This window comes from Anolis sagrei, chromosome 1 (genome assembly GCF_037176765.1).
Source record: "Anolis sagrei isolate rAnoSag1 chromosome 1, rAnoSag1.mat, whole genome shotgun sequence".
In the NCBI taxonomy this organism is placed as follows: domain Eukaryota; kingdom Metazoa; phylum Chordata; class Lepidosauria; order Squamata; family Dactyloidae; genus Anolis; species Anolis sagrei.
This window is the reverse complement of record NC_090021.1, coordinates 192,097,600-192,385,957: the sequence shown is the minus strand read 5'-3', so window position 1 is coordinate 192,385,957 and position 288,358 is coordinate 192,097,600. Positions and strand designations below refer to the sequence as shown.

Here is a 288,358-nt window from a genome sequence, read left to right as displayed (position 1 = left end):
CTGAATTAAATTGTTATTCCTTGGTAGAGATTCAACCCTCACAAAAATAAAAAAAAACCAACCTGCCAGTATCACTTCCAGCTTGGTCTTTAAATGATGTGCAAAACCCTGTATGATGTTCACTAAAGATGGAAAGGGACCAGTGTTCACACTACAAGGAGTACTCCTCCTTTCAAACTGCATTTATTGGGGGAGGGAGGGGTCTGTCCATGAAGTCTAAGTCATTTTAGGCAGTTAACTCTTGTGACTTTGTCATATTCCTTAGGTGGTGAGGTATGGCTACTCTCAGTGTCTGTATCTTTAGAAACATCTGCATATTTCTACATTGTTAAGATTTCCCAAATAGCGATGTATCTTTTTAAGGATTTGGTTTAACAAGAAAATAGCTCCAGTTTTGATTCCCAGTTCATGTGCCATGTCCTTCAGAGAATATGCCAAGTAAAATAAGCGCTCAGCAAGTAAACAACAATTCTTTCCACCTAAATTGGCCCTGTCAAAATACACGATGCTATTATTTAGGACATCCTTCTATCTCGCCTTTTTTCGGCGGCTGTGATCTCCAAAAGCTTTTTGAGATGATTACTGCTTGTAAGGAAACTGTGAACAACAGCCTAGAGACACTTCTGGAAACAATAACTTAAATGAAAAGGAAATGGCAGGGCCAGCTATACCTAGAGAGAAATACTGTGTGCCACCAAGTGAGAAATAAACTTCCTCATCTTTTTCTTTCCCCGCTTTTGGTCTGAAAGAGCCTAGAAGTGCAGCAGAAGAATCATTCATAGTTCCTGAAAAGTTGAGATGAAAAACAGCACACTTTTAACCTTATTCAAAGAACGAGATATCATTCTTCCTCCCAACCCTGTTTGTACAGTTGTGTGTTATGTGCAAATGACTGGGCACCAAAAAAAAAAGGAAAATAGTAAGTTGGGAGGAAGTCTTTCAGTTCAGAGAAACTTTCAAGATAGACAGGGTAAACTTCACCAAAACAACAAAAAAAATAACAATAGAAACATACCCTCTCATATTTCACATCGCAGTGTGATGAAGAGGAAGAACACACAAATTTGCAGAGGTTCCAGCAGTTAGCTTTTCCCTGAATATACTAGAAAAGGCAAGTTTTCAACAAAAAAACCAAGGAATACGTATCAAGTGCAAATACTGTGTATCCGCACTTCACCTTCAGTTAAATGACGGCAAACCATTTTGCATATTATTATTATTATTATTATTATTATTATTATTCTGACACAAAAACACAGTATGTCACAGCAAATGAGATGTATATGCTGGATTTCGTATCATAAAATCACAAGTCGAACACTTCCCAAGCATATAGGACTGTGTGATATATTTTTGAATGATACACGCAGATCCAAGTAAGGTGGCCTTTTGCAGCTGACAGATCATTATTTTGTCAATGTTTATTGTTTCCAAATGCCGACTGACACCTGGTATGGCGACATCAATAATCCAAACTTTTTTCTTTTCCACAATCGTGGTGTATGGTGTATTATTATTATTATTATTATTATTATTATTATTATTATTAAGTTTGCAGCAGCCAAAATAAACAGGTTGAACAGGAAAAGGGTGGAAGGAGGAGAGAGATCCTTGGCTATTTTAAATGCGGCTGAAAATTTTGAGAAACAGAGGTTTAATTGGTACTGCCCCTACCAAATCTAGACGGTTGGAGAATCTATAGCATTTTAGATCAATCTGGGCAACGTTGGAGTTTCATGAACATCTTATTTCCAAGTGGATTTCTGGTTTCATGTTTCAAGTTTTGCCAGGTTTCTGTTCTGTGTATTGGATCTCCATGCTGTCTTGTTTTTCTGAATTTTGCCTCCTTGGATCTTGTGTTTTTACCTTTGTACCTTAAAGTTCATGGACTATCTATTATCTTTGGATTATACTTTTTTTGGACTATACTGTTTTTACCATTTTTACTTGTTTACTTACATATATCTTTCAATAAACTGCTTGTTGATTTGACTGAACTGGTATGATGATTAAGTACAGAGGTGTTCCTACTCTAGGATACAACAAGGTCTTTGTTTATCTTCTAGCAAACTGTTTTTTTTTCCATCCACCCACCAATGCTTCAGTGTTAGCCCTGTCCTGACAAATGCTCCACATTTTTCTGTCTCAAATCCAGCTCTGCTGACCGGCTGCAGGGATTTTATGGCTCATTGCAGAATTTCTGGTGAATATTAATTAAAATGCTGCTTCTGGCTGGGCTGAGTGTGTACGTTTTATAGACATCCTGGCTTCAAGACAGCTGTGGAACTGCCCTCAGACTACAACATCTAGCAGGCCTGACTCTTGCATAAGCTGCCTAGGACTGCTGGGAATTAGAACCTAAAATGTCTTGAGGCTGGCAGGTTGGAGAAATCTGTATTTGACGTTCTCCATGGGACATTTATCAAAGGACAACCAAACAGCAACTTCAGTTAAATGCTTTCTGATTTGTGAATCGATGAGGTGGGGGGAGGTTGTCATTTTTTGAGAAAAAGAGAAGAGTGAAGGTGTATTATATAGAAACTGCATATTGAGATGCTGAGGTTCAGGGCCTGTGCAATGGAAGCCTTAAATAATCTGTAATGTACAATATTGTGCTCAGCTACAATTTTGACACAATAGCACTACACAGTTATAGCACTATGATTCCACTTTAATCACCATAGTTCCAGCCTATGGATCCTGGGAGTAGTAGTTAGGGCTAAGCTATTTACAATTCTCAGCCAGAGAGCTCTGATGCCTCATCAAACTACAATGCCCAGCATTCCACAGGATGCAGCCGTGACAGCTAAAGTGGAGTAATAATATTCTAATTATATAGTGTGATAGAATGTACCCACTCTTTCTTTTTGTCTTTTAGACCCAGCCTATGAGCACTCCTTTCCCCTTTACTTTTTCTGACCAAACAAAAGGAAAATCATAGTGGAAAGGGAAGGGAAAGAAAGAATGAACAGAGAAAATAAAAGAAGGCACATCGAAAGGGGGGGAAGCAAAAGGGGAAGCTGAGGAAAGGAGGTGTTTTCCAAAAAAGGAATTTTCAAAAGGCCGTTTTGTACTGTGTGTTAAAAGTTTCAGCAAGAAAAGAGTTCCTTTATTTACTCCTTCTATTTCAATTCTATCCTTTTTAAGGAGTAGCCCCGTTCCTTAGGCCCCTTTCTACACTGCCATATAAAATCCAAAATATTTGTTTTGAACTGGATTATATGGCAGTGTAGACTCATAAAATCCAGTTCAAAGCAGATAATGTGGATTATATGTGGAAGGGGACTTAGTCAACTGTTTGTGTCCAGCTGCACCAACATGCTATTCCCATTGCATATATTCCCCATGTACTGGATGTGTCCAGCTGCACATTAGGGTTGTGCTTTCAGGGTAAGCCTTGCCCTGTTTTGTGTCCTGGCTTTCATTGCGGGCCCCAATCCATTTTTGGAAGCATCCCAAAATCATGAGGGTAGATATTTGTTTTCAGTTGGGGGCCCTGAAAATCTATGCAGGGTGGGGGGCATCCCACCCACTGGCTCCCTTTCCTGGCATTTCTCTAGATTAAGAAGCACTCAGAGAGTGCATGTGTGGCATGGCATGCACTTGCAGGATTTTGATGGGGGGGGTTGAGTTTGATTCGGGGGGGGCTGAGTCTGAGTGAAAGAGGGTCTACCCTAGCAAACCTTTTGTATCGTTACCCCAATACCCCCATGCATATGGGATATATTGAGCATGGTGATCAGATCATGATATGAATAAACATAACAGTTTAAATAATGCACCAGTAAGGCCTTCTCGCGAAACACCATGAGAATTTGGGGAGGGGGGCGCTGAAGCCCCTCAACCCCCCCCCCCTGCTACATGCCTGCCTGCAGCCAAGCTCCAGGCCTGCCTGTCCTGCGCCCCACCATACACACACTCTCTTTCCAAGGCAAGGAGGCAAGTTCAACTGCAATGAGAAGGTGAAAGGAGGATTTTGTGTCGAGCACATTTTTGTGTGGGGAGGGAGCTTCCCATTTCATGCTCCAGAAGAAATGGAAGACACAAAAGAAACAGTAGGAACAGTAGGAACGAATTCCGCACACAACTCTACTGTACATCAGAATAAAGCTCAGATCCACATTGTGTCACTTTTAGTGGAACGCATGTTCACATGTGAATCCAAGAGCTGTGCTGGTCCCATTCAAGCGCCAATCTTGTCCAGCATTTTGTTTGCATAGTAGACAACCTGATGCCTCTGAAATTAGGATGCTAGATCTTTTCTAGTGGTAGGAGTCAGAAAGAAACTGAGCAATTAACCCACCAATCTGAGAAGAAACAGCTTGAAATCATACCACGCTATTTTTGCCAGTTGATTTTACCATGTTTCTTGGGGGGGGGGGGGGGAGGATCCAATTGACCTCTTTTCCAGTTAGATATGCATGAAGTTGGACTATTAGGCCCCTATTTTACTTAGATATCTGTCATTCCTAAGTATTCATCTGCAAAGCACAGCCGATTTCGATGCCTTCTATTTCATTGATTTTGCCCTCTATAAATATGTTAAACAGAACAGGGAACCGTAAGCATCCTTGATGGACCTCTCTACTAATTTTGGCTCTTTGTACAATATAATTTCTTCTAATAATAGTCTCCTATTATTAGATTCTTCTGTCCTCATAAACTATTCCTGTTTCTGCAACATAGAGAACATTTTCTTCCAGCTGAGTGTATAACTTCTGGGCACTAAATGTCAAAAATTAGTAAACGTCAGGAGGAAACAAATGAAGGCCACAGCCCACGATGGCTTGGTTAGGAATCAGCCCCATTGAGGTCTGTGGACTTGCTTCAGAGGAGACAGTCATGCAGCCAGACTGCTTAGTTGCAATGCTGAATCTGCTCTCCCTCTGAGCAAACACATGTGAGGATGAATGGCATTTTCTACAACCCAAAATGTGATTGCCAAGACACATTATCCAATGTTTTTCAGAGTGGCTGCTATTTTACATCATGTCTGTGGGCTGGCACCTACATGTCCAGTGTGAGAACAATACCTGGATTTAAAACATAGTAAGTAGGACAGCCAGCATAATGCTGAGGATGACTGTTGGACCACAGTTCTAAAGAATTGCTTTGCCAAGGGGAAAGGAGACCTGTTTGCTTCTTTCAGGAAGCATGGATAGCCAATTACTCCCATGTCATTAGGCCAATGAATCCACTCTGGGTTTCAGTCTGATCTCTACATGGCCTATCGAATGTGGTTGAATTCTATTTTCAAAATATATTCCACACCTTGGAAAGTTTACACATTAAAACCAAGAATGGACACATTGCCCCACTGACATCGGAATGACCAGCTGCCATTGGCAGGAAAAAACAAAGCAAAGTCCTGTTACTTTAAAGCAGTGTTTCTCAATCTTCCTAATGCAGTGACCCCTCAACACAGTTCCCCATGTTGTGGTGACCCACAACCATAACATTATTTTACTGCTACTTCATAACTAATTTTGCTGCTGTTATGAATCGTAATGCAAATATTCAATATGCAGGATGTATTTTCATTCACTGGACCAAATTTGGCACAAATACCCAATATGCCCAAACAATGCTGGTGGGGTTGGGAAGGGACTGATTTTGTCATTTGAGAGTTGTAGTTTGCTGGGATTTATAGTTCACCTACAATCAAAGTGTATTCTGAACTCCACCAATGATGGAATTGAATCAAACTTGACACACAGAACTCCCATGACCAAGAGAAAATACTGGAAGGATGTGGTGAGCATTGACCTTGAGTTTAGGAGTTGTAGTTCACCTACATCCAGAGAGCACTGTGGACTCAAACAATGGATCTGGACCAAACTTGGCACAAATACTCAATATGCTCAGATGTGAACACTGGTGGAGTTTGGGGAAAATAGACCTTGATATTTGGGAGTAGCTGAGATTTATAGTTCACCTACAAACAAAGAGCATTCTGAACCCCACCAATGAGAGAATTTGGCCAAACTTCCCACACAGAACCCCCACACAGAACCCCCATGACCAACAGAAAATACTGTGTTTTCTGATGGTCATTGGCCACCCTCTGACACTCCCTCGCGACCCCCCCCCCCCCCAGGAGTCCCAACCCCCAGGTTGAGAAATGCTGCCTTAAAGACTAATGAATGTACAAATGTCCAAAATGAAACCGATTCTGAAACCTAAAATAATAACTTTTCCAACATGGTGCTATAGTTGTTCTTTTAGGCGATGACCTCCAGGCTATGTTTCATTCTGGAAGCTGAAGTCTTGAAAAGTAACTTTCCCAAGTTCTTACTCTGGCCCATTTCATCAGATGTACAAAGTCTTACTAGAATTTCAGAAAGAGAGAGAGAGAGACTGAGAATGTAGTCTTGGGTTGGAAACATAGATAGTGAAGTCAAAGAGAAATGAAATGCAGAAAATACTGGCAGTGCCAATTACTTTATTATTAGCACAAGTGTGGTGCTAGGCTTGTGTTTAATCAAACTGTGACTGGTCACACAAACATCTCCGAACTAGGTAAGCCAATTAGACATCTAGCCTTGTAGGAAACGGTCATCCCAGTTCACACCACTGGTGACAGACTGGAACTTCCTAATGAATTGTAACCCAATAGTCTCTTGCTCTTATCTCCCTTTGAAGTTTCTTTGCTCCACAATGGCTACTTTAAGGTTTACTGAGAAGATACTAAAAAAAATCAGGTTTTTGGTTTTTCTGAACCATTAAAGCTAGACACCATCAAGTGTTTGCCTGCTAAGAAAATTGAAGGACAGAGAGATATAAAAACTGTTCTTATGGTATGTCCTACTTTAAGGCTATACAATAAAGTTCCCAGACAGATTCTTTGTAAAAACTGTCAAGGTTAGAATTTTAGCCGGAGTATATATTACTTGCCGAAAAGTAAGAGGAAATGTAATCTTGGTCACTGAAACTCATTTGTGCCATTTGGGCACGTAAAGCACATTGATTCGTTGAGTTTTAATTTTTTTTAATGGAGTCATCATAAGATCACATAAAAGCAGGTGAAAATCTAAATAAAGAAAGTATGTAGAAGTCTGAATTCAGTGAAAGTATTTTAAATATATACAGTTCAGTAAAAACTGTCCATATGTTGACAGCTTGACATATGGACACTACCTATAAAATGAAAAATTGTTCCAGGATTGGAAACTAAAAGTCAAATTACATGAAGAATTCCATAATTGCCACGCCTACTCTCTCTCTGTCTTCTCCCCCCCCCCTTTTTTTTTTTTAAGGGAAAGAGAGGAGAGAAAACTACCTTAAACTTTGATATCACTGGGTTGCTGTGAGTTTTCCAGGCTGTGGTTGCTGTGAGTTTTCCATGGTCATGTTCCAGAAGCATTCTCTCCTGACGTTTCACCCATATCTATGACAGCCATCCTCAGAGGTTGTGAGGTCTGTTGGAAACTAGAAAAAGTGAGGTTTATATATCTGTGGTATGTCCAGGGTGGGAGAAAGAACATACATAAATATTTAGGGTGTATCTACACTGTAGAATGAATGCAGTTTGATACCACTTTAACTTTTATGGCGCACTGTTAAGGAATCACAAGAGTTGTAATGTTACCTTCCTCTATCAAAGGGTGCTTGCTAAACTATAACTCCCATGATTCCATTGATTTGGGCCATGGTGTTTAAAGTGGTCTTAAACTGCATTCATTCTACAGTATAGATGCACCTTGAGGTCCAGGGCCCTTCCACACAGCCCTATATCCCAGAATATCAAGGCAGAAAATCCCACAATATCAGCTTTGAACTGAGTTATCTGAATCCACACTCAGATAATGTGGGATCTTCTGCCTTGATATTCTGGGATATAGGGCTGTGTGGAAGGGCCCTCCTTCTTGGTGAACTGGAGAAGGACACAGCTGCTCTTTAGGCTGAAGTGCTGAAGGAGGACTCAACTGCCGTAAGTCTTCCTCATCGGAAGATGAACTCTCTAGGATGGGCATGACACCAGGAAAGTAGGTGGGAAGATAAATAGTGTCAAAATATGACTAAGCAGCAGTTGTGACTATACTACAATTACCTAGATTTACTCATCTGTCACTGTTCTGTATTCATGACTGCTGCTTAGTCATAATTGTGACACTATTGCCGTGATTACTATAGAATACTAACCATTATCTTTGTGGCGCTCTCTCTCAAAATCCTCCAGCCAGTATGATCAGTGATAAGTTCCTGCTAAAGTAGTTTTACTTTAGATGACACATTGTGGGGGCATCACTGCATGTCCTGCAAAAGCTGGAGCTCACAGTGGTGGTTGAGGTGTGGAGATATAGGTGTGTTGTTTGGGGGGTGGGGTGGGGGAAGGCATCTAATTTCATTGAGCAATAGCACAATGACATTTTTTTTGTGTACCAGGAGCGACTTGAGAAACTGCAAGTTGCTTCTGGCATGAGAGAATTGGCCATTTGCAAGAATGTTGCCCAGGGGATGCCCGGATGTTTTTTCGTTTTACCATCCTTGTAGGAGGCTTCTCTCATGTCCCCACATGGGGAGCTGGCACTGACAGATGGGAGCTCAACCCGCTCTCCCTGGATTCGAACCCCTGACCTGTCGGTCAACAGTCCTGCCAGCACAAAGGTTTAACCCATTGCACCATTGGGGGTCCCACAATGACAAATAAAACTATTCTATTCTAGCTCCATGGCAGTTAATGTTACTGCTTCCTGCTAGTTTGGAAAATAATAGATCTAGATGCAGGAACATTCAGCGTATTGTAGGAGTTAAGGGATGTAATGGAATAACCTGAAATCTAATGTCAGTATCTAAGTCAGAGCTCTGCTAGGCATGAAGCTCATTGTACAGTTGAATCACGTGCTGAAGTCAAGCCGTCTTCAACAACTCAGCTTGATTAAAGACAATGTTTAAGGCACCAGAGTGATGCCGTGAAAAAACACCTTTTGGTTGGTGTCTCCAACATGCTCTTTGCTTTCTCCTGAGCAGAGCATATATTTATTCCAAAGTCAACCACAAAAATAAGGTGCTTGGGTTTTTGTTTTGTTTTAGAATGTCACCGAATGTGAAGAGAGACCATGAGCTTCACACCAGGAGGTGAGTACTGTGGGTGGCAAAGAGATGTGTTAAAACAAGGAGAAAAGGCGACATTGCGCATCTTACACTCACGGTGACTAGATAATGTAAGTGAAAACTGCAACTGTATTTGAGGCACAGGTTCCTATGCATCCAATAGGATTATTTCTAACTCTGAGTAGGGGAAGGTATGGACTTCCTGACCTTGCTAGACTGTAAATCCCAGCAGATCTTGGCAGCAAAACCAATGGTGAGTGATGCTGGGAATGTCAGTTAAGTATCTTTAGAACACTGGTTCCCAACCTCTTTTTGACCAGGGGCCACTTTGATCAGGGACCACTTGACCAGGGACAACTTTGACCAGGAACCACTTGACCATGGACCACTTTGACCACGGACCACTTTGACCATGGACCACTTTGACCACGGACCACTTTGACCATGGATCACTTTGACCATGGACCACTTGACCAGGGACCACTTTCACCTGGGATCATTCTCCAACATTAGTACCAAAAGGTTTATGAATCAGTTTTTGTTCTACTTCTGATTCGGTTTGGATATTTGGGGTGCTGATTCAGAAAATTGCATTGGATAGACCACATCAGCTCTAGTTTCTGATACAGAACATATGGCATCCAGTAGTCACCATCTGCTCACCCACAGAAAACCATATTTAATAATCAAGAGCCGCTGACCTTACTTTAGGTCACGTGGCCCACGGATTGGGAACCACTGCTCTAGAAAACAGGAGATTTCCTAGTGTTGCACTCCAGAGCAGAATCCCCTTTGAATTTAAACACCACACATTTGAATTAAAATAGCAAGCAGTTTATTGAAGGTAATAAAAGCCAAAGCAATAAAAAAATAATCCACAGCAAAAGGTAAATCCAATTGATTAGGAAGAAAAAGGAGCAATTAGTTCAAAGAGAAATAATCCAAAGAAGTCCATGAAACCAGATGCTTGATTTCAAAGGCAAATAACAGCAAAGGCACTTAAAACTGGAATCAAAGACAAAGATCCAGAAACTTGACATGAAGAACTCAACGTGAATCCAGTGTTATGTCATCTGAAGCTAGATTCTGTACTTGGCACTTATATCCCTGCCCTATTTCCCAAACTGCTAAGAACAGATTTTTCCTTAACTTTGGTTTCACTTCCAATTTCTGCTATAATCTGACTAAGCGCTGTAATTGCTGGTTTGTTTATCTTTGCTGGCTGAACGCACTTCTTTTGTTCAAGGCTTCATGAAAATCTGCACCTGGAAATAACTGACTAGGGGATTGCAGCGCAGAGCCTTTCCCAGGCTCAAGACCTTGAGAATCCCTTTGCAGCAATACAGGCTTCTCTAACCCATCAACTGAACTGCATTAAGGCCCCACATCTCTAAAACCAGGCACGGAAAACAGACCATCATTCCCATTCCCTTCAGGAACATCTTCATGGAGAGCATCTCCATTCCCATCAGAGGAATCAACTTGAACATGAACAACACTATCATTCCCAACATGCAAAGCAACCCGATCATTAGACACAATCACAGGCTGACATACAACACCTAGAGCTGTAGCCATAGGGAGGAGCAAAATGTCCCCCAATAGAAATGCTGCCCTCCATGAAATATTCCTTTATACCCCACATTTCTAGCACTGAAGTGACTTAAATTAGAAATAAAGTTGAGGCATCCAAAGAAAAAGGGCCTGGCAGACATGCCAAAGGAATGGGAATAGGGTAAAGAGTCCTAAATGTGAATATGTTTCCATATCTGATGCTCTATGACATTGGCAATAGAAGGAAAATATCATTTGAGGGCAGAATTCTGATTGAAGGGCAATGCTTTAATTTTGCTCCACTCATATCTCCATACTTGGTTCCCACCCCTATTCTAAATAACCATAGCTAAGATTGGGCATCAATTAAATATGCACTGACCAGACCATAGCTACAATCCAACCAAGGCTAAATGTTTTTAAGTCTTATTCCCATCAGCAGCAGAAGCTTATGAAGCCTTATTTTGAAATCTATAGGGCTTACAGATTGATTCTCTGAGTAGTCACATTGAACTCCTATATAATTACTCCCAGCATTTCAATTCTATGTTTACAGTTCCCCCAAAATTAGATCCAGATGTCTAGCTCTGTCTCATGATTTTCATATACTGTATGTATGATAGTTAAATAAACCAACAAAACAGCCAGGTGGTTGTATGCATAAAGCCATAGGGTTTGCTTACTGGAAATATATTAATGTTGGAAAACCGGTGCCCTTCAGAATTAAAATGTTTTGCAACAAGTTGTTCCATCTTTTTTTGTGACAATTCCTGTCTTGTCGAAGGCTTTCATGGCTGGAATCACTGGGTTGTTGTAGGTTTTTCCGGGCTATATGGCCATGTTCTGGAGGCAATTTTTCCCCTGACGTTTCGCCTGCATCTATGGCAAGCATCCTCAGAGGTAGTGAGGTCTGTTGGAAGTAGGAAAAATGGGTTTATATATCTGTGGAATGACCAGGGTGAGACAAAGGACTTTTGTCTGCTGGGGCTAGCTGTCAATGTTTCAGCTGATCACCTTGATTAGCATTCAATGGCTTGGAAGTGCCTACTTCCAACAGACCTCACTACCTCTGAGGATGCTTGTCATAGATGCAGGCGAAACGTCAGGAGAAAAATTGCCTCCAGAACATGGCCATATAGCCCGGAAAAACCTACAACAACCCAATTCTTGTCTTGTTCTTGTTAACTGTGATCAATTTGCCTTGTTCAGACCATGCAAACTCAGGGCTGTGGTTCCTTGATTTAATCTATCCACCTGTAATGCAAGCTCCTTTTTTTCCTATTGCCTGCCATTGATTGCTGATTTATTATTCCTTTTTTTTTTTTTTTTGTAATGTCAGGAGCAACTTGAATAACTGCAAGTCGCTTCTGGTGTGAAAGAATTGGCCACCTGCAAGGACGTTGCCCAGGAGACGCCCAGATGTTTTGATGTTTTACCATCCTTGTGGGAGGCTTCTGTCATGTCCCCACATGGGGAGCTGGAGCTGACAGAGGGAGCTCATTTGCACTTTCTATGGAGTCGAACCTGTGACCTGTCAGTCTTCAGTGCTGCTGGCATGAGGGTTTAACCCACTGCACCACTGGGGGCTCCTATATTTACAATTCCTGAACCTTGTGGAAAGATCAGTGATCCCCTTTCCCCTGCTCATTCAGATTTAAATTATTTTGTTGGCTGACAAGAAATGACTCACCAAATCAACCAAACTCACCATTCAACAGTTGATTATATGTGTCTACTCTGGTTGAGACTAGGCTATAGGATTTTGGCTATTGAATATTATGTCTGGGGTGATAGTATTCAATAACCTACATCGCACTGGTAAAATTAGACGTCAAGTTTTGCTTAATGTTATAGATTTTGCCTGTGTTTCTACTCTGATATGTTTTGTTTCATGCACAGAGAATGCAATGTTTTGATGCACACTGGCATGATCTGGGATTTTCAGTTCGTGCTTTGCTTCCAGCGCTCACCAGCAGCATCTTTAGGTAGGTGACTGACAGAAAACAACAATAGGAGGCTTATTAATAGCTTAGCAAGACATGCTGAATTGGCTATCAAGGGACACCTTTCTTTGATTGCCAAGTGGTAATTGTGAGATGATGACTACAAATCAACCACACAAGGCACACAATTGTCACCACTTCTACTGCCTCTTTTTGTTGAGAGGAGAGGGGTTTTTTTTTAATGTTTATAGAAACCTGATGTTGTGGTTGATGATAAGAGCTGGATCTCCACTTCAAATATTTGCTTCATATTTTGCTCCTTTTCATAATCTATGTGATTTCTTTTCTTCCACATTAGATTGCTATCAAAGAAAACCAGGGATCTCACAGTGAATACCAATCTACACTTCAGAAAGAGTCCTGAAACTGAGTTGATTTTGGCAAAACAAGGCACCTAACCATTGGAATTTAGAAACAGGAGTCTAGCAATGGATGCCTGTCTATGTGCACTTATTTCAAATCCAGCCATATTCAATGGGACACACTCCTAGATAAAGAACACAGATTTGAATGCTTACTTGAAAAGAGTAGGAAAACTTCTATGCAAATATATTTTGTCTCTAGGCCTTTAATTCTCCATTACAATCTTTTTTATGCAGATACAAAATGGGTATAATAGCGTCTTTCATAATGTTGTCACCTTATGTGACCTAGATGAAGAAATTTTATTCAGTTTTCGGAGCTTTTTTATTGTGTCAGAAATCACTTGAGAATATACTGCAAGTCGCTTCTGGTGTGAGAGCATTGGCTGTCTGCAAGGACTTTGCCCAGGGGACGCCCAGATGTGTTACCATCCTGTGGGAGGCTTCTCTCATATTCCCGCATGGGAAGCTGGGGCTGACAGATGGGAGATCACCCTGTCTTCACCTCTTGCACTGGAAAGACTGAAGATCGACAGGTTGCAGGTTCAAATCAGGGGAGAGTGCGGATGAGCTCCTTCTATCAGCTTCAGGTCTACATTGCGGGTATGTGAGAGAAGCCTCCCACAAGGATTATAAAACATCCAGGCATCCCCTGGGCAACGTCTTTGCAGACGGCCGATTCTCTCACACCAGAGGCAACTTGCAGTTTCTCAAGTTGCTCCTGACATGGAAGAAAAAACATCTTCAGGTCAGCAGTGCAGCCCACACAAGGGTTTAATCCATTGCGTCACCACGGCTCCTAGTTTTTGGAGCTGAAATTTAAGAAGTCAAAGATAATAATAATAATAATAATAATAATAATAATAATAATAATAATCTTTATTTAATACCTTACATGAGGCCAAGCCCAACAGCATATTACAATAAAGTAAAACCAAAACATAATAACAACACAGTAAAATACATACAACATATAAGTACAAAAACAATAAAGCAAAATCATACACAGTAAAATAAAATAACATAACATAACAAAGTGAAGGAAAGATTAGAGTAGATTCTTTTAAAAGAAAGAATGATGTACCGTTCAGCAGTGGAACTCTCTGCCCCGGAGTGTGGTGGAGGCTCCTTCTTTGGAAGCTTTTAAGCAGAGGCGGGATGGCCATTTGTCAGGGGTGATTTGAATGCAATATTTCTGCTTCTTAGCAGGGGGTTGGACTGGATGGCCCATGAGGTCTCTTCCAACTCTTTGATTCTATGATTCTATGTGGTGAAAACAAAAACAAAAAAAAGCTGATGCCCCTATTGCTAGTGAGATCCACTCAGGTTACATTTGGACTTTAAAAGAACTGTCTAAGGTACTGAATCCATTTTAAGGGGGTGAGTTCAGCACCTTAGGTAACTCCTTGGTTGTTGAAAAAAAGAGGCCCAAGAAGATTTGTCAACCCATTGACATGGGACTTACCATCATCTATTGATTTTAAAATGTTACCTATATATATATATATATATATGCTGTGTTAGTCTGAAATGTAACTATGGCTTTAGAGTAGCGGGTCTCAATCTTAGGGTCACAATCCCATAGGGGGTCGATCTGCCATTTCAGAGGGGTTGCACCACCTCCTTCTTCAGCCCTGCCCTCTCTGTCTCGCCGGAATTGTTAGCGGGGCCCCGAGGGCACCACAGCAGGGCCTGGCCAGGATCCGGTGGGGAGGGTGAAGGGAAGGTGCCTCTACTGACTTTTTAGAGGTGCTTTCCCATCATCCCCAACACCTCCACCGAGCCATATATATATATATATATATATATATATATATATATATAGCTGCTCTCCCAAAAGTTACAACAGTCACTTCCGTAAAAGTATATGTTGATTTGACCTGCATTTGAATGTAGACTGGACATATAGTCAAGTGCTGTGCACTTCACGTGCATTTTCAATTAATCTAATGCAGCTCAAGGGAGCCCAGAGGTGAACAGGGGCAGAAAAGGGTTGAGTCCCTCCCCTAAATTTAAGCAGGAGGCTCTGGAGGACCATACAACCCCATTAGCGTAAGGTTTTTTTTAATGCTCTGATGCTCAAGTTCAATTAATAAAGGAAAGAGAGAGTCACAAACAGTTTTCCAGGACCAAAAGTCCCTTCAGAATCTTGTTTGCTGCATTTTGCCAAACAGAATTCATCTATAATGCTAAAATCCGGGTGAGTAAAGGGTTCCTATGTGATATAGAGGAGGGTAACAAGTAGAGCTCAGAAGTGATTTGTTAACACATAATACTTGCAATGTCTTTCTCTTTGAGAGTGCTGAAACCAAAGAGAAGTTACATTTCAGACTAACACAGCAAGTGAAAATGGTGCTAAAAATCCCTGTGATGATATGTCTTACATGTTCTCATTTTACAGACATTTTAGAAACCAATGTCAAAAGTGCTTTTTCTCTGATTAGTCTAAAAAGTACCCCTCCAAGCAATAACAACAATGTTTTTTGAAATGCAAAAAAGGAATGGAAATTAATTACTTTTCCAAGTAATGCTGGGGCTCTGGAGATAACTTATGGCCTTCCAGATATTTTGGATTGCAATGGCCAATGGCCATGAAAGATGGTATATGAGTATAGATGTGGAAAAGAGGTCCATAAATGTCTTAATGTGTGTAAGAAAATGGGATCTAGACTGGAGATTGCGCATGGAGAGGCTGATGTTGAAGAATGAGTTTCCCCCAGTCTACTGAATTCATTAACTGTATCTTATCAGTCTAGTCAACTTCCCCTTTGAATTAAATACTTCACCCATTTATTGCTTTCATTTTGAAATCAACCAGCCTTATAATATGACTGCCTAATCTTCTGCATATTTATTTTGAAGTAGATGGATTTCACCATTAATACCCATAATAATTCAGAAGAAAACTGTTACTTTTTACATATGCTATTCTGAGTTCCCTTTCTCTAACTTTTTTTCAGAAAGGTGTGAGAAAAAAATATAACAGAACTATGTTCTTGCTTATTCAGTCTACTTATATAATTGGCTATTTGGGGAGCATTTGCACAATTAAAACTTGTGCACCAGTTGTACCCGTACCTTGGGAAGTCAGACTTGGCCACGATAGCTCACGCTCTTGTTACATCCTGAATAGACTACAGCAACACCTTAGAAGACTGTTCGGAAGCTAGAAGTGGTCTAATGAGTGGCAACCAGATTGCTTACCAGAGCAGAGTATAGGGAGCATACAACCTCCCTCTTACGTCAGCTCCACCAGCTGCCAATCTGCTACCGAGCGCAATTCAAGGAGCTGGCTTTAGCCTATAAAGCCCTAAATGGTTCTGACCCAGCTTATCTGTCTGAACATATCTCTGTCTATGAACCACCGCAGAGTTTAAGATCATCTGAGGAGGCCCTGCTCTCGGTCCCACCTCCCTCCCAGGTGCAATTGGCAGAGATGAGAGACAGGGCCTTCACAGTGGTGGCCCCTTGGCTGTGGAACTCCCTCCCCAGGGATATTAGATCAACCCACTCTCTCCTGATCTTCCACAAGAGAGCAAAAATGTGGTTTTGTGACCAATCCTTTAGAGAACTTGTACAATAGATAGACTTGGAACAATGTGCAATGGCCATTGGAACAGCCCGGATTATGCTTGTGGATTACATGTTTAACTCTAAATGTATTGTTTTTAAATGTTTTAATTATTTTAATGTACTTTTTAATTCTATTTTAATATTTATTTACGTGTACATTGTGTTTTAAGGCATCAAATAATTGCCTGTATGCAAAGCCGCCCTCCGGGGTGAGATAGGTGGGGTAGAAATGTCATAAATAAATGAATAAATAAATAATATTTGTGTTCAGAAGGGAAAGGTAAGGAAAGATTCTGTATGAGAAGAGGGGGTTACAGTGACAAAAGCCAATATAAAACAAAAAGAGCTGACCAAGTGAAAAAGGAAAGATAGGTTTAAATGTTTCGAAGCATTGTGAGTCCAGCAATCCAGAAATCTGGCTTCCTAGGAATGCTATTGTATTCTATAAAAAGCAATAAAATGATAGATGTGTCAGCAAACTTTTAAAAATAGCCCGTTTCAGACTTCAATGCCTTTTTCTCTGGAGATATCCGACACAAGCCCATGTTTGGTGTAAAATATATAAATCCGAAAGAGAATGTTTGAAGCCTCTTTGATCTGCATTGCCCTTTTAAGATGTTGAAATCTAATTTTGATTTCAAAACATAAATTTGTATTTCTCTGCGGTAGGAAAGAGTGGCAGGTGAGAAGCTCGAGGAAAGAAAGTAATCCTAGGACAATAGCTGGGAAGGGAATGTTATTCAAAAAATACTCCAATTCTATCAGATCTGGAATGGGCTGCAACCTTACACAGGTCATCCCAAGTTCTTACAAGATTGCAGCGGCTGCGCTGCTTAAAAGATAGCACTTTCGGCAATAATGATGGAGACTAAAACTGGCTGGATGCCATCGGAGGTCAGTGCAGTGCACTTAAAGGAGCTGTGACATATTCCTGTAGCCTTACTCATTAGAGCAGCAAAGAGCAGCGTTGCTGTGCTTTAAGGAGGAGGGTAGTGGAGGGGAGACAAGTCTGCATCTTGATGGAGAAATTCCACTGCAGAACAAAAAGAGGGAGAGACAGAAAGATTGAGAGAGAGAGAGGACTTATGAAAGTGTTGGGAGTCTTGAGGCTGTGATCATCTCCCATGCCTTGTCTCATGTGCAAGGATATGGTTAGGGCAATCTGCGGAGTAGCACTGCACATCTGTTTCTGCTGTCGTACATGAGGAACAAAAGGCAGCAACCTAACAGGCTTCAGGGTGGGGAGGTGAGCAATGCTATGTTTGTGTGTGTATGTTACAATACAACAGCTGGTTTTTGCGCTTTTGTTGTGAAAACACTGTCCATCCCTCTACTGAGGCTCTGGAGAGTGCTTTTTGGCAGAGGAGGCAAAAACTTTGTAAAACTACAGCCCTCGTGTTTCCATAGCATTGAGGCATGGCAGTTAAACGTAGTGTCAAACTTGCATTAATTATATAGTGTAGATCAGTGGTTCTCAACCTGGGGTCCCCAGATGTTTTTGGCCTTCGACTCCCAGAAATCCTAACAGCTGGTAAACTGGCTGGGATTTCTGGGAGTTGTAGGCCAAAAACATCTGGGGACCCCAGGTTGAGAACCACTGGTGTAGATGCATCAGATACACTTCGCAGAGCAATCTTCCCTTTCCCCTTTTCCATCTGACTGGAACAGTGGTTCCCAACCTTTTTTTTTTTTTTACCAGGGACCACTTGGACCAGGGACCACTCTCCAAAAGGGTTACAAATCAGTTTTTGGACAACTTTAGATTTGGTTTGGTTATTTGGGGCACTGATTCAGAAAACTGCATTGGATTGACCACATCAGCTCTAATTTCTGATACAGAGCATATGCCATCCAGTAGTCACCATCTGCTCGCCCACAGAAAACGATATTTAATAAGCCTCAGAATTATGATGGTTTCACGAGACCAGTTGCTCTCATTGCAACAGTATTAACTGTGAGGCCACAGACCATATTTTAGTTCTTGCAGAACCACTGGACTGGAAGAACCACATGAACAGCAGGAGAGCAGGAAGAGTAGTCAGGGTCAAAACCTGACTACTCATCCATCATTGATCCAGCTCTGATATTTTTCTCCATTATTCTCATATTGGCCATCACAAGATCCTGAACTGGAACTAGAGCTTAATAAATGTATTTGTATAATCATAGAGTCGGAAGAAACCACAAGAGCCATCCAGCCCAACTCTCTTCTGCCATGCAGGAAAATATAATCAAAGCACTCCTAACAGGTGGCAATCCATCCTCTGCTTAAAGACCTCCACAGAAGGGGACGCCAAGGAAGCATATTCCACTGCAGAACTGCTCTTGTCATCAAGAAATTCTTCCTAATGTTTAGCTGGAATCTCTTTTCCTGCAGCGTGAATCCATTGCTTTGTGTCCTGATCTCCAGAGCAGCTGAAGACAAGCTTGATTCTTCTTCAATGTGACATCCTTACAACTCTCAGAATCCCCACCACTGCCAGCAGTATGGTCAACAATGATTATGGGATCTGAAGTTCTAGAAAACTATGTTTCCAAACCCTGGGGTACACTTATTTCCACACACACTTTAAAACTGTTTTCATGCTTCATGTAGAATAATCCTCCGTACACTGAGATTGATTTGATAGCATGTCATGATTATATGCCACTTTTCTAGTGCTGAGTTCAAAGCAGGTCACAACTAAACTGCTCAGTTAATAGTTCTTAATGGGTGTATTCATCACTTGTACAAAGCAGCAGTGCTTTCAAGTGCTACAAGCACTTCACCTTCAACATCTAGTTGTGATCCTTGCAACAATCCTGCAAAAGCAAGGCATTCCTGCCAAATCCCACAGTGTTGGCAGTGATTGGATATAAGTAATATTTTTTTGGATATAAGTAATTTTTATTAGATATGTTTGTGGTGTGATGATTATGCTTATTTTTATGCTCAGTAATGTTTTCGTTACATGTTTGTTCACCACTTTGAGTCCCAATTGGGAGAAAAGTGGGATACAAATAAATATTACCAATAATAATAATAATAATAATAATAATAATAATGAGATTTGCTTTTTCTGGCTCTTAGTTATGTTATGATTTTAGCAAATTAGCTATTTATTTTTAAATGCTTTTTGGGCCACACTTTGGAGATTGAAAAGTGACATGTAAAATGCATACAGGCCACCTATTGAAGCAAAGGAAAATGCTGAATTTTTCCAACCAAGATGTGTGTTTGTGCCTACAAGTTGTTTGTTTACTCAAAATCATAACGGGTTAAATATCTATATGACAGATAAATGCCTGATTTCCCTAAGGACTCTGGAGACATTTTGTGCTCAGAAAAATGGTCTTCATCAGTTAAAATACTCATTTCAGTCTTGGTTTTTTTTTCCCCTTCAAGGCTCTTTCAGCATCTGACATGCCAGTTATAATTTACAGGACTCTTGACAACATCATTGGAGAAATTGCACATTTGTTGTACTGGGACTTTTTTTGTTGAAATCAGAAGCTTGTCAGGCATGACCTCCTTCCTCTCTGTCAGTTGTTGGGTCACACAGTTTTAACATGAGACATCCAAAAATCCCTCTGAAAGCTTTGTGTCCTATTGTCATGTCCGCTTGATGCTACTTGGGTAGCCAGCTTCAGCAATTTTATCAGAAGAGTTCATTACAATGACAGTTTGAGATTCTGCCTAGCTACCTATGTGAACCCTGTATTTGTCCTAATTCATTTCATGGTGTTGGAGAGGACAAATGCATATTTCTTGTTCTGTTTCTCCCACCAAAGAGATTGACTCCTACCTTATAAATCAGTCAGACCCAGGGGTCATCTAGAGAGTTTCTTTCATTTGAAGACTCAGTTGAATATTTTCCCCCCGAATATTGGACAACATACGCAGACAATTCTTAGTCATAGCTGCCTATTGAACACTTGCAAACTTTCCTGGTATATTTCAGAGCACCGTGTGGCTTATGGGCTGCTAAACTTGTTGACCAAAAGGTCGCAGGTTCTAGTCTGGGGAGCGGTGTGAGCTTCCACTCTCAGCCCCAGCTTCTGCCAACCTAGCAGTTTGAAAACATGCAAATGTGAGTAGAAAAATAGGTACCACTCTAGCGGGAAGGTAATGACGCTCCATGCAGTCATGCCGGCCATATGAGCTTGGAGGTATCTACGGACAACGCCAGCTCTTCAACTTAGAAATGGAGATGAGCACCAACCCCCAGAGTCAGACACAACTGGACTTCATATCAAGGGGAAAACCTTTACCTTTACTCAGACAATTCTTAGCCATAGCTGCCTATTGAACACTTGCAAAGTTTCTTGTTATAATTCAGAGCATCATGTGGCTTATGGGTAATTCATGTTGATGTTATGTTTAACTTTAAACTATGTGTTTCCTTACTGTTGTACACCATCCTGTACACCATCTTTACCACAGGATAGTAAAATATCCAGACATCCCCTGGATAATGTCCTTGCAGATGGCCAGTTCTTTCACACCAGAAGCAACTTGCAGTTTCTCAAGTTGTTCCTGACATGAAAAAAAATCTTGATAGCTTCTGATGTAAACCTTTTCAAAAAGAACAAAGAACACTATGGCCTGGATCTTCTTGCTAGTGAGTGCGGGCACTGCACCAATTGCCAAGTGGTAAATTGACATCTATATACTCATACATGTCATTGATCCAATAGATCTACACTAGTTGGGACTACTTGTGGAATTCAGACAGTGTATCTACACTGCAGAATTAATGTAGTTTGACATCACTTTCACTACCATGTCTTAATGCTACAGAGTTCTGGAATCTGTAGTTTGGTGAGGCACCAGCACTCTTTGGCATAGAAGGATAAAGGCTTAAAAAGCTACAGTTCCCATGATTCCTGAAATTAAAGTAGTGTTATACTGCATTAATTTTACAGTCTAGATTAGTGGCTCTCATCCTGTGGGTCCCCAGGTGTTTTGGCCTACAACTCCCAGAAATCCCAGCCAGTTTACCAGCTGGTAGGATTTCTGGGAGTTGAAGGCCAAAACATCAGGGGACCCACAGGCTGAGAACCACTGGTCTAGATGCACTCATGGGTAGAGTCACAGTTTCAGAATAGCTGCCTTGTGGCCGATCCAGCTAAATTCTCACATGCAAACTTAATGATTCCTGGCATCCAGCTATTCTTTCCTTTGGCCAAATGGTTCCTATTAACCTCCACCTCTATTGTTGTGTAATAGTAATGACTTTTTAAAGTAGTGGTATCAAACTGGGGACACTCTAGGTGTTTTGGACTTCAAATCCAAAAATTCCTGGCCACTGGATAAGTTTTCTAGGACTTCTGGGAATTGGGGGCCCAAATATCTGGAGAACCACAAGTTTGACATCGCTGCCTTAAAGGAACCCTGGAGCATTTCCTCCACTTCTCACCTGGCACTCTCTCTACATAACTGGGGATGCACTAAAACTTTGGTTTCTCAGATGAATTTCTTGAAGGTGCACAAGGCAATGTCTACAAAACTCTTACTTTGTGACCTGATATGGTACCAGGAACCTGACTGTGTTCTTCAGCCAGCAATATAACTGTTTGAGCCGCTCATCCTGGTCAGTGTCTGAACCTTGGTTACTGTTTCAGGTTAAACCATGGCAACATATCGCTACAAAAACACTTCTTCAAGCAGTTGCCAAAGTATACAAAACACTTCATTTTACCCATAGCAGTGACAACGGCTGGTCAAAATGCATATACATTTCATGAAGCTGTTCCATTAATAGCATTAGAATTTACCACCAAGTCCCAATTCTAGGTGCAATTACATCATAGACCTAAAGACATCTATTTGTCACAATCACTCGAGGAAGGTTTTCATTCCCTCCACCCACACAAACTATGCTTTTACTAAAATCATCACAGCTGGAAAAATATAAATTGTGAAACCATCAGACAAGGGTTGTACTGCAGGCCCATTTCTTGATGTAGCAGCATGTCACTGAAAATGAACTCTGCAGTGTTTGCAGCCATGTAGTAAAACTACTAACAACTCTAGTGCAGGGGTCCTCAAACTAAGGCCCAGGGGCCGGATGCGGCCCTCCAAGGTCATTTACCTGGCCCTCGCTCAGGGTCAACCTAAGTCTGAAACGACTTGAAAGCACACAATAACAACAACAATCCTATCTCATCAGCCAAAAGCAGGCTCACACTTCCCATTGAAATACTAAGTTTATAATTGTTAAAATTGTCCTTCATTTTAATTATTGTATTTTAAGTGTTTTTGCACTACAAATATGATATGTGCAGTGCGCACAGGAATTCATTCATGCTTTTTTCAAATTATAATCCGGCCGTCCAACAGTTTGAGGAACTGTGATCTGGCCCTCTGTTTATAAAGTTTGAGGACTCCTGCTCTAGTGCATAACAACTTAGTACACTGATTTAGTATGCCATACCACAAGGCTTTGAACTAAAAGATGCTATTCAGTAGTTCTCAACCTGTGAATCCCCAGGTGTTTTGGCCTACAATTCCCAGAAATCCCACTTTACCAGCTGTTAGGGAGCTGAAGATCAAACCCTCTGGGAACCTACAGGTTGAGAACCACTGGTATATGTACATAAGTACATAGATAGTGGTCCAGTCCTAAGTTGGCTCAATTTAGATTCAGCTTACTTCATTTCACCCACCTGAAGCTGTTGGAGTCCAAGTCACATCAGGCCAGCCTGCATACCCAAGAATTGGGGATTATAGGACTTTTAGTCTAATGTGTTATGGAGTGTCAGGGGTTCCCCATTCCTATATTTGTGCAAACTAATTCACAATTAGTACAAATCCCTATATGCAATACCCAGATCTCCCTAAAATCCATTGGACATGCAATACTTTCTTCCATATCCTGCCTGTCTGTCTGCCTCCCCTGACCTTTTATGCAGCTTCAGGAAATTGGTGATTATTCTTTCTTCCATTTATCATTAGGATATATGTTGTGACTGTTTAGAAGTCTACTTGTAGCCATGTAAAGACTCACGTGTATCTATTTCTTTGTGTGTGTGTGCGTGTGCGTGCATGTTTGTGTTGTGCATGAGCACACCCTCCACTTTCCTGGTGGTCTTGTGATCCAATCTACAATCCATTTAAAAAGAAAATGTGTTTGCATGCCATTTTGTGTTGGTAGCCATTTAGAGTTCTATTTCAGGTTCATTAATATTGATGTGTCTGGTCTTTCTGGTTTAGTTGGCTGTATATTTGTTGAAATTAATCTTCTAGCCATTTGTGTGCTGATTTGTTTCTGTGTTGCGTTTCAGCTTCTCCTATTCAGCAATTTCCTAGTTAATTTTGTTTTCACTGCTTCCACATCCCCAGCTAGGACTCTTCTTCTACTTGTGCTTGTAGGGAATGTCAGGTCCTTTATAGGAACTCTGTTTCATTTGTGGCTGTCCCTGTGATTTTCCATCATTATTGAACTCTTGAATAAAAATGCAGTCCTTGTTTCTGGCAGAGTCCATGTTTCTTTTCTTTTCTCCCTGTATTATTTTCCATCATCATGGTTCTTAAATTTCTTGAATAATGACACATGCTATGACCAAATGGAGACAGCTATAATGGTTTCATCAGGGTTTCCTTGAATGTAGATACAACTCTCAGAGGTACACAGCTTTGTAACAAAATCCGTGCTATGTCTGAGAGAATAATGTGCACGTTTTTGCTCAATAAAATAAAATAAATTGTAGTAGTTATATCATCATGCATTAAACATCAGGGCTTCTTTACAATATGCTGCTTTGAAGACTAATCCCAAAAATGGCATTTAGTTTCAGCAAATAAAAGGTATGAATACTGTTGCACAGAACGGGTGAAATCTATTACATGTCATGTCTGCAAGGGTTGCTGATATTTATAAAGAGGAAAGAAAAGATCCTGTCATACCGTGAGCAACAGAGCTATTAAATGGTGTCCAATCTTGTAGAACAGAGATAGCTGGGTTTACAGAGTTATTTTGGGCCCCTTTCATAGTTGCCAACTATAGTACTATAATTCCATTTCAGTTGCCATGTTTGTGTTCTCCAGAATCCTAGGGGTTGTAGTTTGGTCAGAGACAGTAGAGGAGCTCCCCGGTTAGGAATTATAAACTCCTTAAATTGATGGATGAGAGCTAATTAGTTGAAGGTAATTCTGGTCCAGCTTACTTGCCTGAACATATCTCCCTCTATGTCCTGCCTCGGAGTTTAAGATCGTCAGAGAAGGCCCTGCTCTCGATCCCACCTTCTTCGCAAACGTGTTTGGCGGGGACAAGAGACAGGGCCTTCTTGGTGGTGCACCCCACTTGTGGAACACAGTCCCCAGTGAAATTAGGTAAGCTCCGTCCCTCCTTTCCTTTAGGAAGAAGCTCAAATCATAATTTTGAGACCAGGCATTTGGGTTGACAGCAACTGCAATGTTCATGAGAACTGACAATGGACAGACTTTGGACAAAATCTTTGGATGTTGAATTGGACTTGGATATGGCTATATGGTTGATAATAATGTTTCAAATGGATTTTCTAACTGAATGTTTTTACCTAATGTATAATGTCATGTTATGCTGTGTTTTTGTATGTGTTGGCATCAAATTGTTGCCGGTATAAGCCGCCCTGAGTCCCCCCTGGCCCGGGAGTTGAGAAGAACGGGGTACAAATGTCTGAAATAATAATAATAAATAATAAAAGAGGTACTCTTGGTCAGTCAGAAGGCGGATCGGGGTGTGGGATTAAAATATGTGTGCACATCCCTTAAATTGCATATGCACCCTTTCACCCTGCATCTCAGTGTACGGATATTAACACTTCCCCCTCACCCACTCATACCTGAACAAGAATTAGAAGACTTAAACACCTGACTCCAGGAAACTAGTTGCTCTGAGGAGACAAAAATCTTCAATGATATTGCTATGTCTTTGCCCCCAGTAGATGCATAAAATCAGCAGTCTCAAAAGCTAGACGCCCAAGGCTAAAGTAGAGATTTTCCTTCTTACATCCACTCATCCCACCAATCCTGACTGTCTTGGGTATAACTGTAAACCATGAATTTCAAAATTAATTTCATGAGGAATGGCTCAGTTGTTGATGGCAGTTGTAGGATATTGCTGTGGGATGCAGTTCAGCTGCTTTGAATCCCCATAAATAAAATAAATGGTGGATTTATCATACTGCTGCTCAGTTATGGATGACTTAAAGTTGGAAATGCAGTCTTCTAAAAAGAAACTTTCCACTTTAAACAAGGCATGTGTTGTTTGCATGGCATTGTCCACCACAACAACAAGATTCCACCATGAGGGAATCTTTTTGCTATTATGCCTTAACTCACAGAAAATTGTTAGAAAATTGTGAGATGTATAGAATCCATTACTTTTTTTCTTTTTCTTTTTCAGTACATATACAACGTTATCCTGACCACAGGGCCCAAGAAGCTCAAGAATGTTCATGCATCCCTTCCCCAAATATGGCAAAGTTTTCCCTCTACCAGTATTACATTTCTTAAAGAAATGCGTTTCAAAAATTACTCTCAATCTAATCCCAATTCCTCTATCCCAGCTAGAGATAATAAACCTCCAGTCAATATTCTATTTTAAAGCGAACTTGGGGGCTCTACTCTTTTCTGTGGTAATATAATGGGTCCGTTGACTAGGACTGCTACCAGATCAAAACTTTTTAAATAATGGATTGTATACTGTAGATCTGCAAAATTTCATTCAATACAATATTTCATTCAGGGAAATTGTATGGACTTGAGCTACTTGACATTGTTTAACAACACAGATTACAGACATCAGGCAAATCTTCTCCTTTGGTTGTGACTCAGATCAGTATGGGAGATACCTTCCCCATTTATTTACAAGTACTCTCTGGGCCAAAATCCTTTGACAGCATAGCAGGCATGGGGTAATGCTGGGTTAGGCTATCTACTTAAGTTAGCCAGCAAAACCAACCAGGAGAAACATTGCTCTGCAAGGGGTGATCATAGAGGAACATGGTGTATGCTTAACAATGTTCACCATACACCACAACCATCCTGAGTCCACTAACAGTATACTGCTGCATCCATATTTTTAAAGAGCTGCCCTCCATACGACAGAGGGAAGCTTCAAACAGTACAGATTGCTTCAGGTGGGAGGTGTTTGGAGGCAGCAACAAGGTGTTGGAGGAAAGAGCTCTATGCCATGGGGCATGGCCTGCATTCCCTGAAATAGCCAGCTGCTTTCCAAAATGATGGAGGATGCTTTTCTTATTGCTAGTAGGAATGGAGAATTGGAGGGCTTCTACATCATTCCTGTGACCTGAAGATAAATCAACTATTCAGGTTGCCTTTGTGTGTTCATAGAATGGGAGCAGATGATATCTTGTTCTTTTAGCTCAAGTACAAAATGTCTTTAGTTGGCCCTTATTATTATTATTATTATTATTATTATTATTATTATTATTATTTGAAAAACAACAAGATGGGTCCACAGCAGACAAAATCACTCTGCTGGCTGTTGTATTGGATGAAACGTCAGACACTTTCCAAGTGTCTAGGACTGTGTGATGTATCGGCAAATAATGCGTGCAGATCCCAGTAAGGTGGCCTTCTGCAGTTGGCAGATGATAATTTTGTCAGTGCCGACTGTGTTTAAGTGCAGGCGAAGGTCTTTAGGCACTGCACCCAATGTGCCGATCACCACTGGGACCACCTTGACTGGCTTGTGCCAGAGTCTTTGCAACTCGATCTTTAAATCCTCATATTGTGTCAGCTTTTCCAGTTGTTTTTCTTCAATCCTGCTGTCACCTGGGATTGCAACATTTATTATTATTATTATTATTATTATTATACTGACAAAAACCACAGTATGTCACAGAAAACGACATCTCTAGGCTAGATTTCGTATCACAAAATCACAAGTCGAACACTTCCCAAGCATCTAGGACTGTGTGATGTATATTATTATTATACATATATTATTATACATATATTATATATTATTATATTTATAATATATTAGTAGTAGTAGTAGTAGTAGTAGTACCCCACCACCATCTCCCCAAAGGGACTCGAGGGGGCTCACAGAAGCACTCCAAGTGCCACATGCAGACAACAATACATAAGTATAAATACAATGACATAAGTATAATCAACAGCACATAAAAATACTATAATAAAAGTATAAAAAATGAAAATTATAAAATTCCTAAAATGCAGTGAAGCCTGCCTTGTGTTTTTGGGTTCCAATAATGGCCAACAATGTTCTGATATATATACACAAATAACATCTGTATGATCCCATAGGATCTGGAGAATTATAGTATGTTGTGCCCAAGACTCTTCTAATATCCTGCTTGCTACTGGTCCTATGTCCACACTTTGCACAGTAAGGCAGCGTTCAACAAGCTCCTCCAGGTGTTTTGGGCTTCCGCTCCCAGAAATCCCAGCCAGCTTACCAACTGTTAGGAATGGTGGGAGCTGAAGTCTAAAACATCTGGAGGAGCACAGCTTAAGGAAAAACTGCAGTAAGGTGACGGAAGTAATGTTGTGAGCTGTTAGATACAACTAATCAAGCTGGCATCACAGTTGTAGTTATTTATTAAATATGAATTTCAGTCACATGATTAGGTGAGATACAATTTGAGAAGCAACCTAATTCCATTGCATGGTGTATACATTTCATGGTATTGATACAGTTGCTGTTTCTAGTCATAGATAACTCATGGAAGAAGCAATAAAATAAATGATCTGAGTAGGGATAATTTCCTGTTTTATCTTCAGGTCACATGAATGATGTAGAAGTATCCTAAGTGAAACTGCCATACCATTTAGTCTTGGCCGCCCTATAAATGTTTCTCACTACCAAAGCATGACGTGCTCCAATACAGGAAGAACTGCAATGGTAGGCCCACAGACTCTGGATACATTCACAAGCAATAGCAGCCTGTTAAATTATCTCAGTAAAATCAGAGGACTGATCATCTCCAAGCCATTGCATTCCGAGTTCCTCTCTAATAGGTGGTCAGACCTGGACCAATTAAGAGGCACCCGTCTCAGATTCTCATGGGGCCGGGCCATAAGGGTATCCCTATATCTCTGGCATAGAGATAAGGAGCTCCTTGTAGTCTGGTCCCTGGAGTTGCTTAATTAAGGGAGTAACTCCTGTTCATGCAGCAGAAATAGCAGCAGCTAAATCCATCTCACAGGATCAGGCTGCAAAAGGAACTGGGTATTATAGAAGCGAAGGACTCCATTGTTTTGGATGTTTAAAAATCCCCCAGCCCGTGATGATGTCATCTTATATGGGCCACTGCCAATCCTCCCCAGAAGAAATACATTTCTGCAAGACGGCAGAAAAACCGGCAACCAAAAATAAAGCCTAATTCCATGCTGTGAGCCCCTTTAAAACTGTACACATCTGCTTGGCCTTATAACTATTTTCAGTCCATATGCCAACTTCACATTGATATCAATGACGGTCGCTTGCATGAATGGCTCAAATGCAGCATTTCATCCTTTGTGTCAGAATCATTATGCTATATCTGGTCAATGGGAGTGCTGCATTTGCACATTTTCAATGACAACATATTGTGCCTTCACAAAGACCATTTTTGTCAAATGTAATAACTAGTCAGAATTTGTTTCCATAATAGAAGAAGCCATTTGGTTGGGAGATTTTTTTTATATAGAAGAATCTCTTTTTTTTCTTGCTGTCGTTAAGAGAACACAGGTGCAATTTACCTTTTAAATACTGAAATCTTTAGAAATGGCCTTTTGCAAATCAGATGGTGAAATTAAGAGATAGTAAATCATTATTAGTCAGTGCTTGAGTGTGCTATTAATCTAGTTCATCTTGTACTGAATAATTTTTTGTTTGACAAAATCCAGTGTAAGAAACCTAGACCAATATTGAGGTTCAGATTTCTGGATTTCAACATTTCCAAACTCATCTTTTCATCCCATTGTTTGGTTGCAGTGAGACTTACCAGAATAGAGCTTGCTTAGAATCATAGGTTTCGATCATGTTATGAATCTCACTCCTTTTAACCACTGTTTCTCAATGTGATGCACCTAAAAGACAATCTAAATGTATCTGTTTGCCAATAATCAAAATCTACATTTTCCATCTACAGTAGAGTCTTGCTTTCCAACATAAACGGGTCAGCAGAACGTTGGATAGGCAAAAATGTTGGATAATAAGGAGAGATTAAGGGAAAGCCTATTAAATGTCAAATTACGTTATGATTTTACGAATTAAGCACCAAAACATCACATTTTACAACAAGTCAACAGAAAAAGCAGTTCAGTACACGGTAATGTTATGTAGTAATTACTGTATTTACGATTTTAGCACTAAAACAAACAAAGGTTTTTTCTTTCTTCCACCCAGGACTGTGTTGGATAATACGGGACATTGGATAAGTGAAGGTTGGATAAGTGAGACTCTGCTGTATTTAAATTAGGAGTGACCCAATGTTGAAGTTTAGAAATGCAGTTTAATGAAAACATTAGTCTGTCTATATTTGAAATTTATTTACTATAGTTATTTATTTATTTATTTACTCTATTTATACCTTTTCACCCTGAAAGGGACTCAGAGCAGCTTACAAACTATTGCAAAAAATTCAATGCCGCATCTTACACATAATAATAAACATAGCATATTAAATTATAAAACAGTTAAAAGATATAAATACAATAAAACAGATTAAAAACATACAAAATGCCGAGTCATGATTTCCATACTACTTGGTTTTCCCATAGTCATTATTCAGACTGCTAAGTTGAGGTCAAGTTCCATATTACCCTACTCTCTGAAAGCCTGTGTACAAAGCCAGGTTTTTAGCTTTTTCCTGAAGACCAGGAAGGATGGGGCCAGTCTAATGTCAGTAGCTCTAGTTGGTTCATAAAGGGAGATACGTTCAGCTAGTTAAGTTGGACTGGAACTGTTGAGGGCAGGGATCCTCAAACTTTTTGAACAGAGGTCCAGGTCACAGTCCCTCAAACTGTTGGAGGGCCAGATTATAATTTGAAGAAAAAAACATGAATGCATTCCAATGCACACTGCACATATCTTATTTGTAGTGCAAAAAAAAAAAAACACTTGAAACCAATACAATAATTAAAATGAAGAACAGTTTTAATAAATATAAACTTATTAGTATTTCAATGGGAATTTTGGGCCTGCTTTTGGCTGATGAGATAGGATTGTTGTTGTGGTGGTGTCATTTGAGACTTAGGTTGACCCTGAGCGAGGGCCGGGTAAATGACCCTGGAGAGCCATATCCAGCCCTTGGGCCTTAGTTTGGAGACCCCTGGTTTAGGGCTTTATCAGCCAAAGCCAACACTTTGAATTGTGCTCAGTAGCAAATTGGCAGCCATTGAAGCTGACATACAGGGGGGGGGGGGGGGTTGTATGCTACCTGTACGCCGCTCCAGTGATGAATCTGGCTGCTGACTATTGGACTTCTTGGAATTTCCAGACAGTCTTCAAAGGCAACTCCACAGAGAGCGCATTGCAGCAGTCTATTCAAGATGTAACAAGAGCATGGACCACCGTGGCCAAGTCTGGCTTTTCAAGGTATGGGTGCAGCTGGTGCACAAGTTTTAATTGTGTGAATGCTCCCCTGGCCACTGCCGAAACCAGGGGTTCCACGCTCAGCAATGTATCCAGAAGAATTCCCAAGCTGCGAACCTGTGTCTTCAGTGGGAGTGTAACCTTGTCCAACACAGGCTGTACCCAATATCCTGTTCGGGCTTTCGACTGACCAGGAGGACCTCTGTCTTGTCTGTTTTCAGTTTCAATTCATTTGCTCACATCCAGAACATCACAGGTGCCAAGCACTGGTTCAGGACCTGAACAGCCTCCTTAGCAACAGATGGAAAGGAGTGATAGAGCTGGACATCATCTGCGTACAGATGGCATCGAACTCCAAAACTCCGGTGGGTGACAGTACTGAACCCTGCAGGACCCTGCAAGTCAATGCTTACAGGGCCAAGCAGGTGTTCCCAAATACACCTTCTGAAAACAACCCTCTAGGAAGGACTGGAACCACTGCAAGACAGTGACTCCAAGCTCCATTCCCACAAGGCATCTCAGAAGGATACCATGGTCTACAGTATCAAAGACTACTGGAAGGCCTTTTAAGTAATACTTAAAATTCAGCATCTGAAACCAAAATCCAATACAATTAAAACAGCTGATAGTTTAATGCTATATTTTATCATCTCATTGACTGAATTATCAATTAAGTAGAAAGTAGTAACAAGTAGATCTGTTCTCATTGAGCCCACATCGGATGTGTACACAAAAACTAAGCTAAGCTACAGCTTAAGGGGGGAGCTCTAAATGTCAATAACTCACCCTCACACAGAGCTCATGGACAGACAAAGGTATGCGTGTGTGTTTTGTCATGTTTCTATAAAACTGTGAATAGATTGTCAGGAAGACAGTATCTTGAACTACATAACACAGAAACACCAACGAAAAGCGAGCAGAAAGCAATGGAAATGGATGTTCTTAATGTTATCAATCTTTCCAAATCGCAGCAGTCTTGAGTACTACCTTTGCTGTTTTATTTTAAAGTGACATAAGTGAACAAAAACGTATTAGATCAACCCTTTCACAGCAGTATTTCTGAACTGGAAGGAAAAACTCCAGTAGACTCTAATTCCTGGCCTGCTGTTATTCATCTCCAGATCAACATTCTTAAGAGCTGCAATATATTATCTAGGCTGTGTGTGAATTTTGCGTAATACTTGGAAATGATGGAGAATTTAATTCGGTGAAGTTTTGCATCAGTTCCAAGGTTAATGGAGGATCTTTTCCTTTTCCTTGTGAAACTTTAATCAGAATGCATCAATTTGACAGATTCAGAAATGGAAGTCTACAATCTGCTATTGAATATTTTATCTTTTGTGCTAAGAAATCCAAAGTGGTCAAACAACATCGTCATCTATGCTGAGACTACTCTGTCAAAATAACATAGGACTTTGTATCTACCCTGGCAATGGAGGGTCAGCCTCAAGTGGCATTGGATTCCTCTTAGGCTACAACGCATACACTGGGCCTTACTTTCACTATTGGTTGGGATAATGGTGGAACGAAGGAACTTTCTAAAATTTACCACAAAGAGATCATTGTCTGTTGGGGTTTAGGCTTGCTGGGATGGTGGGCTGACCATGAGGATCGACTCATGAAGATTGGTGAATTTGAATTACTCTTTAATGGTTTTTTAGGATTTCCTGTTACCTGAGACTGTCAAAGCTACAGTTGATCACTGGAATAGAAGATCATTCTAAAAGGTAAAGGTTGTGATACTCATCTACATTTCTAAGCCGAAGATCCAGTGTTGTCCGTAGACACCTCCAAGGTCATGTGGCTGACATGACTGCATGGAGCACCGTTACCTTCCCACAGAAGCGGTACCTATTGATCTACTCACATTTGCATGTTTCCGAACTGCTAGGTTGGCAGAAGCTGGGGTTGACAGCAGGAGCTCACCCCACTCCCCAGTCAAAAAGTTCAGCAGTTCAGCTGTTTAACCCACTGCTCCACCAGGGGGCTATAGGATCGTTTTGCACACCCATTAAAGGCAATGTGGGGGTCACATCAGCCTGCTTGCATCCATTCAATGCACACAGACTGATGTGAGTTGACCCAAGGTAAGCTGCTCAATTTTTTAACCAGAGGCTGGATGGACATTTGTTGGGAGTGCTTTGATTGTGTATTCTTGCATGGCAGAATCGGGCTGGACTGGATGCCCAGGTGGTATTGTCCAACTCTACATTTCTATAATTTTATGATTCTATTATCGTTACTAATTACATCCTGCTGTTAAATATTCCTTTGAATCTAAAGAAAATGACCCCAAATGACCCCAAAAAATACAATTTAAGAATCAAAAGTAAAGAAGACTTATTGCACTCAAACTGGCGGCAGAAGGACACTTGGGAAATGGGTTGAATTGTTCCTTTCGTCTTACTCACAAACACAAAATGCTGCAGATGCTATTATTGTTTGTAATGTGTTACTTCCAAACTTTGCTCTAACCACCAGTTATTCCCAGTGAACCAAATGAGCAATTCTGATAGTGATGGTGATGGCTTGAAAGGAAATGAAGGTGAATGGTACTTTCATGGCTGAAAGAGCTGGATGCTGTGCAAATGACACAAAGAGATATCACACACACAGCCCCAAGCACTGAGTGCTGATCATTTTTAACCCCACAGCAATGTATTTTCCATCCTTTGCACATTTGATAGCGAAGACAAAAGCAAACATCCTTACCTTCTAAGTTGCCCAGTAACTCGTTCCCATTCAAACCATTGTACTGTACTCATGACACAAAAGTCCCCAGTCACCATACCCAGACACTGCAAGAACATTTGTTTTGTGACAAGAGCTTTGGGATATTTGCAATGATAATATAGAAGATCATAAAGCTGTTTTTAGAGATCTAGAAAACACAGGCTTTAAAAATCAACATTTTCATTTGGTACGGGGGAAACATTTCTGTCCTTTTAGGATGCAGAGAAAGTCTTATGAATGTAAATCGCTGCAGTAATTAGGTTCGTTGAATATGTAGTGCTGGGGAAAGTCGAGTTCATGAAATTTTCATATCAATGAGTAAACTATATTTGACATTTTTTCAAATGTGAAATTATCGTGTTTGTATGCAGAGAATGCAAATGCGGAAGGGAATATAAAATTGTCCCCCTCTCTCTGATTCTTAGACCCTCACCTAAGGCAAGCAAGCCCTTCGGATGAGAAGCAGTCGCCCAAATATTCAGGTTTGGGGGAGCAGTATAAATGAATCACCCTCCACTTCACCCACACACAAAAACTGGATTTCAACTTGCAGGTTGAACTAAATTGGATGAAATAAATTACCAGATCCATGCCTCTATGGATAAACAACACAGCTGTGCTTTTGACAACACAGGCTGACTTATAGTGCGGCTGTGTGCCAACTGCAATCCATTCTAGTAAAATGCAATCATTTACTGGACAAACAGATTTGTAATGACACTGAATGTATTTTTCTTTCAAACTGAAGTCCTTGAACCTCATTAATGGGGGTTTCATTCAATCAAAGTTTAATTACTTGCTTTTATATCCCACCTTTCCAAGAAGTTCAAGGCAGTGTACAAATTTCTCCTTATCTCCATGTTATCTTCATAAGAACTCTCTCAGGTTTATTTATTTCATGTCTAAAGCACTGCACAAATAAGTATAAAACTGATAAAATAGAGGAAGCACAAGTGGCTAAATAATTTTAGACCAAAAACAGTCAACAGTGACTGCATTGTCTGTAGCTTTACACACTTCTTCCTCTGTGCATGAGGCAGGGCATTGTGGACAAGCACACAGATGCAGAACTGTTTGTTCTGCTCCACAGTCGCACAATGTGAAGGATTCTTCTAGGTAGTGCCATTTTGCCAGGTTGTCTTTTGATCTGCCGACTCCACTTCTGAGTCTGTTCAGGGACTTTCAAGTTGACCATCCTTGGTTTGTCACTGGAGGAAGACCCTCATGGGGGGCCCGTCCAATTGGGATTTCCTGGTTTAGCTGCCAAGAGGGATACTCCTTCTGTCGCTGGCAAAACATTAAGAGGAGTCGTGGTCCTCATGAAGCTTTTCCATGATATGAGTCTACTGGGAGGAGGCTGATAGGCATGCAGTGGATGGCTTTCACAGTGTTCAACCTTATTTCTCTCACAGTTAGCAGCACCTTCCCATCACACATCATGGGAGCAATGCCAGCTAGCTTATAGAGTCTATAAACAGGTGTAGGTTTGAGATATCCTGAAGCCTAACCCTGCCAAGACACAAGTACATGCTTTCCACCTACGTAACTGTGAAACCAACAGGAAATTGAAAGTTACCTGGGAAGGACAAGAGCTTGAACACTGTTCCCATCCTAAATATCTTGGTGTCACCTTAAATTGAACACTAACATTAGGAAACACTCTAGCATAGGGATCCTCAAACTAAGGCCCGGGGGGGGGGGGGTGGATACAGCCCTCCAAGGTCATTTACCCGGCCCTCACTCAGGGTCAACCTATGTCTGAAATGACTTGAAAGCACACAACAACAATAACAATCCTATCTCATCAGCCAAAAGCAGGCCCACACTTCCCATTGAAATACTAATAAGTTTATATTTGTTAAAATTGTTCTTCATTTTAATTATTGTATTGTTTTTAAAGTTTTTTTTGCACTACAAATAAGATATGTGCAGCGTACATAGGAATTCATTCTTTTCTTTTTTTTTCCAAATTATAATCCGGTCCTCCAACAGTTTGAGAAACTGTTACCTGGCCCTCTGTTTAAAAGGTTTGTGGACCCCTGCTCTAGCAATTCTACATATTTGTCAGTCTTTTTAGAATTAGTTAAGTCATACATTTGCTGGTTGGGTGCACTCCATTCTAGAAAAACGCTGGGTGGAATGGGCCGGGGAAAAGGGAGGGCCTGGGAGAGGGTGAGATCAGGAGAGGATGGGGCAGGGTCCAGGTCATCCTCTGGTTGTCCTCCTGACATAAGGATGGGGCTGCTCACCCCATTCTTAATCCAGGAGGAAAGTGGGACATGTGATGACTACCCTGATTCTCCTCCCCAATACTCCTCCTTCGATCTTTGAGCTGTCCTCTCAGCATTATTCCAGGAGGAGGGCAAGACAGGTGATGTCCAAGAGGGCTCTAGAGGGCTCTCAATCACTGTGTGCCTTCCTTCCCCATTCTTTCTGTGTAAGGATGGAGTGGGCACTGTGTCCTTATGGCAAGAGGTCAGAGAAAATCAGGAGGACTTGAGGTAAGCACCCAGGGGGCTGCATCCAACCCCTAGGCTTTAGTTTGCCCATGCCTGTGCTAGAGCAAGATGGAAAACAATAATAGTAAAGGTATTTGAGCAAATGCAAAATTGTATGCAGCTGGCACTTTAGTCCTGTAACTCTAAGCCCTAGGAAAACATTTGGAAATATTGTTGCAATTCATTAGAAAACACACCATGATAGGGTCCCAGTTTTGGATTATGAAATTCAAAGAAACTCAAGGGAGTAGTTAATCATTCTGATTTTCTTTCTGGCAACAGACCAATTTGAGGCAGAGCTTGCAAAACCTGCATTTGAGAGTACAACTTCCAAGCAATATGGCCACTCGATTTTAGGAAATGTAGACCATAAAAATAGCATTTCCTGGCTGAGATGTGAAGTATTCTTCCTAATAACCTTCAGACAAGAAGATCTCATGGACACCCAAGGTAAGACATGTACTCTTAAGACAATCTGCCAACTATATGACTGCAAATGTGATATGTTGAATAATTTGCAAGTGCAGTTCTACCAACATAGGGAACACAGTGATTTTTAAACACTTGAGGGCACAGTGGAATGTAATTACAAAAGAAGGGTATGTTGAAACTTCCTTGCCACATCATTTTTAAAAGGAACATTATGTGATGAGATTTTAAAAAATAGCATGAGCAAATATAAACACGTGGATTTAATCAGAGCTATACTCTTCCAAAGGGAATCCTTTTGGATGTTTACTCTTAATTTGATGCAACCCTAAGGTCTAAAATGGAAGACTGGACTCAATTTGCCTAACTTGTAATTATAGTGTGAGTCTTCTTCATCTAGTGGAGTGCTCCTTTGTAAGAATGTGACCATGGTATAATATGTGATAACCTTCCAAATTTCCGTATTCATTCATTATCATTTACTTTATTATGAACCTATTCCACTCTTTGTAGAATTTTTTTCCTGATAGAATTGAAGAGCTTTTTTTTTTCATGTCAGAAACTGCAAGTCGCTTCTGGTGTGAGAGTATTGCTTGGCCGTCTGCCCAGGGGATGCCCAGATGTTTTGATGTTTTACCATCCTCATGGGAGGCTTCTCTCATGTCCCTACATGAGAAGCTGGAGCTGACAGAGGGAGCTCATCCGCGCTCTCCCCGGATTTGAAGAGCTGCATCATGATCTTAACATATTAAGCTTGATCTTAACATATTAAGCTACAGAGCCTTAACATATTAAGCTACAGAGCCTTAATTCGGAATTTCAAAAAGACATTCTGAAGCCGACCTTTGAAATTAAAAAAATCTTTTGGTATAAGCATAAGAACTTGCTGCGTATTGAAAAATAAGGTTCCAGTAATCATTCACATGGTTTATTTTATAAATAAGGTATTGCATATTGATCATTATAAATACTGTAGCACATTAAAACTAACCCATTTTATTAGGCATCAGCTTTCATGAACTGCAATCAAGTCATTTGACGCGTGGAGCACTGTCTCCATTGGAATAATACTATATATATTTGAGGGAGTAGATGAGTGGGGTGACAGGAAATTGAAACACAAAGTAAAGAAACTGGTATCACAGTGATCAGTATCCAAAAGTTGTAGGGTGGTAACACAGATCTTCTAATAGAGGCGAGCTGATTAACAATATGCTATGAGATTTAAAGCCTTTGTCTCTATGTCTTTACACTAATGCACAGAAATAAACAAGACAAACTCCAACTTTTAGCACAACACCACACTTATGATGTCAGAGGCATCACTGAAACCTGGTGGGATGATTCCTATCACTGGAACGTAGACATCGAGGGCTGTAACCTCTTTCACAGAAACAGAACAAAGGGGAGAGGAGGGGGAGTAATCTTATATGTAAAAAACAGTTGCGTTGCAGAAGAAGAGTGGCTTAAAGAGCTGGGCATGTTTAGCCCGAAGAAGAGAAGGCTGAGAGGAAACATGATAGCCATGTATAAATATGTGAGGGGATGTCATAGGGAAGAGGGAGCAGATTTGTTTTCTGCTGCCCTGGAGACTAGGATGCGGAACAATGGCTTCAAACTACAAGAAAAGAGATTCCACCTGAACCTTAGGAAGAACTTCCTGACTGTGAGAGCTGTTCAGTAGTGGAACTCTCTGCCCCCAAGTGTGGTGGAGGCTCCTTCTTTGGAGGCTTTTAAAGGGAGGCTGGATGGCCATCTGTCAGGGGAGCTTTGAATGCGATTTTCCTGCTTCTTGGCAGGGAGTTGGACTAGAAGGCCCATAAGGTCTCTTCCAATTCTAGGATTCTATACATGATACTTTGGATGCATCTTCTGCAGCAGTGGTTCCCAACCTGTGGTCCATGGACCACCAGTGGTTCCCAAGAACTAAAATATGGACTCACCGTTACTACACTGTTGCAACAAGAGCAACTGGTCTTGCAAAACCCTCTTATAGTGGGTTGTTTTAGGTTTTTCGGGGTGTATGGCCATGTTCCAGAAGCATTCTCTCCTGACGTTTCACCTGCATCTATGGCAGGCATCCTCAGATGTTGTGAGGTTTGTTGGAAACTAGGAAAATGGGGTTTATATATCTGTGGAAAGTCCAGGGTGGGAGAAAGAACTCTTGTGTGTTGGAGGAAGTGTGAATGTTTCAATTGGCCACCTTGATTAGCATTTGATGACCTGACAATTTTTAGGTATAGCTTGTTCCTGCCAGGGGTAATCCTTTGTTGCGAGGTGATTAGCTGTCCCTGATTGTTTCTTGTCTGGAGTTCTGTATTTGAGTTTTGTTTTTTATTTACTGTTATAATTTTAGAGGTTTTTTTTTTAATACTGATAGCCAGATTTTGTTCATTTTCCACGTTTCCTCCTTTCTGTTGAAATTGTCTACATGCTTGTGGATTTCAATGGCTTCTCTGTGTAGCTTGACATGGTAGTTGTTAGAGTGGCCCAGCATTTCTGTGTTCTCAAATAATATGCTATGTAAATATGCTCAGATTATTTGAGAACACAGAAATGCTGGAATGGTGAATTTATGGTCTTTAGGCCCTCTTTGTGTCACCCTAAGACCCTTTTAAATAAATATTCCCTTCATTGTCCAAACCTTCACTGTCTTCCACTCATTCATTGACTCACTCATCACCAATTCCACACTCACCATAGAAATATAGGATGCTGTTTTATAGCAGGTCAGTCTACTTATCTATCAAGGGCAGTGGTTCCCAATCTTTTTTTGACTGGGGACCACTTTGACCAGGGACCACTCTCCAACATTAGTACCAAAGGGGTTACAAATCAGTTTTTGGTCAACTTTCGAATCAGTTTGGAGTGTTGATTCAGAAAACTGCATTGGATAGACCACATCAGCTCTAATATGCCATGGTCAGCAACAGGGAAGGAGTGGCAGGCGGCAAAGAGGAAGGAGGCTTGCAGACCAGATTTTCATCCTTGTGACCCACTGGTGGTCCCGGTCCACAGGTTAAGAACCACTGATCTAGGGCCTCTTCTACACTGCCATATAAAATCAGAATTATCTGCTTTGAGCTTGATTACATAGCAGTGTAGACTCATATAATCCAGTTCAAATGAAATCATGTGGCTTGTCTGCTTTGACAATCTGGATTATATGGCAATGTAGAAGAGGCCTAGTTTATTTCCTTGCCCTCACAAATACCAGAGCATGAGCCTGGGATCTTCAGCATACAGACCATATGCTCTATTGCTGAGCCACCCTTCTTCCTACATGTTGCTGATTTCATTGGAAAAGTGCAGAAATTTATGTTGACGCCTTTGTGGCAGCAGCATTTCTACCTCTGAAACAGTTTGCTGGAGAAATTGTTTAAATGTTCCAGACAGGAAGGCCTGTTAAAGTAATAGAGAGAAGGGGAAGGAAGGGGAGGGTTGTTATTGTATCTTGAAGCAAGCCAGCTTGTTGTGCCACAGAGCATAGGCACTGAAGGGAACATTTTTGTTTCCAGTTCAGACTTGTTGAGGTACACAAGACTCCACACAGGAGAAACGCCATACCATTGCCAGGAGTGTGGAAAATGTTTTGCTTACAGTTCACATTTGGTGAGCCATAAAAGACTCCACACAGGAGAGAAGCCATACCAATGTCAGCAGTGTGGGGAATGTTTTGTTCAGGGTTCATACTTGTACATAGTATGGCAGCATGGCAGGAAGCACCAAGTAGATGCCCAGAATCCCTCTGGACTTTGTTGTGTAATACCTCAGATGTAAGAGAAGCTAAGCAAGCATCCAAGAAAACAGTACCAAACACCGCAATGGTTTGGCAGCACAAGGCGTTCCTCTCAGGTCTAGCCACGGAAACATTTTGAAGAAACCTGCTGGAGAATCTTAACCCACAAGTAACATCTTTGTGTAGCTGTCAAAACTGCCTTTGCTAGGTCAGAAGGGGCCAAAATCATTTCCAGCTCTATTTTTCTCAAAAAGCCATTTCCCTTTAATCTGTCTTTTCCAAATGGTAAGTTTAATGAGAACTTCAGGCATATCTCAAGCAAGAATGTGTGGCTGGCTTTTCTTTTCTCCCCCTTCCCACCCCTCGTCCCCCTTTTCTTTCCTTTCTGGTTCTCCCTCCCTCCTCTCCCCTCCCTTTAAGCCTCAGTGTCTATGTATTCAATTCAAATGTATTTCAAATAAGCAACAAACCTGGACACTATTGAAACACTCCTGGAGTACTGCTGAAATAATAGGTGTATTCGCCAAGGAAGCCTGCTTTTCTTTTCAAGTGACTGTATGCATTATTGCGGCTTCTCCTGATAATGGCTCATTTAATGGCAGGGCCAAGATGCAATCAATCTTTTCTCTCTCTCTCTCCCTCTCTTTCTCCCTCCTTTGCTCCCCCCCCCCCCCCCCCATCAGTGGATTGTACTCTTGGTCTGTGAGCACACACCTTGTGGGCTTAGAGCTGCTAAGTGCGCCTGGGGGAGGAGTAGCTGCTACTTCTCCACCTCTGTGGCTTTACCTCTCTCTCTGGAAGAGAAAAAGAAGGAGTCTGCGGCAACAACAGCAACAAAATCAGACACACAGAGAGATCCAGGATGATGATGCTAAAGTGAGCAGTTTTGCTTTGCTCTGTAATTAGGCTCTCCCTGAACTCTTTACAGTTGACTTAAGTTACTTGGAGCCCCTTTGCTTGTGGCTGCCTGATTGGCTCCCACACATACACTCATCCCCATTGATGAAACCCAGCATCAGTTCCCCCTAAACAATAAGAAGGCGGGGAGGAAGAGATTAGTAAAAGTTCACTTGATCACAATGAGAACAGGCTGATTATTAAAGGGCAATGCATGCCAGATGTAACAAATGTCTGGAAGAGGAGCAGGCAAACTCCGGCTGCAGTAGGGGTTTTTCTTACGTCCAAGTGAGGTAGGTTGTCCCATGTTCCTCGTGTGGAAAAATTATGGAGGAAGAATTTATTATTTATTTATTTATTTCCAGTATTTCTATCCCGTACCTTCTCAGGACGGCTTACATTTGGCAACAATTTGATGCCACAACATCTAACAATTAAAACAATAGATAAAACAATAGATAAAACAATAAATAAAACATTAATTAAAAATAGTATTAACAGCCGTATCACCATTCCAGTCGAATTCCAAATCCAAAGTGCTATTTATGCCTGCTGTCCAAACGCCTGGTCCCAGAACCACAATTTCAATTTCTTCCTAAACAACAGGAGGGATGAGCTTACCTTAGTGGGAAGCAAGTTCCATAGGTGAGGGGGCCACAGCTGAGAAGGCCCTGTCTCTCGTCCCCACCAGACGAGAAATGCTGGAAGAGTTCTGGGAGGGGCTGCAGACTATGCGATCTGCTCTGAGAAGAGCACAAATCACAGACTTCTTTAGACTTTGGGACTGCTCAGATTGCAGACTTGCCTGCTGTTTATTGTAGACGAGAGATGTTTTGGCCAGGTGGCACAGAAACTATCTAAAAACATATCTGTAACTGACAGATAAGTTCTGTACCTGTGTATGCTGAAGGTTGTGAGTAAACCAAATATGTTATTTCTTATTTTGTATCTTGAGTACATCATTAAATAAATTGTTTTATGAGAGAGTAAATATATATTTTGGGCACTGAAAAACACTTCTGAAGAACTGTTCTTTTTATACACTGGCATCTTTTCTGTTTCTCTAACACAGGGGTCCTCAAATTATTTAAACAGAGGGCCAGGTCACAGTCCTTCAAACTGTTGGAGGGCCGGATTACAATTTGAAAAAAGCATGAATGAATTCCTATGCACACGGCACATATCTTATTTGTAGTGCAAAAAACACTTAAAAACAATACAATAATTAGAATGAAGAACAATTTTCACAAATATAAACTTATTAGTCTTTCAATGAGAATTGTGGGCCTGCTTTGGGCTGATGAGATAGGATTGTTGTTGTTGTTGTTGTGTGTTTTCAGGTCATGGAATCCTAGAGTTTGTTAGACCTCGCGGGCCATCCAGTCCAACCCTTTTCTGCCAAGAAGCAGGAGAATCGCATTCAAAGCATCTCCAACAGATGGCCATCCAGCCTCTGCTTCAAAGCCTCCATAGAAGGAGCCTCTGCCACATGCTGGGGCAGAGAGGGTGGTGGAGGCTCCCTATTTGGAATTCATTTCAGACTTAGGTTGACCCTGAGCGAGGGCTGAGTAAATGACCTTAGAGGACCATATCCGGCCCCCGGGCCTTAGTTTGAGGACCCCTGCTCTAACAGATCAGAAACAATTGGTTGTTCAGTCTAACAACTGAAGCCTTGCATCATTACATTTGGTTGTATGCCACTTGAGAAGATTCTACTCCAATTGTTGTTGTTTTTTGGCTCTTCTCTAAAAAGTTATAATCCCTAAAAGGTCATGCTTTTCTAAAAAGTGAAGGTAACAATGGCATGCCTGATACACACATCTTCAAATCCAGACTTACAGCATTTTCCTTGAAATTTTCAATCAAATCCAGTTCCGACAAATGCACATCTCTGACTCGATGGAAGTAGCATTCTAGCAGTAATAAATTAAAAATGACAAAAAGTCCAATAGTACCTAAAGGACTAATAAATTGTATATGTCACAAGCTTCAGTGAAATGCAGCCCACTTTGTAAGATTGACAGAGTGACACCTAAACTGACAGATTATTGCATATGTGCTTGGGTTGATACCACTTTAACTGTCACCACTGCATCCTATGGAATGCTAGAATTTGTAGTTTGTAATTCTCATCGTGAATTCTAAATACCTCACAAAACGATATATCCCAGTATGCCACAGGATGGAGCCAGGCCTTTAAAGTGATATAAAAATACTACAGTTGGGAAGTCTGAAAGAGGCTTAAATAGGAGAACAGGTGAGAGTGTAATCAGAGAGGGGAGATAGGGAATTGAATCACAGAAAGCATAAATATGCTTCATTAACCAAAGCAGGTGGTAGGCAACGCGCACACGGTGAGATAAAATATTATTTGCCCACAGCAGGTCACAAGGGATAGAGTTGAACCTCTTGATGAATGTGGTTTGGGGAATGTATAATGTAAAAACAGAAAAGCAAATAGTATAAACAGTTATAATTTGGCTATTAACAAACTGTAGATGGGTGACAAAAAAGGCATCCTAATTAAAGCCACAGGACATGGAGCTGAACTTCTTCTTTTGCAAATAGGAATTGGTCTTTAAATCATAGAATCAAAGGGTTGGAAGAGACCTCATGGGCCATCCAGTCCAACCCCCTGCCAAGAAGCAGGAATATTGCATTCAAAGCACCCCTGACAGATGGCCATCCAGCCTCTGTTTAAAAGCTTCCAAAGAAGGAGCCTCCACCACACTTCAGGGCAGAGAGTTCCACTGCTGAACGGCTCTCACAGTCAGGAAGTTCTTCCTCATGTTCAGATGGAATCTCCTTTCTTATAGTTTGAAGCCATTGTTCCCCATCCTAGTCTCCAGGGCAGCAAAAAAAACAAGCTTGCTCCCTCCTCCTTATGACTTCCTCTCACGTATTTATACATGGCTATCATGTCTCCTCTCAGCCTTCTCTTCTCCAGGCTAAACATGCCCAGCTCCTTAAGCTGCTCCTCATAGGGCTTGTTCTCCAGACCCTTGATCATTTTCGTCGCCCTCCTCTGGACACATTCCAGCGTGCCAATATCTCTCTTCAATCGTGGTGCCCAGAATTGGACACAATATTCCAGGTGTGATCTAACCAAGGCAGAATAGAGGGGTAGCATGACTTCCCATTACTTGAAGTTCAACTTGAGATTGCAAAATGCCCTGCTGACTGAAGAATTTTCTCATTGGTTTTTAATACTTTCTGATTTCAGTTTGGTATTCATTTATTCTTTTGCACAGGGACCAGCTTGTGTAGGCTGTCGTATAGCATTGTGGGTGTCTATCATACTATAAGAAGAACAGGTATGTGAATCACTGAAGGTGGGCTAGGGCTGTAGCCAAGTGTTTCCAACAGACATTGTGGTATTCTTTTGCAACTATAAATTATCAATCAAATAATTTTCAGTTATTTTAAAACTTGAAACTTTGTAACTAAAATAGAAAAATGATTGAATTAAGTCTATATTAAAATAGGGCATATAGTTCAGATATGACATTGCCATAGGATCTGGTCCCTATGTCTGAATCCCTGTTGCAAAGTCTGCAATAATCAAACTTTTGCTGCCTCTTTGCAACCCAAAATCAACTTCCAGGGGGACCCTCACCATCGTTGTAGAGCCAATAAGTTTTGGACAATGAAGTTCAACAGTGACAAATGCAAGATACTCCACTTTGGCAGAAAAAATAAAATGCAAAGATATAGAATGGGGGACAATGCCTGGCTCGAGAGCAGTACGTGTGAAAAAGATCTTGGAGTCCTCGTGGACAACAAGTTAAACATGAGCCAACAATGTGATGTGGCGGCAAAAAAAGCCAATGGGATTTTGGCCTGCATCAATAGGAGCATAGTGTCTAGATCTAAGGAAGTAATACTACCCCTCTATTCTGCTTTGGTTAGACCACACCTGGAATATTGTGTCCAATTCTGGGCACCACAATTCAAGAGAGATATTGACAAGCTGGAATGTGTCCAGAGGAGGGCGACTAAAATGATCAAGGGTCTGGAGAACAAGTCCTATGAGGAGCGGCTTAAGGAGCTGGGCATATTTAGCCTGAAGAAGAGAAGGCTGAGAGGAGATATGATGGCCATGTATAAATATGTGAGAGGAAGCCACAGGGAGGAGGGAGCAAGCTTGTTTTCTGCTTCCTTGGAGACGAGGACGCGGAACAATGGCTTCAAACTACAAGAGAGGAGATTCCATCTGAACACAAGGAAGAACTTCCTGACTGTGAGAGCCGTTCAGCAGTGGAACTCTCTGCCCCGGAGTGTGGTGGAGACTCCTTCTTTGGAGGCTTTTAAACAGAGGCTGGATGGCCATCTGTCAGGGGTGATTTGAATGCAACATTCCTGCTTCTTGGCAGGAGGTTGGACTGGATGGCCCATGAGGTCTCATCCAACTCTTTGATTCTATGATTCTATGGACACATCACTTTCGACTGAATACAGTTCTGTCGCATATTCCAGTGGTCCTCATCCTCCACCACAAGTGGTAGGATAGCATTACACTATATAACACTATTTTTGTTCCTGGATTATAAATGGCATTTCCTAATTGGTTCTGTCATGAAAACATGGGAAAAATTTATTAAACTGCAAAAACATTGTTTTTGCAAGACATCCTTCAGGACATTTTGCTATAGTTTTTCAATGAATATCTATTTGGGTCCCAACCAATTCAATATAGTTTATGGCAGCCATAAAAATGAAGTTTCTTGAGTATAACAACTGCTTTCAAAGTAAGTAGTACTACACAATTAAATGGGAAATAACACTTTAAAACCAGGAACAGAAAATATTAGAAATTTTGTTTCAAAGTGTTATTCTTCACAAAAATCTAACATCTAAAGCAGTATGCAGAGAAGAAATCCAAGAAGCCAGGCCTGATTGCCAAGTCCCCCATTCTCTTGGATGTCAAACCTTGGGATGAAGAGACAGACATGACCAAGATGGAAGAATGTGTCTGATCTGTTTAGATGGACCGCTTGGTCTGGGAAGCCTCCAAACTGGTCCCAGTGGGCTATGGAATCAAGAAGCTTCAGATTCAGTGTGTGGTGGAGGACGACAAAGTGGGGACAGATATCCTAGAGGAAGAGATCACCAAGTTCGAAAACTATGTGCAGAGTGTTGACATAGCTGCTTTCAACAAGATCTAGCAGCAAGCATTCACGCTTTTAAAAGTTAATAAAAGGTCAAGAGTCAGAAGAGCAAAAAAAAAAGTGGGGGGAGATAGTGGCAAGCAAGAAGACTAAAGACAAAGCCCCCTTCTGGGATAAACATGCATAGGAATATGGGGGAAGGAATCCCTCACTCTAACCCTATATCTGTCACATTGCCAGGGCTCTGCCTTATTTAGGTAGAGATGAATCAAACTCCCAGTTTTAACAAACAGTTTAATTAAAACAGCACTTACTTGCTAGCTGTTTTAATAGACCAAAACATAAAACATAAAGATAGCAAAAACAACTCTGTAGTCAAAAGGGTCCAGTCCAGTGGTCAAATGCCGACAGTTCAATAAACATAGTCCAGGGATCAAGAGTCTATACCATAGTCAAAAGCCAGTCCAAAGGTTCAAGGTTCCAGGATTACAAGAGACAGATCAGGATACTGAAAAATCCAACAAACCTGGGGGGAAAACTAGCAGCGTCCACCACCAAAATGCAACCGATGCTTTTCTCCCAAAGATCAGTCTCAAGGTTAGCTCCTTAAATCCAGTAACACCCAGCTGCGACTCATCTCCTGCACACCTCCACCCCTAATTGCTTTCACGCATGAACTCCCACTTACCGATTACCCAACCCTCTAGAACTAATACTCACATTAACCCTTCCATCACCAACCACCATCAACTGCAGAACATATGACAATATCTAAGTCTAGCTACTCATTGAGGACTGGAGACTTGATGACACAAGAGACTTGTGCAGTTCGGGGATGAAACCCAACACCCTGTGTAGTTTCCCCTTGCACAGAGAAACTACTTCAAATCCTATGTTTAACTGAGTTGATATGCAATGTACCTGTGTGCTGAATACATGAAGTTTGTGAGTAAAATGCTATTTTAAGGAAAACTACTTCATTTTTGGTCTCTTGAGAGCATGATTTAAACCAAGATGTTTAAGGAAGAGTAGATCTTTTTGGGACAACTGAAAAGAACATTTCTGAAACTCTGCTATATATGCTTTTTTGTGCACTAGCATATCTTTGTCTGGAACAGTTCAAAGAGATATCGAGGCATATCAGTTTAACAACTGAGAAACTTAAATGCCTTGCATGAATCCTAGTGGATATTTACCACTAAAGAGAGGGTTGACTCAAACTCTTCTCAGGAAGATCATAGTTTACAAAAGGTTATGATCTTGAACAAGGTTGTGCCTTTCCAAAAGAGCCCTGGTTATAAATAGCCATTTTCCAAAACCTTTTCTTTCTCTTCCCCCTCCCCCCCTTTTAAGGTCCCTGCTCACAGATCAGCCATTGCCAGTCCATTTCCAAGGCAGCCCCCTTGAGCCCAAAGGGGCGCCCTCCCTGCTCCAAGAGGGTGTAGGTAGGAGGTCAGCCTGCCATGCTGTCCTACCTGGCGGCGGCCCTCCTTCGCCTCCCTCCCCGCCGCCTGAGCCACTGCCAAGCCGGAGCGCTCCTTTTCCTTCCCGCCCACCCGTTTCCACTTTGGAGACTTGAAAGCGCGCTGAGCCGAGTGCGTGTCTTGTTTGTTTGTGTGTTTGTTTTGCTCCCGCTCCTCAGAACATCTTCGGAAACTTGGCAGCCAGTCCAAGGGAGTCGCTTTGAAACTCTCTCTTGCTCACTCTAAACATCACAACAACAACAACAACAAATAAAGGAATAAAGAAAGTCCTTCCCATCTTACTCAGAAGGAAGTCAGACAAAATTTTGGAGACTGGGTTGCTGTGAGTTTTCCGGGCTGTCTGGCCATGTTCCAGAAGCATTCTCTCCTGACGTATCGTCCAAATCTATGACAGGCATCCTCAGAGGTTGTGAGGTCTTTTGGAAACTAGGAAATTTGGTTTTGAATGTCCAGGGTGGGAGAAAAATATATGAGTTTTCTGGGCTGTCTGGCCATGTTCCAGAAGCATTCTCTCCTGACGTTTCGTCCAAATCTATGGCAGGCATCCTCAGAGGTTGTGAGGTCTGTTGGAAACTAGGAAATTTGGTTTATATATCTTTTGAATGTCCATGTTCCAGAAGCATTCCCTCCTGACGTTTCTCCCGCATCTATAACAGGCATCCTCAGAGGTTTTGAGGTCTGAAAGAATTCTTGTCTGTTTGAGGTAGGTGTGAATGTTGCAATCGGCCACTTCACAACCTCTGAGGATGCCTGCCATAGGTGCAGGTGAAACGTCAGGAGAGAATGCTTCTGGAACATGGCCATACAGCTTGGAAAACTCACAACAACCCAGTAATATTCTAATCTGAGCAGACCTCAACTGGGATCATGTTTGTGTTAAGCAGGACTTTCAGCAGATGTTGTTGGTTACCTGGTTGTGTTGCCTGCCGAAATTCCTGTTTCTGCCGTCAAGAGCTTCATTCTACAGCATCCAAACTGTAGTAGACTGAATGCAGTTTGACTCCATTTTAGCTGCCATGGCTTAATGCTATGGAATCCCGGGAGTTGTAGTTCGACAAGGTTTTTAGCCTTCTCTGCTAAAAAGGCTGGTGGTTCCCCACAGCAGTGAACCTTGGCAGTTATAGTTGGTATCAAACTGCACTAATTCTACAGTATGGATGCACCCCAGTCCTTCCAATATCTTGGCGAGGGCATGTGACAGATTCCTACTTTGTTTCTGTGCAGAGCAATGGATGCTGGGATGGCTTGATTTTGAATTGGCAACGAAGAGACATGGGCCTCTTATATGGGTCTACACTGACAATATAACACCTATGACAGTGTAGATCCAGCCTAAGAGTTGCAATTGGCCAGGTTGATTAGCATTGCAAAGCCTTGCAGCTTCAAAACCTGGATGGTTGCTGCCTGGGGGAATCCTTTGTTGAGAGGTGTTAGCTGGCCCTGATTGTGTTCTATCTGGAATTCCCCTGTTTTTTGAGTGTTGCTCTGATTTTAGCGTTTTTATATGGGTCTACACTGACAATATAACATCTATGACAGTATAGATCCAGCCTTACTTCTGGGAGCCTTACTTCGGAGTAGGCACGCAACAGTTTCGACTGCAACTCTCCCTGCCCATAAAGAGGGCGTTGCAACAAATCTCCATTTCCGCCCCCTGCCATCCACAAACAAGGGAAGCTTTTCCATTTCATCGACCTGCAGCGCTAAATCCTCGGGTCTGCTGTTTAGAATTGATCGTCGAAGAAATGAACCATCATTATCATTTCCCAGGTCTCCTTTAAGCCCTCAAATCGGATCTAAAGACACACCCCCCCCCCCAAATATTTGGCAAGTTTGATGTGTTCGCCAAGGAAAAGAGTTAAAGGCGTCACGGTATTGCTAGAAGAGCAACTAGAGAAGGTTCCTGTGACTTTAATGATTGTGAAGAAGCATTCATCTCCTGTTTTGTGGGAGGTCCTCCAGTGTCTCTCGCTGGTTTTCCACGCGCCTCTTCCTCCTCCAAAGTCCCGTCGTTTTCTCCTCCAAGTAACGGGAGGATTGGGGGACGGACACGCGAGTTCACAGATGACACAGTGGTCGGCGCTGTGTTATCTATTGGTCGAAGGGTCGGTGCTGTTCAAGAGAGACAGAGAAAGGAGGGATTGAGTCTATACGGTGTCTGTTGCCTCTTTCTTTCTCTCTTATTCGAATGCAAACACAAACACTTGTATTGCTATAAGTTTTCTGGGCTGTCTGGCCATGTTCCAGAAGCATCCTCTCCTGATGTTCCCCTGCATCTATGGCAGGCATCCTCAGAGGTTGAGAGGTCTGTTGGAAACTAGGAAAATTAGGTTTATATATCTGTGGAATAATGTCCAGGGAGGGAGAAAGAACCCTCGTCTATTGGAGGCAAGTCATTAATCACCTTCCAACAAAGGATTCCCTCCAGGCAGGAAGCAGCCAATCTTTGAAACTGCAAGGCTATTCATAGCAAATCAAGGCGATCAATTGCAACATTCACACTTGCCTCAAGCAGACAAGTGTGAACGTTGGAATTTCTTTCTTCCAATCTGGACCTTCCACAGATATATAAACCCCACTTATCTAGTTTCAATAGACCCCTCAATCTCTGAGGATGCCTGGCCTAGATATGGGGGGAAATGCCAGGAGAGAATGCTTCTGGAACATAGCTACACAGCCTGAAAAACTCACAGCAACCCAGTGGTTTTGGCCATGAGAGCTTTCGACAACACACAGTAGAATTAATACAGTTTGATAGCCTGTCAACTGCCATGAATCAATGCTATGCAATCCTGGATTTGTAGTTTGGGTGAGACACCAGCACTCTTTGGCAGAGAAGGCTGGAGACAGAAATGCAACCTTCAGCTTCCATAGCACTGAGCCGTGGTAGTTGAAGTGGTGTCAAGCTGCATTCATTCTCCAGTGTATGGTTTTTGCCCTTGGAGGACCAAAGGTTGGGAACCACTGAGTAAAGAAGAGGAGGAAAAGGTGGAAGAGGATCCTTTGCTTCCTGCTCCCGAGGGCTTCCCAGGGCCCTTGCACACAACCACATAACCCAGGAGATCAAGGCAGAATAACCCACAATATCTGCTTTGAACTGGAATATCTGAGTCCATACTGCCATATATACCAGTCCAGAGCAGGTAATATGGGATTTTATTCAGAGGTGGAGAGGTCTAGGGACTTACTGCCAAGGCTGAGGGCCCTTCCACACAGACCTATGTCCCAGGATATCAAGGGGAGAGCACGGAGGAGCTCCCTCTATCAGCTCCAGCTCTTCAAGCGGGGACATGAGAGAAGCCTCCCACAAGGATAACACATTAAAAAACCATATCCAGGCGTCCCCTGGGCAACGTCCTTGCAGACGGCCAATTCTCTCACACCAGAAGCAACTTGCAGTTTCTCAAGTCGCTCCTGACACGACAAAAAAAGGCAGAAAATCCCACATTATCTGAGTGTGGACTCAAACCCAGTTCAAAGCAGATATTGTGGGATTTTCTGCCTTGATATTTTGAGATATGAGGCAGTGTGGAAGGGCCCCCAGAATATCAAGGCAGAAAATCCCACAATATGTGCTTGGAACTGAGTTATCTGAGTCCACACTCAGATAATGTGGGGATTTCTGCCTTGATATTCTGTGATATCTTTGTACTTTGGCCACATCATGAGAAGAAAGGAAACCTTAGAGAAGACAATGATGCTGGGGAAAATGGAAGGAAAAAGGAAGAGGGGCCGACCAAGGGCAAGGTGGATGGATGGCATCCTTGAAGTCACTGGCTTGACCTTGAAGGAGCTGGGGGTGGTGACGGCCAACAGGGGGCTCTGGGGTGGGCTGGTCCATGAAGTCACAAAGAGTCGGAAACGACTGAACGAATGAAGAACAACAACATTCTGGGATATAGGCAAAAAAAAATCCCATCGTATGGAAGGAAAAAGGAAGAGGTATCTAAGTCCACACTGCCATATATTCCACTTCAAAACAGATATTGTGGGATTTTATTCAGCTGTGTGGAAGGAACCAAGGAGAGGCTCCTCTTTAAGGCTGGAGCTTGAGAAAACCGGTCTTTTTGGAGCCCTGTACCGCGACAAAGCAACCTCAGTACAGCATTCAACCAGAGGAGAGCTAGGACTTGGCTTTCCTCTGTGTTACTCAACGTAAGGAGGGTTTTCCCCCCTCCACGGGACTCCTCCAGGGCACAGCTGCATCCTTAGCCGGCCTCAAGGGTCTTCAAGGATTGTGCCCAGAGTTTTACCCTCTGCCCGGGCCTTGGCATCTCCGTGGAAGTGGGCCTTGGCATTGGAGTCACGCTTTGCCCCCCTTTTCGTGGACCCGCTGGTCGCTGGCGAGCCCCCCCCCCCTCGCCCGCCCGTTAAACAAGCCCGGAGACGTTTTGCCGAGTAATCCCCCCTAATTGTCGTAATTAAAATCATCATCCAGTCACCTTCCTTTGACACAACAGTCTTCCCTTTTTAATTGTTCCGCGGGAGAAAGGGGAGAAAAGGGGGAGGAAGCGGGTGGGCCTCCCCCAGATCCACGCGAGGGGGTGAAAGACGCGGGGAGAGTGTGGGAGTGGGGCGAGGGAACCCACGTTTTGAGGAAGACGCTTCCCGCCCAGAGAGAGAGAGAGAGAGAAGAGGGGAGGGAGGGGGGAGAGGCTGCCAAAGAAATCGGCCTCTGGGGGCTGCTTCCTCCTCCTCCTCCTCCTCCTCTTCCTCTTCTAATGGGGCCGAGATGAAAGCCCGTCCATCAAGCCTTTGGGGGGCTTTATTTGCAAAGGGTGGGTGGGTGGGAGGAAGGGCGGGTGGGGTTTACAAATAGGAAACCAGCACTCCCCAAATGTTGGAGCCGCCAGCCGCCTAATCCCCCTCCTCCTTTCCATTTGCCACGCTCCGTCTGATCCGCCGGGTGGCTCGGTTTGTCCATTCTTTTTTGCCTCCCTGCCTCCCTCCCGCCAAGATTTCCCTTTCCTCTTTCCAGCGGAGGAGGAAAGACAGGAAAGAAGGAAGGGAGATTCGCACCGTGGGGATCGACCCTCAGGAAAATCGATTCTAGTTCCATCCCATCCGTAAACAAACCCACTCCTTTACAAATCTCCCTCCTCAGCTTCTCCTCCTTCCTCTTCCTTTTCTCCGCCGGGAGAAAAGAGAAATGGGACCCTTTTCCGAATCCAAGTTCACACAAGGGTTTCCTCTTCCTCTTCGCGGGTTGTGGGTCGTGTGAACAGAAAACTAAACCTGGTTGAGACCGAGTCAAAGAGGCAAAGGTTGCAGTTGTTTGTAAGAATGATTGTGGGGACAAATACACTTGGGGTTGGAGCTTCTTCTTCTTCTTTTGGTGTCAGAAGCGACTTGAGAAACTGCAAGTCGCTTCTGGTGTGAGAGAACTGGCCGTCTGCAAGGACGTTGCCCAGGGGACACCCGGATGGTTGATATTTTACCATCCTATGGGAAGCTTCCCTCATGTCCCCACACAAGAAGCCGGATCTGGAGCTTTTGGAGCGGCTTAGCGCTCAGGCACAAATGTGTGTTGTGTTGTCCAGTGGCGTTTCGCCCACATCTATGGCAGGCATCCTCAGAGGTTGTGAGGTCTGTTGGAAGCTAGGCAAGTGGGGTTTATATATCTGTGGAATAATGTCCAGGTTGGGAGAAAGAACTCTTGTCTGCTTGGGGCAGGTGTGAATGTTGGTTAATTTGATTGGCCTGGAATGGCATTGCAGCTTCAAAGCCTGACTGATTGCTGCCTGGGGGAATCCTTTGTTGGGAGGCGTTAGCTAGCCCTGATTGTTTCCTATCTGGAATTCCCCTGTTTTTGAGTGTTGTTCTTTATTTACTATCCTGATTTTAGAGTTTTTAATAGTAGTTGTAGTGTTTTTAATGAATGTTGCAATTGGTCACCTTGATTAGCATTGAATGGCACTGCAGCTTCAAAGCCTGGCTGATTACTGCCTGGGGGAATCCTTTTTGGGAGGTGTTAGCTGCCTGATAGTTTCCTATCTGGAATCCCCCTGTTTTTGAGTGTTCTTCTTTATTCACTGTCCTGATTTTAGAGTTTTAAAATAGTATTTTAGTGTTTTTAATAGTATTTTAAAAACTCTAAACGGTGATTAATTGCAACAGTCACACTTGCCTCCAACAGACAAGGGTTCTTTCAGACCTCACAACCTCTGAGGATGCCTGCCATAGATGCGGGCGAAACGTCAGGAGGGAATGCTTCTGGAGAATGGCCAGACAGCCCGGAAAACTTACATATCTTTCTCCCACCCTGGACATTATTCCAGAGGTATATAAGCCTCACTTGCTTAGTTTCCAACAGACCCCACAACCTCTGAGGATGCTTGTGGACGAAACGTCAGAAGGGAATGCTTCTGGAGTATGGCCATACAACCCGGAAAATTCACATATCTTTCTCCCACGCTGGACATTATATATAAACCTCACTTGCCTAGTTTCCAAAAGACCCCACCTCTGAGGATGTCTGTCATAGATGTGGGCAAAACGTCGGGAGAGAATGCTTCTGGAACATGGCTATACAGCCCATAAAACTCACAGCAACACAAGTGTTTGTGTTTGCTTTCAAATACGAGAGAGAGTGGAAACAGACACCGAATAGGCTCTCTCTCTCCTTTCTCTCTCTCTCTTCGGATTCCCGGGATGTTTTGAACAGCACCGACTCTTCAATCGATTGATTTGGGAGTGTGTCATCTGTGAACCCGCGTGTCCGTCCCCAAATGTGAACCCAATGTTTTCTCTCCTTCGCGAAAAGGATGGCAACTTTTGGAGCGGTCCTCGATCCCAAGCCCCACGGAAAGTGGCCCCAAACCGGCTGGAAGGGAGGCGGGCTGAAGCCTTTAATTAGATCATTCTTCTTTATTAGTATTCCTATGGAGATTTAAGGGAAGGGAGGAGGGGAGGGAGAAGGGGAGGGAGGAGAAGGAAGAGAGAGAGATGCATGTTGATTTAGCCACTCTGTATTTACCATGTAAATATATTCCGACACCAAAAAGAAACGTCACGGATCAATTGTAAAAGACCCGGATACATCCTTTTTTCCCCCCTCCCCATCCCAGTTCGGTTTATATGAGGTTCTCACCCCACTTTCGCTTCTTAGTCAAATTTGTTTATGCAGAATCGACATTTAATAGTGCTAATTGCACTCCAGTTAAATTGCCCTGATTGCAGCAAGGGAAGCAATTTTCGTGCTCTCTCTCTCTCTCTCTCTCTCTCTGTCTGGGTTGGGGAAGAAATTGTTTTATATTATTCACCTCTTTCTAAAGAAGTAGAGATAAGGCACGGAGCCTCCTCCCCGCACACACAAATTGCACTTTATGGGCTGACTGGCAGCATTCAGGCGCCATAATAGAGCATTATTTGGCCGTTTTGAATAATGTAAAGCGGTGGCTGAAAGCCATTCTCCCGAAAATTGCTTTAACTTTTAAAAGGGTGATGATTCACTCCAAACCAGGGGCCTTTGTTGCAATGTCATTATGCCCCCCACTCACCCCCAGCACCCCCCCCTTCTCCCCTCCCCAAATGTTTTAACAGTCGGCGCAACACTTCCACATAACACGCTGATCTTTGTTTAAAAACTAGGGTTTTTGGAGTGCAGAGAAATCTTGACAGGAAACGCTTGACCCTCCTGAAGATTTGGGAGAGGAAGAGGGAAAGGCGCCTTTCTTTCTTTCTTTCTTTCCTTCTTTCTAGGCGCGTCTGAGTCGATCCCGGGTATTTTTATTGACCCAGATGAACGGGGTGGGTTGTTAATACCCTTCGCAGGCGGCGTCTTGTGTGTTTAAGAAACACAAGGCGGAAAAGAAACGTCTTTGGAGAGACGTCGCAGGGGGCTGGTGCGCTGAAGGGGAAGCGGACGGGTGGGCGAGAGCTGAGGTGGGCTTTCAGAGAGGGGGAGAAAGGAGGAGGGAGAAGGAGTCATTACAGAGGAAAGAACAACCCAACAAGGACGCTCGCCCTCAAGTGGTATGGGAGGCACGGAGGGGCCTTGGGTCACCACCATCACCATCTTGTTCCTCCTTCAAGTGGAGGAGAAGGGACGCAATCCCTCCTCCCCGAGCTGCCCCAAGGTTGGCCAAGGGAAACGCCTCAAGGCCACAGAGACAGCCACTCTGGGAGTCAATACACTGGAGGGGGTGTCTCTCTCTTCCTCGCTCAGTCTCTCTTCTTTGCCCTCTCTCTCAATCTCTCTCTCTCTTTCAACCCTTCCAATCTCTCTCTCCCTCCCCTCTCTGTCTCAATCTTTCTCTTGCAATCTCTCTTCTTCTTCTCTCTCTATCTCAATCTTTTTTTCAACCCTCTCTGTCTCTCTCCCATCTCTATCTCAGTCTTTCTTCTATCTCTCTCTTTTTCAACCCTTTCAATCTCTCTCCCTCTCATCTCTATCTCAATCTTCTCGTTTTTTCTCTCTCTATCTCAATCTCTTTTTCAACCCCCTCTATCTCTCCCCCCCCCATCTCTATCTCAGTCCTTCTCTCTCAATCTCTCTCTCTTTCAACCTTTTCAATCTCTCTCCAATCTCTCTCCTTCTTATCTCTTTCAATCTCTCTTCTTCGCTCTCACTCTCAATCTCTCTCTTTTTTCAACCCTCTCAATCTCTCTCTCCCATCTCTATCTCAACCCTTCTCTCTCTCCCAATCTCTCTTCTCTCTCACACACAAGTCTCTCTCTCTCCTTCTCAGCCCTCTCAATCTCTCTCCCTCCCATCTCTATCGCAATCCTTCTCTCTTAATCTCTCTCTCTTCTTCTCCCTCTATCTCTCTCTCTTTTTCAACCCTCTCAATCTCTCTCCCTCCCATCCCTATCTCCTTCTCTAGCTCTCTCTCAATCTTCTCTTCTCTCTCTCTCTCTCTCTCAATCTCTCTCTCTTTCTCAACCCTCTCAATCTCCTCCCCTCCCCTTTCTATCTCAATCCTTCTCTCTCAATCTTTCAACCTCTCTTCGTTGCTCTCTCACAATCTCTCTCTTTTTTCAACCCTCTCAATCTCTCTCCCTCTCCTTTGTTTCAATCCTTCTCTCTCAATCTCTCTTTTTCAACCCCCTCTATCTCCCTCCCTCCCATCTCTATCTCAGTCCTTCTCTCTCAATCTCTTCTTCAACCCTCTCAATCTCTCTCTCTCCTCTCTATCTCAATCTTTCTCTTTCAATCTCTCTTTTTAGCTCTCTCTCTCTAAATCTCTCTTTCAACCCTCTCAATCTCTCTCCCTCCCATCTCTATCTCAATCCTTCTCTCTCTCTCCTTCTCAGCCCTCTCAATCTCTCTCCCTCCCCCCTCTATCTCAATCCTTCTCTCTCAATCTCTCTTTCAATCTCTCTTCTTTGCTCTCTCACAATCTCTCTCTCTCCTTCTCAACCCTCTCAATCTCTCTCCCTCTCTGTCTCAATCCTTCTCTCTCAATCTCTCCCCCTCTCTCAATCTCTCTATTTCGACCCTCTCAATCCCTTTCCCTCCCATCTATATCTCAACCCACTCTCTCAATCTCTCTTTTTCAACCCTCTCAGTCTCTCTCCCTCCCATCTCTATCTCAATCTTTCTCAACCTCTCTCAATCTCTTTCTTTTTCAACCCCCTCAATCTCTCTCTATCTCAATCTTTCTCTCTCAATTTCTCTTTCAACCTCTCTTCTTCATCTCTCTCTCAATCTCTCTATTTCAACTCCCTCAATCTCTCTCCTTCCCATCTCTATCTCAATCTTTCTCAATCTCTCTCTCAATCTCTCTTCCTCTCCCTCTCTCTCAATCTCTCTCTCTATTTCAACTCCCTCAATCTCTCTCCCTCCCATCTCCGTCTCAATCTTTCTCTTTCAATCTCTCTTCTTCGCCCTCTCAATCTGTCTTTTGCAACCCTCTCCATCTCTCTCCTTCCCCTATCTCAATCTTCTTCTCTCAATCTCTTTTTTCAATCTCTCTCTCTTTTTTAACCCTCTCCCTTTCAATCTCTCTCTCTCTCTCCCTCTGTCTCAATCTTCTTCTCTCAATCTCTCTCTTCCTATCTCTCTTCTTCACCCTTTCTCGCAATCTCTCTCGCTATTTCAAGACCCTCAATTCCTCTCTGTCTCAATCTTCCTCTCTCAGTCTCTCTCTTTCAATCTCTCTTCTTAGCCCTCTCTCTCAATTTCTCTCTCTTTCAAGCCTCTCTCTCCCTCGCCTCTCGGTCTCGATCTTTGGAGGAAACCATGAAAATGAACAAAACCTGGCTACCAGTATTTTAAAAAATCTCTAAACTCGGGACAATAAATAAAGAACAATACTCAAAAAGCAGGGGAATTCCAGACAAGAATAAATCAGGGCCAGCTAACACATCCCAACAAAGAATTCCCCATGAAGCAACCAGCTAGGCTTTGAAACTGCAAGGCTATTTAATGCTAATCAAGCTGGCCAATTGCAACATTCACACTTGCCTCAAACAGACAAGAGTTCTTTCTCCCAACGTGGACTTTCCACAGATCTATAAACCCACTTGCCTAGTTTCTAACAGACCTCACATCCTCGATGCCTTCCATAGATGTTGGCGAAACGGCAGGAGAGAATGCTACTGGAATATGGCCAGTTAGCTCGGAAAACTCACAACAACCCACTTTCTCTCTCAGTCTCTCTCTTTCAGTCTCTCTTCTTCGCCCTCTCTCTCAATCTCTCTTTCTTTTTCAACGCTCTCCCTCCCCTCTCTGGTTCAATATTTTTCTCCCTTTCTCAATCTCCCTCCTCTCTCAATCTTTCTCTCCCTCTCTTTCTATGTGTGTGTGTTCCTGTAAACAAACAGAAGAGCCCCTCTCCCTCTCTGACTAAAGAGCGGTGAATGAAGAGGAGGAGGAAGGGGAGGAGGAGGTCACCTGTTGTCTGGCTTCTGTCCGGACCTCCCCTCCCCTTTCTCTGAGCTGCAGGGGGCTTGGCACATTCACATAGACAGACACAGAGTCTTACACCCCCAGCATCTTGTCTCCTTCCTCCGTTCTTTCCCTTGTGACTCTTTGTCTCATCTCCCCCTTCCCCTCCCTTCTCCCCACAGGACAAGGGCCTTTCTGCTGCTCTTCCTCCTCCTCCTCCTCCTCCCTCACCTCCAAAACCAACCGGCCCTCCAGCTCCGTCCTGTGCCCCGGTGGCGCCTTGGACGTGTCCTCTCCCGGTCTAGTTCTATTTTGGAGGCGCACGTGTGGACGCGCGCGGGTATGTGTGTGTTTCCTTCTCCTCTCAAGGATTAAGAGAAGGAAAGGAGGTGGGGGAAGGGGAAGAGACTAAGACAGGGAAAGAAACTAAGAGAGATAAATAAATCGTGCTTCCTCTCCCCCCCCCCTTGCTTTTGAACCACGTGTATTTATTTCGCATCTGCGAATGGATGAGGAAAGAGAGATTTTCAACGAGATGCGAAGTTGGAGCTTTAGTTACCCGTCCCCTTCGAAGAGAGGCTAGGATTGGGCAGTCAGAAACGCGAGAAGCCAAAAAAGCATTGCCAAAAGTGGGAGAGAGAACTAGCCATTTCTTTTTCCACCCTGTAACCAAAGGATCTTCGCTTCTGGTGTGAGAGAATTGGCCGTCTGTAGAGACGTTGCCCGGATGTGTCACCATCCTGTGGGAGGCTTCTCTCATGTCTCCGCAGGGGAAGCTGGTGCTGACAGGCAGAAGCTCATCCCGTCTTGCAGATTAGAACCGCCAAACTTCAGGTCAGCAGTTCAGCCGTCACCTATTGAGCCAGTTTCTCAAATCGTTTCTGACACGATTTTTTTAAAAAAAAACTCAAAAGATGAGGCAGTATCTTGAACAAAGCAGTGGTGAGCACTTGAAGAGTTCATGTGCCTTTTAAATTTTGCAGACAAATGTGCTGCAAGTCTTTGGGCGTTTTGGCAAGTACACGCGTGGGCTGGCTGGGGATTAGACGTGGTCAGTCTCCCGTGAAGAAAACGCGTATCTGCTGCAGGCGGCAAGCTTTCCTCATCCAAAGACCTGGCCTTTGCAGGGCAAAGAGACCCCGAGGTCCCTGAGAGGCCTCTCCTTCCTTCCTTCCTTCCCTCCCTCCCTCCACAGCGTTATGTAACTAAACCCCCGTGACGATTTGGCCCTTTGCTTCCACGAAATCAAGAAAGCCAAGCGTTACCAGCAACGGAGGCGCAAAGAACGAGCCAGGGCGCCCTGGCTGCTTCCTCTCTCTCTCTCTCTCTCTCTCTCTCTCCTGAGTCCCGCAGAGAGAGATCAGGGTAAGGCGTGGGAGTGGGTTAGGGAGGGAGGGAGACACCTCTTCCCGTTTAATAAACAAGGGGGATTAATGAACGGTGTCATATTCGGGATACAAAAGGCAAAGGCCCAGCGGAAAACCGGGGCGGATTGAGAGAGGAGAAGCCGAATTACAATCATTCATTCTAACCATTAGAAATGGGGCCGGGAGAAAGGGGAAAGACCACGGCGGGCCGGTCGGTCACAAGCCTGGGCTTCCTCTTATTTATTTTTCCCCTCCCTTAAAGTTAATTGTAATGTAATTCTTTTTTTAAAAAACAAAACAAAACAAAACAAAGCTCATTGGCGTGATCCCGCGCGCTTCCCTCTTCTCTCTTTTTCCCCCCTCCCACCCCAAATCCATGCCTTTGACTGGCACGCGCCCAGAAGCCCTGGTTCTTGCCTCTCCGGCGCGTTCTGATTGGCTGCGGGGCGACTCCTGCTTGTCCTTTCTCCACCCTCATTGGCCGAGAGTCCCAGCCAGCGGTACTTCAAAGAGGGCGCTCCCGGCACTTAGGCTGAGTTTAGCGGTCCGGAGCCAGGAGAGCGTGCGCTTGGTGCCAGGCGGAGGACGGAAGAGGAGGAGGAGGAGGAAGAGGCGGGAAGCCGGAGGGAACCCGCGCACGCTCCCGCGCCCAGGCACAGAGAGAGAGAGAGAGAGAGAGAGAGACTGAGACGGAGAGAGAGAGAGGCTCCTTTCCGATCCCCGCGCCCCGCCAAGGGACCTGGCTATGGCTACGTCTATACTCGGGGTAAGTCGGCCTCGGTTGGTCTCACTCCTTGGGGGGCGCAACCCGAAACTTGTTGCTTCGCCCGCAATTGGCACCAATCGGACGGCGGCTCCTCTGTTTTGGCTTTGAGTGAGCAGCTCAAGAGGACAAAAATCCGTTTCCTCTCCCCCGCATTTTCGTTTAGAGCCTTCTTTTTTAAGATAGCTTAGTTTGCATGCCATCAGGGCTTTGGCTTGTTTTGATACCTCTACCCTGCTTTCCAATCGATTTTTCGACGGCTTAGCTTTCGTTTGCTTGCATCCATGCCAGTCCTGACAAACCCTACAGGTTCCCCGTCTCCCTTTCACGGCATAGCTTTGTGGGTTGCTGTGGGTTTTGTATGTTCCAGAAGCATTTTCTCCTGATGTTTCGCCTGCATAGATTTGCTTCCACCTTTCCCACACCCTCCCACGGCATTTAAAGAACAGCCGTGGAAAATTAAATGTGAGGTGGTAATCGGAAAGTAAAATGAAGTGAAATTAAAACGAAACGCGGCGTTGATTTGTGTGGATTTGTCTCCGTGGGCTTGGATTTCCACTGCAGTTCAAACAGTGTCGATTCAAGCTTCAGTTCGGATTGTTTTAGGGCGCAATAGCTCGGTTTGCGAGCGTTGCTTCTGAACATTAAGGCCCTGTCCACACAGCTATATAAAGTATACACTGAATTGGATTATAAAATAATGTGGACGCAGCTCAAAGCAAATCTTGTTGGATTTCCTGCCTTGATATTCTGGGTTATATGACTGTGTGGAAGTCAAGTCCTAAAAGAGATCAAACCGAGGTTGTTTTTTTGTTTTTTGTTTTTTTTGGGGGGGGAGGTTGCGTTTTCCTCACTCTCCTTTGGCAGCGGTGAGAAGCGTTGCGCTTAGCTTTAGAGTAGAAGATTTCCAACAGATCTCACAACCTCTGAGGATGCCTGCCAAAGATGGAGGCGAAACGTCAGGAGAGAATGCTTCTGGAATATGGCCATACAGCCCGAAAAACTTTCCAGTGCTTCCGGCCATGAATGCCTTCGACAATACTTGAGAGTAGATGTTGTTCCCTCTGGGGAGTGAGGGGGGGGGGGAGGTGCTACTAGTTGTGCTGGAGTTTGACGGCGTGTCCCTCCTGCCTCCCTCTCTCTGTGTGTCCCTCCCTGCCTGCCTGCCTCCCTCCTTTCCTTGTCCCGCTTCAGGAAGAGCCACGATTCGGGACGACTCCTCTGGCCATGCTGGCCGCCACCTGCAACAAGATCGGCAACACCAGCCCGCTGACCACGCTGCCGGAGTCGAGCGCCTTCGCCAAGGGCAGCTTCCACCCGTGGAAGCGCTCGGGCTCCAGCTGCAACCTGGGCTCCAGCCTGTCGGGCTTCGCGGTGGCCTCGAGCCGCGGGGCGGGCGCCTTGGGCGGCGGGGCGGGCGGGGGCGGCGGCGGGGGCGGCGGGGCCAACAGCAGCGCCTTCTGCCTGGCCTCCGCCTCGCCGCCCTCCTCCTCCTCGGCCTTCAGCAGCGACTACAGCGGGCTCTTCTCCAACGCGGCGGCGGCGGGCGGGATGTCGCCGCAGGACGTGCCCGGCGGGCAGTCGGCCTTCATCTCCAAGGTGCACAGCTCGGCGGCGGAGGGGCTGTACCCGCGCGTGGGCATGGCGCACCCCTACGAGTCGTGGTACAAGTCGGGCTTCCACTCCACGCTCTCGGCGGCGGCCGGGGAGGTGGCCAACGGGGCGGCCTCCTCCTGGTGGGACGTGCACGCCAACCCGGGCTCCTGGCTGGAGGTGCAGAACCCCTCCTCGGCGGCCGGCGGGCTGCACTCGGCCGCCCCGCAGGCCGCGCTCCACTCCCAGCTGGGCGCCTACAACGCCGCCGACTTCGGATCGCTCACGCACTCGGCCTTCAGCCCCACGGCGCTGCTCTCCACCGGGCAGCACCTGCTGGCCGCGCAGGAGGGCTTCAAGCCCGTCCTGCCCGCCTCGGCCTACTCGGACTCCAGCGCCGCTGTCAGCGCCATGATCTCCGGGGCGGCGGCGGCAGCGGCGGCCGCGGCGGCGGTGGGCGGCGGCGGCGGGGGCTCGAGCTCGGCGGCGGCGCGCTCGGCGAGGCGCTACTCGGGGCGCGCCACCTGCGACTGCCCCAACTGCCAGGAGGCCGAGCGGCTGGGCCCGGCGGGGGCGAGCCTCCGCCGCAAGGGCCTGCACAGCTGCCACATCCCGGGCTGCGGCAAGGTCTACGGCAAGACGTCGCACCTCAAGGCGCACCTGCGCTGGCACACGGGCGAGCGGCCCTTCGTCTGCAACTGGCTCTTCTGCGGGAAGCGCTTCACCCGCTCCGACGAGCTCCAGAGGCACCTGCGGACTCACACGGGCGAGAAGCGCTTCGCCTGCCCGGTCTGCAACAAGCGCTTCATGCGCAGCGACCACCTCAGCAAGCACATCAAGACGCACAACGGCGGAGGGGGAGGCGGAAGCGGGAAGAAGGGCAGCGACAGCGACACGGACGCCAGCAACCTGGAGACGCCCCGCTCCGAGTCGCCCGACCTGCTGCTCCACGAGGCGAGGGGGAAGGACTCCACGGCCGGGCCCAACGACCCCTAGGCCGCCCATCACGAAAGCAGGACTCGGCGGAGGCGGCGAAGGCGGCACTGAGAAAAGTTTAGGCGGGGGCAAAGCGCGCCAGGAAAAGGAGGAAAAGCCCAGAAAGGGGCGCCTGCGCGCGCGTCCAGCTGTCCGACCGCCGCGCGCCCAATTGTCTGACCGCCGCGCGCCCAGCTGCCTCGCCGCCCCCCAACCGCGCGTGCGCCGGCTCAGGAGCCCAAGCCCTCCGCCGTTTGGAGCCCACATTTTCCCCACCCTCCGCTCAGTTTTGGGAGTGGGCCGAAAAGTGAAGGAGAAAAAAAGCGAGTTTGATGACTTTTGTTAAAAGACTCTGATTGGACAAAGACTGGGGCCAGGCCCAGAGGACAGAGACGCAAACACACACAAAAATACCCCCTTTTCCCCCTACTCCCAAACAAAACCAGTGCTTGAAGAATGAGGGAAGTGGCTGGGAAAATCCCCAGATCCACCTAAACCCAGGCCACCGTTCTCTCTCTTTCTCCAAAACCCAAGCTGAACTCCAAACAAACCTGCCACCCAGGACCTTTGCAAGGTGCAGCCGTTTGGAGTGGATTATTATAACTGTGTAAACAGACGACTGCAGTATTGGAGGAGATCTACAATCAATCCCCCTTTGATATTTCAGATTGAAAGACAGCTCCGTCGTGCTCTCACTCATAAACACACACACACACACTCATGCACAGAAGCTCAAGGTGAGAAATCAAACTGGGAGACGTCAGAGACAATTTCTCTCTCTGCAGTTCATCCAATATGTGTATAAATAGGGACCCTGAACCGCACAAAGACGGACGGAGGGTTGTGCTCTCTCTTTTTTCCCCTCTTGTAAATGTCAGTTCCAATAAGTTTTCTTCCCCCGGGGGTGAATTCCTGAAATTCAGGGGAGGTTTTTTTAAAACAAAAAAAAATTATTATTATTATTATTATTTCTGATGCACTTTGTGGAGGTCGGTATATATGTAAAAGATATTTAAAACGTTGAGTTTAAAAAAAATTCACTCACACCAGTAAGTTAAGGTGGCATAAAAGAATTTAAATGCGTTTATCTGTATTGGGGATGGCGGGCAGGGGAAACTTGACATAATATTTTCATTTTGGTATTATTAAAGGACTCTGAATAATGCGCTCTGGGGTTTCATTTCCCTCCACCCACCCAACCAGATCTGAGGAAGGAAGGCACCCCTTTCTGGGGTTGTCTTTCTTATCAGGTGCAGATATTAAGGCTGGGATCTGAAATGCAGTCACCAGGGATCAGTAGAACTTATTCCTAAGGCAACATGGAATAAAAACAATGAAATTCAGTAATTGTTATGAGTCGTGAAATCAGTCGAAATCGCTCAAGACAAAGGGTACACCATAACTAAACAACCTTGCTAAGAGCAGCCTCTTAGGATTGCGAGTCTGCATCCTAATGGAAGTCAGTCCAAAATCGAAGGCTTTCATGGTCAGAATCACTGGGTTGCTGTGAGTTTTCCGAGCTGTCTGACCATGTTCCAGAAGCATTCTTTCCTGACGTTTCGCCCGCATCTATGGCAGGCATCCTCAGAGGTTGAGAGGTCTTAAATGTCCAGGGTGGGAAAAAGAACTTTGCTCTATTGGAGGCAATTGGCCATCTTGATTAGCTAGCACTGAATATGTTTCTCCATTCAACCCAGAAAACTCATATATTTTTCCCACCCTGGACATTCATCAGATATATAAACCCAATTTCCTAGTTTCCAACAGACCTCTGTGGATGCCTGCCATAGATGTGGGCGAAACGTCACGAGAGAATGCTTCATTATTATTATTATTATTATTATTATTATTATTGTTATTTGGTTGCTGTAAGTTTTATATCTCTTATTCTATCTATTTTTATAGGCAAGTGAGGTTTTTATATCTGTGGAATTATGTCCAGGGTGGGAGAAAGATCTGTTCTTTCTGGCTTGTATGGTCATGTTCCAGAAGCATTTTCTCCTGACGTTTCTCCCACATCTATGGCAGGCATCCTCAGAGGTTGAGTGGTCTGTTGGAAATAGATTAAATGCTAATTAATGTGGCCAACTGCAACATTCACACCTGTCTCAAACAGACAAGGGTTCTTTCTCCCACTCTAGACATTATTCCACAGATATATAAACCTCGCTTGCCTAGTTTCCAACAGACCTCACAACCTCTGAGGATGCTTGGCATAGATGTGGGAGAAACATCAGGAGATAATGCTTCATCATCATAATCACCATCATTATTATTGGGTTGATGTGAGATAGATTGATCGATCAATAGTTAGATAAATAGGCGAGTGAGGTTTATATATCTGTTGAATGTCCAGGGTGGGAGAAAGATATGTGAGTTTTCTGGGCTGTATAGCCACGTTCCAGAAGCATTCTCTCCTGACGTTTCTCCCACATCTATGACAGGCATCCTCAGAGGTTGTGAGGTCTGTTGGAAACATATACAATGCTAATCAAGGTGGCCAATTGCAACATTCGCACTTCAAACAGACAAGAGCGTTTTCTCCCAGCCTGGACATCATTCCACAGATATATATCTATACATCTATATCTATATCTATATCCCACTTGCCTAGTGTCCAACAGACCTCACCGTCTGAGGATGCCTGCCAGAGATGTGAGAGAAACAGCTTCTGGATCATGGGGAGAATGTTTCTGGGATATGACCATACAGCCCAGAAAACTCAAAGCAACCCAAAAGTCCCATTGCTTTGAACAGACTGCATCTGAGGCTACTCTTTCTAAAATGCAACTTGCTAAACTGACGTGTCTGTTGCTTAAAAAACAAACAAACGCGGCATCCCTTCTCTAAAGTTTTTAAAAACCAGCCTTGATCCTGAAGCCGATTAATAAAATAAAATAAAATAGTGGGAATTGTTCCTTAAATACTGTTTATTCTCCGCGTTAGGTCTCCCAGGTTAGAGGGAAGGAAGCCATTCCTGGGGGAATCAATCGCTGGAGTCAATCCTCCGGAAAAGACATTTCATGCCTAAATGAAAACCTTGTTAAATGTTATTAATTTTGACTTGGAGCACACCGCAGCCCCCTGTGCCTTGTATTCCCTTATTAGGGATTCATGTCTTATCAAATATCTAATTAATCTCCTAGACATCATTTGTTCTGGCCAACTTTATCTCAGCTGGTCCCGCGGGGGAGAAAAAACCCTCTCAGAAAATTCTCGGGGACAAAAGCTTCCCTTGAAGATCCCTTTTAATTGTCTAAATTAACTGCGCCCGAATTTGCATGTCAAACGGTAAAAGGGCAAACGCGAGATAAAACGTAAACGTTTTTGAGGGGGAAAAAAGAAAAGAAAAGCCTCCCAAACGAAGCACTTGATTTGATAGCCGGGCTCCTGAATGTGAATGTGATGGAAGACAACTGCTCCTTTCCCCCCCCCCCTTCCTTTTTCCCCTCAAAAGGCGGTTGATCTATGCAAATAGTGGATTGGAAATGCTTGTCTCTCTCTCTCCCCCCCCCCCCCATGCAGACCCTCCCCAATGCAGTCAAATGCTCCTCTCGCCTGTTATTTGAATATCAGTGGCTCTGCTATTGAAAAGGGTTCAAGGATGCTCCCTGACTTCTTTGTGATTACTCAGTGCAGCGTCTGATTCTGAAGGGAAAGGGGAAAAGGGGGAGAGAAGAGCCTCAGGAATAATTAAAGCCTCGGGTGAGGCCTGGGAACACATTTGGGACAGGAATCTCATTTAGGCCTTCTCTTTTCAAAAACAAGCCACAGTTAAATTGACCAGAAGGCAATTATTGAAATGAAAATTATTTTCCCTCCCCTTTGTCTTCTGACCACCAACTCCACGGGCGCAGTATTAGACCTTCTATCTCTCTCTCTCTTTCCAAATCTTTCCAATCTCCTTTTCTCCCTCCTCCGACTTTAATTGCGGAAAGTGAAGCAAGGGGGGAAATGGGAGAAGAGGGGGACAAACTCTCCCATTTTTTATGAAGTTAGATCTATATTCATGCCTTATAATCCAGGGAAAAAAGCGGGGATTTTGCTGGCAGCGGGCGAGCCAAGCTGAAGGAAAGGGCTCTGAATCAAAACATCTGTTGTGTCTGTCTAGCGAAGCAAGCCCGCATTTAGCTGCCCCTTCGGTAATTGTCCTCAAATGCAGCCACAGAAACGGGGGCGAAATCGTTTCTCCGGGCAGGACAATAAGGAGGCGAACGCGCGAGTTGGGGAGGGGGAAAAAAAAGGCTGACAGACGGGATTTATTTTAATTTCCAGGGGAGGGAAAGCAATTTCAGTGTGATTCATCTATTTCTTTTCTTAGTGGCGGTAATCGTCTCTAGCTTCAGTCTTTTTTTCCCCCGAAGCGTGGGTCGACCCCTTCCTTCTCCTCCACTCGTGCTGGTCTGTTTTATCCTCTTGCCGTGCGTGATTGTGAGCGTTTGAGGGGCACTTGTGAAGTGGCTGAGCCTCCCCAAAGCCCCTCATGTCTCTCTGCCCTTCTTCCCCCTCCCTTTGGGGTGTGTTTACTGGGAGCAGTGGGAGGTATTGTGGAAGGCTTTCATGGCCGGAATCACTGGGTTGCTGTGAGTTTTCCGGGCTGTATGGCCCTGTTCCAGAAGCATTCTCTCCTGACGTTTCGCCCGCATCTATGGCAGGCGTCTTCAGAGGTTGTGAGATCTGTTGGAAAGTAGGCAAGTGGGGTTTCTATATCTGTGGACTAATGTCCAGGGTGGAAGAAAGATATGTGAGTTTTCCAGGCTGTATAAGACCCTGTTCCAGAAGCATTCTCTCCTGACATTTCGCCTGCATCTATGGCAGGCATCCTCAGAGGTTGTGAGGTCCGTTGGGAACTAGGCAAGTGAGGTTTCTATATCTGTGGAATAATGTCCAGGGTGGGAGGAAGATGTGTGAGTTTTCCGGGCTGTATAAGACCCTTTTCCAGAAGCATTCTCTCCTAACGTTTTGCCCACATCTATGGCAGTCATCCTCAGAGGTTGTGAGGTTTGTTGGAAGGTAGGCAAGTGGGGTTTATATATCCGCGGAATAATGTCCAGGGTGGGAGGAAGATATGTGAGTTTTCCGGGCTGTATAAGACCCTGTTCCAGAAGCATTCTCTCCTGACGTTTCGCCCGCATCTATGGCAAGCATCTTCAGAGATGGTGAGGTCTGTTGGGAACTAGGCAAGTGGGGTTTCTATATCTGTGAAATAATGTCCAAGGTGAGAGAAAGAATTCTTCTCTGTTACTGGGAGGTGTTGGGGTTTTTGTTTGTTGGAGGAGGGGGGAGAGGAAGGAAGGGGGCACGCTCCGCCGGGGGTAAAGCAAACAAACAGGGAGCTTTGTGAGCTTGTGAGCGGCCCCAGGGTGCGGCTTCCCTCCCCGCTCGCTCGCTCCTCCGCAGCCACAGTTGTGCTGCTGCTTCTGCTGCTGTTGTTGTGGGGTTTGTGAGGAGAGGAATGCGTCCTCGCCGGGTGTTGGGCAGGAGTCAGCTTTGTTTGGGCGCTGCAATAAAACAGATCAAAGGGCTCTCCCTCCGGGTCCCCTTTCTGCCAGCCCCGGGGTGACCATTCTTCAGCTCAGTGATCAAGGACCTCTTTGCATCGCCCGGTTGCCCCCGCGGGTCAGAAAACGTCCATCATTTCCAGGCTCCCCACAAACGGAGAGGAGAGGGCGAGGCGGAGAGTTTCCTCCCAGGGCGGCTGGAAACAGATTGGATTTCGGGACTCAAGAACATAGACGGCAGAGGGGAGAGAGGAGGGGAAAAGGAAGGTGTTTTCGCTATAAGGCATTTAAAGGGGAAGAAGGGGGGAATTCCTTGAGGAAGAATTTATTTCTTCTCAATGGTTTCAGATTAAGACGAAATTATTTCTGTGCCTATTTGTACGTTTATTATTTGTATCCATGCGCCTGGAGATTGAAGCTTGAGAGCCGATTTTGGCAAACTAGAGGGGAAAATAGGGGACACAATTTGCAATCTCTCAAGGCCCTTCCACACAGCCCTATATCCCAGAATATCAAGGCAGGCAATCCCAGATTATCTGAATATGAACTCAGATAACCCAGGGCCCTTCCACACAGCCCTATATCCCAGAACATCAAGGCAGAAAAGCCCACAAAATCAGCTTTGAATTGGGTTATTTGAATCCACACTCAGATAATGTGGGATTTCCTGCCTTGATATTCTGGGTTACTTTGAACGGGAATATATGGCAGTGCGGACTCAGATAACCCAGTTCAAAGCAGATATTGTGATATTTTCTGCCTTGATATTCTGGTATATAGGGCCAATTCAAAGCAGATCTTGTGGGATTTTCTGCCTTGATATTCTGGGATCCAAAAGGGACATTTTGTGCCAACCTCTCCCATGTAGAATACACTGCCACAAAACATCCAGATTGTGTTTTGTGAATCTTATGGTTATGTTGTTTTACTTTGTATGTTTTGTGATGGTACCTGGGAAACGCTCTGAATCCCCTCGGGGAGATGATCTATATAAATAAAGATTATTATTATTATTATTATTATTTGCTTTGAACTGCATTATCTGGCAGTGTAGAGTCATATAATCCACTTCAGTGCAGACAATCTGGATTATATGGCAGTGTAGAAGGGGCCTCAGAGTCAAACGAAAATATGCTCTCCCTTCAAGTTACTGCTTTCTCCTTTCAATGCGCGTTTCCATCCCTTTGCTGTATGAAGTATGGCGGTTTAAATGACTGAAATTATTGTAAATACCAGAGGGTACCTGGCTGTTTGCAGGTTGCTATTTAAAGGCCCACACGAGGCTACCTTAGCTCTTATTTATTTGTAGCCGTTATCTGTGCACTAGCATTATTTACCCAAGATATCTTTCCATGCTCCTAAAACGGAGATGAAGGAAAGCGTAACAGAAAATCCCTCTTATTTGGCTAATTGGTATACTAAGTGTTTAATTTTGAGCCGGAATAATTGAGCTGGAAATTTTCTTAGGGGATGAATAACATCCTAAACGCATTTCTTTTTAAACGTGCAAACTCTGGTTTGCTTTTATATTTGACACACACTTTGGGAATGAGAAAGTGAAGGGAAGGAGAAAGGAGGCTTGTCATTTCTGGCTCTTTGGCGCCATCTAGAGGTTGTCCAAATCAGGACTCAAATTGTTCTCTAGCTAGCTCTTCTCTCCATAATAACCCTTAAGACAGAAATATTCCATTATTCAAGTAAATTCTCCATATCTTCACTGATGCTACTAGGCCTGAGTTTTCTTTCAACCGACGTTGTTATTTATTCCTGGTGCGGGAGGATTTAAGTTGTTGCCTCAGGGCCCTTCCACACAGCCCTATATCCCAGAATATGAAGACAGAAAATCCAACATTATCTGCCTTTGAACTGGGATATATGGCAGTGTGGACTCAGACAACCCAGTTCAAAGCAGATCTTGTGGGCTTTTCTGCCTTGATGTTCTGGGATATAGGGCTGTGTAGAAGGGCCCTCAGCCTCAGGCCCCTTCCTTTCCCCCCTCAGCCGCTTAAGCGGGGGGGGGGGGGGGAGGAAAGGGCCTGAGGCTGAGGGCCCTCCCACACAGCCCTATAGCTCAGAATATCAAGGCAGAAAAGCCCACAAGATCTGCTTTGAACTGCATTATTTGAGTCCACACTCAGATAATGTGGGATTTCCTGCCTTGGTATTCTAGGTTACAGGGCTGTGTGGAAAGATCCCTCAGGCGAAAATGCCTCACGAGTTGAGCCTGGTGCTCAAATGGTTGCGAAAGTCTCGCCTTTTTCTCCACCTCCACAGCTCTCTTCAGAAGTCTCACCTGGGAGACTAGACTTCCTAATGGCGCCTGACTTTCTTTCATCTAAAAAACAGAAGTTTCTTTCCCTAGATTTTTTAGCCACAACTTTGGAGGCACACCCGTGTAGCGCTTCCACAAAATGGCCGCCATGGCGGGCGCGAGGAGGGAAAGGGTTGAAGAGTTGCCGCCATTATTACTACCACAGTGGGACACAAAACACACAGCCATGTAACCAAGAATATTAGGGCAGAAAATCCCACAATATCTGCTTTGAACAGGGATATCTGAGTCCACACTGCCATATGTTCCAGTTCAAAGCAGAAAAAGTGGGATATTTTATTTATCTGTGTGGAAGGGGCCTAACCCTTTTCGGCTTTGAGAGTACGGTCCTTCCACACAGTCATGTAACCCAGAATATCAAGGCAGAAAAGCTCACAAGATCTGCTTTGAACTGGGTTACCTGAGTCCACACTGCCATATATCCCAGTTCAAAGCAGATAATATCGGATATTTTATTCAGCTGTGTGGAAGCATCCCTAGAAGGCACACTGAGAGCCCTTCCACACAGCCCTATATCCTAGGATATCAAGGCAGAAAAATCCCACAATATCTGCTTTTAACTAGGTTATCTGAGTCCACACTCAGACAATGTGGGATTTCTCAGAAAAATCACACAATATCTGCTTTTAACTAGGTTATCTGAGTCCACACTCAGACAATGTGGGATTTCTTGCCTTGATATTCTGGGATAAAGGGCTGTGTGGAAGGGCCCTCAGTGTGCCTTCTAGGGATGCTTCCACACAGCTGAATAAAAATGTGGAATTTTCTGCCTTGATATTCTGGATTATATGGCTGTGTGGAAGGGCCTTCAGATAACCCAGTTCAAAGCAGATCTTGTGGGATTTTTTACCTTGATATTCTGGGATATAGGGCTGTGTGGAAGGGCCCTGGATGTGGGGAAACCGCTGGAAGGAGATTTGCTCTCCCAGATGAGGAAGGCAGCAAAGCAATCGAGTGGAAGAAGAGCCATCTCCACAGCCAAAACACAACCAGACAGACTGCCATTTCACAGAACTCAAACTGCTAGCTGGAATATTCCAAGAAAAAGGCATAGGACCCTTCCACACAGCCATATAACCCAGAACATCAAGGCAGAAAATCCCACAATATCTGCTTTGAAGTGGGGGGCCTTCCACACAGCCCTATATCCCAGAATATCAAGCAGAAAATCCCACAACATCTGCTTTGAAACTGGATGATCTGATGGTCCTTCCACACAGCCATATAATCCAGAATATCAAGGCAGAAAATTCCACATTGTCTGCTTTGAACTGAGTTATTTCAGTCTACACTCAGATATTGTGGGATTTTCTGCCTTGATATTCTGGGATACAGGACTGTGTAGAAAGGTCCTGGGTTATCTGAGTCCACATTGCCATATATCCCAGTTCAAAGCAGAAAATGTGGGGTTTTATTCAGCTGTGTGGAAGGGGCCCTGGGCACACACACCAAATTAAGTCGTTGTTTTCATGCCCCAGATTTGGGCAGGTCACACTTCCAAAGAAGAGTTGGGTTAGCTTTGTCCACCACTTTTGAAAACAGACATGGACCAACTTGGGCCTTTCTCCAGGTGTTTTGGACTTCAACTCCCACCATTCCTAACAGCCTCAGCCCCGCTGAGGGGGGAAAGGAAGGGGCCTGAGGCTGTTAGGAATGGTGGGAGTTGAAGTCCAAAACACCTGGAGAAGGGCCCAAGTTGGCCCAAGTCTGCTTTAAGGCTCCTGGATACGGGGAAGGTTTAAATATGTGAGATGACGCTTTGTATAGGTTTTCAGCATATTTTGGGAGTGACTGCACATGTGAACAAATCTTTATTAAATATAATCAAGTCATGATCAACTCTAAGTGATGAACAATTGGGGAAAATAATATTGGGCTGGAGTGAGGAATGGGAGCTCCCCCGGGCATGGCCAGGCCACGTTCACCTTGCCCTTGATCCTCCTTGGGGCTTTTTTTGCCTGGCTGCCAGCTTCCCAGCCTCCCATTTCCCACCCAAGGCGGGCTAATTGCCATTTGGCGAGCCCTTGCCCCTTCCTTCTTTCCTTCCTTCCTTCCTTCCTTCCTGGTTTTGCCAAGGGAGGGATGGAAGGAGGGGAAACTAGAAGGAGGGAGGGAGGGAGGGCGGGGAGGGGAAAAATAATAATTTATTTTATATTTTTTTGAAATTGCCTTTCAGCCTAAAGCTGCCTTACCTGAATGTCATAATTACAGTAATTATGTACATCCAAATTACATGCTAATTAAATTAGAATCAAATCGTTCCAAATCGAAATCAAATGATGTCGCGGGAATTAATCAATGACAACATAAATAGAGAGCTCCCCTTCTCTTCGGGGAGGGATGGATTATTTATTGGAACGACCCACGAGGGAATGCGGGATGGGAAAAGTCACCTGTTTTATTTACCTTTCAATTAGTAATAATTTATTCTTCACCTTCGCCATCTTAAATTGTTTTTTTGAAAGCTCTCTCGGGTGATTTCCCTCTCCAGGATCAAATCGAGAAGGAAATGCTGTAAGCAAGGACTCGGATCTTCGTTCTTGTGGGTTTTTTCGGGCTATATGGCCATGTTCTAGAGGCATTTCTCCTGACTCGGATCTTCCTTCCAAAGCCGGTCTTAAAAAATCTGCCATCTCCATCCAACAAAAGGAGCCCCCCCCCCCCCGAGCTTTAAAACTACAGTGATTTTCCCCCTTCCAGTTTGCATAGGGCCCTTCCACACAGCCATATAACCCAGAATATCAAGGCAGAAAATCCCACAATAACTGCTTTGAACTGGGTTATCCAAACAGCTGAAAAAAACCTGTTTTGAACTGGAATATATATATGGCAGCGTGGACTCAGATAACCCATTTCAAAGCAGATATTGTGAGATTTTCTACCTTGATATTCTGGGATATAGGGCTGTGTGGAAGGGCCCTGCCATATATCCCACTTCAAAGCAGATAATGTGGGATGTAATTCAGCTGTGTGGAAGGGGCCACAGACTCCCGCTTGGAAAAGAAGCAGAAGAGGGACAGCCCTGACTTCCCACCCCGTTTTCCTCCTCCATCAAGCAATTCATTCAGTGCATTAAGTGGGAAATAAACGTCGGGTTAAGCTCTTTTCCTGGCCTGGGGCCGAGAAAGAGGGGTCGCCCGCAAAAGACCCTCATCAATCCTTAAGGAAAAGGAAAGCGCCGCGGAATAATACACTGTCTACACATCCGGCGTGCCAAAGGGTTTCAGTTCCCCAACATCGCACTATTACACCTTGCCCCTAGTAAGGACAAACCACAAACCATTGCAATCTTTTTGGCCGCGGCAGAAGGGAGTTGTGTGAGGAGGGTTATTTATTACTGCTGCTTTTTGATACCCAAGTAGGAAATGCAGGTCTGCCCTAACCTCATCCCCAAACCAGATTGAAAACCCGAGGCAGCTCGTGGCTCTGTCATGGTTGTGCAGAAGCAGGCATTTCAATAGGCTACTGGTTTCAACTACTTTTTTTTCCGTGTCAGGAGCGACTTGAGAAACTGCAAGTCGCTTCTGGTGTGGGAGAATTGGCCACCTGAAAGGATGTTGCCCGGGGGACGCCCAGATGTTTTACCATCCTGTCAGGCTCGTAGCCAGGATTTTGATTGGGGGGGGGGGGGTGAGTTTGATTTGGGGGGGGGGGCTCAGGATCTACCCTAGCAAACCTTTTGTATTGTTATCCCAATAGCCCCATGCATACAGGATATACTGAGCATGATGATCAGATCATGATATGAATAAAAATAACAGTTTAAATAATGTACCAGTAAGGCCTTCTCGCGGACCACCCGGATAATTTGGGGGGCGGACTGAACCCCCTGAACCCCCCCCCCCCCGCTACGGGCCTGCATCCTGTGGGAGGCTTCTATCATGTCCCCACATGGGAAGCTGGAGCTGACAGACAAGAGCTCACCCTGCTCCCCGATTGGAATCTCCGACCTTTCGGTCAGCCGTTCGGCCGGCACAAGGGTCTCACCCATTGCGCCATGTGAGGCTTCTTCACCTATTGACATCACGTCTTTTACACAAATATTCACAAAGCAGGAGCTGCCTCAGGTTTGCACTCTTCTATGCGACACTATTTTCCCTCGCCATCAATCATCACTCCGTTTAAAAATATCTAGTACCCCATACCCACTATCCATTAAACCACGATATATATTTTATAGATTTAGGGGGTCTCCACAAGATCCAAGCTGCACCCGAGGTTGGATCCGAATAGTCTATAATGAGGACTTGTTGTCCACAGGATGCTCTTGCCTCCCTGCTTTTGCGCATATTTTCCCACTGAAGGGCAATTCCTATTGAGATATTCCCGAGTAGAGCCAGCCGGGCAGATCAATAATAATGATAAGGATAATAATAATACACCAGCTGCCCTGCCCAAGCCCTGCTTGCTGCTCCCACTGGACAGGTTGCCTTTGCTTCTTGGCTCCCTTCCCTAGCTGCTACTCCTCGTCCTTTGCTCCCACAGAGTCACAGGGTTGGAAGAGGCCTTGTGGTCCATCCAATACAACCCCCTACCAAGAAAGAGTCCTGGGTCGCCTGCCTCTCCTGCCAAGGAGTGTTTCCCAAAGTTATCGTATCGTACTGCTGTTATTTAAAATACTTAGGAAGGCCACCGTTTGGATTTGTCTTGCGAGGAGGCCCAACTCTTCACCCAAGTGATAACTGATGGCGAGGGGCCTCTTCATTCGACCAGCCGCGGGGAGGCTGACCTCGTGTTTTCTTTTGAGGGAAACACGCATCACGAGGGCCTTTGGCTGTCTGCAATAGAGCGGGCAGGACTGTCTCAGGCGAGGAGAGAAATAAATCTCCTAGCAGGCAGAAGGCAGAGTGACAACCCAAACCCTCTGTCTCCCAAGTGCTACACTGCAGGGGTCCTCAAACTAAGGCCCAGGGGCTGGATACAGCCCTCCAAGGTCATTTACCTGGCCCTCACTCAGGGTCAACCTAAGCCTGAAACAACCTGAAAACACCCCAAAACAACAATCCTATCTTATCAACCAAAAGCAGGCTCACACTTCATAAGTTTATATTATTTTAAAATTGTTCATTTTAATTATTGTATTGTTTTAAAGTGTTTTTTTGCACTACAAATAAGATATGTGCAGGGTGCATAGGAATTCATTCATGTCCCCCCCCCCCCCCCAAAATTATAATCTGGCCCTCCAACAGTTTGAGAGACTGTAAAAGCACTGTAAAAGCTTTCTACGTGTGCAACATATTTAAATTGTTCTGAGCATGAAGATATTGAATTGCCAATTTTATACATCATGTTTTAATTTTTCATCCTGATTGTTTGAGCCAGAGCAAGCTAAAAGTGTTCAAGGTAGTTCAGAAACCTGGCCTTCTGTTTAAAAAGTCTGAGGACCCCTGTGCTACAGGGTCCCTTTGCGTACTGGTATTCTACAGAGATGGCTTTGGATTCAACCTAAACATATATTTGCTCAGAAAGTGGGAAAGCTATTTCTTTATATAATCCAGAAGTTGGATCAACGAGATCCATATGTTCCCTGGAAGAAGGCCATCACCTGGAAATGACAGAGCCACAAGAAGAACCAGGTAGGGCCTGACGACCCTCCCCCCACTCCCACTGAGCAACATTATTTTATTCTAATATCCTTAAAGACGCATATAAAGTTAATAGCTCGAGGTTGGTGCAGTTTTCTGCCTCTCTTCTAGGCAGAAAATCCACCTTACTACCTCTGAGGATGCTTGCCATAGATGTAGGTGAAAAGTCAGGAGAGAATGCCTCTAGAACATGGCCATGTAGCCCGAAAAAAACCTACAACAACCCAGTGATTCCGGCCACGAAAGCCTTCGACAATACAGAAAATCCACATGATCTGAGTCCACACTGTGTGGACTCAGATAATCCAGTTCAAAGCAGATATTGTGGGATTTTCTGCCTTGATATTCTAGGATATAGGGCTGTGTAGAAGTGCCCTTAGACCTCTTCCACTCTGGGCCCTTTCACATTGCCCTATATCCCAGAATATCAAGGCAGAAAATCCCACATTATTTGTAGGCTCAGAAAACCCAGTTCAAAGCAAATATTGTGGGATTTTCTGCTTTGATATTCTGGGACATAGGGCTATGTAGAAGGGCCCCAACTCAGAGGAAAGCAGCAAAATACTTTGTTGCCCATCTTCAGGGCACTTGGAGATTGCCCTCTTTCTCTTTCTTAAAAATTGAGGGAACAGGAGACCTTTGTAGTCATTTGTAAACCAAGAGCACCTCCTACAGGGTTTAATTTGCCAGTGTCAACTTAAAGCAGGCAACAATGCTCAAAAGGCTAAGGATCTGTTCCCGTCTTGGTATCTAGGTTGCTGTGAGCTTTCCAGGCTGTAGGGCCATATTCCAGAAGCATTCTCTCCTGACGTTTCACTCACATCTATGGCAGGCATCCTCAGAGGTCATGAGATCTGTTGGAAACTGAGGATGCTTGCCAGATATGGGCAAAAGGTCAGGAGATAATGCTTCTGGAACATAGCCATACAGCTGGGAAAACTCACAGCAACTCAGTGATTCCAGCCATGAAAGCCTCCGACAACACATTGTCTTTGTATCCACTTTTCTTACTTTGGACCAGTGGTAAAGCTAGGCTCAAAATTTGGCAGCAACAAAACAAAATGCACACCAAACGATAGGGAACACAAGACATCCTGGCAACACATTTGCTCAAATATTTTGCATTTTCTTGAATGGACTCCTGAACCTAGATAATAACACAATTTCTAAGTCTAAGTTTCTTGAATGTACCCTTAAACGTGAAGAGGTGGGTTGCTGGATGTAGTCATGAATTTAGGAATTTCGATACTTCATTTCAATCAATTAAACACTTGTGATTTAAGCCCACCAGATGATAGGATTGGCTAAAAAATACCAACGAAGAATGCACTTTATTCTATTCACACAGGTAAAAATCTAAGCTTTTTCTTTCTTTCTAGCAGTTTCATTTTAAAATAAGGCACCTCTAACTGAATGCCTGCTTACAATGTGGTTGCTTTAGCATTTAAAACCTCAAAGTGGAATGAAGACTCCTGAACTTGAAATATTTCTTCAGTTGATAAAGCTCCACCAAAGTCTTGTCTGGAAGATACACATGATGTCTCAAAGTCTGATGCACAGACATTGTCAACATTTCCCTGTTCAGCATAAACTTTGTAGTAATATTCTTCTTCCCATTGCAAGACGACATTACTAGATGGTCATGATTCCTCTCTGGCCTGTGACAAGAAGGAAGGGACAGGTTTAGGGAGACAGGTGAATGGTAGGATAAGGCCTTTTCATTCAAGGAAGAACATACCATCAAGATTTATGGGCACATGCTCATGATATACCTTTCTAACCTTAATCAGAGCATGTAGAAAGGCTCACTAAAAATAGAGGAGGCAAAATATTTCCTTCATACAAGGGGATTGAGTGTAACTGCAGCAGCTGGGTGGCAAGCTGCCAGAACGGACAAGCCTGAGCCTGTGCCCCTTTTCTATCAGTGACAAAACAGGCCACAGAAGTCAGACCGCAGGAAGAGAGGAGAGAGGGACTGCTCTTTTTTTTTTTTTTTTTAGAGAAATAGATGTCTTGATCTAATGTGCTATGCCCAAGGTTCTCTTTCAAAGTGGGGTCACAAATTTTACTGGGCTGAAAGGTATTTTCAAATCTCAACTAACCCACTATGATGTTCCCCCTTTTTCTTCTGTTCTAAAAAAACAGAAGGGAGGGGGAGGGGTAATTCTGCCCTGAATAGTTCTGATTAAGTTCTTTCCCTAGGATCAATTTAGAAACAATTAACACTGCAATGTAATTGAGGTACTATTTCTCTTAAAGCAGCTATTTAACTGTCCATACCCAGACTAATACAAAATACAGACTGAACAACCTTTACCTACAATATTTTCTTTCAGATCTACTGCCCTGGGCAAGCCCAACTCCCTCAGAAAAAGGCAATGGCAATACTGCCCAACAAATCTTCCCAAGGAAGTCCCATTTTAAGAGTCACCATAATCTGGGAATTACTTAAAGGCACACATTGACAACATCCTGTATCCGAAAAACTCCAGCATTAATCTCAAGGTTTTTTGTGTGTCAGGAGTGACTTGAGAAACTGCAAGTCATTTCTGGTGTGAGAGAATTGGCCGTTTGCAAGGACGTTGCCCAGGGAACACCTGACTATATTACCATCCTGTGGGAGGTGTCTATGTTCCTGCATGAGAAGCTGGAGCTGACAGACGGGAGCTCACCCCGCTCCCCAGGGAACACCTGACTATATTACCATCCTGTGGGAGGTGTCTATGTTCCTGCATGAGAAGCTGGAGCTGACAGACGGGAGCTCACCCCGCTCCCCAGATTTTAAGTACACCCCTACCAGTAGCAGTCCTGCCAGCACAAGGGTTCCATTGCACCACTGGGGGCTCCAATTTCAAGTTGCACATAGGTGGTTGACATAGTGACATTTTTATATTCTGATTATATTCCAAAATCCAAACCACTTCACAAGCATTTCAGACCAGTGATACTCAACCTGTACTGCCTCTCTGCCCCTATATCATAGAATCATAGAATAATCGAATCCTTGAGTTGGAAGGGACCTCATGGCCATCAAGTCCAACCCCCTGCCCAGAGGCAGAAAATTGTATTCCAAGTACCACAGAATCATAGGGGTCCCAATATAATATTAAAAATCAGTTGACAATATCTTCTTTAGCCATGCACTCTGTGAGTAAACACAGAAACATTTGTGGCGAGCATTTTAGTCTGCTGAAGTACTTCTTATATTAACACCACATTAAACAGTATTCAGTAGCACTGTAAAAGCTTTCTACGTGTGCAACATATTTAAATTGTTCTGAGCATGAAGATATTAAATTAAATTGCCAATTTTATACATGTTTTAATTTTTCATCCTGATTGACCCAGAGCAAGCTAAAAGTGTGCAAGGTAGTTCAGAAAAAACAAAAGCAAAGATATTCTGCATCAGAAACAAAAACATGAATAAGTTTCTGGTTTGCATCTTGATTTCAACTTCTTTTACACAAATTCAGAACTGAAAAGAAAAATCAACATGTGGCTTTTCTACCTATGATGCTAAAACTGCAGACAACTCTGAAAGAACAAAATGATACACATTTGAAGACAAAATGTATTTAATGCAGTTACAACCTAAACAGCAACTATTTTTTAAAAACCACAGGAGAGAGAAAAAGTGGTTTTCCTGGGAGGTAAGAGAGCTGATATTATATTCTTACTGCACACAATAGTCAGAAAATGTTAGGTCGGTAAACATTCTTCCCAGGTCTAGAGAAATTATTGAACAATAACTTGATACTACAGTGACATCTACCAACAGGGGTTTAAGATGCTTAGATAGCCTTGACCAAGTTACACTCTGCAGGAGGTGGAAAACGTTGCCTATACACTTATGTGGAACTATGGTCCTCTGTTGTTTTAACTCATGAAATTGTCCTCTTTGGTGGATCTTGGGGGGAAAAATACTTCTCACCAAAAATAATCTAGTTTTGAGGCTGTTAGTGATTTTATCCAGAACAATGTCAAGTACTATCGGAATAATTTAATACATCTTGGAATATCTATCCTGATCATTGCAAGCTTATTCACTTTTATAATGAAGGAGAATGATACGGATGAAAAGCCAGCTTCTATGGATATATGGGAAGTATTTTTTTAAAAATTGATTTATCAAATGCATCGCCCAACATGTGGCTTGCTATTCAAATAAGACATATTTTTCAACAAAACAATATAATGTTCGTCTTTAAAGGTCTGTATTTTTGCAAGATATTTGAAGGAAGACATTTACATTTTATGGATAACAGCCAACTCATGAGAAAAAGAGAAGTATGCCAGGAGCCCCTTATTAAACGATTTTTTTTTTAAAAAGAGACACAATTTGCCACCCACACTATCTATTTTTTTGTCTCTCTCTGCTTCGGCTTCTTTCTCTATGCTCTGACTTAATGTATTTCTTGCTGGAGCTCTCCCTGTGTTTCTGCTGCTCTCTGCATATGTTTGAGCTATGGCTTTTACTTTCGCTTTTCCTGTGCCGCTCCTCACTCGGGCTGTAAGTCCTGTGCCTTGCGTTTGAGCCTCTCCCGCTCCTCTCCTCGGTGCTTTGGCTTCTGCTCGTGTTTTCATATCTTTCTGATTCTCTTCTCCTGTCTGTGTTATCATTTCTGCTTGTGGGCTTTCTTTTGCTCTCAGAGGAGCTCCATTTGTTGTTCTCCCCAGAACTATCTTGCTTTAAAAGTCTACACTTCTCTGTATCTTTGTCCTTGTTACCATGACTGCTGGAGGGATCTTCATAAAGTTTCCCCTTAGTCTTCGCCTTCCCTTCAGAATCACTGCTGCTAGGCTCTGAAAACTTAGCTTTTCTTCTTTCCTTAGAATCCGTCTTCTTTTGTGCTGCTTTATCTTGGCTGTCAGTCTCACTATCACTGCTGCTGCTTACTGAAGACTCACTGGAGGATGTGGAAGAAGATCTGCTCTTATGTTTCCTGTGTTTACTTTTGCTTTTTCTCTTCTGTTGCTTTTTTTTCTTCCTATCCTTCTTCTTTTTCTTCTTCTCCAGGCGATCCAGTTTCCTTTTATTTTGAACACAGAAAAAGGAAGCAATTAAACAGAGAGCTATAACAGTGGAAGACTACTATCTTTCAGAGGTCAGTTGTTAAGCAGATCCCACAGGATAAATATCAGACTGTGATGAGCTTATTATTTAGAAAATAATAAAACACTTGACCTCAAACTTGCCACCTGGCCCTTTTGAAAGCCCTCCTGCTTATTGTAAAAAGTTATGCTATTGTTGACTTGTATAGCTTTTAATGGAAGGGGAGAACACAATTTGAACCTAAGACTTAAAGCTAGTTTTGTCTATTTCCTTTTAAATGATTTAGTTCTGAAGATTATAATTAAAATATTTTGGGGTGAGGTTGATGGTCATGCTTGCATTTTTCTGAACTAAATATGATGAAACAGCATATTTACTCTCTAGGGATGCTTCTTAATACCCAGATCTAGTAAGTGACTTTGAATGATGACGATGATGATTATTATTGATTTAACAAAATAAAAGTATGAGAACTATACCCAGGAAATTTAAACATCTTTAAAATGTTAATTTTCTAGAGAACATGGCTCCAATTCTATCCCTAAGAAATCAAAGTAACCCGCCTTGAGTCGCCTTAGGGCTGAGAAAGGTAGGCTAGAAATACTGCAAATAAATAAATAAATAAATAAATAAATAAAGTAAGGCAGAATTCTATTGGTGCATTCTGCTAGTAAGTGCACTTTTCTCCAGGGTGGAGTAAAAGCATACAACACTTGCTGGATCCAAACTGCATATTTCTCCAATGTTCCCCCCACACCATCCCTACACCAGTGTATAGCTACTGATTTCTACGGGATCAGGACAGCAGCTTATTATCTTATTATCCCAATCCAGGGTCAAAAACTAACATCTGAATATATGTTCATAAATTTCTCAGGGCCCAGTAGCCACGGTTTGCATAATATAACTCCTAAAGACAACTAGAGATTGTATCAATGCATCATTTAGTAGAGGAAGCATAGCACAGCAAGCCACCTTCCAATCTCCTGCCAAATAGGTGATCCACATAATTGATGCTTAAGGCTACATGTGCTCTGAAGTCTTTGGTACTATGCTCACACGTGAGCCGATTCATTTATTATTAAAATATGTAGTCCAATGGTTTATAGTAGGAACCCAAAGCAGCTAGCAATATGTAAAAATATAGAAAGAAAAGATAGATCTATATAAAAAGAGAATCAGATATAAAGTCAGTTTTCCAATCTGCTGAGGATAAGTAATTCTGTTAATAATCATAGATTTAAAAACTCTTATAACAGATTCAATAAGAAACTATACAAATATAGCAGACTGTTAGTATATGCAATTGTTTTAGCCCCCAATTGTAATAAATTAACATATATAGTAGTCTGTGGATTTCGGCCAGTTTCACTATCACATTCAGTTGTGATCTTCTAGCACAAGGTATGTTTAGGATTGGAGTAAACAATATGAAAGTAGCAGTTCTGCCCCCTTATTCTCATATATTAGTACCAATGACAGCAACAGAATGTCTCCTCTACTAAAACAGGGTTGTAGATAGTTTATGTTCTCTGCTTTTGTGAGTAAATATCTATAACTGAGGAATCTGTTGACAATTTTCCATTGTAAAAGAGCTGTTACTCATATGTTACCTCAGAAGCTTTTGTTTTTGCTTTGTTGTCAAGGATTTCAAAAATTCCACTTCTGGGTCATCTTCGCCTTCACTAGCAACAAATTCCTAGAAACAAAAATGCATTTTGTGGGAATGTATTTCACCAAAACAAATTGAGTCAGACACTGTATACGGAATTAGAGAGACAACTGGATCTGGAATTCCATTTACACCTCAAGCAATTTTGTGAGACATAATAAAGAAAAGATCACATTGTAATAGTTACAAATAGCTTAACTGCTCACTTTATATTGTTGGCAAAAGCATGGTTTCCTGTCGTAGTCACTGTGAATCTGCACCAATGGTATTCCTGCGCCTGCGCAGTAAAAGCTTCGGAACCTTCCAGAATAAAAAAGATATTTCAAAAGAAGCCTGGCCCCGCCCTTCCTCCCCCCTCCCCTCTCGAGTATAAATAGCCCAACGCGGGGCCAGGCCACTCAGTTCTCTTAATCCGCCTCGCGTTGGCTAGAGAACCTTCCTCGTGCTCTGACTCGTTGGCTATATTGCCCATTTGACTTGGTTTTTGACTCGGACTGGCTCACTATCTTCCTCCGGACTCCTGATACTGGACTGTTTTGACTACTCTCTTGATTAACCCTTGGATTCGGCGATTTGATCACTGTGAGTGGAGAGCCTCTGGGGTTACTCAGCATCGACCCGATGGCTACCACATCCTTCAAAAAGTGTTCTCAATGTCCGAATACCCTTCCGGACACTGATGGACACTCCCTATGCCTCACTTGCCTCGGCGAAGTCCACCTTTCTCAGCCCTGTAAAGTCTGCCAGGCCTTTACTCCCCAGACCCGGAAAAATAGAGTTTCCAGGCTGAAGGCCGCCCTTTATGAAAAGGCCCTCCTTCCCCCTGTTGGGGGAAGCAAGGCCGCAAAATCTGCTGACTTACCTGGGACCAAGATGGCTCAACAGGGCGCGCCCGCCAAGAAGAAGGCCAAGAAGCCCAAAGAGGGTGCTTCCCAAGATGGCAGCCGTGCTCCGACACGACCAGTTAGCCCTGCTAAAAGGGCGGGAAGCTCGGCGCTTCTTTCCCCTCCTACGCGCCTCCCCGCGGCCCAGCAACTTGGAGAGCGCGCGATCCCGCTGGCGTCATCAGAGCTCCAGCGTCGTGCTGCCGGCCCCGTGCTGACTCCGCCCCCGACGCTGGCGTCCCTGCCGGCCGCAGCGTGGAGTGGGGATGCGCCTCCTCCGATCTCGGCGCAGGCGCTTTTGGCGCCGGGAGTCCAGGCATCGGTGCCTACCTTTGCGGGACAGACCGCGGGACCGCGGGGCGATTCGCCGCTGCCGCCGATGCCGTCCCTCACTCCCCCGATGTCGGGGGAACTAGTCGAGCAGCCGATGGAAGTGCCCCCTCGGGCCCAGGAGACTGCCGATCAGCTGTCCTTGGATACATCGGCCTCGCTCCCTGCCGGAGGCGGAGTCCCGGCTGCCCAGCTGATGGCGGGCCCCGCCTCCTCAGTGTTTGGAGAGGCTTCGCTGCAGCCCGCTGCTTCTTCATCGACAGCAGCGCCAGAATATGCCTCCGCCCATGGGGAGGCATCTCAGCTCCCGGTACCGAGACAGCGCGACCCAGGGAGGTCCAGGCGCGCTCGGTCCCCATCCCGATCTTCTAGGAGCTCCAGACGGCGTCGTCGACAGACGTCCTCGTCTTCCTCATCTTCCTCCTCCTCGTCGGGATCGTCCAGGAGAAGGCGTAGATCCAGATGGTCCCGATCCTCCTCTCGTCGGGGACCTCGCAGGCCTGCTCCGCCCCCTGCGACTATGCCATATCAAGGGTTTTGGCAGCTCTCTCCGGCTGGACAGTACATATTTGTGCCCACGCCTGGGCCTTTTCAGCCTTCATTCCCACTGGCCTCTACTCCAGCCGCCCTTCCTTCGGCCCAGGGGAGCAACCTACCGGTGGCCCCTCTCCCTCCCCAGGGGCAATTGCCAACACCTACGATGGAACTCCCCCTGCCTCAGCCAGTGGCAGTGCCTGCTGCGCCGCAAGGTATGGGAGCCTTGGCCTTACCTCTACCTTCCGCGCAAACCTCCTCTTTGATTCCTCCAAGGTCCAATGGGGAATTGCAACACCTCACCACTCCAGATCCTGCCGACATTGATGAACCTGTGGAAACTGATCACAGGGCTATCGAGGCGGAGGCCTCTGACTCGGCCTCTGATTTACCTGACTCTGCCCAAGCGACGGGGGCAGTGGATGAACCGATAGAAAGGTCCCCTGACTTCAATAAGTTCGCCTCGCTTGTGGGCAGGATGATTAAGGCGCTGGAGTTGCCTGACCCCAAACCATCCGAACACGTGGAGGACCCCATGTTCCCCTCAGATGAACAAAATGTTGTGTCCTCCACGTCCCTTCCTCCCCTTCCTTACCTGCTTAAGCTGGCCAGAATTGCAGATGTCCCCCCCCCTCTGGTATCAGCAGTACCTAGAAGAGTGGATATGATGTATAAGATCGATTTGTCCACTGCTAAATGGGTGACCAACCCCCCCAGGCCAAACACGGTGGTAGCCGAGGTGGCTAAAACCAGGCGTCAAAAAGGGTCTCTCACTGCACCCCCAGATAGAGAGGGGAGGAAAATTGATTCGTTAGGTAGGAAAACCCACCTCTCTGCGGGACTGATCACAAGGATGGCCCACTTCGCCACTTATATGAGTGGGTATCAGAACTTCTTGTGGTCAAAGATCCGCCCCTATCTTGATTTGCTGCCACCTGAGGAACAACGCTGGCCTAAGGCGTTGCAGGAAGAGGCCATTATTTTGTCTAGGCTCCAGAAAGATTTTGCCAAGCATTTGGCTGAAACAGCTGGTAACCTCTTTGCCACTGCTACTTCCGTTAGACGGCATGCTTGGCTCCGGGCCGCGAATCTTTCGGATGAGGGCAAAGCCCTGGCCGAAGACCTCCCACTTCACGTGGAGGGGCTTTTTAATCCGGAGACCGATGAGAAACTAAAGAGTAAGCAGGAAGTCCGCCAGGCGGCAAGTAAGTTTGGCTATACCTGGCAGTCTAACTACCAGGCGAAACCCAGGTGGCAGCAACAATCTTCTGGCTTCCGTAGGAATTACTCTAGTAGTTTCACTGGGCCGTATAGAAACCGTGGTCCCAACTCATCACGATTCCAGGCGGGAAGAAGATCCCCCTATGCCCCAAAGTCTAAATACCAGCAATTTCAGAATAAACCCAGGTCTCAACCAGCCTCCAAGAAGCGTGTTTGACATTTGCTCCGATGCTTCTGCTAAAGGGTCCGCCGTTATTGACCCAGTTGGGTCGTCGTTGTGTTGTTTGGCAACCTTGACCCCTAGTGCGCCTTGCACTTTATCGTTCTATGAGAGGCTGTCCCCATATTACGAGGCCTGGGCTTCCATCACATCTGATACGTGGGTCCTGTCTATAATCAGAAATGGTTATAGAATTGAGTTCGAGGACACCCCTCCCACGGGGGGGGCAATATCCACGACGGTGTCATTACCTTTGTTACAGGAAGTTCAGACATTGTTGTCTAAAGGGGCCATTTCTGTGGTTAGCCCCGCAATGTTGCAGTTCTGTTTTTTCTCTCGTTATTTCCTTGTTAATAAAAGAAGTGGAGGTTTTCGGGCTATCATGGATCTCAGAGCCCTCAATAAACACATTTCTCCGAAGAGATTTCGTATGGTCACTTTATCCATCATCATGCCCCTGTTGTTTCACGGTGCTTGGTTCGCTACGGTGGATTTGAGAGACGCCTATTTTCATATCTCCATTGTCCCTCACCACCGTAGGTTTTTGACCTTCATGGTAGGACAGTCAGCTTATTGCTACAATGTTCTACCCTTTGGTCTCTCTACGGCCCCCAGGGTTTTCACCAAGTGTACGTCGGTGGTGGCAGCGCACCTCCGCACTAGGGGAATAACGGTCTACCCATATATTGATGACTGGCTTATTGTCGCCAGTTCGCCTGATTTGCTTAATAGACATGTCTCTGTCATTCTCTCCTTACTTCAGTCTTTAGGTCTGGTTGTCAATTTGGAAAAGTCCGCCCTCACTCCCACTCGTCGGATCCAGTTTATCGGGGCTCTACTGGACTCGGTGTCCCAGAAGGCCTACCTGCCTCCAGATCGCTTCGCCAAGCTGTCGGAATTGGTCAACCAGATCATAACGGCTCCCAGGATTTCGGCGAGACAAATTCAAGTTTTGTTGGGGCACATGGCGTCAACTACGGCAGTGACCCCCTATGCCCGATTGAGAATGCGGCCCCTGCAATTCTGGTTTCTCTCGGTGTTCAATCCTCTCAGGGACAGACCCAACATCAAGTTATCCGTCCCTGTAGACATCCGACAGTCCCTTTTGGGGTGGAGGGACGAGCGTTGGGTTTGTGCTGGCCTTGCATTCCAATCCCCATCCCCTGCCAGATCTATAACCACGGATTCCTCCCTTACGGGGTGGGGGGCACACTCCCAGGGTCTGTTGATTCAAGGCGTTTGGACAGAAGAAGAGGCCGCCATGCACATAAACATGCTCGAGCTGCTGGCGGTTGGCAGGGCACTAAAGGCTTTCGAAAGGGTGGTGTCCGGAAAAACCATTCAAGTACTCACCGACAACACCACGGTGATGTACTATTTGAACAAACAAGGGGGCACTCACTCAGGGCCCCTGTTAGACCTGTGTCTGCAGATATGGGATTGGTGCATCGCCAGGGGAATCCACCTCCTAGTCACTCACATTCCCGGAACAGACAACGGTCTCGCAGACACGCTCAGCAGGAATCCTTTGGCCCACCACGAGTGGTCGTTGAATTGGGAAGTAGTCCAGGGGCTGTTCAATCAGTGGGGGGTTCCGCAGACGGACCTATTTGCAACGCACCTGAACAGCAAGTGCAGGATCTATTGTGCCCGTTGCCGTCCGAATCCATCGATAGGCTGCCTGGGGGACGCGTTCCTGTACAACTGGGGGGGCGGGCTAGTTTATGCTTTTCCTCCGTTCCCGTTGTTAGTGAGGGTAATCGCGAAAATCAGGAGGGACAACGCCTTTTGTATACTAATAGCCCCATGGTGGCCCCGCCAGCCTTGGTTTGCGCCCCTCCTGCAGATGGCGGGGGACAGGTTTCTTCGTCTTCCTTGCAGGCCCGATCTGTTATTGTCCCAGCAGGGCCAGGTGGTGTACCCGGAGGTCGGGGTGCTGAATCTCACGGCGTGGTACATTCTGCCTGCTCTGTAAACACTTTCTCGGAGCTGTCGCAACCTGTTTTAGCTATTATTGAGGCCGCACATAGACCGTCTACAAAGAGGTCTTACTTGTATAAATGGGGCAAATTTAGTAAATTTGTGGCGTCGAAGGGCGTTACCCCAGAATTGGCTCCCGTTTCCCTAGTTTTGGACTTTTTGGTTTCTCTGCTGGATGCAGGACTATCAAGTTCATCTCTAAAATGTTATTTGGCCGCCATTTCGTGGTTTAAGAGAAAGGCCGGTCTCCCATCCTGTTTTCTGGACCCTTTGGTAAAATCTTTTCTTCGGGGTCTTGCAAACACTAAACCTTGTGTGGCCCCTGTTGCTCCTGCTTGGAGTCTCGAGCTCGTGCTTGCGGCTCTAATGAAACCTCCTTTCGAGCCTCTGGCGTCAGTGGATCTTCCTTATCTGTCATGGAAAGTGGCATTCTTGATGGCCATAACATCCGCAAGGCGGGCCAGTGAATTATGTGCACTCAGGGTGGATCCTCCTTACCTGAGGTTTCACAAAGATAAAGTAGTTTTACGCACTGATGTTGTGTTCTTACCTAAAGTTTCCTCCAAGTTTCATATGTCTCAGGAAATTGTTCTCCCTGCGTTTTTTCAGAATCCCACTTCCCAGTTGGAAAAGGGGTTGCATCTCCTGGATGTGAGGAGGGCCGTAGCTTTTTATGTAGATAGAACGGCCGGGATTAGGAAAACCCCCAGGTTCTTTGTCAAGTATCGTAGTGACGCTAAGGGTTTGCCGTTGTCTTCTCAAAGATTTTCCTCCTGGATAGTGTCCCTCATTCGTCTGTGTTATCAATTATCGGGCAAGGACTTACCTTTGCAGGTCAGGGGTCATTCGACCAGGTCGATTTCCACTTCGGTTGCTTTTTTGCGTGGTGTTCCTTTGGATGTCATCTGTAAGGCTGCAATATGGTCGACCCCACTTACTTTTGTGTCACATTATAAGTTGGATGTCGTTTCCAGGAGGGCGACTGATTTTGGTAGGGCAGTTTTGTTTTCGGCGGTGGCATGATTCCCGCCAGCCAGAGTCAGTAGCTTGTTAGTCTACCATTGGTGCAGATTCACAGTGACTACGACAGGAAATTATAAGTTGCTTACCTGTAACTGTAGTTTCCTGAGTAGTCACCTGTGAATCTGCACATCCCCGCCCGTCCTCCCCTCGAGTATCATGCCCCGCCTTCTTGCTGCTTTGCGGCGGAAGAGAACTGAGTGGCCTGGCCCCGCGTTGGGCTATTTATACTCGAGAGGGGAGGGGGGAGGAAGGGCGGGGCCAGGCTTCTTTTGAAATATCTTTTTTATTCTGGAAGGTTCCGAAGCTTTTACTGCGCAGGCGCAGGAATACCATTGGTGCAGATTCACAGGTGACTACTCAGGAAACTACAGTTACAGGTAAGCAACTTATAAAAATCGGCTTCCTTCCCAATTCATATTCAAATGGAGAAGGAAAATATGGAGTATAATGATAATGGATAAAATTACAGGCAGTGTATGAACATTCTATGTGAAGGAAGAAAAAAAATCAAATGACTTATTTTTAACAAAATGAATTTTACTTATTTTGGAACAGGATTAGGTCTTGTGGTTTAGTATCAAATGGTTTTTTTGGGGGGGGGGGGTTTACAATTTTTTATTATCAGGTTTTAGCTGTGACTTGCTTTAACTTTCTATAAGCTGCCATTTCGGGAGAAATGCAGATATAAAATTAAACACACACCTATCTCCTTCCAAAAAACATTTGTTTGACTCAGAGACATTTCTGGCACTAGAGCCCTACTTGACAAAAATCCTGGAGAAAAGGATTCCAGGGAGGTGAGTCACAGTTAGAGGTGTCAACTCTTCCTGTGACTTATTTGAGGGTTGGCTCCCTCACTTGTGCGTCTTATTTATTTTACTTGATGAGGACACATTACGGAGACCTCTTGGTGGTTAAATCAAAGCTATGGAACTCTTTCCCACAAGAGACTAGGCTTGCCCACCCTCTCCTCTCCTTTTCCGAGCAGATCTTTTCATTTCAAGCATTAAGAGGTTGCTGCAGAACAGTCTTGTAATGTAGGGTGCTGTGCTTTGGTTCTCATTGTCATGCTTTAAATACCTTTAAATTGTTTCAAATTAGTGTTGTTTTCAAATATAATTGTTTTAACTGTCTTTTTAAATGATAATTGTTGTTTAGCTGTGTTTAGTTGTAAACTGTTGTGAGCTGCCTTGGGTCCCACAGTGGGAGAAATACAGGATATAAATTAAATAAAGAAAATCTCTTGCATGCTATTTCTGTAGAACACATTAAGTGAAGAAGTTTAAAAGGCAAGGTGCACTCTGGGGAACATACAATGGTGTACTATTATTTACCATATTTATACCCTGCCCTTCTCATCTTGTAGAGGACTCAAGGCGGCCTTACAACAGACAGTAGTTTGATGCCATACACACATACATTAAAAAATAATTATGATTAATAACCAAGCAATTAAAATATAAATGATTAAATAATAGTTAAAATCACACCATCCAAATCATAATCCAGGGCTGTTTCATTTGTCAATCACATTGATTCATGATCACTTATTGCACTGCTCCAATTACTTGTCAAAAGCTTGGTCCCAAAGCCATGTCTTAAATGCTAGCATTCATTGAGGCTTAGGGTGCATATACGCCAGGCATGGGAAAACTTGGGTCCTCCAGGTGTTTTGGACTTCAACTCCCACAATTCCTAACAGCCTAGCTGAAGTCCAAGATACCTGGAGGGCCAATGTTTGCCCATGCCTGATATACACCATAGAATGAATATAGTAAGACACCACAATAACACTCACAGCGAAATGCTATGGAATCATGGGAATTGTAAGTTTACAAGATCTATAGCCTTCTCTGCCATAGAGTGTTGGTGCCTCACCAAAGTAGAAATCCCACAAATCCATAATATTGTGTCATAGCAGTTAAAGTGGTGTTAATTTACAGTGTAGATGCACCCTCAGTGAACCCTGGTAGCACAAGGATCCAGAATCCTCAGGTGCTAGCTGTGTTTCTCTTTCCAGTGATGCAAGGGAGGTTTCAACAGTTTTCCTTGGCTCATGAATGCAAGCCCCTACCTGCACTAATCTGTCCTGGTAGGTTGCTACAACTGGTCTCTGACCTAATGTGAAAAAACGCCCCTGACCAGGTCACTACAATATTTATAGCATCTATCCTGTGTTCCGATCCCTGGTATGTCTTGACTTTGTTTTTTATAAGATCAGCCACCCACAGTGATGTAAGGTGGACTCCATAACCCTTCTACAGTGGCTGGGGCCAGTGTTCTGGTTTCATCCGAGAGTGGCATTCCCCAAACTTCCATTTTTAAAATTTTTTTTACCCCAGTCCTCACCCTGGAAGTAGCTGATATTTTATCCTAAGAAAGCTATTGGAAGCTGAAACCATTTCCTCTGGCAGATATTAAATCTTCACTAACCCACAGGAGGCATTTCATTTATTAAACTAGGGGTTGAAAAATTATTTTAAGCTTGTCACTCTGGCTAATAAAAAAAAGGAGAAAGCAGAGCAAGTTTCAGGACACATATCCCTTGCTCTCTCTATTTGGCTCTCCTATGGATATGCATATTATAAAAACATTAAGTAACAATTCACAAGCAATCACATTTAGATTTACAGACATTTTCAGCTTACTGATAAAAAGATCATTACCTGTGATGGATCATTTGCGGTCAAGTTTCTCCCCAGTACATTTTGTTTCAGTGCAAACCCACTGTTTCTCATCTCCGCTATTAGCTCCGAGGGGTGCATTGATGGCCCTGTTCACCAAAAATCACAGTTTGAATGTATCATTTATATCTCTCTACCTTTTTTGGACTCCACAGTGGGAATTCAGTTGAAGCTTTGTTAAGTAAAATCACAGCTAAATCAACTCAATAATCTTCTGCTGAGCAAATAATCAGATATGATTTTCTAAAACAGCAGTCTGGAGATTCAGAATGGAAAATAATTGCATTTTTCTTTAAGTGCAAGGGGATTCTCTTCTTATGTAACTTTGTCATGTTGAAAACAATATAGTTTAGGTATTGTCTGGCTTTAAGCTTTTGAGAAAAGTGCAAAAAAATAAAGTAAGCTAAGAAAGCCAAGTCAACTTAAAGGTTTCTGGCAAAAAGAATAAACATGAAGACTTTCTGGCAAAAAGAATAAACATGAACACCCAACTTTTGAGAGAGAAAACTAACATGCTTTTAAAAATATTTTAATATTGCAAATGTTTTAAAATAATGGCTTCAATTTAAAAATTGAATTTAATATATATATAAATTTGCATCCAAGAGGAATGTCCATTGGCTAGAATGAGAAGGCTGAAACACCCTTTTGAAATGTAATGCTTCACTATGATTAAGTTTAGTAGAATGGAATGCTATTTCCATCTACGAACCCACACGCTCGCTCCGGTCATCTGGGGAGGCCCTGCTCGTTATCCCACCTACGTCGCAAGCGCGCTTGGTGGGGACGCGGGACAGGGCCTTCTCTGTGGCGGCCCCCCGACTTTGGAATGCCCTTCCAAAAGAGCTTCGTCAGGCCCCTACTCTGGCAGTTTTCAGAAGGAACCTAAAAACTTGGCTGTTCCGATGTGCCTTCGCAGATTAGGAATCCCCATCCCAAGTCCTAGATGCACTTTAGCACAACTAATGTTGCTGCACACCGCACTTTAATCCTACGTTCCTCCTGCCATCTCAGCACTTTTAACCCTGTACCCCATTGCGCTGGCCGAACCAGTTTTAATAGTGTCTTGATGTATTGTCATTGTGGTTATTTTGCTTAATTGTTTGATTTGCTTTGTTTATTGCTGTGTTATGTTTTCTATTGTATTGTGTTTTGTGGCTTCGGCCTGTGTAGCCGCATCGAGTCCTTCGGGAGATGCTAGCGGGGTACAAATAAAGTTAATAAATAAAATAAATAAATAATTTCCTCCTTAATAAATTTAATCAACTCATCTCTTTGCCTTATGATATTTATATCTGCACCATTAATAACTACATAGAGTTTCACTGCAACCTGGGCTTCAACACCAATACTTGGAACAGGTTGTGCCTGCACTGACTTTTGAAAATCTTCCAACCTACCATTCTGCTTTTAGTGCAGGGATGGGGAAGTGAAATAGGGCAAACTTCTATGGGTTAGAATAGATGATATCAGCTTCATTCCTCTCATTTCCCTACATGCAGAAGAGGGGAAGGGGCCAATCACTCTCAGATAGCGCTTCCAAGAGCTTCTGGAAGAACTGAAATGTTCAGTAAAGCACCAGGTGAAAGGTGGTTGGCTTTGCTCCTCATCTTTCTTCCCCAGGTCTGGGACTCAGTCAGATCCTGGAATTTGAGGCCAAAAGCAAGAAATGGAATCTCTACCTATGATCAAATATAGTTGGGATTCCATTTCCTGCTTGCCAGTAGCTGACATTAGCAAGGCTTTGAGGAGGGGTCTTTGTAGAATTAGATGCATTTCCAATCCCATATCCATTTTAGGACAATCAATATAAGCACATGGTGTGTAGGGGAAACTTGCGGAAGACTACTGTAATATTGAGGAGATAGGCCTGATGTGCACAGTTACTCCATTCATTTCTATGTCCCCTAAAATAATAAAGCTTCCCTTACAACTTGGTTTTCTGTTCTCTGCATATTTTCAGGATTGAGAACTAACTGGGATGGTATGGCCTTGGTTTATCTTGGGAGTTATGGGAAGACATAACCATGTTAATACACCTGTGGAAAACAGGCGTGATTGATTCAGATGTTGTCCTGGGCAGCATGTAGCACAGCACCCTGGTTTGGCAAAATATAAAAATCCTTATATACCAGCCTAAAAACTGAAACTCAATGCAGGCTGATTACTGCGAAAGGTGCTGCATGCTGACCAAAACTGGGGTGTTCCTTGTTGCCGTTCTAGGGGTTCCCAACAATAGATCGAGGAAGCTTGCTTGGTTTGTATTTCTTTTCTATGATTCTGTTGTTATACCTGCTTCTCCAATACATTTATTTCTTGAATTGTAAGCCACTTGAGCGCTTATTGCCTCCGGATCCAAAGAAAAAAGAATCTTTACCTCTGGCAGTACAGATGGGAGAGTTTTTCAACCAATGAAGGAAAAGTATGTTTATTATTCTTTTTTTTTTAGTCTGTTGGTTCTTATGAATGCAATCTAGTTTTCCTCTGAGTAGAGAGCTATGGGACTTCATTGTTAATTCATTTATTTTTAGGGTGCAGTTCAGATTTGATGGTCCTTGTTCTAATCACCACAAAGTGACTAACCACTGCTGTATTATCATTTAATCTGTCCACAAGTATTTTAGGTTTGCACTGCACTTTCATGAGAGCCAATGCAGTGTAGAGGTTTGAGTGCTGGACCAGAAAACCAGAGTCTAAATTTCTGCTCAGCCATGGAAACCCACTAGGTAACTCTAAGCAGGACACACTGTCGTGGCCTCAGAAGAAAACAATCTCTGCCAAGAACACTCTGATGGTTTTGCTTTAAGATATCCATAAATCAGAAATGACTTGAAACCACACAACTGTACATCCATATAATCACATGAGTAACAACAACAACAACTACTACTTTATTTTTATATCCTGCCTCCATCTCCTCGAAGGGATTCGAGGCAGCTTACATGGTGACCACGCCCAATATTAACAAAGATTACAAAGTAAAACAATTAAAAACATGTAACAGTAAATTTTATATTAGAACAGTAAAATCAATGAAATATAAGACATAAACCAAACATCAAACAACAAGTAGCTGGGGAAAGTGGGCATGTACAGATATGGGACTAATAGGGCAGGATAAGGGCTTATGCAAACACAAACTGTAGGGCCAGGGCTCTTCCACAATGAAATGCTGGAAATAGTAAGGTGTGTGTATAGGTATATGTTTTAGAAATTCAGAGAATGATGCCACTTCTAAGATTCAGCAAATAGAGTAAAATAGTAAATAAATAGATATTACATTATTGCTAGCAACTCCTATTAATTTTAAAGGAAACCCAATCATAGACTCATTTATCTGGAAATAACAGTGAGCAATACTAATTATTAGTAATACCTCCTATTAATTTCAGTGGAAGTTATTTCCAAATAAGTGAGCTTATGAGTACAGGTTTAGATGTTTGGTGTACGTGCAGGATTATAATGGCAAAAAGTTGCCAACAAGCAAGGAAGAAAGAAGGTGAACTTTGTGGATTTTCAAGATGTTGTGTCACTTTACTTCAGCTTATTGATTTGCCACCACAGGCCTTCTTTTCTGAAGTTGAAGTTGTTGTATATGATTTCCTCAGTGGGATGGGTTTGGGGCTGAAGTTGTTTCAGTTTCTAATTTAGCACACTAAACATCATCCTAACAGCTCTGCCAAGCCGGGCCCTGTAATCTAGCCTTACATTGTTTTTGTTTGTTTGCAGTCAAACAGCATGATGTCTGGAAATCAAAATGGCTGTTAAGAAGGCCCTTTAAAGACAAATATTGATTTTGCACTAATACACAATTTAATTGTGTGGCCAATCTTAGATAATATATTGAACAGGGAGAGATTGGGGGAAGTATCATTCATGTACATCACATATGAATGATATGTGACTTCATTCAATATTAAAGACTTACAAAAGGAAAAAACCGTATGTGGCATTTTATGTTTGCTTTCTCAATAAAACACAATAAGGACATGCATTTTAAGAAGATAAATTAAATATACTCAGTTGATTCTAAACAAGCAGTAATTTACAAAAATGAGCAAAATTCTTTCTATACGTTTGTAAAGGGTGATCTTTTGACAGAAGCATGGTCTTAAATGTAACCTCTAGTCTATCATTACAAGTGTTGTATAGTGGTTTGAGCTTTGGAGTAGAACTGGAGACCAGTGTTCAAATCCCTGCTTGACCATTGGGTAACACTAAGCCACCCACCCTCTTTCACACCCAGAGGAAGGCTAAATAAATCTTCCTGTAAACAAATCTTGCCAAGAAAACCCAGTGATAGGTTTGCCCTAGACTCACCATAAACTGGATATGACTTGAAGAATTCCTACATTTATTTCTTATAAGATTGTTACATTGAGATCATGCCTTCTCTCCAATGAGCTCAAAGGGGATGCATGATTCCCCACCACAATTTTACTGCCTTAAAAACAACCCAAAGAAAATGAAAAAGTAGGCCAGTCTGACAAGATGTGATTGGTCAGAGCTCATCCAGTGAATTTCATGACTGGGTGGAGACTTGAACTGGGACCTCCAAAATCCCAGTTCAAGGCTTTCACCGCTACACTACAGTAGACCACATATATGTCAATCAGCCTTACTTTTTAATAGAATTGCAAGACATTATTTAGGAAGTGTAGAGGTATGAGCCACTCCACTTTTTTGTATTTCAAACTATATATGATTATTTTTCAACGGCACCCTCTCAGCAAGAGGGTATCTATTGCATAAAAAAAGGAATTGAAATGAATAATGCCATACTGCTCGCACAAACAAAGAATTCAGAAATTTTCATTTTGAATTTTGCAGACATCTTGTGCAATGCACGTGTTTTCATTACTTATGCTACTCATCGTTTATACTAGTTGGTATTGTTTTGCTTTTGCAAGTGCTAGTGGTGGCACAATACCACCTGCATTACTTTAATCAGTAGTGTCTTGCTAAATGCAGCCTACACCTTAATTCAAGTAAAGAGCAGGACTTTGAACTGTGAAACATCTTTACCTACATGACCAAAATTTGAACAGGATGTTACAGAGCCAATTCTAGGTTATGTCCGCCAAAGCAAATCAAGAATCCTTTGTTGATAGACATTCCAAGATTTCCATCATGTATTTCAAAAGGAACACTGCCAAAATACTTAAAAGGAACCAGATCCTGACTAATCTTGGAAATTAAGCAGGGTCAGCCCTGGTTAGTAATAGAATGAGAGACTGCCAATGAATGCCAGGTGGTGTAGGCTATATTTCTGAGAAAGGAACCAGAAAATCCACCTCTGCGTATCCGTTGCCTAAGAAAATTCTATAAAAATAATTGGGTCATCCTAAGTTGAAAGGCAACTTGAAGGCACTTCAATAAGTATAATATAGGGGTGCTGTTTGAGACAAGGCAAGGTGCCTCACACCAGAAGCAGGTGTCGTACAGCTTAATGGCATTATTCCGGCTGTTGCCATAGCCAAAAAGTTTGAATAATATTATATGAAGTGTCATTCTCTAGGCCAGGCCTGCACAATCTGCGGCCCTTAAGATGTTTGGGCCCTCAACTCCCAAAAGGTCTAACCAGCTTGTCCAATAGCCAGGAATTCTGAAAGCCAAAGTCCAAAACACTTGGAAGACTCAAGTTGTACAGACTGGCTCTAGGCCAACCCTGCTTCTTCTTTGTCAGATAACAGCGCAAACAAAAATTACAGTTCTTTTTTTGAGAATTTCCACAGCAAAGCAAATGTAATCAGCAGTAAGAAAAAAATCCTATTGACAAAAGGCAACAAACAGAGGCAGACTTTGATGTTTACAGCAGACTGCATATACAGTTCCATCTGGAGAAGTTCTTGTACAAGACCAGTCCTACCTTTATACAATGAGATGACTGCCCCAGGCAACTGATCTGGTGTATCATGAAAAGTACCCATTTTAAATGTACAGTAGAGTTTTGCTTATCCCACATAAACAGGTCAGTAGAACGCTGGATATGCAGAAATGTTAGATAGTTAGGAGAGACTAAGGAAAAGCCTATTGAATGTCAAATGACATTATGATTTTACAAATTAAGCACCAAAACATTGTGTTTTACAACACATTGACAAAAAAGCAGTTCAATACAGGGTAATGTTATGTAGTAATAACTATTTACAAATTTAGTACCAAAAACATCCCAATATATTGAAACAGCTGTGAATCCAGGAGGGAAGCAGATTGCTATGGATAATACAGAAAATTAGATGAGTGAAGGTTGGATAAGCGAGACTCTGCTGTATTTATGTTGTATTTTTATTGCTAGAAGCTCAGGAATAGAGTGGTTTGTGGAATTTTCTGCCTCATGTACTAACATAACTTCGGCAGCCTCAGATATCATGCTACTTTATTTAAGAAGTGGAGGATGCAAATTACTGCTCTGCTTCATGCAGCAAAATTCTTGGATCACCATTGGTGATGTAGGTAAAGAAGAAGCCTACTAACTTTCAAGCTAAGCTATGTAAAGAGACAAATTTTTGATCAAAATTCAAATAACTGTCAAGGATGAGAAATGAGCATGCTGCCCTCTAGAGGTCAGCTCTGATGGTTTATTTGCACTCTGCAAAAATACTTACCAAAACCAGTGACCTGTTGTCAAATATCATCTATCTGCTATACGACAATTGACCTTGTAATCATATGCAGTAATACTGAAAAGTATCATCAAATATATTGGGGAAAAAACATTTTGCTTCGTTACCATGGTTATCATTTCTATCCTGTCCCATTCTCAGCATTCAGTGGTGGATTCACATGTGTAGATGTAAAAATGCAAAGCATTTGTCTTAGTGCTAGCTATTCTTTGGGCAGAGAGAATAAGGCAAGGGATGGACAAGGTTTATTTTACATACTTTTGAACTTGTACTGTCAGTATGTTTCTAACTTGAGTGCTGCTTTTTCATTTTAAAGCTACAAATGATCTGAAACTATAGTAACCATTCTGCCACATGAATATGCCCAACCACTGCTATTACCTGGAAAGCCGATTTTCGGTGTACCTTAACTCCTGAAATTAGGTGTCTTCACCTAATTTCAGTGAGGTTTTCCTAGTGTTCCTTCAGGTCTGACTTTTTGTAAAAAAAATCTAATTGTACTCAGCATACATACTCAATAGCATCTTGTCCTGTGTTTGGGGATATGCTTTTTAAGTTTGCATTGTGAAGTTGTCTAAAATTTTTAGTACTGTTCCATTATCCGGAGGCCAAAAGGGGATGCTAGACAGAGAAGGACAGTCCATTTTACCGGTTTGGGGGGGGGGGGGCAGACAGACAGATGGACGTTGAAGGAGTAAAACTATTTCCTCCTGTTATTCCCCTCACCTATGTCGCCATTGTAAAAACAACTCTAATTTATAACATGGAGGCTGGGGGGGGGGGGGATAACTAGCGAAAACAGGGAAAATTTGTTTTCCTCCTTCAACCCCTCCCAAAAATGAGCTATCCTTCTCCAACACCCCCTTTTGGCCTCTGCCCAGAAAATGAAACAGTACTATTTTTTATCATTTCCGCTGAACTTTATATTGTTTTGCTTTGTTAGCTGTCTTGAGGACTTTTATATTATAAGCTGCAATCCAAATCAATGCAATTAATTAACAGAATAGATACCTAGTGACAGCCACATTAATACCAGCAGAATTTATCACTTAAAGCAATAAAATGCTTTTAATACGTCTTCTAAATTATGAAGTTGTACACTTGAACAACAGAATTATAGCTGAAAATTTTAGCTCAAATATATGTTGCCATAAATTCAGCACAATCAGAAAAAAACTATGGCTGTATTAAGTCTTATGTTGAAAGTGCAAAATGCTATGAAGGCCAGTTTACCAAAGCTTATATTGTCAGCTTGCCTTGATTCAAAGTATGCCATTTGACCTTATGATAACTACTGTTTCAATTCCAAAGCTGTGTTGCATATTTCCTCCTTTCCCAAGTGAAGGGATTTGTTGAGCTTTTTTAAAACTCTGCAATAATAATTTTAGCTTATCCAATTTGATATTTCTCAGATAACATGTCATGTCAGTCATACTAGGTATGATTAGTATAACAGACTAGTTCAATTTAAAATGACAGTAATGTTTTAGTCATCCTGAAAAGCAATTACTACAAAAGTAATCTTGAACACTGCTTTTCCTTCCTTAAATGGGGCATTAGGATGACATGGATCAGTATCATAGCATGAAATCTGGTGAATCCTAACCCCAAAGAATTTGCTTGTGGAAAAGAATTCCTGATCAAATTTCAGTCTGTTCCTCTATTCTAGCTGTCAGGTCTTCTGTCCTCATTTCACCGTCACTGTCTGCAACTCTTGGTTGAGCTGTCTTTGTTGGGAAAGTGGCAAGAAGTTGAAAGCAGATAATGGCTTAGGAAGGAACCAAATGAAATCTGTCTTCTAAGAACTAGGCAGCACTAGAGAGCAAGAGTAGAGGGGAAAGGGGTAAGAGGAAGAAGAGATTTGAGTGCAAAGTAGCAAAAAAGGTGACTTACATAAAGGGAACCCATATGAATTTATAGGTGACACAAAACTGGAAGGGAATAGCTAACACCTCAGTAGACAGAATAGAATTCAAAACCACTCTGATAGAACAAAAAACTAGACTGAAACAAAATAAAATTCGGCAGAGGTAAAAATGTGAGCTTCTATATTTATATAGTATAATATAAACTGGAAAATACGGATAGCAAGATGTGGCTTAGCAGTAGCATATATGAAAAAGGGTCCTAAGATCACAAGCTCAGAAACAGCCAGTGGTGTGATCCAATTACAGAAAAAATCTCTTCACTTTTCAAACCCAGCCATCAATACTAGTAACCTGTAGCTCCACAGTTTTGCCTAACCTGGTGCACTTGAGATGTTGTGAAATACAATTCCTATCATTCTGTATGCAAAGGATCTTGTAGCACCTTTAAGACAGAGAAAAGGAAGTTGGTCGAATAAAGTTTCACAGACTAGTCTACTTCCCCTGATAAATGGGAGGTAAGTGCCTATGGGCACAGCCTTATAGCTATGAATGCACAGGCTATTTGTGTGAATAGCCCACAGAAATGCAAAAATTGTGGGCATGATAGTGAAGTGACAGGTTCAGTTTTAATAATGACTGTTGAAAGAAAATGAGGTAGGAAAGATGTTCTCCAAACTCAAAGTGAGGAGATAACTCCCTCCACATTCATATGATTACTGGAATGAAGTGTGATGTATTGTCAAAGGCTTTCATGGCCGGAATCACTAGGTTGCTGTAAGTTTTTTCGGGCTATATGACCATGTTCTAGAAGCATTCTCTCCTGACGTTTCACCTGCATCTATGGCAAGCATCCTCAGAGGTAGTGAGGTCTGTTGGAACTAGGAAAATGGGTTTATATATCTGTGGAATAGCCAGGGTGGGACAAAGGATTCCTGTCTGTTGGAGCTAGGTGTGAATGTTTCAACTGACCACCTTGATTAGCATTTGATGGCCTTGCAGTGCCTGGAGCAATCTTTTGTTGAGAGGTGATTAGATGTCCTTGATTGTTTCCCCTCTGTTGTTTTGCTGTTGTAATTTTAGAGTTTTTAAATACTGGTAGCCAGATTTTGTTCATTTTCATGGTTTCCTCCTTTCTGTTGAAATTGTCCACATGCTTGTGGACTTACAGCTACCTAATGAAGTGTGATGTTGGCTGTGAACCAGAAAAAGATGTACTAAACTAGCCAAGGGAGTCCTCATGAGGCTGAGCGTGTTAATGTGTAGTGTACTCTCTGTTCTCTGTCGGTGGATTGGAGCTTGTGGATAAATTCCAATTGTGCTGTTTCACTTTCTAACTTTGGATTGTAGGGTTTTTTTTGGGGGGGTTAAGGATTTCTATTCTGAGGATGACTGGGCAGAGAAACAACAGAACTAGAATATCTTATAAACCATCTAGGACCTTAAGATCATCTGGGGAGACCCTGCTCTCGTTACTGCCTTTGTCACAAATCCGTTTGTTGGAGATGAGAGACAGACCCTTCTCAGTGGTGGCCCCTCGGCTATGGAATGCCCTCCCTATAGATATTAGATCGACCACCTCTCTTTTAACATTCTAGAAAAAAGTCAAGACGTGGCTTTTTGAACAAGCGTTTCCAAATGCAGAATAACTGACATAGGAAAATGGAATGATGACAATGAGACCGGACAACGTTTTTAACAAGGAGACACTATGAATTTATATTTTATTGATTTGTTTAGTTTTTATTATATGTTATGTTATTAATTATATTTATGATATTATAAGCATTGAATTTACCCTGTTAACCACCTTGAGTTGCCTACGGGCTGAGAAAGGCAGTATACAAGTACAGCAAATAAATAAATAAATAAAATCTCCACAAACTCCAGTATTGATAGTGGATTGAACAAAGAGAGTGATTTCCTGTCTCACTACATATTTTAAAAAATTAGAAAGCCTCATGAGGGGTTCTTTGGTCAGTTTATCAAATTTCCTTTCTGGTTCCCAGCCAGCATCACATTAAATGCACCATTCGTATGGTTATCTACTCACCTTACCTTTAGGTAACATCTTTCCTTCTACTGTTGTTCTCCAAGGACCATAATTAAAATTAATCTTGTTATCTCATAACCATACTGACAAGTTTTGCATTTCTATTGCTATTCACAGATACTATCTATCTCATTCATAACTATAAAGGTGTGTTCCTAGGCACTTCAATCCATGCTTCTGATGGAGTAGATTAAGTCCACAAAAGTTTATGCTGTCAATGACTTTCAGATAGACTTAAAGGTATTACAAAATCATTTTGCATACTGATATTCCAGATTAACACAGCTATGTCTTTGAATTCTGATCCAATCACCCTAGCTGGTATACCCATTTGAAGTTATAGTTTGCAATAATGTGGATGGCAGGCGATGAAGGCTGAGGAGGGTAATGCAGTATTTTAAAACAGGGCTTTGTATACAATTGTCTCATTCACTCCATTGTTAAAATCAGAAACTGCACATTCACACAAAACAGAATATATATACCAACAAAAGCCAAACTCTGTAACTAGTGAGGCTGGCATAGTAAAGAACATCATATATATTTTTCTTATTTATGTATTCGGTTTTCCACCCATAGGCAGGAAAGGATATGAAAGCTTCAACTCTAGCCACTACACATCTTTATCTTATAATGTCTCTGATTTTTGAGATTTCAGAAGGAACGGCTCATACATTTTCAAATCATAACTTCTCAGACATAAGAGCAATAAACTGTTTTTATTGAGGCAGAAAGTGAAAGCTGAGATTTGTGTGAAGTTGAACTTTAGGTCTGGCACTGTATTCTCACTTCTTGGCTGTTCTGTAATATTGTAGCATACAGCAAGCCCTTCTGAGTAAGTGAGCTCTCAAGCCTAGCCTCAAAGCCTTAAACTTTACAGGCTACACAAGAGAGGACTGAATAAGGACACTATCTATTGGAAGCACTAAGCTCTTACAAACCTGGAATCAAGCTCTTACAAGCCTGGACTCTGAAAACCTGGTTTGGTGGTGAGATACTTCAGAAGAAGTTGCTGAGAAAAAGCATCAGCAACTGATCAAGAGGGATACAAGGAAATGACTCTGATGTTTGAGCAAGGGAACCAAGATGTCCAAGAACAGCCCCTGATTACTGAAACCATCTCTTTACAAGATATTACAAACTCCAGTGGACAAAGAATTCCAATATATTAAAACAAGCATATTGAAAAACACCAAAAAAAGAGGATGGATAAATAGGAAATCTGTTCTACCCGAGTTGTCCAGAATCACTGGCATTTCTTACATTCTGTATTACAGTAGACGTAAGCAACTATGGAGAGCTGGGAGCTATTTTAATCCTGCAGGCACTTCACCATCATTCCCAATGTGTCCAGTTTTATCTTTGGCTGACTTTGAGCCACTTATTTTTTAGGTTTGTGTGTGCAGCACTAGTGGGGATTTTGAGATAAATTGCAGCATTTGGTGGCTGCTTAAGCCATTTTTGATGGGAAAATTGGTCATTTTTAAAGGAGGGAATTGTTTATTTATTTAAAACATTTATATTCCACCCTTCTCACCCCACAGGGGACTCAGGGTGGAGCACAACCTATATACGGCAAACATTCAATGCTGGGACATAAAACCATAAATATATACAAACATTAAAATCACTTATAACCACTTTAAAATCAGTTGCATCTCAAAACACCCTTCTATTATTGCCTCATTGCACTGCCCCAAAGGCTTGGTCCCACAGCCAGGTCTTCACCATCCTTCTGAAGGACAGGAGGGAGGGGGCTCATCTAATATTGCCAGGAAGGGAGTTCCATAACCAGGGGGCAATTACTGGGAAGGCCCTGTCTCTCATCCCCATCAAATGTGCTTCAGAGAATGCTTTATAGGGTTCCAGTCTGCACACAGTCCACAGGGCCACCCCCATATTATAGCCAAGCCTTGCTCCCCACATTATTTAACACAGAACATTTTATTAGCAAAAATAATATAGTTAAAGAGCATGCTTGCAAATCTGAAAACTCCATCAATATATTCTAAGCCCACATCTTCCTGAAATGACAGCTACAATTTTCTCACTACAGTTACATATATCACCTGTCAGAATTTTCTGAACAAGACATGGCTTGTTGTATTAGTTCTTGCAGTATAAATAGCAATATCAGACATCAGCCTACATAAGTGTAAGGAGTTTTCTTTGTCAGTTCACATAAGGAATCCGTACAGCACCAGACAACAGTGGCCTAGAAAGTATATGACCAAGGAAAAACAGAAGGAACCCATGAAAAGTGTGCTATGTTCCGGTGAAGCTACAGAAAAAGTGGATTAAAATTACCTAATATTTTAACATGTACTGTGGGATGGGAGAGCATATGCACAGTAACTCCAACAGGATCACTAAACTTTGTGCAGCAGAAATTTTGATCAGGCCCAAATTTCCATAGTCAAGTAGTGAAGCAACATGACTAAAATACTGTGAACAATTAGTGGATTTTGCCTAGAAAGGCTGGTAACAAAAAGAAGTATTGCGTCTGATGAATTGAACTTCAATCTACACATCTCACACTATAAGAAATGTTAGTTTTTAAGAACTCTTGTCATTTTTGCTACATTAGATTTAAACATGCTATCCTGTTGAAAAAGGTGAGGAATTTTAAAATGCACCACACAACTGTATCAGTTTCTGATATATTATGTCACATATTCAATTTAATTTAGGATATTCAAAACGTTACTGAAAAAAGAAAAGAGAAGGTGAACCTAACTCGGACTCTGATAAATTTTAATGAATTATGTGATTGCCAACCATTATATGGTCAATAACCATTGTGGAAAACACAGTTACCTAACTTTTGTATAAAGTTGAAGGCCAAAATATCTGGGGACCCACAGGCTGAGAACCACTGATCTTACCCAAGGTTAGTTTATAGCTCGTGCTACCTTAAGAAAGATTCCTTTGTACATTTGGGTATGAGTCTGTGTGAAAATGCCACAAGTGAGAAAACAATATAAACAATTAGCTTGGCAAAAAATTGTGCACAGTCCAGCAGCTCTGTATTAGTCAGCAATTTTGTTATGACTTGTGTCAGCCATTACAACAGCATCAGACAAGGAAATCCTAGTCTCTGTCTGGGATCTACTATGGTTTCTTCAACAAATAGAGCTGTTTTGTAGCTGAAACATAGGCCATATGGTATCCTACCTATAGTTATAGTTGGATTTATTGCAGCCGATTGTGCCAATTAAGCGGATCCACTTTGTTGATTATACCTTTAAATAAGCAGGGGTGGGAACTACGTGGTCTCTCAGATTTTGTTGGACTTCACTGTCAGCAGCCCTAGCTAGGATAGCCAATGGTGAGGCTCCAAGGTATTACAGTCCAACAACATAATCCTCTTCCCTAGCCATTATCTAGCTAACACATTCCTTAGCAATTAAGACTGCTTTAGTCGTTCCCCCACTGAAAGACAGCATAGCAAGAAAAAAAATAAGCCAGTTACCTTTCAGCTTTGTGTATCTGAAGTAAAACAAAAAATATTCAAGAGAAAGGCAGAAGGAATGGCACTTCTTATTTCTCATGGTTTCACTTCAATCGTGCAGAAATTAGAGAGTGCATATAAACTATTAATCTCAAATCAGGTTATGCCACAAATGATTTTAGGATTATAAACATTAACATTATCTCATCAAGAGATTTAATACACATTAATATTGTTAAAATCATTGCATGGGTTCCAAAACTCAATCCAGTCTATTCAAGAGACACAATATGGGGAGTAAATAATATGTTGTGTTCACTATTAAAAGGTGTCGCACCAATGGATTAGCGTGGATGCATTTTAAAGAGCTGCAGATTGCATTCTTGAGCAAATGTGCTTAAAAGCAAAAGATACGCTGAAACTAGTGTCTTGCATTTGAAAACGACACAGGATAGTTAAGACTGAGGTGTAACAATGAAGTAGCCTCACACTGGATCTTAAAAAAAGATTTCAGGATAACTATGGGACAATTTTTTTTTTGTCATTTCAGGAGTGACTTGAAAAACTGCAAGTCGTTTCTGGTGTGACAGAATTGGCTATCTGCAAGGACGTTGCCCAGAGGACACCCGGATGATTTGATGTTTTTATCATCCTTGTGGGAGGCTTCTCTCATGTCCCTGCATGAGGAGCTGGAGTTGATAGAGGGAGCTCATCCGCCTCTGCCCAGATTCGAACCTGCGACCTGTTGGTCTTAAGTTCTGCTGGCACAGGGGTTTAGCCCACTGCGCCACCGTGGGACAAATAAATGAGACATACAGATTAAATGAAACCTGATTTGATATCAAGACATTCCGCCTTCCCATTCCATTTCATTAGTAGTACACTGTAATTCGGAGTGCTGTAAATTCTACTATTTCAGAGACAGAAGGGGAACCAATGTCAAATAAACATTTTCTTTAATGGTACCTCACTTTCTGTCCCATTTGGCCTTCAGAAGTATCAGAATTACATCCCTACCGTCATTCTTTATAATTAGTATAAGTAACTAATAGTTGTCAGTAGTTAATGGGAAGTGAAAGGGTTGAATTAGGAGTAGGAATATCTTAGATGGAACTGACTATACTTCAATAAACCACCAATGCCAATTCAGCCCAACTGATATAGCTCTGCAAACACATACAGAATTTACCTTATCTTGATTACGAACATGGAAAAAAATCCTCTAAAACCAGCTTAGCCTAAAGAAGCATTTTGATTGCCTAATTTAACTTTGTAAAGGACACAGTAAAGCTTATAGCTGGTCTCAGTAAACCTCTCAGCTGGAACATTCTAACACTACCATGTAGCTTCCAGTGATCAAAGTAAGTTACTTTATATGTCAAACTAAGATTTCATAATGGAAATAAATGCATCACCAGGGGGGGTGTAGTTGTCATGAAATAATTACACTCCTGGGAGATTACAGACAAGGCTGTACCCCAGGGGTGTGATTATCCCATGATAACCACATCCAGTGAAATTGCCTTATTGCAAAAATAATCTCCATTCACCAGCAAGATATATTATTCAATAGGACACTTTTGAAAGCAGAAAGATTATATTTTTTAAAGTTTGAATCATCAACTGGATTAGCCCTACAGTCTGTATACAAAGGGAAAAATGAAATCCACCCAGACACGAGTACTTGTTATTTCCTCTGTTTCCTACAGCACAGAGCTGGGTTATTTGGTATTGTAAAAACCACAGACAGCCATTCTTAAAGAACAAGGTATTCATTAGCACCAGACTGGAGCTTGAATCTCTATGGGCGCAATCATCCCAAAGCTATTACATATGAAGTATGACCAGGGAGCTGAAAAGAAAGTGTACAAATAGGATGCCAAGATCCTTAGCAATCCATTAGGCTGACTGTGCACATGGAACTCAAAGAAAGCTAGGTTCCTACTAAAAATGCAATAATGCTTGGATACACAATTGTTTGGTGATACCTTCACATATAGAAAAAGTTCACAGAAGAGCATAAAAATTGTCCAATTACTCAGCAATTCCGTAATGACTGAGTACTTAAATCTCACTGAAGTCACTGAGCACAGAGGCATGCCCTTCTTCCATTTGGAAAGTGATAGTCAATTCCCAAGTCACTGGTTGTCTCATGAAGTAGAGCTGTGCCCTCTCTTCTCTGGTTTGAAGTGACACTCTTAACATCAAGAAGCATTTCTAAAACTGTCTGCTTACAAAAGATTCGAAAGAATGACCTACTTATTCAAACAAATTAAGGAATTCATTAAAATGACATCAACCAAGCAGACACATCTCTGAAACGGGTTTCTGGAAATCCCGAATCTAAAATTCCAAATTTTCTGGTAGTTTTAGCTAGAGTTGTGAAAAAATATAAAAGCAGCCTGTAAATTGCTGAAAGGGTGGACAGAAGACAGAGCTGATTGCCAATTTCCACTGGATGACCTAGAACTCTAGAGATTTCTGCAAAGAATGCTAGATCTTACAAAACAAACCTTTCGTTTATAGTCTAGATGGCTAAGGTTGATACCCATTGAAACCGGTGTTCAAAATGTTGGAACAGTACACCATTACATTAGAATCTTATAAAGCCATCATTACTACAAATGCCCATCATGGCTTAGAGAGGATATCGATACAATACCATTTAACAGAGGATATGCAATTTAATACTTAAAACTGGAAGAGATTTCCAGCCATTTCTAATTCTGACTCTGAGGGCTTAAGACAGGTTTTGGGAGCCAAGAGCGGTAGTCCACACTCTTGTTACATCCTGTATAGATTACTGCAATGTGCTTGATGTGAGGTTGCCTTTGAAGATTGTTCAGAATCTTTAATTGGTCCAATGGGCAGCAGCCAGGTTGCTCACTGGAGCGGCGTACAGGGAGCACACAACTCCCCTGTTGTACCAGCTCTGCTGGCTGCCAGTCTGCTACTGAGCACAATTCAAAGTGTTGGCTTTAGCCTATAAAGCCCTAACTTACCTGTCTGAACGTAACATCCCCGATGAATCTCACAGATTAAGATTGTCTGAGGAGGCCCTGCTCTTGTTCCCATCTTTCTTGCAAGAGCGACTGGTGGGGATGAGAGACAGAGCCTTCTCAGTTGCGGCCCCTCAGCTGTGGAACACTTCCCTAGGGACATTAGATCAGCCCCCTCCCTCCTAGTCTTCAGAAGAAAAGTAGCAACTTGGCTTTGGGGGCAGGCTTTGGGCGAATAGTGCAGTGCAATAACAGATTTGGAATATGTGCAATTACCATGGATCAGCTTTGGACTACGATTTATGGATGGTGTGATTTTAATACTGAATATAATGCTTTTATGTATTGATTTTAATTTAATTTAATTTAATTTAAGTTTAATGTTATGTATGTGTTTTGAGGCACTGAATAATTGCCTATATGTAAGCCGCCTTGAGCCCCCTTCAGGGTATAGAAAGATAAGTTATAAATAGGGTAAATAAATAAATAAATGTTACTCCTAGTGTAGTAGAAGGTACAAGTGGGTTTTCAATTTTTTTATAGAGGGAAAACTGTGTTAGTGGAATGAGGTTTGTAAAGTGTGCCCCCTAATATAAAGACGTAGCTCATCCATGATTTAGAGAACTGTGTCCTAAATTTTTATAATGCCAGGACTGTGTTTTGGTTGGGCAGTAAGTAAACAAGCTCGGCTGGGCTCATTTCTGAGAAGACATGGTGGAGACTCAGGGAAGTATAGTGAATTGGATTTGAGTCATCTTGTTTTAATCAGTCAAGAAATTCACTGGATTATCACTCAGCCTAATCTATCTCACAAAGTGGGATAACAAAATGGCAAGGAAAAGGAGAACCATACATACAACACTGAGATGATCTGGCTACTTTGATAACTTCATAGAGCTCACAATATACAAATAAATAAATGAGTGAGACAGACATGCACAGGACTGCAATAAATAAGAGTATCTTAGGTACAGTACATTATGTAGTCAGTAGTGATTCCTACTGTCTTGTCTTTCCTTTTCCCCAGTTAGTGGATGGAATGAGAGCTATGATTTCTGGGGCTTCCATGCCTTGCATTTATAGCATGAGTTACACAAGAAAAATCAAATGCACCCATCCTTGGGATGATGCCACACTCTACTAGTAATGGAGAGAAGAGACTAGCGCTGCACAAGTGTGCCAGTTGCTATAACACTACAAACATCATCATTCTAAAGTTTTCAGTGCAAATTTCAGTCCTTGCAGCACACAATCTGGAATCACTATGGCCCCTTCTATACTGTCAGAGAAAATCCAGATTATCTGCTTTGAACTGGATTATATGGCAGTGTAGACTCCTGTAATCCACTTCAAAGCAGATAATGTGGATTATCTAATTTGATAATCTGGATTATACGGCAGTGTAGAAGGGGCCCCGGTCAGATGATTCTTGCCACACTAACTAAGAAAGGGCCATTATTCCTTTCAGAGAAGAGACACTATAATACATCTTCAAAACCATTTCCCATGAAAACATTTCATACAAAGCATCTCTTTCAAAATATTCAGGATGATGACATAACTATCCAATTGCAGAACTTTTGTTGTCTTCCTAAGCTGTTACCAATCTACAGAAACTACATGAGTCTGAGAAAACATTTCAAGGTATCACATCCCAGTCTAATTAAAAGCCATTTTAAGTGCTTACCTGAGCCATCATTGGAAACTGAGCTTGCATTAATTCCAGAAAGGCCAAACAGTGGACATTCTCGGTCTGTGTTTACATGGCCCCATTTGTGACACTTTATACACCTCACGTTCCGCACCTGTAAGATTATCATATCTACATCAATATTTTTGTCTCCTCCTGTCCAATGACATTATTGAATAATAAAGGCTTAGTAAATGATTATTTACACTACTGAATATTTGAAATTCATTGATATATAAGACCTGGGGGAGAGATGTGCAAAACTTGCCTGGATGCCAAATGGCTGATCTCTGATGTTCATGTCATCTTTGGCATATCTGTTAAATGCAAGAATATAAGATATAGATACATAGATATAGATATATGTGCAGAAAAAGAACATTGCTGCTATCTTACAGAATATTCAAGATACAAAAAAAGAGAAAAAAATAAGAGAGTGCTTCCAATCTATCAAAACTTTAGTTTATAAAAGTCTCACATCAGATAACCTGCTAGTTTGAAAGGTTCCAGAACTGTCATTGTGACAAACTTGTCAAAACTTTGATTTTTTTTTAGAGGTGCTGATTTCATAGTTGCTGTTGTTTTTACTAATATACATTGATGCATTTTTGGGACTGATTTTTGCAAGGTAGCCCCCAGAATTCAGTGCATTTTCTGCTCCCCAATTCCAGGCTGCTCTGGAGGCAAGAAGGTAGTGATGTATAAACTGAGCATTTCTGAATTCAACAATTGTGTGATGAGTTCTAAAGTTATATGGCCACAGACCTGATCTGATTGTCAATAATGTGGTAAGTGCACTTTGTTAAGTTTGAACTGTATTCATTTGGCTTCCCTCAATTTATGGAAAATATATATATTCGACCTTAAACAGAGCTCATGGACTCAGCTTGATACATATTCAAAAATAAGAAGATTCAAAAGAGTTTCTAGATTTTTTAATACTGCAGTTCAGCTGGATACATGAAACCGTAAGAAACCTACTCAAACAAAAAAGTCCTACAAATGGAATCCCAATAAGAAAGGAATAATTCTTACTTTTCACGTGGAGCTACTTTCTGCCACTCAAATTTGTACTCAGTTTCACCCTCTTGCTGAAAAGAATAACATAAAAAATAATGCCAGATATAAACAGTGTATTTTGAAATGCATGCCCAATAAATGTAAGTAAAAAATAAATTGTCAAAATTACCTCTTTTGTCTCTTGTTTGATTATCACCATGAACGGCAAGAAAAAGAGTAAAGACAATGCATTAGATAAAATATACTGTAGATACTAGTGTTGTAGACATTTGATAGATCATACATCTATTAAATTATTTGACAAAGCTTTTATAGTCTAAAATGTAGTAAATATTTTCAGTATTGGAGTGCAATATGTGTAATAATCTCAAAGTCTGATTTCTAAACTCAAAGTTAAGGCTGAAATATCTTATATTTTTACACAGAAGTAAACGGCATACATTTTAGTAAGGATTTCTAAACAAATATGCATAGGACTGTATTAGAACTGTGGTTTTCCAGTATTCAAACTTTTGATATTATGCAGAACTGTGGGAACTGTGTGACCGTTAGACAGTATGCCCCCACCAGATTTCCTACACTCTTTTCATCACTTCTCAAAGGGTGCCATAAAAAGTTAATATTTTATATTCTCAAATGGTCAGCTTACTTCATGTCTCCTTTTGGAGATAAAAAGTGGGGTATCAATAAACATAAACATAATGATGATGATGTCATGATGCAAGGTGCTGGATTTTTTCCTGGAATAAACTCATGCTCTGATTACATTAACCTATTTACAAGTCATAGGATGATAAAAATCATCTGAAGTTTGCTTTGATTTGTAGAAGCATTAAAATGGCTTCCTCTTCATAGTGATTTGGGTAAATTTAAATGAAATATATAAAAAAAATGTAAACAGTAGCAAAAACATGTACAGAGGTGTGTTAATGTGTAAATTGTTTGACAGTAACATGTATGCCAAATAATTGGCAGCTACGTGTGTGCAATTATATGGCTAGTATATTAAGTTTTTGAATGGCGATACAGCTAACCCAAGAATCTTTTGCTACCTTTTATAAAGATCGCCTTGAAAAATTAGACCACTGGCCCATCTGGCAGTAGCTTCCCCAGGCTTCCTCGCTTTCCATGGAGAGACCACAATAGCTTTTGAGACCTATATGGAAAGCATGCATTTTCCGCTAGGCTCTGGGTACAATTTTCTAGCATTTGAGAAAAGTTGTGATTCTTTGATCACATATAACAGATAACAGTGATAAAAGTTCTCAATATAGTATGTGGGTTGGTGGAGTGACAGGAATTGGGAAGTTTGTTAGAATTAAATCAAAATGGGCTCAAAGAACGTATATTTACAACACAAACATAAATAAAACACGGAAGTTACTGAATACAAAGTTACCTTTCTTTGCTCCAGGTGGGGCCTCATACATAAAATTCAAACCATTCTTTACACGTTCATCACCCATAAGCAATCTGCATGAGATGGATAATAATCCAATATCAGAAACACACACTGATATTAAAACAAGTTTTAATTAATTAATTAATTAAATCTGATAAAAATAATTCTACATTAATTATAGAATAAACTTCGATAATAAACTACAATTCAATGTTCAGTACTTATAGTAAACCTTAAAAGTATCCTCAGGTTTTCCAGACGTCTTAAAACAGAAACGGCATTAAAACTTACCAGTTACATTAGAATCTTGACCAGCTCAGTACCAGAAACACAACTAGGACATATTCACCCAAAATGCATTTAAAAATTATGTTTTCAATGTTTTGAACAAAACATCAAGATTTTGATGCAAACAAATTATGAAAAACAACTAGTCATTTAATCCCAAGTATATCCTGGAATCTATTGGGGCCACTTTATTACATCTATTCTGTAAATACAGCAGTGGATGTCCAGTCGCTTCCAATTTTCCCCTTTACTTTTGGCATTTTTGGCAGTTTGTGAGGCTCCCACAAAACCCTGGGACAAAAACATTACCCACCGGAATTATCACAGCTGCAAACTCCTGAGGTAAAGTTTGTTTAGACTCTAGACTATGGAGTGCTATTTTCAAAAACTATGATAGATAAGCTTATCAATTTTAAGATATTCATTGGCAGTTACTGGGATTAGAAAATATTCTTTTAAAATGACAACAAGATATTATCTAAAGACTATTTCTATCATCATATCCTTCTAACACAGTGGTTCTTAATCTGGGGTCCCCAGATATTTTTGGCCTACAACTCCCAGAAATCCCAGCCAGTTTACCAGCTGTTAGGATTTCTGGGAGTTGAAGGTCAAAAACATCTGAGGACCCCAGGTTGAGAACCACTGTTCTAACATGAATACATTGCTCACGGCAGTTCACCATAGTTAAAATATAAAGGGGAAAGGTATGAAAAGAAGAGGTTTTCAAAAAGATAACTGGGTGGGTTTGAACTGTTTTCTTCAACATGGTTCTACATCACTTAGGCTTCTGGTCACCGTCTGACTTTTTCCCCTTTAAATATGAGTAAAATATTTTATAAAAACAAATGCATAATAAGGAAAATTAACAATGAATTGAGAAACCTCAAAATGTTGTCTATTACACTCTTGTTATATCTCAAATAGACTACTGCAACACGCTCTACGTGGGGCTGTCCTTGAAGACACCCCCCATTACGTCAGCTCCACTGGCTGCCAGTCTGTTGCTGAGCACATTTCAAAGTGCTGGCTTTGGCCTATAAAGCTGTAAAGGGCTCCGGTCCAATTTACCTGTCCGAACATATCTCAGCTTACATGTGGGACAAATGTCCACAGAAACATAAAAGCAAAGCAATCAATAAAATAAAACACATTAAAAGAGGAGTATCATAAAATACAACACCAAAATAAAAACACATTAAACATGGCAAAATAAAACAGAGTTGGAACCCCTATCACACCACATTCAGCATAAACCAATATCCGGATTTCTAAGATGGACCTGGCCAAGGTATATAAGGGAACTCCCTCACTAAAGATATCAGACTAGCCCCACCTCTCCTGGCTTTCAGGAAAAAAAGTGAAGACTCTGGAAGCAGGTGTTTGGGTAGTGCAATGCGGAATCAGCACAATGTAGCACACAAATGACGACTCAGGACGGGATATCATGTGTTAACAGTTTAATGCTATCTATGTATTTTAATTGTCTATTGCTTAGATGCTTTGGATTTTATGTTGTGGAATATGTGGCATTACATTTTGCCATTTTGTACGCCACTCTGAGTCCTTTGCAAGGGTGAGAAGAGTGGAATATAAAACAAACAAACAAATAAATATCTTAAAAGTAAAGTACTGTAGTATATTTTTCTTTAGCATAACATTAGATAAAAAGATCACCTGTTGTCATAAGATTCCTGTTCCTTAACGTACTGCTGCATTAACTCTTCTTGTTTCTTCTTGTCGTAAGATATTTTCTGTTCCGCCATCCATACCTAATAGACACAAATTTGAATTTGTTTTCAGAAGTCCACGTTGTAAACTGATTAAATTCAAATATTGCAATCTAGACATTTGAAAAGACTGCTAAATATATTCACATAAAAAGTTTAAATAATATTCAGACTACCAGTATACCAGCCAATTTTTTTAGAAGCAGTCTAAAAGTGAGACAACTTAGTAGACTCATTTATGGTAAGAGATGACTAACAAGAAAATTAATTTTGAGTAGAATAATGACCATATCTTTAGGTCCTCTCACCCATCTGTATGCTACACAATACTTCAGAGTAAACCTTCTAAAGATGTATGTGAAATAGAAGTCACAAATGTATTGTCGAAGGCTTTCATGGCTGGAATTACTCAGTTCTTGTGGGGTTTTTTCGGGCTATATGGCCATGTTCTAGAGGCATTTCTCCTGACGTTTCGCCTGCATCTATGGCAAGCATCCTCAGAGGTGACCTCACCGTGAGTCGCCCTAGGCTGAGAACGGCGGTTAACAAATGCAAAAATGCAAATGCAGTGGTTCTCAACCTGTGGGTCTCCAGATGTTTTGGCCTTCAATTCCCAGAAATCCTTACAGCTGGTAAACTAACTGAGATTTCTGAGAGTTTTAGGCCAAAACACCTGGGGACTCACAGGCTGAGAACCACTGACTTAGGCAGACATACTGTACAATTGGCTCTTCCACCATTTCCAACTGGGTGATTCTGGGTAATGTCAGCAGGGAACTGGGGCCAAAGAAGAAGCTACTACATTGATTTAAATAAAATCATCCTGAGGATGTAGAGATGCCATGATCTGGTGCCTTATGGATAGTGGTTCTCAACCTGTGGGTCCCCTGATGTTTTGGCCTTCGACTCCCAGAAATCCTAACAGCTGGTAAACTAGCTGGGATTTCTGGGAGTTGCAGGCCAACTAAACTAGCTGGGATTTCTGGGAGTTGAAGGCCTGGTGGCACCGTGGGTGAAAGCGCTGAGCTGCTGAGCTTGTTGACCGAAAGGTCACAGGTTTGAATCCGGGGAGCGGCGTGAGCTGTTAGCCCAGCTTCTGCCAACCTAGAAGTTTGAAAACATGCAAATGTGAATTGAACAATAGACTCTGGCAGGAAGGTAACGGTGCTCCACGCAGTCATGCCGGCCACATGACCTTGGAGGTGTCTATGGACAACGCCGGCTCTTTGGCTTAGAAATAGAGATGAGCACCACCCCCCAGAGTCTGACACAACTAGACTTAATGTCAGGGGAAACTGTTACCTTTAAATATGCACATCATGGTTGTTTGGATACCCATTTGAGTGATAGACACTACCACAGATAGGCTTTTGCTATTTTCTTGGATTTCTCCTAAGGATTTCACGCTGGCTCTTTGGCTTAGAAATGGAGATGAGCACCACACCCCAGCATCAGACACGACTGGACTTCATGTCAGGGGAAAACCTTTACCTTAGGCCAAAACTGCTGGGGGCCCACAGGTCGTGAACCACCGCTTTAGGATATGGAGACCCCTGGATAATCCTTGTGAGTATGAGCCAGCCCTCCAGTTGTCTGTCAACCCATGGTGAAGATGACCCACTGAATGTCAAAGGTTTTTCTTAAGGAGGTGGTCTTGCAGGTTCCTTCCTTTGAAATTTAGCCTGTGGCACCTTATATCCATTGATGCTTTCCCATCTAAGAACCAGGGGTGACTTTTTTATCTGGTGCCTTTAGGGCAGGTATGGGCAAACTTCGGCCCTCCCTCCAGGTGTTTTGGACTTCAATTCCCACAATTCCTAACAGCCTACCGGCTGTTAGGAATTGTGGGAGTTGAAGTCCAAAACACCTGGAGGGAGGGCCGAAGTTTGCCCATACCTGCTTTTAGGGTATTTTGGGAAATCGATAATTCCCCTGAAGGCTGACCAGGAAGGGGGCTTTGTCCCCTCGGGATGGGGAAAAGGGGGTGCCCTGCCTCTGAGGGGGGAAGGAAAAGGGGCGGGGGCAGGAAGAGGAACCTCACCTTCTTGATGTTGGACTTGGAGGCCGGGTGGAAGTCCTTCTTGCACATGAAGTTGGCGAAGGACTTCCCCATGATGGCGGCGAGCCGGCACTTCTAGGGGAGCAGCAGAGGCCGAGGGAAGGAGGCCACCGGTGTTGACAGTCACCGGAGCCAAGATTTGAGCCGGAGCTTCCGGGGTGGTGACGCAACTTCCGGAAATGGGCGGGCGGAAGGAGGGCTGCTTGCTCGCCCCGCCCTCTTCCTCCTCCTCCTCCTCCTCCTCAGTCTGCGTCAGCCTCGTCAGTCTCCGGAGGGGAGCTGCGTTGGTGCTGAAGCGAGGCTGAGGGAAGAGCACGGCAGGCCGAATCCCTGCGCGAGAAGGCGAGTGACGTAGTAACCCGCCGCCATGATGGAAAGGCTTGGCTTGAGCCCCGCATCCGCCATCTTCCCCGAACTTGCTGTAACACTGAGGGCCCTTCCACACAGCCCTCTATCCCAGAATATCAAGGCAGGAAATCACACAAGATCTGCTTTAAACTGGAATGCATGGCACTGTGGCCTCAGATAATCCTGGGTCCTTCCACACAGCCCTCTATCCCAGAATATCTTGGAATATATGGTAGTGTAAACTCAGGGCCCTTCCACACAGCCCTCTATCCCAGAATATCAAGGCAGGAAATCCCACAAGATCTGCTTTAAACTGGAATGCATGGCACTGTGGCCTCAGATAATCCTGGGTCCTTCCACACAGCCCTCTACCCCAGAATATCAAGGCAAGAAATCCCACAGTATCCCGTTTCAAAGCAGATATTGTGGGATGTTGTGTCTGGTGGGGACGTGAGACAGGGCCTTTTCTGGGGTGCCCCCCCCCCGACTCTGGAACACCCTCCCCAAAGATCTGAGTCAGGCCCCTATGTTGCCAGTCATTAGAAAGAACTTGAAGACCTGGCTGTTCCGATGTGCCTTTCCACAATAGGAATCCTCCAATAACAAGTCCCAGAAGCACTTTACTAGAAATTAAGATTGCTGGCGCACTGCACTTACCCCATAATCCTTACGTATCACCTGTCACATCAGCACTTTTATCTGTACCCATTACTCAGGCCCGGCCCACTTTTATTGTCCTGTTGTATTGTTTATTGCTTGTTTTTTAATATTGCTTTAACTGTTTTTAATTTGCTTTAGGTTGTGTATTGTTATGTTGTGTTTTGAGGCCTTGGCCTTAAGCCGCATCAAGTCCTTTGGGAGATGCTAGCGGGGTACAAATAAAGTTAATAATAATAATAATAATAATAATTTTCTGCCTTGATATTCTGGCCTCTGTTATCTGTGGCCTCTTCCACACAGCTGAATGAAATCCCGCCTTTTCTGCTTTGAGTAGGAATATATGGCAATGTGGACTCATCCCAGGATCTGATCCCAAGTTTTTTGTTTATCCCAAATTATATGGAGTGTGGACTCACATAATCCAGATTAAAGTGCAAAACAGGTATCAGATCCTGGAATATAGGGCCTGTCTGGAAGGGCCCTCAGATAACATAGGCCCCTTCCACCCAGCAGAATAAAATCCCACATTTTCTTCTTTGAACAGGAATATTTGGCAATGTGGACTCCGGGGCTTTCCAGACAGGCCTGATATCCCAGGATGTGATCTGATCCCAAATTTATTTATTTACTTTATTTATTTAACTTTTATACCGTTACTCCCAATTTGGCTCGGAGCAGTTTACATAAGCAGATTAAAACAAAACAATTAGCTTAAAAAATAACAGTAACAAAACAATAGGCGGCAAGAACAGGCATGGTCCAGGTTGTTCACCCGTCAAAAGCTTGCCAGAAAAGAAAAGTTTTACAGGCTTTCCGAAAAGCAAGTAGGTCTCGGATGGTTCGAGTTTCAAATGGCAAGGCATTCCATAAATAAGGGGCTATGATCGAGAAAGCTCTATGCCTAGTAGATGACAAATGATAGGTCCGGATGTTAGGGACTGCAAGCAAATTTTGGAGTAATCTCTGGGGTTGGTAGGGGCATAAGCGGGCCCTCAGGTACGCCGGCCCCAGACCATGTAAGGCCTTAAAGGTTAGTACCAACACCTTGAAAGTGATCCGGTATTCAATCGGAAGCCAGTGCAGCTGTTGGAGAATTGGAATGATACGACACCTCACTGGCACTCCTGCGAGAAGACGAGCCGCCACATTTTGCAGCAGCTTCAGTTTCCGGATCACTGACAAAGGAAGGCCAATGTAGAGGGCGTTACAGTAGTAGCCGCCTTTCTCAGCCGTACGGCAACTCAAGGCAGGTTACAGACTGGCACAATTTGATGTCAGGCATTCATAAAAGTGCCATTAAAAACAATCAACATTACAATATAAAACATAACTAAAAACCGTTAAAGCATATAATCATAGTCATCTTGTTAAAAATGTTATCCAGTAACATCGTCTGGCCATTCCATGTTCATCATTCATAGTTCTGTTTTATCTGTTCCGCTGCATTCTCAAAAGCTTGCTCAAAGAGCCAGGTCTTGACTTTTTTCCGTAATGTCAGGAAGGAGGAGGCCGATCTAATACCTCTGGGGAGGGAGTTCCATAGCCGAGGGGCCATCACTGAGAAGGCCCTGTCCTTCGCCTCTGCCAATCGCACTTGCAAGGCAGGCGGGATCAAGAGCAGGGCCTCCCCAGACAATCTTAAATGGAGTGACACACCTGCAGTACATAGACCTGCTCACATAGTTTGTGTATGCATTCCACATTATTTATATTGCAGATTTTGATTGTGTAACAATCCAAAATTGAGAATCTAACCTATTTTATTTTTCATAGAACTAATAACATAATAGAAATTTACCATTATCATTGTGTCATGCTGACAAAATTGTAGCTGTTTGTTGTATTCATTATATTCCAGAATGGCTTTCAGGAGCCTTGAACCCTCTTCCTGTGATACTTTTGTGGCTCTGCCTCCTGCCACAATTGGCAATAGGATCATCTTTGGTAAGAACTCAGATAGACCCTCTGATGAAGTCCAGGAGATTGTGTACTTCCCTGCTGCAACTCACAGCCCAGGAGAAAAAGTTGAGGTAGGAACAAAATCTTTCTAAAGCATCAGTGTCTAGGAAGATTATAAAATAATGTCACAATGTTTTTGCTGTCTGTCTAAAGGATGAAATGATGAGACAAATATTTTATGCCCAAGGAAAATTACAAGCTGGTGCATGAATTAAAACTCATCTGTGTTAGCAAAATGAAAAGATTCGGCAGCTGTGTGGGTGAGAGAGATGGCCATTAAACAGTGAGTGCATCGGTAGTTAGAGGATTGAAGTTAATCTTTTACTGGAACTCCAGTGTAGATAGGAGAGGTAACGGGGCATAATCTAAATCTGTCTACACTCTAGGAAGGTAGAGAGAGAAGTCTGGAATGAGAAGAGTTAGAGAAAGATCCTGAGAATATCAGTCTATTTCACAGAGCAGAGGCAGGATAGTTTGCATAAAAAGGAAAGAGTTTCAGGTTACCCTGACTTTTTAAACCCTGTCTGCTATTTCCCACCACCACAGTGAGGCACCCTTCTTGTGCAGAGTGTTGTTACATTCCAGAAGGCTGGTGGGATGTATGTTACAGAATTATCTTTCTTGCAGTGTACTTACATTGAAATTGAGCAAGTGCCAGAAACATATGCAGTTGTCCTGAGTCGTCCATCATGGTTGTGGGGTGCTGAGATGGGGGCCAATGAGCATGGAGTTTGCATTGGAAATGAAGCAGTGTGGGGGAAAGAAGAAGTCCACGATGAGGAAGCACTCCTAGGCATGGACCTTGTCAGGTTTGGAGAAGATTTGTTTACGTGTTTTTGGTTTTTCATAATATGCAGAAAGTGGGAAACAACTTGATTGTTCATAGCCAAATGGATATACAACTTTTTCATAGTCCGGATATTATGAATACTCTTAGTATCTTGTAAAGATGGCACTGTAATTGTTCATTACATAAGCAATAAATGGGAACATTCTGCTTAATTTTAATAGAAATATTTAAAACACCCCAAACTCACAGTGTTTTGTTTTTCCAGTATTTTGTGTAATATCTCTCTGCAGTGGAAACCTAGCATCCTGCATTGTGATTATAGATGTTCCCTCTGTTCTATATATAGGCTTGAGTATCCCTTGTCCAAAATGCTTGGGACCAGAAGTGTTCCATATTTTGGATGTTTTTCAGATTTTGGAACATTTACATATTCATAAAAGAATATCTTGGAGATTGAGCAGAAGTCTAAATGTGAAATTCATACATACTTTATACATGAAATTAGAAGTTAATTTCATGCCTAATAGTTTTAGTAATTTTGTATATGAAACAAAGTTTGTACATTAACCATCCAAAAGCAAAAGTGTCACTTATCTCAGACACTCGTGTGGGCAATTTTGGCATTTGCAGCATTTGGGATTTCTAGATAAGAGTACTCATTTACTGATGTTTGTTTTTATGTTCCTTTGGGATATTCTCAACTAATGGTGACTTTATCATGGGATTTTTTCCCCCATAGCAATATTTATTAGGGGGGGCTGCCATTGCTCTGGGCATTAGAACTGAAAGAAATGCCCCTTTGACTCCCAGGATTGAGGTCAGGCCTTTTCCCAGGCAAACAGTCACATGCCCCAAAATCTTGTCACCTCTATCCATTCATCTTTCTTGGAAGAAGCTTCTGCTTCACTTAACCCTCTACATAAAAATTTGCCAGCATAATGCACTCCAACACATTTTATAATACAGGCTTTTATTTTATTTTTTGGCACATGTACCAATGTTAGATACATGGTAACTGGATACAGGGATGGTATGTTGTATATGTAATTCTTTTTTTGATACCCCCTCCCCCCTTTTTGGACAGTAGTTGTGGTGAGTCTTGTTACAGGACATGAGATGTACATATATTTGATAGAATAATTGTGTCTGATTTATACCTCATTGTAACTGTGATTGAATTCAGAGTTGTTTTAAAGGATTTAAGAATAGATTCTTACAGAAAGCTAACATGTTGATTTGATTTTAGGCTTGGTCTTGAAAGAGCTGATACAGCAGAAAAAGCTGTCACTGTCATTGTTGACTTGCTGGATAAATATGGCCAAGGTGGAAACTGCATGGAGAGTCACATGGCATTTTCATACTATAATAGTTTTCTAATAGCAGACAGAAAAGAGGCTTGGGTATTGGAAACTTCCAGAAAGTACTGGGCTGCAGAGAAAATAGGAGGTATTATTACTCACCTAAACTCAAATTCAACTCTGTTTATTAGATATGCATTTATAACTTCAAATGCAATTGTCTTGTTATGCTTGAACATGTATCTGCGTTGATTAAAGTGGTGTAATTGCTGCTACTGTGGTTTCATGGAAAGCAGGACCACTTCTCTATACATGGTTATATTTTTACTAGGAATTGCTTTTGTGTAGTACAGACTGAATAAACAAGGTTAAACTGATGGAAAATTATAGTGAGGATGTTGCTTCTCATGCTGATTTACATTCCCTTGGCCATGGCCATTGCTTGAATCTCCCATCTTTCTTTTCCCATTGCATCCTCCAGTTCTCACTTTTAGCTATTTCAAACAAAATATATATACAGTAGATGTGAGTTTGATTTCAGAATTGGCCAAAATATATTGACTGCCATTTAAGTTCAAAGGCAGCACTCTAGATATTGACTGGCATTCTGTTAGGAACACACATAATACCCATGCAGGGAAATTTCATAGGCTTTTCAGTACATCTTTGTGTGTATGCCGGCTGAGTATCCCTTCTCCAACATACTTGAACAGTGTTCTGTATTTTAGATTTTTAAAATTTTGAAATACTTGGATATACATAATAAGATATCTTGGAGATGGGACCTAGGTCTATAAACAGATTTCATGAATGTTTCATGCATACTTTATACACATAACTCAAAGGTAATTACATACACCGTGTACAGGCCATCCCCAAGTTCCAAACAAAGGCTCTATAGCAGTGTTTCTCAACTTTCCTAATGCTGCAACCCCTTAACACAGTTCGCATGTTGTGGTGACCCCCAACCATAACATAATTTCGTTGCTACTTCATAACTGTCATTTTGCCACTGTTATGAATTGTAATGCAAATATCTGATATGCAGGATATATTTTCATTCACTGGAGCAAAATTGGCACAAATACCCAATACACCCACATTTTTGAATACTGGTGGGTTTGGGGGGGGGGGCTGATTTTGTCATTTGGCAGTTGTAGTTGCTGGGATTTATAGTTCACCTACAATCAAGAGCATTCTGAACTCCATTAACGATGGAATTGAACCGCACTTGGCATACAGAACTCCCATGACCAACAGAAAATACTGAGAGGGTTTGGTGGGCATTGACCTTGAGTTTTGGAGTTGTAGTTCACCTACATCCAGAGAGCACTGTGGACTCAAACAATGGTGTATCCGGATGAAACTTGGCACGAATACTCAATATGGCTGAACGTGAACACTGGTGGAGCTTGAGGAAAATAGACCTTGACATTTGGGAGTTGTAGTTGCTGGGATGTATAGTTCGTCTACAATCCAAGTGCATTCTGAACCCCACCAACAAGAGAATTGGGCCAAACTTCCCAAACAGAACCCCTATGACCAACAGAAAATAATGTGTTATCTGATGGTCTTTGTCGACCCCTCTGACATGCCCTTGCAACGCCTCCAGGGGTCCCAACCCCCAGGTTGAGAAACACTGCTCTATAGGTTTGTTCTTAAGTTGAATTTCTATGCAAGTCGGAGCAGATTCATTTTTTAAGTGAAACTCCAAATTAATATATACACATATTTGCTTTGGATGGCACAGGTAATGATTGACACCCCTGTGGTGTTTGTTTCAGAAGATTTCACTTCAGTTTCTGTCCCTCTGATCATTGGATTTTTAAAAAAATGGCTTGTTGCGGAAACAAGGATTGATGATAAAGCTTCAGTGGAGACACCTTTTCCTTGTGATTCTTTCAGGAGTGAATTTCCCTTCCTAGGGGTTGCTCTCTTTCACTTCATGTTGTCTCACCCCGTTCTTAACTATAAGTCGTTTGTAAGATGGATGTTCATAACTTGGGGGTGCCTGTATTTGATAATTTTGTGCATGAAACAAAGTTTCTGTACATTGAACCAGCAGAGAGCAAATATATCACTATCTTAGCCACACAGGTGGAAAATCTTGGATTTCAGAATTGCAGTGGTACTTAACGTGTATAGGCCTAACATACTGTCTCATGTGGAACTACCACACTACATTGAACCATACAGGATAGCAGCCGTTGTTGGACTTCAAATCCCTGTAGCCTTAGTTATTATAGTTGTGAGAAATGCTAGAAGCTGAAGTTCAGTAGGAATCTGAAGTTCCTGCCCCAAATTTGTGATAACTATAATTTTCCTAAGGTAAATTATTGTTATGACTGTAATTATGTTTCTGCTTTATAATAATCTTGCACAATTCTGTTCCCTACACTTGATAATATCACTTGCTATAAGTTTTCTAGATAGAAAGAAAGGCAGAGAACAACAAGCAAGTGACACATAAATCCATGTAGTTGGACTTAATGTGCTTCCTAATATCTGTTGGTATAATCTAGAAACCTAACTAAATATTTTAGCCAATTCTGTGCTGTGAAGAACCTTATTTTAACATTTGAATTGGTTTCACATTTTTCAACAGAAGGAGTAAGGAATATTTCCAACCAGCTTTCAATAACAACCAAAATTGATCGTGAACATCCTGGAGTCAGGAGTTATGCTACCAGCCAAGGCTGGTGGAATGGCAAAAAAGAATTTGATTTTGCTGCCACTTACTCATATGTAAATACTGCCAGGATGACTACCACAAGAGGCAGATATTGTGAAGGCTATAAGCTTCTAAAAGAATACGAAGGTACCTTTGTTAAATCACGAGACTACATTTGTAGGTATAGATAATCGGCTAAGACTTCTCTCTCTATAATATACAACTATTGGTAATGTGCAGATTTTATGAGTTACTGGAGAGATAGAGTTTAAAAGGTTTTGCTTCCCTCCCCCCCTTTTCATTTTGAAGGTTATGTATTTCTAAATTAAACCTCTGTGACTATTTTATGATTGTCAGTATGGCTGGATCCTGTGTGTCCTGTTATAGCAGTGGTTCTCAACCTGTGGGTCACTGGATGTCTTGGCCTTCAACTCCCAGAAATCCTAACAGCTGGTAAATAAACTGGCTGGGATTTCTGGGAATTGTAGGGCAAAACACCTGGGGACCCACAGGTTGAGAACCACTGTGTTATAACAAAGAGACTTAATCTCTAAGATTGAATATATATATACTGTCCCTCACTCAATAGTCTTATGATATTATTTCCACAGGTCTTCAGTATTTTGTCTCAAACTTTACACGGTAACTGAGTGAGTTTGGTTCTTATTTCCCAATAGTTACTGTTTGTCTCTCATCAAACTTTGAGGGCCCTGGCCTTAGAACAGGGATATAGCAATATAGGCTCTAAAGAAGAAGTACACTATCCTTTGAACACTTCCAGCATCTGATTCTTACAGCAGCTCTTAACTTTGCATTATTCTCTTACTATATGGATATCAAAATTGCATAAAAAACCACATACACATTGGGAGGAAAATTAAAGCCAAATAAAATTGCACCCCTGTGTTTCAGTTTTCATTCTGCTGAGCCCTGTCACCCAAAATTGCTGCAGCTATTTTGTACTTCCTACTGGATTACGTACAGCTATAATACCCTTGTGATCATGCAAATCCTACACTCATTTGGGGAATTGTAGGTTCTGAATACTGAACATTTTTAATACCTGTGCAATGCAAAGGCTTTGTTGAGGTTCTATCAGATACTACATTGTAAATCCCCATTTTTCTGGTACTTACCTCAGTTGTTTTAAGTCTCACCAGGTGTTCAAGTTATCAGGCTGATACTGTTTAAGTGTTTTCCCCATACCTGAAGGAAATCATTATTGTAAGACACTAGTCTCTGCAGATTTTACTTTTGGTTGTTAAAAAGAAATCTTCAAAAATTGGTGTAGAGGATTTATTTTTAATATTAAGATTGTTATTTTCAAATGGTCATGGAGCATTAGAAATTTATGGGGGGAAAGTTGGAAATCTAAATTGGAAAACTAAGTCTGTGTGTTGAAAGAAAGAGAGGGATTTAGTCAGAGATTTGTGTATTCCAAAATCATATGTAAACTCAAGCTTTTTTTCACTGTGTGTCTCTTAGTGATGAGCTCTTTTCCCCTCTGTCTACACTTCCTCGTGCTTTGCTTGTGTACCAGTTGAGCAAAACGTTTCGAAAACAGAATGCTAGATAGATAAACCCTACATATTATCTGAAAAGGGTAGTTTATATAGAAAAGTGTCCTTGTAACAATGCAAGATTTCCCTGAAGAAAATCTTGTGGAGTTTAAAACAAGTTTCAGTGTTATTTTCTTTTAAGAAATTGATGTTTCATATTTAAACAGTATAATGGCCTGGCTGTTTTTCTGCTATTCCTATTGTAATTATCACATTGTTTAGAACAAGTTTGTAAATGGGTTTTGAATAAGTGTTAGTTGTGTGATTTTAATATATGCAGATATAATGTAAGTGAAAACACTTTTCTGTGAAAATACATGCTGTTTTCTCTTCATAGGGCATATAACAGCTGAGACCATGATGGCAATCCTTCGAGATAAGGAGAGTGGCATTAATATGGAAGGTAGCTTTATGACTACTGGAAGCATGGTTTCCATAATACCGCAAGATCAGAACCTCCCTTGCATACATTTCTTCACTGGAACGCCAGACCCCGAGAGGTAATATGGATAAACTGTCATGAAAACAAAATCCGACTCCTCCTCTAGTTCTGGTGGCGGCAGCAGTGCGTGCACTCTTCTCTTCTGGCTACCAGGTGACCAGTGATGCTCTAGGGCTGCTCTGGAGCCACCAGTGATTCTACAGGACATGGACTAAGATCTCCCCTTTTGCCATTCTACTCAGAATGGGGGATGATACCTTTTAAAATGAGAGTGAATACTGTAACTTACCTTTTATATAAAAAAGAAAAGAACCATCCCCTCTCTGGGCAGATTAATCAAAGGCATTTCTGAATGTCTGGATGGGACAATGATGGTGTTGGCACCAGAAGTGACAAGCCCCCGGGGCAACATTGGCACTTTTCCATCTCATCAGAATGACTCTCGGCTTATCCGTGGGTTATATTACATTCCATCACTTTGGCTCCAAAACCTTCTCTCAACTTATGAATGAGGTCGACTTGTATATGAGTACATATTGATAGATTTGATGGCTAAATCTCAAGGGCAATTTTATTTATTTATTTAAAACATTGTTTATAACACTTAAGGAAGTATAACATGAAGTACGAAATCTATCGCAGCACATATCTCTGATGAATTAAAATGTCCAGTTGGCTTGGATGAGGGTTTTGTTTTTTTTTAAAAAAAGGTACAGGCAATATGTGCACATGTGGTCATTTTCATTTTACATGTTTTATTTTACTCTCTAGGTCTGTCTTTAAACCTTTTATATTTGTGCCAAATATTAATCAGCTACTAAAAACAAGTTCTCCAGTATTTGGTCCTGAGGATCCCGTTAAACAGCAACCACGCTTCCAAACTAAGCCAGACAGAAGACATGAACTCTACAAAAAACACGAAAGTGCAGTTCACTTAATAGAATCCTCTACGGTATGTTGAATTAAGTCAGAGCTGTATAGTGTGAAGTGTGTTAACCTCAAGATAAAACTCTGCAAGAATTTATGCAAGTAATTTATTTATTTATTTATTTATTTATTTGATGCACTTATTAACCGCCATTCTCAGCCCTTACGGGCGACTCATGGCGGTGTACAGTACACATAAAAAGACAGTTACAAAGACCAGTATCAACAACATATAACTATACGACAAATACAAACTACATAAAAATCCGCTTCGTCTCTTAGTAGAATCATAGCCAGTCTCATCTTCCTTATACCATTCCAGTTCTCATTACCGTAATGTTGTTGCTTAGCACTTAATTAAATGCCCTCTCGAACAGCCAGGTCTTAAGGCTTTTTCGAAAGGACATGAGGGAGGGCGCCTGTCTGATGTGTGCCGGGAGAGTGTTCCACAGCCGGGGGGCCACCACCGAGAAGGCCCTCTCCCTCGTCCCCGCCAGCCGTGCCTGTGACGCAGGCGGGATCGAGAGAAGGGCCTCCCCAGACGATCTCAAGGTCCTCGTGGGCTCGTAGGCCAAGATGCGGTCCGAAAGGTATTTTGGGCCGGAACCGTTTAGGGCTTTGTAGGCCAAGACCAGCACCTTGAATTGGGTCCGGTAGCAAATCGGCAGCCAGTGGAGCTGGGACAACAAGGGCGTTGTGTGCTCCCTGCTACCCGCTCCAGTTAGTAACATGGCTGCCGCACGCTGGACCAGCTGAAGCTTCCGGGCCGTCTTCAAGGGCAGCCCCACGTAGAGAGCGTTGCAGTAATCCAGGCGGGATGTGACAAGAGCGTGTACCACCGTGGCCAAGTCAGACTTCCCGAGATACGGTAACTTTACCTATAAGTAACTTTACCTATAGAAGGATTACATACTTTATAGTTCAGTTTTTGGATGAAGAGATTATTTAACTTTTCAGTCACACATTTCTTGAAAGGTCAAGAGGATACCATGATTAATAACCTCTGGCAAAGCCAGTTAACTCTTTGTGGTACATGTATCTAGTTACTGGCTTTAAACAAGGTGGCCTTTAGTAGTATATTTAATATTGCTGGTACTGTTTAATAACATCACTTAGGCATGCACTTGCATGCTCAGTATGCTACTTTTCCTGTTAGCATCCAGGAGTTGAGAGCAGGATAAATGGCACCAGCAAGAAAAGTAGTATGGGGCGCTTAAAAAAGGGTCAAGGATCTGATTGGCGTTGCTTTCTAATAATTTCCCCCATCAAGTATGCTGTTTTGAAAATTGAGGTGTGCATTAGATTCTATGTTGCATTAGACTTGAGTAAATATGGTAATATGCATGTTATATAAGTATGTGAGTACCTAGTTAACCCTAATAAAATGGTACCAAAAGCCTGTTCTCACATCACAGAGACAAAACACCGCCTCAATCCTTTTTGACCATTCTTTGAAGAGCAGTATTTTGCCTCTAGTGGCAAAAAGGGGGTTTGGAGGTTTTCTGATTTTTTTTATTTGTGGATAAGAGATGTTCAACTTATATGCATCAGTTTAATCCAGGCATAAGCATACAATTCAACCAGTTGTTAATATAGTATTTTAAAATAGAAAAAATTACATGCTTTGCATCCTTTGTAACATATCCCTAAGTTTTACCCTTCACCTACTCATGGGTCATGTCAAAATCCATAATTTTGGCCCCAAGTCCTGCCCTTGGCTTATCCAGGAATATCTATTGTGTAAGGAATCTGCACCTCAGAGATGGATGGGTTGTTAATGTACAGTTATTTTTGGATATGTTGATTTTATCAGCAAGAGTTGTCTTTATTTTAAAATGTCTTTTCTGTAGGAGAAGGGTAAAATCATCATAGAACAGATCCAAAAATTGGAAAAAGAGAAGATTAGCCAAATGGAGACTATTCTACAGAATGGACATCTTGATGCTGATCAAGTAGTTCATCTTTTTTCTAACTGCACGGAAGAAGAAATCTCTGCATATGCCTAATGAACTTTTGCAGTTGCTTGGTTTCACTCTCAACTGCTTGTTTCTCAAAGCAATTTTAGTTTTTGCACATTTATTGGTAAATGAGGAGTTGTGTACGATCATGGATATGTAGCAGTTGTGAATGTGTCACCGGATGTTATGTTTTTGCATCTGCACAATGTATTCCAGATAGTATTTTCAGACTTTTAATTGCACTGTGAAATTGTATGAAACTGCTGTAGTCTTCCCAGTTGCACTAAAGCACTTATATTTTCTAAATACTTAAAAAAATATTGGCTGGAATTCACCAGGTCAGATATGAATCCTTAATCTACAGTTAACCTGCAGTTATTTACGACATGTTCAAATTAATGATCCCTGGGTATCTACTAGTCTGCCTAAATACTCCTAAGGACACCAGCTCCCATCTGATCTTGGAAGCTAAACAGTGTCAGTGCTGTTTAGTACCAATGAATACCAGGTGCTGTAGTTTATATTTCAGAGGAAGGAACTGGCAAAGCTACCAAATGTTCCTTGCTTAAGAAAACCTTATGTAATTAATGGGTTCGCCATAAGTCAACAGGCAACATGAAGACATGTGTACATGTGCATTTATTCTGTAGTTTAGGGGATTCTTAGGGACTGTGAAAGTCCCAATACCCAATTACCGAGCAGTAGCTTCTGTGAAGGGTGCAGGGGTATTTTTCTCTTGCTGCCTGGAAATAGCTAACAGTTCCACTTCTGTGAGCAAGTTCTGGCAAGAGGAGAGATTGTGATTATGGTCCTTCTGCATGTTGCACCAAAGATCACTCATAGGAGTGGAAACATTAGTGAGATGCTTCCTGATCAACAAGGGAACAGATCCTCACTGGCTGCAGTGGTGGCTGCCCAGTAGTGAAGATTGGGAGTTGGAAGGCAGATTAGCAGTCACTGCAGAGCAACAGAACTAGAGCATAGTCATGGGACTGGTATTTGTCTCATATGTTTCTTTCATTTCATACCATTCATTTGGATGGCATAAAATGAAAGACCCCTTGAACGAAAGAACAGGTGAAACAAAAAAGAAAGTTGCACGGTAACCGTTGTTTGGTTTTTGGGCCGTGTGGCTTTCTTCACGTGGCCCAGGGAGTCCTATATACCTCTGAGGATGAGGTGGTGGTGTTTGGGCCAATCAGAGGCCAAGAAAACTGATGTCACCAGGCTATTTAATTGGATGACTGCCCCCAAAGTGCCTATTGTGGGAGTGTCTTTGGTTCTGGCCCATTGCTGCTGCTGCTGCTCTCTCCTGCCTGCCAGTGGTTGCTTGCCTTCCTTGCCTAAGTTGCCTTGCTGCCAGCCAGCAGGGAAAGATTTGTTGGGTTGTTTTTTTGTTTTTGCCTTAGCTTGGCATCTTTTTGTTTTCTTTATTTTTATTTCTTTGTTTTTCTTTAAACGAGCTGGGAGTTTAAAAGGGCTGGGGGTGGGTTTGGGTGCTGAGTGGCGCACATGGGGCTTTGGGGAGAAGGAGATCTCTTTGCTAGCTGCTTTCTTCCATTTGCTTTAATAATACTTTAAAATCTTAGGATGCCTCTGGCTCATGGAGCCTTAGTCAGGGGGTCACCCTTTGCTTCTGTTGGGGAATGACTGAGTGGCACTTTGTGGGGTGGGGTGGCCAGCCAACCACTCCACCACTGAGCTGAACTCATGCTTCTCCCCTTGTCTTCAAGCTCTGTGTTGCCCCACAATATTCTGAATCAATGTTGATGTCTGACCTGCTGTGAATCACCAAGACATGACATGGTAGGCTGGGCTGGCAGAAACATGTCTGTTTAAACCTCCAATCATGGCTAGAATTCACAAAATACATTTTGAAAAAGGTTTCTTTTTGTCCCCAGAAGATCAGTGTTTGTAAAATAAGGGGACAATACTTGCTAATGCTTGTTGCTCCTGCTGCAAAAGCTTTTGAAGAAGTTGCTTGCTGTTGTTATATATATATATTTTTTATTAAGAAGGGAAATAGTGGGGTTAGGTACCGGGCAGTGTGTGTGGCGTGTGGAGCATCTTTGACATTTGGGAGGAAGAAATGGTGCCCCGCCTCTCTCCTGCTGCTGCTGGAGAAGTTAGAGGGCAGGGCCAGCAGAGGAAAGAGGGAATGGTTTAAAGGGGACTTCCTTTCTAGAAAGAAAGAAAATCCCTAAAATTTGGGCGATGACCCAAATGTTTTAAAACTTGGTGGGCTAAATGTGGCCAGCATGCCCTCTATGTGTAGCGATTTTCACCCCTCTAGCCCTAAAAATGAGGGGAGCCTGGGGAGCCCGCCCATGGCCACTGACGGTCCAAACATTTCGTTCTTTTGGATGCAGAATGAAATGCCCATTCAGATAGGCCCCCCGTTTTCGGAGGTGTCAAACAAAAACGGGGCCAAACGAATGAAACAAAATGAAACTGAGCAATTCCATACAAACACATGAGACTACTGGAGCAGCTATGCATTCATAATTGCCCAAGTGGATTCCAGCTGTTATACCAAAGGCAAGTTCTAGTGGGTTTTTTCCTCAACGACTCTGAGAAAATGTTACTGTGAATATACTACTTGGAGAGGGGGGAGATCTCAGCTTTCACTTTGATGGTTTGATTATATAGTAATATTTCAGATCTAAAGGTGACAATATCCTCTCTAGTTAATTCTATTTGTATTTGAGATTGAAGCAGCATGAAGCATAATTTCTGTATAAAAGTTTAAAGCAGGCATATTAAAAACTTAAATAAGATTTAACAAATATTTTGTGCATTGCTCTCCCATTAATAAAAATGTAATAAATATATTACGTTTTTGCTGTCTTCTCCTTTATTGGTCAATACATCTTCCCAGTCCCACTCTCTGCTTTCACATGGGAAAACCTTGAGTTAGTTTTGCTCTCAAAATAGAACCCATAACACAGTCAAAATAAGATAAGAAAACAGGATTCTTAGAAAAAGAATCCTCATGGGATAAAAGAATATTAAAAGAAAAGAATGATCACAAAAAAATAAAAGAAATTACTAGAGTGGTTGACAGAAACTGAGTAAGTGAAAGATTGCATGGTTAAATGGGCAGCCAACATTGGACACACAATCAAGATGGAGGACTGCAAAAGAATATAGAATCACAAGTATTCATATGCATATGACCTGAAAGAGAACTGGTACAAAATGATGTACCAGTGATATATAACCCCTCCAAAAGTTGATAAAATGTTATAAAAGCATGCAGGATAAATGCTGGAAATGTGAAGCACATGTGGGTACCTTCTACCACATGTGGTGGACTTGTAAAATAATAACTACTGGAAGAAAATACAAGCAAGAATTAAGAAAATATTGGAAATAAAAATTCAATTGAAACTGGAAAAAATTCCTAATGGATATAATGGACATAGATAAAAACAAAGATATCTTGTTCAATTACTTAGTGACAGCAGCTAGTATAATTATGCAATAAATTGGAGAAGTTCAATCAGTAGATGAATAGCTCTTGACAATAGCCGAAATAAGTATGGACAACCTGACTCAGTTACTAACTAATCACCAAAGTAGGACCCAAAAATAACAGATTGGTCACCTTCAAAGACTATTTGAAACAGGAGAAAATGAAAATATAGTATGACAAAGATAAAGAGAAAAACTGTTTACACTTGGGAAAAGGATGAAGTAAGGAAGTGGAAATCAACAAAATAAAGACTTTTTTAACCATGATGAAGACTGGAGGTCAACAAACTCCCCCCCCCCCTTTCCCCCTTTCCTTCCCATATTCTTTGTTGTTCCCTATATCCCTATAAATACCCCCTCCCCCAAAATAGGTGATAATTGTTCTCTACTTCTATCCTAAAATCCCACTCTCTTCCCCTTACTATTCCTATTTTATGATATTGTACTAAATATTTCCACTAATAAAATTATATGTATTTTTTAAAAACAAGATAGGCCTGCATTCTTAGCTAATGAGGTTTTTCCATGCAGCCTGCTATCCAGCAATTACTTTTGCTATAAGCAGTTTTTCACACTGCCCATCAATCCTATTACATATATGAATATTGTCATGTAAGTCTAACTTGTATTATAACATGTATTATTATAAGCCTACAACTGGGTAGCTGATACTGTACCTAGCAGGTCTTAAATTATTAGCCTGCCATCAGTTTAGTAAGACTTGTGTATCCTCCACTGTGAACTGTGACCAAAAATAGTGACAGAATATAAGAACCAACACAAAATACCATAAAGAAATTCTTGCTATTTTGACAGTAATGAAGATTCTGTATACACCAGGATATTATTGACGTTTCACTTCATTGACTTTTGATTATATTATTTATTTAGCTGTTTCTCATAATCTGCTTTAAAAAGTCCCAGAAATTAAAAGGAAGCATGATAGATGTGAGCACAGCCACAACATAATCATGGCTGTAATTTAAACAGGATATTTTTGCTACTACCCATATTATCACTGGTAAAAGGTCAATAAAGGTTTCTCAGCCACCAGGAATTAGTGACAACCCCCCCCCCCCCCCCATTTCTGTGGAGACAAATTGTACTGAAAAATACAGGACACAAATAGTGAATATAAAGCTTGGGTTCTACTAACTTCAACAAGAGTTAAAAATAATGGTTGGAACCTTGTAAAGGATTTACGTAATGTGTAAATACTAATTACTGGTACTTGAATTGCAATATGCATACAGGAACATTATTATACCAACACATTTATACCTAATCCTTTTCACATAGAAGAGAAATCAAAATGGCTTAATAAGCTGAAGGATGATAATATTTCAGTCATTTACACATTTGCAGCTAAAATTTCTTTTAAGGAGTACTAGCTATTGCATTGATACCAAATGTTTTAATCGTGAAGTGTATCCATTGTAGTGTTAAGAACACTGGAATTAGTCTAATTATGCAGACTGAGAGCAGCATGCTCCTTGATACTGAATAAAATGTATCAACATAGTGGATAAATGGTCCAGAACTAGAGAAACGTGTATTCTCATACAGTAGCATTGCCTGGACACCATCCAAGTGGAAGTGGTAGACTTCTGGAGCTAGAATTGCAAATGCTGAACTATTGTTTGGAATTTGTTGCACCTCGTTTAAAGCAATTAGGAGAAGCAGGGAACAAATTAATAATTATTATAATAATATAATAATAATGGAAGATACCACCCCAAAAATCTGGAAGAGTGAAGGCCCTTGATATGAAACTTTCAAGAGCCTTTTCCAGCCTATTTTGAACTTCAGCTCAAGTATGGCTGATGGCAGCTGCAGCTTAAAATGTCTGGAGGACACTTGCTTAGAGAAGATTTAAAGTATGCCTAACTCTGGTAATGATTACTGGGTGAACATGTAAAAAAGCATTTACCGTATATACTCGAGTATAAGCTGACCCGAATATAAGCCGAGGCACCTAATTTTATAACAAAAACTGGGAAAACGTATTGACTTGAGTATAAGCCGAGGACGGGAAATGCAGCATCTACTGGTAAATTTCAAAATAAAAATAGATACCAATAAAATTATATTAACTGAGGCATCAGTAGATTAAATATTTACATAAAACTAATTTAAGATAAGACTGCCCAACATTAAACCACTATTCTAACCTTCTTCAATGTAAATGTGCTTACGTGTCCTTCCAATAATAATATCGTAAAATAATAAATGTAATAATAATAATAATAATAATAATAGAGTGAAATAATGGAAATGTAATAATACCAGGAATAATACCGTAAAATAATAAATTTAATAACAATAATAAATAGAGTAAAATAATAAATGTAATAATAGAGTAAAATAATAAATGTAATAATAAGAGAGTAAAATTATAAATGTAATAAAAATAATAACAGAGGAAAATAATAAATAACCTTGACTCAAGTATAAGCTGTAGGGGACTTTTTCAGCCTAAAAAAGGGCTGAAAAACTAGGCTTATACTTGAGTATATACAGTAATAGTAACCCCAAATCACTTGGATTTAGCATTCCAAATTTAAGCCACTTCATGGAGTATGTTGTGTTGATCCTTTATGGCTAGGCAAAAATGTTTCAAGTCTGAAAATAAAGAAGCAAAGATTACAAGATAGAACAGCTGATTTTATTGAGAAACTGAAATACCCAAGAATGCAGAAATATTAACTACTTCCAAAACACATTTGCCTGTAATTTTCTTCTCAAGTTAGACAGAAACATGATTATCTCAGAAATGTAACAGCAATATTTATTCCATTTCAGCTGCATTTCAGATTAAAACATCAGTTTAAAATAAGTTTTCTTCACCACGGAAGATAAGCATAGGCTTGTTTTCATACAACACAGAAGGATTTGTCAATGTGGCAGTTCATGAGTGCATGGACTGCCAGTCTCACAACAAAAATGATGTTTTTGTTTTGTTTTGTTTTTTACAATTCCCATGCATGTTACAGTACATGCTTATTATGGCTACTGACATGTTATTTAGCCTGCCAGGATGTGCTTCTAAGACTAGGAAGTAACAGCCACGCGTTAAAGAAGATTGTTTTTTTCCCTAATATTATCCATACCTCTATAAAAATAGAACATTCCCACCAGCCACTGGATAAGAAATTAATTAGATGGGGAGTGCTCATGATGAATGAAGCAGTAGTCATAAGAAACTTATTTTCCGTAAACATGGTGATTAATAAATAAATCTTTGGACAGTGTTCAAAATTCTCCTATTTCACAAATGTAAACAAGGTGGTCAATTTCTATTCTTCAATGTCAGCTTAAAAGTTTTAAAAAGAACAGGAAAAAATGCTTCATGATTCATTTTTTTTTATGTAACAAAGAAAATCTAAAGATTAAAAAATATGGAAGGGGCAGGAGATTATTGGCATCTGGTTGCATTTTACCAATGAATAAACCTATGACCGGTTTCTAAAATCTGTATTATAATGTTTAAAAATATCAGAATTTGTTAAGTTGCATAATTAAAGTAGTAGTCAAATAAAATTCAAGTATTTGGTTTTCTCTTATAATAGGCTGTAGGTCTAATTAAGAGGAACAAAGTTAACCACAACTTCAGAGAGGTCAACAAAGCCAGACTCTGTTAGTAGTTTGAGTTTATATTAATTTTCAGTAGTTATAAGCCAATTTATTTTAAGAAAAAATTATGAAAGTGAATCTTCTGGAAAACAAAACCTATTTGGGCAACAAGCCCTGCACTATGACCTCACCAGGATACAAGAGGTCTGGCAGTACTGGAACTACAAGCTGCTTTTAAAAAATTCTGGCTTACTCACAGGGGAACTACTAACAGCAAAAATCATCTCACAATTTCTCAGCTGTGATGAACCAACATGCCAATCTTCACAGTTGTAATGTCCATATAAATAAGAGAATATAATCTTCAAAAGTGAAGAGATGGTACCAAAACATTGTAATAGCTATCCGTCTTCCTTTTAACTAGTGCAAGACATCATACAAAATTAGAATTAAACTGAAGAGAAGGTACAACAGATTCTACAAGCCTGATGTTTTCATAGGCAAAAAAACTATATTTTGAAACAATTGTTCTTTCCAAAAACAAAGCTGAGTATTTTGTACCTTTGTACCATGATTTAAAATAATTCCCTGAAGTGACTTCTGTTAGTCAGCATTCAAAACATGAGACATCATAATTCTCTTTGGGTGGAAGACAGACAGAGCCACCTTATAACTGTGAAGACACCATTTTAAAATATGCCTTCACGTGTCAGTGAAGAGCCTAAACATACTCTCTTTGGCTAGCTTCTAAGCGCTTCCTCATTGTGATGGCTCTCTTTTCTTAGAGATCTCCTAGGTAGAAAACGGTAGTGCAGCTGCTCATCCCGAAACTCGAATTCATTCGTAATATGCTGGATGACGCCTCCTTGCACGAGTCTTTCTCCGTAGGCCACAGCCTCCCCACGGTCTGAGGCAAGCCCCACTTCAATGAGCCAGTCCACCAGGTCGCAGCCAAAGAAGACCCCAGTCACCGTCTTTGTGCCACACCTGCATGTCAAAGGAAGGATTCACCCACATGTTCTCTAAATCTTGCACCACCACTGTTTGATGGGTGAAGGCAAAGAAAAGAAATAGAGAGGAAACAAGGAAAGACAGCATGATAGTTAAGAGTATGTTAAAAGAAGGCCATATTAGTCATGTGCATATTAAAAGTTTTTTGGAGAGTAAATTTGGACTGCTTTCTTCCCTAACTCTGATTGAAAGATTAAGTCTATTTAAGCTTGGACATGCACAAGATCACAATTCATTATATAGATTAATATTAGTAATAGTAACAGCCCACTGATTCCCATTTATAACACTAGGTAACAAAATTTGGGGAAAAAATTATGTTCCTGGTTTGAAAGTGTTATTTCTGTTTAATTGTGTGGTACTTACTTTGAAAGTAGTTGTTATACTCCAGAAACTTCATTTTTGTGGCTGCCACAAACTACGTTGAATTGACTGAGACTCTATGAAATTATTCATTGAAAAACTAGTCCAATGTGCTGCAGGATGTCCCGCAAAAAGCAAGTTTTCGCAGTTTAATAAAATGTTCCATGTTTTTATGATAGAACCAATTAGGAAACAACATTTATAACCCAGGAACAAATATTGTGTTACACAGTGTAATCACAGATTGTATCCAAGTTCTGCCTTCCATAGATAGATTTACTCCTGCCATCAGTATGGAGCTTATGAACCAATAGAAAAGTCCCATAGGTGGAAAAGAGGAGGGGGGGGGGGAAATCACTGCTTTCCTCCTGTCCTGGTCCCTTATGTTTCCCTCCCAGTCTACTTTGGGAGCAATGGGGAGATAGTATTTGGGGCTGCAAAGGAAAGAGAATCAACAAAGACTGTGTCCTCTTGTTTTACCAGCAAGACTGTTTGAGGAGGAAGTCCAAAAATGGAATTCTCCTTCCATCCCTTTTCCTTATGAGTTGGAAAAGAAGATTGATCTAAATCATAACCTTCAAAATCTCAATAATAATAATAATAACCATCATCATCATCTTTATTTTTGTCCTGCCCTATCTCCCCGTGGGGACTCAGTGACACATGCAAACATGCCTGGTTATGGCCTGGCTTTCACAAAACAGTAGAGGATGATATACTTCTATTCTTGAACTAAATGTTTAAGACGAAAGAGAAGTGGTTGTGCATAAACATGCTGGTTGCATATGGACAACTGTATGTCACAGAGAAAGTTTTGACTTAACTCATGTGAAAGGCTCTAAATTCTTAAAAATATATTATATGAAAGAGAAAAAAACCCTCATGCATACAGTTTCTCAGCGGAAATCCGGTGTGAAACAAGCCAAAGACAGCTCCATTGCCCTACCTACTAGTTAGGATCTCAAAGTACTGTATATTATGAAGTAATTAATGCACAAGAATTTAGAGCAAAGCAATTGTATGGTGTACCCCCTCCATTGCAATAGTTATAACTGTGTTTAGACTATGCATTCCAAACATTCACAAGCACAGCAACCTCTAGGTCAGCCCTCTTCAATCTGTGGCCCTCCAAGTGTTTGGCCCTCCAACTCCCAAAAGCACTATCCAGCTTGTTCAGTGGTCAGGAATTCTGGGAGCTGAAGTCCAAAACACCTGAGGTCCACGGGTTAAAGAGGCTTGCTCTACGTTGTCATCCAAATAAAAGCTGGATATTGCATTCTACAGGCTCTATATAAAGCTGCTATTAGCCTTTGTATGAAGCTGTGCTCCATGCAATATAAGTGTACTAGCATGCAGTTACATTATACTGTTGTGCCAACTCTCTAGTATACATACTGGCACAGCTGCCCACAAACCATCACTGCAAATGTCTGATAGTGCCATGCAGATGTTACATCTGGGATGGGATGATGGATTGTAGGAAGGTTCTTTAAGATATTACACTCACCATATAAAATGTTGTTGTTGGCTTTTTAGTGACTTCTACATATTAATACTACATTAAGTACAATGTGCCAAGAATGACAGGACTATTCTGTCTTTTAGTGCTTCTGATTTTAAAGTATAAATGGAATACGCCCCACTACTGCATGCTAATAGTAAATAAGCCTGCATATTCTTCCAAAATTTCATTAGTATACAAGATACTAAGAATAGCATTTGGAAAAAGATTACATTCTATTTCCACTGACATGGTGATGCAAAAATGTGTTTAAAAATGCTGTCTCACAGAAAACAAATATTCTAAAATATATCTAGCAGAAAATACTCTAGATTTAAAGCAAGCTGCCCACCAGAGGCTACACAAGACAGCAAACAATCACAACACTTCTTGGCATTTTAATTGAAATAAGAAGCAAAAGTTAATCTGAATTAATGAAGCAAAGCAATGGACACACAAAATGCTGGAATCACAAAGAGAAAAGTTCTGAAGCAGAGAGTTCAACACAGAAGAAGAGAAAACATTAGAACAATACAATGGTAAGAGGGGTCAAAAGAATGCATATCACAGTGTGGAAGTAAACAAAGGATTACAATGAACACATCCCAACAAAAACATATTTAAAACAAATGTTTCTGAATATAAAACAATTCTTTTTAAGACAAAACTGTTCATTCAAGAAACGTAAAAAAAATGCAAATATTGTTCTAACTGAACAATAAAACATTTTAATAGCTTAGTATTCTCTCCACCATAACTTACAGTCCCATCAAAAGCAACAATGATAGTACCAATGCTGTATCCAGGATATGATGATTTTTTTAAAATCTGAGACTCCTCAAATAAATACAGACTGATAATTTTAGGACTACAAGCATGGAACATGCCACGAAGCAGGAACTTGTAGGAACTTGTAGGAAGGCTGGTTAGGCTCCACCCAGTAAGAATGTTAATTAGCTGTTTAGTATTTCTGCTTAATGTTAACATTATTTCTGGTCTTTACTAAAAACTACAGCCAATGATTTCAGGCTGTTAACATGTATCTTCGCATACAAACACAAAAGTACCTCGAACAGAGTTTCCCATCCTTTTACTTTAAGACCATGCATACCTTAGGTTCCCAACCACCCAAAAATCAGCAGGTTATTTGTGTGTCCATTTAGCATTATTTGAAAACATTTCCATCACAACATAAACATTACACCCAACTCAACAAGGGTTTAAATGAATCTTTCTACTAACAAACAGCCACACCTTCTATCTTGGACAATGCTCCTTACACACGTATCCTTGTGGTAATTAACAAACTGTTGGCACGTCATTCGGATTTCCTCAGGTACAGATGATTCCCTGCGTTCTACTGTTCTGCTTCCCCAAAAAAATTCAAATCTAGTGAGGGGGAAAACTATTTTAAAATAGACACATGACAGCACAGATGAAAAAGAAAGGCAAAATAGAGCACCTTATACTAAACATTTCAGTCAGTTTTTCTACCCATACATGATATCATTTTTGAGTGTCACCCAACCATCAGGAAAGATTGTTAGGCAGTGTATACAAACGAATGGAGAATGAGAGAAGGGGAGAATGAAGAAATGAATGAGAAGCCAGCCTCGTTACATGAATATAAACTTGCTTCTGTTCACAGAAGGAAAGTCTGGGTCCAAACCTATAAAATCAAGAGAACCACATGCATAGGGATGCTTTATGGGTTTTTGTAAAACTAATTATATCATATAAGTCAATATTCAATTTGTACATGTTCTAGTGTTCAATCCGGACAACTTCTGAGTTAGCAGAGAAATCCCAATTTTATTTATACTAAAAAACAATTATTTACATTTTGGGGGAAATCAGTTAAATTCATGCTACCAACCCAGTACATGTAATGCAACAGATAGCACACTGGGGAGTGTAGTGCACGTGTGTTAAGAAAACCTACTTGTTTGTTCCTATGATCTAATCTGACTAGAAATGTTGCTTGTCTTTCTCCTAATGCCAGGAGTGGTTTGTGTTTTGATTTCTTTCTTAAAAGAGCAACAATGGCACAGATCAAATCAGAGTTCTCTAAAATACCCACACAAAAAGAGGGACCCATCTAGGATTTTAAACGGGTAAGCAATCACATCCTGACACTCCGCAGTGCTTCCCTCTTTTACTTATTATGAAATTAAGTTCTATGCAACTTCTTCATTAGAATATCTTTTGTTGTTGATGCTATTAGTAAAAAAATAATTTGAAGCCATACAACAACAACAATAATAATAACATTTTCATCAAGATATCTCTACTGGCTTTAAAAATAAACGAAAGCATTGCTGGTTGCTGAACGCTGCTGCAGTCTCTGATAAGAGAAAATAGTTGGTTTTTATTATCGACAGAGACAACAGTGAGTTGTGGTGAATAAACCTGTGCAAATCCCAGAACTCAGAACTGTGTATGGATATTCTTTGCACATTACATGTAGGTGCCAAATGATAATGTATCTCGGTTCTTAAGTATAAGCAAACCAACGGTAAGGAATGTCTATGATCAAAGTGTTTATTTATTTACACTTCTGTATGTGTGTATGCACACAAAAATGCATATGTGCACCCCAAGACATATAAATACCAACTGCACCAATGGTTACTTGAATAAACCTAGAATGTGTTAATACAGTTACATTTGTTTATTTACTGATGCTTCTCAGTATCCAGACATATAAAGTTGTGGCCTCTATTCAAAATGACTAAGAAAGAAGCATGGATGAGCAAATCAGTGTGGCCCAAAGTGGTGCTGTATGGGCCATTAGCTGCCAAACTGCACAGAACTTCCAAGACTATACAAATACAATAATAATATGGCACACTTAAGATATTGGTCCCTGCACACAGGAGAAAAAAATTGTGGATATGCCACGACAGTCAGTTCAAAAAGTTCTGGAGTAGATGATAGAATGGTGAGGAAGAATACTGGTAAGATTTAGTTTATAAGACCACTACCAATAACATACTTAGATATTTATGTTGAAAATTACCTTCTCTTGAATGGAAGAATAATTAAATGTTTATCGAGGCCAAAAATTCCAAATGAAATGAATCCCTGAGAAAGAAAAGAAAAAGGATCAACAGTACAGAATAATCCTCCCCATAATATTTGGAGTTCATCTAATTTTAATGCAAAGATAAAACAAACTTACTTTTAATAACTTTTGTAACACTGCATTTTAAATACACAGTAACTGGAAAAATGATTTTCCAGAAACAAAACCTAACAAATGAGACATTTGCTAAGCACACACTCTTAGTAGTGTTTCAATGCTGTCAAAGCCAAGAACAAAATTATTTTTCCTCAATTACCTTCTCTAATACAACATATGAAGCGAACTTTTAAGGTAATGTTTAAGACAAAGGTGGGAACTACATGGTCCTCTAAATGTTGAGTTTCAATTCTCAGCAGTTCTAGCAAGCATACTCAACGTTGGGGAATGCTGAGAGCTGAAGTTTAACCATTTCTGGAGGACCACATGATTCCTGTCTTCAAAGCAAAACTATGTTTCTTTCGAAAATGCTGTATACTTTTCAATATAATCATATCTAACATATAGGTAAAAACTGAGAGAACCCAGAAGGGGAGTAGAATGAACACAATTCAGTAACTGGTGGTTGTGAAGACAGGGCCGCATAACTGCTATGTTAACTGCAATGCACTGTATGTTGGGCTACCTTTGTACCAATTTTGGAATCTCCAATTAGTTCTAAAATTAATTCCAAAAAAGTACAGATTCCTTGCCCCCCCCCCCCAAAAGCAACTAAATGCCTCATGAAGTCTAACAACTGTGTCTAATAAGAAGTATGAATGATTTTGATATAGGTTTTATCAAATTCAAGATAAGCAACAGATAAAAAAATTAATCTCACTTTTCCTTGCAAACAAATCCAAATCTTTGTATGTGTTTTTAATCAACTTCAGTGGCACATACTCTCAAAAACGATAGGATATAACATTAGTTCAGCACTAATAACTACCTGACCAAAATTAAATACAGCACAAAAGAACTGCAATTCGACATAGAGTCTTCCAGGTTCTTGATTGAACAACCACCACAAACAGCTGGCTAGATTCTGTGAAAAAAATATATATTTTAATGCTGTGTATTATTGTTAAATGCATGGAAGCATAAAAATTATGGTAGCAATTATCATTAGTCCCATCCCTGTATCTCAATAGAAGTGTCAATATCATTATGCTGGTAATAATAATAACAACAATAATAACAACAATAACAACGACAATTTTATTTATGTCCTGCCTTATCTCCCTGAGGGACTCAGAGCAGTAATTCAACCATCACTACATGCAAGAGGCTTATAAAATACCATTATGTCAAAGATTTAAGTAAGGTAAACAGGAAGTTGTTTTATACCAAGCCAAACCACTGGTCCTTCCAGTTATGTATTTTATATAGCAGTAGAGGGAACGGTGCCACCTTCCGGATCTTGTTGGATTTCCAGAAACCTTAGGGTACATCTATACTGTAGAATTAATGCAGTTTGACACTACCATAACTGCCATGGCTCAATGCTATGGAATCTTGGTATTTGTAGTTTGGTGAGGCACCAGCATTCTTTGACAGAGAAGGAAAAAGACTTTGTAAAACTACAACTCCAATGATCCCACAGCACTGAGTCATGGAACTTAAAGTGGTGCCAAACTGCATTAATTCTACATTGTAGATGCACCTTTAGGCATCTTAGCCATTGGCAAGAAATGCTGGGAAATATAGTTTAACGCCATTTGGAGACCCTTCATGCCCACAATAGGCAATAGCACATCACATGAAATTCTTTCTAGACTTACCTGGAAATGCTAGGGACTGAATCTCGGACATTTCATGTGCAAATTGTGATTTTACCACTAACTACAGTCTTTCCATTAGAAGTAGGACTGGGGCAAGTTACTGGTGTAAAGCTATGTAATATTACATAAGACAGTGCCATCAAATCAAATAAGTTTAAGACATCTAAAAGAGGGGCTGGAATTAGCAATAAGAATGGGGTGGCAACTGTCTAAAATGTAACAGACCTATACTTGTTTTACTACTTTAGAAATAACATTGTTTTAGAAATATTGATGATTTTAGGATGAATGTGTAAGTGGTACCTTATATGCACTGAGAAATGCAGATTTTTTTTTATCAGGATGATCCTTAAAGGAAGAACTAACCCTTTCGACATATGTAAGTAATGGATCATAAATGTTGTTTCAGTACTATAAGAGTGCAATGAGAGATTATAAATTAACATTGACAACTCGGACTGGCCCTGGATTATGACCTGGATTATGTGATTTTAAATTGTTGTTTTAATACGATGTTTTAACTGGTTGGTTTTCATGTTTTTGTTTGTTTATTAATTATATCTGTACAACCAGCATCTAATTGTTGCCTTTGTAAGGCTGCCCTGAGTTCCCTTTGGCGTCAAGAAGGGTGGGATATAAGTGTGGCAAACAAACAAACAAACAAACAAATAAATAAATAAAATACATTAATTCTTAAAAAATAGATCATAAATGTTGTAATAGGGCTATAGCTCTATTCTGACAAATAAATGTTTTAAGAATGCCGTACATCAGTTTGCAACTATCCAGCTTCTCTTTTCATGCCAGTCTGCCAATTTTTGCACTGCCATGTTGCTGATTCGGAAGTGTACACATACACGAACACACATGCATACATACTGTTATGGGAACAGAATAGAAACTTTTTTTTCTTGCCTTCTCCCACAGACTAACCCATCCCTCAAGTGAAATACTTACAGCAAAAAGGCCCACAATGAGAAGCAGGCATAGTAACACATGTCTAGTCAGCTGTTGGTCTCCAATTTGCAGAAGCTGTTCTTCCTGAGCCAAAACACACCTCTGAGAACTACATGGACTCAAACACTGATTTGCTGAAAAACAAAGCGGCACTGTTCTGCTTAATAATCTGAAAAGGAAACACTAATTTTTAGTAGTACTATTTTGTTTTTTGAAGCACTGAGGCAAACACCACAGTTTCCCCAGTCTTTCAATTACAAGGTACTATTTCTGAAGCTTGGTTCCAGAAGAGAAACCTGAGTTTTAACAGACAATGTAATTAATGAAACCTATACCACCCTTAGCAGATGTTATCACTAAAAAAGTTTAGGAGGTTTTTAAAATAGTTCTCTAGAATAGACTTTTAATTCTACAGTTAAATTTCCAGTTAGAGCAGAAGCATTTCTAAACAAAAACATTTTCTTTACATAGTCTAGCCTTTCAAAGATGAAGATCAATGTATTAATATTTTTGGCTCTTTCTGATACCAAATTCCAGAAGAACAAATGATAATACAGGAAGGAAATTAAAGCATCTTGTTTGCAAAAAATAAAATCAAATCCAGGAACCATACAATTTAGGAATGTTTCCATCTATCACTAGATGGCAGCAAAAACATTTTTAAACAGTCACAAAGAGTATCTGCCATGGCATTGTGGACAGCAGGCGGCCTAGGAAGCCTGCCTGAACTATTGCTTAGTTTTGCCTGTCTATTGCTTAGTTTTGTCTTTTGTATATGTTTATGAGAAAGAAATAACCCTAAGAAGCAAAAAAAAAAAAAAAAGAAAAGAAAAAAAGAAAAAAAGAAAAAAAAGAAACGTGGGATCCATGCAAACCGGGGCAGGTCCAGAGATGTTGTCATACTACTGATTTCTAGATATACTCCCCACTCCCATAATTAGTTTGAGAAAGATGCTAATAAGTGGAAAGGACAGATAATGGATTGTAGTTTGGACTGAAGCCTAGGTCTCCCTGTGAAAATGTCTTTGGCAAAATAAAAGTATTTATTATACTAATTTTAAGTTATACTGAATATCATACTAGACTAGAAAAGCACTGTACCTGTCTCAATTGATACAGAGCAGTTATCATTAGCATTAGTACCACATACTGCTTCACCTTCAGAACAGCATAAGCCTTCATTCTCTTTTTGACATGCACAGGATTCTACAAAGGGAAAAAAAGAGATAGTGGGCAAAAGTATCATACACTCATATAATATTATAGAAAAACTAGGCAATTTTTTTTAAAAAAGAAGACAAATTAACAGTGGACATATAGATATACTTGTGATGGTGATTCAGGTAGGAATTTTGTCTATGCATACACAGTCATATATTTTACATATACTTGCATTTGTAGTTCAAACACTGATACATTCTCTGATCTACCACAGGAAGTCCTTTAGATAGCTAAGAAGCTCTAATATACATCCAATCTGTGCTGCGTATGCTCTCTCTCTACTTCCCACTGCCAACCCTACTTTCACCTGAGGGAATCTACTGCATTTCAGACAATGGCAAATACAAGGAGAAGCAATGAAAGGCAACAGTTTGGTTCAGGTTTTAGCAAACAGTAACAACAAAGAATGATTCCCCCCGCCGCCCCAAAGTTTTAAATAGCCATTCACCGTACCTCTTTCTGTGGAAGAGTCTAGTACAGAATGAGAGCCACTTGTTGAAGATCTACTTTGTTCACTAACTTCCCTTTCAGGTTCTTCTGTTTGCCTGTGTTGGGAATGCTGGTTCAAAGCCACATAGTTGGCCTCCACTCCTGATCTGTTCATACACATGAGTGATATCCCAGATATCAGTATGCTGATGGATACAACTACTGCTGTGATAATCATCTGTGCACATGGGAAGGAGAGAGAAGGGCAGAAATTACACATTCAACTGACCACATGAAACAATTATTTTGGTACATTTCTTGGACACTGAATAAAATGAATTCTACTTTTGCTTAAGCAAGGCCTTTTGCGCCAGATCTTACAGATACACTCATTATCATTGGTCAAGTCCATTTTTTGCAGGCATAATCCTTTCTCTTTGCCTTCTCTCCTGAAGGCACCTGACTGAAAACCATACATAAATCACATCATGTTGCTCACCTTTTGTAATATATCCAATTGCTTTGTATATTTCACTGGAATTACAAAATCCTGTCCTCATATTAATAGGAATATGTAGAATAGAAGAATTGTTATCCCTTCATAGAAAGGCTATTTTACATCTACATGATGAGTATTCTTTATCCAAAATCCTTGGGGCTAGAAGTATTTTGGATTCTGGAATATGTGTATTTGCATGTACATACATAGTAAGGTAATCTTGAAGATGGAACTCCAGTCTGAACATATTTATGTCTCATATTACACCTTATATGCATAGCCTGAAGGTAATTTTAAACATGGTATTTTTAACAATTTTGTGCATGAAACAAAGTTTGTGTACATTGAATTATCAGAAGGCCAAGGTGCTATTATCTCAACATGTAGACAATTATGGATTTTGGAGAATTTCAGGATTCCAGATGAGGGATACTCAACCTGTACCAAGAAAGAGGCTGAAAAGTAAAGTTCAAATGCTAGGAAAATGCCATTCTATATAAGAAGAAAACACTTCAATCCTATATAAACAACTGAAGTGCATTAATTGCAAGTTCCAGTGTTGGTACTTTTCCTATAGATTTTCCTTCCCAAGCAAGCACACCTGACTTTATCTTCTGCAAAGTCCTTGGAAGCTGCAGCTGGATTTTTAAACACGCTGCTGTCTACATTTGAATATTTTACTCTATTTTGCTTGCTTTTATGGCAATGTGTAGCTTACTGATTTATAAATCTTAACATACCCAAGTGTTATCAGCCAAACTGAGAGCTGTGGTGTGCAAAAAAGCAAGCAACAATTAGTTTCTTAAGTATGTGCATATGTAAAACCCTGTTGCATAGGAAGGACATATTATGGCCTTTCAACAGCATCACTAGGTTCTTTACATGTCACAGGAGAGTTGTACAAGACAAGTGATGGGCACACCTTCCATCCTAGAGCAGCCCATGTTTCATTCCCATGCTAGCCTGGTTTAGCTTTATTAAAACCTTGCAGACGGCCAATTCTCTCACACCAGAAGTGACTTGTAGTTTCTCAAGTCGCTCCTGACACATAAAAATATATATTAAAACCTTATGTATTCATCTGCTACCCCTCCTCTGATTTCTCTAAACTGATAAATCAAATGTGGCAGTTGATATTATACTCAAAAATTCACAAACTGAAAAGATTATATCAACCTCACCACTCTACTGACATTCCCAAATTCTTACATGTTTGTAAAAGATCCGGATCTTAGAAAATTCTTTACATTTTGAGTTCAGAGACACAATGTCACTGTCATGACCTCGTTCTTTTCAAAATGCATTTAACACTTTCCTCATAACAGTGCAGATGTAATACATAGAAATATACACAGAAACAGCACGTAGGGTTCCAAAACAGTGATATGTAGAAAGACAACTTTCAGAGCAATATCCATACCTGGTAATTTCCATAAAAAAATGCTGAGTCAATATCATCAGTGTGGTTACCAGCTATTAGCAGGATTCCAACAAGAATTGCTGGGATGCTACAGTAAGTAAAAGACAACATAAACCATATCGAACATTAGTTTATCACTTCTTGCATGTTCTCTTAGTACAGAAACTCTGCAAACTTACCCCCAGCCAGCTATAATGATAAATCCAACAGGGATCTTTTTGGCTTCTCTTCTTTTCAAAAGTAGCAGAGACAGAGATAAGAGACCTAATGAAATAAATGGACATGTTTGGTTGACATCTTTTTTTTTTTTGAAAGCAAGTTTCCCCCCAAAATCCCTCATGCTTACTCAAATAAGATCGTACAGTAAGCATGCTGGCGATGTAAATAGCAGTGGTGATGGTGATGGGGCAACAGCAGTTGCCATATTTAGGATTTGCCAATTCATTCATCCAGCTCCATATTACCCATACTCTACAATGACAGTTCTCTGGAATTTCAAATAAGACTCTTCTCAGCCCTTTTACCCATGATTACGCCAGGGTCTTCTCCGTGTCATTTACTGTATGCGCTCTACTACTGAATAGTGGTTCTATCCTTATTGCAGAAACCCAGATTTCTGATATCTGCAATATATCCAGCCAGATGACAGAAAACCCAATTAAATAAAGAAGCTGGCAGCAAAGCAGCTAAGAGACAGAACCACAATTTATAAAATTACCAGTTTGTATCTCATTGCATCCATAAAGTCACTGGGAGGAGTCAATCTCTGTGGTAGCCCCTCGACTGTGGAACTCCCTCCCCAGTGATGTTTGATCAGCCCCCTCCCTTCTGACCTTCCGCAAGAGAGTGAAAACGTGGCTTTGTGACCAAGCTTTTAAAGAACTTGTGCAATAGATAGGCTTGGAACAACGTGCAATGACCATTGAAATGGCCCGGATTACGTTCGTGAATTACGTGCTCAACTCTAAATGTATTGTTTTTAAATGTTTTAATTATTTTAATGTACTTCTAAATTCTATTTTAATATTTATTTAAGTGTACATTGTATTTTAGAGCATTGAATTGTTGCTTGTATGTAAAGCCGTCTTGAGTCCCCTCCGGGGTGAGAAAGGCAGGGTAGAAATGTCATAAATAAACAAACAAACAAACAAACAAACAAACAAACAAACAAAATCATATACCAAACCTTTAACTCTGCCTCCCAACTGCCCTATTTTTCTACTGCCCAACTTTGACCTCTTCATAAACGGGAAATGTATATCAATTAGTAGTAACAAATTTACAATAGTAAAATGGTGGCACAATGCTTTCATCAGCACCATTTACGTCACCAGAGTACTTTGACGGATGGAACACAAAATATATTCGTTTGATTAAAATGTCTGATTTTCCCAAATTCCTATGTAAGTAAATATGCAATTAATTGAACATAGAGTTATAGCTAGTATTTTTTGCCAACTCTGATTCCACTGAAAAATGGCTTCCTGCTCCAAATTCAGCTATTAGGTGGTTTCAGATAAACTATTCCCAGAGTCTCTGGACCCTGGACATCACATGGCAGTCTTTTTTACAAGGATGCTTTAATCATTATGATTCTAATATATGGCAACTAACACGAGTTACACAAGATCACAAAATAACATATACAAAAGTATATTAGAACGTTTAGACCAGGCCTGGGCAAACTTCGGTCTTCCAAGTGTTTTGGACTTTAACTCGCAGAAATCCCAGCCAGCTTACCAACTATTAGGAAATTATGAGAGTTGAAGTTCAAAACACCTGGAGGGCTGAAGTTTGCATGTGCATGGTGTAGACCATGGAAAAATGATCTGGCATAAAAGAGATCTTAGGGCCTCAATTCTGAGGACAGGCTCGCCTAAGGCATATGGCATGATGGATGTTTAGTTTGATCTTTCAAAAGATATTTTTTAATTTTAAAAATAATACAGCCATTGTATTCGTGCAACATGAAATAATATTTTGTAACACTTTCATATGTTCAAAGTATGACCTAGCATAATACTTAAGCCAGTGGTTCTCAACCTGTGGGTCCCCAGGTGTTTTGGCCTACAACTCCCAGAAATCTCAGCCAGTTAATCAGCTCTTAGGATTTCTGAGAGTTGAAGGCCAAAACATCTGGGGATCCACAGATTGAGAACCACTGATTTAAGCAATCTTTTCTACTAAGTCATATTGCCAGCCATTCTGCAATGGAAAATGGGACTGATGGTGGAAGATAGAATGGTTTGCTCAAGGCCACCAAAATGGAAATAAACCAGATGGGCAGATATTAAAACCCAGAGATTTCCCTTTAGATTCTCTTTAAATAATTACTTTATTACACCAGTACTCACTGTACTTCATACAAAAAAAGAAAGCTTTCATTTATTATATGGGTACAAATGATTTCACACCTACCTGTCCACAAAAAAGTACTGTAAAGTGAACTGTACAGGAAAATGAAGACAAGAATTTGGAGAACCATGTTTCTCTTCTCAATTGTGAAATTCCAGGTTATCATTCCAACACAGGCTACAAACTAAAAAGAAGAAAATGTTAGTTTATGTTTATTTATATTTATTTTTTGTTCAATTGTGCTTAATTTACAACTTAATTTTAAAAGATTTTTACCTATTTAATTTTATCTATTTATTGATTTAATCCATTACATTTATATAAATTTCTATATGAACCAAAACAACATTACAAAGTGATGGAGCTGTCTTAGCCTGTGAGATGGAGCCATCCAGTAGAAATCTCCTTATCGTCAGACAAAATGACAAGGCAGAAGGTGGAGGCACCAATGACACCTGTATGGGACCTGAAAGTGATGAAGCTTTTGAGATCACTGTTGACACCTATGGACCAAGGAAGTCCAGAGTTAAACCAGCAGCTCTGAGATGGTGGATGGAATGGACATTTTTGTCAGCTCTTTGGTTTGTCGAAGACTTTCATGGCCGGAATCACTGGGTTGTTGTAGTTTTTTCGGGCTATACCATGGCCATATAGCCCGAAAAAACTACAACAACCCAGCTCTTTGGTTAGTGACTATCCAGGTACCCTCAAAACAGACTCGTACAGAGAGTCTTTAGGTAAGCTTCCCTGCAGTTTGAAAGCCTGGTAATGGTGGTACATTTAAACCACGTATAATTTGCCAAGGCAGAGGATGTATTTTGCATGGGAATGTCTGCTGGGAATCTTCCCTCCACATTCCAAGCAATTACTGAAGGAGGAGGCAGAGGTCGTAACAGCAAGAGAAACAGTGACTAAAGAGGAAGCCAAGGTTGGGGCGTCAGATAAGAGGACAGTCAGCCCAAGATCAAAGGTTTCAGATAGATGGCAAATAGTCAACAAATGGTGTCTGATGATTGTAAAACCAAAAGTAAGAAGTCAGGCACCGAGAGAAGAAGAAATTCTTACATGCTGCTGCTGTGGCAGACATAAAGGAACTGGGAATTTGCTGAGTTGTACCCATATATAGGACATGGAAAGTGGGCGGGGCTACTGCCAGCGAGTTTCAATAAGCTCTAGAAAGTTCAGAGTGGTATTCTGTGCAAGATAACCCCACGTGTGCAATTCATAGAGACCATGGAGAAGAATTGAGTGTACTCAATTGGGTGTACCCAACAAACAGGAATTTCCATCTACTCTTTCCTGAGTAGTCACCTGTGAATTCGCACATCCCCGCCCGACCTCCCCTCGAGTGTCATGCCCCGCCTTCTGGCTGCTTTGCGGCAGAAGAGAACTGGTGGCTAGCCCTGCCCATGGGCTATATATACTCGAGGGGGGTGGGCGGGGCTAGCTGGGGGCTAAAATGTCTATTTTATCTTCTAGAAGGTTCCGAAAGCTGTACTGCCTCGGCGATCAGTGCCTCGCGCATGCTCAGAGAAGCCCTCAAGTCAGGAGAGGAGAGAGAGAGAGAGACGGCGGCGAGAGGTTCAGCCCCCTGCCCTGCGTCGACACCGGAAGTCGAGCGAGCGCGGGGGGAGATAGGGCCTCGGCTTGCGGGTCTCCCGACATCAGCAGGATCGCTGCTTCCCTCTCATGTTGGGGAGGAGGCTGCGCTGGGCCAGGCAAGATGGCGGTCACTGGTCTTCCCGCCCTTTTTGAGGAGCTCTTCTCTTGGCTTCCAGCCGAGCTGCCATTTTGCTCCTTCTGCCTCTTTGCCTTCTTCTTGGCAGGCACCATGCCCTGCATCGACTTCTCGCCAGGTAAGACATCCGATGGCTTTGGGGGCCTAACGGAGGGTGGCGGCAGTAAGGCCCTCTCATAGAGGGCCGCTTTGAGGAGCGTCTCCCTGTTTTTGTGGGTTTGCGGTGTAAAGGCCGCACAAATCACACAGGGCTGTTTAAGATGCGCCTCTCCCAGGCAGGCGAGGCATAAATTGTGGCCGTCCGTGTCAGGGAGAATGTTGGGACACTCGGCGCATTTCTTAAAGGCAGTGGTCGTCATGCCAGCAACTGCTATCAATCAAAGGGAGATCCAAAAGAGTAGCCAAGTCCAGTCCGTAGTCAAGAGGGGGAGAAAGATACCTTGTTCAGTCCAAAGTCAAGCACGAGAATTCAGTCCAAAGATTAAGGTTCACTAGCTGATGCCTACAATCCGGCGGAAAAAAGAGAACTAGCTGGCTGGCCCAGCCTTGGGGTCTTATATACCCGAGTGGGGGGAAGGCGGGGCCATGAGGGGGATGGATTGCTTTTTGATTTCTAGAAGGTTCTGAAGCTGGCCTGCGCAGGCGCAGGAATACCATATGTGCGATTCACAGTTGACTACGACAGGAAACCCCATGTGTGCAATTCATAGAGACCATGGAGAAGAATTGAGTGTACTCAATTGGGTGTACCCAACAAACAGGAATTTCCATCTACTCTTTCTCACAACTTCAGATTCCACTCAGTTTCCCCTATCCCATTCCAATTCCCGGCTCTACGCCATTTCCTAACCAATTTTTTTTCAAAGACCCACAGAAGCTGCAGTGGGGATAAAAAGTTTGGGAATCCCTTGTCCAGGTGTTCTCAGATTTCTTTTGTTCCAGATAATGTACAGTCAGCATTTCACTAGAGTTAGGAGCACAGGACCTCAGTTAATAAAGAAATGTATATATATATATATTTTAATGTGAACACCTCCTGAAGAATTTCTGATTCATCCAGCATGACTCAAGGGTCAACTTCTGCTGGAAGCTTACCATAGGAGTTAGAAATGTTTTATCTCTACAACTCTCTGGGTTCTGCAACATGACTGGAGGGAGTTGACCAGAGTCACTCCAGATGTTTTGGATTTCAGCTCCCACAATTCCTAACAGCTGGTAAACTGGCTGAGATTTCTGGGAGCTGAAATCCAAAACACCTGGAGGAGCACAGTTTGAGAAACATTGCTCTAGAGGACCTAGAGATTCCGAGACATGACAATTTTGTTCAATTATGTGAATAATCAAATCTGCAGAAGTCAAAACCACAGAGGGATGATTATTCTTACTTCAATATTGATTTACATTCTTTCAACATGCATACTGGTCCTGAGTCAGGTACATATCTTCTTAGTTTTACCATGGTGACAGCAACATGGGTTTTTAAAGTTCCTACTTTCAAGGAATTTTAAAATAATTGTTTTTACAAGACCACACAATTACATATATATATATTGTGTTTGTACTGACCTGAGCAATTAGTAAGTTAGTTGTAAGCACATGAGGAAGTTGTTTGTACTTTTTACTTAAGATAATAATTCCAAGAGACCAGATCTGAAAAACAAATTGTAGATTAAGTTAAGGTTCCCTTGCCTCATGGAACCACAAAATGCTACATTTCCTTTATTTCTGTGGTATTCAAACTTTAAAGAAATGTTTCTTAAATCCACTTTTCTGCTAAGACAACTATTCATTAGTGTTTATCTTTCCAATGAATAAAGCCATAATTTCTCAGGTTATAGTTTAAAACGGATCTGTTGCTTGAATTAGTATTCTAATTTTTAGAAGCAAGTAGCCACTGAAATGTCAGGATTACTCTACAAAGATTCACTACCAGCGAATCAGGCTACTTCCTTAAGTCTACCTTTCTATTTGGATATAAGTTCAAGATTTGAGTACCAATTCCAATAATGAAATTATTTCATTCTGATACTTCCAAAACACAGAACAGTACTAAGTAGTAGTTTGTATTACGTATACATTATATCACATTACACTACAAGGCACAAACATATTTACTGTACAGTGAAAAAATATTACAAAGCAAAGGGGTAGGGGCTAAGGGATGGTGGTTGTGTGTTGTACTTTATTTTTTTACTAGAATTCCAAGATCCACCAGCCAAAGTCAAATGCAAAAGGTAAACACTATGCATTAAACAATTCTGAGTCCAGGAATTTGTCTTTAATTCCAAAAATGAACCAAATTCACCATCCTGCAATACAAAAACAAATTCCTCATTAAGCTTTCTTAACTGTAAGAGTATAATTCAAGATGAACAACATGAGATGGAACTGGGCCCCCAGAACAGGATCAAGGTATCAGTAAATATTACGGAGTCAAGAATCCTTTGTATTATAGATTTGGAAGAAGGCACAAGAACCATTTAATCCAACCTCCTGCCATGCACAGATACACAACCTTCTGCAAATCATGCAGCAATCTACCAGTAGATCTCAATCAATTTTCTCCCAGCCACTAACAAAAGATTATGTGGAGAGAGAGGTGATAGGCATGGCTAGAGCAGCATCTTTTACTCTGTTGTGTCTGCAAATGTGACAAATAGCAGACAAACTGAGCTTTCCTCTAAGTCCACATATGCATATTCCGCACACATAGTGCAGATAATTTTTTAAACAAAAAAAAATCCCCCATCCCCCTGAGAGGGAAACTAGAAAAGTGTGTATTACAATAAAATAAACACACTTAATACCACACTAGTTCACAGGATGAATCACTTAACACACACCGTTGGCAAAACCAGCATGTTTGTTTGATTACTTGCAAAAATGTTAAAAAATAATCTGGCAAAATAGAAAAAAATGTATTTGGCCGGTGTTATAAGTTTTCAAGAGAGACACTTCTATTCTTTATTGCCTTACAATTACAAATAAGATGGGACAAATGTATTGTTTACATTTATCACGTAGTTGGTATTAAAGACAACCTTTTAACCTCAAAAGGTTAAATTATTACAGAGATAAGATTGTTCAGTTCTGTTACTCTGTCTTTATTCTGAGAACTGGACAAAGCAGAATACTGCATTGTATTTTACTTGGAATTACATACCCAAGTGTGCAGCGGGGTTTGTTCCTAAGCGAATTCTATCAGATTTTTCCTACCTGTTCTTTTCTATACGCATGCACACAAAAAATGACATTCTGATCACTTAATACTCACCAAAGAGACAACACTGACAATGCTAATATCAAAACTAACATTCTGGATTGCTGATGCCAGTCTGTTTCGATCCATAGAAGGAATGGTTAACAGCCAAGCAGAAACATACATGATGGGAGCAGAAACAAAAGTGCTGATCACCATCCCAGAAGTTATCTGAAATCATAAAAAAGAACCCAATAATCCCACTGAAAAATTACTTCAGCAAGTAACAGTCCATAGCATTATTAGATGAACAATCCACAGATGAAGGTTTTAACACGTCTGCATTTTCTGTAGCAGTGGTTCTCAGCCTGTGGGTCCCCAGGTGTTTTGGCCTACAACTCCCAGAAATCCTAGCCAGTTTACCAGCTGTTAGGATTTTTGGGAGTTGAAGGCCAAAACATCTGGGGACCCACAGGTTGAGAACCATTGTTCTATAGCATTTTATTTCCTTCAACTTTTTCCCTTTTGGGCACAGCCTTTTTGTCCAGTCACATGAAGTAATCAGGAGTGTGGGATAAGGGTTGGTGGTAAAGTGACCCTCCGGATATTTAAAATTTCACCTCCCAGAGGCCCTGCCAACATGGACACTTTTGGAATTATACTTCTAGACATGGGGGGGGGGGATTCAAATGTTCTTTACAGTGGGCAACTTCATCTACAGGGTTTCAGTTCCTGAACTGATATTTTAAAAAACCCAGATGATCACACTTTGTATTATTAAATGGCAGTGACATATATACATATGCTTCAGCATGAGTGCATTCACATCACCATCATTTGCTAATTTAGGGTGTGACAATGCATGGTAGTTGGACATCATGGATCCAGATCCTACAGAGCCACAGGAGCCCCTATATTCTGATCAACTGTTGCCTCTTTGCTATTTCTTTTGAACAAAATCAAAATTATGTACAAAATCTGGCCTAGAAGACCTGATGCACATACAAACATGTTTTTCCCTCTCCAACTGTAGTGGGAATGGCCCTCACAATCTGTAGGCAGTACAGTCACTGGTTGCACAGACTATGGGAGTATGTGAAGCAACTCAAGAATATCCCAGTCTGGGGAAATTACCCAAAATAAATTCACATAACCATTTCCCTAATTGCTTTATGGGAAGGAAGGGAAAAATTTTGTCATGAGTTGCACCGATCATTAGTCTTCAGTTGGAGCCAAGATCCTTTCTATTTTGTTATCTTGCTGTTCTGTATTTTTGCTGTTATGTATTACCGGGCTTGGTCTCATGTAAGCCACCCCGAGTCCCCTTTGGGGAGATGGTGGCAGGGTATAAATAAAGATGATGATGATGATGATGATTATTTCTGGCCAGAAGAATGCCAATGGCGCAACATGATATACACAGAATGCTTAGAAGAATAAAAACAAACCCCAGAATGCCCATGGAAAGAGAAAGCAGCTGACAATTCCAAAGTTAACAGTATTTATTTCTCAAGCCTAATGAGCCATCAAATCTAATGCACACCTCTATTTTCAAAACCCTGAAACCCAAAAATGTATTTACCATATTACGCGAATCTAATGCACACCCTAATTTTGGGAAGGCAATTGAGTCAAAAAGGTGAGCATTAGATTCAAGTAAACACAATATTAATGTTACATGATTCTTAGTGTTCACAATGAAATAAATCTGTTTGTATTACTGTATGGCAATCTATCAGTCCCCTGGTGCACTTAGATTATAGTCTGATAACCACTGGAAAGAAGATTTAGGATATTGTGACATTGTTTAACCCTGACTGGATCTGGTTTTAACTGGCACGTGTAATCTGTTGTTTTAATGCAGGGGTCCACAAACTTTTAAACAGAGGGCCAGGTCACAGTCCCTCAAACTGTTGGACGGCTGGATTATAATTTGCAAAAAAAATGAATGAATTCCTATGCACGCTGCACATATCTTATTTGTAGTGTAAAAAACACTTAAAAACAATACAATAATTAAAATGAGGAACAATGTTAACAAATATAAACTTATTAGTATTTCAATGGGAAATGTGGGCCTACTTTTGGCTGATAAGATAGGATTGTTGTTGTTGTTATGTGCTTTCAAGTAGTTTCAGACTTAGGTTGACCCTGAGCGAGGGCCGGGTAAATGACCTTGGAGGGCTGCATCCGGCACCCGGGCCTTAGTTTGAGGACCCCTGTTTTAATGAATTGTTTTTAATGTTTTAATCTATTGTTGACTATTTATATGATGATGGCATCATATGGTGCTAGTGTGAGCCACCCTGAGTCCTCCTTCGGGGGGAGAGGGGTGGAGTAAAAGTGTATGTAATAATAAATAAATAAATAAATAAATAACCAGAACAATGTTAAAGCTTTGAGTGGTTACCTCAGCCATCTCATTAAAAGTTCCTTGAACATTCTGATATATTGAACATGAAAAGTTTACCACAGTATATCCTTAAATAAGCTATGTTTACAAAAAAGAGGAGTTACTATCACTGTGGGAAAATAACCAGGGAGGAGTGTGGGAGTGCAAAAACAGAATCTGAGCAGCTCTTCCCACAGAGAACTTTTTTGCCCCAAAGATCTCATGTAATCGGAAGTGCTTCAGCAAAGGGGAAAATTCAGAAAGCAATTCTCTTATTCTTATGGAGGAGTACCACCCTCCAACATTATGTTTCTCAAACATCTCAACTCTTGGCAGCAAAGCCAAAATTTTAATATTTGCAACTGATTTAAAAAATAGAAGATAAAGCTACAATAAAAAATGCATAAGCTTTACCAATACTTTTAAAAGTTTATGGCATATTGCCAAAATATGTTGCCCAAAACCTCTTAAATCAGCACACTTCCTTTTAGTACACGTCCTTCCTTTCTATATCTGTCTCTAGATCTCTGTGCATATTTGCTATTGAGAACATTAGCTTTTCTAGTTGAGGTTAATCTCCAAAGTTAGGCAGCAAAGCTACTCTTAAGATCTGTCTAAGCAAGGAGTAGGTGCTCTTAAGCAAAATGAAACCAATTTGTTTAACTTCAAGTTGGATTGTGTTCTTATTTTTCTAGAACACAGGAAGTCAGTATGCTGGCATCTCTTTGAAAAATTCATTTAAAATGTATACTCTAATTTCGCATTTGTTCAATCAAATGAATAGCTTTCAGGAGACATACAACTTCTACTTCCATGTTGAATTGTGTTGCAAATATAGCAACGCCAGGAGCTGCTGGAAAGACTCCATAAAGAAATGCATAGTTTGATAAGCTGGTATGGTTGACCAAGCTGTTGCTCTTGTCCAATAATTCTACCATTTCCCTGCATAGAAGTGGCATCAACAGTCTGAAAGAAAGAAAAGGGAGAATACAAATTACTCGATGGCAAAGTTCAATCAAGTTCAAGATACTGTCACAAGTTACATTTAAAAACTTTGTGAAAAGGACAGCAGGGGAGTGATTGTGGTAAAAAATCAACTAAATTGTTCTTTGAATATGCTGTAGCCCTAATCTAATGCAAATACATGCATTTAAGATCCACCATGATTAATGAGCTCAAGCCTGTAATAGAACAAGATGTGGCAAAAATTATTCATGCTCTGTAAAACTGTTTTTGGGAAAGAGGGCAATGAGTTCAAAATACAATATTTTAATTGAGGTACTCAGCAGAGTACATACTTCATTTTCTCCAGGAAGTCTATACCAGGATGGCCCCAGTTCTGCACACCTTTCATATGTAGGTAAATAATAAGCTTTATTTATAACCCACCCTATCTCCCTTGAAGGAACTTTGGACGGTTTCCAAACAAAAAAGGGGAAAACACTCAATGACATAATGAAAACAAACAAAGCATTTCTCTGCCATCAAGTGTTTATAAACTAGTGGGGGGGGGGGGGTGAGATTTTAAGGATGGTATTTTGAGGATTTTGGGATTTTTGGATGTAAAGTTTTTAATACATTTTAATATTTTAATGTTTGGATATTTTAATAACATGGTTCCAATTATTTTCCATTTTTATGTCTATGTTTGAATACATTTACATTGTTTTTAATTAGCATTGTTTTATCTTTATTGGTAGCCACCTTGAGTTGTATCAAGAGAAAGGTGGGATAAAAATAATAAATAAATAAATAAGCCAAGGCCAACTGAACTTTCTAATCACACATATTTGCAATGATTGCAAATACACATACAAACTTCCCTCAAAAAAGTCTCTGTTGGGAGAAGAAGGCTTCCAATGTTAAGCAGCTGTCTTCTCTTACATATGACAGCTCTGGCTATCTTATTTTGTTTTATTTACAGCATTTTTACCCCGCCCTTTTCAACCTCCCCCCGGGGGGGGGGGACGGGACTCAGAGCGCCTAACAAAGGCAGCAGTTCGATGCCCCAAATCAATTACACAGTCTAAAACCATAAATACATACAGTTAAAACAATAGCAATTAATTATAACCAAATTATCATAATAGTCATTAAATTAAAAACAATACTCAGGCCACAAACTCATTGATAAAGCTACAATAGCCACAGTTTCCTTCTTGCTACCAGTATGCAACCGGTGTACTAACCCTGTCTAGAACACACACAAAATCTGACTTTATTCTAGAAACCTCAACCCAACCATTATCCCTCTTTCTTCTGGCAGCATGAACTCACTTCTATCATAACACTAATATCTTTATAAAACCAGCTAACCCCTAGTTCTTTTTTCCTTAAGTTAGAAATAAATTGCATTACATTCCAAGAAATAGAGAAGCCCAAAGCCTTTTTATACTTTGGACTGCGTATGTGTTCACTACTTGCCCATATGCTGCGCACTAATATTTAAACAGATGGTTTGAAACTGGAAGCACACAATGAGCATGCACTGGAAGCCAAGGCCAACTGAACTTTCTAAGCACACATATTTGCAATGATTGCAAATACACATACAAACTTCCGTCAAAAAAGTCAGTGTTTGTTGCATATATGATAGATATATGAAACACATCTAATCTAAGAGGCCCTCAACATAAACAGTTACGCTATTTTTATTTGTTAAATATGTCCCTCTCCCTCCTTCAACTCAAATGCCTGAGACATTCTTCAGTTTGTCTAAACAGAAATAAAAATGACCCAATTCTGAAAGAGGAGGGATTATCATAGTTATTCACTACTATTGTATATGGGACATTGTGTATGGGACATATACAATGGGCTTCTTCTATCAGTGAAATAGATATGGATGGCAAATCAAATTAATTCCAGCATCTTCTCCAAAGGACTGGAAATCCTTCAGAGCATCTCTGGTGAAAAACACCAGTTTCAGACATGAGAGTCTACTTGTGCAATTTAGGAGCTTTAGATATTTTTTTAAATACCTTTAAATCATGGATCATTAATAATGATGTACCTTTGCTTCTTTTGTTGCTAGAATTTTTGCAAAACAACAACAGTATAGCCTACCTTTTATCATGCAATCCACAGCTATTTTTATAACAGAGTTGCCTCTCCATATTTCTGGGTTTCACTTTTGCAGTTTTAATTACTCCAGGATTTGATTAATATATCCCTAGGAATCTCTAGGTCTTCCAGTGCCACTCTACGGTCAACCTCCTCATGTTGGAGGACCTAAAGATTCCTAGAGAGGTGTTTCCTAAGGTTGAAAAAATATGTTCAAAAATATGTGTTTTCCATTTTTGTAGCACTCTTATACCCTTAACCTCAGCAAATGTGGAAGTTTTCTGAATATTTAGGATAATAAATATTCAGGATCAACAAATACAAATTACTGACAGCTGAAATTCTGAATAGACACTTGTAAATTATTGGGAATCTAATTCTAGTGGCATGAGCAACAATCGTAGCATGTCATTCACGATACAGATCAGCTGTTCCTGGCTTTGAGGACCCTGGCTTTGGTTTGGAAAACCATTTGTTCATTCCTCTGTTCACTTCTGAGGCTTCACTCTTGCTTCTAAATGAAATCCCACACATCACATGGGAAGAATAAAAAAAAGCTTGTGATGGCATGTGTGCATAAACATAGTAGACATTAATTCTAGGGGTGTTTGGAGTATTCAGTCTTTGCAAATTTCAACATGTAGTGGCATGATTTGCAACTCTGGGAATAATGCACATATTGAAATTTAGCTAATCACTATTTTTTCTACTTCTCTGAATACTACAAAATAGTTCTCATGAATTTAAGTTTACCAAAATATGCTTTTAAAAGGAGAAAGAAAACCTACAGATTAATGCAGAAATGGAAATATGGGTTAAAACATGCAAAAACAATGGATACCAAAAGTAAGCATATATATCCACCCCTCCTTAAAAGTCAATGTTTGTGTTGCTTTCAGAAGAACTGGCACATATGCACACAAGTTTCAACCCAAAGAGATTTTAAATCTTGGGTTCTTATTATTTGGATAGCTGTACATGAGTGCGAAATTGTGACAAGATAGGCTAATTAGCAAATTTTTAAAAATGTAAATTAGATCAACAATTGTGCAATCCAAATAAGACATAAATATCCAAGTTCATTAAAAACACATGCTGTTTCAGTCTCATGACACTGGATTTAAGACTTAACCCAATACTGAAAAGTAACCATACAAACAAGCAAAGAAAAAAAAACCAATATTAGAAACAAAAATGAAACTTACAGTTTAGCTGTGATGAGAAGAATCAGTGCAACAAATGTACCCCTTGTCAGTTTCTTGATTTGGCCCACCATGGTGAGGCCCAAATAAAAAAGTGCTGAACCAGAAAAAGAACTGGCAAGACCATCAAGGAAGTTTTCCAAATAATCAGGAATCTTTTGGTTGAGAATAAAATTTGAGATAATTCCTATGAAGACCATAAATACTATAGGGTTTTGTAACACCCTTAGAAGTCCAAGTCCCACAATCTTGATTTTGCTGTGAGAAAGACTCTGATTGTCTCTTGATTTCTGGATTTCACAAAAAATGAATCCTAAAGGATTTAGCATCATGAGAGATATTGGTGCAACCAAGTAAATATACTGGAGATACTCTGGATATGTAGTTTGATATAAAGCTTCAACTAGAAGGAAAATGAGAAACATGTTAAAAGGTGATTGAAGGGGATTTTCACAAATGCCACACACAGACATCTCTGTTCTCACAGGCACACGTTTTATTCATACACATCAGTATCCATAAGCCTTCACTACTTTATCCAATGTTTATGTATGAGAGATGCCTTAGACAAGCATCCTGCACTAAACTCTTAACTAAAGCAAATACAGTCTTATTCAGAGATTTTGTCCTATGCGCCATTGCATCAACAATTTTTGGCAAAGCTTTGGTATGGCTGAGACCTAAGCCCTTCACTTGGGGAAGGCAAGTTCTATGAAAAATTACCCAGAACTAATACATTAAAAAAGACAAAGACCAGAAGTTGACAGACTTCTCAAAGAACCCCTAAAGGATGAGACATTGGACTTATCATGAAGATTCATTTGGGAATGGCAAGAGGAGCAATTCACCATGATTGGGTTGACATGCAGAATGAATTAATAATGGTGGATTATTCCTTGTGTCTTCCTAGAATGAGAGATTGGATTTACTGTGAAGATTCATTCTGGGATGGCAGGAGTAGCAATCCACCATGATAGGGGTCATTCTGCATGTCAACCCAATTGTGGTAGATTTCTTATTTAGCCATGCTGAGAAAGACACAACACTGGAATTTCAACCAAAGGTAAGATGTAACTATAGCAATGAAATAACAAACAAACAAAATTAGAGACAGAATAATAATAATGTTCAGTAGCTCACAAATACATGAGGAGATATTTGGATGAAGGAGAAAATTCCCTGCTCTGTCACAACAGATAAAAAGGAGCTGAGTGGGAAAGGCAGAAGTTTTTGAGTGGTGTACTGAAGCATTTTGAGGACTGAATTCGGACTCTTAGTGATCTTGGACAAGATACATACACTCAGTCTCAGAGGAAGGCAAAGACAAACCGCCTTGAACAAATCTTGCCAAGAAAATACCATGATAGGTTCACCTTAAGGTCACAATAAGTCAGAATTGACTTGAAGGCAAATAAAAAACGATGCTTTTGAGTATATATGTGAGAGGTGGTTACAAGGACATGGCTCTCCCCAAAAACTTCTGAACAGACACCACAAAGTAGCAGTAGTGGATGATCTAGCTGAAGTGCTTCTATCTTGATCTGTATAAGCAATTACTACTCACCACATTATTGTTGGATCCCAAACAACATTAACAACAACATACAGCCTAGCAGTTCACCCAACCTACAATTATTTCAGGCAACAATTGCCATCACCCCTGCCTACTGGTCATGGTGCCTAGGGTCAAGAAGAAATGTAGGCAATATATCTGCATAGTGCCAGGATGGAAAAGATTGACTCCAAGAATAACTTTACTGAATGATGAGCAAAGAAAGTGTAAAAGGAGTCATACCATGCCCAATAGCATTATAACCTGTTTTTTTTTTTTTTAAATAACAGCACATTTATTTCAGGGGTAAGAATCATGCAGTCCCCCAAATGTTGTTGGACTGATGAGTCCTTGCAGCATAGTCACTGAGGAGGAATGCTGCAAGTTACAATTGAAAGATATCTCAAAGAGCACTTGATTTTTTTCACCATTGGTGTCCATGCCTGAAAATTTGCTCCAGACAGCTATGGCGCAGTCAGATGTAGTGTGGGAGGGATAAGTGTGAGAAAATAGCAACCAGGAAAAAATTGTCCCAGTACTCCTCTTCTGAAGTGGAATTCTTCACTGGATCTCTATTTGCATGTTGGCAGAAGCCTAAGCTTCTTTACTATTACATTTTAAAGGCCATTGGAATTTGTGAATAGTTTTTGCTATACAAAGTCTTAATTTTACCAATGCTTCAAAATGTCTTCAAAAAAGTTGTAGTATCCCCATTTATCTCATCCTAATGATTCTATACCTTTTATTGCAAATTCTAGTATGCTGAAACTTTGATCGTGTCTGTTAAATCTATCCCCTTTCTCTTCTTAAAATTGCATTCCCATCATGTCAAACACAGTGAAAGCCAGAAGGTGACAGACGGCATATTTTATGTTTCCATGGAGAGCTAATCACAATCTAAATAGTCATGGAATGCATTCTAGAAGGAAATACAATGAGCTAGAAAGCCTGCTGGCCTTTGAATGCTCAAGCCTTGTTTTTCATCTTTGGTTCCTTCTCTGCAAAATTCAGGACACATCAGCCAGGCCTTGATCTTCAGACCAGGTGATCAAGCCTACCACTATACCTTTAAGGAATCAGATACTGGATTCTGCTTGACAAAATTTCCCATATCTACATGTAAAATGTTTACTGAATACTCTTTTGATATTTTACTGCTCTGACTAATGAGTCGTGACTTTTTACTGGCTATCATGGCCGAGTTTAAGTATTTATTTCTGGCATGGACAAGTAAGTCCTATGCTGCCATTTTAACCTATGCTATTGCACTTTGCCCTAAACAATAAAATGATAATTTAGCAAACTCTGAACTAGGTGTGTGCCTTCACAGATACTTATTAAAATGTCACAGGGCACTCTTTGTAATGTGGTAAAAGGTGAACGATAGAAGGTGGAACAATAGCTCAGCATTATAAATGAAAGCATGATCTCTCAAAAGACTTGAAACCTCAATCTTCTGAAGTGAAACATGTACTAACAGAATGGCCAGGCCTATTACTTTGGTACACCCACTTCCAACAGAGAGCCTTGAACACTTTGATTGTAAGCCTTGGCTATTCACAAAGATAATCATATAAAGCAAAGAAGGCTCCTAATTTAATATAGCACCATAAAAAGAGCAGCCTGCCCCTAAACTTGCCAGTCTTTAAGCATTTGAGGTGGGGAGAAAATGGCATCCATGACACCAAGCTTGCTAGCAGACTACAATAATGCAAGGTTAAGGAGGTGGTCTCTCAGCCCCCAGTACTTCCCCATTGTATCTTCCAGAAACTCTAACACTTTACCAAAGGAATAAAGCAAAAGGTTGTATTTGTACTGAAGCCAAAATTAGATCATTTCATTAGATCAATTTCTACAGCAGAGCATGCAAGTCTCTTGCTGTCCCTTGACATAATCCTATCTAATTGTCCATGTAGAAGGCAAACAAGAGAATTGAATGCCTGTTTTCCAATACACATCCTGCATTGACCTTATGCAAGATCCCATGTAAAAGGGTGAGGCTGGAAGAAAGGAAACAGAAAGCGTCCTTCAACACAACATATCCTAACTGCTTTTCTGTGGAACAAAGTCTGGGTAAAAGTTAAATTTCATGTAACCTTATTTATCTACATAATTTGCAAAGGGAAAACTCATCTACCTCATTCTTATGGTTTTGCATAATTGCAAAAGGTAGAATCAGCACTTGTCAGTATTACTGTAACAGAAACATGGATCCAAGGCATAAACTCAACCCATCATTAGAGATGTTGTATGACTTGTTGGCATCCCATGTAAACAACACAAGATATATTCTTTAGGTCAGGCATCCTCAAACTGGGGCCCTCCAGCTTTTTGGGCCCCCAACTCCCAGAAGCCCAAATAAGCTTGTTCAATTGTTAGAAATTCTGGGAGTTGAAGGTTAAAACAGGTGGAGGGCCACAGTTTGAGAATGTCTCCTTTATGGCTATATTTTCTCACCATAGTAGTAGTATCAATTCTGTTTTCCCTTAAGATACTTTGTATAAAACATGTGATTTCAAGAGTATTTTGACTGAATACAACATTCACCCAAACAGAAAAAGTAAAAGCATGAATGTGATCAGGTAGGTGTTCCTCCCTTCTTTCTGTGTGATGGAAGAGGTGACTATACCAGCTGTTTCAAAGCTCCAAATATAGATATGGGCCCAAAATGTTGCAAAGTCATGATTCCCCTCAGAGAGATAGGGTGGAATACAAATAAAGTATTATTATTATTATTAATACAGATATGCTAGTGTGCTTTTTTAAATGCAAACAAAATCTCATTTGAGCAAAACCTATTTCCATGTGTAGTAACGACTACTTACTGTAAATTGCTACTTGGCCCAGCAACAAGAGAAGTTTTAATGCAACACAATATAATGTAATATAATGCAAAAATGATGAAACAATTCTCTAAGTGCTTCAACAGATTCATGTACTAAATCACATAGACCTAACAAAACTAGCATATTATTCTTCCTTGCCTACTATTGTACTTATTAATGACATTGCCTTCCCCTTCTGCTAGTTCTAAAACTTTGATTTGGTTGCTGCTAGTGTTTAAAGTTAAACATTAGTTAAACATTAAATAGAAAGAAAGACAATGCGTTAGGGCTAACATCTAGCCTCTTTGATCAGAACAATCACGAACATAGCCTTGACAATAGAACTAAATCCAAATACATTTTTCCGCTAATGTATCAAATTACAAGCACTATGGAGAACATTCTTCCCAAGAAACATGAGTCCGGATACATGTCATTGACAAACTGTTGCATATGTTCAGATACATTCCGATACAAAAATGCTCGACTAGATCACCTTCTTGATAACAAACACCTAAGTCTTGCCAACACCTTGTTACCTAGATATAACTCCTATAACTTAAGTTTTAAGACAGAACAGCTGCAGAAGAGTGTGCCCAAATTTCAATCTCCACACATCCATGTTTTTCTGCTAAAACTACACCATGGGTTTATTTATAAAGCCCTATGCTATGCCATTTATGATTAATGAAGCCAAAGTATTTTAACTCAGCTACTGAAAAATTCTTGAATTAGCAGGTGAAACAACACACGTGATGTACATTCTCAGTGATAATGTGTACTGTGCACTTCTAACACACAATGTGTTTCAAAATAATGTCAGAACAAATAATACATATGTTTGTTTCTTACCTATAGGATATCCCAGGGCAAAGTCATTGCTCTGAGTAGCGAAGATAGGAAACAGTCCAGCTTTGCTAAACCGCCTCTCAGGAGTGACTATCAAGAATGTTAGAACACAAACTAAGAAGAACACAGACGCTTTGGCAATAAGAATGCTGTAGAGGAAGGACCAATTCACATTCGAAAAATTCAGCACAACCATGTTTTTGAACAATAAAGCTGGAAGTGCAAAACGAGAGACAAAATTTCCAAGTCCTTTGGCCTGAGTTGATGTAATTATGTTAACTCTTCCGGCTATGTATCCACAAAGAATAATGCCAAAGCATTGTAACAAGGCTGGGAAAAGCTTATTAATTGACATGGAAGGAGAACTGGTAGTTAGGTTCAGTGGATACGCAAGGAGACCAGACATATTAGCTGTTGAAGAGAGATTCTTGTTGATAGGAGTGAAATTATCCATGTTCATTCTCCACTTCTAAAAACATAGCAAGGGGATCCTGATCTGCAAAATAAGAAAGATCACCAGTTAGACTTATTCCATTTCTAACCCAGAGGCACATATCACCACCAAGTATTTATTTATTTATTATTTACATCACTTATATCCTGCCCATATCAGCTCGCAGGCGACTCAGGGCGGTCTACATATCGGCACAATTCGATGCCATCAATACAATACAACAGCAAAAACAATTAAGTGCATTTAGACAAAAAAGACAGTGCAATAACAATTTAAAAAGAGCTATATCCTCTCATTCCAATCCTCATCTGTTCCATCGTCTTGGCCGTTCCTGGGTCATTCTCCATCTCAAGCTTGACTATCTATTCCGGGGTTCCGAATGCTTGCTCGAAGAGCCAGGTTTTTACTTTCTTCCGAAAAGTCAGGAGGGAGGGGGCTGATCTAATATCCCTAGGCAGGGAGTTCCACAGCCGAGGGGCCACCACAGAGAAGTATTAGAAGTTTACACTATATTCAATAATCTCTCCTAAATATTAATCTATCAAAAGTATAGTATATAGGGTTACAGAATGAGTAATATGTGGAGAATTACAGAGAAAGAGTAGAATAGAGTGGGACCACAGATATGTATATGTCATTTTAAAAAAAATTCCGGAAACAACATAAGACAATTGCCGTACCAAGAGAAGTTTACAGCCATACAACAGTAACAGGCTTTGATAAATACTCCTTTTGTGCAAGTCTTTTTCAGTCTTCCTAACCCCTCCTCTTTTCCTTCTTGCCCCCAGACTAAACTAAAGTTTTAAAACAGCATTTAGAGGGTAATAAAAGAGTACTTCATAAAAATAGCACCATGGTTGCGGCAAATAATGCAATAATGCTTAAGCTGGAAAAAATGAAGTTCTCCACTGCTCTAGCTCTGTGTGCCTATCTACAAAAAGCAAATTAATTAACAGCTGTTTCTGGAATCCCTTACTAAGCATTCATGAGTGTGGAGTAGAGCAAACCACTGACCACCTGCTGCAATGCAGCCTGAGCCCTGCCACATGCACAATGGAGGACCTTCTTGCGGCAACACCAGAGGCACTCCAAGTGGCCAGATACTGGTCAAAGGACATTTAATCAGCTACCAAGTTTGCAAAATTTGTGGGTTTTTTAAATCTGTTTGTTTGTTTTGTTCTGCTAGAAATGTAATACAATGTTCTGGTTGTGGATGACACGATAAATAAATAAATATTCATGAAAAACAAATAAGAAAGGAAGAAAGAAAATTAGCTTGTGTCATCAGCTCCTCCCAGGATGTTTTTTTAAAGGCGTAAATCTGTAAGTATGGGCACTAAAATGGAAATATAGTAAGAAAAGTAGAAATGTATGAAAAAATGCATTTTGAATGAAGTCTTAAAATTGTGTCTAGAAGTTTCAAATGCTTGTTTACTTATGCAAGTATTACTTGACTTGGAAGTTTCATTTCACATGTACACATTGTCATTAGTTCTGAATAAATGTTTTGATGAACCGTTGAACCGTTCTCCTTTTTTTTGGGTATAGAAACCTATTTCTATCTTTTAAATTTTATTTCTGTCTATGGTACCAAATTTTCTATGGAAGATGTAATGCAAAATAAAAAAATCTACTTTGTTGACAGAAGAATGCCTGTATGAGTTTATCTAGATAGATGTTATCATTATTCATACATAGGTAAACCAAAAAGAAGAAGTATGATTGTTTGGACAATTACACATTTCTTAGGTGCATCTACACTGTTTTACACAATTTTAACTGCCATGATTCAATGCATGGAAATTGTAGGTTTACCAGGTCTTTAGCTTTCTCTGTCAAAAAACTATAGCATCTATGATTTCATAGCATTGGACCATGGCAGTGAAAATGGTGTAAAGTTTTACCACATTGTCTTCTCTCACAAAAGTTTGGTTCCTTCCAGTGATTTCTATACTTTCCATAACTACTTTTTCAGTAGAAACAGTGAAATATGCACTTTTATGTAATAAAAACTTTTCCAACTGTTTTTCAGCCCCCAAATATCTTCTTGATGATGCTATATATGAAAAATATGTGGTGGGTAGAAAATAAAATCACAACTCAATTGAAAAACATTCCTGAATTAAAATTTAAATGTGGAATAAATCCCAAACCCCCCAAATGCTATGGGATAATACTATTCAAACAGATAGTGGCATAATCACACACATATTATTTGGGGGGGGAAGAAGTGGGAGAGCCCATGCTGTGCTATTGGAAGTCAGAGATAAGTGGTAACACTTACCATATAACAAAAGAGCACTAATGTATATACTCAGTCACCCCCCAAGACAAACAGGCTATGTTTTTTTTACCACAGTAGCAGCAAGGCCTCCAACACACCAACACATGAAGCGTGCAATTTCCTTTACACAAGTAACTGTCTAGTTGCTATTATGAATAGATTTGCGCAACTTATTTCTCTCAGCCTACTATACAAGCAGTCCCTTGTTAAGCAATATTTTAGTATTGCCATAGAGCAGTGGTTCTCAATCTTTGGGCCTCCAGGTGTTTTGAACTTCAACTCCCAGAAAACCCAACCAGCTTACCAGCTGTTAGGAACTGTGGGAGATGAAGTCCAAAACACCTGGAGGCCCAAAGATTGGGAACCACTGCCATAGAACCTAAGAGCATAGTATCGTATTTCTTCAATTGTAAGATGCACTCTAATTTCAGTATCACCACCACCAAAAATATGTAAGATACACCTGAAATTTTAAGATGCACCACATTTTAGAAATGTTTATATAGAAAATTGTATCAGAATTAAAGAAAGACAGTATTAATCAGCCTTGCTATACTGTAGTTCAAAGAATTGCGGCCTCTATCCAATGTAATCCTGCAGCACCAGAACTTTTCTTCTTTCATTTCCTGCAATAGATCATGGAGATGCTCCAAGGAGTTTTGCTGTCTGCCAGAGAAGGATCCAGGAGGGTATGGGGTAGAACTGAGGAAAGGGTATCTCCCTGCCTATTCTCCTTACACATACATTTCTATCAGTAAACATTCCTATTAGGATTCAGGTCAGTGGCTCTACTTTCATACTAGCATAAACAGCAGGAGAAGGAATACAAGACTAGAGACACTCTGATCATGTCCTTTACTCTTAACTGGGTTGTCTACTGGAGCTTGGTTCAAATCAGTAATCAAGAAACTAAAAGGCTCAAACTGTAACATTAATGCAACACTGGGGGGGGGGGAGTAATTGCTACAACAAAAAAGAAACATTTGTTATCAAAGATGACAGCTTTGTAAAGGATGATGTATTGATTTGATTTGATATAAAAATAAAATGAAACAAAATCTCTGCAGAAATTGTTCCATTTTAGCTTTTGTAAATGTAAACGTGGATTGTTTTTAGGAACTGAAAAAACAAAAAGTTACTGTTGGCATGTTTCTTCTTTTTGAAGACCAAGTAAAACTGCTGCCATTTTGTTTTCTAAAGTTCATTCAACAAAAATGATGTCCTGACACAAAGCAGTGACAAGAGCAAGTGCTATTTCAGAAAGGGCGATGAATCAAAAAGGGGACAAGAAGGGAGGTAAACCAGCATACCTAAATCATCAAAGCACCAGAAGACAATACCACAAAATGTTGTTATAATTACTTAATGCAATCATGTCTCATTTCAAACCTATAATTTAAATATTTATGGCTTTTACTGTTGATGCACAAACACCTAGAAAACATTACCAAAAGCACAAGAGAGACAATTTAAAAAATCACAGTAAAGATCTAAGGAACTGCAAACTATAAAATATAATGTTGTGAATGGGCAGCCTATTACAGGACAAAATTATATTCCACTGAGAGAAATTTCATCTGATAGTCTTCTTCATATTTAACTTGATAATTGTCTTGTAATTTTTCTGGTGAAAAGGTAGAATATACATTTTAAAAGATTTTTTCAGCTATTAAAAAGTTTCTATGCTACAGCAGATTTTTTGTTGGTTTAACATACATCCCTAGAATCACACTAGCAGAGTTTAAGCAGAGGGGGTCTTTTTCTTCCTTATCCATACTCCCTTATTCCTGGGGTGAATTGGTTGGTCCCACGTATGTGAGCCTGAGCTGAGGAAGATGGTACCATTCAGTGTGGAGGGGGTTTTGGACACATAGAGACACCCCTCTTCCTGAGAGGAATTGGTCCGCGCCGGGTATTGGAGCCTGTGCTGAATTGGACGGTGCCTTTCTTCACAGAGGGGAGAAGAGGCGGTATGGAGATTTAAAAAGACAGCAGCCGGGAGATAGAGAGAAGAAGGAAGGGAGGAAGGAAGGTGAACACACCCCTCGGCGTTGGCTTCCATGAGGGAAAGGCGCCTCCGTCGATGTGGAGATTTAAAGAGACAGTAGCCGGGAGATAGAGAGAAGAAGGAAGTGTCCGCAATTAGCGGAGCGGCGCCGGGTGGGCGTGGCCAGGCCAGGCCGCGCGGGCCGGAGAAATGCCCTCGGTGGGCCGCATACGGCCCACGGGCCGTAGCTTGGGGACCCCTGGTTTATAGCATCTTAAGTCAAACTCACTATCTCAATCACATTTTTAAAATGACACATATTATGTGACTTGCAGCACTGAATTACAGAATTTCTTCCAGGGTGAGAGAGATCATGATCTTTTGACCTCTTGTAAGATTTATATAAATGCAGTTCACAGGAAGACATCTACGAGTGTAGCAGATAATGCGTGCACCTTAGCCATGAAAGCTTTTAATCTTCTTATAAATACAAACACCATGTAAACATCCCACACTTAGTTACAAAGCAGATGATCGATTCATCAATTTAGAAACCTCCCTTTTCTTCTGGCTCAACACCTGTATATCAGTTTAATAATCCGTTCAATACTATGGCCCACATGCTCTTCTTTTTACTTAAAAAGAAAATGACGTCCACTAGTCCTGAAGCAACCAGTATAACATCACAACTGATGAAACATAGTACAGGGACTGGCAACCCAGGGTCTACCAGATGTTTTGGACACTCTAGTTGGCTATTGAGATAGGACTGTAGTTTGGGCCAGAGGCTTCATTCAAAGCAAAATATTGGAAAGACAAGAAGGATCATATTTTACATACCAAGCTCTTTGAGGAGAAGAGCAGAATATAGTGAAGTAACAAAGCAACCTTAATCAAATTGGTGGCCCTATTAGACCAGTGGGAGTTGGAAACCAATCCATCTAGGCACCTGGAAGGTCGAAGTTTGCCAATGCCTGATCTAGAGGATAGCAAATTGAGAGAAGCTGAAATGAAGAAATACAGTCAGGGGTATATATCCATGGATTCTGTATCCATAGTTTGAAAATACTCAAAATAAATTTCCAGAAAGCTGTGATTTTGTCATTTAACATAAGAGATGCCACTTCACTATACCATGAGACTACCAATTCTGGTATCCAGAATGGTCCTGGAACAGAACATCAGTGGGTAGGGTTTGCTGTATTTCCTTGCATACAGCATAAATGTTCCATAGCAGCCACAGGTCTGTTATTCTTGGCACAAATATAACCTCTACTAACAATTTTCTTTTTTGTTGTTCTCCTAACATAAAGGTCATTAAAAACTTTACTTAACACTGGATCTATTATTGTCCATATTAGTAAAAGGTCAAAAGTAAAGAGGCAACAGACTTCTATTCAAAGTCCTACCTCTCTCCTATGCAGTTCATGTGGATTGTCTCAACTGACGCAGGATATATTCAAAGCAGTTGACGGGTCCATTGCTCTACAACTCTCTATTTATTGTAGTAACTTCACGATTACAGATGAGCCATATGGTGGCATGTCTCACTAATCTTCTGCATTATCAGGCATGCAACAATCTCACAAAAATCATGATGCATTAGAAAATTCTTTAAAAATATACACAATTTAACAATAGTGTAATACCAACTCCTAAATACATTTAGCTGTAAGGCTATTGTCCAATTACAGCACTTCAGCTTTACTTTACTAAATCCACAGCAGCAAGAAAACATAAGTTTTAAAGGAAAACATGACATCATTTTTTTTACAGATGGGGCATGTATGCAACAAAATAAGCACAAGTATTTTAAAGAATTTAAACATTAACTAACTAGTCAATCACTGCAGCTCCAGGTAACAGACTTTAAGGGAAACTTACTTCAAGTTAGCAATGCAACCTAGAAGAGGGTAAGCATTTAGATTTCATTAAAAAAAAATCAAGGGAATTTAAACAGGATCTCAATAGGAGGCAGAAGTACTTAGTTTCCACTTTGTCTTTCCCTTGTCCTAAGTTCTGCCTTTTATGGCCCCTGCCCCAAATCTCAATTTCACTGGAACTTATCTCAAAATAACTAACACCCTCTCTAGTAGTGACACCTTCTTATGAATGCTTATTTTAAGACTCCTTTCTTATCATCAAGCTGAGTTCTGTACATAATTTGATTTGAAGACAAACAGTGTTCAACCAAGGTTAAAAAAGGATTTCTCTGATCCAGTTTGCAACGCATGAAGAGACAGAACATGCAAAACACTCAATCGGGCAGGGACTGTGCTTTCAAGCAGAAATCATCTCATAAGCAGAAATCACCTCACCCCCCCCCCCCCCCGGCCACTTGCCCATTGTCAAACTTCACCAGGAATCCTCACACCTTCTTAAAAAACCTACCATAGCCAATGTGATGCTGTGTACAAAGGATGGGGGAGAATATATTTGTAGAGAGTTTGAGCATGTCTCTCAATACTCTAAAGGCACCAGATCTCATGTGATCCTAGAAGCTAAGCAGGATTAGTCCTGGATAGTTTTTGGATGGGATAGCACAAATAAATATTAGGTGTTATAGGCTACATTTCTGAGGAAAGAACTGGCAAAACCACCTCTGAGTATTCCTTGCCTAGGAAAACTCTATGAAATTAATGGTTGCCATAAGTTGACAAGTGACTTGAAAACACACATACCAATATGACATACACACACAAACAGAGCCACCATCCTGTAACCATCCAATACACAATGCAGAGGTCTAGATACCATAAAGGCACCAGCTCCTGTCTGTCATAGAAACTAAGCAGGGCCAGCCCTGGTTGGTATTTGGATGGGAGACAGCCCGATGAATATCAAGGGTTGCAGGCTGTATTTCTAATAGAAGAAATTGGCAAAACTGCCTCTGAGCAATCCTTGTCTAAGAAAATCCAAAGAAATTAATGAGTTCACCATAAATCAACAGGCAACTTGGAAAGCAGAGATTTCATACACAATTATATGCTGTCACAATTCACTTTTATGTTTGCTGGCCAGGAACACACAAAGTCAATTATATTTATATGAAGGTACATGCACACGCTAGGTTTTGTAAGCATTCAGTATATGAAACAAGGGTGTAAATACTCAAAAGCACACATGTGAAACTCAAGACCAGTGGACCAAATGCAGCCCATCATGTCATTTTATATGGTCTGCGAGGCTTTCAATGCTGGGGCAACATCGTTTATACCCTGCCTGGGCAAACTTCAGCCATCCAAGTGTTTTGGATTTCAATTCCCACAATTCCTAACAGCCTACTGGGCTGTTAGGAATTGTGGAAGTTGGAGTCCAAAATCAAACTGGAAGGCTGAAGTTTGCCTGGTTTATAAAATCTTCCAATTACAAATGGCCCTTTGAAGGCAAGCATAAGGCTGATGTGGCCCTCAGTGAAAATGATACCTCTGCCCTAAAACCAGCTTGCTGCGGAATCATACATGGGTCTATTTCTTCCATAATTCTATGCAAAGTAAGTCTATCCAGAACTTTGTAAAGATGGCACAGCAAGGAGACTGGTCTATAGCTTTTTGGATCATTGTGTTCTTTGGCTGGTTTCAAAATGGCTATGACTCTTGCTTTCCTCCAGATTCCTCCACCATCCTACAACAGTGGGAGATGGCACTGAGGATATAATCCAGACTTCCTATTTGTGAATGGCAGAATTGTGCTGCAATTCACTCAATCAGTAGGACCACTAATACCAAATACACAGCATTGGTCGATAGTATGCCAATTGTTCCCAACTATAAGGCCTCAGGAAGTTCGATGTAAATGAAGATACAACTTCAGAAAGGCACATTGGTCTAAATCAGCGGTTCTCAACCTGGGGGTCATGACCTCCAAGGGGTCGCTGGACCATTTTCCGGGGGTCGCAAAGCCGCCTCGGTTGATCCCGCCCCCTCTGCCTCTCAAAAATGGCTGCCAGCCACTTTGCGAGCCAAACAGCCAGGCACTCCTGTTGGCTCCTCCTCCTCTTCCCACAGGGCTGCAGTGAGTCAGGAGGAGGAGCTTGAAGGCAAAGGTACACGCGGGGGAAAGCACGCCGTTTGCCACTCACCCCCTGTTGAGCTCAGAAGGGGCGAGGGTTGAGCAGGAGGCTCCCCGCCGCTCACCTCTCACCCCCACTGGGCTTGGAAGGGGCAAGGGGCGAGCGCAAGGCTCCCCGCATGCCCAAGGCCATCCAGGAAGCCTTCGCCGCTCGCCTGTATGGTTTAATTATGTTCAATTTGTAACAATGAAAATACATCCTGCATATCAAGATATATACATTACAATTCGTAACAGTAGCAAAATTACAGTTATGAAGTAGCAACGAAAATATGGTTGGGGGTCACGACAACATGGGGAACTTAATTAAGGGGTCACAGCATTAAAAACATTGAAAACCACTGATCTAAATTCTCAGACATGTTCGATGACAATATCGTATCAGCCATCCCAGTCCTTGAGGTATATGAGCACTTCATCGAAATAGTAGTGAAATCCATGGAGTCACCATATGTTGGCTTGAAAACACAGGGAGAATTTGAGCTAATTTACTCCTAAAGTGATATTGGGTGCATTCTAGCCCAGGCATGGGCAAACTTTGCTCCTCCAGGTGTTTTGGACTTCAACTCCCACAATTCCTAACAGCCTACCTGCTGTTAGGAATTGTGAGAGTTAAAGTCCAAAACACCTGGAGGAGCAAAGTTTGCCCAGACCTGTTTTAGCCACTTTGACTGCCATGACTAGAAGCTATGGAATCCCGAGAGTCATAGTTTTACAAGGTGCTTAGCCTTCTCTGCCAAAGGGTGCCTCCCCAACCTACAACTCCCAGGATCTCATAGCAGGAGCCAGGGCGTTTGAAGTAGTACCAAACCGCATTAGTCCTTCAGTACAGATGCACCCTGAGTCTTGGTCACATACCTTCCAAACCCAAAGGCAACGCTGACAAACCCAACATTTCCTACCCAAGTAGAGGTGGCTATATCTGATATAGAGGGAGGATATTCAAATACGTGCCACCTTGTATTGTCGAAGGCTTTCATGGCCAGAATCACTGGGTTGCTGTAGGTTTTTTCGGGCTATATGGCCATGTTCTAGAGGCATTCTCTCCTGACGTTTCGCCTGCATCTATGGCAAGCATCCTCACTACCTCTGAGGATGCTTGCCATAGATGCAGGCGAAACGTCAGGAGAGAATGCCTCTAGAACATGGCCATATAACCCGAAAAAATCTACAACAACCCGTGCCACCTTTTTCGAGTTAGGTAAAGCAGTGTTTCCCTATCCTTTAAGTACAGCCATACTTTCAAATACCAGAGAGTGAAGGGCCTGGGTGAGAGAGTCGCACGTGAAGATCTTTCGTCATGTGACACATGCGCAGCCCCAGAGGCAGAGGTCCAAATCAGGCAGCTGGAAGGCACAGGCACACACGGATCTGTCCCCACTCAGACCTACGAAGCAGGGGCTTCAGACGCTGCAGGACTGAAGGGTGTCTTTCCCGACTTCGTTTCAGGCACTGGAGTCCTATTTCCACCCCCCCCCCCAGGCGACGCGAAGGGGACTCCCCCAGGGGCTTACCTGCCCTCCTCGCCCTCAAGGGGGCTGCAGCAACGGGACCAGCATCTCCGTCCACGGGAGCCACGGGCGTGAGGCTCCACCCGCGGCCTATGAGCTCAACGCAGAGGCGGGGCCGTCCTCCCAAGCCCACGCCCCGGGGCCAAAATGGCGGAGGGAGAGAGCGCGCGAGAGAGAGCAAAGCGAAAACAAGAAGGCGAGCGCGCGCAGAGGGGAGGGGTGGGGAGAGTCGTTTAACTTTGAGCAGTTCCCAGTGCGCATGCGCGAGCGGTGGGGGATTCCTGCCAGCAGCATCTGCTCATCCCTTTTGTTCATAATAGTAATAATAATAAGGCAATTGGGAGCGGGCCCCTGCGTATCCGCGGATTACATTCAGCCACCGGGCCCCACTATCCGCGGTGTGCTCCTGTCCCTATTTGCACTGGAATAATAATACAACAGCCAGCATAGTGATCTTGTTTGCTGTGTACTAAACTTGTTGTGTCTCAAATAGTAATAATAATGGTTTGTTGTAGGTTTATTTATTATTATTATTATTATTATTATTATTATTATTATGTGTTAATAATAATTAACACGCAAAAATGCTTTCAAATCCAGACTGACAAGTTTTGGAACACAATACGCAAGACATCACGATTGTGGAAAAGAAAAAAGTCTGGATTATTGATGTCGCCATACCAGGTGACAGTCACATTGAGGAAAAGCAACAGGAAAGTCCTTTGTCCTACCCTGGTCATGCCACAGATATATAAACCCTTTTTCCTAGTTCCAACAGACCTCATTACCTCTGAGGATGCTTGCCATAGATGCAGGTGAAATGTCAGAAGAAATGCCTCTAGAACACGGCCATATAGCCCGAAAAAACCTACAACAACCCAGGGAAAACTCAGCCGCTATCAAGACCTCAAAATCGAACTGCAAAGGCTCTGGCATAAACCAGTACAGGTGGTTCCAGCGGTCATTGGCGCACTGGGTGCCGTGCCAAAAGATCTCAGCCGGCATTTGCAAACAATAAACATCGACAAAATCATGATCTGTCAACTGCAAAAGGCCACCTTACTTGGATCTGCATGCATCATTCAAAAATACATCACATAGTCTTAAATGCTTGGTAAGTGTTTGACTTGTGATTTTGTGATATGAAATCCAGCATATAGATCTCATTTGCTGTGACATACTGTGTTTTTGTAAAATACAGTAAAATAATAATAATAATAATAATAATAATAATAAACACAATACTCCTGGCCTCACAATAATGTTAAAAAAACAAAGTATGGACTATTGATGTTGCAACTCCAGGCGATACGAGGATTTAAAGATGGAGCTTCAAAGACTCTGGCACAATCCAGTAAAGGTGGTCCCAGTGGTGATCGGCACACTGGGTGCAGTGGCTTGGCCTGCACTTAAACACAATCAGTGCTGACAAAATTACCAACTGTCAGCTGCAAAAGGCCACCCTACTAGGATCTGCATGCATTATTCGCCGATACACCACACAGTCCTAAATGCTTGGGAAGTGTCTGATGAGTGATCCAATACAACAGCCAACAGTTTGCTTGTACTAATCTTGTTGTGTTTCAAATAATAATAATAACTTTATTCTTATATTCTGCCTCCATCTCCCCAAAAGGACTTGGGGAAGCTTACATGGGGATCAAGCCCAATGTAAACAAAGGTTACAAGTGACACAATTAAAAACAACATAACCATATAACAATACAAATATAACAGTAAATATAACAATATTTACAAAAATATTTATTTATAATTTCAGTATTACAATAACAGTAAATATAATAATATTTATGATTTCAATATAACAGTGCAATATATATTAAAACAGTAAAACCAATAAAATGTAGGCCATCATAAAACATAAACCAAACATCAAACAACCAGTAGCTGAAAAATGTGGGCATATGCAGATTTGAGACTAATAGGGCAGGACAAGGGCTTGTGCAAATGTTAACTGTAGGGCGGGGGCAGGAAATAGTGCTGGAGATCCAACCAAAAGATTAGAGCTATGCAGAATTAATCAGTAGCTGAACCATTATTCAAAGGCACATTGGAAGACCAGAGAATGAGATTCCTCACTCCTTTTGTAGGTCCTCCATGACAATTCCATGGTCAACTATTGGGGGAAGTTGGCCCTCCAGCTGCTCTGAACGATTCCAAGACAGGTGTTTTCTCTGGTAAAAAAAAGGGTGTGTGCTATAATTAGCATTTTCCCCACTTTAGCAGAAGCTCTACACTTCTAACATCAGTAAATGTTAAGGGCCTACTACACAATAATAACTAAAGGCTTGACTGCGGCCCCTTCTACACTGCCATATGAAGTCTAGATTATCTGCTTTTAACTGGATTATATGGCAGTGTAGACTCATATAATCCCATTCAAAACAGATAATGTGGATTATTTTATGTGATAATCCAGGTTATATTAAAGGGGTCTGTGTCGATACTGCCATATAATCTAGTTCAAAGCAGATAATCTAGATTTTGTATGGCAAAGTAGAAGGTGATACTGGAAATTTGATGTTTTTCAAGGACCTGCGGATACCAAGGGATGCCTGGCAAGCTTCACTAATCACAAATGTTTCAAGTCAGGAATCGGAACTCTCACCAGGTTGAAGGCAAACGACAAAAGGGTTTATTCAGTCTGCGCAGATGGGATACTAGTACAGCAATGAGTGCTCAAAAAGTACAAGCACAAAGCATATGAAAAAAGCAAGCATTTTTATATATATAACTTTTCATAAATTAACTTTGCTACGGTTCTAAATTCCCTCTCATCTTCCCGATTGGCCCGTGCCAAAAAGCTGGCCAGCATTTCCCAGATCTCTAATTGGCTGGGAGGCGGGTCTTAGCAGATGTGTGCCCTGATTAGTGAGGTAGCAATGATGCGACCCGGGATCTCCTCCCAGCTAGCTAGGGAAGCACTGGAACTTCCAATGAGCCAAGGAAGGGGGTCCCTAGGGCAGAGAGGCCTCCAGGAGCTGTGCCAACTCGTGGATATGTAGCAATTGAATGCTGAAGATAAAGAGAGTCCGAAAAGATAAATGATAGGATTATGCAGATACTAGGTCCTGGGTGCAAAGACAATGAGTGCTGGATTCTCTGGGCCACATAGCCATGTGTAGTGAATCTTACCTAGTAGGCCGAAAAGGAAGCCTGGATAACAATATGGCAATCCTCCATTTTGGGAGTGTAAGCCAGGGAAGCAGCCATCTTGAGTGAGGATAGCTAGAAGATGGGAGGAGTTTGAGGTCTCCTGGGATTGGCTAGAGAAGAGTTGGGAGGAGCCAAGTCTTAGAAGGGAAAAGATTTCAGCTTCTGAGGAGAACTGGGAGCTGGTGGGAGAAGAAGTGTTTTTGAAACTAGGTTTTCAGGGAGAGAGTGTCTGTGCCAGTCAGGGCTGATTAGCTGACACGAGAAAGGCCAGACAGGAGAAAGGCCAGATTAGCTGACAGGAGAAAGGGAGATAGCACAAGAGATTGGCTCTCTAGACTGAGTTAGTTAGCAGAACGAACTCTGGGAAGAGTTAGCTGATAACTCAGGGGACTACCTAGGATAGGTTAGTCAGAAACTCATTACTATTTCTCTGAAGTAGAGTGAGGGATTTTTGTTACTAGCAGCTAGATCTGTTTGATTAGCTCTGTATGTAACTAAGTGAAGAAACTTATTTCTAGCAACCATCAAGCAATAGTACTTTTGTAACAAGTCAAGTGTTTAGTACCTCTCAGAAGTAGTTAGTTGTCTGTTCTTATAAATAAATCTTTTTCTATTTAACTTTCAAAAGAAGTCTCTCTCATTCCTCAATCTATCATTAATCCTTTGTGTTAATTCCAGCATCTTTAACATCCTGATACCACAGGAAGGTCGCTTATCCAAATAGTCATTCTGGGAGCAAGGGGAAGAGCAGTGTTGGCAGAAGTGGGAAAAGATTACCTCAAAAATTCATTTTGAAAATCCTAAGGCAGCTTGGGTTGGTGGCAGCTTTAAACCAAAAAAAGACCAAAAGACAAGCAGTGTTCACTCTATCATTACACACATCTATCTACATCTTGCTACCAAATTGGAGGCACAAGGGTAGGATTTTTAAGGAAAAATTGAATCTTTGGGGGAAGAACCATCCTGCCCAGACATATTATCAATAAGCCTCCAGCCTCACGTCACTGGTTATGATATTTTCCTTCTTACTGGTGTCCAGTGGTGTGATATTACATATAATCCTTTACAGTGGTGGCAGTGGTGCGATATATATTGATATTTGGTGTTAGATTATATCGTGATTCCTTTATACCATGTAACCCAGAATATCAAGGCAGGAAATTCCACAATATTTGCTTTGAATTGGGTTATCTGAGTTCACACTGCCATGTATTCCACTTCACAGCAGATATTGTGGGATTTCCTGCCTTGATATTCTGGGTTATATGGCTGTGTGGAAGGACTCTCAGACATCTTCCCATGATGGAAAGACAAAGAAAAGGTTCTATAAATATATATTGGTGATGGGATTGCAATCAAAATTTATTCCTAAGTCTTTGTCCAGCGGATAGCTGAGATTCCCAAAGGGGAAGTTTCGGGTGGCAGGCAGATGGCCTTCTGCTGATATGCAGGAAGAGTCTTTGTACAACAGATAATATCTCATCTCTGGTTCCCACATAGAGTGTGGGAAAGGTATCTAGAGTGGGTGAGATTGCTCAAGCGGTCTTTAGAGGTTTGCTTTCTATTTCATATAGTTCAATAAAATAAGATAATAAATATATTAAAAGACAGAGTTCATGTAATGTTTCAGTATAAGCTTTTAGGTAGAAAGGGGTGAAGGGAGAGGGGTCTCACCATGGCTGCATGCAGGGCAGGAAAGATTATTTGCTTTATTTATTTCAATTCATTCCTTTGCGCTTGTGCGCATATTTGCATAAGAGAGAAAGAAAAAAAGAAAGAAATATAGAAAGATATTTTGTATAGTGGAGAGTCTGGAAATTGAGGTATATGATACATTGTAGCAGTTTGGGTTGCAACTCAGTTGGGAAATGAGAGAGTGGGGCCATAAGGCAATCTCTACTGAGCTCTGGAGGTTCACAGATGCTGACCGACTCAGGCCAAACAGTTGAGCTGGGGTGCGTGCATGTGTATGTGTGTGTGTGTGTGTGGGGGGGGGGGGGGGTTGGGGCTATGGAGTTGGGGGTGCTGCTAGTCACAGGAGGCTGGAGGGAGGCTGAAGGGAGGCTGGAGGGATGGGGCCATTGTAGTTCATTTGGCCCTTCGTCCTTGGGGAACTATGGCTTCTATGGAGTTTAACTATGTCTCCCTTTTTATTAGGGGTGGGGGTGGTCATGTTTGATAGCAAAGGGGCCTGAGAAAGATAACTTTTCTTTTATATATTTAATACTAAAAACAGTGTCTGTTGACGCATGGGCAATTTGTGGGAAGAATTCTGCAACATGTATCTTGCTAATACAGTTACTGCAATTTTGTGTGAGGTGGTTTTGAATTATGCATTGCACACTGCAATTTAAATTATGCCACCGACACCCAGTCATTGACATGTATTTCACAACGTTGTTGTTTTTCATGGGGATTGCATTGTGCTGATGCATCACATTTTTTCCATACTGATATTGATGCCACCCTGACAGGATACTGGGTTGCAGCCTCACACAGTTATTTCTTTGAAGATTGTAATAAGAAATGTTAACTCTAGAGCCCTGATTCTCAACTTGGGAGGCAATTTGATTTTAAGGTTGGCAATTCAAGAATGAGTTATGAACAGTGATATTTTTTTTTGCATTTCATATGATTCTAGTATAGAAATATTTATTGTGACATACATATTTGAAAAATTAAACTCAGAATGTACACAGAGGTCAGCTGGTGACAATGGAGGGTGGGGGGGGGAGCAGGTAATAGGAAGGAGCAGTGAGAGCATAGAGTTAAGGAGGGCATGCATGAGCACAGACAAGTAAGGCCTCATTCATTCCGAACACCCTTCTCCTATGTGTTCTTTTAACATTACGATCTATAATATATCTATATCTAAATATCAATCTACCTAATAAAAGTGAAAATGTGTATGTGTGTATGTGGTTGGGGTGCCCACTTCCAGAGACAGGCTTTTGCTTCCACAAACAGCTTTAACCCACAGTGCTGAGGAGCCATCAAAAGCCCTTGCTCCCTCCAATGACATTTCAGCTTATGGAGGACACCATGAACATGTAGCCCGACCCCTGACAATGTTTTCCCCAAACACTATACTGGCTACCACCCAAGGAATGTTTTCATTCAGAGACAATTTCATCCTAGATTTTATATGTTTGGTCCACCACAGAGACATCCCAGTGTTTCTTACTCTCTCCATTGGTGTGGAATTTGCATGATCCTGTCCACTGCCTTTCCCTTAACCCTTTCCTATACTTTTCAACTCTGTCTGCACAACAAACAGAGCAGAACTAATCATTAACTACACATATTGGAGGAGTTTGAGGGACTGACTCCACATGATGGAAGCTGTAGTTCACCCTGCATCAAGTCAGAACACTGTGACACTCACTGACAGTTGATCTGTGCCACATTTGGCACACAGAATCCCCATGACCAAAGAAAAATACTGGAGAGGTTTGTGGGGGATTCATCTTAAGTGATAGACATTGTGGGTACTGGGATTTATAGTTCACCTGCAAACAAAGAGCACTCTAGACCCCCACCAACATTGGTCCTGACCCTAACTTGGCACCCAACCCCCATGATTAACAACAAATACAGGAGGGCTTTGGGGGGAAGTTTTTTGGGGTTAACCTGGCATGATGTGAGTTGTAGTTTAGCCACAACCTTATACATTTTGTACAGTTAAAACTGACTTTTTCAAATAGCCCAGTCAATGATGGATACCCAAGCTAGTATATATATAAATGTTTTTTTGTTCTATATATTAATGTATCAAGTAATTTGTGAAAAACTCCAAAGCACAATTGTTACTTTTGTATGAATATATATATATATATATATATATATATATATATATATAAAGATTATCAGCTGCAAGAAAATTAACATCCAGTGACAGGATATTCTCGTATATTCTCATCAAAAAATTCCATGAAGTTGGATACTTAAGCTACCCTGAAATTGATGTGGTTTAATTAAATCAATTTGTTCTTTTATTTTTCTCTTTCATGAATGCCATTTCTTTGGAGGTTTGTTTAGACCAAGTTAATTGCCTTTTCAGCTTCTTCAGCATGAACAAGACTTGGGCAAAGTCTTGGAACGTGTGGTGGCCTCGCAACTCTGGGAATTCCTGGTGGACACGGACTATCTAGATCCGGCACAGTCGGGCTTTAGGCCGGGACATGGTACTGAGACAGCCTTGGTCGCCTTAGTTGATGATCTGCGCCGGGAACTGGACAGGGGGAGTGTGTCCCTGTTGGTTCTACTGGACCTCTCTTCGGCCTTCGATACCGTCGACCACGGTATCCTTCTGGGATGCCTCGCGGGAATGGGTCTCGGGGGTACTGCCTTGCAGTGGCTCCGGTCCTTTCTCGAGGGTCGCTCCCAGAAGGTGTCACTAGGGGACTCCTGCTCGACTCCTCGGCCATTGCACTGTGGAGTCCCGCCGGGCTCAATACTGTCCCCTATGTTGTTTAACATTTACATGAAGCCGCTGGGAGAGATCATCCGGAGTTTTGGGGTGCGATGTCATCTGTACGCAGATGATGTCCAACTCTATCACTCTTTTCCACCTACCACTAAGGAGGCTGTTCAGGTCATGAACCGGTGCTTGGCCGCTGTCTCGGACTGGATGAGGGACAACAGATTGAAACTAAATCCAGACAAGACAGAGGTACTCCTGGTCAGTCGTAAGACCGAACAGGGTACGGGGTTACAGCCTGTGCTGGACGGGGTCACACTCCCCCTAAAAGCTCAGGTACGCAGTCTGGGAGTTCTCCTGGATTCATCTCTGAGCCTGGAACCCCAGGTCTCAGCGGTGGTCAGGGGAGCTCTCGCACAATTAAAACTTGTGCGCCAGCTGCGTCCGTACCTTGGGAGGGCTGACTTGGCCACGGTAGTACACGCTTTGGTTACATTCCACTTAGATTACTGCAACGCTCTCTACGTGGGGTTGCCTTTGAAGACTGCCCGGAAGCTGCAGCAAGTCCAACGTGCGGCAGCCAGATTACTAATGGGGGCTGGATACAGGGAGCACACCACTCTGCTGTTACGCCTGCTCCACTGGCTGCCAATTAGCTTCCGAGCACAATTCAAAGTGCTGGTGTTGACCTATAAAGCCCTAAATGACTCCGGCCCTGTTTACCTCTCCGAACGTATTCTCCCCTACGAACCATCAAGATTACTAAGATCATCTGGAGAGGCCCTGCTCTCGGTCCCACCAGCCTCGCAAGCGCGGCTGGTGGGGATGAGGGACAGGGCCTTCTCGGTGGTGGCCCCACCACTCTGGAACTCTCTCCCTCTGGAGGCCAGAACTGCCCCATCCATCCTAACATTTAGGAAACGGGTGAAGACGTGGCTGTGGAGTCAGGCCTTCGAGGAATGAGACAACACCATAGGACCCTGGATGGAAGTGGATATAGATCCATCTTATTAGGACGGCTGACCATTGTAGTTTTAGATTTAGTGTTTTTAAAGTTGTTTTGTAATTTGTGATATATGATATTTTAATGAATGTATATGTTTTTATGGCTGTAAACCGGGCTGAGTCCCTCAACGAGGTTGAGAAGCTCGGTATACAAAACTGTGAAATAAAATAAATAAATAAATAAATAAACAGGAGTCACTTTTTGAATAATGAGCATTATATGTCACGAGGGGCAGGGGGAGGCATCAAGATCTTATAAATGCTCTGTTGGGGCTAAAAATAGGTTACCACTGCTCTAGAGTGACATAAGACATTAATGCAGCTACTTCTTTGATGTGATTACAGATGTAAAAAAGTATCTTACATGTCATATTTAGCATTTGCATGTACAATATCATAGTTTACTTTTGTTATCCTAACAGTGTGGCGCAGTGATGTGATTCTTGAGATGAGGGTTTGATTCTTCATGGATACCCATTGGATAACCTTGTGCAAGTCACACTCTCTCAGCGTCAGAGGAAGACAAAAGTCCCCCCCCCCCCCCAAATCAAACTTTGCCAAGGTATACTAGCATATCATCAGTATAATGCAGACTCTCTATGCAGGTTACCCCCAGCATTACAAAGAGTAATGTGGGCTCTCAGATGCTAGGCTCCAATGAGTTGGCAACTATGTGTTCTGCTGGGTCCTTTCTGTTTTCAGAACCTCTGAACTGTTTTGCCTATATATTTCAATATAGGCAAAATAGTGGTTTCATCAAGATCAAGAGAAGGTGGCGAGACTATACAGAAGATCTGTATAGGAAGGATAATAATATTGAGGATAGTTTTGACGGTGTGGTGAATGAATTAGAACCAGACATCCTGAGGAGTGAGGTTGAATGGGCCTTAAGAAGCATTGCTAACAACAAGGCAGCAGGAGACGACGGGATCCCAGCTGAACTGTTTAAAATCTTAAAAGATGATGCTGTCAAGGTGATGCATGCCATTTGCCAGCAAATATGGAAAACACAAGAATGGCCATCAGACTGGAAAAAATCAACTTATATCCCCATACCAAAAAAGGGAAATGCGAAAGACTGCTCAAACTTCCGTACAGTGGCCCTTATTTCTCATGCCAGTAAGGTAATGCTCAAGATCCTGCAAGGAAGACTCCAGCAATACATGGAGCGAGAGTTGCCAGATGTTCAGGCTGGGTTTAGAAAAGGTAGAGGAACGAGAGACCAAATTGCCAATATCCGCTGGATAATGGAGAAAAGCAGGGAGTTTCAGAAAAACATCTACTTCTGCTTCATTGACTATTCTAAAGCCTTTGACTGTGTGGATCATAATAAATTGTGGCAAGTTCTTAGTGGGATGGGCATCCCAAGCCACCTTGTCTCTCTCCTGAGGAATCTGTACAAGGACCAAGTAGCAACAGTCAGAACTGACCACGGAACAACAGACTGGTTCAAGATTGGGAAAGGCGTACGGCAAGGCTGCATCCTCTCACCCAACCTTTTTAACTTGTATGCAGAACACATCATGCGATGTGCGGGGCTGGATGAATGCAAAGCTGGGGTGAAAATTGCTGGAAGAAACATTAACAACCTCAGATATGCAGATGACACCACTCTGATGGCTGAAAGCGAGGAGGAGCTGAGGAGCCTTCTAATCAAGGTGAAAGAAGAAAGCGCAAAAGCCAGGTTGCAGCTAAACGTCAAAAAAACCAAGATTATGGCAACAAGAATGATTGACAACTGGAAAATAGAGGGAGAAACCGTGGAGGCCGTGACAGACTTTGTATTTCTAGGTGCAAAGATTACTGCAGATGCAGACTGTGGCCAGGAAATCAGAAGACGCTTACTTCTTGGGAGGAGAGCAATGTCCAGTCTCGATAAAATAGTAAAGAGTAGAGACATCAGACTGGCAACAAAGATCCGCCTAGTCAGAGCCATGGTATTCCCTGTAGTAACCTACGGATGTGAGAGCTGGACCTTAGGGAAGGCTGAGCGAAGGAAGATCGATGCTTTTGAGCTGTGGTGCTGGAGGAAAGTTCTGAGAGTGCCTTGGACTGCGAGAAGATCCAACCAGTCCATCCTCCAGGAAATAAAGCCCGACTGCTCACTGGAGGGAAGGATACTAGAGACAAAGTTGAAGTACTTTGGCCACATCATGAGGAGACAGGAAAGCCTGGAGAAGACAATTATGCTGGGGAAAGTGGAAGGCAAAAGGAAGAGGGGCCGACCAAGGGCAAGATGGATGGATAGCATCCTTGAAGTGACTGGACTGACCTTGAGGGAGCTGGGGGTGGTAACGGCCGACAGGGAGCTCTGGCGTGGGCTGGTCCATGAGGTCACGAAGAGTCGGAGACGACTGAACGAATGAACAACAAACAAAAGTGGTTTCATGAGTTTTAAGTAAGAAGCACCACCTAGTGTTCAAATACCAAAATGCATCCTAATTTTAGTAATACCATATTTAAAAGATTATACCTTTAAAAAAAACCTTTATTTCCAGCTTTCTAAATTGTGTGCCCTGACATTTTAGTGTGTTGGCTGTAACTTGTGGATGTGTTGTGCAAATGTAATGAGAAACCTCTCAGTCTATGTGAAATAAGCAATATAAACTTGAATGCATTTTTACACATCAAAAGCATATTACTCTCTCTCTCTCTCTCTCTCTATATATATATATATATATATGACAGTTTTTATTAGATATGTTGTGTCCCCACACATTTTATTATCACAATTTATGTGTGTCAGTATCTCTTACAGGGGCTTGGTTTAACTTCAGTCTTGCTAGTAAAACTGAATTACTGTGTTGTTAAATGATCACTGTCTAAAAACCATACACATATTGAATTGTTTTCTGTGTTCTCTGTTATATATTGTATTTAAATCTGTGTTGTGATTTACCTTGAACCTCTTTGTTATTATCTGTAGACTAATTAAAGCTGGCCACAAGCACTGAAAGTCAAAGGATACATGTAGGGTTTAAGACCTCACAACCTCTGAGGATGCCTGTCATAGATGCAGGAGGAGAGAATGCTTCTAGAACATAGCCATATGGCCTGAAAAAATCTACAACAACCCACTTTGTACTTTGCCCAGAAACTAATGGGCAACCACTGGAGTGACTTTAATATGAGGGTAATATGCTTACTTCTCGATGTTCCCGTAACAAATTTGGCTGCCATAGGTAAAGGTTTCTCCTGACATTGTCTAGCCATGTCTGACTCTGGGGGGTGCTGCTCAACTTATTTCTAAGCTGAAGAGCTGGCATTGTCCGTAGACACCCCCAAGGTCATGTAGCGAGCATGGAGCTCCATTTTCTTCCCACAGAAGCGGTACCTATTGATCTACTCACATTTGCATGTTTCAAACTGCTAGGTTGGCAGAAGCTAGGGCTAGCAGTGGGACAGTGGGAGCTCACCTCATTCCCTGGATTCGAACCACCAACCTTTTGGTCAACAGGTTCAGCAGCTCAGCCGTTTAACCTGCTGTGCTACCAGGGGGCCAATGTTTTGAACTAATTGGAGTTTCCAATTCAGTACAGAATAGCCCAATGTACAGTGTATTGCAAGTCCAGTCTTGAGGCGACCAGTGCCTGCACAACCATTTTTAGGTCTTCTGATTCTTGGAAGGGATGCAACTAGCATATCAGCCAAAACTGGTAGTAAGCCCTCCTGACTGTTGCATCTATCTGGACTGAAGCTTGGAGAGCTAGGAGAGAACAGAGTCTTTCAGGAGGAATGTAACCATACCCAAAACTGGTTGACAAACCTCTAAGCCCAGTTTAATATTCTTAATAGGAAGTATGTCTGTCTTGTCAGCATTCAGATTCAATCCATTTTTTCCCCATCCATCTCATTACCCCTTCTAAGCATTCATAAAGAGGAGACACACTGTCCTTAAATTAGGCTGTTTTTGATGGCATAGCCTTTTCTGGACAGGAATAACCAGACACAGTGGTTCATGTGCCAGTACGTTCTCAGTGAGATCCTGCACAGCTCTTGGGGACAATTCAGAAATTGCAAGTGGTGCAGTATGCAGGAACTGGTTTGTGAACTGCAGCATTTTACAGAAAGAGGTGAACTGGATGCCAGGTAGGCCTTCACACATTTCAGATAAGGGATACTCAACCTGTAGCTGTAGTCTTAACTGCAGATTTCCACACCTGATCAAAGCCTTCTGTGCTAGAGTGGAGCTTGGACAGTCAATTTATTAAAGAAGTAATAATTATTACTGCCAGACTTTTGAAAGGTAATTCATTGTTACTGATTATTAAAATTTCATGTAGTATATTCCTTTATTGCTTGGTTTTCTTCTTCTTCCTTTTAAGAAACTCATCTTGAAAAGTATGAAAATTCAAAACAATTTTTTTGGGGGGGGGGGGGGACCTCCAATATGCCATCTCAAAACAAATTTTACCACTCCAAAAGTAGCATGAACAAAAGCCCAATTGACTATTGCTTGCTACACATTTAAATCCAGGGTTTTATTCCAGTACAAAATTTACTGATTACGTCTAAAGAACTTGGAGTTGAAACTGATCGACTGGCAACCAGTATTATATCACATAGTTTCTCATTTAAATTTGGATTGATTCAGTGTTTTTCAAGCTGTGCTCCTCGAGATGTTTTGGACTTCAGCTCCCACAATAGTAAAAAAGCTGGGATTTCTGGGAGTTGAACTCCAAAACACCTGGAGGAGCAGTTTGAGATACAGTGGATTAGTCATGTATACTTTGGCCCCTTCTACACAGTCATATAAACTCCAGATTACCTGCTTTGAATTGATTATATGGCAGTGTAGACGCATAAAATCCAGTTCAAATCAGATAATCTGGATTATTTGCTTTGATAATTGGATTATATGGCAATGTAGAAGGGGTTTTATATGTATGAGTCAGTTTCATTTGTATTGTGGTTTGGGGGTCTGAATAGTTTTATATTGTATAGTTTTGTGATTTATTATTCTTCCTTCCCTCTACGTATGTGTATGCATATACACACATACTTTAGATTGTATGCTTTTGGCAGGACCCACTGTATTTGGTTGTTTTGATGTAAAGTGCCATGTACATTTGAAGGTGTGATATAAATAAATGATAATAATAGTAATAATAAATATTAATATATCCTGCAACTTTTCTCTTATGAAGACTGTGGCCGTGAAAGTTGTTATCCATTACACTGTTCTGCAAAGATGTTATTGTTGTGCCTTCATTACTTCTCAAAAGTAGCACATTACAGGTAATATTTGTAATGAGTTTCAGGCCACTTCTACACTGCCATATAAAATCCAGATTATCTGCTTTGAACTGGATTATATGGCAGTGTAGACTCAAATAATCCAGTTCAAAGCAGATGTAGATTATCTGTTTTGATAAGGAGTCCCTGGTGGTGCAGTGGGTTAAACCTTTCTGCCAGCAGGACTGCTGACTAAAAGGTTGGTGGTTTGAATCCGGGGAGGGGGTGAGCCCCCACCTGTCAGCTCCAGCTTCTCATGCGGGGACATGAGAGGAGCCTCCCACACAATGGTAAAACATCTTGGCATTCCGTGGGCAACATCCTTGCAGACAGCCAATTCTCTCACACCAGAAGCGATTTGCAGTTTCTCAACTCGCTCCTGACACAACAAAAACAACAACAACATAAAACCTGGATTATATGGCAGTGTAGAAGGAGCCACAGTGAGTTCTTGGAATCCATGGGGTTCGGTTCCAGGATCCTCATGGATACCAAAATCCATGAATGTTCCAATCCCACTATATACAATGGCATAGTAAAATGGTGTCTATTATATAAAATGGCAAAATTAAGATTTGGTTTTTGGAATATTTTCAAGCCATGGATGATTGAACCCATGGATGCAGAATCTATCAAAATGGACACTAACTCAAAATATCTGATCCCAATGCAATATATTGGTACCGACTACAATTCTTTGCACATTGGGATTCTGGCTGGAATCCTGTTAGTAAACTACTAGTGCACTGGTAGCAGAAAGAAAACAGCAGGTTGTGTTCATGAAGGAAGCAAGGTATTGGGAAATCCGTTTATCCAAAAACAATTGATTATTATTGCGTAATATTAGAAAAATGGCAACAAATTAGCACAAGGCAGCAACAGTATTCGAGCCTTTGGAATCAAGTTATCTTCATTATAGTTTTGCAGGATCAGGTATGGTCATTGTAAAAGATTTTTAAAAACCCACATTATATATTTCTTTTCGGTACAATAGAAATACAGCTTCTATTAACAAAGATTTGGTCCGATCTTATTTTTATTGTTGTCTTGGAAAGTCATGAGTTACCTTTGTTGTCTAGTTTGTCACAATTTAAATCACAGTGATAACAGACACTTTAAAATATGCGTGTTTATAATCCAAAACAAGGCAGAATAAAAACAATTACAATATGGACATATCTTATACACCTGTACAATGAGTAGGGGATATGCGTGACAAAGAGCAAACATTCATTCATTCTGAAGTTCCATTGACTGATTCATAAAACTTACTTTGATGATAAAAACTGCAGCTGGACAAGTCATGAAATCTATGATATTTCTGTGAGCCCTTCCACACAGCCATATAACCCAGAACTTCAAGGCAGAAAATCTCACAATATCTGCTTCGAACTGAGTTTTCTGAGTCCACACTGCCATATATTCCAGTTCAAAGCCGAAAATGTGGGATTTTATTCAGCTGTGAAGAAGGGGCCTCAATAAAGTTCTTGAAGTCCAATGTTAGATAGAAAAGGGATTGGGAAACATAGCTCTAATGGTAAATTCTATAAAACAAATACTGGTTTAGCATTCACATTTTGAGGCGATGGGGTTGATCTAAGATGTTTTCTTTTTTGGTTTCTTTTTTTAAGAGACAACAGCCATGTATATTAAAAGTGGCTTTAAAATGTACTAAGGCACCATGGGAAGACTCAATTTTGCTTCTCCTGTTTGATCACTGCATAGTCAAATAAATACTTCATCTAAAACATCTATCACACAACATGTTAAACTTAAAAATGCTGTGCTTTAATATACATATTTTTAAAGGGCAAAAGAGATATTGTACCCAAGTGCATCCTATAATCTGTTTCTTTGAAGTATTTTCCTATAACATTTAACAAAACAAAACACAATTTGCAAAAGATTCCTATAGGAGAGAAAGTGCTAAGATGTCATCCTCCGAGGAAGACAGAAGCCCTACTTTGTTTGCTTCTTTCTCTGAAGGCCACAATTCTAGAGGCGAAGGCTTTGGTTGACATTTCAGGAATTAGTATGAAAACGGTACAGTTTATTGGCAGTGTAACAATAGTTGAACTTCAGAGTTTCTGAATACCACAGGAATGGATGCTATTTATAAAGCAATGGAAGGTTTTAACTCTTATAAACGAGGCCTAGACAGTTCAATCCCTCATAATGATTTTTGTTACAGAATCCATACAGAACTGTACCCAGAAGATGGGCATTCTTTAATATTGTTATCAGGACAATTCCCCCAAATTTCAGTCACATACAGATATGTTAAACAAGAAGAAAAACGGTTTGGACAAAAATGTATCCTAATAAATTTCTTAATTTTTACAATTTAAATCCGTTATTTTTGTCCCAACCAGCAAAATCTATTAAGATAAAATGTCATGCCATTATTTGGTGAATGATGAAAAAGTGCAGTAGACATAACATGCTGTGTAGTTCAGTGGTTCTCAATCCATGGGTCCCCAGATGTTTGACCTTCAACTCCCAGAAATCCTAACATATTGGTAAATTGGCTGGGATATCTGGAAGTTGTAGGCCAAAACACCTGGGAACTCTCAGGATGAGAACCACTGATGTAGTTGCTATCAACATATCTGCATTGGAAGAAAATAAAAATGTCTTCCACTTGGGTGATATTTGTATTCACTGGGGAAATGTCCCATAATACAAGAGGAATCTTGTATCTAATTCAGTTTTATTTTATTACATCTATTTTTTTGTTCCCTGTGCACTTCTTTGGACATGGATAATTTTTATATTATTCAATACATTGGAATTCCCATTAGAGTCGGAAAATATTCCACTATACAACCAGTGGCCTTCAGTCTAATCCAGTGGTTCCCACCTTTGGTCCTCCAGGTGTTTTGGACTTCAACTCTCAGAAATCCCAGCCAGTTTACTAGCTGTTAGGAATAATGGGAGCTGAAGTACAAAACACCTTGAGGACCAAAGGTTGGGAACCACTGGTCTAATCAATGTAAACACCAATTACAATGGCCTTCATAATTTTACTTCACCATCTTCACTTGACTCCTTAAGAAGAGAATTCGGCCTTAATTAACTTATGGAAAATGCACAGCATTTGGAGCATTTAAATAAAATCAATGCATGACTTATTTTCTACTTAATTCACTCTTCAAAAGAAAATTAAATGTTTCAATTTCAGCAACAAAATATATGTAATAATACAATCTTTTCCATCCTGTGGAGTTTTTATAAAACATCACAAATACATAAAAGGAGGACTGGATTGAAATTGGAACGATTAATACTGCAAATAGATCAGGTTGTTAAGGATTTAGAAAAAAAGTAACAGTCCATTGAAAAACTCAAAATTGTAGGCAATGTTTGACCCTGAAAAGTACTCAAACATATTGCTGCACTAATGTCTGTGCAAAAGCCCTTCAAATGAGCTCTGATCTTGCAATGGATGGAGTTTTGGATCCCTGAATGTATTAATCAGCGAAGGTTCTGTTGCAAGCATGGCCTTGAGGAATGTATCTCAACATTAGGCCTAACAAAAAAATTTTTTTTAATTTTAATTTTTTTTTCAAAAAGGCATTACAAATCTTCAACTGTATATTTTATACACGGATACGGAAAATGCAAAGCTATGCTTTTTTTTCTCTTCTCTACCTACAAAGCTCTATCTTGCTTTATTTACCATTGAGGGGATGACTGAATGATTTCAGTGCACTAGTCTAAAGAAAGGTGCAATCTTGGCCAATAAGGCCACTCACACAAAGCACCATGAGGAATATTTCTGAATTCCTTTCAGGAGTTTTATCTAAGTTATACATTGGTTAATAGCAACTGTTCATGCAATATTATACCACCTTTTCTTGTGCATCTCTAAAGAGGTCTCACCAATAACGGTCCCTTTCACAATTCAACTTTGGATAATACTTATTATACATCTGGAATTTTCAACTTCTTCCTCCCATTATGGCATCACCATCAAGGCTATGCTGTTTCCTCCAATTTGCATAGGAATGTAAGAGATGATACATGGCAGATCCTTGAAGGCAACATCAGCGCTTCCACCCTTTCATAAGCAGTCATTTCATTCTTCTCGTCTACAGCCACAGTTCCCTCAATGGTCCTGTATTTCTCACCATGTAACTTCACCAAGTGAAGTACATAATTGCAAAGTGATAAAATCCATTTCGAACCTGTCATGATTTCAGAAATATGATTCCCCTGCCCCCAACTGTCACTTCAGAACAAAACCTAGAAGACCTTTCTAGCAGCTTTCCAGGTGTGGAATATCCTGTGAAAGTAATTAATTCTTCCAACAATATCAGAACTCATATGCTGGGCAGCTGTTTTGCACCCGTATGGAAAACTAAATGAAAAACTTGTAACAGGTCAATGGAATGTGTCCTGCCGTCAGATATTTCCTGCTTGTACCTGGGTGCCTGGATAACAGCTGTCGCACACAACTGGAAGGGAAAAAGGTGTCTCTGACACCCAAGAGCCAAATAAAAAGGAACAATAATTAAAACAGGTTTAACTGTACCGTGAGAAAAATGGAAGCTTGGGGTAGAGATATTAGCAGAAAACCACAGAAATTCTTATTAATGTACTTTGGTTCGTAAGTGCACTAACTCACTTTTAAATATTTGTCTTACATAGTTCAAAAGTAGAGTGCTTCACAGTCATCCACAAAATTATAGAATAAATGAGGAACTGCAGAATAATGCAGGTTCCAGAGGAAAACTCTAGGAGAATAACTGTTAATAAAATTTAAGTTTAACCACCTAGGGGACAGTGATATTTTAACACTGTTACATTTTAGCACCCCAATCCAAAGAAGCACATGTGCAGCTGCCATGGCTTTGCACATATAGTCCTTTAAAGCACAAACAACCACCAAGCCAGCTGTTGGTCTAAAAAAGAGAACCGGAGAAACTGAAACCAAACCCTGGGGCCACTTCTGAAATGGGAAGCAGAAAAGTTTTAGCCTATTTTTAATGGTGGCTCTGTATGTATTATTCTAGCTGCCCAAATAGGGAACAGAACACGGAAAGTTACTTTTATAAAGTAGTTAAGTTATAGGTCCCTGGTCCAGAGGTACTTACCATGATAGGTACATTTTAAATACTTAGTTATTCAGTTCCTCAAAAGTAACTAAAACACTAAAAATATCTAATTGCAACAATATGACACACAGAACAAGCCGTGTACTATTTCTCTGCTACTATTTGGCTGCTCAAAGAGTGAATTATCCTTCATTAACTTGTAATCATAATATACCTTCATTATACTTCACAATTGGAAAGAAGGACTAATCATTATCTGTAATATCCTGCTCCTGAGCGCTGATTGCGACGGAGGAAGATAACTTTACATACAGCACCGAGTTGTGTATGTAGCTCCTCCACAATAACTTAACAGTCTTCAAACAGATAGCCATGTTTGTTCATTTTAGTAGTAAAAGAGAAAGGGATCTTCTGGCATTTTTAAGACTGTGCAATCTGTTTAAGTTTAAGTTTTCATGAACTACTGCCTGCTTTTTTAGATGTAAGCAGTATTGTAGGGTTTATCGTTGATGATATGCTCCAAACCCCTGTCCCCTTCCCCTATATATTTGAAACCATGGATAACAGTGAACCTATATTTTGACTATATTGGTCTAGAAAAAGACCATAGAATTGCACTGAAAAACCTAAGAGATCTACTTTCAGGAAGGAATATTTTCTGGAGTGTGGGTAAGTGTAATTGTGGATATTGACTCCATGGAAAGCAAGGTTGTACCATACATCAGCTCACGTTAATATAAACTGGTTAGTCTTAAAGCTATCACATGCCTCCTTTCTCCAACCATCTTACCTCATATGCGGAATTGATAGGTGGATAGAAAATTTCTGTGGACTTCTGAAAACTGATACCAGTGTTACCACAGCTGAGGTCAGAAATGGTCTTTGGAGGGCTAAACTTCATTACAGATACTATATAGATTGTCATGCAATTATTGCTCAGAGTATTCTTGTGTCGCTTAGTTTTTCAAGAGTCCCGAATCCCTTCAGGGATATATAAAATAAAGTTTTATTATAAGAGTCAAAATTCACTGGATCAGTTTGATCCAGACTCTCATACAGATCACTGCTTGAAACTAATATTCAGAAATCAAATTTAGCACAGAAGTTCCACACAGAAATATAGAAGAGTATCATCTATGGGAGGAACTCCCAAAGAAGTTTCTGCTTCAGGAAGACTTGAGCTCCATTAAACATTGTTAGACCGAAATAGATTCACTGAATCATGTTGAACTTGCCATTTAGTGACTGCTTCAATGGGTCTGTTGTAGGATTCCAGCCCTTGCGTGTTAGGGAAGAAGAATACATCCGGCCAAGGTCCAAAACCTTATTGGAAGTAAACACTACAAGATCCTTCCACGAAGTGTGGAATAGCTGAATCTATCTATCAATCTATGATTGAATAAGCAAAGAAAGTAAGCACTTCAAGTCTTTTGGAATTCAAAGCGAATTCAAAAATGGATTCTGCTGGTTGGGTGTGAAGAATGAGCTGGAGGTGGAATCTGTGTTCAATAGTGCTGAAAGGAGAGGAAGAAGCTTTCTGGAAACACCAGTTGCAAAGGTGGGTTCAAGAGAAGTTTTAGAACAGCACGCAGTCATTCTGAAGGACAACTGAAATCAGTTTCACCTTGGAATAGGCGGAAGTGGGGGAGCACCTCTTTCTCTACGGCTGGATCCACCTGAAAGACAAAGACCTCACAGTGATACTTTCATATGTATTTTCAAACTTTGATAGTGTGTGTACAAGCTAACCATCTAAAATGGCCCCATCACTCAAATGCAAGACACCTCTATTATTATTGAATGGAATCGAAAAACAATTTAAATATGTGTGTGATAAAAAAATTAAGAATATGATGGCTTGAGAGGCCTATAAGGTAACTTCCTACTGGTGGGAGTTGCTGTTGTTTGAAACTTGTAATCATTTCTCAACAAGGCAAACATCAATTTTTTAAAATTGCTGGGCGAAGGAGGCTTGCAGGCTTTTTCAAGCATCACAATCCTATCCTTTACTTTTCTTCAACCCAAATGTTGACCAGATATTAGAATATTATCACCACTGTACTACAATGGTAGCTCACATTATAAGAAAGAAAGAAAGAAAGAAAGAAAGAAAGAAAGAAAGAAAGACAGAAAGGAAGAAAGGAAGGGAAATATGCATCCGCTGTGGAATGCTACTTCTGTCATGCTACTTTCATATTTTGAGGGGAATGGGAATACCCTTTGCTCACAACTTAATTACAACGAAAATGTAAGTTAAACTACAACTGATTTGCTGTGAGTTTTCCAGGCCATCTGGCCATGTTCCAGAAGCATTCTCTCCTGATGTTTTGCCCATATCTATGGCAGGCATCCTCAGAGGTTATGAGGTCTGTTGGAAACTAGGCAAGTGGGGTTTATATATCTGTGGAAGGTCCAGGGTGGGAGAAAGATCTGGACAAAATACAGCCTAGAAAACTCACAGCAGCCCAGTGATTCTGGCCATGGAAGCCTTTGACAACACATTATAACACTGAACATCATGGACAAAGTACACACACATACATCCATCAATTTAAATCAGGCCTAGTCAATGGACAACCTGCAGGCCACACACAACCTCTGGGAATCCTTATGTACAATCCTTGAAGCTGCTCAGAAAACTCCAGTCCTGCCAATTTTTAAAAAGGATTTTGGGCCTTTTTTTGGTCAGAAAACTGCCAAAATCACCTGAAAATGCAGCCACTTGCTTCCTCTAACTAAGTTTTTTTGACCAGGGACCACTTGAAAAGGGACCACTTTCCAACATTAGTACCAAGAAAGCTACAAATGAGTTTTTGGTCAACTTTAGATTTGGTTTGGTTATTTGGGGTTCTGATTCAGAAAACTGCATTGGATAGACCACATCAGCTCCAGTTTCTGGATATTTTTTGTTGCAGTAATCATTCATCAAACATAAATGAGATAGTACTTACTTCTATTATCATTCCTTCCCAATTTGCTGGGGTAGCTTTTGTTCATGGGCACATATGGCTCTGGAGGTGGCAAGTCAGACAGAGGATGGAAGGAAAAGCGGCTTTCCCACTCATCTAGAAAACACAAGAAGAGCAATATTTTCTTAACCTCTGCAATTCTATACTACAGATAGGACATCCCAAATAGAAATACTCATTCAGAGGTATTCACAACGTAGAAAATAATGGATGACAGGAGAGATAAATTGTCCTCAGAGTGGCAGATTTCCCCCCACCCCTTGCAGTACTCTATAGGTGAATGATATCAGGGGTGTGGCCAACCCCACCGTATTCTCCAGTTCCTAGCAGAAGTGTCAGATGGAGCTTTTCCAAATGACACGTGATAATAAAACCTGACAGTGTAGATGGATTTGCTCCTCTTCCTCATTGTGGATGTGTGGGAAAAGGAAATGCAGCAGTGAAAGGAACCTCTGCTTTCTTTGATTATCCATTTAGGGCAGTGGTTCTCAACCTGTGGGTCCCCAAGTGTTTTGGTCTACAACTCTCAGAAATTCCAGCCAGTGTACCATCTGCTAGGATTGCTGGGAGTTGAAGGCCAAAACATCTGGGGACCCGCAAGCTGAGAACCACTGGTTTAGGAAATGATGGGTTTTGTGGCTCCTATTTGTAACTAGTGGAGCTTAAGGTTTAACCAGTATAGTTATGGGAAAGCTTGGGAAAGTTGCCAATTGAGTGCCAGTGCAGGGGTGTTTTCTGGTACATCCCTATGGCCAATCAGTATGCATTTATATAAGCAGAGTAGAGAAGTACATGGAAAAAATGATATTAAAAATATTTTACAGAAACAATGTATTCAAGCGAACACTACATCTCAAATCCAGTACAAAGTGTTATATTGAAGTGATGATTCCTGACTATTCAAATACAGATCTCCAGCTGATATAACAATTGAACTAGATTATCTTTCCAAAAATCAGCACAAAAAAGGGAGAGCAAGAGACTGATATTTTTGTGTGCGTAACTAATATGATTGTATCGCACCTCATAAAATGTAGAGTGGTCTTGGTTATCTCTGGTAGCCTTTAGTTTTTTAAGTTCTCCATCAACATGATTTTCCAGACTCTATCTAACCACCCAAAACTTGACAAAGCATTTAAGCCTTTTGAAATTTGTGAAATCTCTATACACATGCTACCAAATAGATAAACATGATCAATTCTTTATGCGAAAGATTCTAATTTGCATTTTTAAAAAGAGAAAGTGGTCCCAACTCTGGCAATAGTTTTCGTGTGATGTAGTTTTACTGATGTCTCCAAATACCAAATTCAAGAAATGAAGGACTTCTGAACATGACTACCACATATAGTGGTACGACCTGCTCTCAAGTAGTTTAGCAAAACTGCTGCATAAGGAGGTATTGGGAAACTCCTTATACAAGGTCAGAAAAAGCCATTACACATGGATAATCCACAGTAAAGGTGGTTCTGGCCTCTCTTTATATGGAAGTGTTTAGATATCTATAGCTGTATAGCTAAATAATGAAAAAGGTGTCTATATAAGGTAATTCAATTTTATACAGAGCATGTATATCTGTTTGAAGTAAAATTCATGTTTTTCTAGAATATCATTATGCAAAGGGATCTTGTAACACCTTAGAAGTAGACATAATCTAGGAAAGTTTATACCATCAACCTCATTCTCTCAGTATCTAAGATGTTATAAGATCCCTTTGGTTATTACTTCGAGTAAGTCCTATTGAACATACTGGGCTTATTTTTCAGTAAACATGAGTTACAACTTTACTTTTCTCTTTTTTCAGGGCAGGAGTATGTTACTCTTAATTCGTTCCTTCAGGGAACGCAACCATCTTTGTTTGCATCAGAACAGATTGTGCTTTTTATGCTAACAAAGTTGCATGTTGTGCAAAAAGAAACTCCATCTCCTCCTCACTTATCCCACAATAAAGCTTTTCATCAGGTACTGTGATGGGAAGTGAACAAAAATTAGTATCAGTCTGTAATGCTGGAGCATCATCGTCCTTGTAGCCTCAGCCCATCTATCATAATGTAATTAATTCCAAGTGCACAGACACAGCTTCTCTTGAAATATCTGCCTGTGTCCAGTGCCTAGCAAACTGAAGGCAATTGATATGTAAAATATCATTCCTAAAATAAATAGTCTGTGATTATGAAAAAATGTTTTTCTTCATTTTTGATATCGTAGGCCTTGATATTCAGCATTATATGGCTGTGTGGAAGGGCTCTGTGTTCCCCCAAGTGGGAAAGTTTTGATACTCTGAATTTTACAGGCAACAGTCTCTCTCCAATGGTCATATCAGATTGGTCAGACAGAGCTGCAGGTCAAAACAGATGGAAGCTAAAACATTTGCCTTTCTGCCTCTGTGTAGGGACTCCTATCTCTTGAAGACAATTTATTGAAAGTATGGAGGTTGGGAACATGCAATCTCAATTTCTCGAACTCCAGGTGTTCAACCTCTCAAGAAAACAGGTTCCACTCACCTTCACAGGAAGAATCCTGGAAGCCATTCCGCATTGCTGATGAGGGTGGTGGTGGAGGCGGTGGTGGTGGGGCTCCAGAGCCTGGCCGGTCAGGAGGAAGTGGAGGCACTGATCCACCTCTGTGTTTCTCAAATCCTCCTCTGGAAGGAAGCTGTGGAGTTGCTGGCAATGCCCGCGAGGTGCTGCCATTTCTGCTTATTGGTGGTGGTGGGGGAGGAAGGGATCCTAAACACAAGAAAAGAAAGAAGCAAACAAGGTTACTGTACTTGCAGTACAGCACTTACCAACCTGAAATTTCCTGTTGGATTTTCTTGTTTTCTTGGCCAGAAAGACCCAAGAACATCATGTACTGAGAGATCAGAATATGTGATCCATTTAAAAACATTTGCTGCCTCTCTATGTCACCTCTTTACTTCTTTCTGGAATTTCTTACAGGTAAGAAAAGGCTCTATATCATGTTCCATTTGAGACTGGTCTCCTCCCCCAAGCAATTCCGAAGTTTGTATCAGAACTAATTTAATTCTCTGTATGTGAATGATCCCTTGGCACAATACTTACTACACTGGCATCTATTTAAATAATGGGTAGATAATAATTGGTTTGACAAATGCTTTTAAAAAACAACATTCCTATCAGCCTTTCCCAGCATAGTAAATGGTGAGGACTTCCCATGCCACATTCTACTAGTGATGGGATTTTTTTTTGGCTGCTTTTGGAAGAACAATCCCCCAAAGCGTCAAATAAACACTGTCAGATACCTAGTGTCAATGTACCATCTACTTGTTCGAAAGTATATATAAATCAGAATACCTTAAAATAATATTGCACACAACCAAATCTCAGTCATGTTTCTTTAAGGGATGGAAAGAGATCAAAGATGGAGCCATGCTAGCCTCTCTAGGGAGGGAGATGCAAACAAACACCAAGAAGGTCCTCTCTTGCATTCCCACAAAATGACACTGAAAAGGCCCCTCCAGTCAATCTTGGAGCTCTAATGAGAAATGGAGACAGTGTCCTTCAAATACCCCAGACCCAAGTTGCAAAGGGACTTGTCTTCAGAACATTAGTTTACTATATAACAACATCTCATGATATTGGGTAAATTGGGATTTTTGCCAAAAGAATGCAGAGAAGCCTTACCTGATCTACTGGGAGGATCTCTCACAGGTGGTGGTGGCCTTTCATTTGGTGGAGGTGGAAGAGGTCCAGACCGACCAGAGCTCGGTAAACTTGGTGGAGCAGGAGATGCAAGTGATATGTTTCTTTGAGGGAGCCGTGGCATTTCATCATTTCCTCCAGACATGGGTGGAACTGGAGGTGGGCCTGGCCTATTGGGAGGAGGGGGAGGAGGAACCGGAGACCCAAAGGATGGCCGAGGTGTTGAAGGCACTGGAGGCTTGTTGTTCTGAGGAGGAGGAGGGGGCAGGGAAGGTTCTCTGTTGAAAGGAGGCCTGTTTCCTGAGGGTGGTGGTGGTGGAGGTGGCTTATCATCTATTGGCCTGCCTGGTGCTGGAGGAAGAGGAGGCCTATTTGAGGAAGGAGAAGAAGAAGCAGGGCTGCCTGGTGATGATTGGCGCATGGATCCTCCAAATCTGTTTCCTGGGAATGGTGGTGGCGTAAGACCCAAGCTGGCTTGCCTGCTTGCTCCTGGCAGAAGAGGAGCTCCTCGGTTGTGCAGACTTGATGGGACAGGCCGTGGAGTATTTGGCACAGGAGGGGCACCAGTGTCAGGCCTGGATCCAGCATCAGGTCTTGGGGGAGGCATTCGGCTTCTTTGTGGTTCCATAGCTGGAGTTCGTTGGCCAGGAGAAGGGCCTGGAAACCGGCCTATGCCACCAGGGGCTGAAAAGGGCTTGGCAGATGTCGCCCGTCCTCCTGGTGGGAACACTGGAGCTCTGCTTCCTGCAGAATCTGAGAAAGCAAAGAAATTGGTTATATAGGGGTGGGGAAACAATATAAGGAATATTGATCAAATATTGGGAATTATATCCAAAATGCACAAACATTTATCTCACTATGAATACTTGCATTGAAGAAAATTCAAGAAACTACAGATCTCCTTTAGAAAACCAACAGAGGATCTTTTATAAGAATTTTCAAGGATGAATGAGAAGGAAGCTCCCCTTTCTTCATGCTAGTTCTCTCTTTATCTTGATTTTAGCAAGCACCAAATCCTCTGTCATATATTCTCTGCATGACTGTTAGCCTTGCAAAAAAACAGATCGAACTTAATTTGAGAGAAAGGGACACATTTATGTGCTGTCTGTTACTGGATTTTCTGTAGAAGAGGCAGCCTACCAGAGAAACTCCAGTGTGTTAAGTGCTGTGGGATTAAGAGGAGATCCATAAATAGCCTGTGACACAACAGATAATGCCAGCTCTTAAAGACTGTGTTATATCAACACAGGCTGAAAGATCACTGCATGTACTTCAGAAGCGCCACTGTATTCAAGGCCTTGCAAAAGATGTCTCCCCATAAGGAACGTACAAAGCTGTCCTGCCTCTGACTCTTTAGCCCAAATGCAATTCTTCCACATCCTTCAGATGCATTGCAGGACAAATCAAAACATTCCCAGCTAGTGGGACTAATGACAGTACTGGATTAGGATGCTGGGAACTGTAGTCCAGCACATCTGGAGGGCCCAGGATTGAGGAAGATCCTCTGCTTCATAAATACATCTAAGCTCCACAACAGCTTAAGTGATAAAGGACATATTGCTTTAAAAATCCAGTATTTTTATAAAGATGCCACCCCTTGGGAAAAAAAATGTAAAACTGGATTAGGAGATAGTTTAGAGCAATGAATAAAATGTTTAAGGCAAGTTGTAACATAAACATTTTTATATAAGAAAATGATCAGGATGTGATCATTGCAATTCTTGGACTTTGTTACCTTTTCACAGCTCTTCTTATGGACATGAGTGCTTTACGTGTGCTTGACACTATGGAGAACTAGAAGATACCAAGTATTTTTTCCTGTTTCACTAAAGTTGATGGTTTCTTTGGGTTTTTATTGGGACTTTGGTGATTGTTCTTCATAAACTGACAAAACCAAGTTGGTTTCTCACTGTTAAGGACCTTGGTTCTCTATTTGTATCCTAAATCAAAATATACATACTTGTAAAATGAAATTCAATTTGTGATTCCTATCTGAATAAACTGTTATCTGACCATGCCAAACACAATGACTTTATAGCCCAAGATTTGTGCATAAAGCAACTAAGTGACTTTCAGTCTGCAAAGGATGCTAATATCACATTTGGGATGGGGGGTGGGAGGGGATTCAAAAATTTCTGTCCTCCCCCCCCCCCCCCAAGCTTTACAATTTCTGGGAATTCTGAATCTCTAAATAAGATAGAAACACGATCAAACAGATTTTATCTAAAGTAATCTATACTTGAAGGCAAAAAAATTAAAGATAAAACATTAATTGCGGCAATGAAAAAAAGGATATTTGCCATGAAATCTTGTCTTAATGGATGTCTGTTGAATCTTACAAATGACTGTTGAATTTGGCTGAGGAAATACACAGTACAACTTTCACATCAGTGGAGGATACATTCCAAGATTTTCCATGAACACCCGATACCGCTGATAATAGCAAACCCTAAATTTTGTTTATACTTGGGCCAGAATCACACTAGATAACCTAGGAGGCCCACAAACACTTCTGGGGAGATAGGTGCGGGATATAAATAAAGTTTTATTATTATAAGTGAAACCATGGATATCAAATCCACAAATAAGGGGATAATACTTAAGAGGAAATGGTGGCATCTTAAGCTTCTATAGTATGATTCTGGTCATGCCATTCTCTAGTGAATGGGGCAGGAAGGATGGTAATCAGACTGGGTAAAGTGAGAGTTAAGATATTGTGTTATGGTGATTTGAGCACTGGACTCCAGAGACCAGGATTCAAATTCCCATTTGGCCATGGAAGCTGACAGGATGACTTTGAGCACATCACATTCTCTTAGCCTCAGATGAAACCAAAGAAAAACCTCTCTCTGGACAACAATTTTGCCAAGAAGAAAACCCATGACAGGTTTTCCTCAAGATTACCCTTAGTTGGCAGTTACCAAAAGGCACATAGGGACAACATAAACTACCTGTTCTGGGTGTACAATGACTTAAGTATAAATGCAAGTCAGAAGTGGACAACCTGTGGCCCTCCCGATATTGTTGGACTTTTATAAGTCCCATCCAAGTCAATGTAGAGCTGATGAGCATTAAAACCCAGCAACGTCTAGAAGTGGGAAGCACAACTTGCCCTCTCTGATTTTAAGTGTGCTCCCAGATAGCTGATTTCATGAAATCCACCCGTTCACACCATTTTCTCCCAAGATTGTTGTTTAGTCAGTCAGCAGCCCTGCTTCTTGGCAATAAAGGTTGAGAAAGCAGGAGGGCTGACACATTTGCTTGAACTTTTAATCATCTAAGCTTGTTGGGGATGCTGGATGCAGTATTCTATCCTTCACAGAAAACATCCTTGACAAAACAAACCACATCTTCCTTACCATTATCCCTGTTTGTTGATCTAAGTTTTGGCATCCCTGATTGGAAAAGACCTCCTAAACCAGGAGGCCCACCTCCACCATAACTATTGCTGCTGCTGCCACCACCACTACCGCCACTGCCACTACTGGCGAAGCCGCCACCACCTCCACCTCCGCTGCCACCCGATCCTTTTGGTTCTGCAGAAAGAGAGAGAAAAACAGTATTAACTTCTTAAATCACAGAAGAACAGAACAGAGTGAGAGACTCTTATAACCTTTCAAGTAGTGTTAGGGCCCATCCAGACAGGGCCCATATCCTGGTCCCTCTCACAAATGACACCTCCAGTAAAAGAAAATGAATTTGAGACAAAGCAGGAAAAGCACTACTTTATCCTGAATTAATTTGAAAGCCTATTAGACCCGTGCCTTTCTGAAAGGCATGGGTCTAATAGGCTATGGGCCCTGTGGGGACAGGCCCATGGGTAGTCCCAGGACTACTCGAGGGCCTGTCTGCACACCCATCTTGCACCTTTTGGGCTCCTGGAGTCCAAAGATGGGAGATGGCATCCACCCCTCCCCCCCTCCTCAAAACCTTTAAAATTAAAATAAAACTTACTGGGAGCCATTAGACCTCTCTTTAGGCCTGATGGAACATACTAATGATGCATGAGAAGATGAGGGTCGCTAGGGGTGATTTGGCCTCCCATCTCCTTACATGTCATTGGTATGTTCCTCCAGGCTGAAGAGAGGCGTAATGGCACCCAATAAGATTTGTTTTTATTTTTAAGGAGTTTGTGGGGTGTTTTGGGGGTGGCCCCATGGCAGCATGGAAGTTACCGCACTGCTATGAGGACATCCTATAGAAAAGCCTGTTTTACCTCTTGGGGTGTGCAGACTTTAATGCGCTTTGGAGTGGGTTCACTTAACCTCCTCTGAAGTGGGTTAAATGTATGTCTGGAAGTGCCCTTGGATTTCAGTGCCTATCAGCTTAAGCCAGTCGTTCTCAACCTGTGGGTCCCCAGGTGTTTTGGCCTACAACTCCCAGAAATCCTAACAGCTGGTAAACTGGCTGGGATTTCTGGGAGTTGTAGGCCAAAAACATCTGGGGACCCCAGGTTGAGAACCACTGGCATAAGCCAACATGATCAATAGTGAAGAATGGTGAAAGTGCTACTTCATCATTGTGAGCCACTTCACATCTCATTTGTGAGATAAATGTAGAATAATAATAATAATAATAATAATAATAATAATAATTTATCAGCATCTGGAAAGAAATATGTTTCCCATCCCTGGTCTAAATTAACCCCCCCCCCCCCCCCACCTCACTAACATGTCCACTGACCTAATCAAAAAAGTTTCTGAATCCCAGCTCTCTATTCATAAACACAGCAAAATTATATACTTCACAACTTAGTTGAATAGAATTCTTCAACTAAATATAGCGTTGATGACCTGTGAAATGATACACAAATATACTTACTATCAATGACTGGGGCACTTCTATCATTGGTAACAGCTTTCTTAAGTCGTTTCCCTTTGGTAATATCTGACAAAAGAGCATTTCGACCTGCTTGTTCTGATTTATTTAAGGAAGGTTTTTCTACATTTGCCTGCAAAGTAATTGGAGTAAAATATTAGGCAAAGGAAAAACAGGAGTACATAATCAAAATTTAGGTTTGAAACATGACACAGGATTGGATTTCCTTTGTACTCAAGAACTCCATTATTTGTTGCATGGTGTTGGTGAGGGTTGGACAAAAAGAGTAATTGTTCTGATGGCTTAAGATGGTTTGGACCACTCTCTGAATCTCTCACCATTTGCCAGAATGTTGAAGCTTCAGGAAGTTGCAATCAAAAGCATGTGGTGGTATAAAGACTGAGAACCACAAGATTTAGCTGAATCACATCCTGTAACCTTGGATAGGCACCCCCAAAGCACTTCATCCTATTGTGACAAGAACTATCAAAAACTATCAAGAGAAGAATGATCAAGAATAGGATTCAGAACCTTTGGTCTTCCAGATGATATAAACTACCATTTCCCATACTAACTGGGAAACAGGGAACAAACCTTGAAAATATTTAGAAAACCAATGGTTCTCCACCCCTGATTTAAGAGCAGAGGTCGATGTACCCCATGACAAACCTCTTCTAAACAAATCTTACCAGGAAAACCCTGTGTCAGTTTTGCCTTAGAGTTGCCATAGGTGAGAAGCCACATGAAGGCACACAACAACAACAAACAATAGCCACAATATTCTAGAGAATGTAATGAAAAAATAAGGAAACATTTATTAAAAAGAAATCTGGAAAGTATTCAGATAGAGGCCTTTCAAAATCACTATGCGTCTGCAGTGATGGAGCCAGGTGAGCCTTAGGGCCCTTCCAGGCACTGAACTGGTTTATATGGCAGTGTGGACTCTGATAATGCGGTTCAAAGCAGATATTGTAGATTATCTGCCTTGATATTCTGGGTTATATGGCTGTTTAGAAGGGCCCTTTGGGGACCCTTCTAGACAGGCCCTATATCCCAGTATCTGATTCCAGGTTTTCTGTTTATCCCAGATTATCTGGCAGTGCGGACTCATATATTCCAGTTTATAGCAGAAAACCTGGGATAAGATCTTGGGCTATAGGGCTTGTGTGGAAGGGCCCTTAGATAGAAGAATGTTCTACCTTGTACAAAAAGCTCTTATTTGGTCATAGCTGAACTCAGTTCATCTCATTATCTCACACCTGATGGATTGAAATGGCATATAATTAGCATTTCTTGAGGTTAAATTAAAATAAATTTATTTCTGAAATGTCTAGAAAGATTTGGCTTTGATTTTCATGCTCTTGCCAGGTTGCAGTATGGGCAATGTCTATCTGGTGAAATGGTTATACTACTTTTCGACGAGGTGGGGACGAGGGAGAGGGCCTTTTCAGTGGTGCCCCCCAGCTCTGGAATGCCCTCCCCAGGGTTATTAGTCAAGCCCCCACACTGTCCTCCTTCCATAGGGACCTGAAGACCTGGCTATTCAAACAAGCTTTTGAAAAGCCTAGTCCCTAGTCGATCCATGATTTTTTGACGCAACCTTGCACTTTATCCCATACCGTTGTCCCATGGTTACAGCTCTCTACTTTTCCCATTCCCTGGCTCTATTGTTTGCAGCCTGGCCATGTTTACATTAGCTATCACCACTGATGGATGTGCCCTGTTTTATTTGAGTTGTATGTTGTTGTTACATGGTCATATGTTTTATTCAATTGTATTTTATATTGTATTTTATGTCATGTCTTCTTTTAGGCATGTTGTGCCTTGTGTAAGCCGTCCCGAGTCCCTTTGAGGAGATGGTGGCACGATACAAGAATAAAGTTCTTCTTCTTGTTGTTGTTGTTGTTATATAGTGCTTTTTCAATGGTTTCTTAAACCTCACACCAACCCTAGAACTGGCTTCCTTCTCTCTTTTCCATGGAAGTAGATAAAAGCTGCAGGATTTTGCTTCAGCTACCTTTGGCCTCCCTGGCTTTGGAATGTGTCAAGAAGAGAAATCAGTTCCTCTTGAAAACAGGGAAGTGCATGCTCCTTTTCCTTAATTTTGTGAAGCCAGAGACAAAACTGTTTTATTCACAGAGAAACTACATCTGCTGTACATATGCTTGCTGTTAAATTATCTTCTCTGCAGTTAAAGCTTCAAAAGTGTGAAGATGCTACATCTCCTAAACATGTGCTAAGCACATTCCAACAAGATGGATAAGTTAGGATTTCCAAACATGTTTCCAAATGTCGACAGGCCTAGAAACGTGAAGCAGCTTTGTTCGTTCATCAGTAAGTTGAAAAGGAAGAGACACTTCTTTTAATTTGCTATTTTGGAAACACACACCAACACACATGGACACATTTTCTAGAGCACAACACTTCCATCATCCTAACACAGGATTTCCTGAATTTATTTGTAAGGGAACAAAATAGTTGATTACTGTATAAAACTTTAAAAAAATTACAACTACTTCAGGAAGAATTTTGCTCTACCACTTCAAATCCAGAGAACCATTTCCAATTTTACAGGCTCCTGAAAAGTTTATTTAAAATCTGCTGTGTGCTATTACAAAATGCCTGTGCTGCCTTTTGGTGACAAAAACAAAAGCCTTTAAAAGGCTTAGCAAAAAGAAAGAAAATATTTTGAATGGATAGCATGAAACAGCTTAAATTTTCCCAGATGTTCCAAAAGCTGACTCATGTTCATTCAAGATTCCACTAAATAAGCATATTTTCCCCCACAGGGCAGTTAATCATGTGTTAGGTTTCTGTGCTGGATTTTGACGTTTTCTATCCCCCTAAGTCTTGTATTATAACATACTCAAATAGGTTATGAACAGAGAACAAAATCATTTAAAAAGCTGTGTTCAGTTTCTGTTAAGGCTTCCCAGAGTGTAATGTACATGTTTCTTTAAAACCTGGGGGTTGTGAGGGGGGTGTCAGAGGGGTCACCAAAGACCATAAGAAAATACAGTATTTTCTGTTGGTCATGGGGATTATGTGTGGGAAGTCTGACCCAATTCTATCATTGGTGGGGTTCAGAATGCTCTTTCATTTTAGGTGAACTATAAATCCCAGCAACTACAACTCCCAAATATTAAGGTCTAAGTAATATAGCAAAAGAAAAGTATAATGTATTAAGGGAAGCAAGAAGGAAAACGTTACAAAAATGGTACAGAACTCCTGCACAACTTTCATGCTTTGTACCAGGGATAAAGGATAGGTGTTGGCATGGCTGTGAACAAAGAGGGGTGTTTAATCATATGATATAGGAATGTGATCAAGTGCAAGAATACTGGAAAATGATTGAAGGGAAAATCAATAGAATGTTAAATTTGCAAATAGTAATAATTAATAGAAATATACTACATGCACAGATAACAGGAGTGAAGAATATACAAAAGGAAAAATTGGTTGACAAATTAATAGCATGTGCACAAATTGTTTTAGTGAGAGGTTGGAAAGATAAAACAAAATGGACACTGATTAATTGGTATAACTATATAGTTGATATGTTAAATGTGGAAATAACAAATTGCAAATGGAATAATATAGATAAAATTGAAAAGGTTACAATAACTAAGAGGATGTGGGAACCAGTTAGAAATTATTTAGAGAATGTGTTAAGACGTGGAGTAGAAAAATTAAGACCGAGACTGATATTTCAAATGTAACTTCTGTAGTTTGATGTATAAATTGCATGTACAAGGATGGGAGGGTGGGAGAGGGAAAAAACCATTTTAAAGAAAGGTCTATTTCCCATAAACTCCACCAGTGTTTACATTTGGGTATATTGAGTATTTGTGCCAAATTTGGTCCAGATCTATCAATGTTTGAGTTAACAGTGCTCTCTAGATGTAGGTGAACTACAACTTCAAAATTCAAGGTCAATGCCCACCAAAACCTTCCAGTATTTTCTGTTGGTCATGGGAGTTCTGTGTGCCAAGTTTAGTTCCATTCCATCATTGGTGGAGTTCGGAATGCTCTTTGATTGTAGGTGAACTATAAATTCCAGCAACTACAACTCCCAAATGACAAAATCAATCCCCCCCCACCCACCCCACCAGTATTCAAATTTGGGTGTATTGGGTATTTGTGCCCAATTTGGTCCAGTGAATGAAAATACATCCTGCATATCAAATATTTACATTACAATTCATAACAGTAGGAAAAGTACAGTTATGAAGTAGCAATTTATTATTTATTTATTTATTACTGTGCTTGTATACCGCCGTTTCTCAGCCTAAATTGGCGACTCAACGCGGTTTACAACAGTACAACAAACAACAATATTCAATTTAAAACCATAAAAACAACATACACAATAAACAATATTGGCCCGTCGATAATAATCCAATGCATCTCTTAACTAAAATCATGATCCAATTTCATCGTCCGTATTACCAATCCTTTAGTCATCAGTTCATTGTACCAATTAGCCGAATGCCTGTTCGAACATCCAGGTCTTCAATCTTTTTCGAAACACCATCAGCGAGGGGGCTGATCTTACCTCTGTGGGAAGGGCGTTCCAAAGCCGAGGGGCCACCACAGAAAAGGCCCTATCTCTCGTCCCCGCCAGCCGCACCTGTGAAGCAGGCGGGATAGAGAGCAGGGCCTCCCCAGAAGATCTTAGGGTCCTGGTGGGCTGATAGGCCGAGATACGTTCGGATAGGTAGGCAATGAAAATAATCTTATGGTTGGGGGTCATCACAACATGAGCAACTACATTAAGGGGTTGCGGCATTAGGAAGGCTGAGAAACACTGCTATAAAAGGTTCCAGAATGTGTGCAAAAAGATTATGGGGATTTGCAGCATCTTTTAATATTTGTAATTTTTTTTACTAAAAAAAAAGGAAAGAACAGGGTTGGACTTGCAAATGGGCAAATTACAATATGCAACAAAATGTTGCCACCTATTTTCCTCTAGAAAGGAGTGCTCCTATTCAGGGTTCTAGACAAACATTTCCTCCAACCAGGGCATGTCACTCTGCCAATCATCTCATGAACAGTCTTCTTTTCCAATTGCTGCTGTTCACTGAGTGTGCACAGTCCTCCCTAAGCCACTTTGGGCTTGCTTTTTTGCTTGTTCTCAATTAGTTTTTTAAAGAATTTTATTTTATATATCCTGCATGCACAAATGTAAGGACATCTCCTTCTTGCTCACTGCACCTGAATTAACACTCACTGTTTGAATTTGCACAGTGATAACACACTGTGGCTATGATTCCATATGATCTGTCATGGCAACATCCTATGGTATTCTGGGAATTTAGCTTAAAGAAGGGTATTCTGAATCCTCAACCAGGTGCCTCTGACCAAACGTCATCGCTGCATCCCAGGAGAATTCTATGGCCATTACTATAGAATCATGGTGCTGTAAGTGTGTAGTGTGAATGAGTCCTGAGTATGCCATTATTCAAGTGCAATTCTGGACGTTGAAACATACTCCCCATAATTCAAGACAAAATGGCATATGACAGCTTACCAGCCTCCAACTTTCCAGTCATAAGACATTTTGACAGCCTGCTTAGCAATTCCCTTGGCTACTTGAGAGGAAGTAGAAGATCTACTGGAGGAGGCTGATGTGGAACCCCATCGTATGAGTTACTTCATATTTTCCAGTTCCCACTTGGAAAAAAAATCATAGGAAGCTGCCATACATTGCGTCTGCTACTCATCTGCTTACCCCAGTTGTTGAACCATGGTTGAAAGCAATCCTTCGGTGCCCTAGGAAAGGCATTTTCCCAGCCTACCTGATTTTGTTTTTTATCATGTCAGAAGCAAATTGAGAATATACCTCAAGTCGGTTTTGGTATGAGATAATTGTCTATCTACAAAGAGGTTGCCCAGATATGTTGCCAGCCTGTGGGAGGCTTCCCTCATGTCCCCACATGGGAAGCTGGGGCTGACAGATGGGAGCTCACCCCAACTCACGGATTAAAACCGCTGAACTTCAAGTCTTCAGGTCAAAAGTTCAGCCGGCACAAGAGTGTAACCCCTTGTGCCACCATGGCTCATAGCCCTACTTGATGATGTTAGTGATTGACCCTGAGACCTTCTGCGGGTGTTCTGTCAATGAGCGGGACTAGATTTCTGCAGAAACTATGCACTCTAGACTAAAACAGACCATGTCCATCTGGCAAATCATAAACCACTCGTGCAAGGGCTCTGAATGATATGACATTAAAATATGAAACTTACCACAGCCAAGGTTGGTGGGGGTGGAGGTGCTGGAGGAGGAGGGACAGGCATGATCTAGGTTGAATCACTCTTCAATCACCGTGAAACCTGTCAAGAAACCAATATAATATATTAAACTTTTCAAAAATTCAGGTCATGTTCTGTAGTGAAAGGCAGGGAATACTCGTTATAGCTCTCAAATCCCAGATCAATAATATATTGATAGTGATAATACAGTAGACCCTTTGTATTCACAGATTCTGTATCCATGGATCTAACAACACACAGTTTGAAAATATTCCCCCTAAAAATAATTCTAAAAAGCAAAACTTGATTTTGCTATTTTATAGCAAATTTTATATAATGAGACTTGAGTTTTGGTATCCACAAGTGGTTTGGAAACAAACTCAAGCAGATACTGGGGTCCCACTGTGATACCACTGGTAATAAACAGAAATGAAATAAGAGGAACAAAAACAGAATAGTTTTAAGGCAGAATATGACATTTTTCTAGCAGGAGAACCTGTATTCAGACTCAGTTCAGCCATGGTCTACAGTTGGTAATCTCAGGCCTTTAACTCTTAGTGTAATTTTCTTTATAGGACTGAGGGTACTATTAAGGAAGGAAAAGGTGTGTTTCACTTTGAATTCCTCTGAAAAAGGGTGAGTTAAAAATGAATTCAAATGAAGCGCTTCAAAACAGCTCAACTCTTTATATTGCCACTGCACCACTGCTTGTAAGCATTCAAAGGCCTAAATCTTAGAGCCAACACTAACAGCAGTTTCACACTTTCAAGACATTTATGTGTATTTTCATATCTCCAGATGTGCAAAAGCACAGCATGAGAAAGCTGCCTTGTTTCCATTTTTCAATGCAAGTCAGCATTCCAGAAGTAGGAGCAGAGTTAACATCGTCCCAAAAACATGGATGCACCTCCACGCTAGATCTTAAGATAACATGCAACATTAGTGACTCTATGTACCAAAAATAATGTAATAAGTAGGAGAAGGCAATATCTTAAAATAGGAGAGAAAGAGAAATTCAACCTGCTCAATGCATGCAGCAAGCTCATTCCATGAGTAAAAGAAAAGCAACTTTTATTGAGGATTTCACCCTTAACATTAGGTATAACTTGAATGTGGCACATTATGAGAAATTATAAAGAAGACTGTAATGAGGCTGCATTTATAAAACTAAAGGAGAATCTGGAAATATTATAACAAGTAATGTTTATCTGTTACATGAGGATTTTTTAATGGTTTGTTTTCTTATATTTTGAGATAAGAGTTTTCACCCCAAAAGCAATGTAATGAATGCTATTAAAATATGCCATGAGAATTAGATGAGAATGTAATTACTTTTTTAAACAGTGACTTTCTAAGTTCTGGACAGAATGAGGTAGATGGATGGCCTACTGTGGATGGAGGCAGTAGTATTTTGCTGCTTTGTGTGCAAATGCATTAACTACAGCCTAGGAAGCAGAATGCTGAAGCAAATGTTTATGTGTGTGTGATATTTAAAAAGTTACTGCTACTCAAAATGTTAGTCCCTGGACTGGTGCCAGCCTTGTGCAAGTGACTGCTGACCCCTGGCAAGTTTCCAGTGGAAAAAAAATGAAACAATTGTACCCATGGGCACAAATTCAGTTCTGTTCCTTTGCACAACTGAAAAAAAATAATTGCCAGGAGAAGGATTGGTCTAGGTGATATAAAGCATGATTATTCATTGCATTGGGGAATGGTGGGCAAGACGAACTAAGAAAGCAGTTCAAGCCAATCTAACTGTGTCTTGTACCAAACTATTTGGAAGGGTGGTACTGGAAATGCATGAATCACTTCCCCTAGCTTTAACTTAGGGCTGCTTCTTACATTACATGATTGTAATGTAGCTCTCTTAACAGCACCAGGAGGATTTTCTGGCTGCCAAAGAGTTGCTTGGAGCCTGGAATTTGCTTGGAAGTAAAGCCATGAGTAAAAGGGAAGGGTAAACAAACACACCACCTGTGGTATTTCCCCGCAAATAATATTTAATCAACAACATTTTTTCAGATTATACTCTACTTTGCTATACTGAGAATGATTTATGTCTGCTGATGATATCTCATCTCTCTGGGCCCTTCCACAAAGCCCTATATTCCAGAATATCAAGACAGACAATCCCACAATATCTGCTTTGAACTGGGTTAACTCAGTCCACACGCAGATAATGTGGGATTTTCTGCCTTGATATTCTGGAAAATAGGGCTGTGCGGAAGGGCCCTCTCTCTCCCCCTCCATATAAAAATACACAATTCTAGACAAGTCTTTCATCCTGCCTTCTTTGTTGAGGATCTACAGATGACTTTATTTCTTCCTATCTCAACCCTGTCTTATTATCTCCACTGCTTTTCCTATCTTTAACCTTGCTGCATAAAATCCACTGAGAAAACAGATGGAACATCAGTAAAGTAACCTGTCATTGCTACTACAGTGTTCCCTCGCTACTTTACAGTTCGCTTTTAGCGGATTCGCTGTTTCACGGGTTTTTGAAAATATTAATATAAAATATGAAATATTTACATCCAGTGGAGGCCAGGGATCCTGGAAGTGCGGCAGCCTGAGGTGTGGTAGGGCAGGCCTGCCTCCCTGGCCTGCTGCTGCCTGCGTGGCTCTGGAGGCTCTGCCGGGGTCTGCGGAGGCCAGGGAGGCAGGCAGGTGTCCTTGGGATGGGCGGAGAGGCGGGTAAGGAGGTGTGGGTAAGAAACTTATATATACTTAGTGTATATAGACTGGATACACTAAGAGCCCTTCCAGACAGGCCCTATATCCCAGGATGTGGTCCCAGGTTTTCTTTTTATCTCAGATTATCTGTCAGTGCAGATTCATTTAATCCAGTTGAAAGCAGAAAACCTGGGATCAGATCCTGGGATAAATGGCCTGTCTGGAAGGGCCCCATGTCTGGAGAAATAAAATAGTCAGAGATACAATTTAAGGCAAATAATAAAAACTATATCCAGTGGAATCTACTTGAAGGGCTCACTCAGTACCTATTTCTCCTCCATTCTTGCACATACTAAAACTTTAAAGATTAGCACCATAAAGGAAAAAGTCATGACATTGGCAGACGATTTGATTATTCTAGTGTTAAGCATATTGCTAGCATTTTTCATGGCACCAAAATAGTCATTACCCATCTCCATTTTACACCTAAAGCTTAGAATCTGTAACACATTAGAAGGAGAATTTGTTCAACTTCCTGCTCAAAATGGTCAACAGGAAAATTAGTTCTCAGAGCAAACCACAACCATCCTGTTTGAGTGTATGGTGTTTTTCCAATGCTCTAACAGCCTGTAGTTCTGTGCTGTACAGCCAGCAAATGCTGACAAAAGAATTCCCTACCTACTTTTATTAGCTGCTATAATCTAGCTTAGCTGTGTCAGTTACACTGACAAGAGGCTTCTTATTTAAATGCAGTAATCAGAACAGGGTTCACTCAAAGCATTTTCCCATGTTTCAAGAAGAGCCAGAAGGCTGGTACAAAGGAGGCACCTCTCCTCAAACACCTAGCACAACGTTTTTCTTATCAGTATACACTGCAAGATAGAGAATGACAGAAACATCCTCACCAAGACATTATCTGCAGATACACTGGCACTGTGGACTAAACCTGAATTTACAAACTTCATGCAATGGTGAAAGTCTGTTGATGAAAACCAGTACTTCCTAGGTGCCAGAAAACGCTGTAGCCATGGTGCAAAATAAATGTTGTATGTAGTTGCCAGTGCCTGCAGTAACACAGTTGGATCTAAAGCAATTAGACATATCTAATGCTTGTATCATCTGTGGTCACAGATGGAGCAGTTGGGTAGCTCCTTTGACAAATATGCTATTATTGGAGCCTAAGTACCTGAAAGGCACCGGATCCTGTCTGATCGTGGGCACTCAGCAAAGCCAGCTCTGGTTAGTGTTTGGACGGGAGGCCACCAACCCATACTAGGTGCTGTCAGCTATATCTCAGAGGAAAGAAGTGGCAAAACCAGCTCTGAGGATTCCTTGTCTAAGAAAACTTTATATTGTGTACCCACAAGAGAGCAAGAGTTGTGTAGGACTATGACTCTGAAGACCAGTGTTCTCATCCTCACTCAGCCATGGAAGCCCACTTGGGCAAGCCCCACTTTCTCAGATGCAGGGAAAGGAGAGGACAAGCCCTCTCTGAACACATCTTGCCAAGAAACCCCGGTGACACGTTAAATGACTAGAAAGATTGAAAGTAATAGAAGCCTTTTAATATTTCTTATATTTCTATCTTCTCATCTTTTTGTTTTCGGAAATAACCTTGCTCCTGATTAAGGACCATATTGCAAACTGCACAAAAACCTATTCCCTACTGCACATTTTATTTTCCTTTTGCACACCATAAGTGCAATTACATATTCAAATGGTGCCTGGATCTGAAACATTATCAGAACTACAATTGACAAAAAATTCCACAGTCCAAGTGCTTCCCCAGGCCAGGGCTTCTTAAACTTTTTCTACTTGTAACCTTTTTCTGCCCAAGAAATATTTTTGTGATTCTTTTCTGCCTGATAAATGTTTGTGTGACCCCAAGTCTATAGGTATACAAAATAAACATTTATTTATAATAAATCAGCATTTGCAAAGCTTGCTAAACAGGCTGATTTTCCTTTTTATGAAGTACAGCTGAAGCATTTTCTGCAGAGTCCACTATAAACACTGCATATTGTTGCTATGAGATTAGTGTAAATGTCTAGGTAGCCTTCAGAAATCATTTCGGACAACTTACCTGTCTGAACGTATTTCCCCTTACGAACCATCGAGGACTCTAAGATCGTCTGGGGAGGCCCTGCTCTCGGTCCCGTCTTTGTCTCAAGTACGTTTGGTGGGGACGAGAGACAGGGCCTTCTCAGTGGTGGCCCCTTGGCTATGGAACACCCTCCCTAGGGAGATTAGATCTACTCTTTCCCTCTTAATGTTTCGGAGGCAAGTTAAAACATGGCTGTTCGAGCAAGCATTTACAAATGCAGAGTAGCTAATATAGGAAATCGAATGATTTGACAATGGAACTGGACAATGCTTGATAATAATGAGATGCTAATGATGTTGTTTTTATTGCTTTTGTAGTGTTTTATATTGTTTAATGTTTTAATCTGTATTATGTTTTTATATGTACTGATTTGTTGGAAACCGCCTTGAGTCGCTGACTGGCTGAGAAAGGCGGTATATACAGTAAATAAATAAATAATACATTTACTGTTGCCAATTGCTTTGTGCCACCCCCACCCCCCTCAATTGAGCTAAGAGGAGACTATTTGAGGTCAAGGGGCACAATTCAAGAAGCAGTGCCCCAGGCTATTTTTGGAAAAGGGTGTCTTCACACCTAGCCTATGAGTCTATTTTATCTAGGTGTCCATTTAAATTATTAACACACTTAAACACTCCCTTTCGTTTTTTAGGTCTTGGAAACCTCTATAACACAGCATGACAGACAACGTGGACTGCACATAGCTCATCAGCCATTTTAAAGCAGCCAATCTAGAGACGCTCAAATGCAGATGGAACACGGAAGTCCAAAAGCAGACAACTCACTGAAGTTACTCATTTCCTGGATGATTAATCTCTGTGCTGAAAAAGAGGAAGGCTAAATGGCATTGTAGATTTAACAATGCCCCCATAAAGCTAATAGGACTTAGCAGGAGGAAAAAATTAAGTCAGCAGCTTAAGAGTGGCTATTTTATTACCCACTCGTTTTGCTCTCTGGCACAGGAAGTAGCACAGAAGCAATTTAAAAGGGAGAAGATGGGGAAGAGAGGAAATAAAGATGTTAAACTTTACCAGATTTGGTCATTTATTTGAGTAATATGGGTGCAATGAGGATCTTCGTTTGCCTTGTTGAAAATCCAATACAACCAGTCAGAAGTTGGGTAGGAAAAGTGCATCATGGCAATTTCAATGGTAGAAGCCATTTGTCTTTTGTATTTCAGCCACTGGAAAACTAGAATGGTGCAATGATTTCGGTGTTGGGCTAGGACTCTGGGGCTGAAATCCCTGCTTGGCTATGGCAACCCATTGAGTGACCTCAAATTCTGAAGAAGGCATAGGATAAACTCTCTCTGTTATCGGTTAAGATGATCTAGGGATCTTACAAACAGAGGCCATCGCTCGAACCAAAAACAAAGAGCAATAAAAGACAGGTAATAAACTTTGTTTTTTATTTTTTTATGATTTTGAGTCTGTATTGCATTATGTCCGAATGGCATCGAACTGTTTATCTGGCCCAGCTTATCCGTCCAAATGTCTCTCCCCCCTATGGACCATCTCAGAGGTTAAGACTTTCTAGGGAGGCCCTGATCTCAGTCCTACCTACTTCGCAGGTGCAGTTGGTGGGGACAAGGGTCAGGGCCTTCCCAGTAGTGACCCCTCAGCTATGGAACTCCGTCCTCCAGGTAAAATGAGATCAGCTCCATCCCTCCCGACCTTCAGAAAGAAATTAAAACATGGCTGTGGTGCCAAGCCTTTGGACAATAACGAAGTGCAGTAAGTGAAGATGGAATATGTACAACTGGAACAGCTCCTTATCCATGATTTTGGATTGTGTGGTTTTTAAATAATTGTTTTTAATGTTTATATATGCTTTTTAATTTCATGTTTTAATGTATATGCTTATATTATCAGAGATCTGTTTTATGTGGCATCGAATTGTTGCCTATTGTAAGGCCACTCTGAGAAGGGCGGGGTATAAATACAGTAAATAAAATAAATAAATAACCGTTGCCAAGTGTTAGCTGCTCTGAGTCTCTCATTGAGGGAGAGAGGGTGGAATATAAAACAAAGTAAATAAATAAATAAATACAATTTCAGCTCCAATAGCAACAGGAAAGTAATTTCACTTGAAATCAAGCTGGCAACATCTCTGACAGAATGTAGGCCCGTGACTCCAACATCATCACTATTTTTCTTTGGTATGATATTATTTAGCATCTTTGCCTGTGAAGTTTTGACAGCTTCTATCATATGCTTTGGAGTTGGACCAAGAAAGGTATAGCTGCTTGTGGATTTGGATTTCATTGAGAATTGTAAGACAACACTAAAGGTGTTATTCTATTTATTTACTTCTTTGAGAGACTGATATTCCCAAGTTCAACACATTCCTGAGGCCGCCTACCTTAGCAAAAATTCAATGACAGAAAAACACATCAAAACAGAAACATTCAAATAGCAAAGAACAGATCAGAACAGTATAAGACCCACTGGCCAAAATAAGAGAAGTACAAAAGCAACATAACAGCAATGAGCAAGAGATTTAAAAGCCTGGAAAAAATTAAAAACAACATAACATAACAGTTTTTCTTGCTCATGTGGTGCTGAGTAACATTTGTTGTCATTGTTATTTAATTAGATTTTTAGTGAGAGGTCTTAACCAATGAGGATGTCCAAGGGCAACTGAACTGAGACTAGCCAGCTGAAGTTGTGTTGAATCCAATCCAATCATGTGGATGTAAAATTATTTAGGGCTATTTTTACTTTAACCTTTTGTGCAAACATTGTGGCTATGTCTCTGACATGGACATCTGTATTTGGTGTAACTCTTTTTTGGTTCTTCTGCTGGCAGACCTTTGCCAACACAGCAATTTTGCTGGCAAATCGCTCAGCTGGCAGATCTCTGAGATAAACCAGGAGAAGAGAGTAAATACCAGAAGGCCATTCTTGTTAGTGGAAGAAATGTGCATCTAATTTTAAACCTCACAAATGGCAAATCTTCACTGTTTTAATTAAATTTTCACTGGCTTGTTTTTAAATGTAAGATGTTATTGCTAAAAGCCCTCTCGAAAAACTGTTCTTGGCTGAAGGGAAGGCCAAAGATATTGATCAATAAAACAAATTGAGTTCCCTGGCATATACCCAACGCTAAAGTTTAGAACTCTGCCTTGCATGAACTTCAAAAACAGCAGCAATATCATGTTAAAGTAAACTGTGTGGATACATACTCTCATATGATTTACTTCCACCATAGCAACTAAAATAGACAGATTTCTGAGACCCAGCCTATTTCACTTGATCTAGTGGAGAGGAAATAGGCAAACCAGAGTTTGAATCCCCACACTCAACTGTGGATACTTGCTGGATGACCTTGAGGATGTCACACTTTTTCAACCTCAGAAGTCAAAGAAAAAAAACCCTCTGAACAAATCTTGCCAAGAAAACCTGCGATAAGTTGTCCCTAGAATTGCCATAAGATGGAAATGATTTGAAGACCCAGCAACTAAGGACTTATACACACACACACACACACACACACCACTTTATATATATAAACAGATAAATAAACCCCATTTGCTCAGTTTCCAACAGACCTCACAACTTCTGAGGTTGCCTGCCATAGATGTGGGTGAAACCTCAGGAGAGAATGCTCCTGGAACATAGCCATACAGCCCGGAAAACTCACAGCAACCCATTGAGGACTTTATCGCACAAAGCCATTATTCCATGGCAATTACATCATCACTCTCATTATCACCCTTCTCTTCATTTGAGAAACTATGGATTTGCTGATTTATTGTTCCCTGTTTATACTTCTGCATAGTCATGTAACCAGAGGTGGCCCTAGGTAATTTTCAATGGTAAGTAAACAGTATTTTGGTCCCCCCCCCAACCAATCACTGATATATATTTTCTGTCCTGTGTGCCATATTTGGTTCAATTCCATCATTGGTGGAGTTCAGAATGCTCTTTGATTGTAGGTGAACTATACATCCCAGTAACTACAACTCGCAAATGTCAAGGTCTATTTCCCCCCAAGAGCGCCTCAAGAGTGCCCCTGGGCAAAATCAACTATACTGCAAATGCTTACTTTGTGTAATGGATTGAGCCGCCCCTGCATGTAACTCTGCCTTTTTGCATTTTTGCAGCTTTGTATTTGTGTGTGTATTATTGTTATTTTAAAAACTTTTTTAAAGTTCCGGCAATGGCAAACATTACTTTAACAAATTGAAACGAACCGTTCAGAAACAGAGTGTGGGAGCGGGGAGAATGGAAGAGGAGGAGAATCCTACCTCTGATGTCACTTCACTGCCAGTATATCAGCACAATAGAATAAAATAGTCCAATTACACAAGGCAAGTAACAGGAATATTGTGGGAATGGCTGCTATAGATGGGTTTTGTCCATCACTACTGGGGAATTGAAGCTGAAATTCAGCTACCCGCCAAGGAGCGAGCAGAGGATTCAATGCGTGGCACAGCTCACTACAATGCCAGCTAGATGAAGACGCACAGACAAAGTTGAACAGGAACAGGGGTTTATTTACTTTCAGGTCCAATACAGAGTCTCTGTTCTAAAGGAATCAGACATGAACTAGCAATACAGACATTTTATCCCCTTTGACAGCCATTTGAAGTCCCTGCGCCATCCCCAGATTGGACAAAAATTGGCCTGGCTTTAATCTGGATCCTCGTTGGCTGTGGAATCCTTATGACATCGGAGTGGATGGAGTCTCCTCCGTGGCAGGAAAAATAAAAAAATGTAGACTTCAAACCAGAATCATTTGGAAAGGCCCGCCTGGAAAGGAGGTGGGCTGGCAAACATATGGTGAATCAGTATGCTAAACAGTTCACAATAGTATTGTCGAAGGCTTTCATGGCTGGAACCAGTGGGTTGTTGTAGGTTTTTCGGCTGTATGGCCATGTTCTAGAAGCATTCTCTCCTGACATTTCACCTGCATCTATGGCAAGCATCCTCAGAGGTTGTGAGGTCAACTCTGATGATCCCTGCCATAGATGCAGGCAAAATGTCAGGAGAGAATGCTTCTAGAACATGGCCATACAGCCTGAAAAACCTATAACAACCCAGTTCACGATACGATTATTGACCAAGTCCAATTTGTACAAATGGGGAGTATCAGAACACAAAATTGGTCTGTTTTGCAAATATGATTAGTTCAATTAAAAACATACAGATTTTATCTGTATGTTGTTGGAGTCTGGCAACTGCTCATCTCGAGATTCTCTCAGGAGATTAAAATTTCCTTTGACAGGATTTGGTCATTCCAGCCAACACTGTCTTTCCTTAGTAGACTCACCTCATGGTAGGTGGACAGCCAGCAAAAGCCTCTCAGGCACATACACAAGCAGGATATTTTAAGTTTTCCCGCATGCACTGGAATGCATTTATACAAATGTGTTTCCCCACTCCAGCAAATCTAAGTTATTTGTAATACAAAACACACATGTGCTTTACAAGTCTACTGATGTTTAATTCAGTGCAAAAGTAGCCTTGACTAGGTTGTTAAAGTCCAAGGCAGCACACTCAGAGTGCTAGCAAACAATATAATGACCTAGTTTACATATGCAATTAAAACTCCAACTGATCATGATGGTGAGGGCCTATACTTAACATCAGAATCCGTTCTTTATTAGTGTCATGAGTGTTCTTAACTCGCCTGCAAGAATGACTCTTGATGCTATAGCAAGTGAAGCAAAACAGAGTAACCATCTCCCAAGATGTGTTCTAGCTGTGACCTTGTATTGGGGGCATCAATTACTACATCACATGCAATGTGGGGCAAACACTATCCATTTAAATGGAGCGACAGTGGCCTCAGGCCACACTTCAGTTACCCAGCATATTGGATTTCTTTTCTCAGAGCATTAACACAAGAACCAGTTAATATTCCAAATATTCTAAATTAGGTCTCCAAAGAATCTAACATTGTAATTTTCCAATAGTCAAAGCTTGGGATAGTTATGTTTTGGACGACAGCTAACATATTCCCCATTGCCAGCTCTAGTACAGCCCACAGTATCAGGCAAATGCTTCTCTTCTTTCCGGAAGAAAATTTCTGTGCAGTCTGTCCCATGTTTGCAATTGGATATTAGTACTTTTAAAAAGAGGAGTCATCGTAAATGTTCTTTGCATATGTACATATTTTGCAAATTAACAATTCAGCAAACTTGCATGATTTATTTTGCTTAAATGTTTAAATGGAAACTGTCAACTCACAGTTGAATCTGCTTCAAACAGTTAAGGGAGGCTTTAATGCAAAATTATGTCCTCGGCTGAACTGGTAGCAGCCACAGCCTATTGGCTGGAGGAAAATCATGCAAGCTTCAGAACTGACTTTCCCCCCAAAATGGGATTCAAAAGTCTGCCAGTTCTTAGGAATAATCAGTACTGAAACAGCATTTAAGATATTAAAAAAAAAAAAACCTTAAAAGCTTTCTGAAGATATCTTCTTGTGCACTTTTTTTCGTCCCCAATCATCTTCTATTTTAGTTCTGATTAAATTCTCAGTCCTGTCACTAATACAGCATAAATGGCATTACTCACCCTCATGAGGCTGGTACCAGCAGTGTTGGGGGAACTTCAGGGATTGCCAAAGTACAAAGATCTTAAAGCGGATGTATGAGGGAACCTAAGGAGTTGGTGACAACTTAAAAATCCTTAGCAAGATGAAGATGAAAATTGCTCATGTTAACTCTTACAAGTGGGAGAGAGAAATTTCCTGGTTAATACTGTCAAGCTATTACTGAAATACCCTCAAGGATAGAGGTGCAAGCTGCTGATGAAAATCAAGAGATAAAGTAGCTTACAGCAGTGAGTTCAATCTTTTTTTCCAAAGGTGCCAGGGATTGGCACCATATTTGTGTCCATTGGCTATAATTCTTACATTCTCTCTCTGTCTCTCTCTCTTTTCGTTCCTAGAAACTCTCCAGGGACTTGGTTCAGGAATGGGCACTTGTCTAGGACCACCAGCTCAAGTCCAGGACCACCTTCTTTGTCTGAACCAGGAACTTATGCGAACCAGATACTTTCTTATTTGATTTCTGCATGCCATAAAAGGAAAGCAGACATGTTTGAGTTTGTGGGCAAGAAGCACATATAGGGCAGAGGTGCATCCAGCAAATGAGGCAAGTTGAAAAGCAAAAGAGGGCTATGGGCAGTGGGAAGGTGTTCCTTCTGCTAACAATCAGGAGACATTGTGCAATTGCTATTGGAAGAAGTGGCAGGAAAAGGGGAACAAATGGAAGACATGATAATCTTGACCGTTCATAAAATTCATCAAGGGAGACAAAGAGATTGCACAATAAAATACTGTATTGCCTTTTATGTTGTTTTGCACTACAAAAAAGATATGTGCAGTGTGCATAGGAATTCATTTCTGGCCCTCGACTTTAAATAGTTTCAGGACCCTTGCTTTAGATGTTTCTCTGCTTTCCTTTTTTGGTGTCTGTGTCAGGGGCGACTTGAGAAACTGCAAGTCACTTCTGGTGTGAGTGAATTGACTGTCTGCAAGGACTTTGCCCAGGAGACGTCCAGATGTTTTGATGTTTTACCATCTTTGTGGGAGGCTTCTCTCATGTCCCCACATGGGGAGCTGGAGCTGACAGAGGGAGCTCATCCGCACTCTCCCCGGATTGGAACCTGTTGGTCATCAGTCCTGCTGGCACAAGGGTTTAATCCATTGTGCCACTGGGAGCTCCTCTGCTTTCCATAAACTGTATCTATAATTAATTTTTTAAAGGACAGCTTCAACAATTAGCCATTTGATACTTTGCAAAGATAGTAGAAATGTTTTAATAAAGACAGCAATGTAACTGGTTTCCTGCGTAGCTTCCGCACCTGCTAAAACCACAAATGCAGAAGGAAAAACCCTCCTTGACAAAGTTGAAGGTAATATCAAGTGTCAACTGAACTGCTTTTGTTGTGTTCTGTAGCTATGCAATGCTGCCAGCGTGCATAAAACATTTGTCTCAAACAGAAGAGAAAGAAATGCTTTTAAGTTTGCTTCTCTTACTTTCTGTCTATTTAGCTTCAGTCACTGAGCACAGAAAGGGAAATTTCCAAAGATCTTGGAAAAATTCCTTTCTTGCCAGAAGAAAACTGGAATCCCAGTTCCTGGTGAGCCTTATGCCAACACATCTGTGCAAGATTTATATATTCCATTTCAAGTCCTACTGAGTCTGGACAATAACCAAATTAGGCCAAATGCCCAAGATTAAAACTAGTCAAGCATTACCCAACTGCTATTTGTCAACTACTTTGTAACTTGGTGTGTGTGTGTGTGGGGGGGGGGGGGCGACGACGACGGGTACGGGTACTTTTATTTAATTATATTGTACATGAAATAAAAATAGTGCCGGGGCAGCAGATAAAGTAAATAATAAACATGTATGGAAGTCAAAACTTGAGCCAAAGTTATAAAATATTTTGTTCCATTGTATAATAGTATTTTTATCCACTTGAAAGGATAAAGCAAAGAATGTTTGAGTGTGTCTATCATCATTCACAATCCTCCTACTGATTTATATGAGGTGAGAAACAAATTAAGAAATATAGTAATATAGAAAACCCAAGTGAACTGACAACTGCCTCAAAGTATACTGATAGGTTCTTAAAAGCAGGTTAAAGAATTGCAGTTATGTTTGTTGAGACATCAGTTAAATGCCCTAAGTTGTTTAAAGACTTTGCTCATGGTCAGAAACATGTAACCAGGGCTCTTTGGCTCTAATACAACTAAAACAAGAAATAGGCCATGGAATTACCATGCTGGTTTCTGGAATGCTTTGGCAGGAAAGTTGCTCTACCTCTGCCTGTGAGGAGAAGTTGAAGAAACTGTTTACATTCAGCCTAGAGAGCAGAAGACTGAAAGGAATTGTACCAGGCAGCTACAAATGACTGAACAGATGTCTCAACATGTGTATGATCTACTACACCAAGTACCAGGACAAGAAGATTAACTTTTGTCTGAACAATAACAGACAGCCAGAGCAGGTGGCCTAAGAACCACTTTTCTAAATGGGTGGTAGAATAATAACTTGCTGGTCATGCTTTGGCTCTGGATTTCTAAGCCAAATACTGGAGTTGATCAGGGGTTTACTTGGATTACTTGATCATTCCCACAAAGGAAAGGTAGCTCCTTTGTTTATATCGGTAACTAGAAAAGGCAGTGTCACATTTTTGTGGGGATTTGAGGTTTATATGTCAACTTTCATCTTGATAGCATTGTACACATTGCCAGGTAGGGACTTTGCCACATTTACTACAAATGCTGCACGTGCTTCCAAATGCAAAAGTGGTGTAGTACATTAAAAATGATGGGAGCGGTATATGAGAAGTTGTGGGGTACATCATGACAACACCATGGTTCTCCTCAAAGAGAAAACAGATAGGCTTCCAAATACTATATGTTTGTCCCAGTTTGGGACACATGCCAGTGGCAGCTCGTAGGTCCCATGTCTGGTCCATGTTTAGGAGAGCTTTAAGGGAGATGTCCAAGGTGCCGAACCATCTGGGAAGATTATTCAGTGCTTTGGATAACTCCTGCAAACTCTGAACTAAAACTTGGAATGCATTTAGTGACCCATTGACATGGGACCCACCAGCTACCACTGACACATGGTGCAGAATTATCTGATTAGTATTGTCGAAGGCTTTCATGGCCGGAATCACTGGATTGCTGTGTGTTTTCCAGGCTCTATGGCCATGTTCCAGAAGCATTCTCTCCTGACGTTTCACCTGCATCTATGGAAGGCATCCTCTTGCTAGTGGTTATGCATTGCTCCAGTTTTTAGATTTGTTTCATTTGTGCTTGTATGAAAAACAAATGCAATATGTTATTTATAAATAAGAAATGCCATGGTCTTCAAAGACTTCTTCCTGACTCCAGAGTGGCATATTTCATATTACAACAGTCATTCAATGGAAGTTGATAGGGCAACTGTTAACAGTTCACAATTCATGGCTGAACAAATCCAGATGAACCACAGACTATTCCTTAACAGCTCTCAAAGCTTTAAACACGGGAAGGATGACAGAGAAACCACCAATGGTACTTATAAAAGTTCCCTCTTTTAAGTATTGCACACACTTACACTAGCTTCCAAGCTTGTTTTTGTCATCTATCACACCTGGCTTCCTCGTGGATTCTTATTTTATTTATTATTACATTAAGGTCACAACTTCCTCTTCAAAAAGGTTACTTAGATCTAAAAGCAAGTTTATTTTTCAAATGCAATTTAAACAAATGGGAACATAAAGATAGGATAAACTCAATTACTCGTTTAAAACAGTTTATCTTTCTTTTCTATTTAGCATCAATTATTTTATTCAGCATTTCAATAAATGTTCCACTTTTCTATGTTCACTGAATTATGTGGATCTTATTGTCATCCTGTTATTTTAATCTGCAACATTAATTCCCTCATCACTCCTTCCCCTCCTCAAGAAGGCTTCTCTCAAATAGACAGTGCCATTTTTATACAATCTCCTTCTTGTTTTTTCCTCTTTGCTTCTGCCACAACACTCTTCACTCCCCCACTTCCTCTTCGTTAACTTCTCAGTTTTTCTCATCAAGCAACATTATTCATTCTATAACATACTGCTCATAGTTGCCTTGCCTTCAAATGACTTTTGAATGCTCAAATGGAGCATTCAAAAATATTTTCCATTCAGCTTTGTGCTTCATATGGGACCCAAAGTGGAATTAGTCATCTGTAACCAAACGAGAAACATGCAGCCAAGAAACTAGCTGTTCAGCCTCTTCAAGTCAATGGAGAAACCAGGCTGCTAAACACACACATCCATGGCCCTTGTTGCTGTTTTAGGGTTTAACATCTCAAGATGTGGAACAGCAGAGGTCACAGTGCCAGATTTTATGGCGGGCCTCCACATTTGCGGGGTTTGATCTTTTTGGGTTTTTATTATTCATGGATTTGATTAAAATGCTCTCTATATATCTAGTTCCTTCAGTGTGGCTCTATGGCAGGCATGGGCAAACGTTTTGGCTCGCCCCATCCTTATGCTGCTCGCCCCATGCTAGGAGGAAAACAAGACATGCGGTGACTGCCCCGATCCTCCTCCCTCGATCTTCAGGCTGTCCTCTCAGCATTATGCCTGGAGAAGGATGAGACATACCAAGGCCAAGAGGGCTCTGGAGGACTCTTAGCCGCTGTGTGCCTTCCTCAGGCCATCCTCTACACATAAGGACAAGCCGCTTGCACCATCCTTATGCCAGGATGAGGGCAATACATGTGGTGGATGAGAGCACTCAAGAGGGCTGTGTTCCTTCCTCCCCAACTTTTCTGCATAAGGATGTGGCAGGCCACCTCATCCTTATGCCAAGAGGACAGGGAAAATGAGGAGGGACTGAGGTAAGCACCCAACACTCCGCATCTGGTCCCTGGGCTTTAGTTTGTCCATACCTGCTCTATGATTACCTTCCACTGGAGGTTCGCCAAAGAGTCACATGGAAAGGGCTAAAGGTTCCTAGAGAAAACACCAATTTGGAAATATCTAGGTCCTCAGTACAGGAGTTGACCATAAGTTGTGCTGAAGGACAACTCCAACTCCCCATGTTTGCAAGGGTCCTGTGCCCCTAAAACCAGCAAATGTGGAAGGTTGATTATACATCTACACAAGACTTGATTAAAGATTTGTATATTCTAGAACCATCTCCATTGTCCCTTGATCCATAGTCCCAATGAACGCTCACCTCCATTCCTTTGTCATCTCTATTATTATTATTATTATTATTATTATTATTATTATTATTAAACTTTATTTGTATCCCGCTAGCATCTCCCGAAGGACTCGATGCGGCTTACAAAGGCCAAGGCCTCAACATAACAATAACAAACAATAACAATGCAAGTAAATTAATTTACCAGGGCCATATTGTCCTTCCTTCCACACCCAGAAGCGGACTAGACTGGAAATTAAACTTTCATTCAAAAATGGACAATCTTCTACAACACTTGAGGTCTGAAGTCCACTTTAGAAGATGGAGGACAAGTTGCAAGGCACACACCTAGTGTTTTGCCACTTCAATGTTGCCATCTGGGGTAATTGCCTCATACAACCTAGAGGCTGGCAAAGCCAAATATGACCCTCTTCTCTGGCTCTAAAGGTATATGACAATCCTATTTTCTCTTTTTCTTATCCTCTCTTCAGTTGCTGATTCTCTAGCATTAGCATGCAGCCAACTTCTTCTTGCTAGCTTTAACTATCTGTCTCTTGCTTAATGTTCTTAGTCTTTTGGATTCCCATCCCAACTCCACAGTCCCTGTTTCTGTGTGCTTTCTTCAGAGCCTTCTCTCTCAAGATCCACCCCCACCCCCAATTCCTTTATTTCTGTGCTCTTGCTTCTGCATCTAATTTTCACCCAGGTTCCCTTTTCTTAGTTATTTCCTACTTTGCGTAGCTGCTAATTTTCACAGCCCTTTAGCTTTTTTAGCTCTTGTGGAAAAGCTGCTCATTCCACTAAAGAACGGGGGAGGCTTTAACCTCATTCCAACTTACAGTATCTTCTTTCATCCTTGAAGTTAAGCTGACTTTTGCAAACTTTGTTCCCTGAGTACAGATCCCTGAGGATCTATGGATGACTATGCCAAAACACTAGCTGATTCAGCCAGTCTTGGAGACTTCACCACTACAATCATTGGGCAATAGAGATGTTTTGTGTTCTCCCATCATAAAGTGAGTATTTTGTACATCTGTGTATAGTTCTTGAATCAACTTATGTCAACCATTCTTATATCTCTTCCATGGAAGGGCAGAGGAGACCCAAAGTTTTGGACGTAACATCGGTTTCATTAAAGGCAAAGGTTTCCCCTTGACATTGTCTAGTCAAGTACGACTCTGGTGGTGCTCATCTCAATTTCTAAGCCAAAGAGCCGGCATTGTCCATAGACATCTTCAAGATCATGTGGCTGGCATGAGAGCATAGCACACTGTTACCGTCCTGCCAGAGTGATGCCTATTGATCTACTCACATTTGTATGTTTTGAAACTGCTAGGTTGGCAGAAGCTAGGGCTTACAGCAGGAGCTCACCCCGTCCTGCAGATTTGAACTGCCAGTCTTCCAGTCATCAAGTTCTGGAGCTTAACTATGTCAAAATTCAATGACAGACTGTATGATTTTCTCTGTGTTCACAACCTTATGAAATCAAGTGGATGTGAGATGAGAAGGGAGAAGAACACCAGACAAGCCTTAATGTCAAGAATAAGCAAGTTCTAAAACAAGCATTCCAGACCCAAAATATTTGTATTATACATGCCAACTGAAGAAGAAAGCCAGAGAGTCAAACTACATGATACATTAAAATGTATTATCAAGCTATGTGTGGTCTTTATTCTGTTCTAGGCTTCAGACTACACGACTTTAGTTTGGATTTGTGATTTAGACATCCCTCCATCCCACATTTGTTTTATTACCCCCTCAGGAGGGCTAGAAAGAAGCCCACTGATAGCAATCCCCCCTTTGACATCAACGCAGTGGGAGAAAGAGTTTTAAAATTTAAAATTACATGGTGTTAATGATATAAATGTTGGACTATGGCATCGAGACACCAGGGAATGAATCTCCACTCAGCCGTGGAAACTCTGGCTGATCCCAGACAAGTCCAATTCTCTCAGACTTAGAAGAAGGCAATAGCAAACCAACTCTAAACAAGTCCTTAGTTTACGCTAGAATTTTATAAAAAGGTCACACATATTTCTTCTCATTTTAAAGTCAGCCAATCTGATCCAATGCCAATACCTAGAAGCATTTTCCTTGTCCTGCAGATATTTTGGTTTATTTATGTGTATTCATGTTTCATCCTTTCTTTGAGCAGGTCACATATGTGGTTTTCCATTCTCTTCTCCATTTTGTTCATTCTGGGTAAACAAGGGCCCTTTCATCATTTTTTATAACACTAGCCACTACACTAAGCTGGGTTCAGGTAAGCTTTCACAGCCCTGGAATTCAGGACAAATGTGAACACAGTTCATAAACAACAAAGTCCAAATAGCAATAAAACTGGTTCTCTCAGTGCTCTTTAAACTTGTTTTCTATCAAGCAGATTGTTTCCTCGAAGATCACGTGGCAAAATGCAATTGAAACTGTGGAGAGTTTGCAATATAGCGGGTGTATGGGGTTTAAGGCTCTGCTCCTCAAAATGGTTGAAGGTGGTGGTATCTGAAAAAGGAGACGGAGGGCCTGATTCTGGCAGCCCAAGAATAAGCCATTTGAACCAAAGCCATCAAAGCCAGAATTGAAAAGTCGACAACAGATCCCAAATGAAGACTCTGAAAGGAGCAGATGAAACAATAGATCACATCCTTAGCTGCTGCAAGAAGATCATGCAGACAGACTACAAGCAGAGACATAACACCGTTGCTCAGATGATTCATTGGAACCCGTGCCACAAAAACCATCTGCTTGTGACAAAGAACTGGTGGGATCACAAGCTGGAAAAAGTTACAGAGAGAGAATGAACATGCCAAACTCCTCTGGGACTTCCAGATTCAGACAGACAGAGTTTTGGAGCATAATACTCCTGACCTCACAATCGTGTTAAAAAAAACAAAATATGGATTGTTGATGTCGCAATCCCAGGTGACAGCAGGATTGCAGAGAAACAACTGGAAAAGCTGACACAATATGAAAATTTAAAGATCAAACTGCAAAGACTCTGGCACAAGCCAGTAAAGGTGGTCCTAGTAGTGATCGGCACACTGGGTGCAGTGCCTAAAGACCTTGGCCTGCACTTAAACACAATTGGCGTTGACAAAATTACCATCTGCCAGCTGCAGAAGGCCACCTTACTGGAATCGGCACGCATTATTCGCAGATACATCACACAGTCCTAGACTCCTGGGAAATGTCCAACATGTGATCCAATTCAACAGTTTGCAGAGTGTTGCTGTGGACTCATCTTGTTGTGTTTCAAATAATAATAATAATAATAATAATTAACCTGCCCTCTCTCCCCGAAGGGATTCATGGCAACTTCCAAAAACAAAGATGGCAAATATTCAATGCCACGTGCAATGACAAAATAAAACAGAAACAAAACAGTTAAAACAAACAATTAAAAATAAGCAAATAAAAACAACAATGACTAAAACATATAATCAATCGACCTCATAAGTAACACAACAGGCAGTTAAAATCTGTATAAAAATATATGAAAATGTGGCTCTCCAATAAATTAAGGTGGTATAATCCTTGTCAGCATCATCAGACAAGGTAAAATCAATAATAAACTAGTCATGTTCCTCTTAATAGGCTAATGTGAAAAGTAAGTTTTTAATTGCTTCTTAAATGAGAGGAATGAAAAGGCTGTTCTAATTTCCATAGGGAAGGAGTTTCAGAGGGATGGAGAGACCTCGGAGAAGGCCCCTCTCTTGTCCCCACCAGCCACGCTTGAGATGGGGGCAGGACTGAGAGAAAGCTCCCCTCTAAGGCTTCTGGATCAATTTTGTTTCCCTTATTCTTCAAAGCACATATGAGACTCAGAAAAAAGGACAACAGAATAGAAGAAATGGGATATTTTTCATCTTACATTGTAACACAAGGTAAGAGGAACTAACAAACCATGCACAAAGAATGGCCTTATATACAACCCATGGCTTTCGGTAAGAGACGTTGATGCCCTCATAACTGTGTTTGGGATTGTAGCTACATAGCGCAACATTTTATGTGTTATCTTAGATATCCCGTATCATTTAAAGAAGCTTTTACCACAATAAGTGGCCACGGGCTTGCTGGCTTCTTTTAATTTAGTTAATTACAATAAAGTTCAATTTTAAAAATCTAGTTTAAAAGTAAGATGTGCTACAGGCTACCCATAATTTTATTATGAAGTATCCAGCTCATTATGGGGGGGGGGGGGCTTTCCAGGCTCCCCTTCCCATTATTTTAAGCATTTAAGCTGTTTCTACTCTAGAGGAGAGGTGCTGCAGGTAGCCATGTGCACTTTTGCTCCCAGGCCTGCACCACGCCATGCACTCTTTCCATTGACAATTTAAGGAGGCTTCCCCACTTCCAGTTAAGGAAGAGCGATGACCTCTTGGAGTTATCCTCCATGCTTCCTTTAAAAAATTGTTTCTCTGGCACGCTTCAACCTCCTTTCTGCTTTAGGTTTAAAGCTCCCTTACAACTGTTTCTAGTCTCTACTCTAGAGGAGAGGTAACTGGTAGAAGTTTTCAGGGAATGACAGTTTTACTTTGGTTTGCTGAGATTAATAAAAAAGATTAAACTGTAATGCAGAAAGCAGAGAATGAGCTGAGATCAGCTTCTGCTTACTTCCATGTTGGGTGGGTTTTTGTACCGGAAGGGCCTTTCCCATTACGTGGTCCCGAAGGTACCAAAAGTAGCGAAGAAAAACAGATCTGCGCACAAGTCTATTAACCAACATGGTGAAATGGTGTGAAGACTCTGGCAGATTAGGGTTCAAAACCCTTTGAGTCCCTCCCAACAAATCTTGCCAAAAAAATCCCATAATAGGTTAGGGCTGTCATTAGCTGAAAATGGCTTGAAAGCACCCAAGAATAACAACCAACAAATAACCAAGCAATCGGCCAGCCAACTTGCCATTCAGCTCTTCCCTGTGCACAGAGTTGTGTGTTGATTTCTTTTTAGACAAATGCATTCACAGAAGATCTATGCTGCTCCATCGGAAGTGTCATACGACATATCATTATACCCCAAAAATGTGACAAAGTTCAAGACACTTATCTCAAGAAAGAACAAAAATAATTGCTACAACAATACAGACCTGTGATGTCTTCAGCAGCGGGCACACTGTCACTTCTGAAGTTCGGATCAGCTTTCTACTTGTTTCCTGTAAGAGCAATATATGACATCACACTTCCGCACTGCCACGGCACCTAGTTTAAATAAAGAAATGTTTAATGCATTTTGCTCTTCATGGAGAGTATTTCTTTCTCTCTCTCTGTGCATCATACCATCAACTAGATTTTACAAATTTGTCAGTTTGTCAAAGTTAAAGAGTTAACACAATGAGTCACATTGAGGGGTATATAGAAATGCCTCTTTGGTCAGTTCAGGGCCATACTAAAGCCCCGAGGCTAGAGGAGCCTGTTAATGTTTTGAAACCTTTTGATACCACACTGCTGACTCATGTAAACCATGCTGTCGCCTCAGCTAGGTCTGAACCACAAAGACAGGACCACACAAATATGAAAAAGAACACAAACAAAACACTTCCCTGCTATTAACTCCACCTGATCTTCAAAGTCACCCTGCAGCACAGACTGTACTTTTCCTCCTCATGCTAGTTTGGATAGCCATTTTCTTGATTTGCTTTCACATGGGAATCCAGCTACTGCACCACTGGGCATTACATCAAGCAATATCTATCTACTGTGGTCTGAACCACAGGAAGTTTTGAAAGACATCAGTGCATTAGGAAGAACCAGAGGAGCTTTCAAAACAGGGTCACTTCTTCTGTGAGAAGGCTGAGCATGGTGTCTTTTGGTTCATGGGTGATAAAATAAGCCCTTGCCACTTAGAAAGAAGGGCACAAGCAGAGATAAAGTCCAGTTCTGAAAGCACGTGGAAACAGAAGCAACAGCAAATGACATTTCCCTCTACATGAGTGCAGCTATGTTTCTCATTTATACAAACATGCACCTTCTGACCTGGCAGAATGTGAATGCAACACTATTCTGAAGTTGAAATCCTCTATACACAATAATGGGACTGGTATTTGAGAATAAATAAATAAATAAGGTTGTGATATAAAATCTTTTATGTCAGATGGAGAAAATATACCACACACCATGTCATTGGGAGAAGGCCAAGAGTAGTTGACAAAGCTGCAAGGGGCATGTGAAGATCCAAAAAGTAATACTATTAGTTTTGCATTAGCAAATTTATTTCTATTAATATGTAAACCACATTCAGAACTGTAAAAAACCAATATCCATTCTTTTTTTTTTGTACCCATTCTATGAGGAGGCCCCGGTGGTGAAATGGGTTAAACCCTTGTGCCAGCAGGACTGAAGACAGACAGGTCAGAGGTTCGAGTCCGGGGACAGTGTGGATGAGCTCCCTCTGTCAGCTCCAGCTCCCCATGTGGGGACATAAGAGAATCCTCCCACGAGGATGGTTAAAATATCAAAACACCCGGGTGTCCCCTGGGCAACGTCCTTGCAGACAGCCAATTCTCTCACACCAGAAGCGACTTGCCGTTTCTCAAGTCGCTCCTGACACGAGAAAAAAAAAACCCATTCTATGCAGCTGCAGTTTCAGCATGTTTTCAGATAGAGAGTGCTATCACTAGTGGGGTGTAGGGAAGGTGCTTACTACACCAGGTGACACCATTAGAAGGGGTGATGACACCAAAATGAGCATAACATTTTTGTGCAGTGTTTCAGCAGAATTTCCCCCCCCCCAAAAAAAATCCTCCTGTAGTTAGAAATAACCATAACAAACATTTTTCATGAGCCCAGTTTATATATACTATATCAATATACCAACAAGGCAAAAATTCTATGCTGATTTACTTTTTTGAACCTTATCGTGTGCAAACGCTACAGTCAGTGCTGTCTTTATAACCCAATTAAAACAACACTCTAAATAATGCAGATTTGTTTTTTGTTTGTGCTGGGTTTTGTATAGTTGTTGATTTCATCGATTTTTTGGTATCTAAACTACACAGTTGTGGTATGATCAGGTACAGGAGGAGATCCATCTAGAGCTGGGTTAAGGTTTTAAGGTAAAACTCCTGTATGTCGAAGGGGTTTTATATGGAGGAGGGGTTAATTGCTTATAAAGAACATGTGATTTTAAAAATGCATTTAACTTTTGCATTATATGTTTTTGATGTGTAAGGCACCTTAGGTCCACTGTGGAGAAAAGCAGGGTAAAAATATAATAAACAAACAAACAAACAAACAAACAAATAAATAAGGGGACAACATTTGAGTTATGGCACCAACCATAGTGCTGCACTGCAGATAGGAGACTCTCCAAAAACATTAAACACTTTGAGTTAAAAGAAAGGACAAAGTCACTGATGGCAAAAAGAAAAGGGGAGAATGATGTCTAAAGAGTTGAAATTCTGTGACTCAGATGGGATACACAAAAAAAGCCTTTTTTGGAAGTACTCTCATGCTTGACTGCAAAAAATTTAGGTATATTTATGATGCCATGGTCATTCTAATGAGATACAAAGTTGGGGGGTGTAGCAGATGCTGCCACAGACGTGCCTGGACCCACTACTAAAAATATGTCCCAGGATCATGGCTTTGCCTGTCAATATCCCCTAGTGGCTTCATTGCGGGGAGGTGGCAGACCAGCAATGGAGATCACACTACAGTAGTGGTTCTCAACCTTTTTTGATCAGGGACCACTTTGACCAGGGACCACTCTCCAACACTAGTACCCAAAGAATTACAAATCTATTTTTGGTCAACTTTACATTCGGTTTGGTTATTTGGGGTGCTAGTTCAGAAAATTTCATTGCATAGACCACATCAGCTCTAGTTTCTGATACAGAACATATGCCATCTAGAAGTCACCATCTGCTTGCCCACAGAAAACCATATTTAATAAGCCTTGGCACTATAAGAGGGTTTTGTGAAACCAGTCACTCTCGATGCAATGGTGTAGTAATGGTGAGGCTGCAGACCATATTTTAGTTCTTACGGACCACTGGTGGTCCATGGACTATAGGTTGGGAACCACTGCACTACTGTGTCAATTCCATGCAATAAAGTCCTAAGGCTTTAAACAGGGTTGCTCCAAGACACTTTGTTGCCTGAGGGAGCGCAGTAAATGCCACTATCCAGTCACACAAGTTGAATGCACCATATTCAGACCTAGCCAAGTTATTTAGCTAGATACATGAGGCAGCCAACCTCATAAACATGCCTCTCCATTCTTGACAGTTAATACAATAACAAAAGTAAATAAATAGCAATTTTGCTTCCTTTATGACGTCTCCAAACCGTTACCTGAGGCAGACGTTTCACTCTATCTAATATTAGAAGCAACTTATGACTTTTGGCATACAAATCTTGCAGTGCTGGGTTGTGTATCCTCCTTGCTCTTCAGATAATTATTGAAGTCATTATTTCCCCCACCTCAGGACCTGTTTGAATTATTAAAAATACAAAGGGGACAGAGTTGTATAATTTGCATTTACATGTCTGGACTCAGATCCTTAGTGGACAGTTCTGCCAAAAGCTGAGAATGCAAATTGACATTTATATTGGAACGATTTCTTTTGCATATTCAGTTAAAGTGAACTCTTTCAGTCAGCAAGTAAAAGCTTTCTGTGGTAGACCCCCCAAGGGTGAAAGAAGCTGAAGGGAAGTTGAAGAGTTCAGGAAGTTACTTGATGTTTGCTTAGGAGACACTGCCCCATTGTTTTTGCACTCAACTTAAAACTGATCGAATTCTGAAAGATGAGAGAAGAAAATGTCAGGACTCTGTAGACAGTGGGAAGTCTCATATGCAGAGAAGACAACAGATGGAGTTGCAGGGCTCAGGTATAGCATCTACAAGCAATTACAATGCAACTGTGGATGGGCAGGAAGCACTGACAAATACACCTGGCTCAAATATTAAAAGGAGGAAGGAAGGGGAAAGAAATGTGGTAGCACCTTTAACTTTTAAAAAAAATTGCAGTCCTCCAGATTGTTAAACTATCAGCCCCCGCTGGATTAACTCTCTCTTCAATGCAATTCAAGATTCAAATTCAGTTGCCCATAGAGTTGTGCTGGAAGACATACAGATTGCTAGAGATGTCTTCTCTTGCATAAGAAAGGAGAAATTTTAAAATGTGTGGTTCTTCCACTTTCACAGAGGTTTTTGTACTCTGAAACCGAGTGAATATGGAGGGCTGATTGCAATTATTTGACAAAAACCCATGGCGGTGGGGTAGGTGGGTGAGCAGTTAAGTTGAATTTTCCATGGTGTTACTATGTTCCAGCAACAACCTAAAGTTTTATTCCAATGCATCTTGATGCTTGGGTGTGTGTGAAACTATTATTGCTTCTTGTTCTGAAGGGTCTGTAAGTGTGTGTTTGTGTGGGGGCATGTATATCTTCACATTGTCTGTTGACTTATGGCAACCCCATGAATTTCACGGAGTGCTTCTGAGGCAAGAAATACCATCTAACATTTCACAGATGAAAACTGGGACATGTAACATCAGAATCAAGCAACAACAGAATTTGGTCAGGATGGCAAAAGATGGATAGATAAGTTAGGAGATGTTGCAGCAGCTTTCTTTTGCCTGAGAGAAGAGCAAGAGTCCATCCCTCTTCTCTCCCCTTTATTGAATAAACTGACTGCAAACTACTTTTGCACTTTGAACTCAGATTGCAGCATTGGAAGTAGGGCAATGGGGCAATTCGGAGGAGAGAAACTCAAACGTTGTTGTCTCACAAGTCTGGCAAAGTCGAATTTCAATAGAATTATTGCATCTTTAGAAGATATTTATCACACTACACCAAGTCTTTCCTGCTTCAATGAAAAGGTGTGTAGGGCACCTTTTCACTAATGTGTAAATGCCATCACTGGCTCTCAATATTGCTGTCTTTCAATTATTGATCCATTACTTTCCATTACGAGATAGTCCCCCTTCACTGTAGTTCCAAAACGTTGGCAATCATGTGGCATCAAAGGACATAATTCTCTCCCTTTCTATTCCCAAGCAGGCTGTTTCCCCCTTTTAAAACAAAAAAAATCATATTGCCATAAGTACAAAATTGAGGGGGAAAGACTCAATTTTCCCCTCAAGGCAGGGCACTCTCCAAGAATGAGGAGTTATGAGGAAGACAGACTGCAGGACCATAGGTTGCGAAAGCAGTGCCATTATGCCCATGTAGAGAATTGAGGTAAGGGATGTTCTAAAACCAGTATACCGTATATACTCGAGTATAAGCCAACCCAAATATAAGCCGAGGCACCTAATTTTACCACAAAAAACTGGGAAAACATATTGACTCGAGTATAAGCCAAGGGTGGGAAATGAAGCAGCTACTAGTAAATTTCAAAATAAAAATAGATACCAATAAATTTACATTAATTGAGGCACTAAATGTTTTTGAATATTTACATAAAACTGTAATTTAAGATAAGACTGTTCAACTCTGATTAAACCATTATTCTTACCTTCTTCAGTGTAATTGTGCTTACGTATCCTTCCAATAATAATAGAGTAAAATAATAAATGTAATAAAAAATAATAGAGTAACATAATGGAAATGTAATAATAACAGTAATAATAGAGTAAATATAATAATAGAGTAAAATAATAAATGTAATAAAATAATAATTAGAGTAAAATAATAAATAACCATGATGATTATAAGCAGAGGGGGGCTTATTCAGCCTTAAAAAGGACTGAAAATCCTCACCTTATACTTGAGTATAGATGGTATTTCGATTTCTTACACTAATCTGACTGTAGTGGTGAGTTGTGGCTCACCACTCCTCAAAGATTTATGGACCATAAAAAGACTCCAAGCAGGAGATATGATTTGTTCTTTATTTTTAAAACATTTTCTGTGGCTCCAAAGTTGAGGCTCCAGGATGGACCTAACAGAAGCTGTACTCCAAACTCTATCAAATCTAATCCTTTAATAAATGAGTAAAATCGACACTTTCTGTGTAACTTGTATTATTTGTATACTGTGTAATTCTTAAAGTGTATAAAATTTATAAAAAATATTCTGAAAACAGTTATCTTCCTGTACCCTTAGTTTGCACAATCCCTTGAGAACAGATATTATGGTCACAGACTCTTTAGCTATTTCCCCAAGGCCTATAATATCAGAATCTCTGTATATATGTGAAAGAAAAATGATCCCCTTTGTCAACAAAATGAGCCCAGGGTCCATTCAACTGAGGCTGAGAGTATGCTGCTCCTGCAGAAGAAGAAGCTCAGCAAACTTGAATACATTAACTTTTTGAATAGGCAGCCAAGTCTCTGATTGTCTGAAACTATCATCTTTGTCTTTTGAGTCTTGCATCCTTCGTTCCAGCGGAGCTGGACACTTAGGTTAATTATGGGACATCTGCTTTCCCACAAAACCACTTCCGCCAGGTTTGCACTCTCCCAAGGTTTGCGCTCTCTGCAACAGATTAGGTCTTCAAACCATCACTTGTCTTTCTTCCCTCCTTGGGAATCTCCTCCTGCAGGCTGTGATGTCAGGGAACCACTGGCCAATCCTGGCACAGATCCTAGTCTGCCTCTCCTTTCAACCAATCAGGTGAAGGAGCAGGAAGTCTGAATAGCTGTCAGAACTGCATAAAATTTCACATATTTTTCTGTGAATTTATGCTTCTACTTTTTGAAGAACCTTGCTTGTACTTGCATCCTATTTGGCCACATTGTAATAAACCTCTGTAGCTTTGCCTTAAACCTGGAGTGCTTTGTACTCTGTCCTGGCTGATCTGGTTTAGCAAAGGCTCACCAGGCATGAACCTCTCTATCCATGGTCCAGTCAAAATCTGTGCAGTGAGACATTAAGCTAGTGTGATAAAGTCCTTCATCAGGATCATCCTTGCCAAATTGGAACTGTTGTAGGGTATGAGATCCCTGAAATGAGTTACACAGGATGTGGGGGAGTTACACAGGATGTGGGGGAACTTCTCTTTGGAAAAATAAGAGAAGGAATAATGCAAAAAGATGGGGGTGGGGGGGGGGGAGAAAGAGGCCAAAAGAGCATAAAGGCTGGGGTTTATGCTCTCCTTGGTAAACTGTTCAGTCTTCTTTTACTAGCAATATAAAAATAGTAGGACCATTCAATCTAAACAGGCTTGGATTGTCAAGTCCATATGAGTGTACTCAATGTGGAGTGGGTGAAAAGTGGGTAGATAGACTTGAGTACAAGGTCTGATATGTGCCACTGTTCCTTTGGAGAAATATGACTCATTTTGTAGAGAACAGAACTCTGCCAAGGACCATCTTGTCCTTATGTCACCAGCCAGATGACATTAGTAATACTGCAAACCCTAGAAGCCGAGAAGGCTTTTAATTCTAAATAGGCCTATTTGTTCAAATCACATCAGTCTAAGCTAGGCACAAGCAAACTTTCCAACTTGGGGGCCACATGATGGGCCGGAACGGAGTGAGTGGGCCAGGTGGGAGGGGGTTCTCCCCAAGACCCCTCTCTGCTCTTTTCTCCCCTCCCTCTTCTCTTTTGGAGGCAGAAAGTGAAGAAAAGATGGGAAAGATCTGGATTCCAAAGGGGTTAGCCTTGGTCAGGATGAGATGGTGGACGAGTGAGAAAAAGTGTCTCCATTAGACCCCATATTGCCTACTCTTGATAAGAGAATCCTAGAGCTGGAAGAGACCCCACAAGGCCCATCCAGTCCAACCCCCTGCCATGCCAATAGAGAGCCTCTGTGCAAAAGCCCCCAAAGGAGGAGACCCCACCACACTCCAAGGCCGCTTATGCCACTCTCCAATAGCTCTTACTCTCAGGAAGTTTTTCCTAATCTTTTCAGTTGAATCCCTTTCCCTGCCATTTTAAAACATTGTTCCCTTGAGCAGCAGAAAGCCAGTCCCCGTCCCCCCCACCGCCTCCTCAATGGGACACCCTTTTAAATCTTGAAACATGGTCCTCACGTTCCCTCTCAATAATAATAATAATAATAATAATAATAATAATAATAATACTTTATTTATAATGCGACCTATCCTCCTGAGGGGACTATACCTTCTCTTCTTCCAGCTAAACATCCCCCAGGAGGAAAGAGGAAGGAAAAAGAGAAAGAAGGAAGGAAGAGTGGAAGGGAATTGAGGGAGGGAGAAGGAAAGAAGAAAGGAAGGAAGGAGAAAGAGAGAGAGAGGGAAGGTGGGAGGAAAGAGGGAAGGGAGGAAGGATGCAAGGGAAGGAAGGAAAGAGGGAGGTAAGGAAAGAAGGGAAGGAGGGAAGGAGGAAAGAAAGAGAGAAGCAAGGAAGGAAGGAGAAAGAGAGAGAGAGAAGGTGGGAGGGAAAGAAGGGAGGAAAGATGCAAGGGAAGGAAGGAAAGAGGGAGGTAAGGAAAGAAGGGAAGGAGGAAAGAAAGAAAGGGAGAAGCAAGGAAGGAAGGGAATGGAGAGAGGAGAGGAAGGGAGAAGGAAGGAAAGACCAAAGGGAAGTAAGGAAGGAAGGAGAAAGAGAGAGAGAGGGAAGTTGGGAGGAAAGAGAGAAGGGAGGAAGGAAGGAAGGAAGGGGAAGGAAAGGATGGCGAGAAAGAGAAGGGCTTGAGAAAAGAGCCCAAGGGGGTGCATCCAGCCCCCAGGTCCAGGTTTGCCTATACCTGGTCTAAGCTATAATAGCAGCTAACATATGAAGCTGCTTTATGCAAACAAACTAACCAACCACTGACTGCTTTAAACCGCAGTATCCACATTATCAGGCTCATTGAATGCCTATAGTCTCTATGAGATTTTTCTGGTTAACAATCCATCCTTTGGGCTAACAATAGTTCCTATTTCTGGGTTAGAAACTGCTAGCACATGTGCTATCTTAGGCAATGATAAGAAGGTTCTTCACTGTCATGGAAAAATCCTCTCAAAAACTCTAAGATGAGGATGTTGGCAGTTAAAACGGAATCATGATTCTAGGGTTATGTAGTATAAATGGGCCCCAGTAGTGATCCATTGTTTGCACCCAAATAAAATGCCTACTACAAGGAAAACCAGCTGATCCCTAATCCATCTAAAACACAGACATGTGCCTTTCATCTCAAGAACAGACAAGCATCCCGAGCTCTGAAGATTACCTGGGAAGGAATCCCACTGGAGCATTGCAGCGCACCCAAATACCTGAGAGTCACTCTGGACCGTGCTCTGACCTACAAGAAGCACTGCCTGAACATCAAGCAAAAAGTGGGTGCTAGAAACAATATCATACGAAAGCTGACTGGCACAACCTGGGGATCACAACCAGATACAGTGAAGACATCTGCCCTTGCGCTATGCTACTCTGCCGCTGAGTATGCATGCCCAGTGTGGAACACATCCCACCACACTAAAGCAGTAGATGTGGCTCTTAATGAGACATGCCGCATTATCACGGGGTGCCTGCGCCCTACACCACTCGAAAAATTACACTGTCTAGCCGGTATTGCACCACCTGACATCCGCCGGGAAGTAGCAGCCAATAGTGAAAGGACCAAGGCAGAGACATCTCCAGCTCATCCCGTTTGGGTAACAGCCAGCACGTCAACACGTCACTTAAATCTAGAATAGTTTTCTAAGATCTACAGAGACACTCGCTGGAACACCTCAGCAAGCGAGAGTCCAAAAGTGGCAGGCTCAAACCCAGCACCTCAACCAATGGCTGATACCAAATGAGAGACTCCCTCCTGGGCACACAGAGGACTGGGCGATCTGGAAGGCACTGAACAGACTGCGCTCTGGTACCACGAGATGCAGAGCCAACCTTCAGAAATGGGGCTACAAAGTGGAATCCTCGACATGCGAGTGTGGCGAAGAGCAAACCACTGACCACCTGCTGCAATGCACCCTGAGCCCTGCCACATGCACAAGGGAGGACCTTCTTGCAGCAACACCAGAGGCACTCCAGGTGGCCAGATACTGGTCAAAGGACATTTAATCAACTCTCATACTCACAAATTTTGTAATCTGCTTGTTTGCTTTGTTCTGTTAGAAATGTAATATAATTTGACTGGTTGTTCTGACACGATAAATAAATAAATAACCCAAATAAAATGCAGTGGTTTCAATTTGTCTTCTCTTCAAAACACATCTGTTCTTATATAGGTTAAGTATCCTTTATCCAAAATGCTTGGGACCAGAAGTGCTTGGGATGTTTTTTTCTTTTTGGATTTTGGAACAGCTGTATTTGCATATATATCCATACATGATTAGAAATAGTGGAGATGGGACCCAAATCCAAACATGAAATTCATTTATGTTTCATATATACCTTACACACATAGCTTGAAGGGAATTTTATACAGATTTCTTTTTTTTAGGGCATGAAACAACGTTCCAGAATTCCAATAAGGGGTGCTCAACCTGTATTTTAAAATAAAAACAAGGTCAATGACAGCAACCCAGTCACAAAACAGGGTTGTCAGAATAGCAAACTTTGTGTACAGATTTCAAGTCCCAAGAGAAAACTAAATGCAGGGAGGATTTAAAAAGGCAACACACATTTTGAGGTACAAAAACATGTGTTGTATCACAAAACTTGAGCCTTTCCTGTTACCACCCTTTAAGATCCCTGCAGCTGTTTTGATGTCCTTTTGTTAATTATCAGCACCTTAGCTTGCTACAAATTAGTGAGTGTGGGGGGGGGGGGTTAGTTATACAGGGTGAACTAGAGCATGAGTTATATAGGCCAAGTCTCCCGTTGGTAGGAGTATTTAATGCACGTCAAGAGGAACAGCTTCACAATGTTTAAAATAAACTCATGTCTCTGGTGAACAAAAACTGAAGACTTTACGGCCCAAACGATCACCTCTAGGCCTCAGTCAGAAAGCAACCATTTTGCCGAAGAACATTTTTTCCAAGAAAGTTTTGTTCTATTTTCTAAGGACTTTAAAAGTAAAGTTGCTGGGGGAAAAATACTTTCCTTGATTTTTGTTTTGCTTGCTTGCTTGCTTATTTATTTCTGCTGAACTATGACTCTGGAGACCAGGGTTTGCATTTCCATGGAAATGAACTGTGTCATTTTGGACCAGTCACAAACTCTCAGACTCTGAAGAAGGTTTAGAAATCTGGCCATGAAACAATGATAGCTTGCTGTCGAGCAGTGGTTTCCAACCTTTTTTTGACCAGGGACCACTTGACCAGAGACCACTTTCCAACATTAGTTGGGTTACAAATCAGTGTTTGGTCAACTTTAGATTCAGTTTGGTTATTTGGGGTGCTGTTTCAGAAAATTGGAGAGACCACATCAGCTCTAGTTTCTGATACAGAACATATGCCATCCAGTAGTCACCATCTGCTCGCCCACAGAAAACTATATTTAATAAACCTCGCTACTATAAGAAGGTTTCGTGAGACCAGTCACTCTCATTGCAACAGTGTAGTAATGGGTTGTTGTAGGTTTTTCCGGGTTATATGGCCATGTTCTAGAGGCATTTTCTCCTGACATTTCGCCTGCATCTATGGCAAGCATCCTCAGTTGAAACATTATGTATTTGTTGTGCTGTTGTTTTATTGAGGGCCTTGGCCTTTGTAAGCCGCATCGAGTCTTTTGGGACATGTTAGCGGGGTATAAATAAAGTTAATAATAATAATAATAATAATAATAATAATAACTCCAGCAGACAAGAGTCCTTTGTCCCACTCTGGTCATTCCACAGATATATAAACCCATTTTCCTACTTCCAACAGACCTCACTACCTCTGAGGATGCTTGCCATAGATGCAGGCAAAACGTCAGGAGAAAATGCCTCTAGAATATGGCCATATAACCCGGAAAAACCTACAACAACCCAGTGATTCTGGCTATGAAAGCCTTCGACAATACAGTGTAGTTATGTTGAGGTCACGGACCATATTTTAGTTCTTGCGAACCACTGGTGGTCCATGGATAGGTTGGGAACCACTGCTGTAAGGGTCACCATATGTCAAAAACTACCTGAAAGCACACAAAAACAAAAAATCCTCCTCAAATTTCTACATATTCAGCATGAAAACAACAAAAATGGTATGGTCCAGTACACCAAGAAAGGTGAAGTGATACAAAGCATTTGGAGATATATCCATAGATAAGGGAGTGAATTTAGGAGAGGGGCTGAAAGCAAAACAAATCAAGAAATTATCAAGCCTTAGCCTCAACCTCTTCTCTGTACAATAAGAAAATAGCTTGTTCTCAAGAACTTTGAGCCCTCTTCCCCCTCTTATGAAAATATTAGTTATTAGCATTATTTTTCCAAAAATCCCTGACACATACAGTCTGGCTGGGTTTTCAATCAGTGAGTAGGAATGAGCCCTTGAAAATGGACCAAGATTAAAGAAAAGAATGCCAGATGGTTACTTCCAATTTCAAGTGAATTAGCATTAGGATTTTTGGAATCTGCCCTACAATGTTGTCTTGAGTACTGAAGCTCTGTTTGCCAGTCAGTAAGTCTCAGAGTATTTTGATGTAAGGAGAGTGGGGAGGCAGGACCAAGACATTTACTGCAGAAGGAAAGAACCCAAGATCAAGTTAACATAGGGTGCAGAGCCATCTGGATACGTTTGGCCAGTGGAAATTCTTGTTCATGTATTATTATTCAAAGCTAAACCATCTCAAGATGCATGTTCAGAAGATTTTAAAATAAGCCAACAACTCTATTTGTGAACACTAGACATTCTTGAACTCTAGTTAATCAAGTATAATTCTTATTTTTTAGACTAACAACTTATCAAACAAAATAAACTCATGCTTCACTTTGATTTAATATGTCCCAATGGAATCCTGCTATGTCTATCATTTGGCCTGGGATGAACCTATGGCCAAATTATGCTGTCATCCATTTCTGCCAAGAAATGAAGTAATTATTGCTTTCCTTAAAAAAAATCAAAATCTGAATATAGCTTTGAAAACATTTAACTATTTTTCTGCATGCCTTTGGTAGGCTTTCTTCCTTCAAGAGGAATTACTACACCAACAAATGTATTATGTTCTGACTAACAGGGAAAAAGCTATATTCTCCCCGCCCCCCCGAGATAATGGGAGACACAATGATTTGTGAACTGATGACTTTATCACATCAGCCTGTTGTCTTGCAACAATCACTTTGATTAAGCAAATGAAAACATACCAAAATGGAAACAATCACTACGACACCTCTCTGCAATTGCGCTGTGGTGCCTCTTTGGTGATGAACATTCCCGCGATTACTCTTCCACGCCACCTCACTAAACCTACCTTCCTGCCTATGTATGCCTTTCCCAGTGCAAACACACCTTTTGATTTGTTTAAATAAACTGTTGCTTCAGTTGCACAATTACAGCAAAATGATAACATTTAAAAAAAAAGAAAATAAACATAAAAGACAAGAAAAGAAAATAGTAATCTTATCCTGTTTAGGAATAGCAAGGAGGGAAATCACACCAACTCATGCCATATGACTGCTGGAATATCAGAACTGCAGCAGAAAGGACAGATCAAACCAGAGGAAGTCATGGAACAGGAGTGATATTGGGAGCCATTGATGAGGTTTTCCATCAGTTAAAAGATTGCTACACTAATGATTGAAATGCAATGTAGCAACAAGGACAACATGATGTCATGTGATAAGTACCAGCCAAAGACACTGTTATGAAGCCCCCAGTGACGCAGTGAGTTAAAACGCTGAGCTGATGAACTTGCTGACCCAAAGGTTGCAGGTGTGAATCCAGGGAGCAGCGTGACCTCCCGCTGTTAGCCCCAGCTTCTGCCAACCTAGCAGTTTGAAAATATGCAAATGTGAGATCAATACATACACCCTGGTTAGAAGGTAATGGTGCTCCATGCAGTCATGATGGCCACATGACCTTGGAGGTGTCTACAGAAAACTCCGGCTCTTCAGCTTAGAAATGGAAATGAGCACCAATCCCCTCAGTCGGACATGACTGGACTTAACGTCAGGAGAAATCATTAATGTCAGGAGACACCATTATCTTGCCATAACTGCAATTTTCCAGCCTAGTGTGATAAAGCCTTGAGAATCAGCTTCAGGCCTAAGCCAAAGCACATGAAATAAAAAGTTTCAAACAAATCCCAGTTGACTGGCCTATTTTCTGTAATACCACTGTTTTGTATTTGGGTTTGAAATTAACCTTGCAGTAAGTGTACCTTCTAAATCTTATGACTCTGGCGAGAAAAAAAACTATGTATTTTAAAGAAATTCACTTTTATATTTGTGGGATCTCTGAGAAATCTGGGGGCTTTTTTGCAAGCAAAGTTATTGTGTGGTGCTCCTTTTAAAGAATGTCTTCAGGATCTGGTTTTTGATTTTGTTTTTGATTGGAAGGAATGAGGCTGGACGCAAGCCCCAATGAACTCATTGCAACTTATTTCAGGTTGAAAGACATGACAGCCAGCGACATGGTGGACTCAAACTTTTCAGCCTACCTCGCCACACACTTTTGCAAGAGCCTAGTACAAGCTATGGTATAAAATGATCTCCAGTTTGTACCATTTTGAATCAGGCATGTTCTCAATGAAACATTATTATAAATAACCACTTTCTAGTGCTGGAATGCTAATCCTCTGAAGGTTTGCCAAAGCTGGAGAGGCTGATCCACAGAGGAAATGCAAAAAGTGTTTTAATTAGATAAGCATGGACTTACTTTCATGACATAAGTGTGCAAGGTTATTTTAGATCCTTTAAACTCCTACTGATTCTGATTAAGAAGTTGGTTACTGGCCATGACCGCTTCAAGTCCAAAGTCAATGAGGGGAAAATCAGCCCCTCTTACTTTACTCAGTCTCAGGTCACAAGAGATTCCTTTAAGGCTGAGAAAACTGAGAGGAAATGTCCTGGGAATCTGAAGCGTTGCTATTTAAAGGCCTACTGTTGAGCAAGGGCTCATGTGATATTGCTAAGGCTCAACACTGCTATCATTGTACACAGGAAGAACCCAGTAAACAACCACTGGTCAGTGAAAGCGCTGCAGGATTACAACACTCTGAAGCCTCGGCTGAGAGAACGCAGGCTACTAATCCAAATGCAGAGCTCATTTGCTCAGCAGCTTGGCCTTTTGGGTCCACCTTCAAAGCCCTCACATTCAAATAAGTCACTCTGACCAAATAGACAGAATTTGAAAAGCCCATTATAAGTTCACCTTAGGTTGCCATAAGTTGGAAACAACTTGAGGGCACACAACAACAAACGTCATATTGGTGGGAAAGATTGGTTACACAAAAAAATACATCCCCTTATGCCTTTATGTCCCATCAGTGTTTTTCAACCTTCCTAATGCTGTGACCCCTTAATATAGTTCCTTATGTTTTAGTGACCCCTAACCATAAAATTATTTTTGTTGCTACTTCATAACTGTAATTTTGCTACTGTTCTGAATCTTAATGTAAATATCTGATATGCAGGATGTATTTTCATTCACTGGACCAAATTTGGCACAAACACCCAATACAACCAAATTTGAATATTGGTGAGGTTGGGGGAGGGTGTTGATTTTATCATTTGGGAGTTATAGTTGCTGGGATTTAGAGTTAACCTACAATCAAATAGCATTCTGGACTCCACCAACGATGGAATTGAACCAAACTTGGCACACAGAACTCCCACGACCTACATAAAATACTGGAAGGGTTTGGTGGGCATTGTTCTTGAGTTTTTGAGTTGTAGTTCACTTACATCCAGAGAGCACTGTGGACTCAAACAATGATGAATCTGGACCAAATTTGACATGAATACTCAATATGCCCAAATGTGAACACTGGCGGAGTTTAGGGAAAATAGACCTTGACATTTGGGATTTGTAGTTGCTGGGATTTATAGTTCACTTACAATCAAAGATCCCCCCGAATCCCACCAATGATGGAATTGGGCCAAACTTCCCATACAGAACCCCCATGATCAATATAAAATACTGGAAGTATTTGGAAGGAATTTGCAGTGATTTTAGGGGGGAGCACACCTGCTCTCCCCTCCCTGCTTGAAGTCTCAGAAACAGACCTCCCCTTTGCTGAGAGGCCAGCCAATCACAACAGGAGGAGGGCTTTTGGTGGGAGGATTTGTTGTCTGTTTCCAAAAAGATGAGAAGAGAAGGACAGGCGGAGAGATCTTCTGCCTTCTCTGCCAAAGGGGTTCCTAAGACCACCAGAAATATGTGTTTTCTGATGGTCTTTGGTGACCATCAGAAACCCTCCTCAAGATCACCCCCCCCGGGGGTCCCGACCCCCAGGTTGAGAAACACTGTTATATACAATATGCAACGAGGTGGAGTGTAAAGAAAAAAGAAAATCAAATAAATATTATTGCCAGAATTCATGTGATCCAATGCATCCAGGTTTCTTTCTCTCTCTTTTTTTTTGCCAAACAGTTGGTCAGAATATTGCTTGCAATTTTTCCTTCCCACAGTGTATGTGCTGAAAGAGTGCAACCGCTTTAGATGTGTAACAGTCCTTTGCAGTTTGATTTAATCATTGCTAATTGCTTGGCACTGAAAGAGGGTTTTCCGGGGGGGGGGGGGGAATATACCAAATGAGTATTTATTGTAAACGCAAAACTTTTTGTATCTGAGACATGTTAAGAAGAGAAAGACAAACAGAAAGAAAAAGGAAGTGATCTTTGAAAATTTCAATTGAAAGATGAGGTTATCAGCTCATGGTCAGCTGTGTGCACATTGATCAAATAATGGCTTTTAGAAAATTAAACCTTTGGAACCACAACACCAGTCAAAACAAAACAAAATAGAACTGTTAGATGTGTAAAACTCCTGACTGAGTTAATTAGAAAGGAACATACATATTTACAAAAACTTGCTATTTTAGTAGCCACACAACCACAGTTCGAAGTCTGAACCATGCTTTTTTCAAGGGAATTAAAGTGCAAAGATCAGCAGGATTTAAAGTCAATCCAGCAAAATGGACCAAAACATCCCAAAGAGAAGAGCAGAAAGCAAGTCTGAACAGAACTAGGAAAAGTAACTTTTTGAACTGCAAAGGCCAAAAAGAACTGTGATCATGGGCCATCCTGGCTAAGGAATTCTAGGTGTCGTATTCAGTCAATAGGTCTATTATCACAACTCCTTATAGTGTTAAAGGCAGAGAACAGCTGTAGTTTTGTTCCTCCACTGCAATACAGTATGGGATCAGAAGGGGATTTCCAGCTATTTTTCATGTTATTTTTTAATGTTTAACTGGCGTGACCATTTTAAATTACTATAATTACTTTTCACCTTAGCTGGAAAGGAAATTCATATATATTCAAAATGAAAGAAAAATAGGATCACTATTTTGAGCTATCAGAATTAATCCAAAAAGCGATTTTTGTAAGAAGACTAACCTGTGGTTCTGTGGGTCCCTCTTTCTTTTTGGTATCCTGTCATTCTCACAAAGGAACTAAATATCTTAAAGCCACCCGGACCTAATCTGGTCTTGTAAACTAAGAGATCAGCCTCTGTGGCATCACTAGTGGGTTGCATGGGGTGCGAACCACACTGGGTGACCACCCCCCAGAGTCCGACACGACTAGACTTAAGGTCAAAGGGAGACCTTAACCTCCAGAAGACAAGGGCATTGCTCTCTTGCAGAACACACATAGAGCATGTCTAAGAGAACAAGCTTGTGCATGCTTATGTGTGAGTAAGCCAAGGGAAGCCTAAGACATTTTGCTGCTGGAAGTAAAGGACAAGGTGGCATCCTTCCCAATATTCATAGACAAAATCGAGCCACACTGGCAACAGATAGGGCTGGAATTTAATGTTGGTGTTGGCATGCCAGTCTTCAGTTCACTTGAGGGCAGCAGGGCAGCTTAGCAGGATATGGAAGAGGCTACTCTGTCTCCCAGCACCTTGCAGCTGCTTCCTGCTCCACAATAACTGCTGACAGATACCTACTTTGCCTAATGATAGGGCTGGAATGGGTAAAAGCACCCTACAGTGAGGTTTACTTCCCAGTAAACACTGTAATGATTGTACTGTAAAGTCACATCTTGGATGGAGGCATCCACCGCCATTTTTGTGGCACCCGCAGTCATGAACTAAGCAAATGGTGCTACTGCCATCACTGTCAAAAGGAGCACACAGATGAACTTTGGCACCAAAGTAAAAACAGGATCTTTTCCTCCTTCCTCTTCCTTATCAATACATTAGTCTAAAGTGGCTTTTCTCAACCTTCCTAATGCCACAACCCTGTAATATAGTTCCTCACGTTGTGATGACCCTCAACCATAAAATTAGTTTCATTGTGACTTCATAACAGCAATGTTGCTGCTGTTATGAATCGTAACGTAAATATGGAGGATGTATTTTCATTCACTGGACCAAATTTGGCACAAATACCTGATACGCCCACATTTGAATACTGGTGGAGTTTGGGGGGATTAATTTTGTCATTTGTGAGTTGTAGTTGCTGGGATTTATAGTTCACTTACAATCAAAGAGCATTCTGAACTCCACCAACGATGGACTTGAACCAAACTTGACACACATAACTACCATGACCAACAGAAAATACTGGAAGGACTTAGTAGGCATTGACCTTGAATTTTGGAGTTGTAGTTCACCTACATCCAGAGAGAACTGTGGACTCAAACAATGATGGATTGGACCAAACTTGGCACAAAGACTCAATATGCCCAAATGTGAATACTGGTGGAGTTTGGGGAAACAGAACCTTGACATTTGGGAGTTGTGGTTGCTGGGATTTATAGTTTACCTACCATCTAAGAGCCTCATAAACCCCACCAACAATGGAATTGGGCCAAACTTCCTACACAGAATCCCCATGACCACCAGAAAATACTATGTTTTCTGATGGTCTTTGGTGACCCCTTTGACAACCCCTTGCGACCCCCCCAAGGGTCCCGACGCCCAGGTTGAGAAACGATGATCTAAGGTATGAGAGGCTGCTCTGGCACCTTCTTGTATCATAGAGACACAGTAACATGGCTACCAAAAGGCCAGTAGCCACTCAGCTTTTCAGATCTCATACATTTCAGGTAAAAGGGGCTAAATACACTAAAGGTACCAGATCCCATTTGATCCTGGAAGCTAAGTAGGGAAAGTCCTTGTTAGCCCTTGGATGGAAGGCTACTAATGACTACTAATGGTGTAGGAGAGGAGACACAACTAGCAACAGCACCTCTGAGCATCCCTTGCCTTTAAAAACCTATGAGATTCAAGGTGCTCTTGGGTGATTTCAGCTCCACTAAAACCGTGGAAATCCTGAGTATCTCACTTTTCAGAAGGCTAAATTAGACACGGACAGGATAGAAGGCAAAAGCTGACGCATATTCTCACTGGCTAATTAGGATGTCAGCAGAGAAAGCACTCCAAAATACTGACATACCACAATTGCAAATACAGAGCATTTTTATTTCATTTGACAGTTATTCAAGAAACCCGTGCCAGCTCCCGATCAGCTGAAAAACTGTCTGGCTAGGATCTGTTCTCTGGGTGGCTCTTGACTCCATTGGACATTTTCTCTGATTGGCTCTTTGTATGGTGAGAAATGAAATAAATGGCCATTGGATCATTTGAAGTATCAGCCTTTTTTTAATGGTCTGCTTCCAAAAGAGGTGCGATCCCAAAGTGTGACAATATTGTAATGAGTCCATGATGGGTTTACTGGGTTAGCTCTGGTAAATGCAATAGGGTTAGTCCAGTGTACATAATGGATATTTGGGGATGATTACCATCTCAATAGGTCAAACTGGCTTTGGGCATAGGTGCCAAATCTTTCTCACAGATATCCCCGACCTTATCAATGGGAGCAAGAAATGGACCCAGGGAGCGCTAACATACCTCCATTGAGTAATCGCACCCCTAGTGCGGAGCTGCAGTTTCTGCTTCATATCATTTAATATATTTCATCATTAGGGAGGTTGGTTTCTCAATATCAAGGCCATCAGAGGTCAACAGGGGTCTTGAAGATGTGTGTACACACACAGGCAGAGGAAGAACGCTGCCTGAAACACTCTTGGGCCAGATAAATAATGAGCTTTAATGTCATTGATGGAAATCTTAAAGACTTCCAGATATTTTTGGATCATTGGATATTCCCAGCATTTTTCCATATTAGATCTGAGGTTTACATGACTTCTGTGTCACATTTAAATACAATTTATCTTCTCAGATTAGAAGGACAAATCCAAACCATTCACCTATCCACCAACTGTTACAAGATACTTTCCTCAAACTCTGAAACATTTGCCCCCAGTTTGGAGGGCAGGCTTTGAGGCCGGATGCAAAAAGGGCCCATCCCATAGCTGCTTCAGAAAGTTATCTTCAGTCTCAATTCTCAAGGGAGAATATGCTCACTTTGTTAAAGATGTTTAGAGGGAGGGAGGGAAGGAGGAAGAGAGATCACGGGTTGTAAAAAACCACCTTTCCATCTATGCTGATTGAGTTATTCCAGTCTCAGAATAATTCTGATAAGACAACTTTCATAAATTCCAGGGGAAATTCCAGTGCTGTCCAAGGCACTGTTTTAACTAGAACAAAATCCAAAAGGTGTCCAGCCACATCTTGAAGGGCCAGTGCTTTACAATAACTTCACGAATTATATGACACAGAAATTTTACTTTTTTGGACTATCATAGATAAAGGTAAAGGTTTCCCCTGACATTAAGTCTAGTCATTTTGGCTTCTGGGGGGTGGGGCTCATCTCCATTTCTAAGCCGAAGAGCTGGCATTGTCCATGGACACCTCCAAGGTCACATGGCCACCATGACTGCATGGAACACCGTTACCTTTCTGCCAGAGTGCTATCAATTGATCTGCACACATTTGCATGTTTTTGAACTGCTTGGTTTACAGAAGCTAGGCCAAACAATGAGAGTTCAGGTTTGGTCCAAACAGTGGGAACTCACCCCACTTCCTGGATTTGCACCGCCAACCTTTTGGTCAGCAAGTACAGCAGCTCAGTGGTTTAACCTGCTGCACCACTGGGTGCTCCTACTAACTGACCATACAGGTTTGGAAATTTGAGGACCTGTATTTTGGAGGCAAAGACATTCCTAAACTCCATACCTTTGTATCAGCTCTAACGAACCACACACCCAGGGGCCACAAAAAGCAGTCTTTTTTACCCTGGTACCCAGTAGGGCTGGCCTGGACAACATGCTGAAGAAAAAGTAGTGGGGGGGGGGGGGGGGATAAGGGGAGAAACTTCTGTGCATTTCCAAGAGAACTATAACTCATTAGCTCATCGATGTGTGTTAAGACTTCTTTATTAAGACAACTTCCTGTTTGCAACACAGCTTCCCAGCAGCAGCCATGCTCTTGTCAATAAAATTTTACAGAGGTTTTCATTATTTAATTACACAGCCCCTAACACAAGGCTACTGTGACTCTAAACACTTCTTCCATTGTTTAATTTTGTTTTCTGGAAGAAGCATCCCCCAAAGAATGAGGCAGGCCTGTTCTACTGCTTCCACTCAGGAATGAAACAATATCTTGTTGACTTTTTGCTACAGCTGTTAAGCTTCCTTGTACCATGTCCAGCACAATGTTGGACATCTGAGGTGGCCCTGCATAACTAAAAGGCTGATATCATGAGCTTTGGCAAATTATCAGAAATATAGCCTGCCATCCTGTCTCTAACAGCAGTAAATTGATATATAGCACTGCCAAAAAACTTCAGGTGCCAGGGCAGGAGTCATACTTGTAGGTCCCATCTACACGGCATTATATGGTCAGTGTACAATCATATAATGCAGTTTGATGCATTATATGAGCCTATGCTGACAATATAATGTAGATTCAAACTTCATTACTTGGCAGTGTAGATGGGACCTCAGAAGTGCTGCTAAGAGGGCTATGAATTCCCTATATCAGCCTAATCTGCGCAATGGCACAGATGGCATCACAGGGTTGAATCACTAGAGCTTTTTCATAAGGATATAATTCTTCACTCATTTTTCTTCCTAAAAGAAACAACAGCAATTTTAGCAAGTTTTGAAATCTATTTGCTATTTGGAACTTTGGACAAAATTCGCATGCAATTGTTTTGCACCAAAAAAACCAAAACCCTGCCATTTCTGTATAGAAAATATTTTTTTGCATGTAGGAAATCATTCTGTGCAGAAAACAAACAAGCAAACAAAGAAGAAGAAGAAGCTGTTTGTTGCATAGAAAATGATGGCTTTGTGTGGATATTATGGTAAACAAAAGATAGCATTATTTTTTAATCTTATACAAAATAAATCTCCAACTTCAAAGATTCTTATCAGTGCAGGATTTTTCTCGTAAGGGTTCCTTGACACTTTCTTAAATATCCTAAGGCATTCTTTCTTCAAATCCAGGATAGTGGGCGATTTTGGGGTTCTCCAGATAGTCACAGCGCCATCCCTGTGACACCGGTGGTTTCCCAGCTTTTGGGTGCGTTTTTTCCTATTTTGCAAACTTAAGAGACCTCTCCCAAGTTTAATTACCAGCAGTAAGAAGTTTTCAACTAAAATATGATGGTATTTTTAGTTCCACTGGGGAGTCATAGTCCCCCAAAAAGTAACCTTTTCAAAGCTCCACCCATCCTTTTTCCATTGAAGCAACCAACCAGGGCAATATGTTTCCTTGCAACTTCTCTAAACTGGAATACAGCCCTTGTGCTCAAAGGAATTCCTTAAACCTTGTTCTAAAGATAGCTATAACATTCCTAATTAGGTAGCATTTCCTGATGTGCTATTCTGATTTATTCTGGGTAGTCTTGAATGGGTTACAAAGATGCACCAGACTCGCAAAAACTCTTTTCTTAATTGAGTTCAAAACAGCTAGAAGCATTTTTTTTGTGTCAGGAGTGAAACTGCAAGTCACTACTGGTGTGAGAAAATTGGCCGTCTGCAAGGACTTTGTCCAGGGAATGCCCAGATGTTTGATGTTTTACCATCCTTGTGGGAGGCTTCTTTCATGTCTCTGCATGGGGAGCTGAAGTAGGCAGAGGGAGCTCATCCGTGCTCTCCCCAGATTTTACGTTGATTCAAAACTTGTAAATGTGACCTTTTAAAACTATAGCTCATAAAATAGCTCAGCCACCACAGCTACTGGCTCTGCCCTGGACTGTACACTGAATCCTCTTCTTGTTGTACCCAGTTTATAACAGTGGTGAACACATTCCCTAAACAACCAACTGCATTCTTTAAAGGCCCCAGTTAAATTGTATATTTCAGCAATGTGTTATACTATGCCAAGAATATTCTGTCCTTGCAAAACAAACAGATAAGCAAACAGAGGACTACAAGGTAATGCTGTACCATTTCATAGTATGCATTAGAGAAAATCCTTTCGTAAGCATTATAGAATTTAATTCAGCAAGCTTGGAAGTCTTCTCAAAGCATTCATAGAGAACATTTAAGAAATATGAAATGAAATTGAGTAAAAACATTGGCCTCAACCAAGGACTGGACTCTATGCATATAGACTCATTGAAACAATGGACTTTATTTCAAATACAGCAATGCCCAAACACGAATCAAGGAACATGAAAGGCACTGCAGACTACTTCAACCAGAGAAGTCAGCCATAGCAGAGCACCTGATGAACCAAACTGGACACAGCATATTATTTGAGAACACAGACATGCTGGACCACTCTTAACAACGACCATGTCAGACTATATGGAGAAGCCATTGAAATGCACAAGCATGTGGACAATTTCAACAGAAAGGAGGAAAACCATGAAAATGAACAAAATCTGGCTATCAGTATTAAAAAACTCTAAAATCAGGACAGTAAATAAAGAGCAACATTCAAAAAGCAGGGGAATCAAGCAGACAAGAATCAATCCGGGCCAACTAACACCTCCCGACAAAGGATTCCCCCAGGCAGCAACCAGCCAGGCTTTGAAGCTGCAAGGCCATTCAATGCTAATCAAGGTGGCCAATTTCAATATTCACACATGCCTCAAGCTGACAAGAGTTATTTCTCCCACCCTGGACATTCCACAGATATATAAACTCAACTTGCCTAGTTTCCAACAAACCCCTCAACCTCTGAGGATGCCTGCCATAGATGTGGGCAGAACATCAGGAGAGAATGCTTCTGCAGCATGGTCACACAGCCCGGAAAACTCACAGCAACCCAGTGATTCCGGCCATGAAAGCCTTCAACAATAAACGAGCCTTCTTTAGATGGGAGTAAATGTCACATTTAATGATTTGATTCAATGTGTTCACTCTGGTTGGGATTAGCAATTGGATTTAGATCTCGGTAATCAACAAATAACCAGATACTGTAGGCTATACTTCACTGGAAGGATCTGGCCAAGTCACTTCTGAATATTCCTTGACTAAGAAAACAACAACTTGTTACCTGCCCCTCCTCATGGCTCATGGTAAGGTACACACAGTCAAAACACATCAAAATAAAATACATAGAACAAATTACATATATTAAAACACACCATTATAACATGGTGAACCAACACACATAGTACATGATTTATTTTACATCACAAATTTTATCACCACCTCAAAACGCTATGCAAGCTAACAGAAAAGACTAGAAGCAAAAGCCCTTCTGTTCTTTGTGATAGCATGGTAACAGTCCTTTTCACAGCTGTTGCAACATAAGAACATAAACTAAAGCGGGAGGGGGGAGAAGCAAACCACTTTCCGGAATAAGTGAACGTGTGCCCAGAATCCATACTGCACATCTGCCCTAGGCTTACTTTACTTTCAATACAATGTAGAGTTTTATTTAATTATTCATTTCATAGAAAGACCACAAAGAGGCTCCTTAGTCGGAGGAAGGCAACAAGAAACCTCTTTTAACAGAATCCGGCGACAGACAGTTAATGCATTGGCTGCAGCTCTCTGAGAAATAAGCTGTGTATAGACAGCATACCAGTTTGGCCCTCCTGATGCTGTTGGATTATCAGCTCCCAGCATCCCTCAACATTGGCTATGCTGGCTAGAGATGATGGGAACTGTAGTCTACCATCAGGTAAAGGTTTCCCATTGACATTAAGTCTAGCAATGTCCGACTCTGGGGGCGGTGCTCATCTCCATTTCTAAGCCAAAGAGCAGGCGTTGTCCATAGACACCTCCAAGGTCATGTGGCTGGCATGACTGCATGGAGTGCCGTTACCTTCCCACAGAAGTGGCACCTATTGATCTACTCACATTTGCATGTTTTTGAACCAACCTTTTGGTCAGCAAGTTCAGCAGCTTAGTGGTTTAACTCACTGTGCCACTGGAGGTTCCACACATCTAGAGAACCATATTGCAAACAGAGAGACAATCTGAACTACCTGTGTATATAATACACAAGATTTTATTGCCACATTCAGCTGACCTTTGCACTAACATGAAACTAGGAACAGGAGGATCAGAGGGGCCCAATTAGATAGCAGCACTGACCTGCCTCCCTCCAGAAAAACAAAACAAACAGACAAACAAAAACCCGATCAAGCAAAATGGGTAACCTGGATCTTCCAACCAAGTTTCCTCAAGTGTTATCAGTCAGAAGTGGACTAAATGACCACTAAGAAATTAAGCCATTCTTGTCAAGCCCTGGAAATGATAAATTGTCCCAGGAATAATATGGCCTGCCATAATCTGTCCAATGCATATTCACTCACTGATAATTTTTTTTCCATGTCAAGAGCAACTTGAGAAACTGAAAGTCACTTCTGGTGTGAGAGAATTGGCTGTCTGCAAGGATGTTTTTGATGTTTTACCATCCTTGTGGGAGGCTTCTCCTGTGTCCCTGCATGGGGAGCTGGAACTGACAGAGGGAGCCCAACTTGCTCTCCTGGATTCGAAGCTCTGACCTGTCAGTCATCAGTCCTGCTGGCACATGGGTATAACATATTGCTCCACTCACTGAATGCAAGGCGGGTAGTGTCAACCTGCATTATTTTAACAGTGTTGACGTATGGTACTCTTAGATGGTGAGGTGCCTGGAGAAAAAACAATTAATGGACCCATGAATATGGTCCAAGATAAGGAAAGATAATAGACATCATAGCAGGGCAGATCACTGGCAGAATACTCTTGGAAACTAGAAGCAGCAATGGCAAAGAAAGAAAATGAAGAACAACCTGAAAACCAACTAAAGCACAAACCAAGAGGAAATTGCAGTAAGTGTGCCTGAAACCAACCATCACGCTAGAGTTAGTTACATCATTCTCCTTCCTCTTTCACACTGCTACTCTTTCTTCACTCTTTACTTTAAACTCAAGATCGGTCTCGTTTTCTCTGCTAAACAGAAGAGCTTTGCATGCTATATCAGAAGGTGGCTCATCCGTTGAGGGACTTGCAAATCAGAACCCACAGGGCAAAGCTCTTCTATTTCAGGGTCTATCTCAATCCTGTGTCCAAGGAGGAACATCAAAAAGCAGTATGGAGATCTTGTTCCATAAACGTAAATGCATATTGGAAATAAACATTAGAAGGTGGAGTATACAGAATCAGATCCATGAAGTTAAAAGTGGAATCATACTGTTATTTTGCGCCCTTGGTGGCACAATGGGTTAAACCCTTGTGCCGGCAGGACGGAAGACCGACAGGTCAGAGGTTCGAATATGGGGAGAGCATAGATGAGCTTCCTCTGTCAGCTCCAGCTTCCCATGTGGGGGCATGAGAAAAATCTCCATAAGGATGGTAAAACATCAAAACATTGGCATATGGCCAATTCTCTCACACCAGAAGTGACTTGCAGTTTATCAAGTTGCTCCTCACACACAAACTATGTAATGTGAATTGGCACCTGAGTGTTACTGGAGTCACCAGGAATCATGCCTGCAGCCTTCTGCATGCCACGCATGAGTTGTACCAAACACAGACCCTATGCCAGGCACAAGTAGGGAAAATGCTTAGCTTTTAATTTGGAGGTGAAGGAAACTGGACACCATTCAGCAGCCACTGGCTTCTGTCCCATTGCTAGCCATCTGCTCTTGACAGGCAAAGGAAGGAGATCACCACAAGCACCAATTACTATGGGTAAAACCCAGCCTTGAAAATGCACATGAGCTATTGAAACCAGGACCCACAAATTGCTTCTGCCGAACTGAAAAAAGCCTGAAACAGTATCAGATCACAATTGTGGGCAAAACATCAGGAGAGAATGCTTCTGGAACATGGCCGTACAGCCCAGGAAACTCACAACAACCCAGCATCAGATCAATCAAGCATGAAAACATTGGATTCTACAAACTGCTTAAGGCAATTGGGAACCCTTTTTTTCCTCATTCTTCATTTCAATGCACTTGGGGCATTATTACATCAGCCTGTTATCTCGTAGCCATCGCTTTGTTTAAGCAAATGGAAACATACCAGCATGGAAACAACACCTTTCACACCTTCCCTTTAATAGTGTTACGCTGCCACTTCAGTGATGCATCTTCTCAAAATCAGCCTTTCACACTGCTTCACTTAACTCTGCCTTTATAGCCATAACTGCATAGTACATGGATACTGTGTCTTTTCTCCTTTATATGCTGCCATTGTGCAATTTCAATGCTCCTTGCAAATGGAGGATGCTGCTGTAACTGCAGGATTGCAACATGCTGATGACTCCTACCCAACACCAGTGAAATTGCACACTGATTGCATATCAACTTGAAATAAAATAAAAGCTTGGGATCAGAGTAAAAGCAATGTGACTATACCTTGCTTGGGGACAGAGAGAAGAGGGGAACCACATCACATGGTTGCTGCAATAGCACATGACTACTGGAAAAGCAGAGTTGCAGTGGAACAAAAGACTCACACCCGAGACAATAGTGGAACAACAGCAATATTGGAGACATTAACATGCTTTTCTGCATCAATGAGAGATGCAATCCGATAAAAATTGAACTGCAGTGCAACAACAGGGAGAGTCATGATATCATGGGATATAAAAAGTCCAAATAGAGGCAAATCCAGTGTTGCACTCCAGGACAGGAAAAGCCCTCTGACTTTAAACACCACCATTGAATAGGAAAACAATCCTTTTGTTGAAGATAATTAAAAAGCAGTAAAGTAAAAGGCACTGTAAAGAAATAGGTAAATCCAATTAGGTAGGAAGATAAGCAGGAACAAAGTAGTCCAGGATAATAGTCCAGCAAAGTCCATGAAACAAAGGCAAAATTTCTCTAATAAAATAAAAAACCCAGGAAACATGAATCCAAGGCATGAATATAAAATCATAGAATCCAAGAATCAAAACCATGAAACAAAAGGCACTTAAACATAAATCTTTCAAGCAAGGCTTCCATGAAACAAGGATGAGATCTTGACTTGATTCCAAACGATGCTTCATCTGACTACATTCCCTGTATTTGGAACTTTTATCCCCTCGTTAAGCTATACCAAGCACTCAGAAATTGGTTTTGCTTTAGCTGAGATTTTCTTATCTTCTTCTGTCTGAGCCTGGCAGAACACCGAAGCCACTGTTCGGCTTTTCTATTTTGACTAATCTCCTCCCATCTATCTATTTGCTCATTAATTTCTGCAGCTGGGCCAGGTGCCGAGCTGTTTTCAAACCCCAAATCATGAGAACTCTGGTAACAATTCAGGGAGCACATCATCCCCACACCCTTCAGGGACATTCTCATGGGAAACTACACTTTGAACAGGAATCTTCTGGTCATTCTCTGCATCAATATCATTGACCAAACCACTGCTATCTTGAAACGCATTGACATCACTCCCCACATCCAAAGCACCCTGATCCTGAAACACAATTACAGGCTGAGCTCCAACATCCAGTGTATTGTGCAAGAAGTCTATTGTGTAGTGAAATCCTTAGGAGTAATCCAAGAAAATAGCAAAATTCTATCTGTGGTGGTGTCAGAATTATGACTTTTCTAGTCTATCACTCAAATGGGTATCCAAACAACCATGATGTGCATATTTAAAGGTAACGGATTCCCCTGACATTAAGTCTAGTTGTGTCTGACTCTGGGGGGTGGTGCTCATCTCCATTTCTAAGCCGAAGAGCCAGTGTTGTCCATAGACGTCTCCCAGGTCATGTGGCCATCATGACTGCATGGAGTGCCATTCCCGCCACCCGGGGGCCTGAAGTGCATGTTAGAATCCAGGAAATCTGAAAGATAATATTAGACCTGGGCATTTTCATTTCATTTCACTTCCCCAAACATACAAACCATCTTCCCTCACTATGTGCAGCTTCCACAATAGAGAAGATATCAGAAAGGCGACAGTCAGCAGGCATCCAACTTTGGATAGGAGGTGTCTAGACAAGATGGGCTACAATCTAACATAAGGCCGTGGCAGCCAGGAAATATTCAGTAACACTATGTAACAAAATTTGAAAAAAATGTCTGTTCCTGGTTTGAAAGTGTTATTTCCTGTTTAATTGTGTGGTACTGATTTTGAAGGTAGCTGTTCTACTCCAGAAAATTAATTTTTGTGGCAGACACAAACTATGTTGAATTGGTTGAGACTCAATGAGATATTCATGAACTAGCAAAATGTGCTGCAGGGTGTCCCACAAAAACAAAGTTTTTACAGTTTAATAAACTTTTTACGGTACTATTCCATTATCCGAATGAAGGCCAAAAGGTGGTGCTAGAGAGAGAAAGATAGTCCATTTAAAGGGGGGGGGGGGGATTAGGGAGTTAAACCACTTCCCCTTGTTTTCCTGTTATTTCCCCTACCCATGTTCCCACTCTGGAAACAACCCTCGTTTATGAAATGGGAAGTGGAGAGGGGGAATAACCAGCAAAAACGGGGGTCATGTTTTTTTTTCCTTCAACTTCCCCCTCCCATACAACGGACTATCCTTTTGGAGTCATAGAGTCATGGAATCCTAGAGTTGGAAGAGACCTCATGGGCCATCCAGTCCAACCCCCTGCCAAGAACCAGGAAAATCGCATTCAAAGCACCCCCGACAGATGGCCTGCCCTGATAATGGAACAGTACTCCTTTTCCATGTTTTAATGATAGAATTAATTAGGAAATGACACTTATAATCCAGGAACAAAAAATTGCGTTGCATAGTGTAACCTAAACAATAGTAGTCAGAATAATAAAAAGGTTGGAATTACAAATGTGTAATGGAGTTCCCGGTGGCGCAGCAGGTTAAACTGTTGAGCTGCTGAACTTGCTGACTGAAAGGCTGGCAGTTTGAATCCAGGGAGCTGGGTGAGCTCCTGCTGTTAGCCCCAGCTTCTGCCAACTTATCAATTCGAAAACATGCAAATGTGAGATCAATAGGTACCGCTTCTGTGGGAAGGAAATGGTGCTCCATGCAATCATGCTGGCCACATGACCTTGGAGGTGTCTACAGACAACATCAGCTCTTTGGTTTAGAAATGGAGATGAGCACAACCCCCAGAGTCCAACACAACTAGACTTAATGTCAGGGGGAAACCATTCATCTTGGAAGGGCTTCATCTCACTTACTTTTCAAAACAAACTCCCTCTCTCTTGTCACTCCCCAAAGGCAAAGCAAAGCAGTGAGGCTGGATGGTAAACTGGCCTGCTCTCTAGTCCCAATCTCCGGAGGCAACTGCAGTTTGTGATTATTCATACAGCTTGACCCCCACTTATTTATTTATCATGCCAGGAGCGAACCAAACAGCTGTATTGTATTTTTAAAACACACACACACAAAGTTTGCCAACTTGGCATTGTAGTAAACGTCCTTTTACCAGAAGCTGGCCACTTGGAGTGCCTCTGGTGTTGATATAAGAAGGCCCCTCATTGTGCATGTGGCAGGGCTCAGGTTGCATTTTTCACCCAGAAATTAGACAAGAACAAAAACATCAAAGATTGGGGGGGGGGGGGGGATGATAAAATACATGATAGTTGCTGCCCAAGCAACTGTGGCCTTGGGGTGGAAAGACCATAGAAAGTGGGAAGTTAAAAAATGGTATGGTTACCTAGCAGACTTTATGCTTCAGGACTACATCTCTGAAAGAAGAGCCAAATATACAGCATGCCGAATCAAGAAGACTGATGGGGAAGACTGATAGAAAAAGTCGAAGGAAAAGAAAGATATAAAGAGCTGAACCATTCTCTTTACATGATTCTTCAATTAAATTAATATTTGAATGAAGACAAGTACTGCTCCCAAAGGGTGGGGGTGGGGGGTGGAGGAAAGGGGTGTAAAATCAATAGACACAAGTGGGGGATAAAGGTGGAATAGGTAAGGATAACACTATGAAAACAATATTTGATATGTATTCGGAAATGGTGATGGATTGTGATATTATTCTACCTGTGTCAGCAATAATAATAATAATAATAATAATGACAATGACATGATATGATATGAGAATTTAAAGATCAAATTGCAAAGACTCTGGCACAAGCCAGTCAAGGTGGTCCCAGTGGTGATTGGCACACCGGGTGCAGTGCCTAAAGACTAGGCCTGCACTTAAACACAATTGGTGCTGACAAGATTACCATCTGCAAAAGGCCACCCTACTGGGATCTGCATGCATTATTCGCCAATACATCACACAGTCCTAGACACTTGAGAAGTGTCTGACGTGTGATCCAATACAACAGCCAGAAGAGTGTCTGCTGTGAACTCATCTTGTTGTGTTTCTAATAATAATAATAATGATGATGATGATGATGATGATGATGATGTTGCATTGTAGTAGGTGGTCAGTGCCTTGCTCTTGAATTGCTGTGGAATTGTGGGTTTCCTCTTGGGCAGAGATGGCTCAAGACTTTGGACAACTACAGCTCCCAGGGTGCCATAGCATGGACCCATGACAGTTAAAGTAGGACCAAAACTGCGTTGATTCCAGTGTAGATCAGGCATGGGTCAACTTGGGCCCTCCCTCTAGGTGTTTTGGACCGGCAGGCTGTTAGGAATGGTGGGAGTTGAAGCCCAAAACACCAGGAGGGAGGGCCCAAGTGCGCCCATGCCTGGTGTAGATGCCCCAGCCCTTTCTCTCTCTCGGAGAGCGCCCAAAGGAACGCAGCCAGGGATCCCGACCCGAACCAGGGGCCGAAGAGGGCGATGGCGAGCTGGGCTCCTCCCTCTCTCCTTCTCCCTCCCTCCCCGACCGGTTATGGGTCGCCAGGAGCGGATCCCGGGCAGCCAGGAGGGCGGAGAAGCCAAAGGCACCACGAGACTCTTCCCAAACGCCTGGGCTCCTTGGCTTCCCTCCTCGGCGCACAGGCGAACGTGGGATGGTGTGGTTCTCTTGAGAAAGAAAGTAGGAAGGCTACCCACCGAAACTTCTACTGGCCCTCGCTTCCTCCTGCTCCTCCTCCTCCTCCTCCTCGTTCTTCCTCCTCGGGAGCCATGCAGAGGTGGGCGCGGGCCCCAGTCCAGATGCAGAGGGCAAAGGCAGCGGCGATGGGGTGAAGCTGCCGACGTTGTCAGTCCTTCGGGGCGAAGCAAGGAGGGAGGAGAGCCAGCCCCGGGCCCCACCCCCGGCCTGGCCCCGCCAATCCCCGCCGCTTCCTCTTCCTCGCGGCCAGCGACGCAGCCCGGTCAACCCGGGAAAGGAAGGGAAAGGACAGACAGACAGACAGAGGGAGGGGCCACGCCAAAGCAGGCCCGCTCTCTCCCGCAACGGGACTCTGATTACATATTCTCTGTGTTCCTGGGTTAGAAATATATGTCATTTCCTAATTGGCTGTATTACAAAAAACATGGTAAAAGTTTCTTTACAACTTTGTTTCCTCGGCACATTCCTTCAGCACTTTCAAGGAATCTCTCACCCAGGACCCTTCCACACAGCTGAATAACACCCTACCCTGAACTGGGATATATGATTGTATGGACTCTGATAACCCAGAGCCCTTCCACACAGCCCTATAACCCAGGAAATCCCACATTATCTGAGTGTGGACCCAGGGCCCCTTCCACACAACCATATAACTCAGAATATCAAGGCAGAAAATCCTACGGTATTAGTATGATAGCTGAGTAAGGAATCTCTGAGCGTTATGCTGCTTATGCTTCACACCTTCGGGGCGCTGTTTGCGCAACGCAGAACGGAACACGTGACCAAAAAACCCCTACCCTAACCTTAACCCTAACCCTAACCCTGAACTTAACCCTAACTCTAAACCTTACCCTTACTCTACCCTTAACCCTAACACTAACAATAACCCTAAACCAGAGGTGGCCCTAGGTAATTTTCAATGGTAAGCAAACAGTATTTTGCCCCCCCCCCCCCAGCCAATCATTGATAGATATTTTCTTTTCGTCGTGGGAGTTCTGTGTGCCATATTTGGTTCAATTCCATCACTGGTGGAGTTCAGAATGCTCCTTGATTGTAGGTGAACTATACATCCCAGTAACTACACTTGCTGCACTTGCTCCCTTGCCTGGCCCGCTTTTGGTCCAGAGGCGTGCCTGAAGACCCCAGCGTGTGCACCAAAAGTCACCTCTTCTCCTGACTTTCTCCTCAGCCGTTGGGGCCAAGAGAGAGAGAGAGAGAGAGAGAGGTGGAGATGCCCACCTTTCCTGAAGGTAGGCGCAAAAACAAAGGAGGGAGCGGAGGTGGGAGATACCTCCAGCTGGAGGGGCTCTCTGTCTCTCTCTCTCTCTTGGTCCCAATGGCTGAAGAGAAAGTCAGGAGAAGAGGTGACTTTTGGTGCGCACGCTGGGGTCTTCAGACACGCCTCCAGACCCGAAGAGGGCCAGGTGCGGCGGCTCCACCCCTTGGCCCACCCGCGGATTGGGGAGAGGAGAGGAGGCGGGTGGAGCACCAGGGGATCGGGAAAGAGTGCCAGTCATGGGGAAGGGATCGAACATGGAGAACGATTGAGCGCCGGCTCTGCTCGCGCACCCGGTGGCCAGGTGGAGCAGGAACGAGAGGGGCTAGGAGAGGCTCAAGAGCCCGGCCACTTTGGGAAGAGGATCGCCTGGCAGCGAGGCAAGAAAGCTGAGGCTCTCCCCGGACTGCTAGGGTTGTTGTGAGCTGAGGGGGCGCTCCTCAAGTGGCAGTCGAGGGGCATTTACAGAGGCGCCTCTGCACCCCTGGCAAAAAAAGTGTTCTGCGACCGCTTACTTCGCGTAATGGATGAGCTGCCCATGCCCTAAACCTAACTCTCACCCTAGCCCTAGCCCTAACCCTAACTCTTACTCTACCCTAACCTTAACCTTAACCCTAACCCTAACCCTGAACCTAACCTTTTCCCTAACCCTAATCCAAACACTAGCCCTAACCCATAACTCTAATCCTAACCCTAACAATAACCCTACCCCTAACCCTAATCCAAAACCTAACCCATATTTTACAGAGTCCTGGGGGGGGGGGTGTCACCTCCCATATCAATATGTGTTCATCTTCCCTATAGAATGGATGCAGTTTGAAACCATTTTAACTGCTGTGGTTCAATGTTATGGAATCCTGGGAGGATTCCACAGTACTGAGCCCTGTGGTGTCAAACTGCATTACTTCTAAAGTGCAGATGCACCCTCTAAATATAATGGAAGTACACCATGCCTCCCCATGTGAAAGATCAGTTGCATGAGAGGGATGGGCCCATCAGCCAGCTGCTTTGTGAGCAACAGGAGGAAATATCCCCTAAGCTAGTGGCTATGTAGGAATCCTAAAAATGTCACTCTAGGGGTGCACTTATGCTAGAATATATTCAGTTTGACACCACCTTAACTGCTGTGGAATCATGGGAGTTGCAGTTTGGTTCTCTTTGGCAGAGAAGTCTACAGGCCTTGTAAAACTACAACTCCCATAATTCCATAGCATTGAGCTATGTCTGTTAAAGTGGGACCAAACTGCATTAATTCTACAATGTGGATGTACCCTAGATTATGCATTCATAGCTGCTAAACAAGATTCTGACTTTTTCCCTCTAAATTGTGTAATTCCTTGAGTAAATCTAAGTCCTTCTAAATTGCCAAAATCTTAACATTTTCAAAAATCAATAATTAGAAATAAAAAAACCCACAAAAATTAATATGCTGTGCCACTGAAACTGACAAATGGATATTCATGTGCTACCCAAGAAGGTAATTCCTATCAAGACAGTTGCAGTCTTTGCCCGGTGCCTAACAGCTGCATGGCAGAAAGAAATGAAACAGCTGCAGCTTTGCTCTTTAGGACAGGACTGGAGAATGCTTGTAAGCTTCACCTGTGGGGCCTTTCAGCACCCCATCCCTGCAGCTGTTATAGACCCAACATTTCTGCCATAAGGACAAAAGAAACCATAGCAATCTTTGGTTTTTTTTTATCCAGCTGTCTTTGGTCATTCACAAGGACAATCAAGCCACACTGTTGCCTTTCAGCTGTAGTCTTCTTCTGTCTCAAAGGATTCCACTGTACTTCCAATTTAGTTAATCTGGCAAAAAAGTACCGTATCATCTTTGTTGCGTTTTCTTCCTTCAAGATGCTTAACGCCTGTTCAGTTGGGGTGGCCATGGTTGCACTACTAGAGATTGTGGGATTACATCTCCTAGGAGGCATTGCCATTTGCTGTGTTGCTTACTTACTTAGGCGATCCCTCATTTTCCGAGGATGATTGTCTTCCAGTATTCTTGTGGGTCCGTATGTGGCTGTGGAGCCCTATTCTTGCTCTGCATCTTCTTCCGCAGTGAGGGCATTGGTTTCCAGGTGGAAGGCGGTCTCGGTTGGAGTTGGCTTGATGCACCTTCCTCTTGGCACGCTTCTCCCTTTCGCCCTCCATTCGTGCCTCTTCAAATTCTGCAGCACTGCTGGTCACAGCTGACCTCCAGCTGGAGTGTTGCTTATGATTGTTGTGTGATAGGTTTCATGATTTCCATCTCTCACTTAGTGCCCTTTTCATTACATAGTTGATAGTACTTTAACTACCATAACTGCAGTCCACGAAATCTTGGGACTTTTAGTTTTGCAAAGCAATAAAGCTCTCAGGCCATGAATTCTGAGAGCTTTCATAGAGAAAACATTATGAAGGGGAGACAAAAGTATAATCCAAATAGGTGATTTACAATCCCAAATTAAAATATTTCTATCTCATGCATTTGTATGGAGTCGTGGTGTATGGAGCAGTGGTGGCGCAATGTGGTGGTTAAACACTTTTTGCTGCTGAACTGCTGACCTGAAGGTTGGTTGAACTATTGACCTGGAGGTTGGCAGTTTAAATCCAGGAAACAGGGTGAGCTTCTGTCTGTCAGCTCCAGCTCCTGCCAATCTAGCCGCTTGAAAACATGCAAATGTGAGTAGATAAATAGGTACCGCTTCGGCGGGAAAAGGCAAAGAGACACTCCAAGCAATCTTGCCAGCCACACAATCAGGAAGTGTCAACGTAGGCTCCTTGGCTTGAAAATGGAGAAAATCACCTCCCGAGAGCCAGAGATGTGCACTGCCTCCAGAAGCCGGAAATGAAAGGAGAAGCCTTTGCCTTTGTTTATGTTTGTGTGTCTCATTGTATATGATTGTAAAAGGCATTGAATGTTTGCCTATGTATGTAAATGCTGTAATCTGCACTGAGTTCCCTAAAGGAAAAGGGCAGAATATAAATAAAGTGTGTTGTTGTTGTTGTTGTTGTTGTTGTTGTTGTTGTTGTATCATTGAAGACAGCTTATAACCTTTGGGGAAAAAACAACCCTGTATGAGTCACAGTGGTACATGGGAATCATAATGTAATTGTATAGTGTGAAAGGGCCCCTTCATCAGCAATTAAATCGTGATACTGATCCAATTGGGTGATTCTATAGATAGAAGGACTTACTCCTATTGGCGGAACTGGAAACAGGACTTTTCTTCCTCCACCCTGTAGCCCCCCATATTATCCTCCCCAAACCAGCTTTGGATGGGATTGGAAACCCTCCATGGAAGCAGGGAGGGATGTTGTGTATATGTGTATGTTTGTGTGTGGGATTGTTTATCAAAGTAGCAAGTGTGATGTTGGATAAAGACAACATTAATATAATCAAATATTATACTTACAACAATATCTTAAATAGTAGCTCTGGGACAAAATCCACTTGAGATGCTGATAGATGCTGATAGAAAAATAGCATCTCTGTGCTTTACTTGCAGTCTCCAGGAAACTTTCCCATCCTAATTTGCCTCTCAAATCCACACAGGGTGGAACTAGATGACATTTGGAGTAATTTTGTGGGTGTGTGGAAGTTACAGGGGTGCTGGGAACAGCAATTGTTGTGTGCATGGACATCTGATCATATATTCACAACAATAAAAATGCAGGGAATAAAATCAACCTCTGTACATGGCATTCATTGACCTTGCAGAGGCATTTGACACAGTGAATCACAGTGCTTTCTGGACCATCCTCCAAAAAATTAGATGCCCTGACAAATTTGTGAACATTCTGCAGTTCCTCCTCGGTGACATGATGACAACAGTCTTGGACAGCAGTGGCTCCCAAAGTGACCCTTTCACTGTGGAAGGTGTCAAAACAGGGATGTGTGATTGCCCCAAACTTATTTTCCATCTTCATCGCTGTGATACTTCATCTTGTTGATGGGAAACTTCCCACTGGAGTGGAAATCATCTGTTGGACAGATGGCAAGCTATTTAACCTCAGCAGACTGAAAGCCAAAACCAAAGTCACAACATCTGTTATAGAACTCTAATATGCTGGTGATAACGTCGTATGTGCGCATTCAGAAGAAGACCTACAAGCAACACTCAACACTTTTGCAGAAGCATACGAGAAGCTTGGCCTCTCATTGAACACTGAGAAAACCAAAGAGCTCTTCCAGAAGTCACCAGTGAATCTCTCTGTAATGCCAGAAATACAGCTTAATGGTGTAACCTTAGAATATATTGGCCATTTTCACTCCCTTGGCAGCCTGCTCTCCACAAAAGTCAACATTGACACTGAAATTCAACACCGCCTGAGCTCTGCGGGTGCAGCATTTTTCCAAATGAAGCAGAGAGTGTTTGAGGACCAGGACATTTGTAGGGATACCAAAATGCTTGTTTATAAAGCTATTGTCCTCCAAATCCTGTTATATGCCTGTGAAATGTGGACTGTCTACAGATGTCACACACAACTCCTGGAACAATTTCATCAGCATTGCTTCCGAAAAAGCCTGCAAATCTCTTGGGAAGACAAGCGGACAAATATTAGCATGCTGGAAGAAGCGAAGACCACCAGCACTGAAGCAATGCTCCTACAACATCAACTCCACTGAACTGGCCACATTATCCGAATGCCCAATCACTGTCTCCCAAAGCAGCTACTATACCCCCAACTCAAGAATGGAAAATGTAATGTTGGAGGAAAGGAAAAGAGATTTAAAGATGGGCTTAAAGCTAACCTTAAAAACTGTGGCATAGACAGTTAAGGTTTTCAGAAGAGGCTCCTCACTCCATTCGCAACCTTCCCAAGCTTGTTTTGTGGGAACATGGGGAAGACCTTTTCGGTGGCTGCTCCCAGATGTTGGGCCTCTTTGTTTAAAGTGTTTTGAGGAAAAGGTGGAATATAAATGAGGAGAAGGAGGAAGATGACTAAAGCCTGGATTTTTCAACCCATTTCCTATATTTTGTCATATTTCTTCGTATGAGACCTCCATCCACAATAATGCTTTTGTCTCTTGTGTATCCAGAGGAGCAGTTTTGTTTGAAAACTTCTCATTACGGCCATCCACTGTGCTTCTCGGAGTTTACGGTTGTCTTCTCCCTGCTTCCTTGGACAACCTCAATGACACATTAGGGAGAGAAGAGGGATGCTGTTGGGATGCAGATGCTAGAGGCAAAAAGGCAGGCAGCAACAGGGGAAAAATATCTCACAACCATTAAACAGTAGGAAGGAGATGCTGTCGCTAGCTCTGTTCTCTTAAATAGCAGCATTTGCCAGGGTTTGGAAAGGTCAATTACTTCTCCAAAGGATGGCCGCAAGCATCTTCATTCACATTAAAATGTAGCATTAACAGGCAAACCACACAACTTACAGATTTTGTGTGTTTTAAATTTGTTTTAGATTTGCATTAAGTGCTTTAAGTGAATAACACTTTTTGCATGCACCATTCTGGGCATTCTTACTGGACATTATATGTTACAGCAATGAACATTACGTTACAAAACAGGACGTTACATGCAGTGGTAAAGCCAGAGTTTGTAGGCTCAAAAGGTCACACATTTTTGCTGCCATCTAATAATGTTCCTTCTAACTTCTCACCCTCCAGGCATTTCCTTTCCTCTCAAGTTTAACTGTAATATTAATAGCAGAAGAATGGAAAACACTGTGTGTGTGCATGTGGGGGTTCCCAAGAAGAAGCAGATTGATGTGAACTGTTATTGTGGCAATGTTAAGCATTCTGGGGTGTGTAAGTTTTTAGTGGGCATCAAAGAACTATTATCTTTACAACAGATTTGCTCATGGTAAAAAAAGATAATATGAACCAATGCAGTTGTCAGCCTTTTTGGACTATCCTTATGAGCACAACTATGGGGATAGTCACAATGAGCAACTACGGTCCATGGCAGTATTTATCTTTACTTTAGGGATAGGATTGATGCATGCTCTGAGATGTTGGATTTTAACAACAACAACAACAACAACAACAACAACAACTTTATTCTTATACCCCACCACCATTTTCCTGAAGAGATTCTGGATGGCTTACAAATGGGTCAAAATGTCCACAAAACATAAAAGCAAAACAATCCATTAAAACAAAAACACAATTAAAATAAATCCAACAATATTTGTTGGGCCTTATCACCCAGTCACCCTACTTCTATGGCACTGGCCTTTCAGATCTACAAATTCCATGGCTTCAACAAATATAAGCATGTATGTATGTATGTATGTATGTATGTATGTATGACATTCCAAAAAGCAACCCTTGATTTTACCATAAAAGCAACACATACCATTTTTTCTACACCATATATTTCATGCAACTTGAGTAGTCATGAATTTGGGTATCTACGGTAGGTTTTTGAACCTGGGCAGAAACCAAGAGCCCATTGTGCACAGTGCTGTGTAAGGCTCTAGATCAGGGGACAATTGGAGGCCTCTAAACTAATGACATTCTACTTCTGCACCTCAAGGTGATATTGGGCTACAACTCCCATCACCTGTCACTGTTGGCTATGATGTCCAGGCCTGATGGAAACTGCAGTTTCACACCATTTGGAGAGTTAAACGTTATCCATTCATGTCAAATCTGGAAGGATAGAAATAAATTTTGGTTTAAACCCAATTTATTAGTCCAAATTAGAATAGATCCATTCAACTAATGGGATTTCTATACCTTTTGACCTACCACTCAGTAGCTGATTCAGTGGATCTCATTGGGCCCTTCTACACAGCCCTATATCCCAGAATATCAGGGCAGAAAAATCCCACATTATTCGAGTGTGGATTCAGATAACCAAGGGCCCTTCCACACAGGCATATAACCCAGAATATCAAGCCTGATAATCTGAGTCCACACTGCCATATATTCCAGTTAAAATCAGATAATGTGGGATTGTATGCCTTGATGTTCTGGTATATAGGGCTATGTGGAAGGACCCATTGTTACTACATGCCTTTAGGTTGACTATGAATTATGATTTCAGACACTGGCCTTTGCAAGCGTACATTTGGCCTTAGGCTATCTAGCTTCATTGGGTCACAACCTGTTGCAGTGTGTACCTTTGGAAAGGTTCCCTGTGGTGATGTTTTTGCAGTAGTACTGCATTTTCCAACTTCTCTCCCCCCCCCCCCCCGCTGTCTTCTTCTCTTTGTGTTTATATTTGTCCTTTTTGCTGTGGTTTCCTCTTTCCCATAGGCTACACTTGCCCCCTGCTGATGCTGCTGACCAAGCAGTTCCTGTTTCCACATTTACAAGAAATTGCACTAAAAAGTTAACGCTAAAACTCTAGGCTGAAGATAGCAGGGTTTAATGTGACTTCCTCCCGCTCAAACCAGCAAGCTCTTATTTTTGTGTGTGCCGAGAAGGTGACAGACAGCATCTCTCACTTTCCCTCCCTGAACCACCTTTTACTTTCAATCATTCTGCTTTTTAAAAATGACCCTAATCATCAGAAGCTTTGGTGGTTGTTGCTCTTTTGCTCTCGCCAAATGTCAAGGCCAGTTCCTAGACTGCCGGCTTAACTCAAGCAGCTCATATCCACCAACATGGATGTTTTCTGTGGAAAGAATAATGGCAACTTTTTCTTTTCCAGCTCAGTAATTAATGCCTTTATAATCTGATGCTATATAATAATAATAATAATTATCATCATCATCATAATAATAATAGTAATAGTAACAGTTATAGTAATAATAATAATAATAATAACAACAACAACAACAACTTTATTTATATCCCACCCCATCTCCCTGAAGGGATTTGTGGTGGCTTACACATGGAACCCCATGCCCCCCCCCATCAAACGACATAGGGTGACTTCTGGTGGGGCTCCATGGGCAAATTGGGGTGCCAGCGTGGTGGAACACTGCTGCCACCAACACACAAACTGCCCCATGTTCCATAAGGAACAATGGGGCTTGGGTGGAGTGGCATCGCATCCCTACGTGGGATGGAGAAGTGTCCGTTGGTGGTTCAGGTGCCGGGATTGCGCTGTTGCCGCCCCGCTGCCACCATGATTTTCCAAGGAGGCTGGCAAATCTCGGTGCTGGACCTTATCCACTTGATGAGGTCCTTATACAAAGTTGTTAGTAACAACATGCAGTGTTTAAATCAGACTGCAGAAAATGTCATAGCAGCACTCCACAAAATAGGAAAATTAGCCTGTTTAGCAAACCTTGCGAATGGTGATTTGTTATCAGTAAATATTCAGTACACTATATACCTGATGTCACCTAAAAATTTTTCAGGCAGATAGGGGTTGGAAGTGGTAAAGTTGGAACGGGCAATATATGGACAAAAGCCCTGTATAATAACTCCTTTATGCTATTTGGGCAGGGGGTAAAGCAAATCCCACCGCTGCCCCACCAATTATAATAACCGGGCAGATGGCAATACGAACAATCCCACCATCTGACACCAATTATAAAGGCAGGCTTTATGGCCAAACAATATGACTGGACAGGAGGCAAACAGATCCCACCACTGTCCCTCCTTTAATAAGGAATTCACACCACTTTGGCACTTAGATAACACTTGAGGGGATGTCTCTTTATTTAAACCTTCGCTGCCACCATAAGCCAAATGAACAGGAACCCTCTAGTTATTTAAGATGTTAAAAAGGTTGTTTAAAACACCACCAAGTACTGTCTATTAAAAGGGCTTCTTTGTAGGAACACAGATGAGGTTGAAATAAAAAGAAAAGGGACTAAATCCACAAATGGCACTTGACTCAGGCTTAAGTTTCAAAAAATAACAAGAAAGGTTTATTGAATAGAAGTTACAGAATAAAGCGAATGCAGTTGAATAGGCTTGGCTGTTACAATTAAGGTGTTCTTGTTCTTAAAAGCGTATCGGTTGCATGAGAGAATGGTTCTATCTTTGTTACTATTTCAAAACCCAGCTATTTCTTCACTAAATAGCTGTAACCAGTTTGCCAAGCCTACTTCACTGTGCAAACTTCAGGCAAACTGCCTATTCTAATCAGGAACTCCTACAAGCTTCTCTAATCCTGCCCTAACTCTAACATCAACCAGAACTGAACTGACTAAAAGCAGCTTCTTACTTTCCCTCCAACAGGCTAACTCCGCCCCCTTTAACAAACCAATCCTGGCTGTTTTTGGGCTGGCCCAGGCCTAGGCCACTCCCCCTCTCTGAACTGGAGCTTTCCCCTAAACCAAAATGGCTCCTGCCGCTCCCTGCCAGGCCTTTTAAGCTGAAACTACCTAGCCTGTCTCTCCTAGGCCCTGCCACCCCGGCTGGCAAGGTAAGGGATCTTCACACCCTGCATTTTGAAGGTGCTTTGTGTGGTGGAGGCTCCTTCTTTGGAAGCTTTTAAACAGAGGCTGGATGGCCATCTGTCAGGGGTGATTTGAATGCAATATTCCTGCTTCTTGGCAGGGGGTTGGACTGGATGGCCCATGAGGTCTCTTCCAACTCTTTGATTCTATGATTCTATGAACACTTATCATAGAATAACATTGAAGGGAAATGTTCTGGGGGCATGGATAAGGGAAACCATGGATTCTGAATTTGTGGATAAGAGGGGATATACTTGTTCATTTTTAAACATTTTAATGATTTAATTCTTGCTTGGAAACATCCCTGGATATATGATGGAAGGCTGTACAAAAATATTTGTAAAAGATAAATACATGTTAAAACGCAGTTGTTAATCATATTACTTATTGTCTGAGGTTCACTCTGTGATATATGAGAGATGCCATGTAAGATGACTTGCTCAAGACCCAGTAAACTGTCAGAGCCCTTTGCAAAAGAACCCTCCTCCAAGAGAGAACCAAGGAAGCCCCACCAGCTGTGACTCAGGATGTATCTACACTAAAGAATGAATGTAATTGGCACCATTTTAACTACCATGGATCAATGCTATGGGATCATAGGATTTGTAGTTTTGATGAGGACCAGCAGTCTTTATTTATTCATTTATTTACGATATTTATAGCCCGCCTTTCTCAGCCATATGGCGACTCAAGGTGGGTTACAGGTTGGCACTAATTCAATGCCATACATTCATAAAAAAGCAATTTAAAACTATCAGCATAACCATATAAAACATATATAAATGACAATAAAACATGTAGTCTCCAGTGTCATCCTGTTAGAATCGATTTCCAGTAACATCGTCTAGCCATTCTAAGTTCATCACTCGTAGTTTCATGTTATCTATTCACCTGTATTCTCAAAAGCTTGCTCAAAGAGGCAAGTTTTCAACTTCAGTAAGACTTTGGTTGCATATGTTTACGTTGATTTTTCTCATTCGTATATTTCTTCTCCCTTTACAAACGAAATTTCCTTTGAATCGATATGGGTGTTGTCTTGCCTGTAGCTTCAATTTTTCTCAGTAGGGTTCAAGTCAAGAATGGAAAAATGACTAAAAATGGCACATCCAACAGTGAGGGAAGATGGGAGCTGCAATCCAATAACATCTGGAGGGCCATATGTTCCCTATTCCTGATTTAATTCATGTCACTTGTGAGAACACAATATTGATTCAGACCTACCACCAAATTGAAGGCACATTGCTAATGACAACATAGCTTGCAGAATCTAAGGCAAAGGGGGATGACACGAAGACAGATGTTTAAATGACAACGGATGACATATATTTATATGATTTCCCCTTGATTAAAGGCTTTTAAACCCATCCTAAGGGACCTCACACTGATGAAAGTTTGTAGTAGAAGCCTATCAGATCTATCGCATGTAGTGGAAGCCTGTCATTTCCATCAAAGCAGTGTATCATTGAAAGCTGGAGTTACATAAGTCAATAGTATGACATATACAGAAAGACTGTTTTTTAGCCACAAGAGGGAGTGAGTGATTCACAAGTCTGATGGCCTGCAGAATGTGTTTGGTTAATATTTCTGTTGATCTAATTTTGGGGGGTGAAATGGGGTGACTATTTAAATCCTCCTAGAGTTAGAGCACAGTATAATGGTTGCTTAGATGTTTTCAGCATATGTCCTAAGAACATCCCGTAAAAAGAAGCTAAATAAGTTTTGCTCATGTAGCTGCTGTCTGAGAAAATTCTTCACGTAGCTTTGGGACTGGAGTCAGTTGATCTGCTTATGTCTTCCCTGCCGCACATTGCCATGAACAGAGGAGGCATCCATGCCCTCCCTAAACAGCCTGGTTTATCCATGATGGACTGAGAATAGTGCAAAGAAGATCAAGAGGTTTGTCAGTATCACACTGGGACTCAAGGTTTTCAAGAAGATACAGTACAGCCCCCATATCTGCATGGAATATGTTCCAAGTCTCCCCATGGAAATGGAAATCTTAAATTGCTGATAAAACAGACCCCTAGTTATTTTTTTTTTGTTTACTATACCTGGGATAGAAGCATACCATAGAATAGTATTGGAGGACCTAGAAAGGCTCACAAACACTCCCAAGGGGAATATTTTTTGGAGTGGTAGTAAGTAAAACCATGAATATAAAAATGTTGTCTAAGGCTTTCATGGCCGGAATCACTGGGTTGCTGTGAGTTTTTCAGGCTGTATGGCCATATTCCAGAAGCATTCTCTCCTGATGTTTCACCCACATCTATGGCAGAGGTTGTGAGGACCTCACAACCTCTGAGGATGCCTACCATAGATGTGGGTGAAAGGTCAGGAGAAAATGCTTCTGGAACATGGCCATACAGCCCTAAAAACTCACAGCAACCCATGGATATAAAATCTGTGGACAAGGGGGCTGCACTGTATCATGGAAATATACTTAATGAAACGTATTGTTGATAGAAGAGGCAGTGACTTCTAAGTAAGTAGGAGCTGAACTAATATGTGAGTACAATTCTGCAAGACAGGGCCTACCCTTGGACAGAATGAGATTGCTATCTCAGGGGAACATTGATACTCAAGTGAGGTCAATCATGGATAGGGCACCCCTCCACTGGAGGTATGAATGCCCTATCAGTTCTCCTGCACCTCCTTCACACACAACTGGTAGGAAATACTGTCCCTATCAGCAGTGTGATGAAGGAAGATTCAAAAGTCACTCCACTTGGTGACAGAGGCATATGTCTCTGTGCACTGTGTTCATGTGGTTGCCTCTCTCCCTGACCTGACACTCAAGTTTACTTGGAAGTGCCATATGTAGAAGACATAAATTGTTACTGACTTGCAAGCCAAGACATTTTGTTACTTGACAACATGAAAGGAAGGGATTTCTGAGTAAGCAGGAATTGGATAGGTATGTGAGCAAACACAATATAGGGTATAGTTTTGCAAGGCCAATCCTAACATTAGGCAGATTGGGGCAACTGTCCCAGGGGAACTTTGATGCTCAGAGGTAGTCAACCATGGAAGTTTCTCCTGGCCATGCCCCTCCCCTATCGGCACAATAAAATTGTTTTATTGTGTAACAACCAAATTATTCTGATAGAGTTACACCAAGCTTCCCTTACCCACTAATTTTAAAGATAATAGGGAATGTACTAAATGAAAACTCATCACTATGTCAAATTTGGAGAAAAAAATGGTTCCTGGTTTGAAGGTGTTATTTCCTGTTTAATTGTGCTATACTTACCTTGAAAGTAGTTGTTACACTTCAGAAACTATGTTGAATTGGTTGAGACTCTATGAGATTTTTTTTAAAGTGCTCTGACTTATAAGTAGCACTGCTTGAATATCAAGCAAAAAGTGAGTGATAGAAATAATATTAGACGAAAGCCTACTGGGGCAACCTGTGGATCACAATCAGTCACAGTGAAGACATCTGCCCTTGTGCTTTGCTACTCAGCTGAGGAGTACGCATGCCCAGTGTGGAATATAGGGAATGTTGCTGTTAATGAGACATTCTTAATTATTACAAGATGTCTACACCCCATACCACTGGAGAAATTACACTGTTTAGACAGTATTGCACCACCTGACATCAGTCGGGAAGTAGTAGCCAGTAATGAAAGGACCAAGGCATTGACATCTCCGGCCCATCCTCTGTTCGGATATCAGCCAGCACGCCAATGCTTTAAATCAAGAAACAGCTTCCTAAGGTATACGGAGATACTCACAGAAACACTTCAGCAATTGAAAGTCCAAAAGTGGCAGGCTATAACCTGGATCCTCAAGCCATAGCTGATACTGAATGAGAGACTCCCCCCTGGGCACACAGAAGACTGGGCAACTTGGAAGGTGATGAACAGACTGTGCTCTGGCACCACAAGATGCAGAGGCAACCTTAAGAAAAAGGGGTCACAAAGTGGAATCCACGACACGTGAGTGTGGAGAAGAGCACAGACCACCTATTACAATGCAGTTTGAGCCCTACCACATACACAGCAGAGGACCTTCTCACAGTGACACCAGAGGCACTTGAAGTGGCCAACTTCTGGTCAAAGGGAATTTAATATAATGCCAAGTTTTGTAGTTTTTTATACATTATAATTGTATTCACAATTTGCTTTTGACACGATAAATAAATATGGAAAAACTAGAGCAAAATGAGGTGTAGGCTGTCCCGCAAAAACAAAGTTTTTGGAGTTTAATAAACTTTTTCCATGTTTTTAAGATAGAACCAATTAGGAAATGACATTTATAACCCAGGTAGCAAAATTGTGTTACATAGTGTTATCACTCAGGGCTGTGTAAATTTCCCAAGACTACAAATGAGCAAGAGGCAGGGAAATAAACCATTGTAGAGCATATCTTTAAATGCACAAGAGGAGGAGGAGGAGGAGGAGGAGGAGAACCCCCACTTTCTCTTTGGTGCATCCACTTAGTGATTTAACAACAATAAATATTCCAATTTCTTTTCAGCAAGCTGCAGAGGTGATGCTGAAATTATGTTCTTCAGCATTTAATGTGTGAATTCCTGTATCAATAGCAATGAATCAAACAATATTTTAAATGTGATGTTCAGAGTTATTTCTTATGAAATATTAAAGGAAAGGATACAGAATGGCAACATTAAAATATAAGGACACCAGTTTAAGCTAGTTCATGCTATAAGTAAATGTAAGGCTTTCATTGAAGAAAGGTCTGTGGCTTGTCCTCCTGGCACTGAAGATCTTGAAAGATTTTTGCAAAAGGAAGGAGAAGTGAGAAACTTTCCTTCTGTAAAGTTTCCGAAGTTCATTTGCTTGAGGATCCAAGCCATCTCTCAGGGCTTCCTGTTTTCAGCCTTGCTGGTGTAATTCAATGAGGCGACCGGCAAAAACACCCAGCGTTCCAATGATGCAAACTAACATAAAGATGCCAAGGAGAAGGTGGTCAACCACCATGGCAACAAACTTCCATTCTTCTGCAGCCTGGAGATATAAAAAGAAAGAAAGGGGTGAGGAGAGGAAGAAATTAGAATGATCTCAAAAACTTATCGATCTCCTTTTCAGAGGAATAGTTACTTTTCTACCTGGACTTTTTACATCATAACATGTTCAAATGGAGAGGATTCCAGTCTAAAAGGTGCCTTTGAATCTTTTGTGAAAAGCTCCTTTTCAGTGCTATCATTCTGTATTCAGTGATAGCTGCCATAGATGTCTTTAAAATAGTTATTGTATTTTAAAGATTTTTCCTCATCATTTTGTAAGCTGCACTGAATCCGAGTCTTGAGGCATTATTTAAAACTTAGACCACTGAACAAAATATATGTTTTAGCTGCAGGGAGAGGTGGGTAATAGTAGTAGTAGTAATAATAATAATAATAATAATAATAATAATAATAATAATGGGTTGCTGTGTTTTCCGGGCTGTATGCCCATGTTCCAGAAGCATTCTCTCCTGATGTTTCACCCACATCTATGGCAGGCATCCCCACAGGTTGTGAGGTATGTTAGGCAAGTGAGGTTTATATATCTGTGGAATGTCCCGGTGGGAGAAAGATCTCTTGTCTGTTGGAGGTAAGTTTGAATATTGCAATTGAATGATTAGCATTGAATGGCCTTGCAGCTTCAAAGCCTGGCTGGTTGCTGCCTGCGGATGTTTTGTTGGGAAGTGTTAGCTGGCTCTGATTGATTCTTCTCTGGAATTCTCCTGTTTTTTGTGTTTCCCTCTTTATTTACTATCTGGATTTAAAGTTTTTAAAAAAAATCCTGGTAGTCAGATTTTGTTCATTTTCATGGTTTCCTCCTTTCTGTTAAAATTGTCCACATGCTTATGGATTTCAATTGCTTCTGTGTGTAGTGGAGTGGTCCAGCATTTCTGTATTCTCAAATAAAATGCTGTGTCCAGTTTGGTTCATAATAATAATAATAATAATAATAATAATAATAGCAATAATATTATAATAACAATAATATATTAATAATATAATCATATAGGCCCGAGATCCTCCACTCTGCTCCTGATATTCCCTGAATAATAATCCCTGATCCTGACAAAACCCTGCATAAAATGTCCTCGGAAGCACTTTATTCTACCTTCTAGTGCAATTAAACCTCATTTTCGTCCCTCTGATCCTTGTTTAGATACACTACATGGCCTGTTTACCCAGTGTTTTTAAATTGTGGCATCAGCAGCTCTTCTGCAGAGAAAGCTAAAGAGCTTGTAAATCAACAACTCCCACAATTTCATAGTATTGAGACGTGGCAGTTAAAGTGGTGTCATACTGCATTAAGTCTGGTGTGTATAGCCACCTATTAAACGAAGGAGAACTGTCAGGTCTCAAGTTGTGTTGATGAGCAATTTTGGCCACAAGAGGGAGGCAAACACTGCCCAGCACGGTATGATTGGTCTTACCAAGAGTGGGAAGTAGGCAAGGCTAGGAATAAGAAAAAGAAATATCTTAAAACCCAAAATAATTTTATGGCATCATTTTTAAAACCAAGAGACTATTGGTTTTGTTGCTACAGAAACATGCAACTGACTTTCTGGAGACGATCATATTGAGGAGGGAGTTTTCTGTTTCACTGGAGACAAAGACACAGAGCAATGGATTCAAATTACAGGGGAAAAAAATATTCCAACTAAATATTAGGAAGAATTCCCTTATAGTTAGGGCTATTTGACAGTGTAACACACTGATTTAGAGTTAATGGAGTCCTATTCTTTGGTGGTTTTTAAACAGGCTGGATAGCCATCTGTTGGGAATGCTTTAGTCATGCATTCCTGCATGACAGTGGGTTGGACTGAATGGCCCCTGGAGTCTTTTCCAACTCTATCGTTCTATTCAAGTGACTTTGATGGCTCCAACATTTTTGCTGTAACTGATTAAAGAGTTATAACGTGTGTCAGAGAAACTCTCAGAGAGGTAAATATTCTTGACCTATAGATCTACATATGGGCCCCATCAGCATCTTTATGCAATGCTTGGTGACTGTAAGCTTTAGACTAGATGCCCCACCACCATCTCCCAAAGCAGTTGCTCTACTCCAAACTCAAGAACGGAAAAAGGAATGTTGGAGGACAGGAAAAGAGATTTAAAGATGGGCTCAAAGCCAACCTTAAAAACTCTGGCATAGACACTGAGAACTGGGAAGCTCTGGCCCTTGAGCGCTCCAGCTGGAGGTCAGCTGTGTCCAGCAGTGCTGTAGAATTTGAAGAGGCACGAATGGAGGTCAAAAGAGAGAAACGAGCCAAGAGGAAGGTGCGTCAAGCCAACCCCAACTGAGACCGCCCTCCACCTGAAACCAATGCCCTCACTGTGGGAGAACATACAGGTCAAGAATAGGGCTCCACAGTCACCTACAGACCCACCAGTACACTGATCTTGGAGGACTATCCTACTCGGACAATGAGGGATCACCTGAGTAAGTAAGTAAGTAAGTAAGTAAATAAGTAAGCAAGCTTTAGACACCTAACACAGGCTTTCAAATTATGAATTGGCAATTCTGGTTGAGAATGTTGTTGAGCTGCACCTCTCATGATCTCTCACAATTGGCGATGCTGGCTGGGGCAAATGGGAGTTTTAGTCCAAAAATAGCTTTCAGAAGAATATGCTTCTCAACCCTTAATTCATGTCCACTGTAGTTCTGCACTAGGCCACAACTTAGTCATTTCATTGGGGCTGTTTCGGAGACTTGCATTATCTGTTTTGCTATTGCCCATGGTTTTTCAATGAACTGTGAGGAGATGGTGCTTTTCTTAAGTAATGGAACTAAGCTATTCATTATATTAAAACAATTATATCAATCAAATGGAAAGTAATAAATGCTTCATGTACCTTAGAGTTAGGATTCCATATTCAATTCTGACAGTTTTCCTGGAAAACCTTTGGATGCACTGACAACTTGCCCAGGGTCCCCCTAAAACAAGAGCTATGGAGGAGAGGGAAAATCACCCCATCTCTCTTCAAAACTTCTGGCACATCATTTTGAAGCAACAGAAGATTTTTACAAGTGGCCTGCCCCTGTTTGCAGACCTCTACAGTGGGTTTTAGCCTGGAGCCCGAGGAGGCAGGGTGGCTTTGAGGACTGACCCTCGGGATAATGGATGCTGTTCCCGAGAGTCAGTCTCCACCCCCACAGCTGACAAGGTGCAGACCTTCCTGGAAGGTCCACATCTTCCCAGGTATTTTTTAAACCCAGAGAAACCTGGATTTCCAAGTTTACACTAGGTTAAACCAGATTAATTATTTTTAACCTGGCATAAACCTGGATTTCCTCAGCCTAATCCAGCAAAAACAACAACAACCAATTTTAGGGCCCAGAGTCTTACATTAGTTATGACTCTTTGCAGAACAACAGAACAACAGAACAGAAAGATTAGTTAGAAACAGATGGGCATATTGATACTGTTCTTAAAGGAAAGGATTATTTAAAAACAAGAAATTGTTCATATCAGGAAAGCACTCTTACATTGTTGGACTCTTGATCTGACTTCATTGTTTCAGCGATGTATTTGATGCCCTCGATAGCACTTTTAACATCTGGGTTTTTGATGAGCGATGACTGGAAATTCACAGCAGTCGGACCTTGTTTTCCAGAGATTTCAGAAATATCAATGTCTTCAGTAAAAATCTTTTTCTCCTGCT

General features: G+C 41.4%; 6 protein-coding genes across 9 annotated transcripts in view; 2 read left to right on the top strand and 4 right to left on the bottom strand.

Annotated features, from left to right (window-relative positions):
• Positions 1–60,539: 60,539 nt before the first annotated feature.
• On the top strand, positions 60,540–63,600 carry SP9 (Sp9 transcription factor). The gene is made up of 2 exons (XM_060754985.2): positions 60,540–60,932; positions 62,124–63,600. The coding sequence occupies exons 1-2, from the start codon at positions 60,912–60,914 to the stop codon at positions 63,516–63,518; spliced, it is 1,416 nt and encodes a 471-aa protein (XP_060610968.1). The 5' UTR covers positions 60,540–60,911; the 3' UTR covers positions 63,519–63,600.
• Positions 63,601–80,472: 16,872 nt separating this feature from the next.
• CIR1 (corepressor interacting with RBPJ, CIR1) lies at positions 80,473–117,885 on the bottom strand. Its single transcript, XM_060779303.2, has 10 exons — positions 117,682–117,885; positions 115,588–115,682; positions 113,620–113,693; positions 112,390–112,400; positions 112,236–112,291; positions 111,469–111,517; positions 111,198–111,315; positions 92,499–92,605; positions 83,582–83,667; positions 80,473–81,945 (listed from the first exon to the last, which is right to left on the bottom strand). Exons 1-10 carry the CDS (start codon positions 117,751–117,753, stop codon positions 81,267–81,269), a joined length of 1,347 nt encoding a protein of 448 aa, XP_060635286.2. The 5' UTR covers positions 117,754–117,885; the 3' UTR covers positions 80,473–81,266.
• A 40-nt stretch (positions 117,886–117,925) lies between these two features.
• Positions 117,926–133,152, top strand: SCRN3 (secernin 3). The gene is made up of 8 exons (XM_060779315.2): positions 117,926–118,041; positions 120,566–120,737; positions 121,294–121,475; positions 122,703–122,902; positions 125,360–125,572; positions 127,322–127,484; positions 128,198–128,378; positions 130,204–133,152. The coding sequence occupies exons 2-8, from the start codon at positions 120,567–120,569 to the stop codon at positions 130,357–130,359; spliced, it is 1,266 nt and encodes a 421-aa protein (XP_060635298.2). The 5' UTR covers positions 117,926–118,041; position 120,566; the 3' UTR covers positions 130,360–133,152.
• Positions 133,153–136,428: 3,276 nt separating this feature from the next.
• On the bottom strand, positions 136,429–179,226 carry GPR155 (G protein-coupled receptor 155). 3 transcript variants are annotated; one of them, XM_060779330.2, is made up of 16 exons: positions 179,087–179,226; positions 168,780–169,272; positions 163,554–163,953; positions 160,086–160,251; positions 156,969–157,124; positions 155,261–155,344; positions 152,020–152,140; positions 149,781–149,865; positions 149,602–149,689; positions 147,707–147,920; positions 147,134–147,238; positions 146,033–146,166; positions 144,244–144,339; positions 143,253–143,317; positions 141,488–141,622; positions 136,429–138,345 (listed from the first exon to the last, which is right to left on the bottom strand). In XM_060779330.2, the coding sequence occupies exons 2-16, from the start codon at positions 169,234–169,236 to the stop codon at positions 138,099–138,101; spliced, it is 2,553 nt and encodes an 850-aa protein (XP_060635313.2). In that variant the 5' UTR covers positions 169,237–169,272; positions 179,087–179,226; the 3' UTR covers positions 136,429–138,098. The 3 variants fall into 3 exon arrangements, with proteins under 3 accessions (XP_060635313.2, XP_060635321.2, XP_060635330.2); XM_060779338.2 differs by lacking the exon at positions 179,087–179,226 and adding an exon at positions 178,823–179,023; XM_060779347.2 differs by having other exon boundaries at positions 138,253–138,398.
• Positions 179,227–193,938: 14,712 nt separating this feature from the next.
• On the bottom strand, positions 193,939–269,354 carry WIPF1 (WAS/WASL interacting protein family member 1). 2 transcript variants are annotated; one of them, XM_060779360.2, is made up of 9 exons: positions 269,153–269,354; positions 237,185–237,296; positions 215,670–215,756; positions 209,427–209,556; positions 207,965–208,141; positions 204,588–205,358; positions 203,448–203,672; positions 200,929–201,042; positions 193,939–199,653 (listed from the first exon to the last, which is right to left on the bottom strand). In XM_060779360.2, exons 3-9 carry the CDS (start codon positions 215,718–215,720, stop codon positions 199,598–199,600), a joined length of 1,524 nt encoding a protein of 507 aa, XP_060635343.2. In that variant the 5' UTR covers positions 215,721–215,756; positions 237,185–237,296; positions 269,153–269,354; the 3' UTR covers positions 193,939–199,597. The 2 variants fall into 2 exon arrangements, with proteins under 2 accessions (XP_060635343.2, XP_060635352.2); XM_060779369.2 differs by having other exon boundaries at positions 237,185–237,250.
• A 14,564-nt stretch (positions 269,355–283,918) lies between these two features.
• Positions 283,919–288,358, bottom strand: part of CHRNA1 (cholinergic receptor nicotinic alpha 1 subunit) — an 18,932-nt gene continuing 14,492 nt past the window's right edge. The window contains exons 8-9 of the mRNA XM_060779382.2: positions 288,183–288,358; positions 283,919–284,699 (exon numbers count right to left, since the gene is read on the bottom strand). The exon at positions 288,183–288,358 is cut by the window's right edge and continues 64 nt beyond it. Coding sequence (XP_060635365.2) covers positions 284,568–284,699; positions 288,183–288,358 — 308 coding nt within the window. The 3' untranslated portion in view covers positions 283,919–284,567. The remainder of the gene's footprint in view (positions 284,700–288,182) is intronic.

Bases quoted from the DNA above. Each gene is read 5' to 3' on its own strand.
- CIR1 (XM_060779303.2), bottom strand. From the start codon at position 117,753: ATGGGGAAGTCCTTCGCCAACTTCATGTGCAAGAAGGACTTCCACCCG. The intron at 113,694-115,587 runs GTGATCTTTTTA...CATCTCATGCAG, and splicing joins CAGGAATCTTATGACAACAG to ATTGCTTATGGGTGATGAAC. The intron at 111,316-111,468 runs GCAAGTTTTGCA...ATAATCTTACAG, and splicing joins ATCAGCCATTTGGCATCCAG to GTGCGGAACGTGAGGTGTAT.
- SCRN3 (XM_060779315.2), top strand. From the start codon at position 120,567: ATGGCTTTCAGGAGCCTTGAACCCTCTTCCTGTGATACTTTTGTGGCT. The intron at 120,738-121,293 runs GTAGGAACAAAA...TCTTTCTTGCAG, and splicing joins GCCCAGGAGAAAAAGTTGAG to TGTACTTACATTGAAATTGA. The intron at 128,379-130,203 runs GTATGTTGAATT...TCTTTTCTGTAG, and splicing joins ACTTAATAGAATCCTCTACG to GAGAAGGGTAAAATCATCAT.
- SP9 (XM_060754985.2), top strand. From the start codon at position 60,912: ATGGCTACGTCTATACTCGGG. The intron at 60,933-62,123 runs GTAAGTCGGCCT...GTCCCGCTTCAG, and splicing joins TGGCTACGTCTATACTCGGG to GAAGAGCCACGATTCGGGAC.
- WIPF1 (XM_060779360.2), bottom strand. From the start codon at position 215,720: ATGCCTGTCCCTCCTCCTCCAGCACCTCCACCCCCACCAACCTTGGCT. The intron at 203,673-204,587 runs GTAAGGCTTCTC...TCTTGTGTTTAG, and splicing joins AGATCCTCCCAGTAGATCAG to GATCCCTTCCTCCCCCACCA. The intron at 201,043-203,447 runs GTGAGTGGAACC...TGTGTTTTCTAG, and splicing joins CCAGGATTCTTCCTGTGAAG to ATGAGTGGGAAAGCCGCTTT.
- GPR155 (XM_060779330.2), bottom strand. From the start codon at position 169,236: ATGAACATGGATAATTTCACTCCTATCAACAAGAATCTCTCTTCAACA. The intron at 155,345-156,968 runs GTGAGTATTAAG...TTTGTTTTTCAG, and splicing joins TTGTCAGTGTTGTCTCTTTG to ATCTGGTCTCTTGGAATTAT. The intron at 147,921-149,601 runs GTATGGATATTG...CCATGTGCACAG, and splicing joins TTTTTTATGGAAATTACCAG to ATGATTATCACAGCAGTAGT.